We start from the raw sequence: 288358 nt of genomic DNA on the forward strand, positions 1-288358 counted from the left end.
CTTGGTCACAGGTTCGATTCTCCTACTGACAGCTGCACATTCCTGCATTGCAGGGGTTGGACTAGATGATCCTCGGGGTCCCTTCCAACTCTACAGTTCTGATTACAGGTTCACATCCTGGCATCTCAAAAAAATGGGGGCGGGGGGGCACTCTGCATGTCCTTTGGGATACCCTTTGCAAATTCAGAAGGGGGCGCTATGCATGTGCTTTGGGGCACTCTTTGCAAATTCAGAAGAGGACCCCTACATGTGTTTTAGGCACACTTTCTCGCAAATCCTCCTCCTATGACCGAGCCCTGGAAAAACAGGCGGCATCACAGACCATTCTGAAAATCGTACCGATGAACGCAGCTCCTTTCTGGATCCAGAAGCTGCAGCTGTGGGGAGCCTTGGGACCGAGGCAGGGGAAGGTGATCGTGCAGGTGTGTGTCTCTGTGTCATCACGCAGCACCCCTCCCCGGTCTCCTCCCCCTCGCAGCCTCCCTTTTCTCCCGACAGCCTCCCCGCACCTCCTCCCAGCCCGAAAGCCGCGGGGAGTCCCGGCAACCCCTAGCCCGGGCCTCCTCCTCCTCCCATCTCTTACCAGAGCCAAGCCTGGAACGGAAAGAGAGAGCCACGAAAACAGCCAGCTTGGCGGCACGATTGCCGCTGCTGCCTCTACCGGAGAGGGGCAATCCCTCGCGCCTGGTTCTGGGGGATTTACACACACACACACACACGCCTTTATTTTATATTTTTGCACCCATCGGCAATCGCAATCATAAAACGGGCGGGTGAAGAGCGCGCAGCAGGTTCCTTTCTCGCCGCCGCTCTGTGCGCAATTACGCGCCCGGCGCTCGCCAAGCCTCGCCAAACTGGGCAGGAGGAAGAGGAGGAGGAGAAGGAGGAGCCGGTCGAGGCGCTGCTGCGATTTGCTGGCTCCCCATCTCTACAATGGACCACGCCCTACGGTGAGGCTGGGCAGGGCTGGGCGGAGAGAGAGGGAGAGAAGGAGAGAAAACTCGTTCCCTGGCTTGCATCGGAAGCTGGAGCGCGCGAGGAGGGTCGGGGGGCTGCGCCGGGGCTCTCCTGCGTCGGGCTGGGAAATAAACCCTGCGATGAGCTGCTCGCCCCTTCCCGGCTGGACCAGGTGTTGTTGCCGCTGCCAGCTCCCTCTCTCCTCCTCCTCTTCCTCCTCCTCCTATTCCTCCGGAGCATCCTCGCCGCTGATGCCTCCTCGGTGCCCGCGGAGCTGATGCCCATCTCCCCTGGGGCGGCGATGACCTGACGGAGGATGTGATTCCCTTGCCCTGCCTTTCCTTCCTTCTCTAGCTCTCCCCACCCTCTCTCCTCCCTTGCCCTGCGCTGCTGGGGAGGGGGGAACCCTCCCCTCCCCCCCAAAAAATCGGAGGGTGGGCGCAGACCATGGCCTTTGGCTCCCCGCGGCTGCTGTTCCTGCGCACCCCTTGCTCACCTCTGAGGACCAGGGCAGAAGAAGAAGGAGGAGGAGAGGAAGATGGGACTAAAATCCAGGAAGGCAGCGGCGGCAGCAGGAGCATCGCCGCCGCTACCACCTCCAGGGGCTGATGGTGGTGGTGGCGGCGGCGGACACGTCGGGGAGGAGAAGAAAGTGGGGCTGGCCGCTGGGGACTTGGAGCAGGGCGCGCTGGCTCTGGGCGCCGGGGCAGACAAAGATGGGACCCTCCTGTTGGAAGGGGCGGGCAAGGAAGACGGTGGCAAGAGGTCCGCGCAAGGGATTGGGCTGCTGGCCAAGACTCCGCTGAGCCGACCCGTCAAGAGAAACAACGTGAAATACAGGCGGATGCAAACTTTGATCTACGACGCCCTGGAGAGGCCGAGGGGCTGGGCGCTGCTCTATCACGCCTTCGTGTGAGTCGCTGCTGGCACCCCATGACACCTGGGCGCGCGGTTGATGGATTGCTTGCTCGATGGGCAAAATGTTCGGGGGGTGGGTGGGTTGGATGGGACCAGGGGTGCGGAATCATGTCCATATGGGTTGGCATTCCTCAATGGGATGGATATTAGGAGGGGGTGTCATTTGGTGGGCCGATGCCACGATGCCAACCACAACATGTTTCTGGTTGGGTTCTAGCAAGCTGCAGACCCAGATCCTGGAACGGAGAGCGTAGCTTTAGGGCCGTTTCTCACGTTATGGAGCTGCACACACGGGTTTGCTGCAGCAAAGGGATGTGCAGCCAACCCGGCCGGGAGTTGCACTTGATCCCGGGCTCCCTGTAAGATGCACGTGTCTGCAAATCCACCTCGGTGGTGTTTTGCTTTTTGTGCTGAATGTAATGTGTGAATCAGCCTTTGGGAAGGCAGCATGTAACGCTCAGAGATGTTTCTCATTCACGTGCCTCTTTTACCCAAAGGGCTCTTTGCAAGAAACCGTGGTGGTTTGTAAGGGCAGAAAAACACCCTGGTAAATAAATCTGGATTGGTGATGGCGGGTTGTGGGTTATAGGCACAGGAAAGCATATGAATTATTGGTTGTTGGGGAAAACGCGTGATAAGAATTTGCTTTCTGGGGTGGACTGATCGCTATCAATAGCTAGGGTGCGTTTCGATAACGGAGTTAAATTGTGGCACTAGGTGATCGGCTGGGTTCTTTTCCTGCAAGGTAAAGCGATGTTGGATGGAAGCTCGTTGCAAAGATAGAAAGCATGGCTTTATTTTCTTCCTGTAAAAAAGAAAAAAGAAAAGGGGGGGGGGCTGAGCCCTTGAGAGATGCAACGCCTGAAGATGTGAGGGCTGTGATAACGTAATGTTATCTTGGTCACATGGAAGAGAACATGTTTTCCTGAAAGTCTAAAGCGCTCAAGGTGTTGTGGGGAATTTGCCATAGAAACAGGAATGTTTGATGATCTGGCTGTGGTGCTTTATCATTCTAGTCTAGGCAACAGCCTCATGGAAACTTGTTGTCAACAAAAAGAATTGCAGACGGTTGTTTGGGTCTCTGTGTGTGTTTCTCCGGGAGCAACACTTGTGCTCTTTATTTTTTTTTGGGGGGGGAGGTGATGTTCTCTGGGGAGTTTGTAAAAAGGCACGTAGATTGAAAACACTGCTTTCAAAGATGCTTCTCCAGAAGAGTTCCGAAAAAGGCTTATTCGTTTTTAAAAAATGAGATGCCACTGAAACGCAGCTCTGCAATTAAATATGGAGATGAATAAGCCTCCCCCCCCGTTTTTAAGGAAAAGCAAGATCAGTGAGAAATTAAAACAACAAGGACACAACAGTGCTTTAGTGGATCGGACAAAGAGTCCACTTAATACTGGATTTTCTTTTCAGCGCTGGTCAGCTGCACCACATCCACAAATTGGGTGTGAAGGTGGCACTGTCTGTACCTGCTGTTTGCAGGTATACTTCCCCTGGACATTGAGGTTCTCTATTATGAATCGTGGCAAATTGATAACCCACCATAGTTATATTTAAATATCGAATTAATTGACAGTGATCAAGAATTTAAGGTTTCTGTGCATTACTAACAACTCACATTTTGCAGTGTGGAGAACTTTGCAAGAAACAGACTTATACCAAGGGCATGGGTGAAATGGAAGGGTCACACACCAACTGTATTCCACAATATAAAAGCTGGAATATACCCTAGCAGCAGAATGGCATCTTTAGTGACTGGGGCCACACCCACACCATGGATTTCCCAAAGAACCCTGGGAACTGTAGTTTGGTATGGGTGCTGGAAATCATAGCTCTGGGAGGAGGCAAACTACAGCTCCCAGGATTCTTGGGGAAGGATGTTCTTTAAATGTATGGCGTGGCTTATTGTGCCATGGGCTATCATGAAATAAACAAACCAAAAATGCAAAAAGGGCAAATGGAAGGCTGATGACTATGTCTCATTTTTAGTATGGGTACATTTAGTATGGCTTTCCAGTGTAAAACCAGTAAAATGAATGGTAGCTATGGAACAGTGCAGGGCCTGTGCAGAGAAGCCACACATATTTTTACAGATGTCAGGCCAGTGCAGTGGTTGCAGTGTTGGACTTAAAGCTGAGAAGGTGTGGGTTCGAATCCCAGGTGGGTAACCAAGAACCCTTGTCGATCTTAGACCAGTTGATATCTCTCAGCCAAGTCTGCCTCACAGGGTTGTTGTGAGGATACAAAGGGAAGGAGACCCACCCTTGGGTCCTTGGAGGCATGGTGGAATGATGATGATGATATTAACAGCCACACCATAAAAGCGGTTTATAGCTGTCATGTGGAACATCTCTGGGAGAAGAAACGGCTAAAGAGTAAAACCCTACACAAATCCAAAGTGAAGTCCTTAAGACAGTTGGATGGCATCTTGTATACATACCTCCTTCCGGCAACTCCTGCAGCCAAGCTGGTGTTGCAATGTCTTGTTCTGCTTTCCTTTGGACCCCATCAGCGGGGGAGGTCTTGTCGTCTAGGCAGACCAGGACCTCCATACACCCTGCCCAGGCTTGTGCCCCAGAGAGGTCACTTCCATGCAAAAATAATGTGGGAGGCAGCAGTTATGAGGTCTCAGCAGCCACAGCAGGCGCTGCGATTCTCCAGCTTTCGGCTTCACCCCCAGAGGTGCACTCCGTTGTATCTTAAGACCGTCAACAACAAGAAATAGCAGTGTTTGTAGTGTGGGCTTTCCAATTGGTCTAGAGCAGTGGTGGGGAATGTGTGGCCCTGCAGATGCTACTCCCATCATCCCTGACCATTGACTGTGAAGGTTGGAGCTGATGGGAATCCACCAGTGTCTGCAGGGCTGCAGGTTCTCTTGCCTGACCTAGAAAATGTTGCAGAGGGGCATAGAACAATCCCATGAATTAAACTTAAGAGGGCTCCAGGGTGCTGTGAGGTGATGTGAGATTGCCTGGGGATCGTGCATACAGCACTCTGAGGGGCAGCTTGGTCGGTAGAGCACGAGACTCTTAATCTCAGCGCCGTGGGTTTGAGCTCCACCTTGGGCTAAAGATTCCTGCATTGCAGGGGGGAAGGACTTTCCCAAACCTAGGTCTCCAGCTGTTTTTGGACTACAACTCCCATCATCCCTAGCTAGCAGGACCAGTGCTCAGGGAGAATGGGAATTGTAGTGCAAAAACAACTGGAGACCCAAGTTTGGGAAGACCTGGACTCCATGATCTTCATGGTCTCTTCCAACTCTACAGTTCTCTGATTCTGCTCCAAGCTCTTGTGGCAGAGACTGCATAAAACTGACCCCCCAAGGAAGATCAGGATATATAAATTAGGGCTGGCACGCAATTAAAATCAATCAGTCAATTATTTAAATATTGGTTGGCTGGCTGGCTGAATTTGCTTGCCTGTGTATGTGAGCAAAACAAATAGTTTTGAAACAAAAGGCCTATTTTGTTTTTCGATGGTGCTGCAAATGTCGTAGCCAGCATGTCTAAGAAGAGGTCCTGTCTTGAGCAGGAGGTTGGACTTGACCTTCCAACTCTAGAATTCTGGGATCCTATGGGATCCTCCTTGCTGCTTGAGGGAGAAGGGAGATTGACTCTTTTAAGAGGATCAAGAGTCTGGAAACCAAACCTTAGGAGGAGCAGTTGAGGGAGTTGGGTGTGTTTATTCTGGAGAAGAGAAGACTTGAAAGCAAGGGCTGTCCCATGGAAGATGGAGCGAGCTTGTTTTCTGCTGCTGCTCTGGAGTGTAGGACCTGAATCAATGGATTCAAATTACAAGAAAGGAGATTCCCACTGAAACTTTCTGATGGTAAGAGCTGTTCAACAGTGGAAGATGGTGGACTCTCCATTGTTGGAGGTCTTTAGCCAGAGATTGGGTGGTCATCTGTCAGGAATTCCTTAGCTGTGATTCCTTGATTTCCAGGGGGTTGTAACAGATGACCCTTGGGGTCCCTCCCAGCTCTTCAATTCTGTGATTCAAAGGTGGTCTACAATTCAAGGTGGTCGTACTAGTGTGCCAAGACTCCAGTACCCACAAAGGTGACTCCACCAGTATCAACCATCTTGGGTCATATGATCGGAAGGGCAGTCCTGTTTCTGGGGCTGCTTGGTTGGGCATTGACCCATAGCAGGGCCTCCTCAGTGGTGTTTACCTGTTTGTGAAACACCGTCCCTGTTGAGGTGTGTCAGTCTCCCTCATTATTAACATTCGGGAGGGATCTAAAAACAACAACCCATTTCTCTTCCCCCAGGCTTTTGGTGGCTGAAAGAGGCTGTTCCTGGTAATCTTGAAATTATTAGCCGTGAGGATATGTGACTGTTGTTAAATGGTCTCGTTTTTTGTTTTTGTTTTGCAGTAGTTTTGTTCTTTGCCACCATTCATTTGGGATAAAAAAAGTTATAAAAACTAATAAAAAAGGTAAAGGACCCCTGACATTTAAGTCCAGCCGCGAACAACTCTGGGATTGCATGCTCATCTCGCTCTATAGGCCGAGGGAGCCGGTGTTTGTCTGCAGTGAGTTCTGGCGAAACCAGAGCAGCGCACGGAAACAGCGTTTACCTTCCCGCCAGAGCGGTACCTATTTATCTACTTGCACTTTGACGTGCTTTTGAAAAACTCATAGGGTGGTGCTTATCACCTGCAGTTTTTTACTTCTTACAGTCTACAGAAAGTTTGGCTGCCTGATTAATCAGCATCTTTAGTTAGTTGATGGAAAGTTTAAAAAAATATTCATGCAACCGATTAGTAGCCTTGGAAGAAAGAAATCCCTTGCAGTTCTGTCTTGCATGTAGGACCCACTGTGCTCCCCCCCGGGAATACTTAGTGTGTTATATTTCGCTAACACTTAAAGTGTCATGCTTCATACTCACCACGGCTAAAATTCTCTTGCCATTTGTCTATGTCTCAGCTGGAATATTTATTACTGGGGGACAATGATGCACTTTCTTATTTTGGCAACACTTCATGGCTGGGGATACGCAAATTTTATGTTTAATGGAATCTTTTAAAACCCATTTTATGTAAATGCTTTTTAATCTTTAACACGTTCTGTGGGCTGTAGCCAACACTAGACCTGCTCAGAGTAGACCCATTGGAATTAATGGGCATGACTTAGTTTTGTTGATTTTAGCAGATCTGCTCTCAGTAGGACTTACTTTTAGATAGATAGATAGATAGATAGATAGATAGATAGATAGTTTTCCTTTTATGTTTTATATTGCACGCTTGTGGACAGTAGTGCCGGGTGGTGGAAAAGAGTAATTTTAAATATTAAAACGAGTAGAAGAAAATGTTAAGAACTGCATTGCCCAGAGTGGCTGGGGAGGCCCAGCCGGATGGGTGGGGTACAAATAAATTATTATTATTGTTGTTGTTGTTGTTGTTGTTGTTGCTGGATCAGTCCATCTAGCCATCGGACTGTATAATGTATGGAGTTCTAAGAGACCCCAAGAAGTCATCTAGACCAACCCCATGCTTAATGCAGAATCTGCAATGCAAGATGCTCTGCTTAAATACCTCCAGCAGTAGAGCCCTGCCACTTTCTGAGGCTGTTTCTGTGCCTCTGTCCAGCCGTTCTCAGGAGGGTTCTGCTAATGTTTAGCCAAGACCTCATTACTTGCAGTTTCCATCCATTGCTTCTCTAGCCTTGCCCTCTGGTGCAACAGAGTCTTGGTGTTTCTAAGAGCCAGATGCAGGGCATGAAATCAACAGCCCCCCCATACCTGTTAGACATCAGACACTGCGTGGTTCAGTGGTAGAACACCCGATTTGCATTCGAAAGATCCGAGGTTCAATTTCTGGCATCTACAATGACCTGACTCTGAATAAAGCAGCATCCTCCTATTCAGAGTTACGTTGCCTCTGAACATGGGTTGTCCTGTTTAACTAGCAGCTCTCAGTGGAGAGCAGGTATAGCTTGTTGACTAAGAGACTGAACTGCGAGTCAGGGAGCTCCCAGTTCAAATCCTGCCTCTGCCACGAACTCACTATGTAGCTTTAGGCAAGGTGCTCGCCTTCTGCCCCAGTCTCCCCATCTGCACTATGTGAAGGAACAGTAAGACTGACTTGCCTTATAGGTTTGTTCTAATATCATAGATTCATTGAGTTGGAAGGGACACCGAGGATCATCTAGTCCAACCCCCTACAATGCAGGAATATGCAGCTGTCCCATACGGGGATTGAACCTGCAACCTTGGCATTACCAGCACCACGCTCTAACCAGCTGAGCTATCCAGGCTGTAGGGATCACGAGTAGATAATGTATGTGAAACCCTTTGAATGCTTAAAAGCACTGTGCAAACATTGCAGATCATTAATTGCCATCAGCAGGTGCATCTTCCTTGAATTTGGTCTAATCCCCTTTAAAAGCCTGGGTGGCCCCTGGGTGACCATCACCAAATCTTGCGACCATGAATTCCAAACATTGCAGTGCATGCAGGAAGACGTTTCTGTCTTGCACTCCAAAGGGGGGGGGGAGCATCTGATTTGCATGCAGAAGGTCTCGGGTTCAAGTAGGGCTGGGAACATCCCTTATCTGAAACCCTGGCAAGCTAGTTGGACTAGTGGATCTGACTCGCTATAAGGCAGCTTCCTATGTTTCTAGGAAAGTCAGCAGATTTGGGACCTGCTCTTCATTACCTTAATATCTCTTGCTTTCCTGGAAACCTCAGAGCAGCTTATATGGAACGCCAGTGGTCTCCGCACAGGAAAATTTGCTGTGCCCCAAGCATGTGACCGAGCTCTTTCCATTCTGCTGAGATTCCCCGACTTGCTCAGAAAACCTTTTAATGACACGCCAGGGTCAATGTATTATTAATGGTAGCAGCTCTGTAGAATTAAGGGTTCTGATGTTGCTCTCCTGGAAAATTCTTCTTCTTCTTCTTCTTCTTCTTCTTCTTCTTCTTCTTCTTCTTCTTCTTCTTCTTCCTCTTCCTCTTCCTCTTCCTCTTCCTCTTCCTCTTCCTCTTCCTCTTCCTCTTCTGGAAGGCGGTGGGGAAACATAAAAAGCATCTTGCTCAAAATAGTTAGAGATTTCAATTTTCCCCCAATTATATTTTCTTAAGTTTCAACATTTTAAATATGTACAGTCAAAACACATCTTCATCCCCCTCCCCTCTTATTTTTGTTGACTTCACACCCTCTTTCCCATGGAATTGTTGTTTCTTCCCCTTCTGCTGCAGCCTATCTTCTATCTATCAAATCTCAACCACAATATTATAACCCAATTGCTTCTTTTGCTCATAGCTGAAATCCTGCTCGCAAGTTCATCATACTGTAATATTCCTTTAAATAGTCTGAAAAGGGCATCTATTCTTCCACAAAACACTCATCATTAGATTCTCTCAATTTTGCTGTTAATTTTCGACAGTTTCGCACCGTCCATTACCTTATTTATCCCTTCTTCTTTGGTGGGAACTTCTTCTTCCTTCCATTTCTGCAAACGTTAGAGATTTCAAATGGCCCGTCTGCAACCAGACAATAACTGAGTACTCTGTTTTTTATTTAAGCATCTTTTCCTTTCTCTGTTATCTGCTTGCTCCCTTGACCGCTTCACACTTCTGTTGCTGCCGTTCGGGTGATCGTTGAGTTAAGCGTTTTCCTTGCACCCTGCTGAAACATGAGAGAAGATGGAAGATTATGGCTGATCAAGAAATGCTTTGCTCGGAGGGCGAGGAAGGAAGCAGGCCAGGACTCTCCCACACAGCAGCATCACTAATAGGGACATCGTCTTAATAATGTTCCTGGCTAGAGGCAAGTTTAATTATGGCACAGCGTATGTATGGGGACAACCAGCCTTGGCTTAAGCCTGACTTATCTGTTACTCAGGTAGCAAAGGTGTACAGATGCCTGCATCTTGCCCTGCTCTGGTGACGCACAAAAAGAGGAAGCCACATGGAGAGGAACAGATCCTGGAAGCGTGAGGAAGAGCTTCCTAAAAAGATGGAGAGATGGGGACATTCCTGGCTACAGAAATATGGAGGTGTGATTGGCAGTCTGAATTGCTGAATCAGGCAGTCTGGTGCAGCATCCTGTTCTCACCAGGGCCAACCAGATGCCTGTGGTAAACCCCCCGAAGCAGGATTCGAATACTTTCCCCCTCCTGTGGTTTCCAGCAACTGGTATTCAGAAGTGTTGTCGCCTCCAATTGTGGGGGCAGAGCATGGTTAGCAGCTGCCGACAGCCCTCTCCTCCATGAGTTTGTCTAATCCTCTTCTGAAGCCATCTAGGTCACCACTGCTCTTGTGGCAGTGAGTTCCGCAGGTCGTACAGCAGAAGGCACCCACACACAAACGCAGCACAAAACGCAGAGGTGAAAGCGGGCGGAGCAATTAGCTTTGCACAGGGCGGCCCAGTTCTGCACGCCCATCTCCCTGCTCTCCACCCCAGAGGTAAGAGTTCAAGGATACATACCAGCGAAACAGGAACACCCAAGGAGACTATGCTGAAGGGCAGGGGAGCCAACTTGAAGAAAATATTGGGAGGGGAGGGGCTAGGTAAGCCCCACCCTGCATAATTGATCACATGATGTGGCTCGTACACACCATGTGAATGGCAGTGCCCATCAACTTTGCCTCCCCCCCCAAATATTTCATTCAAGGGACAAAGGGACCTCGGCCCCTAGGAGTTGGCTTCTACGATGCAGGACTAGTGAGGGGTGTGTGGCTTGGAAATGGTGTAGTGCAGGGAGAGCCCTGAGCAGTGTTAGAAACTCAGGTAGGTAATCTAATCGCCAAATTTATTTATTTATTGAATTTATATACCGCCCTATACCCGGGGGTCTCAGGGTGGTTCACAGAATAAAATCAAGATATAAAACCAGAAAATACCTAATTAAAATAAAAACAACCTAATAGCCCCCCCCCCAAAAAAACCCTCCACATTTTAAAAGGCCATAGGATGTAAATCAGCTCAACCAAGACCTGGTTAAAAAGGAACGTTTTTGCCTGGCACCTAAAGGTGTATAATGAAGGCGCCAGGCGAACTTCCCTGGAGAGAGCATCCCACAGATGGGGAGTCACTGCAGAGAAGGCCCCGTTTTCATGTTACCACCCCTCTGGAGCTCTCAAGGAGGAAGCACATGAATGAGGGCCTCGGAAGATGATCTCAGGGTCCGGGCAGGTTCGTATGGAAAGAGGCGGTCCTTGAGGCATTGCAGTTTTTTGTTGTTCATTTCATTTCTGTGCCGCTTTATAGAACAAATCTCAAAGCGGTTTGCATAAAACTCCAAATATAACAATCCAGTATAAAACAAATCCAAACATCAAGGGAAATATTTCTAAGTGATGTTTCACATTCCTCAGTTGGCAACCTGGCATCCAGAGATCTCCACGTGGACCCAAGCCAGCTGCAAATTGCGCCTGGCGCCTGGCTAATTTCTAACACTGGTCCTGATGGGGGCTGCATCTGCCCACAAGCCATTCCTGTGCACAGGAGGGCGCAATATTTATTGGTACAGGGTTATTGCCAGCTCTCCCCATCTGAAATGATGTTCCTATTCCACAGTGACTTCTGGAGGCTTGCCTCCTTTTCGCTCTTCTCTTTTACACTCGGAGATAACACATCACTTTGGCATCTTGTCATAACAAGCCAGCGGTGGGTTAACCAGGGGTGTGTTGCAACTGGCTGTTCCGCTTGATCTGGCCTCTAAAAGGAGGAAAGCAGGATCTCTGCTGCGTGAGGTCAAAAAGATCAGGCACTCGGATGGGAGAAGGAAAAGGAACCGGCGTGTAGAAGCCAGAGCGGAATGAATAAAAATGAGAGCCGGTTTTGAACGGCAAAGGTGACTCATCCGTGCAACAGACAATTAAGAGACGTGGTTTTTTCTCCATTTCTCATCTTCCCAGCCTGCCCTGACGCCGTTGGAAAAAGCAAATGTAAGGGAAGGCTCTTCTCTATCTTTTCTGCAGTCCCGTCACAAGTGCAGAACATGACACAAGATTTGCCACCCTGAAAAAAATCTGTTTCCAGGTTGTCGTTGTTTTCAAAAAGGCAAGTTCCTAGTCATCAAGGTCTCTGAAGATGAGTTTGAAAGCATATGGAGACTGCCTGGTGAAATCTAAGAGAGATTCTGCTGAGGTCGATTCCCTGTGGGCTTCTGTGCTAACCTGCTTCCCCGGTGGGGTTTGAAGGAGTGCCTTGCTGCAACCCTGGTGGAACTTTGCCCATGCTTCCAGCCTGGTCGTCGCTTTGCCCGGCGCATTGTTGCTGCATTAGCAAAGGCCCTTTCTCCTTGGTTGATTTAGTTTGGTTTTAATTATTGATGCTAATACTTCATGTTGCACTAATAAATATTCGGCAGCGTGCTGTGTAAAAGTAATGAAGCCTCAGCAATTTGGGATCTCAACCACACACTTTCTGCTATTAAATCTTTGCTGCAAGTTGGAGGAATTGCCAGAGTGCCCCCCTCTCTCTGTGTGTAGTTGTTTATGTGTGTGTGTGAGAGAGAAAGAAACCATGCACTCAGAGAGCTTAATGTGACATCTGCAGGGATAACACAATCTAGGACCCCAATGTGTGCTTGTGTATAAACCATAGCTGCCAAGTTATCCCTTTTTTAAAGGGATTTTCCCTTATGCTGAATAGGCTTCCTCGCGAGAAAAGGGAAAACTTGGCAGCTATGGAAACTGTGTGGGTTGCCAAGGCCTTACTGTTTTCTGCTGGAAATACAGTCGCTCCATAGGACGCACCTGACCATAGGATGCACCTAGTTTTTAGAGGAGGAAAACAAGAAAAAAAATGCTTTCTTGAATTGTCCTAGGCATAGCAGCCAACTCCTAGAGGCCTAGGTGCCTTTGCCCCATTAAATATTTGAAGAAGCTTCTTTTGCAAAGGGGGAAAGCTCAATTTTTTAAAGGATCAGCTCAAAGTTGTGCAGCTTTTTTTGCAAATGGGAAAAGCCCCGGTTTTTTTTTTGGGGGGGGGGTCCAGCTCAGAGTTGTGCATCTTTTTTGCAAAGGGGGAAAGCTCCATTTTTAAGGATCAGCTCAATTGCTGAGTTTCCTTGCAAAGGGGAAAAAATCCTGTTTTTATCAACTCACAGTTCTGCAGCTTCTCTAGGAAAGGGACCCATTTCTACAGTTTCCAGACAGATCATCTAATCAGCCAGTCACATGTCTCCCTCTGCAGACAACAATTGAGGCCTAGGCAAGGGGCTGGGAAGTGAGCTAGCTCTCTTATCTCCCTCCCCGATCTCTTGCAATCAGTTGCTCAGCGGGTTCCTTTCAACAGGCTCATTCCCTCTTGTTAGCCTTTAGCTCTTTCTTTTTTTTTAAAAAAAAGCACATCTGCCTTTAGCCCCTGGGCAATTCGGCTCCAGGGACCACACATTCGCTCCATAAGACGCACAGAATACCCTCTTACTTTTTAGGAGGAAAAAAGTATGTCTTATGGAACGAAAAATACGGTATATTTACATGCTGCCCAACATTTTGCAAATGAAAATAGGGGGAAACCTTGCAGTACTCCTGTTCTCATATCAAAGGCTGCCCTACCTTATTATTTTAAAGTAATTTGGGCGAGGGCTGTAGGTCAGTGGTGGAGCTTTGGAAGGAGAAAGTCCCAGGTTCAATACTTGGCATCTTCAAGAAGGACTGGGAATGTCCGCTGTGTGAAACTTTAGAGAGTTGCTGCTGGTCAGTGTTGACAATATGGAGTTAAATGGGTCCATGGCCTGACTCTGAGCTCATCCACATTTCTGCTTGTCCTGGGCCTAGATACTTGGATCCAAGTGATTTTCTGTTTGTCCCACGTTTCTAGGCATGGGTCTGAGCAGTTCTGCCTTTGTCCTGCCATTTGCCACCGGAAAGCCCCCTCTTAGGCACTCAGTTGGAACTAACAGCGATCCGTGGAAAAGTCAATGGCTGTTTCTCCTGATTCAGTGCTAAACCAAATGGAGGTGTGGCTACGTCCAGAGCGCATGGAAGGTTTTTGTTTTCCTGCTACTGTGTCTCTTGTCTGCCACATTAATTTACCCTGCAACCGCCTGTCTTCTGGTCGATTTAAAAGCCAAGAGGGGCATTGTTTCCTCTTTCTTAAAGATACGTTTGGAAAACATAAAGTTTTTACTAGTGCACTATCGCAGTTTGGAACGAGCTTCTGCATCTGCAGTGTGCAACATGTCAAGCTGCGCACTGCACATCGCCTTAATTTGAACGTAAAATGCACACACCCAGGGCCGGTGCTAGGGTTTTTTGCGCCCTAGGCGAGATCACCTTCTGGCACCCCCCAGGGGGTGAGAGGAGGAGAGAGAGAGAAAGAGAGAGAGAGAGAGTAAGGGCGGGAGGGAGGGAGGGAGGAGGGGGTGAGAGGGAAATAGCGAGAGGGAGGGAGGGAGGGAAGACAGAGAGAAGGAAGGGAGGGAGGGAGGGAGGGGTAAGAGAGAGAGAAAGAGAAAGAGAAAGAAGGGGGAGAGAAAAAGAGGGGGGAGGAAGCCGCGAGGGAGGGCTCCGTCTGGGCTGCTTTCCCTCCCCCCACCCTACAGTGAGCCAGGGAGAAGGGAGACGCGGCCGCCCGCCCCTGCAAGAGGTGGCGACAGGATCAGCGCCCCGAAAGCGCTCCTTTCGGGGCACTCATCCTGCCGCCGCCTCTCGCAAGAGCAGGTTTCCTCCCCCCGGCAGGCTGGCCAGCGCCCCCTCCATTTTGGCGCCCTAGACAACTGCCTAGTTCACCTAAATGGATACACCGGCCCTGCACACACCCATCCCTTCCTCGGAGTCTGATCTTCTGGACAACCTGGGAAGGAACTGCACCCTGAAGAATGACTCAGCCAGGGTTAACTCTCCAAACCTGGCTCAGTTGAAAATAAGACAGCAGAACTTGCCTATCCTGGCTCAGCCAGGGTCCAACTGCCTGAGCTGAGGCTGGCATAAGACCCCCAAAAGAGACATTCTAAGGGTGGGACTGTGTGATTTATTTATTTATTTGAAAGCTGCCCTGACCTGACCCTTTTCTTTTTTTAAATGGAAAAGCTGGGCTCTAAATATTTTAAATTTATAAATTAATAACTAGAAATATAGGCATGTGGCGGTAGGGCGTCAAATTATGTCCTAGCAACTTCTGATGACATTGTTAGAAAGTTGGATTAGGAAAATTCATGGGCAATAAGTCTCTCATTGTGGTGTTGCTTTGATATTGATGAAATGAAGTATTCAGTGCTGAGTAAAAGGAAGGTGATGCCTAGCAGGCATCTGACTTCACCCCCTTTGGAACAGAGGGCTGGGTTTATAGGGACCTTTAGATGTGACCCCAGAAAGGCAATTCGTACATTTTTATTATTATTGCCATTGTACTTTGATACTGCACATTTTTAACAGAGCCACGGGCATTGCTTGCCTCAAAATTGCTTCTGGCGTGGAAGAAAATTAAAAGGGAGAACCTAAACTATTAATAACTTTGAAAAGAAAATGGTCGGAGAACCATTAAATATGTGTCACCTCCAATTTCATTTTGGAGCTATCTGTGCGAGACTGATCTGCTCGTGCCTGGAAAAAAGATAAAGACGCCCAAGAACTTTGGAATAAGACTGCACAGCACTGACTTCAGGGATCAGCTGCACTTAAAAGAAGAAGAGTTTTGCCTATAAAGCAACATATTAAATTTAATTCAGCCTCTTCTGTTCCCCAAACCATTGATGGCTACAACCCTATTCCTACTTATACCTGGGGCTAAGCTTCATTTAAGTCAGGGGGACTTAACTTTTGAGTGTAAATGAATATTATAAGATTGCACAGTTAGCTACCTACAGCAGACTCCTGTGCATGCATGCTCAAAAGTAAGATCCATTTAGCCCCAAGGACTTACTCCCAGGCAAGGCTGCAATCCTTATATTATGATCCTCTTCAGTTCAGAAGCGTTAGCAAAGTCACTTAACTAATGCAGCTGCATCCCAGAGAGAGAAATCTTGATAACACTTAACTGAGGAAACTAAATAAAGCAGTGTGTACTTTGAAGAGAAATAAACAGGGAGATTTTGTTTTTTCTTTGTGGGCCTTGTACATTACACAGAGACATTCAACCAAATATACAGAAGAAAACTCCCTCAGAACTGAACAGCCAATCAGAGATGTGCTACCTCAGTGGAGTGCACGCTGCTCTGCCTGGACACACACACACACACACACACACACGGTTATATTTTAAAACCATTAACCCTTACATTACAAAGGCCCATTGAAAAACACTCTGAGTGTGGGCTCCAAACAGCTGTGAATTAGTAATACAGGAATCTGCTGTATAACTTCAGTCCATTTTTGTCTGTACTGATGAAAAGCATCATTCCCGGCCCTACCAGGAGATGCTGAGGATTGAATCTGGGGACTTTTTTGCATGCAGAGCAGGTGCTCTCTTGAACCTACAACACTTCCCCCTAGCTGCAATCCACCTTACAGTTTTATCACCTAGCCTGCCTTTAGCAACTTCGCTAAAATATCACAGGGGATTTTGTTAAAAGCTTTGCTGAAATCAAAATAAATTCCACCCTGCAGCATTCTTACAATCCACAAAGTGAGTAACTTGATCAAAGAAAGAGATAAGAGTAGTCTGGCAGGATTTATTCTTGCCGAATCTGTGCTGACTTCTACTTTATCCCAGTTTTGCTATCAATATGTTTGCAGACTGACTGCTTTAAAATCTTCATTCAGTGTATCTGATGAAGTGTGCATGCACACGAAAGCTCATACCAAAATAAAAACTTAGTTGGTCTTTAAGGTGCTACTGAAGGAATTTTTTTATTTTGTTTCGACTCAGACCAACACGGCTACCTACCTGCTTTAAAATCTATTTGAGTACCTTGGTCTGGAAGTCAGACTGACTGGGCTGGCGTGTTTTAAAATTTCTCTCCTCCCCTTCCCCTTTTGACTTATTGTTTACTAGTGGATAGGAGTTAGCAATCCTATCTTTGTCCTCACCCCACCAGGGACACAGATGTATGACACTGGCAAGAAGGAGAATAAATAAAACCTAGGACAATAGCTCAAGTCAGTAGAGCACAAGACTCTTAATTAATAGTAATAGTAATTTATTTTATTTCTTTTGCTACCCACTCTTCCACCTAGTGGGATACATGGCAATTATAAAACACAACACCAAAAACAGATTGCAAACATACATTTCCCACACTCGTCAACCAGTAAAGCAGGAACTCACAATAGAATGAGCGCTTTTTTCAGGTGGTGCTGAAAGCTTGTCGAAGTCAGATTTTGCTCAGCGGGGATGGAGTTCCATAGGTGCGGGAGCCACCACCGAGAAGGCTCCCCCTGCAGTTCACTGCACCACCACTGGGAGGGCTTTTCCTCATAACACACAGGCAAATCTGTAATGTTTGAGTCACTCCTTCTTCAAGCAATCTTCTGATAGAGGCATCCGGAACAAACACAGTGCTGTATGCTTCCAGAACTCCAGCATGTAATAGAACACCTTTGCTTATTAAATCCCCAGTTCCCTGTTTTGCTGTCATATTGCATTATGAACTGCTGCAGTTTTTGCTGAATAATGATATTTGCTCTTTTTTTTTTGTGGCGCTGTCTCCCCCTGCTTAGTGTTGCTGTTTTCAAGGTTATCCTTTCTCAAACGGTACAGCATGGGGACATTTTGCATCCCCCAGTGGAAACTCTGTGAGGGCTAGATCTAGCAATCAGTGTGTGAGGTTGACAGTCCAAAGTCTTCTGGTTTTCAGGCTCTGTGTTGCAATGAGAGTGACAGGGGATTGGCGATCTTTCGACTGATCACTCTGATCCACTCAGAGTCTTCAGGTGTGTTCCGATGCACAGAGGCGTATTGCCGCAGAATAGGATGCTGATGGAACTTGCATATCAATCAACACGCCATTAAAAGTTGCTATTTTTATTACCATCAAAACAAAATAAGAGATACAGGTGAAACTCAGAAAATTAGAATATCTTTGAAAAGTGCATTTATTTCAAGTAATGCAACTTAAAAGGTGAAACCAATATATGCGATAGAAGCATGATATGTGAAGCCTTTATTTGTTGTAATTGTAATTATTTGTCGTTAGGCGGGTCAATTATAAATGGAATGTCATTAATGAAATGTAATAGCGATGTTTATTTTTGTTTTGTTGTAACTATTTGTTTTATTTCTGTGGAATTTCCAAAAGAAAGCATTTGTAAAAATTAAAATAAAAAAATAACAAGTTGCATTACTGAAATAAATGCACTTTGCAAAGATATTCTAATTTTCCGAGTTTCACCTGTAGATCCACTGGCGATAGGTTAGGGATTGCACCATCATTTCTCAGAGACATTAATTAGACTTGTGGAATTAAGCACTGCTAAACTTGATCAGTATCAACTTTGGGCTTTATTCCCAATTCCCATGGAAACAGATATTGGTTGTTACATCACCACTTTCTCTGAAGCAGAGCTAGTAAACAGGAACCCAAAATGTAGCAGTCCCTGCTCGCTGACTCCTCATTTGGGTTGCTCTCATCCAGTCATTGCCCAGCTGAAAAGGCCCACAGTTTCAGTGGGGTTGAAAATTTGCAGAGGGAGGGAGAATGGGGCTTTGATGAAGTGTGACCTCCGAGTTTGGTCCCCACCTCCCCTTAGAATCCTTTCAGAGGCAAAGAGGAAGGAAGCCAATTGTGTTTGACCGTCCCATTAACTTTTCATTTCTCCCCCTCATTAGGCAATGCCTATTCATTATTATTTATTAGATTTAAATAATGCCCTTCCTGTGACAGGGCAATTTCCAGCATAAAAATACAAAACGAAAAACAAAATAGTAGCATAACAACAACAAAACCCACCCAGAAACACCCCTCCAAAAACACATTTAAAAGGCTGTAGATTTTTTTAATCAGCCAAAGGAATTATTTTTGGCATGGCATCATATAATGAAGGTGCCAGACGAGCCTCACATTCAGGGAGCCACCAGAGAAAAGGCCTGCTGTTGTGTTGCCACCCTCTCACGGAGGAGGCACACGAAGAAGGGCCTCAGATTATTTATTAGAAGAAGAAGAGGAGTTTGGATTTGATACCCCGCTTTATCACTACCCTAAGGAGTCTCAAAGAGGCTAACAATCTCCTTTCCCTTCCTCCTCCACAACAAACACTCTGTGAGGTGAGTGAGGCTGAGAGACTTCAGAGAAGTGTGACTAGCCCAAGGTCACCCAGCAGCTGCATGTGGAGGAGAGGAGACGCGAAGCCGGTTCCCCAGATTACTAGTCTACCGCTCTTAACCACTACACCACACTGGCTCTATATAATATATATATTACAATATATATTTTACTGTAAGAGCTTTCTGACAGTAAGAATTGTTGGACAGTGGAAAGGACTCCCTTGGGAGGTTGTGGACTCTTGTACCTTGGAGGTTTTTAAGAGAGGTTGGATGGCCATCTCTCATGGATGCTTTAGCTGAGATTCCTGCATTGCAGGGGGTTGGACTAGATGACCCTCAGGGTCCCTTCCAGCTCTATGATTCTGTGAGTCTATAATAATAATATTTATTTATTTATACCCCACCCACCTGACTGCGTTTCCCCAGCCACTCTGGGCGGCTCCCAACAGAACGCCAAAAGCACAATAAAACATCAAATATGAAAAACTTCCCTAAACAGGGCTGCCTTCAGATGTCTTCTAAAAGTTAGATAGTTGTTTATTTCCTTGACATCTGATGGGAGGGCATTCCACAGGGCGGGCGCCACTACCAAGAAGGCCCTCTGCCTGGTTCCCTGTAACCTCGCTTCTCACAACGAGGGAACCGCCAGAAGGCCCTCGGTGCTGGACCTCAGTGTCCAGGCAGAACAACGGGGGTGGAGATGCTCCTTCAGGTATACTGGGCCAAGGCCGTTTAGGGCTTTAAAGGTCAGCACCAACACTTTGAATTGTGCTCGGAAATTTACTGGGAGCCAATGTAGGTCTTTCAGGACCAGTGTTATGTGGTCTCGGCGGACACTTCCAGTCTATGATGATTGCAGGGTCTGAATTGGTTCATATGGGATAGGAGAAGATCCTAAGAAATTGGCCCCGTGCGATCGAAATTCTTTTGGAGTGGCTCCTGTGCTTGTGAAGTAATGTCAGAAGGCAGATAGATGTCTTGGAGCAAAACTCCCCTAGTCCTCTTGATCCTTTTAGTCAGGCATCCCCAAACTTCGGCCCTCCAGATGTTTTGGCCTACAACTCCCATGATCCCTAGCTAACAGGACCAGTGGTCAGGGATGATGGGAATTGTAGTCCCAAACATCTGGAGGGCTGAAGTTTGGGGATGCCTGCTTTTAGTGCTGAAACTGTGGCCCAAAGATGCATTTTTCCTCTCCTCAAAATTGTGATGTTGAACTTGTTTGCACAGATTATTTTTTTATCTTTCCTGGTTCACTCCTTGATCTCCTCGCTGCTAACATAATAACACGTTAATACGCCTAATCTAACGAAATAAGAGCACCTAGACTCTAAAGAAAGCATAGCAGTTTGATATGAGATAGAGAAAATGGGGGGGGGGAATGCAGAGTTTACCTATCGTGGCTCAGGAGTGAGTTCTCTGGCAACTGCAGCGATCTTCTCTGAACATGTCGGTGTTGAGATCAATACCAGAGGTTTGGGTAAGATTTCCAGACCAAGACTCCTTCCTCTTGGGAGTCACAAGCTCTGCCCAGCGCGGTTGCTTTGAGTTTAGACTCTCAACCAAGGAAACTAGGCAGAAGAACTCTTATTTTTTTACATCCGGCCTCTCGCTCTGACACATTGTGCTGTGATGTTCATCGCCAAAAGATGCTGCATGAGTGGGTGTGAAAATGAGATGACGTCTGAAGCGCAAAGCAAGGCTGAAAGCTACGCTTTAAGTCTGCTTTTGATTCTCATATGTGTGTATGTATTTAAAAGTGCGGGGGGGGGCAGATATGCTGTTGTGAGGGCAAATGAACAAGGGTAGGAGGATCTCCCGTCACCTTTGGAAAATTCAAATTCCTTTGCAAGACGGGCACCTGAGATGCTATCCTGTTTACAGACAGGCACGTTGGCATGGTTCCAGTTTGTTTAAAACGTGAGGAAAGCCATTTTTTTTGTCCTTCCGCTTGAGATTCCAAGCTTAATTTGCACCTCAGTGGTATCTGTATTTGGCAGGAGCAACTTTTCCTTCGGAGATAAGGAGGACCTTTCGTTAAATGGCTACCAGAATGGTTCTGATCAATTGCTACCTCTTTGCATCTGTTGGCAAGACGGCTTGAATTCTCGGTGAGCTGCAGAGGGAGAGGATCGGGGAGGGAGTAACAGTGCCCTCATGAGCCACTGGTCCAGTTCATGAACCGAAGTGCTGGTTTATCACTCCTGACAAGGGCAGGTTATGGGGACATGGATGGCAGAAGGGGTGGGGCCAGTGAGTGGGGCCATGCTCTTTGGCACAAGGGCAGAGCAGGGGGCAAGAGTGGGCAACCTCAAGCCTGAAGATCAAGTACGTCTTTTCAAGCATCTCTGTTTGGCCCATGGGACTCTCCAAGGCCAGATCTGCCACCAGCCTCATTTCACACCGTCTTTGAGTGTTTGGCTGGAAAGTGGCCTTGGACTCCTATGAGGCCAATTGCTCGCCTGGATGGAGGCCCGAGAGGCTTGTGAGTAGAAAGGGTAACTCTCTGGTTCCCAAATTCCACCCCAACCCCCATGGATCACTTACAAATTATGGAGGGTCTTGGAAAACCACTGGATGGTTTTTCTGCATGTTGTATCCATTGCAACGCACCATTTAATATGCTGCATGCTTGCTAATTGTATTTTATGGATTCTTTTATTTCTGACTGATTGAATTTTATTCATAGAATTGTAGAGTTGGAAGGGACCCCGAGGGTCATCTAGTCCAACCCCCTGCAATGCAGGAATCTCAGCCGAGGGATCCATGACAGATGGCCATCCAGCCTATGCTTCAAAACCTCCAGGGAGAGCCCACAACCTCCAAGGGAGACTATTTCACTGTCGAACAGCTCTTACTGTCAGAAAATTCTTCCTAATGTTTAGTCAAAATCTCCTTTCTTGTAACTTGAAGCCCTTGGTTCGAGTCCTACCCTCCAGAGCAGGAGAAAACAAGCTTGCTTCCTCTTCCATGTGACAGCCCTTGAGATCTTTGAAGACAGCTATCATAGCTCCTCTCAGTCCCTCTTTTCCAGGCTAACCATACCCAGCTCCTTCAACCGTTCATCTTAAAGCTTGTTTTCCAGACCCTTGATCAACTTGGTTGCCCACTTCTGAACATGTTCTAATTATATTACAGTTATAATTCCATAGAATTCAAATGGCAATGTAGCGAACTGCAATGTAAGAAATGAAAGGAGTTGTAAAAATACAATTAGAAATCAATATGGACGTCAACAAACATACAGACACACTGTTGTCCACCTTGCTAAAAATTTGCATCCATTGCTCCACCCACTTTTGCCTCTGTCCCCATCCACCACTTGCATGTGGCCCTGGGAAGATTGCTTAGAAGGAAATGCGGCCCTTGGCCTGGAAAAGTTTCCGAGTTAGAGGTGAAGAGCCTTTCTCACTCCTGGCTTTGAGACTCTTGCAGACTCTCTGGCTAAGTTTCTATCCGCCTCCCTCTGCCAGCATCTAACCTATAATTCTGGGTTACTTTAAAAGTGATTACAGTGTAGTTGCCGGAGTAAAAGCTGTCAGCTCTGTCTAGGGAGATGATTCCCACCCACCCTCCCCAAATAATTGATATGCTTGGCATTTTCCCACAAGTCCTTTTTGGCTCTCTTGGTCTCTGGCTCTCCCAGAAAGCAACTAGCTGACTACCTAAAACAAGAGCTGGGAAAATCAGGCCAAGATTCCGTTAACCATGAGATGGCGATGAACAGCTCCAGCCCATGTGGAAAAAAGGGGAGCCCCTAATTTGGCTGGTGTTGACTCTCCAGGGTCTCAGGCAAGAGTTTTCCTCATCCCTGCTCTAATGAAATGCAGAGTTTTAGAAATATCTAAATATCACATATGGCAGACCCTCCAAGTGTCCCCCTACTCTTGTGCTCAGGTCCTGCTAGTGCGCTTCCCACAGGCATTCCCCTTTCCCCGATAGCTTAGCTGGTATAGCAGGAGATTCTTAATCTCAGGATCATGAGTTCAAGCCCCACACTGGGCAAAAGATTCCTGCATCGCAGGGAGTTGGATTAGATGATTCTTGTGGTCTGTTCCAACTCTTCTATTCTATGACCCGGGTAGCCACTGTGAGAACAGGGTGCTGGACTAGATAGGCCTTTAGTTGGGTCCAGTAGGGCATTTCTTATGTGCCTCCTGAGGCCATCAGCTTATTCTGCATAATGATAGGGCCGGCCCTGAGTTTACACCTCTGTTTATACTGGCTATAATATATACAGTCATACCTTGGGAGCTGAATGCCTTGGCACTCGTAGGTTTGGGCTCCCGAATGCCACAAACCCAGAAGTGAGTGTTCCAGTTTGCGAAGGTTCTTTGGAAACCGAATGTCCGGAGTGGCTTCCTCGGCTTCTGATTGGCTGCAGGAGCTTCCTGCAGCCAACCAGAACCCGCACCTTGGTTACCAAACATTTTGGAAGTCAAACGGACTTATGGAACGAATTCCATTTGGCTTCCAAGGTACGACTGTATGTATGTATGTATGTATGTATGTATGTATGTATGTATGTATGTATGAACTGCCTTCAGATGTCTTTTAAAATTAGGATAGCTGCTTATTTCCTTGACATCTGATGGAAGGGCATTCCACAGGGTGGGTGCTGCTACCGAGAAGGCCCTCAGCCTGGTTCCCTGTAACCTCACTTCTCGCAATGACAAATATACTGTATACGTAATTCATTAATAGTTCATTTTCCTTCTGACGCGCCCTCCCTCTCAGCCTCTGGGTTCTCACCCAGGGTCCAAAGAAACTCTCAGCTCTCTCTTGCCCGACCTATGCATAGGCATGGCGCAGGAAATAATTAAATACTTGATTTCAAACCTAGAAATGGCGGGAGAGAGCTGGCGAGTCCTTGTGGCTCGTGGGAGGGCCCTTCCCGGAGCCCCAATAGGACATCAGTGAGGGCAGGGGAAGCTTCAAAGAGAGTGGAGGCACAGTGTGGCTTTGTTTAGGCTGCTCAGCCTCCCTGCCTAACAGCTGGCGTGCGAGGTAGCGCAGCAGTGGCAGCCGCTCTCCCGCAAAGCCTCCAGCCAGCCCCAGAGCTTCCATTCTAGTTGTGGATATTTTTAGATACAGTATTTTGGGTATGGGTTGAAGAGGGAGCAGAAGAGAGGGCTTTGAAAGCGTACTCCCCACTTTATACGATTTCACTTGTGCGCATGGGGGGGGGTGGTGGAACGTAAGCCCCACAGAAGGGAGGAGTTGCCTGCAGCGAGCTACTGGGCTCTGCCATTATGCCGTACAAACATGGATGCATGGCAGGACCACTCCCAACATGTCGCATAAGAAGAGCCTGTCTGGATCAGGCCAAAGACCCACCCAGTCCAGCATTCTCTTCTCACCGTGGCCAACCAATGCCTTTGGGAAGCTCTTAAGCAAAAACTGAGCCCAGCAACCTACTCCTCACTTGTGATTCCCCAGCATACTGCCTCCAACAGGGGAGGTGCAGCTTAGCCATCTTGGGTAGAAGCCACTCGTGCTCTTCTCTTCCATGAAAGGGGACTGTCCTCCTTATCTACATTCCGAGGGCAGGGAATGTCGAAAGACCAAGCTCTCTTTTACAGAAACTCACTCCCTATTATCCGTCTCTCCAATATTGCCTGATAAGAATTCCTTGGAAAGCACTTTGAAATCCGCGGCTGCAGTTCTTTCCCCACCCCACCCCAGCATGCTCATGGAGTTCTCACGAGTCTCAGTTTCAGGGCCATTGTGTCCGAAGAATAAATATTTTCCTCGCTAAAACCAAGTAATTCATAGTCGGGCAGCCCTGGGAAAGAGCTGGTCAGAATTGGCCTGTGGGGGATTTTCAAGGGAATGTTTGCAGCAATTAAAGAGCTCTTAACTGAGAACAGATTTAGGCATTTTTCTTTCTTTTTAAAAAAGTAAGGCAGAGTTTATTAATTATTTTTCTCCCTTCGCTGTTGCTTTTAAACGGTAAATATGGATTTGGCTTTCAGGGTGCTGAAACCCAGAGGCAGGACCCTTGTTAACCACTGAATTGGACGACTGATGGTGCTTCTATTGGCCCATTCATTTTCAGATGCAACTTTATTTTTAATTTTTTGGCACTAGGTCAAAATAAATTACATTTCAATTGAGCCTGGAAACGTACTTTTGTACAGGCGGACTTGTGTTGCTCTTCATGAAAGAGCCTTGAAACTCACTGCAATGTACAAAGACATTTTATGTTGACTTTCCCAATATGGTCCCTTCCTGGTGTTTTGGACTACAACTCTCACCAACCCCTGTTTATTTGTACGTTGCACAAGAAAATATTTAATAAAAACTTTTTTAAAAAAAAAATCCCTCCCACTAGCCCCATGGAATTTCTGGAGTTTCCCAGACAGGATAAATCAGTGTGTATTTATGCAGTAAGCATGTGCTTGTGTGTGGCTCCGTGTATTGGTATCCAATATTTTCCATGTTCTTAGAGAGGCAGTGTGGCACAGTGGTTAGAGTGTTGGAGATGGTTGGACAGTGTTCTCGAAGCTACTAACATGAGTTTGACCAAACTGCAGGAGGCAGTGGAAGACAGGAGTGCCTGGCGTGCTCTGGTCCATGGGGTCACGAAGAGTTGGACACGACTAAACGATTAAACAGCACTTTTAAGGGTTCAAAGGGTTTCACGAGCATTATCTACTTGTGATCCCTACAGCCTGGATAGCTCAGTTGGTTTGAGCGTGGGTAGTGATAATGCCAAGGTTGCAGGTTCGATCCCCATATGGGACAGCCACATATTCCTGCATCACAGGGGGTTGAACTATATGATCCTCAGGGTCCCTTCCAACTCTACAATTCTATGACAGAACTAGCATGGTTTCTCCACAGAGACTCCAGGGAATTGTAGTTCTTTGAAGGAACTGATAATTCTTTGCCAAAGTCACTTTTGTGTAGCTCCAAGAACTACAACTCTCAGGGTTCCCTGCGGAGATGCAATTATTTTTAAGCCAGTTTAACTCTGCAGAGTTGATATTCCCTGAAGCCCTGTTCACACATGGGGCTTTAAGCACACTCTCTTTCAAATTGGCTTATAATATGATTGTAAAACCTATAGATATATTTGGATTGCAAATGCCTCTCTTGCGCTTCCTGTTTTGCTTTCACAGCAGTGACTCGCATTTGCATGGGTTGCACCGGAGAGGCTTGGAGGCAATTTAAGCATCGTGTGTGAAAATGCCCCTAAAATTTCCAGAGCACATCCAGTTACATAAAAGGCAATTTGGCTCGATAGCGATACAGCTTTCCTCCTCCTTATCTCCCCATCCCCTTTAAAACCAAGACAGAGATTATTTCAACAGTTTTAAGACAGCCAGGAGTACAGGAATGAGCATGCAGGGATAGTTGTTAGGTAGATACGTATTTACCCAGCAAATAATCTTTCAAAGAAGGAGGGGAAAACCTTGGACCCAGAGTCCAAATGCGGCCCTCTGATTCTCCCTATCTGGCCCTTGGGATCCTCCCCAACCACCACCACCCCACTCCCCTTGCTTTGCATCCCCATTGATTGCATGGCTTGAACTGTGACACTGCCTCTTGCTTACCCGGAAGGAGGGTAGAGCTATTGGTGTGTGAGAGACTGTAGAGCAGGCATCCCCAAACTGCAGCCCTCCAGATGTTTTGGTCTACAACTCCCATGATCCCCAGCTAACAGGACCAGTGGTCAGGGATGATGGGAATTGTAGTCCAAAACATATGGAGGGCCAAAGTTTGGGGATGCCTGCTGTAGAGACTAGCCTGATTTTCAAAGAAATGCAAAAATTACATTAATCGTTCCACTCACTTTTGCCTCTGGCCCTGTGCAGGTTTCCAGCTCAAAAATCAGTTCTCAATTAAAATACGCAGTGACATTAAAATACCCCCAATTAAAAGATACAATGAAGCAAACAGGTCAAATACATAATGCTTAAAACGTTTAAGAACCAGTTAACACAATAAAACCACAAGTCCAATTCAGCCGAACGTTTGGCTAGACAGGTGTATTTTCAAGAACTGGCAGAATGCCAGTACTGATGGGGCTTCTCCTATTATGAGAGCATGCGGCCTTTCTAAGGTTTCCCAGAAGGGAACGTGGCCCTCAGGTTGAAAAGGGTTTCCCCCTCCTGCTCTACAGGAAATAATGTGTGCCGTGGATCATTGCCTGCTAACGGGAGTTCCTAAAGCTTTTACAGACCCTCCAATACCTGGCAAACCTTTCTCCATGAAAAGGATATCTCTGGAAAAGGGAGAGAGCAGAGAAGACAGGGAAGCTTGGGGGAATGTGGGGATGTTTTTGTTTTTTGTTTACCCTCTCAAAGCATAGATCAACCCAACTGAATATTCAGTTGAGCCGGTGACTGCTCAGTCATTCTATCTATCTGGTGATGCTCTTTGCCATTTCAGCACCCCTCTACACAAACTGCTATGTTGTGAGTCTTTGGTGATGTTTTATTTAAGCTCCTTATGGTACGACGGTGTGCATTTTCCTCCTACAGCTTCTTCAAGGTACTACTGACATGGAGCTGCTAAGCGGTACCCTTAGCTGGGACTGCAATGTTGTTGTTCAAGTTGGTAGTGCTTTTCCAAGTGCAAAACACTCTAACAGACAGCATCCTATTCTCTCACCCTGTTATTTCCTCACCACCAGCATGCCTCACTAATCCAATCATGCCAAGATCTCCTGCGATGCTTTTACGAACATCCCATTGCTTCTGAAGTGCATCTTTGCAGGGTTTGTGTGTGTGCGCATCTCACCTTGCCACTCACTGGTAACTTTTTTTCTCGCGCCCTCTTCAGGGAGTCTTACAATATGGCTGCTCGGGGCCAGCCCAAGACAATTTCCTACCTGAAATGAAGGACTGGCAGTTTAATCTTCCTTCAACTTTGGGGGCTGCCGTTCCTGCTCATCAGTATTTGCCACCTGAGGCAGTTGCCTCATTCCGCCGAATGGTAGGGCTGGCCCTGTTTCTGCTAGAACCGTGTATCTCTCTCTCTCTCTCTCTCTCTCTCTCTCTCTCTCTCTCTCTCTCTCTCTCTCTCTCTCTCTCTCTCACACACACACACACACACACACACACACACACAGAGAGAGAGAGAGAGAGAGAGAGAGAGAGAGAGAGAGAGAGATCCAAACCCAGCAAAAGGAAAAGCCAGTTTCTGTTCCAAGGGCAGCTGATTTATGTAATCTGTATAAACGATGCAGCTAATTGTATTTGCCGCAAATTAATCCGATCAGCAGAGGCGTGCTTATTTGGCATAATATGCTGGCCAACCCTATGCATGTTTACTTTGAGCTGTGTCTCATTAAGTGCAATGGCCCATGCCACCAGTAAGTGTGAATAGGATTACTTTGTTGGTCGTGGCTGAAGAACAAAGTGCTGCAGGGCACTGGAGCCCCTCCCCTTGACCTTGATTGAAAATAAGACAGGCTGTTTTTGCAAGGCTTTCTGTAGAAATCTCTGGGACAGAAATGTGACTGCTTGCCATTCTGGGCATCCCATTTTCAAAAGGGCATCATTAGGAACTGAGGCAGATAGTAGTGACAAAAGATGAAGTTCTAGGCCACCTCGGCCCTCCAGATGTTTTGGGACTACAACTCCCATCATCCCTAGCCAACAGCGGTCAGGGATTATGGGAGTTGTAGTCCCAAAATATCTGGAGGGCTGAATTTGCCTATGCCTATTCTAGGCCTAATGTTGTTGTTGTTTAGTCGTTTAGTCGTGTCCGACTCTTCGTGACCCCATGGACCATAGCACGCCAGGCACTCCTGTCTTCCACTGCCTCCCGTAGTTTGGTCAAACTCATGTTCGTAGCTTCGAGAACACTGTCCAACCATCTTGTCCTCTGTCGTCCCCTTCTCCTAGTGCCCTCAATCTTTCCCAACATCAGGGTCTTTTCCAAGGATTCTTCTCTTCTCATGAGGTGGCCAAAGTATTGGAGCCTCAGCTTCACGATCTGTCCTTCCAGGGAGCACTCAGGGCTGATTTCCTTAAGAATGGATAGGTTTGATCTTCTAGCAGTCCATGGGACTCTCAAGAGTCTCCTCCAGCACCATAATTCAAAAGCATCAATTCTTCGGCGATCAGCCTTCTTTATGGTCCAGCTCTCACTTCCATACATCACTACTGGGAAAACCATAGCTTTAACTATACGGACCTTTGTCGGCAAGGTGATATCTCTGCTTTTTAAGATGCTGTCTAGGTTTGTCATTGCTTTTCTCCCAAGAAGCAGGCGTCTTTTAATTTCGTGACTGCTGTCACCATCTGCAGTGATCAAGGAGCCCAAGAAAGTAAAATCTCTCACTGCCTCCATTTCTTCCCCTTCTATTTGCCAGGAGGTGATGGGACCAGTGGCCATGATCTTGGTTTTTTTGATGTTGAGCTTCAGACCATATTTTGCGCTCTCCTCTTTCACCCTCATTAAAAGGTTCTTTAATTCCTCCTCACTTTCTGCCATCAAGGTTGTGTCATCTGCATATCTGAGGTTGTTGATATTTCTTCCGGCAATCTTAATTCCTGCTTGGGATTCATCTAGTCCAGCCTTTCGCATGATGAATTCTGCATATAAGTTAAATAAGCAGGGAGACAATATACAACCTTGTCGTACTCCTTTCCCAATTTTGAACCAATCAGTTGTTCCATATCCAGTTCTAACTGTAGCTTCTTGTCCCACACAGAGATTTCTCAGGAGACAGATGAGGTGATCAGGCACTCCCATTTCTTTAAGAACTTGCCATAGTTTGCTGTGGTCGACACAGTCAAAGGCTTTTGCATAGTCAATGAAGCAGAAGTAGACGTTTTTCTGGAACTCTCTAGCTTTCTCCATAATCCAGCGCATGTTTGCTATTTGGTCTCTGGTTCCTCTGCCCTTTTGAAATCCAGCTTGCACTTCTGGGAGTTCTCGGTCCACATACTGCCTAAGCCTGCCTTGTAGAATTTTAAGCATAACCTTGCTAGCGTGTGAAATGAGGGCAATTGTGCGGTAGTTGGAGCATTCTTTGGCACTGCCCTTCTTTGGAATTGGGATGTAGACTGATCTTCTCCAATCCTCTGGCCATTGCTGAGTTTTCCAAACTTGCTGGCATATTGGGTGTAGCACCTTAACAGCATCATCTTTTAAAATTTTAAATAGTTCAGCTGGAATATCATCACTTCCACTGGCCTTGTTATTAGCAGTGCTTTCTAAGGCCCATTTGACTTCACTCTCCAAGATGTCTGGCTCAAGGTCAGCAACCACACTACCTGGGGTGTACGAGACCTCCATATCTTTCTGGTATAATTCCTCTGTGTATTCTTGCCACCTCTTCTTGATGTCTTCTGCTTCTGTTAGGTCCTTACCACTTTTGTCCTTGATTATGGTAATCTTTGTACGAAATGTTCCTTTCATATCTCCAATTTTCTTGAACAGATCTCTGGTTTTCCCCATTCTATTGTTTTCCTCTATTTCTTTGCATTGCTCATTTAAGAAGACCCTCTTGTCTCTCCTTGCTGTTTTTTGGAAATCTGCATTCAGTTTCCTGTATCTTTCCCTATCTCCCTTGCATTTTGCTTGCCTCCTCTCCTCCGCTATTTGTAAGGCCTCATTGGACAGCCATTTTGCTTTCTTGCATTTCCTTTTCCTTGGGATGGTTTTCGTTGCTGCCTCCTGTATAATGTTACGAGCTTCCATCCATAGTTCTTCAGGCACTCTGTCCACCAAATCTAAATCCTTAAACCTGTTCCTCACTTCCACTGTGTATTCATAAGGGATTTGATTCAGATTGTATCTTACTGGCCCAGTGGTTTTTCCTACTTTCTTCAGTTTAAGCTGGAATTTTGCTATAAGAAGCTGATGATCTGAGTTACAGTCAGCTCCAGGTCTTGTTTTTGCTGACTGTATAGAGCTTCTCCATCTTTGGCTGCAGAGAATATAATCAATCTGATTTCGATGCTGCCCATTTGGTGATATCCATGTGTAGAGTCGTCTCTTGTGTTGTTGGAAGAGAGTGTTTGTGATGACCAGCTTGTTCTCTTGACAGAACTCTATTAGCCTTTGCCCTGCTTCATTTTGAACTCCAAGGCCAAACTTGCCAGTTGTTCCTTTTATCTCTTGATTCCCTACTTTAGCATTCCAATCCCCTGTAATGAGAAGAACATCCTTCTTTGGTGTCATTTCTAGAAGGTGTTGTAGGTCTTCATAGAATTGGTCAATTTCACTTTCTTCAGCACCGGTAGTTGGTGCATAAACTTGGATTACTGTGATGTTAAAAGGTCTGCCTTTTAACATCACAGTAATCCTAATAGGCACAAGAAAAACGGAGAAATTACCAGGTCCTAATGGCCTCCACCTGAGAGTTCTCACATAACTCACATGTGAAAATGCTTATCTTCTAACAAAAACATGTAACTTGCCTCTCAGATCAGCCTCCGTACCTGAGGACCAGAAAGTAGCTGTTGTGATGCCAGTTTTCAAAAGGGGATCCAGGGGAGATGCTGGAAATTACAGTGAGTGTAACATCCATCCTGGGAAAGCTGGTTGAAAGTCTAGTTAAAGATAAAGCAACCACACATATAGAACAAGTGCTGCTGAAGCACAGCCAGCATGGCTTCTGCAAGGACAAGTCCTTTCTCATTAACCTATCATCGTTCTATGAAACTCACTCCCACAAGCGGATTAGACAAATTCATAGAGGTTTAGACAAATCATAGAAGATAAATTCATGAATCGCTTCTAGTCATGTCAGCTGTGCTTTGCTTTCATGGTTGGATTAACATTCTATGGCAGGCATCCCCAAACTTCGGCCCTCCAGATGTTTTGGACTACAATTCCCATCTTCCCCTACCACTGGTCCTGTTAGCTGGGGATCATGGGAGTTGTAGGCCAAAACATCTGGAGGGCCGCAGTTTAGGGATGCCTGTTCTCTGGCCTTTTTAATGCCTTTGTGGGTGGGGTGTTATTGGTTTCCGTATATGCTTTATTATGTATTTTGTGTTCTTGTTTTGTATTTTTATGTTGTGAACTGTCCTGTGATCTTCGGATGAAGGGTTGTATACAAATTTAATCAATATTATTAATAATACTAATTTGGCCAGGTGTGGGGAATATCAGGCCCAGGAGCTAAATCACGCATCCCCAAACTTCGGCCCTCCAGATGTTTTGGACTACAATTCCCATCTTCCCCTACCACTGGTCCTGTTAGCTGGGGATCATGGGAGTTGTAGGCCAAAACATCTGGAGGGCCGCAGTTTGGGGATGCCTGAGCTAAATGCTTTCCCCAAGCCTCTCTGTCTGACCTAAATCCCTCACTTCTCCCTGTTTATATCCCAAGTGTTTTTGCCTGGCTGTGTCCTTAAACTCTGGTCCTGCCTCTTGTTTGTTTGGCAGGAGGATAGGGAGACAGCCCTGTAGCTACTGGCCTACTGTACAAAGATGCAGTTGACATTTGTTGCTTCACCCACTTTGTCTCAGGTTCTGCCCACCCCTTGCATATTGCAGGGGGTTGGACTAGATCAGTGATTCCCAACCTTGGGTCTCCAGTTGTTGTTTTTTGGACTACAGTTCCCATCATTCCTAAACACTAGCTAGCTAGGGATGATGGGAGTTGCAGTCCAAAAACAGCTGGAAACCCAAGGTTGGGAAACACTGGACCAGATGACCCTCATGGTCCCTTCCAACTCTATAGTTCTATGAGCCTCAAAGGGTTGCCCAGAAGGGAATGGGGCAGCCTTCGAGCTGAAAAAGGTTCCTGGCTCCTGAACTAGGACACAATCAAACCAAAACTCTCTTAAGACCTGCAGGATCAACAGCTTCTGAGTGTCAAAGGGCTTCACCAACCCCCTTCTTTCTCACACTCTCTGTTCCCAGAATATTGTGAGGAGGGAGGATGAAATCTGTTAAGTCCTCATGGAAGTCTGGAGTTCAAGAGCATTTATTTCCTCGTGCCTTCTCCACATTTGTGTGTGGGTGATGGGGAGAGGGCATGACAGGTGACAGGGTATTAGCACCCTGAGCTATGACCTCATGCACCGCCCACTCTTTTGCTTGGGCTGTTGCTCTCCTCCTGTTCCCAGCTCCCCTCCCAGCTCCCAGTCGCAGGTCAGGCATCATCAAGCCTTCTTGGACGCCTTGAGTTCTGTTGAATCATCACCATTGCAGTCTGTGGGGCTTTCGCGACACAATGTGCAAGCGAGTGAGTGAGCTGGCTAGAGCATGAATCACATCTCGGGCCGTCATGCCGAATAGGCACAGAATCACATGTTGAGCGATTGCACAGTTCTCTGATGTGGCAGTTGGACGGCTGGCATATACGAAGCTGGCCAAAAGGTAGATGGGCAATTAAAATGAGGCCATCCAATATCCTCTGTAGGGCTATATGCATACAAACAGCCGTGAAAGATTATGCGGAGCTCGGCTCTTCAAGTGAGCCTGCCAGACTCCCGTCTCTGTAGAAGTGGACCCTGAGCTACTCACTTTTTCAGATGCTTCCATTAAACTTTATTTTCGGAGAACATCTTTTAGTCGGTTGGAGCCATGGCACAATTTGAGCCTCTCTCCATTTCCAAAACCATTAAGAAGTTAGCTGATTTTCAGGGGTGGAGAGAGTAAAGAATGCTTAGGACATCTGTACTGGAATGTCTAAGTGGGCACAACTGAAGTGTAACAGTGAGTGTGGCCAATTTTCTTTTCTTTTTTTAATAGTATCACATTTCGGAAGGTTTCCAGCAGGCATCTGGGTGGCTTGCTGTGTGTATGGGCTGACGGACTAGATGGGCCCCTGGCCTGATCCAGTGACCTCTTAGTCTCTTCTTATAATGTGGGACAGCTCACGCAGTGTGGCTGAGCTTTGGCACCCAGCCACAACTTTTATCCATCCCTCACTTTTAGCGTAGTTGCTCCTACTGCCTTAATACTCTCATGATTGACTCGCTGAACTGGAAGGAAGCACAGCGACTCCCTTATTCCACTCTGCAGGAGCCGAATCACCACTGCCCTTCGCTCCATCCCTTGCACAAAGGACGCCATCTATCTTGTCTAGCTGCAGGGTCTTAATTTAGCTGTCAGTTCTGCCACTCACCAAAATCAGGCCCTGCGTGGCTCGTGCTAAGGATTCGAGGCAATTTTTCAAGCAGCTGGCATCCCTGAGTTCTCAGCCTGCCTACGGTGGCATTTCCTGCCTCCCAGGACTTCTCTTCCAATTACCTGAGCAGTTCATTATATGTTTCAGTGTTGGGGGTGCTTTGTTTTCTCCCCCCCCCTCAAGTGGAAACACAGCACTAAATTGCAGCCACCTGCAAGTACTTGAGAAGGAGAACAGGGACAGTTCCTGCTGCCTGCTTCGGGGAGAGTCAATTACACCGTGCATGATTAACAACAGTCCAGGTAAACATTGATTTAGAGAATGATTTGTCAGCTGACACCTTTCTGTGTCTGGTGTGTGGGCCATCAAGGCTGGGGTGGGGAATCGATGACGCTTTCTCCACAGACACCAAGCCAAAATGCTGAGCTTGGAAGTCTTGTAAGAGAAGGAGGTTGACTGGGACACCCAAATGATCTCAGAAAGAGAAACAAACCATCAGGGAATGTCTGTTCGTGTGGGGGGAATTCCCTTTGGGGGCTCAATATTGAGGCTCAGACTTTATTCAGTCCAGGAAGCCTGTGAAAGCACATCCATAAGAACAGACTATATAGGAATAAAAACACCTCATCTTGACTATTTCATCCTCTGGCCAACCATCTTCTGACACCCCATCGCCCCACCATCTCTCATCCAACCATCTCTCAAGTTTGGCTGAAACAATTTGCATCTGCCAAGGGCATGACAAGTGTTTGGAAGAGATTGGCACAGCAGATGCTGGAGGATTTGTGTATGCGGAATGTGAACGCAACTCCTTAATTTCGCCTTGTGATTAATTAGATCTGCAGCTCCGAAGAACATACTGGCTGCATGGAATTGCTTCTGCCTTTGGTAAATAGCAGCCATGCCTAGATCTGAATTCAGCTGAGGAGATCATGTGCTTATAAATATTCTTGATTGCATCCTGTATTTAGCTGATCGTGAGATAACTATTTACATAACACCCAGGAGAGTAAATGATGTGGCTTCCTTAGTTTCCCATTAACAGCAATAATCACTCTAGCCAGCATACTCTTCTCTCTGTTTCAGCCTAACCAAAGGCCTGCCCTTCAAGATCAGATGTGAGCTGACAACAAAACACAGTCCATGGGCATGCTGCTTTCTTTGTGGGCTACTCCTTTGAGTACAGTACAATATAGGGGCACAATCCAGTCACACATCTCTGGTGTCAGGGATTGGCTGGATGCAGAGGCATAGTGGGAGGCAGCAGCTGGGGAACCCCCAAGGGAAGAAGGCTCAAAGGCTGGGAATTGGTGGTGGGAAGACAATGTATGGTCAGAAGGAGAAGAAGGAGCAGATTGGGAGGGGGGAGATGTTAGAAGCTGAAGAGGCAACAGAGTTTAGTGAGCAGGAAGAGGCTGGGTCAGAGAGCAGTCCAGAATCAGAGGCAGAAGCTGAAGCAGGGGAGGAAGGAGGCCAGGAGACACAGATGAGGCAGGCTGGTGAAGAAGCCAGGGTGTTTCCCTCTCCTGCTGGGACCAGCACTCCTCCCTCCTGGTCTCCCAGAACCAGAAGAGGTTTGAAGAGAGAGGAGCAGAGACAGGCATGGTGACATAGTCTCAGATTTATTGGGAAGAACCTGGGGGGGGGGAGGAGACTTAGGGAGCTGTGGGAAGGTGGGCACCTTCAGTCCCCAAGTCTGCCTCATAGGGGCCAGATCTACTGGGATGTGTTGCTGTGCTCACTAGGCCTGGCTTCCTGAGTCAACCTTGTTTCCTTGAATAAAAAGTTAACTTCAATGGGACTGTGTGATTTATTGCTGACCCGACACCCGCTCCTGACATCTGGGAACATTTGCACACATACTCCATTGAGAAGCGCCTATGTGGGAGATCATTACAGAAGTCCTATGAACCTGCCTTATGCTGAGTCAGACCTTTGCTTGAACTTGCTCAGCATTTGTTTGCATTGACTGGCAGTAGCTCCTCAGGGTTTCAGACAGAGAACACTCCCAGCACTACCTGGAGAGTCCAGGGGACTGATCCTGGGACCGTCAACATACAAAACATGTGGTCCACCACTGAGCTATGGCCCTGGTCTTGGTGTCTCTCAGCACAGACAATACAGGTGTGCACCTGTCTGCTGACAATTGTACTTGATGAGAGGCATGTGTACCTCTGGTATACTTCTCTAACCTGGAGTTCAGAGATCCTGTCCTCAGGTGTGATTTTCTTGGCTGGCAGGCAAGGAGAATAGCAGGTAGCATGCAAAACATTGCCCCGACACACTAATCTGCTTGGGAACAGAAGAAAGAGCAGACACACGTCCTTTCCCCATTGGCCAGTGCAACTGCAGGAAGCAGGGGAGCCAACTTGAATAAATTATTGGGGGGAGGGGGCCAGGTAAGTTCCACCCTACATAATCACATGACATGACATGCCACACCCACACCATTTGAATGACAATACCCATGAACTTTGGGGGGCCCTGGCCACCTCAAATATTTTATGGGGGGGGGCTGAAAGGACCTTGGCCCCTAGGAGTTGGCTTCTATAGCAATAAGCCTCTGCCTCTTACCGAGCTCCCCTGCGCAGGTCTGAGGACTTAGGGCAAATAGAAACAGAGATCAGTTAGAAAGTTAAGCCTTCAGTTGTGGAACTCTGCATTGAGTCACCGCACACATGAGTCCAGCTATCACATTGGATAATAAGGCTGGATGTTAGGGGGGCGGGGTGGAGAAATGATGATGATGATAATTTATCATTTAATATATTTACTTCCTGCCTTTCTCCCACACTGGGATTCAAGGCAGCTTACAATTTTTAAAAACAGCATGAGATTTAAAATCATTATAAGATACAAATGGATATAGTTGAAAGCAATAACAAAAATACATCAGACTACATTGAGAGTCAACAATTAAAACCCAGTTTGCCCTGACAGCGGTCCAGTGATCAGTATTGTCTGTGCCTCAGTTTCCAAAGGCCTGTCTGAGTACAAAGATCTCTGCAAGGTTAACCATCAGGGATGCTTGCCAGGGCACCAGGGCAGCCCCAACCTTGCCACTGCCTTCCTGGTAAGATGCAGAAACACTGGGGCTGGGAGGATGGCTCTGCCCCACCAGGCTACTGGTGAAAATTCCGTACAACCCAATAGCTTTGTGTCAGTGGTTCTGAAGTGGGTGGTACTGACCCCTGGGGGGATTACTGGGGTGTGTGTGCTAAGAGGCAAGGAGCCTGTGTAGATGGCTAGCAGACTCTAAAAATCTTGTCTGACTGGATCAAGTTCATCAGTTTTGTTGAATTGATTAAACCAAAGAGTTTTCATTGGATTCTGAACAAATGTGCAATTATTTGCTACTGTTTTGAGTTGTGTTGTGTTGTTATCTTCCACAGTGGGCTGTGCAAACCACTATTCTGAATAGTGCTTTTTATAGGGTAAGGGGTCGCTGGGGAACAAAAAATTGGGACCCACTGCTGTATAGGAAGGAAGAAGTCAGGCAATCATAGGTGTTCAGCACCATGGACAGCTCACTGTGTGGCTGCTATTAATTGTCTGGATACAAGACTACAAGAGTTTGGGAAGAGATTTATCTGGCTGCAAATGTACTTGAGTTCATGGTTGTCTCCAGTAAATGTAAGAGTTGGTGCAACAAAGCTGTTTTCATTTTATTTGTTTGGCTCCCCAGAGGCTCCTCCTCTGACCCACCTGCTTCTGCCAAAATGTGTGTGTGTGTGTGTGTGTGTTACTATATCAGGAATAAAAACTCGGAAAACTTTGGGAAAGTGTTCACATTCTACCTCAACATCACAAACTGCCTAAAGAGAAAAAAAAGGAAACGATTTGGCCTAGAAAGTACTTTGTTGCTGAGCTTGCTGAACTGTGAGAACTTTCTTTGTCTCCCCTTTCGAACCTTTTCCAGCACTAGACAGGATTGTGTGTGTGTGTGTGTGTGTGTGTGTGTGTGTGTGTGACCTGCCAGCGTTCCATCTATCGACCAGGCTCTGCAAAGTTCAGAACAACAAGAGGCTCTTAGGTCCTGGCTGGGCCAAATGAAATCCACAGTCTTCTAGTACAATTATGTAAGCTGCTTAGCTGGCAACATTCTGAGCCGCGGGGCAAAGGAGAGGTTCCTGTTACAACAGCCTTTGCTGGAACGAAATGCAGCTGGCTGAGAAGGGAGCTAAGATGCTTGAAGGCAGCCTTCACCAGCCAGGTGCCTCCCTCCCAGATGTTTTGGACGGCAACCAGAGGGTCATTAATGGCTGCTAGCCACAACGGTTCTGCTCTGCATCCACAGTTGGAGACAGTATTGCTTCGGAATAGCAGGTTCTGACTGACTGTTCTTTCCCAGTAATCTGGCGGGGTATTTTTGACTGCCTGCATTATTTCCATCCATTTGATTTCTCATTGTCTGTAATGGAACAATACACACAGGGCTGTCTTAAGCCTATCTGGCGCTGTGGTTCAAGGATCCCTCCAGCGCCCCCCCCCCCCCGCCAGCTTGGGACTTCCATTTTCACTTTCGGACCCTGCACCGAGCGCCTGCATCTTCATCTGCTGCAATTGCAGGCAGCAGCTCGTCAGGTGCAGCCCCCCTTTTCCTGCTGGTAAACAGCCTTCTCGTAAGGCGCAGCGGACAAAATCCCTTGGCTGGGATCCACCTCAAACCACCTTTTCTGCTTACCCTCAAAATCGTCTTGGTTTCGGGAAGGGGGGGGGAAACTACAGCCACCAGGGAGAACTTCTCAGCGACCCACTCTGATCAGGGGAAAAGACAGAGATGGGTAAGCGCGCAGGCGAAAGGAAGAGATCGCCCAGCGGGGGAGAAGACACACACACACAGAGAGAGAGAGAGAGAGGGGGGGGGAAGCAGACTTGGTCTGCGGGGTTAAGTCTCCTATTACGGTACTGTATGTTGTTGTTGCTGCTACTACTATCGCCTCCGCCACCGGCCCCAATCCAAGCTGCCTGGGGAATGTCTTTCCCCCACCATCACCACAAAAAACAGCGCGCGCGCACACACACACCACACTTTCTTCTTGGGTTGTTGGAAAACAGTCGCGATCTCCCCGTCCCCCGTGATTTCCGTTTCACTCCCACCACCAGTCTCACCGCTCCTCTCCAGTGAAAACAGATAACCCCGGCACGACCTCGTGCCTCTTTTCTTTTCTCACCGCCCCCCCACCACTCCTCCTCCACCTCCTCTATCATCACCTCCATTTCCTTGGGCTCTCTTCTCTTTCTCTCCCCCCCTCCTCCTCCCATGGTTCCCCGCGCCACTAGGGTCTATGGCTAAGACGCCTCTGGGGGCGCTACCAGCTGTGGTCCGCCTCCGCCTCCTCGGCCAAAGCGGCTGCTGCGCGGTGCTGCAGCGCGATGCCCCCTGGCGCCCTGGCGTATTGCGCCACCCAGCCTTGCCTTAGGGCCGGCCCTGAATACACACCAATTTCAAGCTGCTGTGTGCTGCCTATATTTATTTTTCCTGTTGTCATACTGTAGATCAGTGTTTCTCAACCAGTGTGCCTCCAGATGTTTTGGGACTACAACTCCCATCATCCCTAGCTAGCAAGACCAGTGGGCAGGAATGATGGGAGTTGTAGTCCCAAAACATCTGGAGGCACACTGGTTGAGAAACACTGCTGTAGATTCCCCTCCTCCTCCTCCTCCTCCTCCAGGCGTGATTAAGGTTCAAGTTGCTAACAGACCGTATTTTAATCCTCGCCCCGTGAGGCATATTTACAGTATTTATCCAATTGCCTTCTAAAGCAGGTTCACAGCGTGGTGTATCTAATATATATTTAAATATCTGAGTAAAACATTGTCAGCAAGTGTAAACCTTATAGAACAGTAAAATGAACAACAAAGTCAAGTATAAAGTCGTTTAGGGCTGATATCCAGTTGTGGCTGCCTGGTTGTGAAAAAGCCATCCTGCTAGTGGAAGCGTGGTTCTTAGTGCTGTGCAATAGCCAAATCCAGTGGGTACCTTGTGCTTCTGCAACATATTACACAAGCAACCACTGTTATTATATTGTCTGAGAGTTGTCGTGCCCCCACTGTTGGAATCCTCTTCAGAGGATGACCTGGAATCCCCTAGCTAAGGTGAACAACACCCACACCATGCTGTTAAAACCCTATGGCGACAAAGTAACTGTCATGGCTCCCCACAAAGAATTCTGGGAACTGTCATTTGTTATGGGTACTGAGAGCTGTTAGGACAGGCACCCCCAAACTTCGGCCCTCCAGATGTTTTGGACTACAATTCCCATCTTCCCCGACCACTGGTCCTGTTAGCTAGGGATCATGGGATTTGTAGGCCAAAACATCTGGAGGGCCGAAGTTTGGGGGTGCCTGTGTTAGGAGAACCCCATTCCCCGCACAGAGCTTGGCTGTGAAACCAGCCCTGCTGGAAATCCTGCTGCCAGACAGAGTAGACAATACAGAGCAATGGGTTTTCTATGTGGAAAATTATGTTTCTAGCCTTGTGAGGGAGGGAGAGAAACCTCAGTGTGGTGTAGTGCTTAGAGTGATGGACGAGGACCTGGGAGGCTGGAGTTCGAATCCCCACTTAACCATGAAACTCGCTGGGTGCCCTTGGGCCCAGTCACTGACTCTCAGTCAAACCTACCTTGCAGGGTCGTTGTGGGGTGAGTTGGGGTGAAAACCATGTAAGCCACCTTGAGTTCCTTGCAGAAAAGGGTGGGATGCAGTAAACAAATAAACCTCAGTGTAGTGTAGAGGTTAAAGCTAGGGGCAGGAGACTGGGAGGCGAGGGTTTGAATCCCTGCTCAGCCATTGCTTGGTCCGCTTGCTGCCTCTTGGCCTAACCTACCTCACAGGGTTGTTGGTAAAGGTGGAAGAAGAGAACCACATGAACCACTTTGTGCTCCTTGGAGGAAGGGGAGATATAAATGTACCAAATGAATAAATAATAAATACCAGTATGCATTTATAAATAGACAACACCGGATACATATTTGGCCATTTTAAGCTCTCGTTTTAGCTTCTTCAGCAGATGCTGAGGCTTGGGGAAAAAATGTGCCCCAGTTTCTCTGGATTGTGATCGTTGCTCCCTCTCCCTGCCTGCTTATCTCTGCGCTTGCTGTGTGTCAGTCCAGATGCCTGCTAACAAGCGTGCGGTCTCGCGCTGTCTCGCCTGCCCTTTGATTTTGGCTCCAGTTCCACCCCCGCACAGCAGCCTGCCAAGCAGAATATCGATTCCAATGTATCGAACGAGTTGGGATTCCCTTCTCCCTTGCTCTCCCTCTCGGCTACTCTTGCTCTCTCCAAATAACAAGGCGTTTTCGAAATGGCAAGGGATGGGAGGGGGGCCGAGACGCTGGAGGCGTGGAAACACGCGAGATAATCTGACAAAAGCTCATCAAGTTCTAACAGTGTCTTTGCGACATAGTGGATTTTCACAAGGCAAGCCTCGAAGCTGGCGCCAGATAGAGAATTTTTATAGGTGACAAGTGCCCGGCGCAGTTTGGCAAATTTGCCTTGTTTGTGGGCGGCTGCCCGTGGCAAGGAAGGCAGAATAGAGTTAATGCTAAGAACTGCAGCCCGGTTCATTAAAACCATTAATCACACATGCAGAAACATTTCAAAAATCATAGTAAATAAAGCAAGGGACTGATCATTTCTATGCCGTGCATTTTTTCCTTGGCAACGCACAAGTTCAGGAGGTTTGTTTTTTAAAACACCGAGAGAGTCGGCTCCACTGGCAAACAGCTCATACTGTCAGAAAGTTATTCCTGATGTTTTGTCGGATTCTTCTTTCTTGTAACTCGAAGCCATTGTTTTGGGTCCTACCCTGCAGAGCAGGAGAAAGCAAGCTTGTTCTCTCTTCCACATGACAGCCCTTAGGATATCTGAAGATGGCTATCGTATCTCCTCTCAGTCTCCTCTTTTCCAAGCTAAACACACCCAGCTCCTTCAACCTTTCCTCATAAGTCTTGGTTTCCAGACCCTTGATCATCTTGGTCACCCACCTCTGCACACGTTCCAGCTTTTCAATCTACTTCTTAAATTGCGGTGCCCAGAACTGTACACAATATTTCAGGTGTGGTCTGAGCAAGGCAGAATAGAGGGGTACTATTACTTCCCTTGATTTGGACACTATACTTCCATGATGCAGTCTCGAATAGCATTAGCTTTTTTTCCTTTGCTGCTGCATCACACGGTTGACTCATGTTAAGCTTGTGATCCACTAAGACCCCTAGAACCTTTTCACATGTGCTACTGATAAATCAGGTGTCCTCCCCATCTTATAAAAGCCAACCCTGGTCTGACTGCAATGGCTGCCAATTAGTTTCTGGGCCCTTAAATGCCACAGGACTGCAATACCTGCAATGCCAACCAACCTGGTCCTTGCAATCATCATTTGAGGTCCTTCATTGTGTGTCCAGAGGATGGCAACAGGAGAACAAGCCTTTTCCGCGGTGGCTCCCCATGTGTGAAAATCCTCTCTCCAGAGAGACTCACCTGGCGCCTTCATTACACATTTTTAGGCACCAGGCAAAAACGTTCCTCTTCTCCCAGGCCTTTGGCTAATTAAACCATCTATGGCCTTTCAAACTGTGTTGGGAGGGGGTGTTATTGTTTGGACTACTGCAATGCGCTCTACGTGGGGCTACCTTTGAAGGTGACCCGGAAACTGCAATTAATCCAGAATGCGGCAGCTAGACTTGTGACCACTGGGACCACATAACACTGGTCCTGAGAGATCTACACTGGCTCCCAGTACGTTTCCAAGCACAATTCAAAGTGTTGGTACTGACCTTTAAAGCTCTAAATGGCCTCGGTACCTGAAGGAGCATCTCCACCCCCACCGTTCAGCCCGGACACTGAGATCCAGCGCCAAGGGCCTTCTGGCGGTTCCCTCATTGCGAGAAGTGAGGTTGCAGGGAACCAGACAGAGGGCCTTCTCGGTAGTGGCACCCGCCCTGTGGAACGCCCTCCCATCAGATGTCAAGGCAATAAGCAACTATTTTACTTTTAGAAGACAACTGAAGGCAGCCCTGTTTAGGGAAGTTTTTAATGTTTGATGCTGTACTGTTTTTAATATTCAGTTGGAAGCCGCCCAGAGTGGCTGGGGAATAAATAATAAATTATTATTATTACAGTATTATTATTATTTCGTGCATTTCTGTGTTATGTAGTTTTGTGTTCCTATACCGTGAACCACCCTGTGATCATTGGATGAAGTGCACCGTATAAGTTTAATAAATAATAACAATCCTCTTTCCTATTCATTCTGAGAGCTGCCTTCCTTTTTCTTTCGATTATGGAAGTCTGCCAGGTTGGCAGCCCTGGAAGGCATCGTGAAGCATATGCGTCCTTTAACCTTGAAGTGGCCTTACGTATTGAGCAGGACCTCCTGCTGCTAATGGCATGGTGTTGTTCCCGGTCTGCTCAGCCTCCAGAAAGGCTCAGAGGGAGTGTATAAAGATGAATTATTCAGAGGTTGCCTTTCCAGCTCCATAAGCAGAGTTGGAGATGAATTAACTTTTCATGGCTGATCATAAATCTGGGAGTGATGGCGAGGGTATCCCCGCCGTACGGAGCTATATATAGCTCATGCCTGCAGTAATGTGCAAAGAGTAAACAGAAGAAAACCTCAGAATGGAGGAACTTGGGTGGGGGGGAGGGAAATGTCTGGCAAGGATATAAATCAGCCTCGGAAACAGGCAACCCAGCTTCTTGATCTCTCTGTAGCCGTTCTTATGTTACTGCAGGCACAGATTTTGCATCGCAGCCATTCAGTGTTTCATCCAAACCAGCCCTGCTCTTAATTCAATTGTCATTCTGACGTCACTGCTGGAACAAAAACCCAAATTAAGGAAGTGCACTTTCTCACATCTTTAGCCTGGGGTTTTTATTATTATTCTTAATGAAATGATCAACAACTGAAGCACAAAATAAGTGAAGCCAAATTGCAATGTATCCTAATATTTCTCCACCTCAGCTGCTGTTTTTTAAATTAGGAACAGGAAAAGAGGTGTCCAGGTGTTATTGGGAACTCCAGCTCCCATCAGCTGCAGCCATCATGGTCAATGGTCAGGGAAGATGGGAGTTGTAGTCCCACAACTCAGGAGGGCCACAAGCTCCTTATCCTGACTCTACATCAAACAATTCTCCAAAGCCTACAGAAATACCCCCCCCCCCAAAATACCACGATCAATTTCAGCTTGCTTCAGTCTCTGAGCATAGCTGCCAAGTCTCCCGTATTCCCCGGGAAATCCCCGTTTTCCAGCTGTTCCTAGCTGAAAAAACGGATTTTTTTGTTTTTTCCTGGTTTATTCTGGCGCGGTGGCCATTTTGGAACTGGGCGGAGCATGCTCAGAAGCGACTTTTGATGCTGCTCTACCCAGTTCCAAAATGGCTGCAGTGCGACTTCTGGCGCGACGGCCATTTTGGAACTGGGCAAAGCAGCATCAAAAGTCACTTCTGAGCATGCTCCGCCCAGTTCCAAAATGGCAGCAGTGCTACTTCCGGTCTGCTACTTCCGCCCGGTCCCTTATTTCTCCGACAGCAACTTGGCAGGTATGTCTCTGAGTGGTCTACAGAATGTGATGATGATAAATAATAAAGATCCTTGGTGGAATATAAATGTACTTTAGAGGCAGATTTTAGAGCACCATGGCCGGTTTGGCTGCACAGGGCTCAACCTTTTCTACCTCCTTCCCAAAGTCTAGTAAGTGCTGGCCTTTGGGAAGGAGGCATGAGGGCTCTGACAGGGTGCTAGAGTCCCCCTTCCCCCTTCCTGAAGCCTAGTTAGCACTTGCCCATCTTTGGGAAGGAGGTATGAGGGCTCTGGGCCTTCTTCCCTTGGCGGTTCCCCTGCTGGTCCACCCCACTGTTCCTCTGCATTCAACTAGTCCATGACAGTAGGGCCGGAAGAGGCCATTGTATGAAACCCATGAGAAACGCTGCCGGTCAGTGTTGGAAATGCTGAGAGAGATGGACTAGCGATCATACTCAGCAGAAGGCAGCTTCCGATGCTTCAAAGGATGTTCCTATGCTTTAAATCAGGCGTGGGGAACCTCAGGTCTGGGAGCTGAATGTGGCCCATAAGGCCTCTCTATCTGGCCCTTGGGACTCTCCCCAGCCACCCCCCTCTCCCCAGACCACCCCCATCACCGGATCTCATTTGTACCCTCTTGGTGTGTTTCTGCCTGGATGAAATATGCCCTTGGACTCTGACAATGACTCTTGCTTGCCTGGATAAGGTGGAGAAACTAGCTTGTTGTACAAAGCTAATATGTGCATAATAGGGTGATGACTTTTTCATTTTTCCCCTCAAAAATTATTTCCTGTAGCACAAATGGATGAACTTTTGCCTATTAATGACTAAAATGAGGTATATTCCATTGAAATATTTAAAAAGGTTACGCACAAACTGTTTTAAATTTTTTTGTATGCCGTTTTACCATTTCATAAAATTGTATTAACAATTCTATATATATTTCGTATCAAATTTGGGCACAACACCACATTCCACAATGGGGAGTGTTCTTAACAACATAGGGTATACAAATGTCACACCTGTGCAAGGTAAAAGCCCCTTTTTGGGACCTCAAAACTCAGCCAGCAGACCCTGCCGGGCATGCTGGGGAAAGAACCTACAGGAGAGGTAGCAAAACATTGTCCTCTAAGCGGCGTCTATACTGTTACTGCAGCTAAAAAAAGCTTCCTTGTGTGTTTGATGACCCTATATAATGTTGTATATTTGTGACTCTAAAGCTTGGGTTCAATTTTATATCTGCTTACAGTGACTTCAAAAATGGTGAAAAAACTGATAAATAAATTTTTTAAAATCATTTTGTGCGTGAGGTTTTTTTTTTTATCAAATCCCTTTGAAAGTAAGATTTTATCTAATCTTTAATGAAAGATCATCAAATTATGATACAGGGAAATGAGGTTGTAAAAATGTCATCACCCTAGTGTGCACCAATTGTTCCACTCCCTTTTTGCTTCAGGCTGTGTTTGCTGCTGGCATGCAGCCCCCAGGAGAATGCCTAGCAGGGAATGTGGCCCCTGCTTTTCTTACCTCTGCTTAAGTGAAGTAATAATAATACTGGGGAGATCCAGTCGCAGTCTCTTGCGTCATCTTTGTTCCAGCTCATGGAGGGAGAATTTCCTTCAGCTATACTGCTGAACCTATCACGCTTTGTTTACTTTTTCTTTCTTTCTTTCTTTTTTTAAAAAAATCTCCCTGTAATTGGTGCCGCTCTGGGGAATTGCAAATGACTGTCTTGAGCGATGACATGTACAGGAGGGAAACTCTGAAGTTCCCTTTCTTCCATCTGGCCTTTGAAATTGTTTGCAGGTTCCCTGCTCTCCTGCAAAAGGCAATTAATCTTTGACATCTGGCTGTAAATAAGGCTATATTTAGTGCATCGAGAAAGGCGGGGAAACTCAATTAAGGCTCGGGGGAGTAACTGCTGACTTGCAGAACAGATCCTCTTCTCTAGGTGGTTTTCAAGGAGGTAGAAAATATAGCAAGAATGCGGCTACTGAACACCCACAGACCAAGCCCTGGCCTTCCAGAAGTCACCGTGTGGCCGAGAAAAAACTATAAAGACATTAACAACTGCCTGTGTCTCCATCCCCTTATTTCTTAATCTGGGGATGACTGGCTGTGTTCACAGAATCATTTATCTGCCAAATTTTAATCACAGCGTGGGAACAAGGTTGTCTATGGTTTCACTCATAAGGAAAAGGAAAAGAGAGAAGAGGAGGCAGCCACCTGGTTTCAATTAGCTTGTCCTTTACATGCCTACTCAGAAGTAAGCCCCATTGGGTTCATCAGCATTTGCTTTGGAGTATCGCCATATAGGAGTGCGCTGCTCAGTGCCAGCGGATCACCTGGGTGTTAGTCAATGAACTGAGACATTAATTGAATAAATTTCCACAAAGTTGCAAACCAGATGGAAAACAACCCCTCCCACACAGACGTGTGTCATAGCGGGAAGCATTTGAGAAAATCCACATTCCTGTGTGAGAGTTAAATGGGGGGGGGTAGTGCCTCTTTAAGGTGATGTGTACCAGCTGCAGATCTTATAAAGACTGTAGTTAATTATTATTTTTAAGTTGCAAAAGTAGATGCAGAAAAGGAGGAAAACAAGTGAGATGACTTAGAACGGCAGTAGGTCAAGCACGAAGCTTGCTTCTGAATGACAGGTGCCTCCTCTCCCAATAGTTTCTGAAAGGTTGCCATTTTCTACGAAAGGTGTTTTTTTCTGTCTTTCCGTCTGCCGCTTGAATGCAATGAGTTAATTTGGCAGAAATCACACATTCTTGGCATTTATTCCTCCACTGGTGGAGGAATACTCTGATGATGCTGTGCGTACTATACTCTAGCTGTGCTAATCATGTGCGCAGTCATTTGAGTAAATAAGCAGCAGGATTTGTGCCCCTCTGGGCTTGTGTTCCCACCCCAAAACACTCTCACCCCGTTGAGTTTCCTTATGCAAAGGGCCAGGTATCTGTTTATCCTTGAACTATTCTTACTATCGATTTTTGAATTCATATCTCGCCCCTTTCTCCCAAGGATCCCAGGGTGGCAAAGAGATAGACAATTTAAGACCGAAGCAAAAACCTTCTGAAACAGGTTGAAATGTTCCAAAAACCAATTACCATTAAAAGCAGTTAAAAGACTTAAAGACACTCTTCCACCCAATTCCATGCAACATTGCGATATTCCTCCACAAAAATTCACCAGCATTTTAGCACACATTTCTCCTAACGCAAAACCTGGGAGATCTGCTGCCAGTCAGTGTAGAGCAGGGGTCAGCAAGCTTTTTCAGCAAGGGGCCGGCCCACTGTCCCTTAGACCTGGACTATATTTTTGGGGGGTGGAAATGATGCAAGAGTACCACGAGCCCTGGTGGCTGCTTACCTGTGTCTTGTGAGCAGCAGGGACTGGTGGCTGCAGCGGTGGTGGTACGATGAGCGGTGCGCGAAAGGGCTCCGGAGAGGGGCTGCTTAAAATGGCAGCCACTCGAGCACTGCTGCTGCTGGCACCAACAAAGTCCAGCCCCCTTCCTCCTCTAGGCAGGGCAGGGAGAAGCCAGGAGGAGGGAGGGAGGAGGCATTGCCGCCGTGTGAGGGAGAGGGAAAGAACGCACCTGCTGGCGATCCACACGGCGATTCCCGGACCGTCCGCGGGCCAGATCCAGAAGGCTATTGGGCCTGATCCGGCCCGTGGGTCTTAGTTTTCCGACCCATGGTGTAGAGAGTACAGACCTAAATGGATGCATGGGTCTGGCTCAGTAAAAGGCACCTTCCTGTGTCCTTGTGTCCCCCCCCCCATTCCTAGCAATGTTATTCCACTCTCGCTTCACTGCTCCCCGCACCACCTGCATGGTATTTTAGATTCTTGCAAGCCTGTCCTTCTTTGAAAATGAATTTTTGCACTTGGCTAGAGTTCCCTTGAAAAAGTCTCGTCCCTTGCTATTTCATTTTCTGATTGGCTGCTTGTGTAAGGCAGCTTATCTGACAAGTTGCTAGCCAGCTGACTGCACGTAGCAGAGATAACATCTGGCCTATTACTAAAATCCGACAGAGCCTATTTGCTTGTAAACACAAAGGGAAAGGCGAATGGCCGTTTGCCCCGATTCAGCTTGAAAGAGCGAATTTTTGCGGGGGAAGATCCAGAACCAAAAAAAAAAGGGGGGGGGAGGTTGCTCGGACACAGAAGTTTAAAGTGTGGACTGTGCCTGGAAAGAGCAAGGCAAAATGTAAGTGTGAGTAAGCCCTAAGTTAGGTCCATTCATTTCAGTGAGTCTACTCTGAGTAAAACTTAGTTGAATGCCATTGTATCATTCTAGATGCTCCTTCCAGCAACTAGCAGAGACATGGATCTGGGCAGAGGCAGATTTAGGGGAGTGTGAAGTCAAACTGTTGGGAGGTTGTGTGCAGAGAATAATAATAATAATAATAATAATAATAATAATAATAATAATAATAATAAATTATTTATACCCTGCCCATCTGGCTGGGCTTCCCCTGCCATTCTGGGCGTCTCCCAACAAACATTAAAATACATCAAATATCACAGATTAATAATTTCCCTAAACAGGGCTGACATTTTCTAAATGGCAGGTAGTTGTTTATCTCTCTGACCTCTGATGGAAGGGCGTTCAACAGGGCGGGTGCCACTACCGAGAAGGCCCTCTGCCTGGTTCCCTGTAGCTTTGCTTCTTGCAGTGAGGGAACCGCCAGAAGGCCCTCGGCACTGCACCTCAGTGTCCGGGCAGAACGATGGGGGTGGAGATGCTCCTTCAGGTATACTGATGTGGGAGAGACATGTTTTGTTGCAACTGGGGCAGATGAAGGCGTCCGGTTGTGCTGCTGCAGATGCACCATAGGGACTTTCTTCTCTCTGAGCTCCTCCCAGCGCTCATTCCTCTTCTGGTCAGTGCTGTAGATGCACAACCTGACTGTCTCCAGGCATTGCTAGTAATAGTAATTTGCCTACAGCTTTCCTGTACAGCGTGCTTCAGTCCAAAGTTACCGAGTCAGCTAAGTAAATGACTTGCTGCTTATGTCTAACTTGGAACTTCTGAATTAGGGCATGCAGAACCAAGAGGTATTCGTTTCTTGCACTGTAACATTATCACAGCTCTCTGGGGCTAGGCCGAGGCAATTTTTGGTACAGAGGCCCACAGGGATCATTCCCACCTGGCTCTGCGCATAAATGGAGCTGACGATTTGGTTGGGGGAATTCTCGTACCGGAGCGAAATACTCAGCCAGGCCTCTGGGGCATGTGGCCTCATTGCAGCAGTGCTGAGCGGTGAAACTGAACAGACACCCTCGTGTCTCTGTTGGCCAGAGTATGCCAGATTGCAATACTTTTTTTACTCCTTGATCAGTAAAAAAACAAAGCACCCCATGATGCTATTATCATGGGTGTGTTTCACAAGGAGCCATTTTTTACCACCGAGCATAACTCGGGTGGTGTATCACTTCGAGGGAAAAACTATATTTTCGTGATATTTATAGTTTAAATAACAAAAATGTATAATTGTAATATTGAACTGTATTTAATAAACCAAAAACTAATTATTTAACCAAACCAAACCAAAAACCCCTTATTTATCACAAAGCGCCCAGAGTTCTTGAGCTTTTTTGGGGACCAAAGTTTGGGAGGTTTTTTTGGGGAGTGCAAAAGTTGCTTTGCTTTTGGGGGGGGCATGCCCAAAGCTGCTGCGCTTTTTGGGGGGGAAAGAGAACAGAAATAAATGACAAATAATACCTTCGCTGGAACTAACATGCAACACTGACATAGTCTGCCAAAGCGCCAAAAAACCCCAGCACAGAACGGGTTAAAAAATGAACGCTGTTACACCCAATCATCGTCTGCCAAAGAGCCAGGAAAGCAGCACAGAAAGGGTTAAAAACCAATCTCTGGCTACCAGCAACAACAACAAAAACAAAAAAGGATTGGAGACAAGCTGTAGCGTGAGGAGGAGCAGAAGAACAAAGGGGGGGGGACAACAGCGCGAATGGGCCGATGGGGCGCGTGCCAGCAGTGAGGGCTCTGCGTGTCACATCTGACACGTGTGTCATAGGTTCGCCATCACTGAGCTAGAGTCCAGCTGTGCAGAAGACAAAGGCCCAGACCCTCCAAGTGTCCCTATTTTCCAGGGACAGTCCCAGATTTACAGAAGCCGTCTCTGTTTTGATCCCAGAATGTCCCGCTTTTCCTTAGGACATACTTATTTTCACTGGAGAAATGTTGGAGGGTATGGAGTTATGTGGCCTCCGAGGCAAGGAGATGATACAACCTTTAGAAGACATCTGAAGGTAGCCCTGTACAGGGAAGTTGTTTAATGCTTAATGCTTAACTATGTTTTTATATACGTTGGAAGCTTCCAGGGCTTTTCTTGAGCTTACCAGAACACAGTTCCGGCACGTCTTAGGTGGGCGCCATTGCCATTATAAGAGAACAAGTGTTCATGGTGAATTTCCCGAACCCCACCACCAAATTGTGGGAGCTGTAGTTTGTTTAGAGTTCTTGGAGTTGTTAAGACACCTGACAACATTTCTCAGATGAAAATAGGGACATTCGATTCTACAGCAGGAAGATTCTGATCTGTCACCTTGAGCCAATTACAGCCTCTCAACCTACCTCGCAGGATTGTTGTAAAGGAAAAAATGTATGAGGGAAGAGATCATGTACAACATCTTGAAGAGGAGAGAGAGGGAGAGGAAGGGCCTGCTCTCCTGCAGCTGCCCAAGAGAGGAGGTTGGCAGTGGCCATGGAGAGGCAACAAGAAGCTCCCTTGCATTCGCAACTGCCTTCATTGTTGTTACTCAGGACAAACGCCTGCTCACCCTCCTCCCAGAGCTTGGCACTGGCGCCGCTAGCAGGGGAAATCAGGATATTCCTGGATCAAATCAGAAGCTGGGATGACTTCTGTAATTCCAGGACTGTCCTGGGAAAATTGGGACACTTTGAGAGTATGCCCTTCTTTCCCCACTTCATAGAGCTACAACGCTCAAAATGGTTTAATAACCTCTTCACAGGGAACTCTGGTTCCATAGCTGAGTGGGGATTTGAACCTGGACCTCCCTGGTCCTGGTTGGGCACTCTAACCACTATACAGGACAGCCCTCATCACCTCTAGTGGCTCTCAGCTCACATGGTATGTGCTGGTGTGATCCAAGAGTCCTGGATAGTTCCTCATTGTTCATGTGAATGCACTCTCCAGAATTGCCTGCAATACAGAGTTCTACTAAAGTGGAATCATTGTAGAAAAGCTTCCTTGACAGTAGAAAGTTTGTAAACCTCTGATCTGAAGCAATAGATTTAGAAATATCGTCATGGCTATCACATACAAATGTGACTCTCCATGGGTGATATTCTTACACCGTTTAATGCTTTGCAGTGTCCACACAAATTATGTCATTTCTACTCTTTCCCAAGGAAGCTCAGCGAATCGTTCAGTGTTTTTTTTAAAATTATGATTAACATCAAAGTCAATATTAGGTTGTGTCAACAAACATCACGTGGCTCTAATCGTGAAGCCTGAAAAAGCAAGGACCAGATCCCAGAAGCCTGAACATTAGCTTTGATCTAACAGAATGTCAGAGACTATTTCTCGGCTGTGAGTGAATATTCAGAGTTTAAAGGGGGGAAATCCTGTAATTGCTGAGTTAGCGGGACGTAGCTGGAAATGGGTTGACGGTTGTATAAAGTTCACAATGAATATGAGTTCAGATTTCCCCACCAAGTTCTTAGGGTAACTTTCTCCTAAACAATACACATTTGCTTGTAATTTTTCAGTTTTTATTAAAGGTTTTTCATACCAGTAGTTAACAAGGGTTAAGGTTCTTGAATCACTGCCTGGAGAATAGAGTTTTCCTCTGGACTAGAATTGGGAATGCTCTTTGTTTTTTCACTACAATCCTGAGATCCCCCCCAAGCAGAGCCATGTGATCATACCATAGCTGCCAAGTTATCCCTTTTTAAAAGGGATTTTCCCTTATGCTGAATAGCCTTCCTCGCGAGAAAAGGGAAAACTTGGCAGCTATGGATCATACTCCAAGGATTAATAATAATAATAAAATTGTCCAGTAGCACCTTATAGACCAACTAAGTTTGTTCTGGCATAAGCTTTCGTGTGCATGCACACTTCCTCAGATACCCAAAAGCTTATACCAGAACAAACTTACTGTAGTTGGTCTATAAGATGCTACTGGACAATCCAGAATCCAAGGATTAAGGAACAGGATGAAGAGGAGAGGCAAACCATCATCGAAGGAAATGGCTATAGCAATCTCTGCATTCCATAACCAGCCAAACACCCTACTGAATAAGATTGTGATATGTCACCTTTCACATGGGGAGACAGCAGAACTGGGAAAATGGGAGGAGCATTCTTCCCCAAGCTTTTCTTTCTCCCCACTTCTGGCATAGACCTACTTTGATGAGAAATCAGAAGAGTATACTGTTGCATTTGAAATCATTCAGCAATTCAAGTAGCTCAACACAACGGGTGCTCCATGCGGTTCCCCCAAATTCATCTGGAAATGCAACTGGCTTCTCCAGTTTCACTATTATTCAACCCCTTATGACAAGCATCTTTCGTACTTAGTAGAACAGCCTTCTGCTGCTATGACCTGCTGCAAATGAGATGCATAGCCAGACAGCTGCTTCCAGCAGCGTTCCTGAGGAATGGGCACTTTTTTTCAGTTTATTGTTTATGGCCTACCTTTTGCATTTCTTTGGTTCCAGTAAATTGCACAGCAAAGATGTGAGCCAATACATGTTTACTTTTGTGTAAATTCACAAAGAATCACAGTTTTAATCCATTTTTTTAGCATCTAGGGTACCCCATCAGAAGCTAATGGATATAATCTGGGAAAACTCTCCTCCCTGTAATAATAACAAACATTAATAGGACTTCAAAGGTTAAAACACATCCACATCCACACCAGCCCTGAAAGGTATGCTGATATTTATTATGCCCATATTTCAGAAGGGTATGCGATGGAAATCCGAGGACAAGAGATTAGTAGTTTTCCTAAGGCCACTATAAACAAACATCTCCAGAAATTGCTGCAGTTTGTGTGGTCGGAAATGGAAACTGGTCAAATGAACACGATGAGTATTCATTTGCTTCATTGCTGTTCTGCAAATGATATGTAATTAATGACAGGCTGTTTTGCACTGTTTTGACATTTGTTTTACATTGAAATGAGTGCAAGTTATGTAAATGGTGTAAGGTAAAGGGACCCCTGACCATTAGGTCCAGTCGTGACCAACTATGGGGTTGCGCGCTCATCTCGCATTATTGGCTGAGGGAGCCGGTGTATAGCTTCCAGGTCATGTGGCCAGCATGACAAAGCCGCTTCTGGCAAACCAGAGCAGCACACGGAAACGCCGTTTACCTTCCCGCTGTAGCGGTTCCTATTTATCTACTTGCATTTTTCTATGTGCTTTCGAACGGCTAGGTTGGCAGGAGCTGGGACCAAGCAACGGGAGCTCACCCCGTCACAGGGATTCGAACCGCCGACCTTCTGATCAGCAAGCCCTAGGCTCAGTGGTTTAACCACAACAAAGTCAAGTATAAAGCCGTTTAGGGCTGATATGCAGTTATGGCTGGTTGTGAAATAGCCATCCTGCTAGTGGAAGCGTGGTTCTTAGTGCTGTGCAATAGCCAAATCCAGTGGGTAGCTTGTGCTTCTGCAACATATTGCACAAGCAACCACTGTTATTATATTGTCTGAGAGTTGTCGTGCCCCCACTGTTGGAATCCTCTTCAGGGGATGACCTGGAGTCCCCTGGCCAAGGTGAACAACACCCACACCATGCTGTTAAAACCCTATGGTGACAAAGTAACTGTCATGGCTCCCCACAAAGAATTCTGGGGGCTGTCATTTGTTATGGGTACTGAGAGCTTTTAGGAGAACCCCATTGCAGTAGGGGTTGAATAATTTTGATTGCAACTGTACACCCCCCACACAGCCTTGCCGCTGTAACAGGACATGATTAGGTTTGAGAAAACACAGGAGAATCCAAGTTCTGTTGCAAAATGTTTTTAATTCAATTTTTAGTCGTTAAATCTGACAAGATGAATTGCAGCTGTGTAGCTATTGAATAAGCATCTTGGGGAGATGGATTGAGAGACGTTCAAGCCCATGAATCACGGAGGGACAGATCTTCCCTCCAAGTCCTTCCCAAGTTGTCGTCCATGGATGAAGGGGCAAATTGCCTTTAATGTAGTGTGCACACAAGTACAATAATTCACCTTGACATAAACTCTGCTTTATGGCATTGGGGGCCATGCCGTTGCATTGGACAAAGGGGAGAGATGCAGTTGCCCCAACTTTGGCATGGCCTGGTCCTTGATGAAGGACAATGGACCCAAGTGGGTTATTGGGCTACTTACTCTTTGTGAACAGCCACTTATGCATCTGCATGAGACATGTCTCCTTGCAGTGAGAGAGGGGATTTTGCTTGGAAGGCAGGCTGACTTGGTTCAGCATACTCCCAAATGGATTTAGCCTTTGATTGCTTATTCCAGTCTGAATGTGGAGGGCACTGAAGAAGATTGGAAGAAATTTAATTTATATTTTAAAAAATATTGTAATATATAATATAGTATATTACTTAGGGAAGTTGATATAGCCTTTCATAGAATCATAGAGTTGGAAGAGACCACAAGGGCCATCCAGTCCAACCCCCTGCCAAGCAGGAAACACCATCAAAGCATTCCTGACAGATGGCTGTTAATGTAGGATTTAGGCGAAGATGTAGAATGTTTTAGGATATAAATTGGTTGCATTTGTAATCTTGGAAACAGCCAAAGATGATAGAATTGGAATTCAGATTGGGGGGGGGAACCAGGGGAAGTAACTCAACGATGTTTAGAAAAAGTTATGGAATTGTAAGAATTATTTCTGTGTTATTTTTGTTTTGTTCTTCTTTTTTGTTTGTTTGTTCTTATAAAATAAATAAAAATTATTATTAAAAAAATGAATGTGGAACTACAGAAGGAGAGCTTAGTTACCACTGGATAACTCAGCTGGTTAGACTGCTGTGCTGATAACATCGAGGTGGCAGGTTCAGTCTCCATACAGGACAGCTGCCTTCTCCTGCATTCCAGGGGGTTGGACCAGGGGCGTAGGAAGGGGGGGCGGTGTGGTGGACCACCGGGGGGTGTTGATATTCGGCGCGCCAAGCCTACCCTGAGCCATTGGGGTAAGTGGGGAGCTGCACCGCTTTGCCGGCAGCATTCCCCCCTTCCCCCTTCGTTTTGACAGCTTGGGGGAGGCTTGGGAGTCACGAGCAGGTGCCGCGCCGAATGTCCACCATGGGCGGCTCGTTCTGCCCCCATGGGAGGTTGCTCCGCCCCTGTCTGCAGGGCACACGCGCCACTCCGGGTATCTGAGCAGCTATCCCACACCTGGGAGGGCACCCTCCGCACCACGCCTCCCTCAGTTTGGTGCCAAATGAGACATTACAAACAAACATTGGAAGCCTCCCCTATTTTTATTTTTTAAAAAGAGGAAAAGCAGCTTTGGGGATGCAGTGATGTAAAGCTGAAAAGTGCTAAGGGGAGGTGCATAACCTTTCCTGCTTCTGCTTCTGCAATCCAAGCCCATCCAACTGCTTTCCCCCTTTGCAGAGTTCCATACGTGCGTTTGAATTGACCCCGCCCTACACCCAGGAAGTCTATTCAGATGAGAGAAATGGTGGGTGGAGAAGGATCAAGCATCTTCCCTCCCCAATTCTCAGCTTAAAAACCACACATTTCTGGCAGCACTGAGATCACTGATTTTGCATCTAGTTCCACATCTGTCCCAAGTTAATTTGAATTGGTGGGATTTCTTCTATGTAACTTTTCAAGGGTTCTTTTAGCCATGTTTATGAGCTCTCTTGGCAGAGGGGGAAAATCCTGTCCCTTGATGAAGGCTGGGTAAACACCATGTATTTAAAGTACACACCCTGCAAGAATCCTGCGAACTGTAGTATACCTATCACAGAGCTGTAATTTCCAATTAAGAAATTACTGCTACCTGGATTCTTGGTGTGTGTGTGTGTGTGTGTGTGTGTGTGTGTGTGTGTGTGTGTGTGTGTTCTTTAAACATCTGGTGTGTATGCAGCTGAAGGCTCTCATTCCATCATCACCTGTATTCATGTGCCTTTGTTTCCAGGGAACTCGAGATGGGGGAGAAATCCGATTCTGTTTGCATTGTAAGGCAAATTACCTAATTTGCACTTCCTGAAACAACACAGCAAGGACGATGAGCCTTTTCCGCTCAGATCTTTATTTGTCCCACTCCACAGGCCAACTCTGATAGTTAGGTGGGGGAACCCACCCGTTGCCCTCATGATGTCATTATGGCATCACAGGATTGTCAGGTGGTGTTTCCCGCCTACCTGTCAAAATCCTTTCTCATGGGTTTTCCGAAATTGTGAAACACAGTGCAAGGGGCATTGCCAGGCCTATTCTTTGCAAGCTAGTTCATGCTGCTCCTTTCAACCTCCAGTTTCAAAGAAACAGCACAAACCCCTTTGCAAGCCATCCCGATCTTCTCCCTTCAACCTTCCATTCCGGAGGTTACAGGGAGCAGCAGAAAGCAGTTTGCATTGGGACTGCTTCACAGAGCAGTGCTGGGAGAGAGAAGTCGTTTCAACTGAATGAAAACTGCTTCCCCCTCTTTGAGCAAGGCACATTCCTGCAGCCCACCAGCTGATTTGCTGTTGGGAGAACATTTTGCTCCACCAGAAGAGGACTAGGAAGCCCATATTTGCTGCACACCTGATGTCAGGCGTAGGGTGATTCTTCCTCAAAACAGCCTCACAACCCACAGGTTCCCCTCCCCCCCGCAATGCACAAACAAAAATGCAGCCATTCTCCTCAATTTGCACTTCTCTGAATTTTGCAAAGTAGTTGTCCAGACAAGTAATGCGTTCAGAATGCATATCTATATATATAAAAATGTAAACTGGGCATGTGGGTTACTATCCACTTTTCTCCGAAACTGCTTCACCGATTCCATTCAAATTTGAACACAACGTTCAAAGCGAATGTCCGAAGGATCTTATAAAGTTTTCGAAGACAGATGCCACACCTCCGCCAGGTGAAACCCCCCCCCCAAATCCTGTTCCAGAATGCACCACTCAGCCAAAAGTGCATGCTGGGAAAAGAACCAGGTTGTAAACCAGTGCCCTCTAGTGGCGGCTACAATGGTACTGCACCTATAGAACCTTCCCTCTCAACAGCACCTCGGCTGCTGTTTACATACTAGAACTAGACCAAAGCCTTTACAGACTAGGCCGAATGGAGGTACTGACTCACCTGGGTGGGGGTTACAGGAGGAGGGGACGGGATAGGTCAGGACATGATGGGACCAGGCACAGGGATGACCCAGGGGGTGGGGGGAAGAGGGGGCATGATACATCATGGGACGGGACAGGTTGGGGGGAATCACAGGGAAAAGCCAGGTGTGGGGGAGGAGGGAGCGGGATACATCATGGATTGACACAGGGTGGTGGTAGTCACAGGGATTAGCCACAGCAACGCGTGGCATGGCTAGCTAGTACTAGATAAAGTGTGAATGAATTTCCATAGGACCTTTTAGAAGAAAAATGGACGCAACAGGGAGGGACGTGACATGCAAAGTCTTCCAGATGCACCCCCCCCCGCCCCGCCCCGGAAATGACTATCAGTGCCAGCCTATGAGATACCTTCAGCGTGATGTTTCTGTGTTGCTAATCTGCTAAATGAGAAACAGCAAATGTGCGAAGTGTCCCATTGCACCTTCGGGACTAACAGATTTATAAGCCACAGACTGCTTCGTCAGAAACATTTGCATATTTTGATTAGAAATGCGAGAACTATTCAGTGCGAAGACACGCCACGCGGCTCGGTTGTGAATACCTATAGACGCACAGACACACATAGGGTTTTGCATCATGCAAATGAAGGTCTCCTGTGTTTGGGGGTTCTGCCTCTGAAAAGCATCCGAACGCAAACTGACACTAAGAAATGAAGCTGCATAGATGGCGAGCCAATCCTATGAGCAACATCCCTAACATGCTATTAATAAGACCTGCTTTGAATTCTGTTCCGACTCTGCTATTGCTGCAGCCTCCAGTGGGGTTTTGAGCCCCATCAGGGAGAAGGAAAATACCCCTGATGGCATTTCTGGGTAGGGGGAAGTTGCTTTGTGGTACAGAACATGAAGTTCGATTCCTGGCATCTCCAGGTAGAGCTGGGGAAATTCGTCTCTGGAAATAAATTAGTAAATAAATAAAATAATAAAATTTTATTTGTACCCCGCCCTCCCCGGTCGGAGCCGGGCCCAGGGCGGCTAACATCATAAAACTAACACAGTATACAAAGAACATAAAAACATAAAAAACAGGCAATCAATTAATCAAAATACATCTTAAAATTAGTTCCGAGCAAATTAAAATATGGACAGATGGCAGTCCGTGGGTAAAATTGAGAGTGGTTAATATTCTTACCACTGGTCTTATAAAGGACCTGTGAGCGGGCTAGGAGCCTCTGTAACGCTTGTTCTTATACAGAAAGAAAAGAATCAGACTGAACCCCGGCCAAAGGCCTGGTGGAACAGCTCCGTCTTGCAGGCCCTGTGGAAAGATGTCAAATCCTGCAGGGCCCTGGTCTCTTGTGAGAGAGCGTTCCACCAGGCCAGGGTCACGGCCGAAAACTCCACTGTTGTTAGTCAGTGGAGACAGGACAAAGCTCAATTGACCACTCAATAGGACAAGAACTAATGAGTTCTTGTATAAGGACAAGAACTAATGAGTGCTGGAAATGTAAAGAAAAGGAAGGTATCGTTTACCAAATGTGGTGGACAGTGTTCTCGAAGCTACGAACATGAGTTTGACCAAACTGCGGGAGGCAGTGCAAGACAGGAGTGCCTGGCGTGCTATGGTCCATGGGGGTCACAAAGAGTCGGACACGACTAAACGACTAAACAACAACAGCAGCAGCAGCAGCAGCAGGGTTGTTCGAAGACTTGTAATGAGAAACTTTCGACCTTTCTATATTTATTTAAATTTTCAGTTATTTTGCAATGTGTGTAATTAGAATCGGAAAATGTACAAGATGCAATGATATAAAGGTTAATTCTGAAAGCCACGAGGCGGGAGGGAAGGAAGTGGGCAAGCTCTAAAGAGCCAGGGATGTAAAGTGGAGTGTAAGGATGGGAATGTATATTATTAAATGGGAAATAAATAAAAAATTATATTTGTGGGAGTGTGTATGTGTGTGTGTGTGTGAGAGAGAGAGAGAGAGAGAGAGAAAGAAAATGGACCACTCAATAGGGGTGTTCACACGCCACATTTAACAAGTGTAAAATCTGTGTACACAGCAGAAGAACTGTGCAAATCAACAAGAGCACAGTCGTTCCCACGAACACTGGTAGTGGTGCAGAGGTGTTTTTTGCCTGCACTTGGTGTTATGTGTGAGCAAGACCAGCATAAGGCAGCTTCCTGTATAATTCAACCCGTTTCCTTTGGAATTCTCTCCCTTTAAACCATGGGTAGGCAAACTAAGGCCCGGGGGGCGGATCCGGCCCAATCGCCTTCTAAATCCAGCCCACAGACAGTCCAGGAATCAGCTTGTTTTTACATGAGTAGAATATGTCCTTTTATTTAAAATGCATCTCTGGGTTATTTGTGGGGCCTGCCTGGTGTTTTTACATGAGTAGAATGCTCAAAAGTGATTCGGATTTAGGTCGCTCTTTTTCAATGGGGCGCATGATGCGCGGTGAAGCCAATGGTGCCTGTGTGATGTTCAGCAGGGATCCATATCTATACTGCTTCTGGATGAGGACACATTATATGTGATTGCAGATAAACTTGCATGCATTTGCCACTTTGGTCTGGCTCTCTTTGGCAAAAAATTACATATCTGCTTTTTCAGGGAAAGTCTCCTATTCTTGTAATGCCAGTCTGTGCAATGGTGGAAATAGCAGCACAAGAAGGACAGCCAGCCAATTGCCTTCCCTGCTTTCTCTCCCTTGTCATCTGGATGCCTGGAGAATAGTTATTTGACTGGTCTCTATTAAGCAGATTAGACTAACACTTTAAAGTAATTATCTGAAGATTTCAACACTCCGGCTTGCTCCGCGATTGGATGACCATGCGCTGTACCTTTATTGAATGAAGTCCCATTATTCGATTCCTGCTATTACTATTATTATCACTATTGTTATTATTTTTTATTAATCAATCCAGGTTTTGCAAACCCAAGCAAATGATTTTACACATTTCATTTCATTTATGTATGAATGGCTCTCCACGAAACATCCTGAAGCGATTCAACAAAAAACAGCAACACCACAATTCTGTTGAAATCCAAAATGGGGACTATTGTTGACTGAGACAAATGTCTCCACTTAAAAGCCTTGTTGGAAAAGGAAGGTCTTTAAGATAGGTGCTTGTCTGATATATAATGAGAAGGAGGTCCAAAAGGCAGGCACTGGCACATTGAGAGGGCAAAAGTCCAGTGCTGGGGTGACAAGTCAATAATCACACCAGGGTGGGAAAAGAGAGGATTTATTCAGCCTGCAGTAGCAAGGTATGGGTAAAGGTAAAGGTAAAGGGACCCCTGACCATTAGGTCCAGTCGTGACCGACTCTGGGGTTGCACGCTCATCTCGCATTATTGGCCGAGGGAGCCGGCGTATAGCTTCCAGCTCATGTGGCCAGCATGACAAAGCCACTTCTGGCGAACCAGAGTAGCACACGGAAACGCCGTTTACCTTCCCGCTGTAGCGGTTCCTATTTACCTACTTGCATTTTGATGTGCTTTCAAACTGCTAGGTTGGCAGGAGCTGGGACCGAGCAACGGGAGCTCACCCCATCACAGGGATTCAAACCGCCGACCTTCTGATCAGCAATCCCTAGGCTCAGTGGTTTAACCCACAGTGCCACCTGGGTATGGGTAGGGTTGCCATATTTTGAAGAGCAAAAAGGAGGACAGCATTTTTAAAAAGAGGACGTGTCATTTGCCAATTTAGTAGTCGACATTTACAGAATGAGAGATAAATGGTGAAACTTCAGGCATTTCTTTTTTTCCTACCCCCCCCCCGCTACATTATAGTTCAAGATAGATCCATGCAATAAATTAAGCATTGTTTGATGGTAAGCATTGCCCTTCACTTTCGTGAAATGCATCCTTCCACTCTAAAGTGTTCTGTCTCTTTGCTGCAAAATACCAGAGGTAGGCATGCATTTCAAAGTTATATTGGAAGGAAAGGACCTTTGCTGTGCTTGGCTGCGGTTCAAAGCCTGGGGGTGGACAATAGGCTGTGTATTTTCTCAAAATTGAAGGCAGTGTGGGGGGGAAGCATTGCTGGCATACAGTGTGTTGTGAATGCTTATCTCACCATCATTTCTGCTGACAACATTTGTTGAGTTTTCTCCCCATGGAACTTCAGAAACACATGAGAACCTTTTGATTGGAAAGGCAAGAGGGACAAAGAAACGAGTGGGGAATGTTGGCTTTTTCAGATCATGTTACGGGTTGCATTTGGGTGCCATGATAAGCTGTGGTTTATTATAAGGAGATGAACCTAGCCTGTACCCAGACTCACAAACTTCCTCCTCCCCTCCCTGCCTCCAGTGTGGTTGTACGGAGTCTGAAAGCTTCACTTCCAATTTCAGTTTAGCATTGCTTCTATCCCTTAAACTCTGGCAATCTTGACTATGGTTTGTTAAGTCATAGTTAAGGCTAACCACAGTTTGATGTATTTTAAAAGCACGACAAACCATGGTTAATTGTAAAAGGGGAGTGAAAGCATCTACTCTTTACAGGAAGGCCAGAGGACAACAACAAAACAAAACAAAACAAAACAAAACAAAACAAAACAACAACAACAACAACAACAACAACAACAACAACAATTTATTATTATTTATACCCTGCCCATTTGGCTGGGTTTCCCCAGCCACTCTGGGTGGCTACCAACAGAATATTAAAAACACGATAAAACATCAAACATTAAAAACTTCCCTAAACAGGGTCACCTTCAGATGTCTTCTAAAAGTCAGATAGTTGTTTATTTCCTTGACATCTGATGGGAGGGCATTTCACAGGGCGGGTGCCACAACCAAGAAGGCCCTCTGCCTGGTTCCCTTAACCTCACTTCTCGCAGTGAGGGAACCGCCAGAAGGCCAGAAAGAGCCAGGAAGGGACTAGGTGTTAATCAGTGCTATTTTTTTCTAGAAAAAGAGGTTCTGAAACTTACCTCCCTCTTTCTCTTAGAATGGCAGTGGTACCCACCTGAGAGATGCCCGAACCCACCTGATATTTACAAATCTGTCAATCAAGATGCCTGATAATACTTGCTAATTGTCCTTCCTGGCTTGTCGGAAGCATCCTTCTGAAATGGTGAATGCCTTGACTCTAGAATCCATTGTCAATAACTTGTTTCATTCATACACAGATACCTGCTCTTTTCACAGCTCACCATGGGCATTCAACAGATCTGGTTTGCAGAGTGTGAGGGACCTATCAGGATTTTCCTGCTACATGATTTGAGGGTGCCTCGGAGGTTGACTAGGGGCTAAACAATGGCTACTGTACCGCTCTCTGTACTATTTCAGACACGTGGTTTATGCACTTAGGTATAGGTGTTTGCCTCGTGCACTTGTGTAATGTGCTTTTTATTTAGGACACCTTAGAATTCTTGCAGCTTAGCCTTGCTCCATGCCCTCCTCACATGGTTTTCAGGCCTCTTTGGACTGTGATAATGTCTCTTCCTTGCTTGCATGGATAGTGGAGAGGTGTGCATGTGTATAGTGTTCTTGACCGTGCATGTCTAAAAACCTCTGGCCATCCCCGAGTTCAGCCACTGCAGAAGGGAGTGAAATGTTTTGCTGGGAAATGGCCTGGGTTCCAAGCCATCACCAGAGCAGCTGGCCTTGTTTTCTCCCCCCTGTGGAGCTTAACCAAGTTCTTTCCTGGCACCTAAGTTGTATTTCGCTGAGACGCTCATGACCTTTCGGGTGTCCTGGCTGGTGGTAACTACTTTCTTCAGCGGGTTTCGTTTGACTTCTCAGGAAATTTAATAATCCCATAGCACCGAACGGGGAGAGGGGGAAACACAAAATCTGATAAAGAGCCATACATTCATTGCGGTTTCGCTTGTACATTAATGGATTATTGACTGAAATAGGTCAGATCTGTCCGTAATTATGCCTTTTGCTGCGCTTGTGAAAACGGAACCTCTCGTGTGACTGTTAACCTACATACTAACCTGGTAAACGGTTTTTCCGAAAGGCATTCAAAGTCAATTCCTGTCCGGCGTAGGCTGAAAATCTTTCCTCGCTGATTTTTATCAGGCAAAGTTGATTAACAGGCTGTTAACAGGGTATCCTTTTTTCAGTTTATTGTTTATGGCCTACCTTTTGCATTTCTTTGGTTCCAGTAAATTGCACAGCAAAGATGTGAGCCAATACATGCTTACTTTTGTGTAAATTCACAAAGAATCACAGTTTGAATCCAATATTTAGCATCTAGGGTACCCCATCAGAAGCTAATGGATATAATCTGGGAAGACTCTCCTCCCTGTAATAATAACAAACATTAATAGGACTTCAAATGTTAAAACACATCCACATCCACACCAGCCCTGAAAGGTATGCTGGTATTTATTATGCCCATATTTCAGAAGGGTATGTGATGGAAATCCGAGGACAAGAGATTAGTAATTTTCCTAAGGCCACTATAAACAAACATCTCCAGGAATTGCTGCAGTTTGTGTGGTCGGAAATGGAAATTGGTCAAATGAACACGATGAATATTCATTTGCCTCATTGCTGTTCTGCAAATGATATGTAATTAATGACAGGCTGTTTTGTACTGTTTTGACATTTGTTTTATATTGAAATGAGCACAAGTTATGTAAATGGTGTAACTTATTTTAATTAGTGGACTTAGTATAAGGTGGAAACCACACTGCAGCAGAGCAGAAACAATGCTGATTGTGATTAATGGAGGTCAGAATGGAAATTGCTTCCTTTCGACATCGCTCCCTCCAGATGACCTTTTGTTGAGCATTTGTCCTGATTTGCTTGCTCTTTACTAAGCATCTATTCTGATTTGTTATATATGACAATGAGCATTCATCCTGATTTGCTTGAGGGGTGTGTACATGTCTTCCTGTTAATGATTCAGGACCAAGGTGATCAAGGGTCTGGAAACCAAGCCTTACGAGGAATGATGGAGGGAGCTGAGAATGTTTAGCCTAGAAGAGAAGAGACTGAGAGGAGCTATGGAAGCAGTCATCAAATATCTCAAGGGCTGTCACATGGAAGATGGATCAAGGTTGTCCCCCCCCCCTGTTCTTCAGGTTGGGGCAGTAGGACTTGAACCAATGGAGATTCCAGCTAAACTCCAGGAAGAAATTTCTGACAGTATGAGCTGTTTGACAGTGGGCTCCTCCAAAAGGTTGTGGACTCTCCTTTCTTGGAGGCTTTTCAGCAGAGGTTCGATGGGTTTCTGGCAGGGATGCTTTAGTTGAGATTCCTGCATCGCAGGGGGTTGGACTAGATGACCCTCAGGGTCCCTTCCAACCCTATAATTCTATTATCCATTAATCACACACTTTTCTGTGCATTTTCCCATCAGTTTTCTAACTGCAAAAAGTTCATTTTTATTTTTTTTAAAAAAATGGATTTGTTGCTCTAGGGAGGCAGAAAACTGTCATCTGCCGAAATTCCCAGTACATGCTTGGATCTTTCCTGCAAAATAGTGACAGTCGGGGGTGGGGTGGGGTCCTGCCTGTCTCACTCAGCCACTGCCTTATCTGAGTTCTTGGGATAATCCATCTTCATTTTAGTGGAGAGTGTAATTGAATAGAATGTGCTCGCCCCCCTCTCAAAATTGAAATTCTCTGCCAAAAACAACCAAATTCTGAATTTTGCAAACCGAGCTATACTGATTCTTACTTTGGAAACTTTAATCATAGCTTTGTATCCATAAGGACTAGAAACCTGCTCTCTCTCCTACTTTTAAAAAAAGAAGGTTTAGATTGTCAGGGAGGAAGCAAAGTTGAGCACAATGTCCCATATTCTGTGCTCTCGTACAATCACAGTGGGCACAAAAAATGAGAGGGGAGAAGAGGATTCATTTTTCAACTTAAAAAGTTGTGTTTGCCAACTGATAAGTGCCTGCCTTTGTCTAACTTTGAGAAACATCCACCCACTCTATAAAAGAGATAAACCCCAAGTTTGCCACCTACAAATCAGTTTTTAGGGCCAGAACCAGGGCACCAAAGCAATATGCTGACCTGTGGAATGGCGTTGGGGTGGCGGTGGGGAGCCTTGTAAGAAATAAGTCAAGGATTTTATGGGAACGCGGCTAACACTTTTTAGATCTATCGACCACATAAATCTGAGAGGCACAAAGCGCCAAGTCATTATAGAGCAGTGAATCATCTCTCTCTCTCTCTTGGGGAGCAGATGTTCTTGGATGCTTCTGCCCAGACTGGCTCACACAGTGACCTGATGGAGCCTTATGAAGCTTTGGCTGGCTTGAAAGGAAACTCTTTTTTTAAAAAAATGGAAGGATCAGCAAAGGTGTATGTGTGCAAATATACAACCAGAAGCCCAGTTTCTGTTTTTCTCGGGTAAACTGCAAGTTTGATCTGGGAAAACAAACTCGTCTGTAGAAGCCCAGTGCATCGTTCTGGAGGCAAACAGCAAAAGGATCTAGCCGTATTCATCATACATGAGAACAGCTGCCTAAATGGGCAATCCTATGGCAACAGTTGTTGGCAGTTTAGGATGCTGTGGCTCTCCAACCCTGGCATAGTTGAATATATGCCCAGGTAGTTTGTACAGCTGGGGCTCAGCTGGCTGAACTGAGGCTGCTGCAAGACCCAAACAACCCAGCAGTGGGGCTTAGGCAGAGCAGCCACCCCACTACTCAATAGGTTTTGGATCTGGTGTGGCTTTATGCCAGCTTAATTTACAGAGGCATGCTGCCGATAAGGGTTTGGAAGGTGAAGGTGGTATTCAACTACCATGTCCCATCAGTGAAAGGATCTGCATCCAGGATGCAGAAGGGGAAATGCTTGCAGACAGTGATGGAGCAAGAGACTTAATTAGGGTTGATATACGTCCGGAACTTCCCGGGCATAGCCAGTATTTGGCCCTCTTAAGCAGTGACCAGGGGAAAATTGCTGGAATGTCCAGGGGGAATGTAGATTTTGGCAGACTTCATAAAAAAATGGCTCAAAAACTAATATTCTCTTTGAGATTTTGCACACAGAAAAAGCCCAGCAACTTTTGTGTCCAGATTTTCACTTTTTGAAATATGGCAACCCCTTGCTTTGGTTACATTCCACCCTTGTTTTCTGGGTTTTGTTTTTGCTCTAAATTAAAGCTGGAAATGGAGGCAGTGAGAGATTTTACTTTCTTGGGCTCCTTGATCACTGCAGATGGTGACAGCAGTCATGAAATTAAAAGACGCCTGCTTCTTGGGAGAAAAGCAATGACAAACCTAGACAGCATCTTAAAAAGCAAAGACATCACCTTGCTGACAAAGGTCTGTATAGTTAAAGCTATGGTTTTCCCAGTAGTGATGTATGGACCATAAAGAAGGCTGATCGCCGAAGAATTGATGCTTTTGAATTATGGTGCTGGAGGAGACTCTTGAGAGTCCCATGGACTGCAAGAAGATCAAACCTATCCATTCTTAAGGAAATCAGCCCTGAGTGCTCACTGGAAGGATAGGTCGTGAAGCTGAGGCTCCAATACTTTGGCCACCTCATGAGAAGAGAAGACTCCCTGGAAAAGACCCTGATGTTGGGAAAGATGGAGGGCACTAGGAGAAGGGGACGACAGAGGACGAGATGGTTGGACAGTGTTCTCGAAGCTACCAACATGAGTTTGACCAAACTGCGGGAGGCAGTGCAAGACAGGAGTGCCTGGCCTGCTATGGTCCATGGGGTCACGAAGAGTCGGACACGACTAAACGACTAAACAACAAAGCTGATATTTTCCATTATACTTACACAATGTGACCCCAAAAGCTGCATGAGATATAAACAGCCCTGGGGAAAACCCAAAGATGTATAAGTGATGCCAACACAATCCTATTGGTCCAGGTGAAGCTGGAACAAGCAGAACATTTTATTTCTAACCGGTGCCCTGGCAGATGGGAGGTTTTTTGGCAAGCTTCCTTTGTGCTCGCAAGGGTACTTTGCCGTTCAGGTGGCAAATTAATTCAGCAACACAGGCAAGCACTCTCTGGCTGTCCCAGGTGCTAGACACGACGTCACACAGACAGAATGCCTTGGCTCAGGAACAAGCAAAGAAGAAGAGAAGGAGGAGGAATGTTCCTGTCTGGGGAATATATTTCTAGTGGCTTCTGCAACGTACACTTTTGGGGGGCGAAGAAGAGATTGGTAGCTCTGTAGGAACAGATGCTTCTTGCTGACCTTTGGATATCAGACTCTTGGCACAATGTCAAGCACAGGAAAAAAAATGATGGCCTGGATCCAGTTCTAGTCATAGTTGCCAGCTGGCAACTCCAGATAAGGACAGGCACACTCAGCCTTGCCGTGATGCTTGAACTTTGAAGAGTGAGTTTTAGTTCTGCACACATGTGCTGGTAACTTGGAATGCAATCCAAATGTCTGCATTCTGGATGCAGAAATTTTAAGATATGAGAAATTAGGAACCACAAAGAGGTAGAAGGAAGTCATTAAATAAATCAGGGAATAGAACCAGAGATTAGGCATAGATCAGAAATTAAGAGTAGTGAGGAGAAATCAATAAGGTGAAGGTAAAAGGACTTCTTACTGTAAATATATGTTTATAATAATGTTGATAATGGTTCGTATTTCTTAAAAAAACTGTCTTTGATAAGATTTTTTGTTTAATTTTATATTTTTCCTATTTTTCTTTTCTTTTCTACTTTTTTCTTTTCTATTTTCTTTTTGTGTAATTTTTTTTTCTTTCATAATAATAATAATAATAATATATTTATACCCTGCCCATCTGGCTGGGTTTCCCCAGCTACTCTGGGCGGCTTCCAACTGAATATTAAAAACAGTACAGCATCAAACATTAAAAAGGAAGTTGTCTTCTAAAAGTAAAATAATTGCTTATTGCCTCATAACAGAATAATGTTCTCCAATGATTCCTTGTGGCCACTACATTGCTGCATTTTGAACCTGCAGATACATATTAGCATCTGATTAAAACTCTTGTTTTATCTCTTTGTCTCCTAAAGGGGTGCATTTAAAAGATGGCTCCATGTCATAGATTTAAGATCCCTGAGAGTCTTTCCTGTGTGGACATTTCTCTCTCTCTCTCTCTCTCTCTCTCTCTCTCTCTCTCTCTCTCTCTCTCTCTCTCTCTCTCCCTCCCCCCCCCTCCGCCAGCCCATTTTATGGGATTTGTAATAAAATACTCTAAATGGCTTACTTAACGGGTCAACCTTTTTTTCTTCCCTGGTATAATATCGAAACTGCAATTCCCAGCACATTTCAATACACCAAGAGGGAATAGTAGAAATTTACAGCTAATGAAATATTGAGGAGGGCGATTACCTAATCTGCTCCTGGGGACTTGGCAGGCAGGCATACGATAGCCAAGTGCTGTGCTGTCACTGGAGTTTTCGGGGTATAAAAACTTGCAACATTTTGTTGCAGCTGCCTGGAGCCCTGTAGTTCAGTCCCTTATTTCTCCGACAGCAACTTGGCAGGTATGGACAGCTCTGCCTGCACAGTGAGAGATCCAGTAATGCTTCTGAAGACCAGCTTCTAGAAGCCACAGGAGAGGATAGTGCCCTTGTGCTTTCAGGCTTCCCATCTGGTTGACCACTGTGGGAACAAGGTACTGGGCTGGACGGGTCACTGGCTTGATCAGCCAGCTCTTCTTATGCTCTTACGATATGCTCACTGATCACACCTCTCAGTGGTGCATGTTCAACATTGAGAAGAAAGGGACCCTGTGAACCACTGCTCTGCCCAGTCAGGATCCCTGATTGCCCAGGATTCCCACACAGGTCCCAATGTGCATGCCTGTGTCCCTGTCTGCATGTTGGACCCTTCTCAGTTGCAGGCTGTCCATGTTTCCTATTGTGAACATTACTAGAGGGACATAGGGCCAATTATCAGCAGCATCCACAATGTGCAGGCAATACAGGAACTGACTCTTTTATGAGTTTATGAACCTGATGCCTTCCAGATGTTCTGGTGGCTGCACAGCTGTATCGGCTAGCAGTAAATGGGCGTTGTGGTTCAAAACATCTTGAGGGCACCAGGTTGGAGAAGGGTGATTCAAGGAGAGGGATGACGTCACTGCAGGAACTGGGGAGAAAGACAGCAATGCGCTCTTAATTACATCTTGTTATCTAGGCTTGATGGTTCCTTCCTGTTCTTCCCTCTGAAAGTCTTAGTCTAACTTTTTTTTTTTTAAAAAAAAAACTTTCTAATGATAGAGACCATCCATGACCTATCTGGTTCGTGATGCGCAGCCTGTAATTTCCTGGTTTTAATTTTCTTCTCCTTGCTTCTGTGGAGGCCAGTTGCTATAACCAGCGACACAATTATATTTAACGGGTTCTTTCCCCCCTCCTTCTTGACCAGGAAACACATTCTTTGCAACCTGCCCCCCCCCTTCAGCCATCTTTCCAGGACCGTGTGCCATTGTTGTGTGAAAGTCAGACTCCAATATGCTGGTGAAACTCAGTTCCATTTCTCCATAACAGCTGAATCAGGAGGGGCCATGTGGGCTCTGGATGGGGGGGACGACATGATCTGAGCTTGAATCCTGGCAAGTTGGAGGCAATGCGCATGGGTGGTTTCTTGTGTCCAACAAATTCACAGAATAATAGAATTGTAGAGTTGTAATACTCTTAACCCTTTTAATCATGATATTCTATTTATATCATTTATTTATATCATTTATAATTAGCAGTACTATGGAATCATAGAGTTGGAAGGGAGTCCAAGGGTCATCTAGTCCAACCCCCTGCAACGGAGTAATCTCAGCTAGAGCATCCATGGCAGGTGGCCATCCAACCTCTGCTTAAAAAGCTCCAATGAAAGAGAGGCCACAACCTTTTGAGGGAGTCGGATCCACCATTGAACAGCTCCTACCGTCAGAACGTTCCTCCTAATGTTGTCAGAATCTCCTTTTTATGTCATTTGCATCCATTGGTTCAGGTTCTACCCTCTGCAGCAGCAGAAAACAAGCTTGCTCCCTCTTCCATGTGGCAGCTCTTTAGACATTTGAAGATGGCTATCATATCACCTCTCAGCCTCCTCTTCTCCAGGCTAAACATACCCAACTCCCTCAACTTTTCCTCATAAGGCTTGGTTTCCAGACCCTTGATCATCTTGGTCGCCCTCCTCTGAACACATTCCAGCTTGTCAATATCCTTCTTAAAATGTGGTGCTCCAGACCTACCCGGAGGACTCTCTCAGAGTGTCCCTGTTTTCCAGGGACAGTCCCATAGTTACAGAAGCTGTCACAGTTTCTGATTTGATCCTGGAATGGTGGGCACCTGGGGTTATCTATTGCAATAAATAAATGGTGGGCACCTGGGGTTATCTATTGCAATAAATCAGGGCTGTCTTAAGCACCTTTGGCGCCCTGGCGCCGTGGTGCGACGGATCCCTCCGCCCCCCCCATTTTCCAGTGTGACAGGCGGGCGGGCGGCCGGCCGGGTTCAGCGTGCAGTGCGGTCGCCGAGGGCGCTGCTGCGCGACAGGCGGGCGGTCGGGCTTGCTGCGCGATGGAGTGGCCGGCGGGCGGGCAGGTGCGGCTGCATGGCGCCCTATGGTGGGTCGGGCTCAGCGCGGAGCGGTGGGTGGGCGGGCAGGCGTGGCTGTGTGGCGCCCCCCCGGCGGGCCGGTGCCATGGCGCACTGCGCCACCCAGCCTGGCCGTAGAGCCGGCCCTGCAATAATTGCATAGCCATTTCAGGTTTGTTTTGAGTCTCCTCCAGCAAATGCAGCTTCCATGGCTAATCAAAAAGTGGGTTCCTCAGTGACATCTCACCTAGCCACTCTTGGAAACAGTATATACCAGGAGGACCTTTGGGGGTGGCCCAGCTAAGCTCTTCTTATCTTATGTTCTTAGAAGATGATCCATTGGCTGAAATCTAAGAGCATCAAAGTATCTGGAAAGCCAAATTATTATTGGCATTGACACATTGTTTGAGCTCCTGCCTGCTGGCTGTGCTGCTGGCCAATCAGCTGGCTTGCCCCGTCCCTCTGCTACTGTTGGTTTGAGGAAGCCCTTTGTGGCACGGCACGCTGTTGGAGAGATTCCCTGATGTGCCTGATCTGTCGCAGCAGCATTACTGCCACCAAAGCTGAGCTAGCTTGGATTTACTGATCTTTCAGTCAAGGACTCAGCAAGCTCCAGTGCCCCAGCCAGTCAAATAATTTCCCACTTGCTTAGACCTCTGGATTAGAATAATAGAATCATAGAGTTGGAAGAGACCACAAGGGCCATCCAGTCCAACCCCCTGCCAAGCAGGAAACACCATCAAAGCATTCTTGACATATGGCTGTCAAGCCTCTGCTTAAATACCTCCAAAGAAGGAGACTCCACCACACTCCTTGGCAGCAAATTCCACTGCCGAACAGCTCTTACTGTCAGGAAGTTCTTCCTAATGTTTAGGTGGAATCTTCTTTCTTGCAGTTTGAATCCATTGCTCCGTGTCCGCTTCTCTGGAGCAGCAGAAAACAACCTTTCACCCTCCTCTATATAGCATCCTTTTTAATATATTTGAACATGGCTATCATATCACCCCTTAACCTTCTCTTCTCCAGGCTAAACATACCCAGCTCCCTAAGCCGTTCCTCATAAGGCATCGTTTCCAGGCCTTTGACCGTTTTGGTTGCCCTCCTCTGGACACGTTCCAGCTTGTCAGTATCCTTCTTGAACTGTGGTGCCCAGAACTGGACACAGTACTCCAAGTGAGGTCTGACCAGAGCAGGATTATTTTTTATTTTTTTGTTCCAAACTTTTCTGTGCTGCAGCAAGAGTTTTGCAATGTTGCTGGGCATTTCTCGATAAATCCAGCATTATGCGCTTTAACAAAATGGTTAGCTTTACAATAGCTACGCCCGGTTCAGCTGTGGGCATGCATTTACAGTTCCAGGTTTTTCAGCCTGCACATCTGCCTGGGGATCGTAAGCCTGGAGAAGGGTTGTAGCTCAGTGTTAGAACATCTGCTTTGCATGCAGAAGATATCAAGTTCAATCTCTGGCAGCCCCCTAGATAACCACTACCAGTCAGTGTAGACCAGGGTTACCCAAACTTGGGTATCCAGCTGTTTTGGGACTACAAGTCCCAGCATCCCTGACCACTGGTCCTGCTAGCTAGGGATGATGGGAGTTGCAGTCCAACAACACCTAGAGACCCATGTTTGGGAAGCCCTGGTGCGGATGGTGAAGCTAGAATAACCAAATGGTTTGAGTCAGTAGGCAGCTTCCCATGTTCTTCTTCAAATCTCCCATCTGAATGCACAAAGCGGGCAAGTGAAAATCTCAGGGGTGAGCCCCACTGCCTCAGTGGTGCTGTGCCTGCCAAACACATTCCCCAGCTGATGCGTGAACTGTGTATGATTCTCAAGAGACGGACAGGAAACCTGATTAACTAGTATTCCCCGTCCCCATGTTGGAAGCTGTGTACGAGTAAGGCAGACCCTCCAGATCAACACCAATTACACATTGGCTGACACACACCACAGCATTAAGGGGATGGGGCTCAGCCCTTGTATTCCCAATGGCCTCTTCCTCCTATGAGAGCCAGTGTGGTGTAGTGGTTAGAGTGTCGAACTAGGACCTGGAAGACCAAGGTTCAAATCCCCCCCTTGGCCACAAAGCTCATCAGGTAACTTTGGGCCAGTCACTGCCTCTCTGCTTAACCTACCTCACAGGGGTGTTGTGGGGATTAAATGAAGAAGGGGAGAATCATATACAGTGGAACCTCAGGTTGTGGATGTAATCCGTGAGGTGGGATATAAATGCAACAAAATAAACAAACGAGTTTCCTGTTTTATATTGCTTTGCTTTATGATTGACTGCTGGCATTTCCGTTTACTCTGTTGCATGTTTTGTTTTAATAATCCTGTTCCTTGCTCTGGAGGCCTTTGAGTAAAACAAAAAAGTTTATATTTTGTTAATAATAATAATTTGTCCTAAATGGTTGTCTGAAATGGGTTATATTGCCTCACATCAATGGGCGCTGTGGTCTAAGTCAGTGAGCCTCTTGGGCCTGCTGATTGGAAGATTGGAAGATAGATATATCCATATATATATGGACCGTGTTCTCAAAGCTACCAACATGAGTTCGACCAAACTGCGGGAGGCAGTGGAAAACAGGAGTGCCTGGCGTGCTCTGGTCCATGGGGTCACGAAGAGTCGGACACAACTAAATAACTAAACAACACACACAATTATTATTATTTATTGATACACGATGGAGTAAGCTCCTGTGGCTCCATTCCAGCTCCTGCCAACCCAGCACTTCAATAGCACACCAGTGCAAGTAGATAAATAGGTACCACTGCAGCGGGAAGGTAAATGGTGTTTTTGTGCGCTCTGGTACTCATCACGGTGTCCCGTTGTGCCAGAAGCGGTTTAGTCATGCTGGCCACATGACCCGGAAAGCTATCTGTGGACAAACGCCGGCTTCCTCGGCCTGAAAAGCGAGATAAGCACAGCAACCTCATAGTTGCCTTTGACTGGAATTAACCGTCCAGGGGTCCTTAAAAATAAAATAAAAATTGCATCACATATTTCAAAAGCAGTTCTGAGTTACAACAGATCAGCAGCCATCTTGCATTGTTATAAGAGCCACAGCCTTTTCACACTCCAGTATCCTGCCATTGTCAGAAGCCTTGCTCTATAGAATGCTGCATCTAGCATTGAAAATGGATTTCCGGGCATTGGCCTGGCAAAGAGGGCCTTCAATTAGGGAACTTCACACAGCTGGAAAAAAGCAATAAGAGGTTTTCCAGTGCAGTGAGCACTTCAGTTTCCTGGGCTGCTTTCACAAGGAAAGTTATAAGCCAGAGCTGTCAAGTAATATTGCCCAGGGCCCATATCAGTCTCCCCAGAGATCCCTGAACTGCCCTTTCAAATTTAACAAATACTTTATTATTCAACCAACTTCAGTGCTGGAGTCTTAGTAGCCTACGGCATTTGCCAACATAGAACTCTTCACTCTGTCCCCCAATTTCCCCTCTAAATTGGGGTGAAAACGGTGGTAAATAAACAAACAGTAGAACGGGCAGTTCCACTTCAGGCTGCAGGTGGGGGAATCATGTTTTTGAATGCTCCTCTGATTTGAAAACTTCCCCCCCCCAAAAAAACAGATGAACAGTAGCTCCTGGCAAGTAGACGAGGAGGGAGCAAGTTCAGCTCTGTTTCCCCACTGATGTGCTACCTTTATGCCTGTAGGGAGTTTGGGGGGTTTATTTTAAAAAACAACAACCCAGGGAGAATTCAAAAATGGTATCTGACGCCCGTATCAGAAGTGGAGCAATCCACTTTCTCTTCTCAACCTGATTGGGTGTGTTTTCATTTCTTTGAGTTTATATATTGCTTAATGATGTAGTTTCTAAGCTGTGTACAATAGGGATACAACATACATCGTGAAATCAGTTAAGATTAGCCACAGTAAAAAGGTAAAGGGACCCCTGACTGTTAGGTCCAGTCGCGGACAACTCTGGGGTTGTGGTGCTCATCTCGCTTTACTGGCCGAGGGAGCCAGTGTTTGTCTGCAGACAGCTTCTAGTTCATGTGGCCAGCATGACAAAGCCACTTCTGGCAAACCAGAGCAGCACACGGAAACACCGTTTACCTTCCTGCCGGAGTGGTACCTATTTATCTACTTGGACTTTGACATGCTTTTGAACTGCTAGGTTGGCAGGAGCAGGGACCGAGCAACGGAAGCTCACCCAGTTGCGGGGATTCAAACCACCAACCTTCTGATCGGCAAGCCCTAGGCTCTGTGGTTTAGACCACAGCGCCACCCACATCCCATTAACCATAGTATCAAGGAAAAACCTCACTTAAAATACAAAGTTAGTAATAGGGCATCTCTTACAGGGGATGTGTATGGGGAGCCTTCAGGATCAGGCCCATGGCCCATCTACTCCAGCCTCCTTTCCTCACAGTGGCCATATGTCTGTGGAAAACCCACAAGCAGGACTTGAACACAGAAACACTCTCCCCTTCTGCGTGGTTTCCAGCAACTGGTATTCAGAAGCATTGCTGTCTCCGACTGTGCAGAGCCATGCTCACTAGTAGCCATTGTTATCTTTATCCTACATTAATTTTTCCAACCCTCTTTTTAAGTCTTCCAAGTTGGTGTCTTCCTGCAGAAGTGAGTTCCATAGTTGACTCTTTTACAGCATGCACAAGCTTTGAGTTTGGCAGAAGTCTTCAGTGGACGAATGAGCTCCACGATATTCCATACAGATATTGCACGCTCCAAGCCCTTAAAAGCCTATTGTCTCGCCTCTGTTGCATCTTCCGACTTTCATTTCTTATGCTCTGAATTTTTGTTTGTCTTCCGTCTCTTCTGAGGATATCAGCAGGGGGTTAATGTGATTATTCTACAGAGTTGGGCTTCCTTAATTAAAACAACAACAACAGCCCCAAAGACGAACTGGTTGTCTTTTCCTTGCCTGTGTGACTGTACTTATTATTTTCTAGCTCCTGCTGTTATCTCCAGCAATCAGATCCAAGAAAATGATCTGATGCTGTATTTGCATCCAGACAATACTTTAGGGAGACTGTTTTTCTTTTGTCAGAACGAGGGGAGGGGAGGTTCTCTAGGCTGATTCATACTTGCATCTTGAGGGCTGCAACATCACAGTTCTTTTTGCTCATTTAGCGGTTCGGTTGGAGTTCTAGCGCATGCAAGGAAGGTGACATTGTGCCTCCTTGCCCACCCACAATGCATTGGGGAGGGGGATAATAATTAGGTGCTGTTCAGTCCTAGTCCTGCTTACACCCATTTGTGATTTCCAGCAACTGGCATTCAGAGGTACACACTGCTTGAGAATAAGCGTGGGTAGAAGACCGTCATTGTGGCTAGATGCCATAGGTGCCAACTACCTGGGGCCCTGGGGCCCCGAGCAACCAAAAAATTCCCCATGAAGGGGCCGGGCACCCACAAATTTTGCATGGTACCCATGGCCTCGGTCGCTCATGGTCGTGAGGCCAAGATGACACTCCTGCTAAATGCCATATTGCAGACAGCATGGCCAGAGAGGACCACAGATTTCCCAGCCCTGGTCTAGGGATATTGATCCCTCAGTCCTCAATATCTAAGTGAATTATGTACAGTGGTACCTCGGGTTACAAACACCTCGGGTTACAAACACTTTGGGTTAAAGACTCCGCTAACCCAGAAGCAGTACCTCGGGTTAAGAACTTTACCTCAGGATGAGAAGAGAAATCGTGTGGCAGAGGCGTAGCGGCATCAGGAGGCCCCATTAGTTAAAGTGGTACCTCAGGTTAAGAACGGTTTCAGGTTAAGAACGGACCTCCGGAACGAATTAAGTTCGTAACCAGAGGTACCGCTGTATATATATATATAGAGAGAGAGAGAGAAAGAAAGAGAGAGAGAGAGAGAACATTTCAATTGATCAAAATAAAATGGAAATAAAAAGTGAATAAACAATAAAATATAATGAAGTAAAAAAATATATTATATCACTATATATGCAAAATTCCATATGTGCTTGTCTAGAATATAGGTATATAAAATGTTATTGTTATCAAAATAGATATATGATTATTTATAACCTACTATATTTTTTATAAACGCATTCCAAGTATCGCTTTACTTGTCTGTACAAAGTCTACAACTATAAGCAATCCATTCATAAGTTGCAAGTACAGTATGTCATAACCTCAGTCCATTGACTGAAGAGGACCACCAATTTATCTTTCTAGTGCATCAATATCAGTCTTTTGACCATAGTAAAGGCATGAAAGTTCCATTTACGTTAACCCGTTGTCAGATTCCATTTAGTATGTATGTAATTCAAAAGAATATTTTCCTTTGAAATGTTTAACTTTTTCTGCACAGTTGTGTTTGCAGAATCCAATACTTTCTCCCAAAACTTAGTGAGTGAAGGACATTGCAAAAACATGTATTTCAAAGAACTTTCAAAGAAGCATTATCCCTATTATGTTGTTGTTGTTGTTTAGTCGTTTAGTCGTGTCCGACTCTTCGTGACCCCATGGACCAGAGCACGCCAGGCACTCCTGTCTTCCACTGCCTCCCGCAGTTTGGTCAAACTCATGTTCGTAGCTTCGAGAACACTGTCCAACCATCTCATCCTCTGTCATCCCCTTCTCCTTGTGCCCTCCATCTTTCCCAACATCAGGGTCTTTTCCAGGGAGTCTTCTCTTCTCATGAGGTGGCCAAAGTATTGGAGCCTCAGCTTCAGGATCTGTCCTTCCAGTGAGCACTCAGGGCTGATTTCCTTCAGAATGGATAGGTTTGATCTTCTTGCAGTCCATGGGACTCTCAAGAGTCTCCTCCAGCACCATAATTCAAAAGCATCAATTCTTCGGCGATCAGCCTTCTTTATGGTCCAGCTCTCACTTCCATACATCACAACTGGAAAAACCATAGCTTTAACTATACGGACCTTTGTAGGCAAGGTGATGTCTCTGCTTTTTAAGATGCTGTCTAGGTTTGTCATTGCTTTTCTCCCAAGAAGCAGCCGTCTTTAAATTTCGTGACTGCTGTCACCATCTGCAGTGATCAAGGAGCCCAAGAAAGTAAAATCTCTCACTGCCTCCATTTCTTCCCCTTCTATTTGCCAGGAGGTGATGGGACCAGTGGCCATGATCTTAGTTTTTTTTTGATGCTGACCTTCAGACCATATTTTGCGCTCTGTTTATATGTGTGCATTTGCCTGGTATTTTTGGACAAGGACACACACTAAAAGTACACCAGTGTGGGAGAAAAAATGTATTAATGCAATTATCATTGTGCGGACGTTAAAACAATTGAGGGGGTGGCGCCTATGAAGTGCTGGCAACAAAACAAGATAAAATGCAAAATAATAAAGCAGAATAATAAAACCAGAGGCGAACAACGAGATAAAACAACAGCACAAAGCATGAAAACAGTCAGTTGTAGTAAAAGTGGTCATAAAATTTTTTTCCTTAGGAAGAAACGGCACTATTTCAAAGCCAGGGAGAGGGCATTACAGCCCCCTAGGACACTCAGTAAATGACCTCAGAGTTGCCTTTCTGGAGCTGAGGAACCTCAAAGGGAGCCTGCGAATGTGAGACAGCCCAAATGTTACTATACAGCAAGGGTTCCAATGTTATAAATTGTGGGCTGCACTGAGGCAATGGTTTTTTTATCACATTACATATGTCAATCAGTTTACCCCTGCCAGGGCATCAGTGTTACCATCAGCTGTTTTATTAACGTCAACTGTTAATTATGTACCGTTTTTTTTCATGCATAAGACGCCCCCATGTATAAGACGACCCCTATTCTTTTAAACCCTAAATTAAGAAATTAAGTTGTTTAGCTTTGGGGTGGGGGTGGGGGAGGTCACTTCGACCAATTGCTCAGTTGCCTGCCCACCAATGCCGATCACTTGCCACAGCCACTGCCGATCACACACCTCGCCGCAGCTGCCAGTTGTCTGCCTGCTCACCGCCACCAAGAGCCCACCCGCCCACTTGCTGCAGCCACCAATCACCTGCCTGGCTGGCCACAGCCACCAATCACCTGCCCATTCGCCACTGCCAATCTCCTGCCTGCTGCTGCCATTAATTGCACCTCCCCCCCCGCATTCACTATCCGTGTATAAGACAACACCCATTTTTTGCATTTATAAAGCAAAAAGCATCGTCTTAAAGGTAAAGGGACCCCTGGCCATTAGGTCCAGTCGTGACCAACTCTGGGGTTGCGGCGCTCATCTCGCGTTATTGGCCGAGGGAGCCGGCATACAGCTTCCGGGTCATGTGGCCAGCTCACCCCGTCGCAGGGATTCGAACTGCCGACCTTCTGATCAGCAAGCCCTAGGCTCTGTGGTTTAACCCACAGTGCCCATTTTTTTGCCTTAAAAAAGCAAAAAGCTTCGTCTTATACAGGGGAAAATACGGTAATTATCTTTGCCTGCATTTCTCTGCATTCCATTTCCCTCTGACCTCGCAGTTTACAACCCCCCTTTTACCGCCACAAAAAAAGCAAAAAAACATGTGCACCTGTAACTCAGCATAACACTAACACTGATAAACTGGACTGGCACAATAAATGTGGTCATCTTTAAAACACCACAAGGTTCTGCTGTTGTTTTTCTTTGTTGCAAAAGGCTAACAGAACTACCCATCAAGAAATTTCTTTAAAAGGAAGGTTCTGATCAGCCTCCCAAATACCTGGGAGTAAGTCCTTTCAAACTCAATAGTACTTCCTCCAGAGTAGACATGCATGTCCAGAATGTTGCCCCAAAGGACTAGCTTTGAAGCTGAACTATACCGAATTCACTGACAACTGACTTTTCCTGCAATGCTTGGCACACCAGGAAGATGTTTTGCAATGTATCAGGTTCAAGCTAGCTCTGACATTTGTACGAGAATTTGGCTAAGCGATAGTAAGGCTGTATTTATAAACTGCCTTTTCATTCTGGGGGCCTTGGAGACCCAGTGTTTTCGGCAGATATGAATGGATCAGCTGTAGCTTTCTGCATGACTTAAGGGAGATTTGTACTGTCAAGTCCCACAGAAACCATTATTTTATCATTTTTGTCAAAGAACATCTGCTTTTCCTCGTGCAAAAAAAAACACCACATGAGATTAAAGGCTGGCATGCCACCAGCTCAAGTCATGCCACCAGCTTGGCTAATTGGAACTGTTAGTGTACTTACTCTAGAGAAGCCTTATTGGGATTGTAGAGAGCCATCCCGAGAATAACTTGCCTGTAGTAAGCCTGCTTAGCATGGCTGCCTTATTTTAATTTCTGATTCATGAACCACAGTACAATCTTATACATGCCTGCTCAGAAATTAGACCCAGTGACATCAGTGGGAGTTACTAATGTATGGGACATGTATTTGGGCCATACCTGCCAAGTTGCTGTCGGAGAAATAAGGGACCGGGCGGAAGTAGCAGGCCGGAAGTAGCGCTGCCGCCATTTTGGAACTGGGCAGAGCATGCTCAGAAGTGACTTTTGATGCTGCTTTGCCCAGTTCCAAAATGGCCGCCGCGCCAGAATAAACCGGGGGGAAACAAAAAAAATTCCATTTTTTCAGCTAAGAATAGCTGGAAAAATGGGGATTTCCCGGGGAATACGGGAGACTTGGCAGCTATGATTTGGGCCATATGTGTGCAATTTACTGGAGAAATGTACAGGAGAAAAGAAAAGGGCAGTAATGTGCAAAAGAGAAAAATGTTCTGAACGTCTCCAGCCAAGAACAATATGTGAGAAAGGAATTCTCCTCAGGAAAAAATGAAACCCTATGACATGTTAATTGCTACTTTGACTGCCTTCCAACTTGGAAAGCAGCCTCAGGAACAATCCAATGGTGGAAGGAGATGAGAGAAAGGATGGACAAATACAGGACAGTGGGAATGCATCTTCATAAAAGTCAAGTTCACTTAGTTGCTAAATTCACTTTGTGGAGAAACTCAATTTTATTTTATTTTTACAAAAGAAGATGGTACTATGGAAAAACTGGATGGAAGCAGGTATACTGACTTTGAACCAACTGATAGGTGAGGTAGATGAATTTTACATGTACAGTCGTACCTTGGATCCCGAACGCTTTGCATTTTGGCTCCCAAACACCGCAAACCCAGAAGTGAGTGTTCTGGTTTGCGAACGTTCTTTGGAACCCAAACGTCCATCACTGCTTCCGAGGCTTCTGATTGGTTGCAGGAGCTTCCTGCAGCCAAGCCGAAGCCACGCCTTGGTTTCTGAATGTTTTGGAAGTAGAACGGACTTCTGGAATGGATTCTATCCAACTTCCAAGGTACGATTGTACATTGCCTTAAGAGATAAATATCATCTATCGAATGCAGCCCAATTTGCAGTTGCAACATTTACTTTGTTTGGACTCGAAGCTTTTACAGCTTCTGAGATATCAGAGATATTGGAACAATTGGTCAAATCTTTTGAAACTAAAAAAAACCCGTGGTTACTTGCTATAGATATTTGGTATCAACGAATCAATTCAATACACAGATTTTAAGAAATAAGTGGAACAAAGAATTGGAGGTTCCTTTGTTAAGTAGACAGTGGGAAAGTGTTTTAGCTTCTGTAACAAAGGCATCTATGGATCTTAAATTATGACCTCTACAAACAGAAAATAATATTTAGAATTAACTGGATTCCATTATGTTTATATAGAAAAGGACTTTCTAAGACAGCATATTGCTGGAGATATAATAGGCATGTGATATAATGGCATATGATGGGGTGAGATGTAAAGTTATACCAGGGAGATTTAGTAGCTAGGTGATTTAGTAGCCAAGAAAGTTCATAATCAAAGAATTATTACAGAAGAGTAATAATCAAAATTAAAGCGATCTATTCCAAGGTGAGAACAGACAGCTAGAAGTAGATGAGCCTTTGGCTGGGTCCAATAGGGTTCTTCTCATGTTCTTCTCTAAAACATTCCTCACCCCATTCAGATATCACTTAGCAGATCCTAACCTATTCCTCTTGCCCTGGTTTTTACGTCTTACACTCCCCATGTAGCGTTTTCCAACTGCATCCTCCAGGAGTGATTTAACAATAAACTTCAGTGGATCAAGTGCAAATCAGTAGATAATGGCCTTTGGACTGTTGTGTAAGCAATTGTGAGGTTGTTGTTTTTTTAGGTCAAGGTATAAAAAGGTAAAGGAAAAGGTTCGCCAGAAGCAGCTTTGTCATGCTGGCCACATGACCCGGAAGCTGCGGACAAATGCTGGCTCCCTCGGCCTATAGAGCGAGATGAGCGCCACAACCTCAGAGTCGGACACGACTGGACCTGATGGTCAGGGGCCTCTTTACCTTTACCTTTTTATAAAAAGGTAAAGGAAAAGGACCCCTGGATGGTTAAGTCCAGTCATCTTGCTTTCAGGCCAATGGAGCCAGCATTTGTCCACGGACAGCTTTCCAGGTCATCATGTGGCCAGCATGACTAAACCCCTTCTGGCGCAATGGAGCACTATGATGGAAACCAGAGTGCATGGAAACGCTATTTTCCTTCCCGCCATAGTGGTACCTATTTATTTACTTGCACTGGCATGCTTTCGAATTGCTAGGTTGGCAGAAGCTGGGGCAGAGCAATGGGAGCTCATCCTGTCACGGGGATTCAAAGCACCAACCTTCTGCTTGGCAAGCCCAAGAGGCTCAGTGGTTTACACCACAGCGCCACCTGTGTCCCTAGGTCAATGTATAGTTGCATTCATGGCTGCAGTTGAACTTTGGAAGGTCTTACTTTGAAGGAAAGCATGCACAGGATTGGCCTGTCCCTCTTGTGCCCTGGTTGTGGGTTTCCCGGAGGAATCTGGTACACAAAGATTAAAAAGAGAAACTACATAGCTCAAAGCAACAAGGAGCCCATTTTCCTGTAGTTCTGCTCTGCAGCCTTGTGATTCAGATTTAGCACCATCTGTTTCGATTTTGAATTTTTTATAGACGAGCACTATTGATTGCCATTTCATAGGTTTTCCTGGACAATGCCAAAGTGGATTCGAGACCATCATCCTTTCCTACAGAGCGAGAACTGAATTTGTTATTCATTGATAGTTCTTGAATCCATTATTTGTTTCCATGTGTTCATCCTTTTGTAAAAGCATGCAGTTGGGGGGAACAGACCTACCAGAACATGATGTATCCAACATTCATTATAGTCGTGGTTTGTGGGATTTTTTTTATTTTAAAAAGTGTATCTTTTTATGAATCCCTCCTTTCTTACCTAGCTAATTACATGCAGCCCAATAGGGCAATTAGTAAATGTAATTAGGCTGTCCAAATTGTAATGGGAGCCATGTGTCATCTGCAGAGTTGTTTTTCCTCCTTTCTGCAGTCCATTAGACCCCACTCCACCCTCTCTCATGCTTTGCCTCTCATTTGCCACCCCTTGTTATTAAAGGACGGCTGCCTAGATAAGCGCGGGGGGGGGGGGGGAGTGTGAAGATAAATAGCACAGATTTCTGGTACAAAGAAGTGGCTTTGAAATGAAAAGTGGGACAAAGACTTGGCAGTTGCGGCCTCAGGTTAGAACTCGGAAGGGTTCTAATGTTCTAATGTGTTATGTTCAGAAGCATTCATCTGGGTTTTCTTTCAGCCTCACTAGGAAAAAAGAGGAAAACCTTATTGTTGCTGACATCTCCTTCCCCCTTGCCACAGCTTGCAACCATAGCCAGCTGAATGGTCATCTGGTTTCACTGACAAACATTTGGTGGTTTGGAATCTGACTCAGACCTTCCTCACTGTAAAACAAAATGACGCCCCGTGTTCAACACAGGCTCTGTTACACAGAGATTGGGCAGAGTAAATAAAAATGCAATGGACTTTGGAAGTTCTATGTCCATATTCCTGGACTGGTGCCTATTCTCCATTCTCCTTTCCAGTGTCATTCTTCATTCTGGGGTGCGTTTGTAGCTATCTGCTTGGATGGAAGATGGAGACAGATGTGCAGTGTTTTTTCTGCAGCTGCAATGTAGCGAACTGTACTCTGTTAGAGCTCTAACTTGTTGTAACCTTAGATCATGTGATGAAGGTGTTGGGTTGCAAAATCTCCATTTTGAAGGGAGTTGCCTTTGAGTCGTTGTCTCCCAAACTCAATGGAATGAGGATGTGAAATGAAGGGATAATAATAATAATAATAATAATAATAATAATAATAATATATTATTTGTACCCCACCCATCTGGCTGGGTTTCCGCAGCCACTCTGGGCAGCTTCCAACAGAAAAGTAAACAGCCAAAGGACAATGAAGGCTGTGAAGAGAGAGAGATACCTTTGCTTTGAATTTTTTTCATATTTTCTAAGATGCTGAACCTGTGCTTGGACAGCTCCAGATATTGTGTGGGTATTTGCATGGGTCCATTTGATACTTTAATTCTGTTTTGAAGTATATTTCCAGTAAAATCTGAACAGTCTTCCTAGGGGCTTCTGCAATGCTTTATTTCCAAAAGGCGTCAGTTCCTATGCTTCCAGTCACTCCAAACTGAGCAAATTTAATATCTGCAACAGTGACAGACTGCCAGGGATTGTTTATACGGCTGGGTTTGAGTTAACGGGATAATTTGCAGTACCTCTGAAGGATCCAGCAGTCGTGAATTGATGAGCACCGAGGGGAAGATTCTTGACAAGGCCCAATGTCTGTGAGGTGATTGGCGCTGAGAGGTGGGACCGTTTGGCAACAAGGAGGGTTCCTAAAAAGAAGAATGAATGAGCGTCATCATAAACACTCTGCCTGTAATTAACAGAGACAATTAACTCAGGCATGTGGCTGTGTGTGTGCCGCATGGGAGGTGTCTGAGGCCTTTGTCTTGCACAGTAATAATTCACTAACAGCACCTCTTGGCTTAGGTCTCTCTGAGCAGTTGCCACCCGTTAATTAAGAAAGCCCCTCCGTACCCAGGCGAGCTCACTAAATGTTTCGTCTTTAGCAGGGGGGCAGGAAAGAGTGAGGCTTAAATGCAACCTGGGACCCCGAAGCACATAGAGCACCACGCAGGAAATGTAAGCCATATGTCATGGTCCCCCTATTTTGGAGAAGCATCTCGCGAGTGCTTTATCAAGTGTTGGGAACTAATAAGCCAGTTGGCAGTGAAACGCCAAATTGGAAGCAATTAGGAGAGGCAAATCAGAATGTCTGGAGCCAGAACAGACTGATGGTGCTGGGTCAGCTCAGGTCTAGCCATAGTTTTGTCTATCCTAGGGGTGAGATCCTGTGGTCCTACTGATGTTGGTGGACTCCAACTCCCATCAGCCCCAGCCAACATGGCCAACCTTTATGGATCATAGGTTTTGTAGTCTAGCAAAATCTGGAGGGCAACTGGTTCCCTACCCTGGAAGTACTCTTGACTGGCAGTAGCTCTACATGGCCTCACAATCATATGGGCTAGAAGCCTGGGGTTTTAAAACTGATCCATTACACGTGCATTAAAGGATGGAGGAGAGAGATAAGGACACCAGACCCCACTTGCTCACTGGTAGCACTGCCAAAACTACAGAGAAAGTCATTCAGGGAACTACAAAACCAGCATTAATGAAGCAAAAGGGGCACAGACCATTGGTCCATGTTGCTCAGCATCACTATTAATCAACCAACCAACCAACCAACCAACCAATTACATTTCTCTACTGCCCTTCATCCAAGGATGCCAGGGCAGTTTACAATATAAAAGAAATGCAAAAAATAATAATGCATAACATCACACTTCACAGCTCTGCCAGTAAAGCATGAGACTTGTAATCTCATGGTTGTGGGTTTGAGCCCCACGTTGGGCAAAACATTCTTGCATCGCAGGGGGTTGGGCTAGATGACCCTCGGGTTCCCTTCCAACTCTAGGATTATGAGGGGGGTGCCCTCCTTCATTTTTTTTGGGGGGGGGTGGTGCTTCTTGTGTGGGTTGAATGGTCTGAGGACATTCCTTGGTGAGAGGAAGAATCATAGAATCATAGAATCGTAGAGTTGGAAGAGACCACAAGTGCCATCCAGTCCAACCCCCTAGTACCAGGGATGGAGGGTTCAGGTCCTCCCATCCTCGGGTGAGAATCTTGGGTGGGAGATAGCAACCTGGGTGAGAGGCCAGATCGCTATGGGGAAGAGTACATCTCTGTGACGGATTGGTAGCAATTTGTACTGTTGTGTTATCAGTGGATAGTTTCATTGTCTCCTCGGTGCTTTTGTGGTACCTATTTTTCTACTGAGCGGAAGGAGTGGTTGAGTGGGCGATATTGGACTGATTCGGTGGATGGTGTGTTTGTCTGCTGTGTGTTGGATGTGAGGGCTGAATGGGCTGAATGATATTGAATGAGGAGTAGGTACGGAATGAATCGTGTAGATCTAAGACAGATTTGGACATGATGCGTATGTGCTCGTGGGATGAGTGTTGTTTTTTATGAGTCAATGCATGCCTTGGCAAGAGGAGGGCAGAAGAGGGAGGGAAGCTTTGGCACCAAAGATGCTGAAAAATGTTCTGCCCTGTTGCTTGTTTGGGGTGGATTCTATTGCTTTTTTGCATTGTGTTGTAGTTTTGCTCAGTATTCCATTACACTGCATTATCATAGAATCATAGACTCAGTTGGAAGAGACCACAAGGGCCCTGCCAAACAGGAAACACCGCCAAAGCATTCTTGACATATGCCTGTCAAGCCTCTGCTTAAAGACCTCCAAAGAAGGAGACTCCACCACACTCCTTGGTAGCAAATTCCACTGCCAATCAGCTCTTACTGTCAGGAAGTTCTTCCTAATGTTTAGGTGGAATCTTCTTTCTTGTAGTTTGAATCCATTGCTCCGTGTCCGCTTCTCTGGAGCAGCAGAAAACGACCTTTCTCCCTCCTCTATATGACATCCTTTTTAATATATTTGAACATGGCTATCATATCACCCCTTAACCTTCTCTTCTCCAGGCTAAACATACCCAGCTCCCTAAACCGTTCCTCATAAGGCATCATTTCCAGACCTTTGACCATTTTGGTTGCCCTCTTCTGGACACGTTCCAGCTTGTCAGTATCCTTCTTGAACTGTGGTGCCCAGAACTGGACACAGTACTCCAGGTGAGGTCTGACCAGAGCAGAATACAGTGGTACTATTACTTCCCTTGATCTAGATGCTATACTCCTATTGATGCAGCCCAGAATGGCATTGGCCTTTTTAGCTGCTGCATCACACTGCTGACTCATGTCAAGTTTGTGGTCTACCAAGACTCCTAGATCCTTTTCACATGTACTGCTTTCAAGCCAGGTGTCTCCCATCCTGTATTTGTGCCTTTCATTTTTTTTTGCCCAAGTGTAGTACTTTACATTTCTCCTTGTTAAAATTCTTCTTGTTTGCTTTGGCCCAGTTGTCTAATCTGTTAAGGCCATTTTGAAGTGTGATCCTGTCCTCTGAGGTATTAGCCACCCCTCCCAATTTGGTGTCGTCTGCAAACTTGTTCAGGATGTTCATCAGTTTCATCAATACTGTATAAATCTGTCTATCTGCCTCTGTAGCATTTGTTATTTTGTAAGCTGCTTAAAAGACCGTCTTTAAATATTCAACAGTACAGTGGTATCTCGGTTTACAAACTTAATCCATTCTGGAAGTCCGGTCTTAAACCAAAACCATTCTTAAACTGATGGGCACTTTCCCTAATGAGGCCTCCCAGCACCGGTGCCCTTCCACCGTTCGGATTCCATTCTTAGACAGAGGTAAAGTTCGCAAACCGGGACACTACTTCCGGTTTTGCGGAGTTCGTAAACTGAATAGTTCGTAAACAGGGCTGTTCTTAAACCGAGGTACCACTGTATAGAAATATATGGAAAAATCCAATTTAAATAATAACAAATTATTCGAATGAATTGTTTAATGATAAATAAAATCATAGAATCATAGTGCTGGAAGGGAACCTGAGGATCATCTAGTCCAGGCTTCCTCAACCTTGGCCCTCCAGATGTTTTTGGCCTACAATTCCCATCATCCCTAGCTACCAGGACCAGTGGTCAGGGATGATGGGAATTGTAGTCTCAAAACATCTGGAGGGCCGAGGTTGAGGAAGCCTGATCTAGTCCAAACTCTCTGCAATGCAGGAATGTGCAGCTGCCCCATATTGGAATTGAACCTGCAGCCTTGGCGTTATCAGCAGCAATTGAGTTTACCAGCCAATCGGAAGTGTGAGGGAGCTCTGCTAAATTTTTGCCCTTCACCAGATCTTCCCACTCCCAAAGTAGACAAGACCACCCTCCTTTATTTCATAGTCTGTGAAAAGAGCGGCAATCAAGGGAGGCATTTTTGCCTAGCCCTAATATAACACTTCTAGTGAGATTATTTTCATGGTTTCAAGGTGGTTCCACAACACACACCCCTCCCTTGCTTAAGATCCTCCTTGCTTTAGTTTCCGAGGAAACAAGTTTTATTTTTTAACACTGGGAATTATTTTACACTTTCTCTGGCTGCAATTGTCTTTCTGAGAAGATGTAAATAATGTAAGATGAAACTTCGGATAGGGAGAGTGGTAACTTAGAAAGCACTTGCAGAAAAGATCACGATTCCTGTATTGCAGTGGATAGCAATTATTAATTCATGCATTGGGTCTTGATTAATTCTACACTGTTGGCCTTAACTGGAAATTGAATATTCAGACAGAGCAGTGCATTAAAAATAATAATGTCCAGGACAGATCAGAAAAAGAAGTGACAGCAGTTTTCATGGCTTCAATTTCACAATCTCGCCCAACGTTCTGAAATATGCATCACTCTGTTGGGATCAAAATGAAACTGACCCACTTGGAAACTTTTGGTGAGCAAGAACTTTGCCCTACATGTTATTGGTTTTACTTTGTATAGGTGCCGATTTAAAATAGTGCGCGCGTGTTCGTGCGTGCACACCCACACACACACTTTTTGTGTGCTTGGGAAGCTGTTTAGCATTCAGTCTGCTCGTGGAAGAAAGGAATTTAATTTCAAACAGACTTGCAGGTGCTATATAAAAGCCATGAAAGGTCAGATAGATGTTTCATATTGCTTCACAACACAATATTTTTTTCTTTCTTTCTGGCGGTGGATCATATGATATTGGTGCTGAGCCCAAACTAGAGGAAGGAAGGGCAGTTTCAATTCATGAGAACTGAAAGGTGAACACTATCCCATTTGGGAGAGACCCCCTGGCATGGAGCATTTCAAATGTTCCAGGAAACTATTAGAGGGGTCCTTGATTCACTAGATTGCTCACATGAGGAAACAATAACCTTCATTCAAATAGGCTTCATTTTAGAATCATAGGATTGTAGAGTTGGAAGGGACCCAAAAGGTCATCTAGTCCAACCCTCTGTAATGCAGAATTATTTTGTCCAAAGTGAGGCTTGAACCCACGACCCTGAAAATAAGAGCCTAATGCTCTACTGACTGAGCTGTCCTTGGTGACTTTGGTGCATAGCTACATTGGATTGTCTAGGATTTCCCATGTGAGTCCTTGAGCAAACATAATTTCTAAGACCTGTTCTTAACTGTTTTTATCAATAATTTTAATGTTTTGTCTATGTTGCAAACAGCTTAAAGGTGGGTTGTTTTTTTTTTGCAATCAAGTGATTTGAAAATTCTGTTAAATAATTAAATTTCCTCTCATTCTAGTGGGTTTCAGTTACCCTCGGTAACAGCAATGCATAGCTAAATTTGATTTTCTTTATAGTGTTTTGATATAATATCATCTGTCACTCAGATTGGCTGAGATGACTTGAGTAGGATTGATTCGCAGAAAAGGGAAAGAAATTGCTACCAAAGGACCAGGAGAGGGAGAACATTTCTCCGAAAGCCAAATGCTGATGGTGAATTTGGAGATCCTTCCTCAGGAGAGACGCCGGATGAGTGCCCTTTTGCGAATCGGGAACTTTCCTTGCTGGACCTATTTCTTAAAAGAAAACACAAAATGAATCCTGGGCACCAGTTGCATGTTTATTGCAGCGGGGGGCATTTGGAACTGTCAGATAAGTTGTGAGTCCAATGAATACGCGTCTTGTTTTCTGCACGTTCATTCCCTGGCAAAGCCCACAGCTACAAAATCTGAAAAGACTGACCCATAAATGGCGGCTGGAGGCCTGGCGGAAGATGGAAATGCCAAATGACAGTCCAACGTAGGCGTTGCTCCAAGGAACAGAGGCTGCATATGCACTTGTAAAATCTGAGTCAAGGGGCCAAGTGCAACCTTTTACCACTGTTTATCATGGTTTGGGGAAGCAGTCCAAGCTTGTGGGAGGCCAGTGTAATTTATACTGCGTTAAGTTAAGCAGGCATAAAGTTATGCCCGATCCAATCCCTGTTCAGGAGCAAGGCTGCTGTGGGCTAAGCTGGCTCAGCTCAGGCAGGAATGCAGGCGGGGGGTGGGTGGGTGGGCAGACCTCTGTTTCTAGGTCTGTAGGAATTATATCATATTTTGTAAGATGCTGAACCTATGCCTTAGACTTGCATATGTCTTGTGGAACTATCTGGATGTATCTTTGACGTTTGGGTTTTGTTTTGAACAAAGTTCTGCAAGTAAAGTTTTATTTAAACTTATGGGCCTTGAAAAGGTTTTTATTTCAAAAAAGGAGTCAGTTTTCATGCATCCAGTCACTTCACAATATTAATATCTGCAATAGAGGCTGTCACCCCCCCCCCAAGCTTCTGAGCCCCCTCTGCTGATCTGAATAACCTAATAAGCTCTGTAGGAAGCAGTTTTGCAGGTTTGGGGGGCCTGAGTCATTAAAGGCTTGAAATAAAAGCACCATGAGCACCATGAACTGGGCCCAGAAATGAACTGGCAACCAGCACAACTGTTTAAAACAGGGGTTGTAAGGGATGTGAATAAAAAATATCTGTGTTTGCAGAGTCACATCTCCTGTGCTGGGCTGAGAATAATGTGTTCACAGGGCCTTGCTAATCTCTAGTTGCTCTGTCTGCTGATAGAGGCAAGATGTTCACTGAGTGCTCAAACAGGGAATCTCATAATGATGTTTAGACTGGAGGGGAGATTTTAGACAGAGAGACACGGACTCTTAATTCCCCCTCCTCCTTTAGGAAATGCATTTAAAACAAACAAACAAAAAACACATTGCTGCAATGATTAAGTTAAACGGTATCAGCATCCATTTCTTAGCCTGACAATATCTCTTTTCTCAAGTGGTTGAACTGTAGGAAAAGAGCTGGAGAAGCGTTATAGCTTGCTAACTTGCTTAACGGACCTAATTTGCGCAGAACCATAACTCTGCAAACTGGGCAGGAGCCCATGAAGTGCAAATCAGATTGCCGCGTCTCGGTGGGTGCTTACAAGATTACCATCCATCATGTCATGCCAGCCCAAAGAAAAAGCTGATTTCATTTGCCTGCCCTCCAAGGGGGCGACATCACAACATGGCCCACCGCCTAGAGAAACCTGGATGAGTAATTGGCATGAATCACAGGCTTGGATTTCGTTTCTTGCCGGGCCTCTGGGAAAAGAAAGTGTAGCTGTTTTAGGAATGATGGCTGAAGCCGTCGCCAAAAAGATGGATGGCGTTGTTTATTTGTCCTACGAACATTTCTGGATGTGCTTAAAGTGACGCTTTTAGAGGGCTGACTCCTTGCGATCCACCAGGAAAGCTCTTCATTTGCCTTCTCAAATTTTTCCATGCCACCCCCCCTCCTTTGGTTCTATAAAGTCATCCCCAGTGCCTTCTACCCTATCCTATAAAAAGCATTATTCAGAATAGTTGTTTGCATAACCCACTAAGGAGGATAACAATAACAACAGTTTTATTATTTATACCCCACCCATCTGTCAGGGTTGCTCCAATGAATATAAAAGCATAATAAAAACCAAACATTAAATGGATAGTAACACAATCAAATTCAGAACAATAACAATTCATTGCACACTCATGAAAAATCCTATTAGGACTGCTTAGTTTGATTAATTCAACAAAACTGATGATCTTGATGCCGTGATACCAGCTTCTCAAAGTCTGACAGTCATTTGGACCTCCAGTGCCCCCTGCTACCCCCTGCCTCTTAGTGCCCCATGGGAGATACTGCCCCCCTTGTGAACCACTAGTCTAAATGGAAGGGTGGACAAGCAGAAGGGTGAACTCTGAGTTGGCAAGGTCACCCTCTGCCTACAAAGTGCAGAACTCAGGGACACTGCAGTGCCATGCAAAATTGAATCCCCCCCTTGATTTGGGCAAGTAATAGCATTTGCACTAAACACCAAAGCATATGTTGGGAAGACATTGTTTTGTCTCGTCTTAAGTTGAAGAGGTCATGAAATCACAGGAGAGCTGTCAAAGCCTGTAATAAAAGCCAAGGCATGTGCTATGGGCTAGTTGAGTTTTGAAGGGCCTGGATACAATCTTTAACCAGAGTTTCACAGCTTCTTTACGCCCAAAGCAGTGGTGGATGGTGTCCATTGGAACTGGTAGGGCTGGTGGCCTAGAATAGGTGGAGCCACAATGTTGATGGTGAGCCAAGCCAACTCATTCTAGCTTTCTCTTTGTTCTCCTCCTTGCCGAGTTCTCAGTCCCCACTGAGGCTGAGGAGGAGGAACCTGACGGCCAGGTACACTACCTGGACTTGGGTGTAAATGTGGAGGCAGGCTGTTGAGGGCTGGCCAATGGCAGACTGGTTGGACATGGGCTTGGAGGTGGAATAGATTTCCCTTTAGAAATATGCTGTGCTCATGCGCGGGAGTTCCTTTTCTAGTACAAGCGGAGAAGAACTTTCAGGCAATGGTTGGCAGCTGTTTTTTTTTAAAAAAAATTTAAGGGTCACACGAACAGCCTTCTGGGGGCCATATACCAGCATGAGATGAAAGGTGAAAGTGAATGGAGCAATGGATGTATCTGCTTTAACGTATGACATGGGAAGGGCATTCCATAGTAGAGTGGCAATAATGGGAAATGCCCAATTTCTGAGTCACTGCCCTACAATATTCTGCAGGGTGTGGTGCTATGAGTAGAATTTCCCCCACTAATTGAAATGTTCTTACAAGTCTAGAGAGGAGCAGGCAATGTGTATACTTGACCTCCTTTTGGAATGTTCTGTTTGATGGTTTAATAATAATAATAATAATAATAATAATAATAATAATAATAATTTATTATTTGTATGCCGCCCATCCAGCTGGGTTTCCCCAGCCACTCTGGGCGGCTTCCAACAAAGATTAAAATACATTAAAATGTCACACATAAAAAACTTCCCTAAACAGGGCTGCCTTCAGATGTTTTCTAAATGACAGGTAGTTTATCTCTTTGACATCTGATGGGAGGGCATTCCACAGGGCAGGGGCCACTACCGAGAAGGCTCTCTGCCTGGTTCCCTGTAACCTCACTCCTCGCAATGAGGGAACCACCAGAAAGTCCTTGGAGCTGGACCTCAGCGTCTGGGCTGAACGATGGGGGTGGAGACGCTCCTTCAGGTATACAGGACCGAGGTCGTTTAGGGCTTTAAAGATCAGTACCAACACTTTGAATTAAGCTTGGAAATGTACTGGGAGCCAATGTAGATCTTTCAGGATCAGTGTTATATGGTCTTGGCGGCCACTCCCAGTCACCAGTCTAGCTGCCGCATTCTGGATTAGTTGTAGTTTCCGGGTCACCTTCAAAGGTAGACCCAAATGTAGAAAGCATTGCAGTAGTCCAAGCAAGAGATAACTAGAGCATGCACCACTCTGGTGAGACAGGTAGGGTCTCAGCCTGCATTCCAGATGGAGCTGGTTTAAGACTTTTATTATCAGGAAAATATAAAGCAATATAGACATAATTTAAATAAAGTAAATAAATTCATTTTTGCTCTTCTGAAGGGCTGGTCCTGTATACATTCTCTGGAACTTCAGGGTAGTGAATATCCACAACTGTGGGGACCAGATAAGTGTTGGGAGGATCTGTGAGGAGGTTGGGGCCAAATTATCTGGAGTCTCATCCTGACACTGCCCATTCCCTTTTCTCTATATTTGCATGTCCCTTTCAGCTCTCTCTCTCTGTGCGTGCTCGTGTATGTATTCAAATATTCTTCTAGGTGAGTGACTTAAAAAAGGAGAACTTCGTCTTCCCTCCTTTAGAGGCGAGAGTGCTTTGTGGAATGTGTGACATATCCCACTTGAGCAAAAAAAGGGAAAGGGAGGGGAAAATCCTGACAGATTGGGCTTAACTGAGCAGCAGAAAAACACCCACTGTCATGTCTCCGATTCAGCACACTCTGTGCTCCTTTAAGATCTGCTGTCTGCTTCTTCCAAACAGATCACCTCTAGCTGATATTCACAGGGCAGAAGCTACCAACCCATCAACTCCTTCTGGGTGTCGGAGCTGGAATTCTTGGGATGCACTTAAGGGCTACTTCACACATCATGATTTTTCCAAGGCGGTATTTATTTCGAGCTAGGAAAATACATCTAAAGTGTTCAAAAAAAATCACTGGTTCATATTTTACTTAACAACTGGTTTTCACACTCTATAAATCAAGCCCCTGTTTTTGTATCACATCCAGTTTTCAGACTTTTTGCCTCCAGGGAATCCTATGCATGCAAATTTGCCTGCCAAGGAAAGTCAGCACACCACAGAAGGACACAAGAGATGGGCTGGGCCAAATATCCCCTATGAATGCAGACATTTGGGAAGCTGAGGGGATTTTGGCCTTAAACTACGGGAGCAGATGTTGGCTTCCAGTGGCAATCAACCTCATTCAGGAAGGCCAATGTTCAGGAATGGTGAGTGTCTCTCCCCTCTCAGTTCTTTCTCTCAAAACAACTCCCTTCTGAAGTTTCCTAGGGCTGGAGGATGGGGCAAAGCCATTGCCTTCTGGCCAAAACAGAGCCCCTCTCACCCCTGTACACACAACGACAGGTAGGCAGAGTAGAAGCCATTACCTTCTGATGCAGTGATTCAGAATGCATAGCACGACTGTATGTTTCAGCATGGAAGAGCTCTGTGTGCTTTGGTAGCCCTCCGACATGATGTTTTAAAAACCAAGGGCAGAGAACATGGCTGCGGCAAGGGGAGAGTCTTAATATTTATTCCCTAGCTGCAGCGATAACTCATGCTCTGGTGTATGGCATCACTTAATTACTTGTGATCTCTATAACTCAGTCGCAGATCACACACTTTGCATGCATACGTACTCAGATTCAATCCTTGATGTTGCTGGTTGGAATAATGGAATCACGGAATTGTAGAGTTGGAATAGTCATCAAAGTCCAAACCTCTGCAATGTGGGGATCACAGCCAAAGGATCCATGACAGTTAAAAGGCTCATAGGCAACAGGGCTGGTATTTTTGCACCCTGAAGAACTGCTGCCAGCCAGAGTTGTGAGGGTGGACAAAATGGGTTAATGGTCTGAGTTGGTGCAAGGCTAATATCTATACCAGAAAAGAGACAACCTCTGATACTTCTTCTAATACAGTCAAACCTCGGTTTGCGACCGCCTCCATTTGCGATTGCTTCGGTTTCCGACCACCGCGGACCATACCTGCCAAGTCTCCCGCAGAAAAATACGGGATTAGCAGCAGCAGCGGCACCGGAAGTTGCACCGGAAGTTGTCCGGTGGCCATCTTGGGGGTGGCCGCATGGCCATGTGGCCACCCCTAAGATGGCTGCCGGGCATGCATAGAAGCTATTTCCAGCGCCAGCGGCGGCCATTTTCTGGTGCCCATAGATGGGCAAACCGGCACCAGAAAAATGGCTGCCAGCAGGAGCAGATTTAAGGGAGATTTATGAGAGAGGAGCTCAAACGGGAGGCCGCCGAGAAATGCTAAGGAAAAACGGGGGTTTCCCGGGGAATACGGGGTACTTGGCAGCTATGCCGCGGACCCGGAAGTGTTTATATCCTGGTTCCGCGGCGCTCAGATGCACAGATGTGATCTGCGCAGCGTGTGCATGCGCAGAAGCGTTCTATTGGCGCTTCGTGCATGCGCAGAAGCATGCCTTGGGGAGCGATGAACTCGGGGAGCGACCGGCTCCCTGGAACATAGCTGCCAAGTTTTCCCTTTTCTCACGAGGAAGCCTATTCAGCATAAGGGAAAATCCCTTTAAAAAAGGGATAACTTGGCAGCTATGCCCTGGAACCAATAGTGGTCTAAACGGAGGTATGACTATAAAGTGTTTAATTTGCTCAGTTTCGGTGATAATCCTCCTTCTCCAAAAGCTATGAAGAAAAACAAGCAATATCTTACAATAAGAGGAATGAAAACTCCAACAAAAACATCCAGAAAAGAATCAATAAATACTGGTCCGTTAAAAGTCTACACTGCCTGAAGAACACTGATTTTCGAAGACAGCTAAAAGAAGGCAGGGAGGATTCCTGCCAAACCTCTACTGGCAGGGAGATCTACAGGTCAGGGCCTGCCGTGCTAAAGGCTCGGTCCCTAGTAAAGTCCAAACCTCAGGGGGCATAGTATTCTCAATATCTATATATATTACTTGGTTGGAAAACTGCAGAGCAAAATTCAGGGAAGTGCGAAATTCTAAGCTTGGCTGTGTTCTGCTTCACACACTGTTTAGGAAAGTGTAAATTAGGAAGGCTCACCTGTAAATGCAAACTGAATCAAATTTCTCTTCCCCCAACATACGCTTAATTATCTCGTTGCCTGTTCTTGCTTTATTGAAAATTAAAAGGTTTGTAGAAGAGTCACGCTGCTCCTCTCTGTGCATGCTTGGAACTGATTGTGGAACCCAGAAGAGTTTGGCTGGAGAGGAATGGATCCGTTCCTCAATCTGTCCAAACTTTCTGTAGTGAAACCAAGAGGTTCTTTTTCCTATCCTTAGAGAAAACTTCATTTCATTCATAGCTGGATGTGGAGGATGATTCACTTACCAAATGATTACATCCACCTGGTAAGTGGCCATCCACATTCATTCTTTGCCTTAGCTTTTAACATTCCAAATCCCATGTCCCCCGTTGAGGGCGACAGACAAGATTTAGTGGGAATTTAGACTACAAAATTAATAAAGCAGCCTGGCAATAATACTCTCTGTTGGAAGTTTGATAAAAACTGTCCGCATTTGCAAATGTCACATTAAAGAGGAAGAATGCCTTTTGAAATATTAACATGTCAGCAGAGTGAATAGAAGTGTTGTATATTCTGCTGGGAATCATTGTTGCCCACCCCAGCAAAATGTTTCAGGAATATAATCAAAGCAGCTCTGGAGGATGCTGATAGCCTCTTCCAAAGATTTCAGCTTCAGACTTCTTCTGAAATATTGCTTGTTTACAGATGCTTGTTCCAGCTTCTCTGATGCTGATTAATTACTTACGGAAATATAGGATGGGAGACATTTTTACACAGGTGCAATACACGGGTTTATGTTGCCGAATTGTAAATCAGAGTCCCGATGACGTGAAAAGCGGTGCGTGGCTAATCCAATGTTCACCTTCAGGAAGGGCATGAATCATCAGCTGCACATCCATCGCTCGCAATTCACATTCAGAAAAATGAATAATTGCCGAATGTGTGGCGCAGAGCTACAAATCAGATGCAAGTCCTTGGTGCAAATCTCACCTCCATCGTTCCCCAGTTGGCCTTCTGCAAGCTCTGCTCATGCCCACAATGCAGCAGAGGGAGGATAAAACTGATCCACCACTGCTGGAAAGACTGTTATAAGAAAAAACAAACAAACCACTGCTCCATTTCCCTTATGGGGTACCCAAGAGCCCATATAGAGTCCTTAAGTGGGCCCCCTATCGGTAGGAGAAAATAACAGAGGCCAACCAGAGTATTGTTGTTGTTGTTTAGTCGTTTAGTCGTGTCCGACTCTTCGTGACCCCATGGACCAGAGCACGCCAGGCACTCCTGTCTTCCACTGCCTCCCGTAGTTTGGTCAAACTCATGTTCGTAGCTTCGAGAACACTGTCCAACCATCTTGTCCTCTGTCGTCCCCTTCTCCTAGTGCCCTCAATCTTTCCCAACATCAGGGTCTTTTCCAAGGATTCTTCTCTTCTCATGAGGTGGCCAAAGTATTGGAGCCTCAGCTTCACGATCTGTCCTTCCAGGGAGCACTCAGGGCTGATTTCCTTAAGAATGGATAGGTTTGATCTTCTAGCAGTCCATGGGACTCTCAAGAGTCTCCTCCAGCACCATAATTCAAAAGCATCAATTCTTCGGCGATCAGCCTTCTTTATGGTCCAGCTCTCACTTCCATACATCACTACTGGGAAAACCATAGCTTTAACTATACGGACCTTTGTCGGCAAGGTGATGTCTCTGCTTTTTAAGATGCTGTCTAGGTTTGTCATTGCTTTTCTCCCAAGAAGCAGGCGTCTTTTAATTTCGTGACTGCTGTCACCATCTGCAGTGATCAAGGAGCCCAAGAAAGTAAAATCTCTCACTGCCTCCATTTCTTCCCCTTCTATTTGCCAGGAGGTGATGGGACCAGTGGCCATGATCTTGGTTTTTTTGATGTTGAGCTTCAGACCATATTTTGCGCTCTCCTCTTTCACCCTCATTAAAAGGTTCTTTAATTCCTCCTCACTTTCTGCCATCAAGGTTGTGTCATCTGCATATCTGAGGTTGTTGATATTTCTTCCGGCAATCTTAATTCCTGCTTGGGATTCATCTAGTCCAGCCTTTCGCATGATGAATTCTGCATATAAGTTAAATAAGCAGGGAGACAATATACAACCTTGTCGTACTCCTTTCCCAATTTTGAACCAATCCGTTGTTCCATATCCAGTTCTAACTGTAGCTTCTTGTCCCACATAGAGATTTCTCAGGAGACAGATGAGGTGATCAGGCACTCCCATTTCTTTAAGAACTTGCCATAGTTTGCTGTGGTCGACACAGTCAAAGGCTTTTGCATAGTCAATGAAGCAGAAGTAGACGTTTTTCTGGAACTCTCTAGCTTTCTCCATAATCCAGCGCATGTTTGCTATTTGGTCTCTGGTTCCTCTGCCCTTTTGAAATCCAGCTTGCACTTCTGGGAGTTCTCGGTCCACATACTGCCTAAGCCTGCCTTGTAGAATTTTAAGCATAACCTTGCTAGCGTGTGAAATGAGGGCAATTGTGCGGTAGTTGGAGCATTCTTTGGCACTGCCCTTCTTTGGAATTGGGATGTAGACTGATCTTCTCCAATCCTCTGGCCATTGCTGAGTTTTCCAAACTTGCTGGCATATTGGGTGTAGCACCTTAACAGCATCATCTTTTAAAATTTTAAATAGTTCAGCTGGAATATCATCACTTCCACTGGCCTTGTTATTAGCAGTGCTTTCTAAGGCCCATTTGACTTCACTCTCCAAGATGTCTGGCTCAAGGTCAGCAACCACACTACCTGGGGTGTACGAGACCTCCATATCTTTCTGGTATAATTCCTCTGTGTATTCTTGCCACCTCTTCTTGATGTCTTCTGCTTCTGTTAGGTCCTTACCACTTTTGTCCTTGATTATGGTAATCTTTGTACGAAATGTTCCTTTCATATCTCCAATTTTCTTGAACAGATCTCTGGTTTTCCCCATTCTATTGTTTTCCTCTATTTCTTTGCATTGCTCATTTAAGAAGACCCTCTTGTCTCTCCTTGCTGTTTTTTGGAAATCTGCATTCAGTTTCCTGTATCTTTCCCTATCTCCCTTGCATTTTGCTTGCCTCCTCTCCTCCGCTATTTGTAAGGCCTCGTTGGACAGCCATTTTGCTTTCTTGCATTTCCTTTTCCTTGGGATGGTTTTCGTTGCTGCCTCCTGTATAATGTTACGAGCCTCCATCCATAGTTCTTCAGGCACTCTGTCCACCAAATCTAAATCCTTAAACCTGTTCCTCACTTCCACTGTGTATTCATAAGGGATTTGATTCAGATTGTATCTTACTGGCCCAGTGGTTTTTCCTACTTTCTTCAGTTTAAGCTGGAATTTTGCTATAAGAAGCTGATGATCTGAGTTACAGTCAGCTCCAGGTCTTGTTTTTGCTGACTGTATAGAGCTTCTCCATCTTTGGCTGCAGAGAATATAATCAATCTGATTTCGATGCTGCCCATTTGGTGATATCCATGTGTAGAGTCGTCTCTTGTGTTGTTGGAAGAGAGTGTTTGTGATGACCAGCTTGTTCTCTTGACAGAACTCTATTAGCCTTTGCCCTGCTTCATTTTGAACTCCAAGGCCAAACTTGCCAGTTGTTCCTTTTATCTCTTGATTCCCTACTTTAGCATTCCAATCCCCTGTAATGAGAAGAACATCCTTCTTTGGTGTCATTTCTAGAAGGTGTTGTAGGTCTTCATAGAATTGGTCAATTTCACTTTCTTCAGCACCGGTAGTTGGTGCATAAACTTGGATTACTGTGATGTTAAAAGGTCTGCCTTGGATTCGTATCGAGATCATTCTGTCATTTTTGAGATTGCATCCCATCACAGCTTTTGCCACTCTTTTGTTGACTATGAGGGCCACTCCATTTCTTCCACAGGATTCTTGCCCACAGTAGTAGATATGATAGTCACCCGAACTGAATTCACCCATTCCCTTCCATTTTAGTTCACTGATGCCCAGCATGTCGATATTTATTCTTGTCATCTCATTTTTGACCACATCCAGCTTACCTCTATTCATGGTTCTTACATTCCAGGTTCCTATGCAATATTTTTCTTTACAGCATCGGACTTTCCTTTCGCTTCCAGGCATATCCGCAACTGAGCGTCCTTTCGGCTTTGGCCCAGCCACTTCATCAGCTCTGAATCTACTTGTACTTGTCCTCCGCTCTTCCTCAGTAGCATGTTGGACGCCTTCCGACCTGAGGGGCTCATCTTCCAGCGTCATAACTTTTATATGCCTGTTGTCTTTCTCCATGGAGTTTTCTTGGCAGGGATACTGGAGTGGCTTGCCAGTTCCTTCTCCAGGTGGATCACGTTTAGTCAAAACTCTCCACTATGACCTGTCCATCTTGGGTGGCCCTGCATGGCATAGCTCATAGCTTCTCTGAGTTATTCAAGCCCCTTCGCCACGACAAGGCATTGATCCATGAAGGGGGAACCAGAGTATATTGAGAAGCAAAACAGCTAGTAAGCCTGATCTTTATTAAACTGTTGCAACAGGGTCCCCGCTCACCACACACAGGAGGGAGGGGAACAATGGTGCGCAAGCCCTTATGAAATTGCCCACCCTGTAGCCCAAGGCCCCCCGGAAACATCATACATACATCACAGAAGGAGGCAGTCTACAGCAGAAATCCTGTTTGCCAGGAATGGTCACTGATTGCATTACCTGGGCAGCCTGGGCATTCTTTTGTGATGGTTAATACTTTAGTACCTGAATTCAGGTCACAGGCTCACCCTAGTCATACACAAATGCAGCTTTGAGGTATATTTGAGGTCATTGGGAGAGTCAAAATGGCTTCAGGATTGCTCTCCTGTACTATTTCAGACACATGGTTTATGTACTTATGTATGTGTTTGCCTTGTACATTTATGAACATTTACTTCATATTTGAGACCTTAGAAATTCTTATAACAAAACAAACAAAGTGAAACTTTTTCAGTGCTACCTCCTACGTTGGAGGCAGTAAACTTCTGAATGATGGTTGCTGGGGGAATCCTAAGTGTGGAGAATGGGCATTGACAGTCTTTGTTCCTTGATGAATACTTGAAGAGGGCTGGCGGGTCCAGAACTTACACAGAAGGTACAGTATAGAAAACTCATGCTGGCAGGCACTGAAGGTTCAACACCACCTGGAAGGCCACTTATTTAAGGTGGTGGGAAAGAGGGATAGCTCCCTCTTTTTGAGCAACTGGTTTTACACCCCGAGTGACATTGTCAAATGGGTCTAGGTGCACATGCCAAATGCACAAATCCTGTTGCTTTTTTAAGAGAGAGAGAGAGAGAGAGAGAGAGAGAGAGAGAGAGAGATTTGTTTCTGTGCAATAGCCTGTGTTGATTGCATTGCTATCATATTTGCGAGGTATGGATAAAAAGAAGAAAAGGACCATGAAAAATGCATTTGTGCTGCTTTTTTGCCATTTAATATTGAAGATATCAGACAAATGGACCTTGTAATCTTGCTGTGAAATCTGAAACAGTGTGCCTGGGCTCATTTGAAAAGTGTAGCAAATAGAGACAAGGATGTTGGAAGTCATCAGCTGGAAGCCAGATGAGAAATGGTGATTGGGCTGAGCACTGAGTTCCCTGTGTTGAGATTGCAGGAAAGAGATCACAACCCAAGTGCAGCTGCTGTCTTTGACACATAGAATTGTAGGGTTGGAAGGCATCCAGTGCAGGAATCACAGCTAAAGGCAACAGGTGCTGTTTGAGTTCAGACCTTAAAAAGGTAAAGGTAAAGGACCCCTGAGAGTTAAGTCCAGTTGCAAACCACTCTGGGGTTGTGGCGCTCATCTTGCTTTACAGGCCGATGGAGCCAGAGTTTGTTGCAGACAGTTTTTCTGGGTCATGTGGTCAGCATGACTAAGCTGCTTCTGGTGCTACGGAACACCGAAACCAGAGCAGCGCACAGAGACGCTGTTTACCTTCCCGCCGAAGCGGTACCCATTTATCTACTTGCACTTTTGGCGTGCTTTCAAACTGCTGGGTTGGCAGGAGCCGGGACCAAGCAACGGGAGCTTACTCCGTTGTGGGGATTTGAACCGCCGACCTTCTGATTGGCAAGCCCAAGAGGCTCAGTGATTTAGACCACAGCGCCACCTGCATCCGAGTTCAGACCTTACCTTAAACAGAAGCAGTTTGAGGCAGGCTTTTCAGAACCATGGACAGGGCTCAGCAAGTACCGGTAAAGACATTGTTCTAATGAAATCTCAGTCCCAACTGAACCCTTTCATACTTCCTGGACCTGATTCTAGCTCCACCCACTTGTTGAGGACTGCAAACCCTTAAAGGGGCAGCCCAGCATTCAGCGGCTTCTTCATACAGTATTTTCTCATCCACCATATTTTCCTGGTTCGGCAAATGGGATCTGTGAGGTGTGGGTCTGTTGAGTGAAAATGTCAGTCCTCCAGTGTGAGGACTACTGCAACCATGGGTTATTGAAGACTCAGGGAATGTCTCCTCAGCCTTCTCCACTGATCCCTCACCCTCTGTGTATGAGCTGCTGGCAGTTGGGGCCATGACACCCATAAAGTGCAATATGGTGCTACTGACTTTTTGCATCCTCAATGTCTGCCCACATGGTCAAATTCCTGGGTTTTACCCAGACAGAAAAAAATGGGAAATTGGCCCACAGGTGACTACAAGGAAAAGCAGGGCCAGAGTTGGATTCTATTGTTTGGCCTGATCAGTTAGCAGCACTTTTGGAAACTCACCAGGCAATAGTGGCAATCCATATAATGGCCGACTATATATGTTACGACTGATGTACAGAGGTTCTTTCATCCTGAGACAAAAGATTTTGGCTTGAATTTTTGATGGGAGGGCCAGTACCAGGCATAGGCAACCTTGGCTCTCCAGATGTTTTGGAACTACAACTTCCATGATCCCTAGCTAACAGCATAGCTGCCAAGTTATCCCTTTTTTTCAGGGATTTTCCATTATGCTGAATAGGCTTCCTCACGAGAAAAGGGAAAACTTGGCAGCTATGTAACAGGGCCAGTGGTCAGGGATCATGGGAGTTGTAGTTACAAAACATCTGGAGGGCCGAGGTTGCCTATGCCTGGCCAATACCCACAGCAAAATACAGGGATTGGGGTGGGGGAGATTAATTGCCTCTGAAGTTCCTTCTTGAGGTCAGAACTCCCTCTGCTGAAGAAGAAGGGTGCCATACGAGCAAAACAACAACAGCCCTGAGAAGTAATGATGATGTAATGCCATTTTGGAAGTAGTTCCTGATGGGAAAATTGTGCTCATCCAACAGCAACCACAAGGAGCTTCAGAGTGGGCAATGTGCTCATGTGCCGCCCCCCCCAAATTTCCAACAACCCCCCCATGCATCAGCCACATTAAGGTGGGGTGATCTTGGTTCCACAATGAACAGTCATAGCAGGAGGTCAAAGCAATTATGGTTCTTGATTTAAAATGTTGACCAGCAGAAATGGGAGATCAGCAGGCTTAGCTGAAAGTTACTTTTTAAAAACATTATTTGTAATTCCTTGGATTTGATACTCCCCCCCCCCAACTTGTCTTATATTTCTTTTCTTGGCCAAGGCAGACAGAGCTGGAAAATCACTTTGTTCCTTATCTGCACAGACATTTGCTGCCTCCCTGTGGGCAAAGCACAGCACTCCCTCTTTAACTTGTGTGGACCGGAGAAGGAGGAAATCTAAGGATTCACTAATCTCTCTCTCCCTCCCCCCCCCTCTCTCTCTTACCCTACAAGCATCTTTCTTTTCCCCCATAGATATACAAATCTATGAGTGAAAACTCAAACTGCTATTACTGACCACTAGAGCCCATAAATGAAGAAAGTATGGCACAATGAGGGATGTTTTGAAATGCCCTTGGTGTTCTTTATTGGCACAATTTTTTGGTGCCAGATCAAATTTTCAGATCTATAGCCGAAGGAGTGCGAACTTTCACATTGATCTGCCTGGGTGTTAAGATCAACAGGCAAGACTTTTCCTAGTGGCTACTGCCCTCTGTGAAGTGTTCCATTTCCTTGAGGAAAGAATTGAGTGCCTGGCTTGTGGGAATCTCTTGGGCAGCAAATGCCCACTTATTCTGCAGACCAATCCCTTTAATTGCCTCCTCATCCCAAATCAAAGGCACCCTACATAGAGCCTTCTAGAGGACTACACACTGAATTAACATCTCCTAACATTTTCCTTATATATATATATCTCTTGTTCTAGGTTTCTGATAGTCCTGGGTTGCTTGATTTTAGCTGTTCTGACAACATTCAAGGAATACGAAACCGTTTCAGGAAACTGGCTTCTGCTGTTGGTAAGTTCAGGTGCTTACCTGAGGTGGTGGAAAGGAAGAGGATACTGGCTTATTCTACAGCAGCCACTGGAGGGTGGGCCATCGTTGCTCACCTGGCTTCCCAATGTTGGTGTGGCTGTCAGGAACAGAGAGATAGAGCAGGAGGCACAAGGCAGTGGGAAGCACAGTGTCATTCCAGTATTGAAGCCAATCTGATGGTTCCAACACTGCGCCCACATCATGCCAACCTTTCTGCTGTGTGCCTTTCCTCCTCTCAGTTACAGGCAGCAACATCCCTGTTGGAAAGCTAAGAGGACAACGTCTCCTGGCTCTGCAAGCCTCTCTTGGGTGGCACCTTATAGGTTAACAAGTCAGCCACCTTGAGTCCCATCAGCGAAATAGGTGGGGAATGAATGAATGAATGAATAAAATGACATAGCCAAAATAAACAGGTTTCATGGGTTCTCAAAGGTGTAGCTCACCACACAGGTGAGGCAGGAAAATCATAGAATTGTAAAGTTGGAAGGGACCTCAAGGGTCATCTAGTCCAACCCCCTGCAATGCAGGAAACTCAGCTAAAGCTTCCATGACAGATGGCCATCCAACCACTGCTTAAAAACCACCAAGGAAGGAGAGGATGGCAAGAGTGGCAGGAAGATTCAAGGGCAATAATAGAAACATTTAATCATTTCAGTGTAGTGTAGCCTAGTATCTATGTATGCATATCAATCAATCAATCAATCAATCTTCAACCAAAAGCACTGTTCACACCTCTCTTCAAGAGCATTGGCCATTCCTCTGCAGTTCTCCATGACATATTGTTGGGAACAGGGATTTTCAACTCCGACAATCATGAAAGATCAGAAAAGATAAAGGTTTCTTTGTGTTGATGAGGAGCTGAGAGTTTCTCCCAAAATTGACCTAATAAAAATGAGATTACATGGAAAAAGTGAACTCACACCTCTCAAGGAGTCTGTATACATACTTAAGGTACACATGTAAGAGATGTAAGAGGCTCATTTATAATTATATTTTGGGAATGATTAATGTTCTTATGTAGCTGCATTGTTTTATACTTTCTGGATGTCCCACAACCATATTATAAAGTAGCCATGTTCTATGTTATAAATCAAGCACCGCGAACCACACATCAGTGTGGCGCGAACATATTTTTATTCTGAAAGTGTGGGCCAGAGAATAAAAGTTTAAGAACCATCATTCTAGAGGGTGCAAAGCAGGGGTCATGAGTGTTGTGACTTGGGATGTTGTATGGCCTGGAGAAAGTCCTACGGGCCGGATAGAGGGACACCTTTGCCGCCCCCCCCAGCCCAAGGTTCCCCCATACCTACCTGACCTTTCTTGCTCTCAGCAAATTTCTCCTTCCAATGATTTCTTTCAGAAGCTATGACTTTTTGCAACCCTGCGATGTGTGTATTTGGTAATATACATTGTTTTGTTAATTGTTTCCCATTCTGCATAGGAAACCTTTGCCATTTTCATCTTTGGAGCAGAGTTTGCCTTAAGGATCTGGGCTGCCGGCTGCTGCTGTCGGTACAAAGGATGGCGAGGGAGGTTGAAGTTCGCCCGGAAACCTTTGTGTATGTTGGGTAAGTACAAGCCTTTCCAGGGGACGCTGGTGGCAGTGTGATCTAAACCACTGAGCCTCTTGGGCATGCCGATCAGAAGGTCGGCTGTTCGAATCCCCACAAAGGGGTGAGCTCCTGTTGTTCTGTCGCAGCTCCTGCCAACCTAGCACTTCGAAAGCACACTAGTGCAAGTAGATAAATAGGTATTGCTGCGGTGGGAAGGTAAATGGCATTTCTGTGTGCTCTGGTTTCCATCATGTTATTCTGTTGTGCCGGTAGTGGTTTAGTCATGCTGGCCACATGACCTGGAAAGCTGTCTGTGGACAACACAAGCTCCCTCTGCTTGAAAGCAAGATGAGCGCCACAACCCCATAGTCGCCTTTGACTAGACTTCACCATCCAAGGGTCCTTTACCTTCTTTTACCACAAGCCTTTCCATTGCATGTTCCCTTTCCTTTGTGGTTTCCTATTGCTTTGAAGGGTCCATCAGGCTTGGGGACTGGGTCAAGCAAACCACAAAAGACAATTCCTCACTCCCAAGGCTTTCAATATCTACTAATTCTTGTACCTGTCTCTACTTTGTTCTTGAGGTTCTTGTAAAATGCTAAGAAGATCGTGCTGAGCTCAAGCCTTGCCATCTCTGTTTTTTAGGAGACAAGAGTCAGGTTTTCTTCCTTATCTGAGCAAGATCTTAGTTTAATTTTACTTTTTTTTGCTCCACAGATATCTTTGTACTGATCGCCTCTGTGCCGGTAGTGGCTGTTGGCAACCAGGGCAATGTCCTGGCCACGTCTCTGAGAAGCCTCCGCTTTCTTCAGATCCTGCGAATGTTGCGGATGGACAGGAGAGGAGGCACCTGGAAGCTCCTGGGCTCTGCCATTTGTGCACACAGCAAAGTAAGAAAGGACTGTGGGGCTGGAGCAAGAAGGGCCTCAGATTCTGAATGCAAGGTCTGGGCCAGTTTATATGGGCGAAGGTGGTCTTTGAAGTATTGCTGTCCTGAGGCATTGAAGGCTGTTTTGGTGAAAACCAGAGCTTTGAAACTAATTGGCAGCTGGGACAGAATTGATGTTATAAGCTAGGGCTGCCATATTTCCAAAAGTGAAAATCTGGACAGAAAAATTGTTTTTTCCCTGCAAATATTGACATTTTTTGGAGCTATTTCTGAGGAAAATTGGCAAAAAACAACACTCCCTACATGGGCTGCCATTCGTCCATATTTTTCCTGAAATTTTGCCGATTTCCGCCTGGACACTGCTTGTGGCTGCAGTATTCTGGATATGCATAGCTGCCAAGTCTCCCGCTGAAAAATGCAGGATCAGCAGCGGCATAGCACCAGAAGTCGCTTCTACGCATGTCTGGACATGCGTAGAAGTGACTTCCGGTGCCGCGCTACCCATGTCTGGGCACCGGAAATCAGGCGGCGCCAGGACCCAAAATGGAGCCTCCCTGGCAGGTAGGAAATCCAGGGGATTTATGGGATTTTTTCCCAATACGGGCTGCCAGCGGGAAACGGTTTAAAATACGGGGGTTTCCCACGAAAAACAGGAGACTTGGCAGCTATGTGGATATGTCTGGGAAATTCCGGCCGTATGGCAACCCTATTATATGCTCAAAGCATCTTGCCCTGTTGAGCAATAACTATTGGGTCTCCTGAACTAGGAACGTCATGGTCTGAGTCCTGGCCCAGTCAGGAACTTTGCTTTCTGTCTCACAGCAGTGCCTTTCCCTCTTAGGAACTCATCACTGCCTGGTACATCGGGTTCCTGACCCTTATCCTCTCCTCATTCCTGGTTTACCTGGTGGAGAAAGATGTGCCTGAAAAAAACGAGGAAGGGAAGGAAAAAAGGGAGTTTGAAACCTATGCCGATGCTCTTTGGTGGGGCCTGGTCAGTATCCACAGGGGTTGTGCTGACTGAGGTTGCTTTGGGGTGTTCTGGGTTCCTTTAGCATTTTAATGCTAGCTGTTATTCAGCTTGGGTTGCATTATGAAAAGGGAAGGAAAAGGAAGGGAGGAGGATGGAAGCTTGCTGCATCCAATTCCAGTCTCTTCCAACAGGACTGGGAATTCTTTAACCTGCTGAGGGCCAGATCCCCTCGGAGTAACCTGTCGGGGGCCGCATGCTGGCATTGGGAGGAATAAAAACCTGAGATGGGGAGATACATAAAATGAGGCTGGAGGCTAGCTAGGGCAGGCATCCCCAAACTTTGGCCCTCCAGATGTTTTGGACTACAATCCCCATCATCCTTGACCACTGGTCCTGTTAGCTAGGGATCATGGGAGTTGTAGGCCAAAACACCTGGAGGGCCGCAGTTTGGGGATGCCTGAGCTAGGGGCTACTTGTGGCCACAGGTTGCCCACTTGTACCTTAAAAGAACCAAAAAGTGTTTCCTGCAACACCTTCCAAGTTAATTGAAAATGTTATTGCACATGCATGGGGGAAATGGTGGAGGCCGTCCAGTAAAGCGAAGTCCAACTTGAAAAGATGCAGCAATGGGGTCCCCATCCGCACGACATTTAAAGCAGCATCATACTGCTTTAAATACTTGCAGATTCTCCCAAAGGATTCTGGGAACTGTAGTTAAGGGTTCTGAGGTTTGTTAGGAGACCCCTTCCAGAGTTACAATTCCTAGAGTGGTTTAACATTCAATCTTTCTTCGCAGGGAACTCTGAGAGCTGTAGCTCTCTGAGGGGAAACAGGGGTCTCGGAACAACTCTCGGCACCTTAACAAACTACAGTTCCCAGGATTCTTTGCCAGGGGGGCGGGGAAAGAGAGCCATGCCTGTTTAAATGGCATGATACTGCCTTAAACACAGGGTGTGTGCAGGGTTGAGGAGTGGAAGTGGAAAGTGCAAGAAATCATTCTCCTTGCCCATTTGTCTTTCTTACAGACTGTCCCAAACCTTCTCCCCACAGATTACGCTAGCAACCATCGGCTATGGCGACAAGACGCCCAAAACATGGGAGGGGCGCCTCATAGCAGCAACGTTCTCTCTCGTCGGAGTTTCGTTCTTTGCTCTTCCAGCTGTAAGTTCTGCCGATGGCCTCGTGAGAGAAGGCGTGGGGTTGGAGGAGGTTGGAAATGGGGCGGGTGACGTCGCTCCTGGTGACCCTTAAAGGGCGCTAGGTATTTTAAGTGTTCCAATCAAAGCCCCCATCCCACAGAAAAAACCCACCCAGTGCAGATATCCACCTCATCCCTTCCTCAGAATAGGCTCTAGTTCCACCAATGGGGGCTCCTCTGCCTTCCGCCCCACACACCATGGGGAGGAGCACCTCAACAGAGGCTAAAGCTTTGAGACACCGCCCTTAACTCTGGCACCTCTCACTGCCCAGGACAATCTTGGTTCCAACTTTCCTTTTTTATTAATTTTCTTTTCTCTCATTATATACTTATAACATACAGCTTACATAAACATCTCTTCCTCCCCCCCTTTTGCACTTCCCTCGGCTTCCATTTCTGATTTATTAACCTCATTAGATATTCTGCTATTTTCTACAAATATCATATTTTCCCTTTTATTACATTACCTATTCCCTATTCATAAAGTTGTGAATGCTTATTTAACGCAAATCCCACCATCAGATCAATTTCTTTGTTTCTGCAAATATAATATAAAAGGTTCCCACTCTTTTTTTCAAAATCCCTGTTTTCCTTTCCCCGAAGTCTGGGTGTCAGCTTCGCCAACTCCGCATAGCTCATCGGTTTTTCTTGCCATTGTTCCTTGGTTGAAATTTCTCCCAGCTTCCAATTCTGTGCTAGTAGTATTCTTGCCGTCGCTGCCACATACATAAATAGTGTCCTTTTCTCTTTTGGCAGGCCTTGCCCTAAAATACCCAACAGGAAGGCTTCTGGTTGTATGACAAATGTTATTTTAAACATTTTTTTAAAATTCATTATAATTCATTTCCCAGTGTGCCTTGGCACTTTTACAACCCCACCACATATGATGAAAAGTCCCTTCAGACTCTTTACACCTCCAGCAATTGGTTCCAACTTTCCCACCATTTTTGAACCCCAGGGAGAAGCTGCCCCCCATTTTGCCCTCGGTCTGACATTTCCATTTTCAACAGGATGATGACGATGATGATGATGATTTGCCCAACTTTGCTTTCAGGGCATTTTGGGTTCAGGACTCGCTCTGAAAGTGCAGGAGCAACACCGCCAGAAACATTTTGAGAAAAGAAGAAAGCCTGCAGCAGAACTCATACAGGTTTGGATTCACCGTGCCCGCTTTGAAACACACACAGTTTGCAGCTCTTTGAAAGCTGCCCGCTTCTAGGTCCCGTGGCAGAGAAGCCACAGAGGAGGGGTTGGCCTTTCACGTATTTCTTTACGAAACCCTTCCAGCTTTAACAAGAAGAAAAGATCGCTGGCTGGACTGAAAGTTCTCCAATGGGAACTTTTGGGCAAATTTGGGGAAGGGGGTATTTGCAGGGCAAAAGCGGGGTAGGAGTTGCCTTCTTTATTTTGCATTTTTTGGGGTGGTGGGGGAAGGGACAAAACTCACCAGTGCCCCCTTGGAACCTAGTGGTCATGGGTTGGGTTTTTTTGTGTGGGAAGGGCAGCATTGCAGTGGTTGAACATCTTCTTAGCATGCACAAGTTCTCGGGTTTCTTGCCCTGCATCCTAAGGCTTGTCAGAACAGCCCTGACCCCAACCCAGCCAAGCAGTCCAAGGTCTTAAGGCTGTTTGGGGTCTTGCATGTTCCTTGCCTGAAACCCTAGAGAGTCTCTGCCAATCAGCGTGAGCTAAATGGGTCAAGGGAGAGCTCCCTATATCCCCATGTTCTTACCAGAATGTCATGGAAGGATAATACGTTGTGATCTACAGAGTTGGACAGATCCCTGAGCCTCTGTCCTACGTGACCCCAAACAGCCCTAAGACCTTGGACTGCTTGGCTGGGTCGGGGTCAGGGCCGTTCTGACAAGCCTTAGGATGCAGGGCGAGGAACCGTTCACATCTTCCCTATCCTTTTCCTGCACCCAAATCACCTCTTACATCTTGCCTCGTCGCCCAGCTCCTAGGCGCAAAAGCATTCGTTCACCTGTTGCATTTGCTTGTAGGCACAACATGCGTCCCTGTCATTTCCCTTCTCCTCCTGACCGTGTTGCTCCTCTTGTGTCCCTTTAGGCTGCCTGGAGGTACTATGCTACTAATCCCAATAGGATGGACCTCGTTGCCACTTGGAGGTTTTATGAATCAATTGTGTCATTCCCATATTTCAGGCAAGTCTTCTGCTTTGAGACATCCTCCCAGTTCAATCAGCATGGCCTGTTTCATGGTTATGGACAGGAGACGAGAGCGTTATGAAAGGGGCAGTTTTGCTGAGAGCAGGCAGAGAAGATTGTGTACCCTGTAATGTATGCATACCAGGGGCAGGGAACTTCCTGGCCCCTCCAGGCCTATCTGGCCCTTGGGAATCTTCCCAGGCTATGTCCCTTCCCAGGCCACACCCTCACAGACTGCTTTTGCCTGACTGCAATGCCTCCTTGACCTGTGATCTGCGACCATGACTGGAAATGACTGTGTTCGCCAGGAAGGAGGGTGGAGAAATATGTGGTGTGTGGGCACATGTGTGGAAACCTCTGACTTTGGTTGAACTACAACTCCCATAATCGGCCATGTTGGCTCGGGCTGATGGGAGCTGGAGTCCAACATCACCTGGAGAGGAACGAGGTTCCACATCCCCGTGATAAAGAAACGTATCGCTTACCAATATGTCCCCTGAGAAGCAAATGTAGGCTTCTTATGGGTAAGGTGACAGGTCGGAAAACACTTAGAAATGCCTTTGCATGGCTTGAAGCTAATGCTTGGCATTTCCTGCTAAATTTAACACCTACCCCCTTTCTCCTTGCTTTTCTCCCATTGCTTTCAATTCTCCAAAAGGAAAGAGCCAGTGGATGGGACCAGGTATGTAATCAATATCTTCAGCTTCCTATGGCCATGCATTCATTTGTTGTATGTTCAAATGGAGGAACGCAAATCCTGCTATTGTGACTTTTAACTGGTTTGTAATGGGCTAAGTAGTTTTGAGTAGTCTAAGTCTGTTTGTTTGTCCAGATGACAGAAAACGGACTGTCTGGGTAGCATAATCACGGATTAGCATTTGACCTGTTGTTGCAGTAATTATTTTAAGCAAAAGGGACATCAGTACCTTTGATCTGATATCAGAATGGTCTTAATTTGCTACATGCGCAGGCTTTAACGAATTGGCTCGTACTAATAATTCTCAAAAAGAGCAACAGCGTAATTGATTTATCGTTGTTTGTTGTGTTCATAGTGAGAAAAATTAATAAGCAAAAGAGAACAAATCAAAGCCGCCAATTGCAATCTCAGTTCTCCGAGTGCTGGCAAAACGGCACCATTCGTGCATGAGAACGATGCATCAACATGCTTGGAGAACCTTGAGTAAAGTAAATATGAATATTGAGGGGGGTGGTGAGAAGCCTCAGCAGGATAGTGAGGTGAGGACCCTCCGAAAATCTGCCCACTCAGGATGGAGCAAGCTTAGTGGCCAGATGTATTGTTGGGGTGGAGTAATAGCAAACCACCACAGAGCGGGGGACAGAATGGTGAACCCTGAACAGAAGCAATATTCTGTTACAGCTCCCATTTCTTTGTATCAATATCAATAGTATCACATTTGTCTCCCAACCTCCCTGGGCAATACTATTTCAGATTCTAGGTGGAATCGCTCGTTTAAATTCTCCCCAGACATAGAAAACTAGCACCTCAGGGCTAGACCTGCTGAATTTCTTTCCAGATGTATTTAACTCTATGGCCACTTTTGTAAGCAGCATCAAGGACTGATTCTTAGATCATGATACAGCATAGCAGCTGTAATGCATGAAAGCGCTTACCAAATGGACTAGCCCGTATGGGATGTGGAATTTTCATGTCACCTGTGCACATTTCTGGTCAAGGTGAGGGTGACCTATATGGTAAGCAGCCCTAAATTTTATGGCACCATGACTGCATTTCCATCCATTCCCACATTGGGTACAAAAGCAAGCCCCTAGTGTGCTGTTTTCCATTCATGTTTTTTTGGTGTCTGACATGAACCTGTTTTTAAATGGGACCTGAGACAATTTGCAATGATCTGCTTTAGTTCATGTAAGATGTATTGGCAGAATGTTAAATAATAGACTCTTTATACTTGGAAAACAAGCCGAACAAGCCATTTACTGCATCAACAGCATCTGGTTAAATCCAAAGGTGTCCTTGCAGCAATAGAAAGAGTCCATCGGTTGTAGAAAGATTCTTTCCACAGGAGCAAGAAATTCTTTGGGCCCAACCCAAGTCTCCAAGCAGCAACTAGCTATGTCATGGCATGAGAAAGTGTTTTGAATGAGAACATGATGATCTGTGACTGGGATACCTCTTGGCGGAGTCACATAGCCAGTTCTCAGCTGGGAAGGTATCTCAAATCATAGAATTGTAGAGTTCGAAGGGAGTCAGTATGGGGAATCAAACACTGGAATTATCAGCACCATGCTCTAACCAACGAAGCTGCCATCGCCATAATGGGACAGCTGCATATTCCTGCATTGCAGGGAGTTGGACTGGATGAATGTCATGGTTCCTTCCAACTCTACAATTCTATGATTCAATGAGATCATATTCTAGAAAGATCGTATGATCCAGCTCAGGGCTATTCTGCAGGCTCACCTTGTCTTTCTGTGCTGTGTTACGAGGTTTCTGTGCTAATGATGAAAGAGAGAGATCATGGTTCGGAACCATTGCTATGGAACCATTGCTATTTTAAATATCTCAGGAGGTAGCTAGTTGCTCCAAAAGCACACCATGACAAAACCTTTTTAAATGTATGATTAAGGTCTGTGTGCAATGGACTTCTGCTTGGGCAGTGAACCCTCCCTTCAGCCTGCTCTTCTCTTGCTCCCCAAAATTGCTCCAAAGGGTTGTGTTGACCCCCAGGGCAGTGCTGGGGCACATGGGGAAAGGAGAAGTAGGGGAGGTTCCTCATGCAAACAGAAGTCTTTGAGGTAATGGGAGGCCTCTGCTGAACACAACTCAATGTCACAACGCCTCTTATTCTTAACGTTGCATCTCTTCCCAATGTTTTGTGTATGCCATCTGTGTTCCTTTGTTCAATGAGGTGTGGGTTGCAAAAGGAGGGTAGCAACATAGCAAGCAACGGTGTAAGTGTGAAAATGATATTATTTTTAACCTTCCTTGCTGAGAAGAGAAACTGGGTCAGGGCTGAAGGACCAGACACTCCAGTAATCCTGTTTCCATACTCATTTAATTAATTCCACGTAGATTCTCATAAGTGAACATTAATCACTCACAATGACATCTTTTTCACTTTGCAGTAATGTCATGTTTAGTAGGGAGGCTTTCTTTGGATCAAGCGTCACCAGAAAACTTAGGTACATGCATCCGAGTAACAACCAAATCTTTTTTATATACTGCATGCTGTTCTTGCCTGCGATATCTACCTCCTCCTTTATTTTAATTTTTCAATAACCATTTTTACTACAGTAGTTTATCAAACCAAAAAGTGGAGAAGGGATGGAAGTGGGAGGGAGTTGTCTAGCATGGAACATACAAATTCCATTTTCAGCATTAATATATACTATAAAGCAGGGATGAGGAAGCTTTTTTTACCGCTTGGGGGCCACATTTCATTTTGGACAAATGCCTGAGGGCCACATGCTGTGGTGGGCAGAGCCATGGGTAGAAAGTGGGTGGAGCAATGGAGTGTTACCTTTGCCACAGTACCTTTCTTTGCTTCATTTTTTAAAACAATTTGTGCACACCGCTGAACTACAGCCGTCTCTAACCAGTGTGCAAGAAATGGAATACAGAAGAGGAAAAGTTAGAACTGGAAAAACCAGACTTCAATTAAAAATATTTTCTGGAATAATAATAATAATAATAATAATAATAATAATAATAATAATAAATTCAGCAGATGCCGGAAGATCAACAGGGAGGGGAACTGTCCGATCTCAGGTGGAAGGGAGTTCCATAAAATTGGGCCAACAATACCAGACACACAGTTCCTGGTAGCTATGAGCCATGCATTCGAACCATGGGGAGACCAGGGTTCAAATCCCCACTCATCCATGAAGCCAGTCATTCACTCTTAGGCTAACCTACCTTACAGGGTTGTTGTGAGGATAAATGGGGAAAAGGAGAACTATATCTACACCACCTTGAGCTCCTTGGAGGAGAGGTGGGATATCAATTAATTAATTCATAAAATGGGGAGGGGTGATGTGAAGCCCAGAAGGTGTTCCCACCCCCAGATTATTGCACCCACAGGAGAAGCAAGGTGTAGCGCAACACACACAGGGAATCTAGCTCCACTCCCTACTGCTAGGACAGCTCACAAGTAAGAGATTTCCCTTGCTGTGTTGCACGTGAAGGCACAGGATTCTCTGAGAGAGAAGGAATCCCCTGAGTTTCCTTCTCCTCCAGCCTGCAACTCCTCGCACAGAGAAGGAGGTGATGAAGTGGCCGGTTTCATCTCTCTCTCTCTCTCTCTTGCCCAACCCAGATTGTATTATAAACTGCAGGACAATGCTCCCTCTCCTTACGTTCAAAATCATGGTGCGACTTGAGGTGAGCAACCCTGGAAGAAAACTGGATTCTGCTGTAGAACATTAACTGCCATTGAGGAACTGGGAAATTTTGAAGGCCAGCAGTCTAGCCCATGATGGGGTGGGTTTGGAAGGAAGGATAGGATATATTATTTATTAATTATCCTTCCTCTTGCTCACTTGAGGAAGATTAGAGTCTAGTTTAGCAGATATTGAAATGTACAAGTTTCGATGTATCCTCTTCTCCCTGTCTCCTGCTGACTTTGACCCACCTTAGCAGAAAGGGCTGTGGCTCAATGGCAGAGCACTTGCCTTGCATGCAGAAGGCCCCAGGTTCTGTCTTTGACATCCCCAGGTAGGGCTGAGAGCAGCCAATGTCTGGAATTCTGGACCAGCTGCTGGTGGTCGTCATAGAACAGGGATGGGAACCTGCAGCCCTCCAGATGTTGTTGGACTTCACACACATCAGCCCCAACCAGAATGTCCTAATGGTCTTGAGTTGTCTTTCCACGGCATTGTGAGGGCCATAGGTTCTCCATCCTTGCTGCAGATAATACAGATGTAGAGGGACCAATGGTCTGCCTCTGCTTCTCAGGTTCCTTTATTTACCCTTTCCTCTGCTGCCTCCATCTCTTTTCTTAGCCTCTAGCTGGTTTTCCCTTTCATAGCCTCCCTGGATTCCCCTTTCTCCCTTTAGATACAAGTCTTAATACACTGGAGGTAATTTTTGGAGTCCTCTAGAAGCTGATGTAACATAGGCATTTCATTCTACACCATGAGAAAGCTTCGTGGGTGCAAATCCCAATTTGCAAATTTTAAGTGGCCTCGGCTTCTCCTTGATTTCTTTCCTGGGTAGTGTTACAGATCTGCCAAATTCAGTCCATTGTCTTCTGCCTCTCCGTTTTCCATTGTCACCTTTTCCACCCTTTCCAGCAAAGCAGTTCAGAAAGAGCAGGCAAACAGACCTTCAGATGTTGAGTTGTGTTACTTTGAGGCATGGTTTCTTTGGAGTCAGGGATGCAGATGCTGTTGGACTACAACTCCCATCATGCTTCAACCATTGGCCATGCCATCTGAGGTTGGTGGGACCCGGGGTTAAAAAGCATCAGGGGGCCACAAGTTCCCCACACTTGCCTTAGAGGTTGTCCTGGGCTTCCAGAGCATTGTGTAAGTCTGTCTTGCGTGTTTTTGATATCACTACCAAATAATATGCAGCTTGGTGGAGCTGTGTTCAGCCATGTTGATACATACATCTTTCTAATGTAGTAAAAATCAGAGCGAGCATGGTTGTCTTGTGTTTCCAGTGTTAAGGCTGCAAAATCTAAGAATATAACTGCTATATTTTTGTTCAGTTTTTATTGGTCTTTTCCCCCCTCCTCCTGCAAAAAAAGGCTGATAAATGGAGGAAGAGGCATGCTTTGCTCTGCCATTTGTTATTTAATTATTTCGTTATGAACTGCAGAATCAGACAATGAATAGGGGAGTGTCTGGTTTGCATGCTGAGAAGGATTTGCATTCAGCTGTTGCATGAGTGGTTCCAAAGGCTTATTCAAGTTCCGTTCTGCTTACAGATTGGAGGCAAATGTTTGACCTCCACTATCCTTCCCATTAACTTTCAGATATTCAATAATATTCAAATGCTTTATGGAGAAGCTTCCATTGAAGACCTTGCAATGTTTATTCTAAAGAACTGTATTAAGTAAAGGCTGGATCATGGCTTGTCATTATGAGAGGAAGTCTGCACAACCCTTCGGCTAAAATGTTCGCCCTCCTTTGTGCACACAAGATTCTGCTTTCAGTTTGAATCTGCCACAGTTCCTTGTTGTGTCCTGTTATGTACTGAGCTGAATCCTAGAACAATAGGATTCAGAATCAGCAGGAGCTATCCAATCCAACTCCAGGTGGAAGTGAATCCGCAACCTGATTGGCCTGCAGGAGCAGCCAATCAGGCGGCTGGCAGAAGTGAATCTGCAACCTGGTTGGCCTGTAGGAGCAGCCAATCAGGCTGCAGGCAGAAGTCAATCCACAACCTGATTGGCCCACAGGTGTAGCCCTGAAGTAGCCAATCACGCAAGGCCCATTGTGTAATAAATAATGTATATAAGCAGATGGTTTTGGGGAAAGAGCCATTCTTCTCTTCTTCTCCTTGATGACTATGAGCTGAATAAAGAGCATGAAATTCACTCTCAACTCCGAGTATATTTCATGTCCAAACTCGGGAAACTGTGGTATGTTTTAATTGTGATTAGTTTAAACAAACGAGGATATCATGTGGGAAGGTTTACTTTAGCAGAGTTAAACAATCCCCTTTATAGGTTTATGCAGCGATCAGCTTGTTGCTGACTTGTCTGAGTTCTACTAATAAAGACGCCTTCCTGGGTAAAAATCCCTTTGAATCCCTCTTAAAGAATACACACACAAATCTGATTCATGTTAATATAAAACTATTTTACTCTCAGATTCCTTCAGGTTTACAGAACTGTACCTGAAGGCAGGCTTAGGTTACATACGGTAACAAGCAAATAAACTATACCAGAGGGATGTTGGCCCTGAGGTGACTGCAACTGAGCAGTTATCTTTCAAAAACTACCAGCATCCGACAAACTGGTTGTCACAGCAACTGGTTAGAACATGGAGGCTGTTAGTCCTCTGTCAGAATGTTGCACTTGACTGCACCTTTACATCCCACATATCAAATTATAGTTTGATAACTTGTTCTGCCCCATTTGGACCTTGTGCTATTTGTTCTATTTCCCCCTGGTCCCTGTATTTACAACTGTTTTAATTTTCACTGGGTTAATCTGTTCACAATTTATCAAGCCTGAATATCTGTTAGCATGCATTTGTCAGGAAAAGGGCCTACTCACAAGGAGACCTCTGGTGGAGACACATGCCCGACTGGCATGTTCCCTATTTCCTGGATGAATGAATCTCCCAACAGCATTGACTGGTTGTTCCTACCTATATAGGATAACTAATCCTGTTTAGGCCAGTTCTTCTCAGAATAAACCCCCCCAACTCTGGCTCTATTGTCTTCCTCTTTGAGTTGGCCTGGAGGTCCTAGTCTAGTATTGTCTTTTCATCTTATCCATAGAGTCTCTATCTCATTCAGATTTAACCATCAACCAATAATTCTACAGCTAAGTATTTTTATCACCTGCATTCGCATTTGCTGTTCAAGTTGTGTTCAAGTTCAAGGGTGGTTTACACAAAAGTGTGGCATGGATATAAGCTTATCTGGCTGGAGGAACACCCAGCCCAATGTGGGTTGAGGTCAGAACATAGTTAAGTAACCACAGTTAAAACAAACCACAGTTCCATGTGTACATGTGTAACAGGGAACTGTGGTAAGTTCAAAACTGAAAGTGGAAACCCAGTTTCCTCCTGTGCACTAAGGACAAGGGTGTTACATGACATGGCCATTCATGTAATCACAAATGAGTGTTTGTCTTTACATCTGATTCTGGCTGCTGTATAAGAGATGATTGAGTGGAGGGGTAGTCAATGTGTTGCCCTCTCGATGCCGCAGGACTACAACTCCCATCAGCCCTGACCATCGGCCATGTTGGCTAGGGCTGATGGGAGATGGAGTCCAACAACCTCTGCAGGGCACCATGATGGCTACTCCTAATCTCATATAATAGCTAAGAGCAGCACAGACATTGCGGTGAGCACAGGGTCAATGCTAAAAAATTGAGCTCATCTTTAGTACTGCGTGGCAAAACATGCCCATGGCCTGGTGACACTGTGCTCTTCATTTCGCTGTCCCCTGCCCTGCATCATTTTTGTGCACACTAACTGGTGAACCCACTTTTCTCTCACCTTAGCCTCTGCTCTCCAGGGATACTACTAGCATTATTAGGAATAATGATGTTTTCCTGCCTTACAGCATTGCTCTACAGACCACTGGAAATAATAATAATAATAATAATAATAATAATAATAATAATAATAATAATAATAATAATTTATTATTTATACCCCGCCCATCTGGCTGGGTTCCCCCAGCCACTCTGGGCGGCTTCCAACAAAACAGAAATTCTAAAATACAGAAATCCATCAAACATTAAAATACAGAAATCCATGAAAATACAGAAATGACCTTTGTGTTGGGTTTTGATGGCAACTAGGCAGCCATCTAGGGCACAGACCTCAAAGGGGTGCAGTCCTGACCTTTGAGGAGCACACATATACACATATACATATATATACACACATATATATATACACACACATACACACACACAAGACATCTGTTTTTGAAAATTGAATTTAGCATATATATATATTGGGGGGAGGTGCAAGTATTTAACCTTACCTCGGGTGCAAAATAGCTTTGCCTGGGCCACAAAATAACCTGGTCACCAGCACTGGGGATATTCCAAATGCAATATCATTGCCAAGTATTGTTGCCATTATTATTGAAATATCTGAAATTGTTAATGCAGACCATGCTTAATGCGTGCCTACAATTGATTATCTGCCTATTTAGGATTTGGGGCATCTAGGACTGAAACATCTCAGAACTGGCACACCCCCACTGTTTATTTGAATGGAGTTGTGTGAATCGATGTCTCTTCTCTGCATTTGCTCTGCACCATTCATATATTGCTGATTTTCTTCCATTGGCTTTCTGACATGATGGCATATTGTTCAAAACCCTATTTTGTTCGTACATTATGTTTTCTACCTTTTGGGGGCAGACTGTTGCACATATTACTTTTTTTCCAATTACTACCTGGTCTGTGGTGAACTGAGTTGCTTTGAACATGTCTAAGACACATGATTGACTCCAGTGTCATCACACATTTGCCCGGAAAAACTTGTTTGCAGAAAAACATGGTGGAATTAGAGTCCGTAATGTGACGGGCCAATTTGGAATTCTCCATGCCGCAGGACTCCATGTACAGCATCCATTTGCACAGTGATCACAAGAGAGGACCACACAATCCTCAAGAGCCAAAATTATTGGCTTGACGCCCTAATTAACAACCCCAAACCCCAGTGCTTGTATGAGCCTAAAACAGGATGAATGCTCTGAATCATAGCTTGTGTGTTATGGTGGAACCACAGGGTCTGCGGAAGCTGAGCCATCCCACTGAACCAATTTCAGTAGACCTTCCAAGTTGCCTTCTAGAATCCCATGCAGATTATTACCAGACCTTGCAATGGGCAAGTACCGACTGGAAATGTCCCTTAGGCCACTCAAATGCTCCATACACGTTTGCAATGCACCCCACTGCAAACAATTGTGGAGAATGCCACACACTGGAAGCATTGGCTGCATGTGTGCAGAGACCTAATATGGCACATTTGGACTTATTGGACTTATTGAAGCCCCACGGAGCCAAGCACATACACAAATCTAGACCCAGGACCAGCCCAAGACCTTTTGCTGCCCCAAAATGACTGGACTGGGGTCAAATTCTTGCCATGCACCTGAAGCAGCTGTATACCACTTAGTCATGCTTCACCCCAAGGAACCCTGGGAACTAGCTTGCTGGGTGCTGGGAATTGCAGCTCCATTGAGGGGTAAGCTACAGTTCCCAGGATTCTTTGGGGGAAGCCATGACAAAGTGGTATAGGAATAATAATAATAATAATAATAATAATAATAATAATAATAATAATTTATTATTTATACCCCGCTCATCCAGCTGGGTTTCCCCAGCCACTCTGGGCGGCTTCCAACAGAACAGAACATTAAAATGCAATAATCTATTAAACATTAAAAGCTTCCCTAAACAGGGCTGCCTTCAGATGTCTCCTAAAAGTCTGGTAGTTGTTTTTCTCTTTGACATCTGGTGGAAGGGCGTTCCACAGGGCGGGTGCCACTACCGAGAAGGCCCTTTGCCTGGTTCCCTGTAGCTTGGCTTCTCGTAGTGAGGGACCTGCCAGAAGGCCCTCGGCACTGGACCTCAGGAATGCTTTAAATGTGGGTGTGACCTGCTCCATTGAATACTGGTGATGGAGCAATGTCATCTACAGAGGCAGCAGGCCGGTTTAGGGGCCTTGTAAACAGGGGCAGACAAAGGGGTGTGTGGTGGGTGCGGTCCACTCCGTGTGTCACCACTGAGGGGGGTGACAAAATGCCGGGCGGCACTCACCACAGAGCCTGCAGCGTGCCCAAGCCATGCGTCTCTCCTGGGAGAGACGTGGTGGCTTGGGCGCGTACAGGCTCTACGCCGCCCAAACAGTCCACCCACTGCCTCTCCTGCCCCCAAGCTGTAGGGCGGCTGAGTAGGAGGAGGCAGGCAGACTCCGGAGGTCCCACAGTGGGCCCTACCCCATGGGTGGCTCACCCTGCCCCTGGGTGTGCCGCCCCAGGCACCCAAGTGGCTTCCTCCGCCGCTGCTTGTAGGACACAACTCAGTCCTCCCACAGAGGGGAATGGGGCTTAGGAGAGACAGCCAGGGGGCTACTGCAGCTTCTCAACACCTGCCACCTCAGGCTGTCTCCTCACTTGGCCTAATGGCAGGGCTGGCCCTATCTATAACTGAGGCAGCCATTTTCCAGCCTAGGTTGTCTGTTGTCCATTACCGGGGATGTCTCAAGTACCTTCCAGAATGGACAGAATATTCTGCTCTGTTGGCCAGGCTCCTAGTATTTATACCAGGCCTCCTAGCCAATCCAGAAGCTTCAAGCTGCCAACCCATCACAGGGAAACACCCCTCTTCTCTCTCTTCTGCATCCAAAGGAGGCTCCCAGACTTTTGGACTAGTCAGCTAAGTCAGTTTCAGCTCATGCAGTTTTCAGTTCCATCCCAGAATCCCTGAGTTTTGAGAACAATTGCTGCTTTGTCCAGAAGTTACACATTCCACTGCAAATTACAGTTGGCTCAGCATTCGACAGCATCCCCACTGCTCTCGTGTTTCGATTGACAATCTGGGATTTTGTCCTTCCCACAGCATTCTTCTGGAAGTGTCTTCCCACTGCCACACAGGGGTGCTGAGTGACTGAATTTGTTAATGTTGGTGGACTGGAATCACATTATGCATCAAAACCTCCAACCGGTTGATTCATTTAACCCTGGTAGGCTAACCTAGTGGGATTGCTTAGCAAATCAAGTATCATTGTTTGCAGGAATCCTTGCTGAAACACACCATGATTCCTTTGTTCAAAGAAAATACTAGCGGTGCACGTTCGGCCAATAAATATGTGTGATTCATTCTTCAGTAGGGTGAGTGTGATGTTGCGTGGTCCATTGGTGGCATTTTATTTGAAGACCTATAAAAACATTGACCTGTGGGTTTATACAGTCGGCTGCCATGTGGTCCTTAGTAGCATCCTTCATGCATATGTTTGCTTGGGATATAATGCATTAGGAACACCTTGAAATGTAGGCCTGTGTGAGAGTGAGGGGGAAAATGATCCCTTTTCCTTATTTTTTTAGCCAAAAGCTGGGTCTCTTGGATCGGGTTCGTGGTACCAATACTAAAGGAAAGCTATTTACCCCTCTGAATGTAGATGCAATTGAAGAAAGTCCTTCTAAAGAACCTAAGACTGTTGCCTTGAATAATAGGGAGCGTTTTCGCACTGCATTCCGAATGAAAGCTTATGCATTCTGGCAAAGCTCCGAAGGTAAAAGGTTCACATTGATTTCTGTTTTAATTTTCCTGGGCTATTTCACCGATCACCCTCTCCATTTTCTTTGGCTGGGGTTGAAATTGAATGTTGCACAAATGTATAATCTGGCAAAGCTCTGAATTTTCGGTTGAGTCCCCCCCCTCTCCCCTCCCTCTCCCACCCACCTAATTGAATTTTCAATTAGGAGGACATTTTCAAAATAGCAAAATCTTACTTCTTGTTGTCCGAACAAAGTTCAACCATGAGCCCTATTTGTTTGCTTATTATCACTTTGTTGAATATTTAGATCTCAGAATGAAATTTGGTGCACATATTCGGGACACAATTCTGCATTTCAAGTTTTAAAAACTAGTTCGACCCACATAACCATTTAAAAAAGGGGGGTGAACTATGAGAAAAAGCACCTCACAAAACAGTACCTTCCTTGACTCTTAAGATATTGCAGTGAAAGGTGGTGTGTTCATTGATGAACTTATGCATTTTCCAGGCAACCCATAGCTCAATTCACACACACATTTCCAAGAGTGTCAGGAAAGGCATACACGACACTGTTCCAGAGAGCCAGTGTGGTGTAGTGGTTAAGAGCGGTAGACTCCTAATCTGGGGAATTGGGTTCGCGTCTCCGCTCCTCCACATGCAGCTGCTGGGTGACCTTGGGCTAGTCACACTTCTCTGAAGTCTCTCAGCCCCACTCACCTCACAGAGTGTTTGTTGTGGGGGAGGAAGGGAAAGGAGAATGTTAGTCGCTTTGAGACTCCTTCGGGTAGTGATAAAGCAGGATATCAAATCCAAACTCCTCCTCCTCCTCCTCCTCCTCCTCCTCCTCCTCCTCCTCCTCCTCCCCCCTTTCTTCTTCTTCTTCTTCTTCTTCTTCTTCTTCTTCTTCTTCTTCTTCTTCTTCTTCTTCTTCTTCTTCTTCTTCTTCTTCTTCTTCTTCTTCTTCTTCTTCTATATTTTGCCCTGAAGACAGAGAAAAAGAAACGAGAAGTAATGTGCACATTCAGGTCAACCCGCCCCCTGTATTTTGGAGTAGTATGGTATGTTATCTCAAATTTTAAACTTTTAGGTTCTCATAAAAGGTAAAGGGGCCCCTGACCATCAGGTCCAGTCGTGTCCGACTCTGGGGTTGCGGCGCTCATCTCGCTCTATAGGCCAAGGGAGCCAGCGTTTGTCCACAGACAGCTTCCGGGTCATGTGGCCAGCATGACAAAGCTGCTTCTGGTGAACCAGAGCAGCGCACGGAAACGCCGTTTACCTTCCCGCCGGAGTGGTCCCTATTTATCTACTTGCACTTTGATGTGCTTTTGAACTGCTAGGTTGGCAGGAGCTGGGACCGAGCAACGGGAGCTCACCCCATTGCAGGGATTCGAACCGCCGACCTTCTGATCAGCAAGCCCTAGACTCTGTGGTTTAACCCACAGCACCACCTGGGTCTATACAGGGTGGTATAGAAATCCAATAAACAACAACAACAACAACAACAACAACAACAACAACAACAACTTAATAGGGACTAATACTTTAAGCATGATTTTATTCAGGCAACACAGCTAATTAACAAGTGTCGAAAGAGTAGCGTTTTGTTTTGTTTTGTTTTAACTAAAGAAGAATGCATGATGAACTGTTGAATTCAAGAGAACTAGTTCCTGACTTCTACATTGTTGACCTGGATAACATTTGGGAGCCATGGTTTTGATGAGTGGTAGGGACCCAGGTGGTGCTGTGGTTAAACCACTGAGCCTAGGGCTTGCTGATCAGAAGGTCGGCGGTTCGAATCCCTGTGACGGGGTGAGCTCCCGTTGCTTGGTCCCAGCTCCTGCCAACCTAGCAGTTCGAAAGCATGTCAAAGTGCAAGTAGATAGATAGGAACCGCTACAGCGGGAAGGTAAACAGCATTTCCATGTGCTGCTCTGGTTTGCCAGAAGCGGCTTTGTCATGCAGGCCACATGACCTGGAAGCTATACGCCGGCTCCCTCGGCCAATCATGCGAGATGAGCGTGCAACCCCAGAGTCGGTCACGACTGGACCTAATTGGTCAGGGGTCCCTTTACCTTTTACTTAACCATAGGTTTGGGCAAATACTTCCACTTGTGCAAAGGAATGTCATCTTCCTCCCCTCCTGTGGGCACCCCAGATCTGGTCTGGTCTGGGGGTTCCACCAGTCCTCTGAAGCATATTTTTTGGAGGGGGGGAACCACGGGTAGAGAATAATGGAAGTTCCATTGTGCGTGCAGAAGTCTTGTGCTACTGGGACCTTTTCAATGGATACAACCCAATAATACGAGAATTTAGCTGGTACTGTCGGAGCAACTCCACTTTGCTCTGAACTCTTCTGCATCTGCCCTTCCTTCATGTGGATTCTTCACTCACCTTTTAGATGCTGGAACAGGGGATCCTCTGGCAGACGACAGAGGGTACAGCAATGAAATCCTCATTGAAGACATGATCCCCACCCTGAAAGTGGTTATCCGAGCTGTCAGGTAAAGTCTGTGCTTGTTGTCCACTTTTTGCCTCATTTTGTTTCAAGCAGTTAAAAATATCGGCCCCTGTAAACCCAACCTTTGCGATGACTGCAACTAGGGGGGGACTTGGTTTTTCATTTTCCCAGTTCAATTTATTACAGCAAAAGCCAGCAATACAGAATATCATAATTCCAAACGAAAGAAAATCAGCAATAACATCACCAGGAATAGAACAATTGCACAAAAGGAATTTGCAATCTGTCAATCAATAGAAGGGATTTACGTTTCTTAATAGCTAAAGTGCAGAATTTGGCCACGTCATATGACACTTGGCTTGAGGAATCTTCCAGAAGGAATTTTCGTAAGAGTTCGGGGGGAAATTCCAAATACTATTGTAAGGGTGTAAATTTTGATCAGAGGGGTAAAATAAGTCGAGCTCGTTCTTCACTATAAAATTCACAAAATAAAAGAATGTGAGTGACAGATTCTACCTTGTTAGACATGCAAGGGATAAAGGCGCTCATGAATTGGTACCCGCATAAGTTTGCCGTACAGCACCGCTGAGGGCATTGCCTCAAAGCGGGCTCTAGAGAAGGCCCATCTATAAGCTTCGTTAGTGATGTTAGAAAAGTAAGGGGCAGCTGTAAAATTAGGCCACGATTTTAGACATCTATAATTTTCCGGGAGTAAGGCATCTTCTTGTTGTAATTCGACATTGTAAAGTCTCTGAGTAATAATTATTTTTGCCTTGTTCAAAGTTCCATTAAAAGATCTTCAGGATTTAGGCCAATTTGTTTGATCTTGTTAGTTATTTGCATAAGCCAGGGTGGATAGGGAAATGTTTTCCCAGTCTAAAGATGCATTTAGAGCTGGCGAAAAGCATTGCAAAATTCAGAGAGTGGCTGTGTTTTGGTTTGCAAGTTGTTTCAGGAAGTGCTGCTGCACCTTAGGTTTTTTTTTTTAAAGAATGACAGCATTATTTTTAATAATGGCATTATGATATTGGCAGTTTTATTTCCAATTATAGCTAGTTAGAGCAGCCCAGTACCTTCCAGATGTTATTGGCTCTACCTCCTGTTATGTATGCCAATTGGTCCCATTGACTGGGGCTAATGGGCGTTGGAGGTGAGCCAGGGTGGCAAAGGCTGAACTATTTCAGCAAGGCTGATATGTAAACACAGATACATATGCGATCCCTCCCTCTATGAGAATGGAGGGAACTAGCCAAGGGAAACCCGAGCGATAAACATTCTCTCCTTGTACCAGAATACTACAGTTCCGCCTGTATAAGAAGCGATTCAAGGAGACCTTGAGGCCTTATGATGTAAAGGATGTGATAGAGCAATATTCAGCAGGACACCTTGACATGCTTACCAGGATCAAGTACCTTCAAGCGAGGTAAGCGGCTCGGCTGCCAGCAGTGCGCTAAAGGTGTAAAGATGTTCAGCTGGCAGGGACTGACCCAGAATTTCATGGATTAGATGACTCTTTGGGGTTGCCAACCCATGCACCAGTGACGGCTGTAGGAGATATTCAGAAGTTACCACTTTGTACAGAAAACCCTGCCCACATTTTGGAAGGTGCTTAAACTCCCACATCCTCTGGCTGGCAAGGGAGGAAGGCAGAGGTCTACGCACATCAATTCCCACATACATCATGTCACCTTGCATTGCAGGGCGTTTTTCTGCAGCAGGAAACTTACTACTAGTCCCCCAGTGTGCGATTTAACGCCCCGATGGTGCAGCCGCCTAAATAATTTGGCACTGACCTCTAAAGGTGCATTATAGTATTTAGGATTAAAACTAACCGAGGAGCTACGCTGGCTGCCCATTATTCTAGAGGTGTGTCTGTGAGAGCCTGCTGCAGAGATTCACCTCCAACATATGGAAGATTGCAAAGCTGAGCTGTTGGGGACATGACAGAGCAGGGTGGAGCTAATGGGTGGGCAACCCTTTACGTGATGGTAAATGCAAGTGTTTAAAGCAAGAGCAAGGAACAAGGGATCCGAGAGCCACACACATCCCTCTAGACTCCTTGATCCAGGCCGCTCCAGTGAACACCTTTACTGGCCCTGCTCTGCAATCTCCATGAGTGGTTTAGCCTGGCTGGAATATGTCTTTGGTCTGTGGTAATGCCCCTCGCTCCCTTGAATGGAAGGTGGAGAGACTTGTGGGTGGGTGTAGATGCCTCAGACTTTTGTATGGCTGGAATGTAGCTGATTTTTCAAAGCTTGGGGGTTGATTCATACACTCATGCCTCTGGTCCCACACACCCCCGGCATGTGGCCCCCAGAAGATGGCTGAGGAGGGAATGTGGCCCTTGGGCAGAGAATGGTTCCCTGCTCCTGGTTTAAAAGCCTGAAAAAGCTTCTGATTGTGCAACCAAAAGACCCACCTGCCCACAATCAACATTCAGAACTTACCTGAGGCCAGATTATGCTTTCAGGAGACTTAATTGACACATCAGCATGCATGATCTCAAACAGTGTTTATGAGAACCCCATAGGCATTCCACATGTGGAAATGTTTCGCGCACACATGTGCAAATGCCCCAGAATGTGGTGAGCACATGTGTAAGCCTTTTCCATCTCACTTAAAACATCACACCTATCTGCACCCTACAAGGCCACCAAATGAGATCAATGGGGAAATGTGATTGGAATCAGGGTTTATCCCCCCTGCAACATTATGTTACTTTCCTGCTGCAGTACACAAGTTTTCATTATTGTGGAGAAATGAACAGTGATAGATGCTGATGGGGAACAAGAGCGACAAGGGATTTTTATCCGGGTCAAATGGGAGCTACTAGAATTTGTGGAAATGGCTCAATTAACAAATAGGCTAAGAGGTAACACAAAACAATCATTTATTCAAAAATGGGATATGTTCAAGAGATATCTACAAAAAAAACCACCACAGTGATATACTATCTATGGCACTATTTGAATGACCCTTGTGAATATAAAACATTGAGAAATAAGGAAAATAGGTATGATAGGTTGTAAGAAAGTATTAGAAAATATATTGAGAGTAAAGTAATAATCATAAGTACATTCACTATTATAAATGTCAATTACATCGGGAAATTTACTTTACTTTATGTTATGTTATTCCATGTTATCATATTCTATTTTAGTTTAGTTAGAATGTATGTGGAAAGAGAACATGTAAGTCTAAATTAATCTTTAACATTAAATTTATTTAAGATTATTTTTCTTTCTTTGCACTTGTACGTGTGAATTTAACATTGTGTTAAATTCACACGTGTGTGATACCAATGAACTTCAATAAAGGTTAAAAACAAAACAAAACAAACAAACAAAAACAACAACAAATGGGAGCTGAAGCTTTTGATGTATCTGGAAGATTTATAGCACACCTTTTGATCCTAGAATGTAACTGGGGCCACGGGCCAACAATAAACGAATCACATCAGTTTCATTATGTCCTCTTATTGTCTTCTTTCAGAATAGATATGATTTTTGCACCTGGACCTCCGTCCACTCCCAAGCATAAGAAATCCCAGAAGGGAGGAGCCTTCCCTTACCCTTCGCAGCAGTCTCCAAGGTGAAATTCCTCTGTGCACAGCTTGTTGAGAATAGACAACTCTCCAACAACACCTAAAGAGCCAGTGTTGCCCATCCCTGCTCTAGATTTTACAAAAACCACAACCACCAAAACTCTTAAGTGAACCCTTGCAAAACCTGACCATTTCCGAGGCAAGCCAAAGAATGTTTGCACATCCTTAGAAAGACACAACAGACTTACGAACTATTAACAGAGGCTGATTGAAAGGGGGCAGGCAAGGCTAGAACAGTAAGTCGTACAGAGGTGCATGGATTAGCCTCATTTGCGGATGGGCCTTTTGGTTCACAGGAGCACTTCATTATGTAAGATCTTGTAGCACCTTCATAATTCTATCATGGTGCCTCCTGCCACACAATTTGGGAATCACTGAGCTGGCCATCCTGTGCTTCTTCAAAGGAGGACATGGTAAGCATTAGTTGGGCATGAGGGATGCACACAACATCTCAGCAGCCTCAGCACCACTCAGTCCAAAAACCACATGCAACTCATTCAAGTTTCTGTGCTGCTCTTGCTCTGGTGCCAAGGAGGCACCTACAGAATGCACTGTCAAGCAGAACAGTTGTCATAACACCACGGACAGCTCCTGCTGAGCAGCATGCTCTGATGGGGTCTTGGAGCCTCTGACTCCCTTCTCTCCTATGTTCTGCCTCCTTTGTTGGAGAGTTGCAGGTGCTTAAAGGGCCAATCCCCTGGCCTGGAGAAGGCCACTTCTTCATCCAATGGCCTTCCACCATGCCACATAAGACTGGTGAGGTTGTATGGGAGGCACTTAATTCCTTGGGCCCAGAAGAAGTGGAAATATGAGTGAAAACAACAGCAAAGGTTTTGCCTAAACTAGAGCCTTCTTTGCCTTTAGGAATGATCCGTATGTAGTCAAAGCATCGACAGTAGATCCTGAAGACCAAAGCATGATGGGCAAATTCGTCAGAGTTGAAAGACAGGTAAGGAATTCTCAGCTCTTCCCAAGTTTTCCCTATAACATGCATTTATAACATATAACACACGTATAACATTATATATGTATTTCATGCCTATAATGATGAGATTTTGTATATATATTTTGTACTGGTGATCTTTTTTTGCTACAGTTGGCTGCAGAAGATGTGGAAAGGCTTAGGTGGAGACTCTAGACTTCATTGAAGTTTGTGTTGAGTTTGCATCTGGCCTCAGTGATGCGCTGCTTTGCACTGTTGGTCCAGGACTCGAAAGCAAAAATTGCTTCCCTCTGCCATACATGAAATACCATCCTCATGATTGAACATGATTACAGATTCCAAATGGCTAAAGTGGGCTATTGATAAGGGGACATGTACACCAGCTCTTGGTACAAACGTGCTCCAAGAGAAGATGTAGAAACTATAGGTGAAAGCTCCTCCCTCCATCACAGCCTAATATGAAAGCCCTGGGCGAAGGGCTTATCTTCTGTGGTGGACTAAATGTTTTAGCTGATGCTGTGAAATCGTCCTGTTCAAAATCAGAGAGAGCAGCTTCAAGTCAGTGTAGACTATGGCTAGTCTGGCCCTGTAGATCACAGTGGGGAACTTTTGGCACTCCAGATGTTGCTGAATTACAACTCCCATCATCCGTGGCCATGCTTTCTGGTGCTGATGGGAGTTGTAGTTGAGCAGGATTTGGGGGGCCAGTGGTTCCCTACCCCTGGTCTAGAAGTTGCTGTACTAAAACTCCCAACATCCTTGACTGTTGGCCATGCTGACTGAGGCTGATGAGAATTGGAGTTCCAGCAAAATCTCTAGGGTCACAGGTTTCCTTGCCCGCTGTCCTTGGTGGAGACCACGATGAGCTAGAAAGAACCATGGTTCCCCACCGTGTATTGGACGGCCAATTGCTCATTGTCCTCCAGTCTGATGGGCTCTTCTCTTTCAGGTCCATGACATGGGGAAGAAATTGGATTTTTTGGTCGACATGCACATGCAGCATATGGAGCACCTCCAAGTCCAAGTGTGCCCTTCAAAAGAAACTGTGTCCCCAGCAGAGGATAACAGATATTCTGAACTGAAGTCCATCATTTACAAATATTCCGAGCCTTCTATTCATGAAATGCCTCCGAGTTTCCACCATGTACCGGTGAACAAAGTCCCCCCTTTTGGCTTCTCAACTCAGGGCTGCGACGTTGGCCCTCTCTCATTACCGTTGGGTGGTCAGAACTCCGGTAGGTGGCAGGCTATGCCGTTCTCCACTTCGTACGCTGAAAGGCCGACGGTTTTGCCTATACTCACATTCATTGACCCCCACGTTTCCTACCGTTCCCCACCAGGAGACCTCCAGAGCCCCCACTCAGACAGAATCTCTTCCAGGCAGAAACATAGCCTGACGAGAGACAGCGACACTCCCTTATCCCTCCTCTCTGTCAACCACGAGGAACTGGAACGATCGCCAAGTGGATTCAGCATCTCCCAAGACAAGGACGACTTCCTTTTCGGGTCGAACGGGGGCTCAAGCTGGATGAAAGAGAAGCGCTACTTGGCAGAGGGCGAAACGGACACGGATACTGACCCTTTTACCCCAAGTGGTTCCATGCCCCTTTCTTCCACAGGGGAGGGCTTCTCTGATTCAGTATGGACTCCGAGCAAGCCAGTTTAAAAATTATCCAGTGGGGGTGGGGGTGGGGTTGGAGTCACTGGCTGGCTTCTTCTCGTAATGTAAACATCAACTTTGTATATCTCACTATACACACCCAAAGCTTCCTAGCTCATAAACACACACACACACAAATTCACCAATGGCTGCACTGCATGCTGGTATTAGTGGTAGTCATTCTGCACCATTTCATACGGTTGGCTTAATGAGGTTTTCTTCATGCTGCCAAAACTAAGCGGTTTAGTTTTGAGCAATGGTTGTGCATGACTTTACACTATAAATGGTACAGATAATTTCTGTGATTTTGAAAAAACAAAACAAAACAAAAAAACCATAGCAAAAATGGATGTTCTTCGGTATACCGAGGGTCGGGTCAACTCTGGGCACAAAAAGATATCCTAACAGTGGCACATGCTACATTTTTGTAAGCTGAGCAAAACCAAACACTAGGTTACAGAGCAATGCCCTTTTCAATATATATATGTGTGTATATGTCTGTGGAATATTCCACCCTCCCATCCTGTCTTTCTGAATGTCAGTTTTCCAGTTTGCCGGCATCACTGTAATTCATTCTGTTCATCCAAATTTCCTTTGCTATATCCTTTTTTTTATAAAAGGAACCCTGAGGGTCTTTTAGTCCAACCCTGTGCCATACAGGAATCACAGCTAAAGAATACCTGATGGATGTGTTCCCAACCTTTGTTTAAAAACCTCAAATGAAGGAGATCGCACCAACTTCTGAGGAAGTCCATTCTGCTGTGGAACAGCTATTACTGCCCCTTTTGATAAACATTCTTCATGTCCCTTCTGGTAATGGAAGTTATACATATATATATGAAATCATGGAGAGTAGACACACTTTTCAATGAGAATTACATGTGCCCTAGCACTCTGTGGGTTGTGGCAGCCTTCCTGTCACCTTGAGAGCATCCATCTCACTAAACTTGGTGGGTTTCTGACTCCTTAAAGTCCATTAATGTAAACAGGATTTTTAGGTGAGCATTCACATGGCACTTTATTCTTTTTAAAAAAATTTCTTTTCCATTTTCTTTTTTAAAAATTAATATATATATATTAATTAAATTTCCAACTTTTTGCTAATTGACTTCAGATTGTTCATGTATGGACTTCCCACCCACACCTCCAAAATGTATTTATCCAAACCTTTTCCCGCTGCATTATATATCAAACCCTTATCTACTACAGAAATCCCTCTAATACAATTGCTTCATCATTTTTATTCCACTGCTCCAATCTCAAATCCTGCCTAAGATTTCATTTGACTGCAGTGTTTTTTCCAAATGATCCCCCAAAAGACCTCAATTTTTCTACAAAAAAATTCATCGTTTTGAACCCTTAATATTGCCGTCAGCTTTGCCATTACCTCAAATAGTCCATTACTTTTAAAAGCCATTCCTCCTTCACTGGAAATGTCTCTCCTTTCCATTTTTGTGCATATAACATTCTGGCTGCTGTTGTCACATATAAATTACTTTATTCCATTTTCAGAACTTTTCCCTAACTGTTAAGCTCCGCATTGTATTTGAGCTTTCACGCAATGTGAAAGCTACTTCTGGAACTGTAACGAATTGATAGTGCAAGGTTAGTGCTCATTTCCATATTATTTGCTCCCAGATAGTATATAATATGGAAATGAGTGCTAAATTGTGCTATGCTTCACTATAATCCCATTATGTTCCACTACAGTTTCGGAGGTGGCTTTTGCACTGTGCAAAAGCTCAAGTATACAGGCAACTCCCCATTTACGTTTCGAGTGAAATCCCACATATTTGGGACACCATTGAAAAAGCCTGCAGACACCACAATCACTCCCTCCAAACCTCCTTGCTCAAAATCCCAACTCTCCCAGACCCTCCAAGTCTCCCTTTTTTCCAGGGATGTCCCTTATCTTGAGAAGCTGTCCCGGTTACTAATTTGATCCCAGAAAGTCCCACTTTTCCTTAGGATGTTCCTATTTTCATTGGAGAAATGTTGGAGGGTATGGAGTTATCTGACCCTCAAGCCATCTGAAGGCAATCCTGTAGGGAAGGGTTTTTTTAAAAAAATGTTTAATGTTTTATTATGTTTTTATATATGTAGGAAGCCGTCCAGAGTGGCTGGGGCAACCCAGTAAGATGTGTGGGGTATAAATAGTAAAATTATCGTTAGGGAATGGGACGTCCCTAATTTCATCGGAGAAATGTTGGAGGGTATGCTTGTTGCAAGGGCTCCTGGGATTTCACTTGCAAAGGCTCATGGGATTGCTGGATGTTCTTTGAGGGTCGTTTTTGCTCCTTTTTGTGCCACTTCCGGGTTCGTGGTAATGCGCACATGCGCAGTTGGGCATGCCTCGAACGTGTGAAAACGGGGAGATGCCTGTAATGCAGAAATGAACAGTTAGGCAAACATGAAAATGAGATAAGCTGTCATGTGAATGCAGCCACTGTCACATTTCATTACTTTATGGTAGCATACATGCTTGCTGCATTTATGCCAGTACTGGCTCTGTAGGGAACAGGTCACATACCAACAGGAAATGTGAGTCTACACCACAAGGCGGACACACCATGGGCATGCCCTGGGAAGCATGCTCTGTGTTTCAGAGATATGCTTCTCCCCTTTAAACACTCCTTGTAGGGAAAACCACAATACAGCAGCCAGATACGGAGTGCAGGCCAGCTCTGGATCCCATTGAGCTCTATGGTATTGGAGCACTTAAGAGGGATCTTACATTCCATTGGTTTAAAGGTTAATTTAATGCATCCAGAATCTCCATCATTTATGATCAGTGTCCAGGGCAAGCATATATTGTGCAAAAAAGGAGCACAGTACAATATTCTGGAAGCAATTTAGAGTTTTTCTCCTAGAGAAATCATATAGAACACTGTCCAGCTTCATCTAGGAATTGTATGGGGAAGACCGAACAATCCATTACCAATCCTTAGGAGAGATAAGGCTTGGTACCCTTGACAAACTGGAGTAGAGCTCCTCCTACTTTTCTGCTCCTCCCAATATTACAAAACCCGGAAACACAGCCAAGGATGTATCCTAATCCACCAGAGATCAGCAAAAAAAAAAAAAAAGGGCACTCTGTTTCAGTGGCACAGAAATTTCACATCGCCAGTAAAATAGTCACCTTGGTATATCCAGGGCCCCTCTCTTTTTTTTACTCTTTTGGTAGGCCACTGTGCATCAATGAATGACCTGGTTGCCTCATGCTTCTGTTTCCCCATCTGTAAAATGGGGCTAATTATACCTCGCCACGGAGGACTATGTGAGGCTCAGTTTGTCCATATCTGCCAAGCAGATCCCCCCTTTTACTACCTGTGTATGTTAAGGGGCACATTCGCAGGACCATTGGTAGGAAGAGAACGGTACTCATTTACCGTCTTGCAGAGGAGTGAGGCTTGCTTCAGATGCCTGATACATTTGGTGCGATGAGGGCAGATGTTCCTGCATTGCATTCATCATGTAACATGCAAAGTGAGTTTTTTTTTTTTGCAGAACCCCATGCGCATTGTAACTGCATGCACTCCCCCCCCCCACACACCTTTTAAGGGGATAAGTCATGTGAATCAAGTCATTCTATATAACAGACCTTTACATGGAACACCTTTAGGAACATAGAATGCTTCCTTATACTAGGGCTATCTAACTCAGTATTGACAACTCTGACCGGCAGCTGCTCTCCAGGATCTCACCTGCTACCTAACTCCTTTAACTGGAAATGGCCAGGATTTTCAACCTCCGCAGGAAGAGCATGTGCTCTGCCACTGAGCTCTGTGGCCCCATCCCTTATTTCTGTAAATGGGCGAAGGACATAGAACCATAGAATTGTAGAGTTGGAAGGGACCCTGAGGATCATCTAGTTCAAACCCCTGCAATGCAGGAATATGGCAGGCCCATGCCAGCTCCTCTGATGATGTCATCGTCAATGCTGTAAAAGTCTGAAGCAGGCCTAGATCATGAGGTCACCTGAGCATCACTGTCTGCAGGCAACCTCTTTCGCAGGACTCATGGCAGGCAAACCATTCGTGAATGTGATGGCTTTTGCACCAGTACTCATTAGAAAACTTCTCCCACGGACCACAATAATGGCAAGGGAAAAAATACTTATACCATCTGGTGAGGAATGGTCATGCCAGGGTTTCTGGAAATTAAGGTTGGCAATATGCTACCGTTATCATCATGACAACAACTCAGACTCGGACGATTCTATATACTGGTGCTGCCTTTCACAAGTGATACGAAGGTGGAAGTGGAGTGTTTGCTGAATTTACGCTCTCATGGGAAACCACCATTTTAAATGATCATGCTTAGAAATGTCATCCATTTCCTTTCCGTTACCAGAATTCCTTTCCCCCCATGGTGGGTTTTAATAGGGCATTTCTTTGTCCCATCTTGGCCATAGAGAAGCTTAGCATGCCATCTCTCTCTATTTTTTTTTTTGCGGGGGGGGGGGGAAGCACATGACATCTCTCACACTACAAAAGAGTGGTAGTTGAATTTCCTAAGAGTGCAAAGCAATTAATGATTGGTCATGTGGAACAGGAACAGCCCATCGTGAAGAAAACGGGCCATCAAAATCTGACAAGTGTTTCTTATTAATGCGCCCAGCAGGTTTTCAAAACAGGGTGCCTGTTGTGGGTTGCAATATTTCAAAAAGTGAAAACCCGGACACAAAAGTTGTTGGGCTATTTGGGGGTGGGGGCAAAGCTATGGCAGCGCTATGTGCCAATTCCCATCCAATCACTTTATTGTGTGTGAAAAATGTAGTGGAGTCTCCTTCTTTGGATGTCTTTAAGCAGAGGCTTGACAGGCATATGTCAAGAATGCTTTGATGGTGTTTCCTGCTTGGCAGGGGGTTGGACTGGGCATAGCTGCCAAGTTTTCCCTTTTCTCGCGAGGAAGCCTATTCAGCATAAGGGAATTTCCCTTAAAAAAAGGGAGAACTTGGCAGCTATGGGACTGGGTGGCCCTTGTGGTCTCTTCCAACTCTATGATTCTATGATTCTATGAAATATGGCATCTCTACATGGCCTTAGATTAACCTTGCAAGCAGCACTGAGACCAAGTGGGAGAGAATGCAAAAAAGAAAAACTTTATCAAAAGTATATTACTGTATACCCATTGTAGGTTGGCAGAAGGGCTGATTCTATCCATGGTCGTCCTTGTTGGGTTGCAGTAATATTTTCCTTACCTATCCCACTAGGTTTGGCAAGATTATTATCCTCTTTTCATCCAGGAGTTGTGGCTGATTCAATCTGTTTCCTGTCCACGGTGACTTAAAAAATCAACAACAGAGCAAATAGATTTTAACGGGTCAACTGAGAGCAGGTTTCGCATTGTTGCTGCTAGGAAGCTGCTTTGAATTGCTTCAGGTGACTGGCTGAGAAAATAGCTCAAGGGATTCAGCAACTGAACAAGTGCAACCAGGCTTTAAAAAAAAAGGAAAACAAAAAATGAGCTTTTTTTGTAAAACAAAATGGTGGCACATCAGCTAAATAGCACTGCCACTTTGGAAACCAGGTGTATCTGCAAGAGCAGTGTTAACTCATAGAATTGTAGAGCTGGAAAGAATCTCAAAGGTCCTCTAGTGCAACCCCTGCAATGCAGGAATCTCAGCTAAAGCATCCTGGACAGATGGCCATTCGACTTCTGTTTAAAAACCTCCATGGAAGGAGAGTCCAAAACCTGCAAGGGTGACTGTTCCGCTGTCAAACAGCTCTTTCTGTCAAAAAGTTCTTCCTGGTGTTTAGTCGGAATCTCCTTTCTTGTAACTTGAAGCCATTGGTTCGAGTCCTTTCCTCCAGAGCGGGAGAAAACAAGCTTGTTCCATCTTCCATGTGACAGCCCTTGAGATATTTGAAGATGGCTATCCTATCTCCTCCCAGTCGCCTCTTTTCCAGGCTCAACATGCCCAGCTCCTTCAACCGTTCCTCATCAGGCTTGGTTTCCAGACCCTTGATCATCTTGGTTGCCCTCCTCTGCACATGTTCCAGCTTGACAATATCCTTAAAATTGTGGCACCCAGAACTGGACACAGTATTCCACTCATGCCCTGCTTGCAGGGTTCTCACAGGCATCTGGTTGGCAACTGGGAGAACATATTGCTGGACTAGATAGGTCATTGGCCAGATCCAGGAGGCTCAACTTTTTTTATGTTCTTTGCATCAAAATGAATGGTATGGATTTCATTATGTAATTATGTGAACCTCCATCAGAGTGGACAGTAACATAGAATATTCAATAAGATAAAGAGGTTGAACTGCAGTGGAATGAAAACATTGCTGTAGTTGACATACATGGGTCAAACAAATATTGATGTTTTCTTACATTTCCTAAACATTTTTTATAATAAATTTTATTGTTTTCAAAATAATAATAATATATACTTCAATACATAATAGATCTATCTTCTTTTGACTTCCCACACCATTTCCCATGATGTTTTTATCCCACCCCCCTGCTGCTCACTACTTTCTTTCTCTTATACCATAACATCAACATTGTATTCTCTAATTCCTTCTGTTGCTCATAATTCAAATCCTGCTCGTGAGTTCATCATAGTGCAATATTTCCGTAAGTAGTCCAAAAAGGGCTTCCATTCTTCCACAAACTTGTCCCATTGATTTCAAAGCTTAGTCTAGATTTCGTCCATTGTATTTTATAATTTGTTTGTGTGTTCATTGTTAGATCTACAGAGTTGGATTGGGCAAATTTCAAAGGCAACGTGGCAAAATTGTTCCAACATCCCTCCCAACAGTCTCTAGTTTGCTTACCTGACCACCGTGCCCCCTGCTCCCCGCAAGTTAGCCTCTTAGTTCTTATTTAGGTAAAATTCAGGGAAGTCTCTAGCACTGATCTCAATGGAGCTTTTTAAAACGTTTGTTATGGCAGGACCATTTGTGTAGCAGGTCCAAGTTATCTAGCAATCTAGCCAGTGCCGGCTCTGCCATTAGGCAGACTCAGGCCGCTGGCAGATAAAACAGCAGCACTATCAGCTGAAGCAGTGTCCTGAATTATGTGAGATTGTGGTGTGCAAGATCTCATGCGATTTCAGTGAGATCTCATCCAAACTGGGTGAGATCTCACTTGAAATTTGTGCTGATTCCAGCATTGCTTCTTTGCCAGTAGCTGAGGCAGCAGGATGGATGAATAAGTGGTGCCAACAGGAACAGGTATGGCAGCAGTGGCAGGAGCTGTGAGGCGGTTGCACGGCATCACTTCCTGCTTCACCTTGATGGGCAAAATAGGACACACCTCCCTGGATCTGGCCCATGCTCACTTCTAAGGGATGGGAGTCATTATCATCAAATTTGACAGGGCATACTTCTGAGTAAACATGCTTAGGATTTGGCTGGGCTCCTAAGCAACTGCTACGTTATAAACTCCACATTCTTGCAAGTAGGGCTGTAAAGTTCATTAAACTCATTGGGACCTGCCTTTAAGGAAATCCTCCAGCATTTTTTGCTGAAGGCAGAAAGTGGTGGTGTTGAGCAATGTGTTTCTTTCAGTCCCAGCGACTCTTGTTGTCGTTTAATTTTAAATATCCTCTCCCCATTGAAAACAATGAGTGAAAATTACCTGCACCAGCTGGTAGCTAATGGCCTTGAAGTTCTCAGAGCTTTTTTTTGGGGGGGGGGAAGGTCCAGTAGATCCAAGGCCACATCTGTCCCAGAAGGTCCCATGTACTGCTGGCTGAAACACTGTTGCCCTTGGATCTATGCCTGCAGAATCCTCTAAACCAGGCATCCCCAAACTTCGGCCCTCCAGATGTTTTGGACTACAATTCCCATCTTCCCTGACCACTGGTCCTGTTAGCTAGGGATCATGGGAGTTGTAGGCCAAAACATCTGGAGGGCCGCAGTTTGGGGATGCCTGCTCTAAACATACCTGGGGCCTCTGTCCACCAACCTGCTAGTGACGCATCTCTTTCTCATCCTGGCCAGATTAGGATCGCGTTGTAAGGTTACTGTCCAAGGCAGTATTCTTCAGCCTTGGGTCCCCAGACTACAACTCCCATGTTCCATTGCTGTTTGGCTAAGTTGGCTGAGGATGATGGGAGCTGGAGGAGCATGCCATCTGATGGGTACCATATTTGGGAAGGCTGGTCTAGAGATAGGCAACAGATGGTCTGGAAGTTTGATACAAGGACTCTCCATCTCTGAGCACTCCAGATTCTTTCTCTCCATAGACAGGCAAAGGACTCTGTCACAGGGCACTTCTTGATGCTGCTGTTACAGTTATTTTATTGATAAAACACACAAAGCCAGTAGGCACTGTACAAACAAGGGTGGCTAACTCTTTTGGGTACATGGGCTGCATTCAACCTTCTTCTGCATGCCATTGATGGAAGGAGCATCTCTTAGGACTGCAGAGATCAGCTAAGGAGTGGCATATCACTGCCCCCTCTTGCCAATCTAATGACTGGGGAGAGGGCATTTTGTATCCCCATCAAAGTGCCCACCTCAGCACTAAGTCTTGGCTGTTTTTATCTTCCTTTCCCTGGTGCTGTTGTCAAAATCAATGAGATTTTGGGGAGCAAAAAAAACAAAACAAAAAAACACCTTCATGCAGGATGGGGGGCGGGGGGCAGATCAGGTTGCCAAACTGGGGGGTTAACTAGCCTCTCCAGCTGTACCATAAATATAAATATAGAAAGAAATAAGGACAGTCCTCCTCTTAACAACAAAGTTTACAATAAAAATGTGTTGGCATATATAGTCGTACCTTGGTTTCCGAACAGCTTAGTTCACAAACAACTTGGAACTCAAACGCCGCAAACCCGGAAGTAGGTGTTCCAGTTTGCGAACTTTGCCGAACTTCCGGTGTGGCTTCCACAGCTTCAGATTGGCTGCAGGATGCTCCTGCAGCCAATCAGAAGCCGCGCCTTGGTTTCTGAACATTTCGGTAGTCGAATGGACTCTGTTTGAAAACCAAGGTACGACTGTACATTGGTGATGTGCAATGTGTGTGTTAAAGAGGGCTTTGCTTCTATCTAGACTGCCATGGGAATAAGCCACAGCGCCAGCTTGTGATAGGACTAGAATCAATATTTGCTGTCCCTTCAGACATTGCTTGATTCAGAATACAAACAAAATGAATTGCTGATTGGGTACTCCAAATGAGGCTCCGGCCACCTCTGTACTATGCATTTGAAGCACTATTGTACCACTCCAAAGGATCTTGGGAACTGTAGTTTGCAAAGACCGACAATTCCCAGGGCAGTTGGACAATCAATCCCTCTTGCCAGGGAACTCTGTGAGCTGTAGCTCTGTGAAGGGAATAGGGAGTCTCCTAACATCTCTCAGCACCCCTAACAAGCTACAGTTCCCAGGGGATGCCGTGACAGTTTAAAGTGGCATGATGATGCTTTAAATGTACTGTTGGAGATGGAGTCTCTCTCTCTCTTTTTTTTTAAAGCACTTTGTAAACCCACCTTCCCCTTGCACCAATGTGCCGCCCAGTTATATGATCAATCACATTTTGTTTTCTAGTTTAGAGCCTCTTGTTCTTCTAACTTGTAATTGTGCCTTGCTCATTCAAATAATTTCTCCATGCTACAACAGATGCTCTTCAGATCCGGGCTGACAAGGGAAACACAACTTTTATACAAGTGGCCTTCAGAGCTCTTTCTAATATCATTTAATGTAATTTTTAAACGGTTATGTGTAATTTATATTCCAGCACTGTCCAACATTTGAACAACTTTAATATGTTGATTTCAATGTGTTATATATATATATGAATATATATATATTATGCAAATAATACTTCTTACCTGTTTTTTTTAATTTATGTTCTGTCTTTAAAAAGAAAATATACAACCTGCACCACTTATTAATAAATGAATAGAAATTTCAATTACTGGTCGTGTGCAAAGAATTCATTTCAAAATGCATTCTGTCCAGAGAGGAGTGAGCTACCTTGATCAGAAAATGAACGAGGCCATTTACAGTGTTGCATTTGCATCTTCCAAAAGCCTTGAAAAGTTTTCTAAGTATTTGAGAGAACATGCAAAGCCTTGAAAAGCAAGGGATGCAATCCTTCAAAAAAACTTTGAGGACAGTCTTGTGGTTGCTGGACAGAAAGTGGACATTTTTAGGGAAATTCCGTTTAGACTCAGAATGAGAAGACAGAAATATAGATTTTTGACAGCAGCTCTGAGAAGAGAAGACATAAGATACAAATGGGAATACCCAGAGGGGATCTCATTTACATTCATGAAAAAGCGACACAGGCTGACAACAGAAATGCAGGCCAAAGAATTTTTTGAAAAACACAGAAGAGACCTAGACACTGGAAATGACAGGAAAACAGACCTACTAGCAGAACAAAGAGCTGCCTTGGAGAGGCTGTCATTGGAAGGAGCAGTGGCAGGGGGTGGATATTGTAAGTGACTCTGACAATGGCCAATCTTAAAATATTAAGCTGGAAAGTTAATGGTTTGAACGACAAAGCTAAATGCAATAGAATTGGACATGTAACTTTAAAACAGAACTTAGATATAATTTGCCTTCAGGAAACACACATTGCAAAGAAGCATAAAGCAGTTTTAATTAATAAAAAATTAGGAATGGATTTCATCTCAGCAGAAAATGCAAAAAAGAGAGGAGTTGTATTTTATATTAATCCTGCACTAGAACCCAAATTGATTTACAAAGATGAGAAAGGAAGAATTTGAATAGTACAAATAAAAGTTCAAGGAGAGAAGATAATTTTAGTTGGACTATACACCCCAAATGAGAAAAAAGCAGTTTTTTAAAAAAAAAACTGGAAACAATAATACTTCTTGAATATGCAGATCAAAAGATCATGTTAATGGGAGACTTAAACGGAGTTCCGTCATTAGAAAAGTACAGATCAGCTAGGAAAAAGGATACAAAAGAAGGCAGATTTCCAAAAACTTTTTTTTTTTACTTTGTCCAAACTTTAAATCTGATTGATATTTGGAGAGTAAAACACTTGTTTGAGAAATAGTTCACTTTTTATTCCCATGTTCATGACAGCAGTTCAAGGATAGATGCCTTATGGATTTCCAAGGAATTGGAACCTAAAGTAAAAAAGAAAGAAAGAAAGAAATTAATCCCAGAAAATTGTCAGATCATAATTCCATGACAATGGAAATTCAGAAAGAAAGCCAAACTACATTTAGATGGAGATTGAATGAAAATTTATTGGAAGATCAAAATTTTATGGAAAAAGTAAAGAGGGACCTGGGGGATTATTTTGAAACAAACCTCCAGGGTCAGACTAAATTACAAATGGTCTGGGATGCAAGTAAGGCAGTGATGAGGAGACTGTTTATACAACAAAATTCGATTAAAAGGAAATTGAAAGGAAAAAGGAAAAAAAGAAATTTTAGATGAAATAACAGAAAAGAAGGAACTGTCAAAAAAAGTTAACAAAGAATCAGTAAAGCAGGCAATTTAAATATTACAAACCCAATACACTATGATAGTGAATGAAGAAATAAGTTGGAAAATAAAAAGAGTGAAGCAGAAATATTTTGAGCATGCCAATAAATCAGGAAAATTGTTAGCATGGCAATTGAAAAAAAGTGAACAAAGAAACTTCATTAATAAAATTAATGTAAACGGGAAAATTACAAATAAGATGAAGGAAATAAGAGATGCATTTGTGAAATATTTCTCAGGTCTGTATAAAAAAGGAAATGAAAACATTTTGAAAATAGAGGAAAATATAAAAAATACAAATCTGCCAAAAATAAAAAATAGTCACTTTAAATACCCAAATAACAGCTCAAGAAGTTTCAGAGGCAATAAATTGGACAAAAAGTGCCAAGTCTCCAGGGCCAGATGGACTAACGGCAAAATATTATAAAAAAATTAAGTGAACAATTAGTGAACCCATTGAAAGATGTGATGAATGAGATTTTAAAGACTGGTGAAATCCCAGGAACATGGGAGGAAGCATACATAACAGTAATTCCAAAACAAGATTCGGATCTAATGCAAATAAAAAATTACAGACCCATTTCATTATTTAAAAATCATTATAAACATTTTGGCTAATAGGATGGGGGGGGGGAAATTAGGTGAATATATACATCAAGACCAAGCAGGGTTTCTTCCAGGTAGACAAATGAAGGAGAATATAAGAAATATTCTAAATGTGATAGAGGTAAAAAAAATGGATGTAAAAACTGGGGGGGGGGAACGGCAATGATGTTTATAGATGACGAAAAAGCTTTTGACAATGTGTCCTGGGATTTTATGAAAAAACTGCTTGAAGAAATTAATTGTGGTGATAAATTCCTAAAAGGAATACAGGCAATATATTTAGAACAGAATGTGAAATTAATTGTAAATCAGGTGATAATGAAGGAATGTAAAATACAAAAAGGAACAAGGTAAGCATGTCCGTTATCACCGCGGTTGTTCATCTTGGTTCTGGAAGTACTTGCAAGAAACATAAGAGCAGAAAAAAGAGATTACAGTGATAAAAACTGGGAAGAATGAATTTAAATTGAAAGCCTTTGCTGATGATTTAGTAATCATGGTAGAAGATCAAAAAAACTCTCTCTCTAAGGTGATTGAGAAAATTCCAGAATTTGGGGAAGTGGCATGATTTAAATTAAATAGAAATAAAGCTAAATTATTAGTCAAAAATCTAAAAGAAGAAGAGAAAAAAGATTTGGTGCAAAGCATTGAGATAGAAATTCATAAAAAAGTAAAATATCTAGGGATATGGTTAACAAGAAGAGACATAAATGTGTATAAAGATAATTATGAAAAAAGTTTGGTGTGAGATAAAAAGGAATCTAGAAATTTGGAGTAGAATGAACCTTTCCCTAGCAGGAAAAATTGCTGCAATAAAAATGAATGTGCTGCTGAAAAGGCTCTTTCTTTTTCAGACAGTCCCAGTAATGGTCCCAGTAATGGTTAAGGATGATTGGTCAAAAAATGGCAAAATGATATTTCCAAATTTGTCTGGGGGGGAGGGGAAGGCCAAGGATTAAACATAAGATACTTGCAGATACAAAAGAAAGAGGAGGCTTCGCCCTCCCAGACCTTAAATTATATTATGAGGCTGCATGTTTGGTTTGGATCAGGGACTGGATAAAACTGGAAAAGGGAGAAGCATTAGATTTGGGAGGACATGATAATAGATGGAATGCATACTTATGGTATGGGAAAGGGAAAGTACATAAAAGATTCTATAATCATATAATTAGGAAATCATTAATGATAGTGTGGGAAAGATACAAGGATTTATTAGAACAAAATCACCCTGGTGGCTACCACCAATAAAAGCTTCGTTACTCAAACCGCTTGGCAAAAAGGGAAAGTGACCTAAATATAGAGATTTATTGAAAGACCAAGAAGGAAAATGGAAATTAAAAGACTATGAAGAAATCAAAGATCATTTTCAGAGCTGGTTGCATTACAGACAATTAAATGAGATGTTTAAGGAGGATTTTAAAAAAGGGTTTAGTTATACAATTTCTAGATTCCAAAAGGAGGTGATAGAAGAAGACGTGAAACTACTGAAGAAAGAATACAGCATTCTGCTAGAATGGGAGACGAAAGATGAGGAGGTCAAATCGGTTATGATTAAATGGGCGCAAGATACACATAATATACATAATATACAATTTGAGGATTGGGGGAAATTGTGGAAGGTAGATTTGAAATTTACAGATTGTTCTCTTTTGAAGGAAAATTACATGAAAATGATGTACAGATGGTATCACCAGTAAAAATGGCTTAAATGTACAAAACTGGGTCAAAGATGTTGGAAATGCAAAGAAAAAGAAGATACTTTATATCATATGTGGTGGGAATGTAGAGAAGTAAAAAAAAAAAAGGGAGATGATATATAATGAATTTTAAAAGATGTTCAAAATGACATTCGTAAAAAAATCAGAAGCATTTTTGTTAGGGATTCTAGGACAAGACCTGCCAAGGAAAATAAAGAACTTATTTCTGTATGCTACAACAGTGGCAAGAGTCTTGTTAGCACAAAGATGGAAGAATGAGGAAATCCCAACGAAAGAACAATGGCAAGAAAAATCGATGAGTTATGTGGAGTTGACAAAGTTGACATACAAATGACGTGAGAAGGACAACTGTGACTTCAAAGAAGAATTGGAACTTTTTACAAACTATTTAAACAAAAGGACAACAAAAGGATCTGGACTCCTTGGCAGTTTTTGAATAAACATCCACAATTTATTAGTAGAACATATGATAGATAAGGCAATGATATGTACAATTTTATAATATGCAGAAAACAATATGTACAAACAAATCAGAAAGGGGAGCTGAGGGAAGTCCTTACAGGGTGGGAGAGGGAGGGATGGGAGGGGGGAAAGGGAGAAAAATTGTAATTGGCTGTGTTATTGGCAAAAATATTTTTTTAAAAATAGAAAAAAGAAATAGATTTCTTTAAGTTCTTGAAGGGATGGCTCAAGACATTTTGGCACACCAGGGTTAGGGTTAGGGTTAGGGTTCCACCAAAGAAGAAGAGGTGAGTGAAGATCTAGGAATGAGGGTGTGAGGCAGGCATCCCCAAACTGTGGCCCTCCAGATGTTTTGGCCTACAACTCCCATGATGCCTAGCTAACAGGACCAGTGGTCAGGGATGATGGGAACTGTAGTCCAAAACATCTGGAGGGCCAAAGTTTGGGGATGCCTGGTGTGAGGAGACCAGCATTGCCCCCTATTTGCCAATAAGCCATCATAGAGCTGTAGAGTTGAAAGGGACCCCAAGGGTCATCCAGTCCCACCCCCTACAATGCAGGGATTCTTTTGCCCAACGTGGGACTCAAACCCACAACCCTGAGATTATGAGTCTCATGCTCTACCGACTGAGCTATCCCTTACTTGGAGGGGTGGCAACTTTCTGATGGTAAGAGCTGTTCGGCAACGGAACGGTCTTCCTTGGGAAGTGGTGGAATTTCCTTCATTGGAAGTTTTGAGGCAGAGGTTGGATGGCCATCTGGCATGAATAGTTTAGTTGAGATTCCTGCATTTCAGGGAGGTGAACTAGATGACTCACAGAGCACCTTTCAACTCTACAATTCTATGGTTCTATGAAAGGTGAGCTTACTATTTGCAAGGAGCGGGAAAGGGAACTTATAGGGGTTAATGTGGGAGACAGAACGGCAGGGAGGTTGATGAGCAGACCAAGTGAGGTGAAGCATCTAGTACTGTATACTCATTCTCTCCCCTCCCCCTCCCTTAGATGCACATACACCCTCCTCCTTATTAAGCTCAGGGGCAAAGAGGGTTTAGCTTTTATCAAGCCTAATTTCTGCAGTGATGGTTACAGGTAGGTAGCCGTGTTGGTCTGACATAGTCAAAACAAAATAATACCACAATAATACCACCACCAGACTTAACATGGACACTGGTACCAGAGCCTGCAATAAACCCAGATGCCAACTTTGCTGCCACATACACCCGGACAACACCATTACTGGCCCCAACAACATCCAACATACCATCTCAGGACTATTTAATTGCTCATCTTCTAACATTGTGTATGCCATCAAATGCCAACGGTGCCCTTTAGCTCTCTATATGCCAAAGGATAAATGGACATAAATCTGACATCAGGAATCACAAGACAGAGAAACCAGTAGAACACTTCAATCTCCCAGGACATTCAATACAAGTAGCTGAAGTAGCTGTTTTATTACAGAAAAATTTCAGAAACAGAATGGAAAGAGAAGTTGCTGAACTGCAACTCATTACCAAGCTTAAAACCACGGAGAGACCTGGTCTGAATAAGGACACTGGATTATTATCTCATTATACATGATCAAGCTTTCTTTAGCACCTCACCCATTGCTTTTTCCTACAAGACCGATTGCAGTCGTTAATAGTCGTTAACAGTCATCAATAGGTTTCCACTCCTATCAGCCAATCACACATTCCCACCACCCTTCTGAGTACCCCTCCCCACCCTCTGACTGTACATAAGGGTCTGGTGACTTCTGTTTCAGTGTATCTGAAGAAGTGTGCATGCACACGAAAGCTCATACCTATGACAAACTTAGTTGGTCTCTAAGGTGCTACTGAAAGGAATTTTTTAAATTCCTATTATTTTGTTTTTTTCTGCAGTGATGGTCTCCTTGAATATTGTAGCAGAAGATGGAGGGTTTATCCTTCTCCAAATGCCTGCATTCACTACTGTGAATCTCTCTCTCTCTCTCTCTCTCTCTCTCTCTCTCTCTCTCTCTCTCTCTCTCTCTCTCTCTCTCTCTCACACACACACACACACACACACACACACACACGATAATATAACAACCTTGCTAGATAAGACCTATGGTCTGCCTGCAGCAGACTTATACCTCTCCGAAGCTCCTAAGCAGGGCATGATGCAGATAACATATTTCTGTTGTTTGTCTGCAAGAGGTATACTGCCCCTAGAGATGGAGGATCTATGGCTTCTTTTTTTCGCTTCTTTCCTTAGCACTTGGTCAAAACATTCCTGCTGGGAAGTTAAACTATAGCCCTGAGAAAGTCCCTTGCATAATTCATCTGAGCTGTGCTTTCACAGAAAATGTATTATTGCCCCAAATAAAGCTTTTTGTATGCTGGTCGGAGCAGAACAATGCAATGATTTAGCTGAGCATCGCCTTGCAGAGAGGCACATCTGAAATTGCACTGCCCCAAAATGAAATGGCCGTGTGATGTATGTCCTGCTGAAAGTCAAATTATCTCCGCAACCAAACATCAAACGGTTTGGATAGGGGCCCAGGGAACACCTTTATCTCTCAGTTAGAGAGTCTTGTGATAGATCATTCTCCCAGGCCCTTTCATTCCAGCATGATTGATGAAATATTAAGCAGCGGTCAATGACAACAAAACCTCCAGCAGGGGAGAAAGCAGAAATCTGAGGAATTAATTTCTTCAAGTACCTTCACTGAACCTACAGTCTAGAACTGGGGCAGTCAATGTGATGCCCTCCAGATTTTGTTGGACTACAACTCTCATAATCCTTGACCTCTGACCATGCTGTCTGGGACTAATGGGATTTGGCAAGCCAGGTGGCGTTGTGGGTTAAACCACAGAGTCTAGGGCTTGCTGATCAGAAGGTCGGTGGTTCGAATCCCTGCGACGGGGTGAGCTCCCGTTGCTCGGTCCCAGTTCCTGCCCACCTAGCCATAGCTGCCAAGTTATCCCTTTTTTAAAGGGATTTTCCCTTATGCTGAATAGGCTTCCTCGTGAGAAAAGGGAAAACTTGGCAGCTATGCACCTAGCAGTTTGAAAGCACATCAAAGTGCAAGTAGATAAATAGGGACCGCTCCGGCGGGAAGGTAAACGGCGTTTCCGTGTGCTGCTCTGGTTTGCCAGAAGCAGCTTTGTCATGCTGGCCACATGACCCGGAAGCTGTCTGCGGACAAACGCCGGCGCCCTCGGCCTATAGAGCGAGGTGAGCGCCGCAACCCCAGAGTCGGACACGACTGGACCTGATGGTCAGGGCCCCCTTTACCTTTACCTTTAACATCTGAAGGCACCGTGTGGCCGACCCCTGGAATGGATCCAAAGCGATAAGCAGCAGAAATGCACTTCATGTCTGACGGATCTTCTGATCTGGCAAAACCAAGCCCTTCACACAGTGGTGGAGCTTCATGATCTGGCACCAGGGATGGAGAGCAGGCGGGGCCGGGGCTGGTGCACATTTTGGGGCGTGGTGCACTGCCTGCAGGGGCATGGCACGTGTTCTGGGGGCGGGGACAGCCGCGATGGCACCCTACCGGGATTGTGCTGCCGGGGGTGCCGCGTTCCCATTGCCCCCCTTTTCCTATGCCCCTGCCTTCACATTGGGCAGAATTAAGCACATAACTGGCTGGATTCAAGACCTGATCAAGCCTGTGCAGCTGAATAGGCATCAAACCCAAAGCAATCCTCTGTTTGCATAGGATGCTGGACGCCAGAGGTGAACCCACCATTAAAAACACCTGTCTTCCTGGGACCAGCCCACTGTAGGCAGATCTCCCTCATCATGTGTAGTCTGACAGTTAAAAGAGCCAGTGTAGCTTAATGGTTAGAGTGTTGGGCTAGGACAGGCATCCCCAAACTGTGGCCCTCCAGATGTTTTGGCCTACAACTCCCATGATCCCTAGCTAACAGGACCAGTGGTCGGGGAAGATGGGAATTGTAGTCCAAAACAGCTGGAGGGCCCAAGTTTGGGGATGCCTGGGCTAGGACCTAGGAGACCAGGGTTCAAATCCCTGCTCAGCCATGAAGCTAACTGGGTGACCAGTCACCATCTCTTAGCCGAGCCTACCTCACAGGGTTGTGGGGAGGATTAAATGGGGAGGAGGAGAACCAGGCACACCACTTTGAGATCCTTGGAATATAAAATTTAGTATATAAATTTAATTAACAACAACATACAGAGAGGCATGTGGGCTAATAATAGTAGTAGTAGTAGTATTAACAACAACAACAACAACAACAACAACAACAACAACAACAACAACAACAACAACAGTTTATTACATATACCCCGCCCATCTGGCTGGGTTTTCCCAGCCACTTGGGGTGGCTCCCAACAGAATATTAAAATGCCATAAAACATCAAACATTAAAAACTTCCCTAAACATGGTTGCCTTCATATGTCTTCTAAAAATCAGACAGCTGTTTATTTCCTTGACATTGGATGGGCGGGCGTTCCCCAAGGCAGGCGCCACTACCGAGAAGGCCCTCTGTCTGGTTCCCTGTAACCTCACTTCTCGCAGTGACAGAACCGCCAGAAGGCCCTCAGCGCTGGACCTTAGTGTCTGGGCAGAACAATGTGGGTGGAGACGCTCCTTCAGGTATACTGGACCGAGGCCATTTAGGGCTTTAAAGGTCGACACAAAGACTTTGAATTGTGCTCGGAAATGTACTGGGAGCCAATGTAGGTCTTTTAGGACTGGTGTTATATGGTCTTGGCAGCCACTCCCAGTCTAGCTGCCGCATTCTGGATTAGTTGTAGTTTCCGGGTCACCTTCAAAGGTAGCCCCACATAGAGTGTGTTGCAGTAGTCCAAGCGAGAGATAACCAGAGCATGCACCACTCTGGCGAGACAGTTTGCAGGCAGGTAGGGTCTCAGCCTGCGTACCAGATGGAGCTGATAGACAGCTGCCCTGGACACAGAATTGACCTGCGCCTCCATGGACAGCTGTGAGTCCAGAATGACTCCCAGGCTGCGCACCTGGTCCTTCAGGGGCACAGTTACCCCATTCAGGACCAGGGAGTCCTCCACACCTGCCTGCCCCCTGTCCCCCAGAAACAGTACTTCAGTCTTGTCAGGATTCAGAACTAATGCAAAGCACTAACACAGAGAGAGCCATTTTCTGAAGTCAACCTCTCTTTGTTCCAGAAGGGATGTTCCTTTGTGACACTAAGAGGGCCTGTCTCTTTAAATGTTGGAGAAACGATCCTCTCAATTCTACTTTTCAGGGAATGTAATTACTGCCAAATGTGGCTTCACATCGCACCTTGCTATGTCATCCCACTAAGGGATTCACTCCAGTTCGTGCCACAAGCACTTTTTGCTTGCCTTTCACTTACTCCATCCCATGGAGACTGACATTTCTATTTTTCCACCGGCTTATCTTTTAAAAACAAGGTTATCGAGCCTGTCCATTCTCAGCTCAGTCACCTTTCATCAAAAGGAGTGAGATAACCGTTTTGGCTGAATACTCTTGCAGGGCTTTATCAACACCATCCACAGAAGCCAGGTGAGTTGAAACGAAAAGATACATAGATATGGAGAGAGAGAGAGAGAGAGAGACAGAGAGACAGACCCTGGATAGTTTCAACATAAATATAGCCCTTTTTGAAAAGTTTTAAAACAGCCACAACACAAACCCCTCCTCTAATAATGGACCAGACAGAATGATAAATGTAACAAGCTAACTTTAAGTATAGGGATTAGTGATCAAGAAAATGATTTCTAATTTGCAATATATATATATATAAATATTTGAAGTTAGCTTCAGATCTGAGACAGAGGCCTTTTGCCTGTTGGAAATGAGCTTAAACAGGAAGAGTTGTAAAACAAGAGATCTCTCTGTGTTCTTTGCATTCGCAGTAATTCCTTGTGTATTGCTACTGATAAAAGCAGGGGGGACACCTGATACGTAATTTGACATTACTGGCAATGCACAAAAAGGAGAACACTGTAAGTTACTTGTTGTGCTAAATGGTACACGTGAACCATGGCTAATGTTTTTGTTACTCGGGTCGGAGCAATGAAAAGGCACTTAATCCTGATTAAATGGTCTGATTATGGATGATCAAACAGGTTATAAATTGATATATTTGGAATGAAGCTGTCTTTTCCCTACTGAAGTTAATGGCCCAGTCCCCATCGTGAACCTTAAATGTGTTAGAAAATAAATGTTTTGTTGAATTCAGCTTTGGCGTCAAAATAATAGCATGTCATAGAAATGCTACACATAGTAGCAAAACAAAATGGAAAACCTTCCTTGAATGTTCTATTTGCATATTATTTAATATTGATTTTTTAAAGCTGAATGAAATTGTGGGTGTGGGGCTGGACTTCAAAAGTCATCATTAACAGTGACTCTCCTTAGATGCTCAGCAGTAAAAACTGCTACAGAAGAGGTTTTAAAATATTAGTGATGAGCCTACTGAATGGTTTCAAAATGCAAGGGATTGTCTTTTGCCAATCATTGCCGAGTTATTTTATGTATTTATTCGTTTGCTCATTAGAGAGTCTTGCATCCTGCCCCTCCTGCGATCTGGAGCTCAGGGCGGATAAAAATTAATAGATGGATAATTATACAAAATGCCGCTTTCAGTTAAACTGCGAAGTCGTAACAGTAACAATTCATCAGCAAATAGTATCAGTAAAACTATATCTAAAATAGCTTGTCCTATTGTGCAAACAGCTGGCCAGAATGAAAATATCTTCAGTAGGGTTAGGCAGGGACAAAAGTAGTCTTTAAACTGGATGGGAGACCACTGGGACTTCTATGTATGTAGAATAATAATAATAATAATAATAATAATAATAATAATAATAAATTTGAAATGTTTTCTAATAAATAACAAAAATGGGTTTTATCCAAGGTTAGTAAAAACAGAGTAGACCTTAGTCCAGAGCTTTCCAAACTGTTCAGGTTGGCGACACGCTTTTTAGACATGCATCATTTTGCGAAGCAGTCATTCAGTTTTATTAGCAAACCGGGGGTTAAACTAACCCCTTTTCAAGTCCCGGGAGCAGTGCAGGGAGCATTCGCACGACACACCTACACACTGCAGCCGACACACTAACGTATTGTGACACACAGTTTGGAAAGCTCTGCCTTAGGCATTTTCATTCATTTCGGTGGGACCCTGAGGATCATCTAGTCCAACCCCCCTGCAATGCAGAAATATGTAACTGTCCCATGTAGGGATCGAACCTGTAACCTTGGCATTATCAGCACCATGCTCTAAGCAAATGGGCTATCCAGGCTTTGCACAGCTACCAAGTTCTGAGAACTAGAACTGAGATGAGCTCGCAGCCCTCCTACAGAATAGTCCATTCTTAATTACCCCCCATGATTTCTGTACTAGAGTGGGGGTGGGGTGGGGTTCAGCCACCCTTGCCGATCTACTGCAAATCTTTCCCTTCTGCCCACTCCTGCTCTAGGGATCTTGGGTGGGGGAGGAGAAAAGCCCAAAGAAAAGACAATTCATACTCCAACAAAACATTCAAAAGCCGTACCCCCAAAGCAAAAATTGTGACAATGAAACTGGGAATTGTCCCTGGTAAATAAGGACAGATGCAACACATGGGAATAACTTGAGAAGCTGTAATGAATCTCATGGGAACTGGTATCTTGTCACGGAATACCCACAAGCTCCATTTGAATAATCTTAATATATTCAAAGAGCTCCTTTCTCTTTTCTTTCTGTGTTGCTCAGTACTGCTCCCCACCAGTTTGGGTTGGAAAATTGCTTGGACATATGAGAAACGCTTCCTTTTATCCGTGACCATGTGTTGAACCAAACTGGTAACGACGGCCGGCCAGCTGACAGACCGGTTCATTCTTCCGTGCAATATTAATAGACATCAAAGGCATTTGTCTTGCTTTCATCCTTCCTCCATTCCAAAATGTTGCAATAATGCAGAGGCTCGGGTAATTGTCCGCCCAAACAGGGAGGCTATTTTGCAGATATGACACAAAGCCATCCCAATGTGGGGTTTTTTAATTTGGCCCAGCCATGTGATCTTCTGACACCATTTTGGCCTCCTGGAAAAGTCAAGAGCAGCTCAGCCATTGGGTGTGGCTGTTTAGTTTAGGAAGGGGGGGGGAGCCTTCATGAAGAGAACTTCTAATTTACCATAAGAAATGTGGGCCAGCGGCATTGCGGGAGTTCATGGTGCCCGGGGTGGGAGCCGATCATTCCTCTCTGCGAACGTTGTTTCCCCTGATGCCAGGAGGTGAGCATTGGGCTGGGCTGGGGGCTCTTGCTTTGTGCCCCCTCAAAAAGGCATTTCCAAAAAAAGATACATTTGGCACAATTTTGATGCCATCAACTGAAAATATTTAAGGAGCCAATGTTAGATATTGATGGGAAATGCCACATTTTTCGCTCCGTAAGACGCACCCAACCATAAGACACACCTAGTTTTTAGAGCAGGAAAACAAGAAAAAAATATATTCTCAGAGCGAGGCAATGGCGAACAGCCAGCCCACCGCTCCCAAACCTTCCCCGGGGCTTCAGGAGAAAGGGGAGGCTGCCAGCGAGAGCCGCACAGAGAGTGTAAGCGGCTCTCGCTTTTCAGCAAGCCAGGAGGAGGGACGGACAGGGCTCCCATCCGTCCCTCCTCCTGGCTTGCTGACAAGCAAGCAGAGTGGGAGCTGCTTACAGGCTGTGCGCGGCTCCTGCTTTGCTTGAGTGGTAGCCGCACACAGCCTGTAAGCAGCAGAGGCGGCAGGGGGACAAGCGGCCTGAAAGGAGCCGCCGCCTCTCACTGGGACAGGAGGCGCGGTTGGGAGAGGCACTGCACTGCGCCTTTCCCAACCGTGCCTCCAATGCCGGCTCTTGCGAGCGGCAGAGGCAGCAGAGGGACCAGCAGCCCAAAAGGAGCCTTATTGGGCTGCTGGTCCCGCCACCGCCCCTTTGCCGTTGTCGGCGGCTGCGGCAAAGGGGCAGGGGAGGAACGAACAGCCCCAAAGCGGGCTGCTCCTTCCTCCCCTGCTGCTCTGGTGGCGGCAGTGAAGGAGGGGGGAGCAGTGATATTTTGGGCTGCTCGTCCCTCCGCCACCGCTGGGAGCCATGGCTCGGGCGGCAAAGGCATCCCTCCGCCCGCCCACAGACATTTCCCCTTCGTTTTTAGGAGGGGGGGGAGTGCGTCTTATGGAGCGAAAAATTACGGTACTTTGTGAGCCAACATGGCAGCAGAGTATAATTAATGCATTAATCATTTTATGGCGTTCTAGCAATGAGGAAAGTTCATCATCACCATCATGTTATTGGTATGCCGCCTTTCCATAGTTAAAACAATGCCCATGGCAGCTTACAACATGACACAATTAACGTAATTGCCAACATAACAAAAGCCATAAACAATAAATAAAGCACATCAAAAGGTACACAACCAAATGGGTAACAATTTCCACATGAATCATAAAATCTAAAACTAAAAAATACATTAATATCAATAACAATTTAAAATGACATAGATAAAAAAATGAAACAACTTTAAAAAGGAGCCATCTCTGTTGAGCAGCAGAAGCAGCAGTCCTTTATGGAGCTCTCCAGGCCCCACCCCAAGCCAGGTGGAGAGAGGCAGGGCAGGGCATTATAACCTTTGGTTTTGTTTGAAGTTTACACTTGTGACTTAAAAAAAAAATCCAATAATAATATATTTTTAAAAAAAGTTACAGGTAGGTAGCTGTGTTGGTCTGAGTCGAAACAAAATAAAAAAACTCCTTCAGTAGCACCTTAAAGACCAACTAGGTTTTTATTTTGCATGCACACGAAAGCTCATACCAAAATAAAAACTTATTGGTCTTTAAGGTGCTACTGAAGGAATTTTTTAAAAAAATTTAAGTTAATCACAACCAAGTAGACTACCTTACCTTTCCACCAGAGGTACCGAGTCACCCATCTCTCTCTCTTTTCTCACACTCCAGGCAATTTACATAACTGGAAGTCAGATTCCAAAATGTCATGGTTCCCTCTGCATGGTGCTGTTAATATATCCCTCGGGTTCCTTTGCCTCCTGTTTGCTTCCAGCTTGGGTAAGTAACATACAGTATGTGCATATGCAAATCTTCACAGGGCCAGCTCTGTCAGGCAGAAGGAGGCAGCTGCCTCTGGCAGCACGGTGCTGGGAGGTTGGGAGCATCAACGAGATGCTGGTGCTTTGGGTGACCCACAGGCTGCCCGCTATCTCGTAAACTAGCCCGGTGCTCTTAGGTGAAGGAAGGGGGGATCCTATCCTATCATCAGGGTACGACCAGTATAGTTAGGGAAGGGGCTCTGTTTTGTGCTTCACCTCAAGCAGCAAAACATCTCGGACCATCTCTGGGTCTTGCTATCAGCAAAGGAGCAGGCTTTTAGCAGGTAACAAAATACCCATTTCATATTAGCTTGCAGACTTTCAGAGTCAAACCAATTTATGAAATGAGAAGCTGGAACTCGAAGCTGCCGTTCAGGCTGCAAACCTGTGTTCAATTACCTGGGAGCAAGCCCCACTGGACAAATGGGACTTTTCTTCCGAATAGATATGTGCAAGATTTGACTGCCAGGGTCCTAGAAAAAAACAACCCTGATTTTTCAGTGTAACTACCTTTGACTGCTTGAAAAATTATTGAAGTTGTTTCTAGGCTTCAATGAAAGCATCTGCTTTTTATTTTTTTAAAAGTTCCATTTACTAAATATAAACCAGACTTTCTGAATCAGATCCCAATTCATCAAGGGCACCCAAAAGGTTTCCGACTCAAAGCTTTTCCATTCCCTGTATCCCACCATTACTGATGCAGAAGATCTCCAAGAAGCACTTCACCATTTTCAAACAAAACACTCTTCAAGTAAGTTTTGTTTTGATAGATTGTGGCATGAAGCATAGAAGCCTCTTAAATATCTTTTGCAGCCGAAAGCGTGAAAGGAGAGAGCAACAAAGTGGCGGTGCTGGCAACTGCGGGTAAGTCTTTCTGTGGAAACTCAAGGGTTATAAATAAGGGAGTGTGTTGATATAGAATCATAGAATCATAGAGTTGGAAGAGACCACAAGGGCCATCCAGTCCAACCCCCTGCCAAGCAGGAAACACCATCAAAGCATTCCTGACAGATGGCTGTCAAGCCTCTGCTTAAAGACCTCCAAAGAAGGAGACTCCACCACACTCCTTGGCAGCAAATTCCACTGCCGAACAGCTCTTACTGTCAGGAAGTTCTTCCTAATGTTTAGGTGGAATTTTCTTTCTTGTAGTTTGAATCCATTGCTCCGTGTCCGCTTCTCTGGAGCAGCAGAAAACAACCTTTCTCCCTCCTCTATATGACATCCTTTTATATATTTGAACATGGTTATCATATCACCCCTTAACCTTCTCTTCTCCAGGCTAAACATACCCAGCTCCCTAAGCCGTTCCTCATAAGATATATAGTCTTGCACACTACCCAAAATCAGAACTGCAGGAAGGGTGAAGGATGAATGTTTCAAATGATGTTATCTGAAGAAGTGTGCATGCACACGAAAGCTCATACCTATGACAAACTTAGTTGGTCTCTTAAGGTGCTGCTGGAAGGAATTTTTTTATTTTGTTTCGAATGAATAAATTGATACTTTCCCCTTTGCACTCCACTCCACTTTCCCCTTTGCGCTCCACCCACCAAAAAAGGGGCTGGCTAATGCCGGCTAATGCAATATTTTGCTTGAGACAATGGTGTGATTGCGCTAACCACTATGGGTCTCTAAATCAGCTTCTTCCCATCATCATTGTGACTGTCGACCCAATTAGAACCAATGTATGAAACCCATCTGATTTGCGCTTCTCAAACCAATACACAAACCAATACAGTGGTACCTTGGTTCTCAAACTTAATCCGTTCCGGAAGTCCGTTCGTCTCCTGAAACCATTCAAAAACCAAGGTGCAGCTTCCGCTTGGCTGCAGGAGCTTCCTGCACTCAAGCAGAAGCTGTGTTGGATGTTTGGCTTCCGAAAAGCATTCAAAAACCGGAACACTTATTTCTGCGTTTTCGGCATTCAGGAGCAGATTCGTTTGACAACTGAGCCATTCGAGAACCAAGCTACCACTGTACACAGCTAGTCTTCACAATTCGCTGATATCCGAATTTCGCAATGCAGTTCCTCAACCAAACCAGAGCACTTCAGAACTTACTGCCTCAAAGCTTTCCAGAAATGTAAGAACAGCAGGATGTGCAGTTAACTCACACATGAGAACAGATTCCACATGCATGAAGTTGACTGACCAGAAGTCACTTTATGCTGGAAACAGCCGTATGAATTTGCTCCTTGGCTGTTTACGTTATCGTTGTTTTCTGTGTGCTATTGCCTGCTTCCAAACCAAGTCAAAACCAGAGAACTTTTCAGGTGTTACTGATTCTCACAAAGCACCTCTGCCAATTATGCAAAGAGGAAGAAGTCTAGTGAGGTGAGACCCAGAGAAGTAGTACAGGCATTGTACCAACCATATTGCGCATCACTGTCTTGGATGTGGCATGGCTTATGTGACCTCATTATAGCCGTTGCATATGCAATCACAAGCGCAAAACTGTTGCTGAACTATGCACTTTGAAGTGTTTGGTTTGGGCATAATTGCAACACGGAATGTCGGCACTAATAAGAAATGGTTTCTTCTTTTCCAGAGTTGCCTGCTAAATCGGTTGATCTGGCAGCGATTAACCTGACTGAATTGGTAAATGGGATGCTAAACACAGCCCTCAAAGGTATCTGTTCCTCCCCCTTCTATTATTTCCTGCATATTGATTAACTACATTCAATGCATGCCCACTTGAGAATGGAGACAGGAGGTATGTGATGTTAGGGGCAGGGGCAGGAGAAAAGCAAATGCTCTACCTGTGAGCTTGGTCCCTTCCCCGAATATGCATTTGCATGTGTGTATAATTGATGGGCAAGTTTTGTCTATATCTCCACAGGCAGCAAAAAGTTCTTCTCATTGCTGAGCATCACATCTTACAGCTCGTATGCCTTCCATAAAGTTTCCATAGTCATCTACAACAGTAAGCTAATTTTCCTTCAGGGAGGAAGGGTGGGTTATAAATCAAATAAATATATATTAATGGGTTTTTTTTAAAAAAATTGTGGTTTCTCAATGACAATTATGCCATGCTTTTTTTTTTTTGCTTTCTTTGATGAGATTTTCCTAAAAAGGAGGATGAAAGCTCTTGATTTAGAAACAAACAATTAAATAAATATTAATAGAATTTATCTACCACTTCCTCCTCCAAGGAGCTCAAGGTTCGCCCCTTTATCCTCACAACAACCCTGCGAGGTAGGTTAGGTTGAGACACAGCAACTGGTCCAGGTAATTTATTGGACATTGCCCATGTCTTAAATGCCTCTGCAGTGTATGTCTTGTTGCTTTGTCCCCCTCCTTTCTTCACAGTATCCAACCTGAAGAATATCGACCCCACCAAATTCCCCATGAGGTACTGCTATTGCTTGAACAACAGGACAAATGACTTAACAGGTGAGTGGTGCGTGAAAGATATTTGCTATTGCCACCAGGGGGGCATTGCCAAAGTATCTGAGGGATACACCCAACATGTCAGTCTTTACTCGCATGTAAACAATATGCCGTTGCACAGGAGTTGGGTGCCAATACTTCAGAATAAAAATGGGCAATTTAAACACACTTTTTTGGGTGGAGGATGTGATGATTGTAAACCAGGGATGGAGAACATGGCAGCCCTACAGATTATTGTAAACCAGGATGGCCAGTTCTCAGGCATGTTGGGATTTGTAGTCCAACAGGTAGACTGCAGATTCCACCATCCCTGTCAAAATGTGTAGTTTGGCTCTTACTGTTCCATCATTCCACTTTTGGTAGTAAAGAGATGGACTTGGGGGAGGTCCTGGACTAGAAAAGTGCTTTATTTATTTGGCTGGGTTCTCTCTCTCCAGATTTTACTGCTTTGCTAGTTGATATCGTTGGCAACTCCACCGATTCCCTTAAAGAAATTTTCAAGTCTACCTCTATTGTGTCAGGTAAGAGTCATTGCTGGCAAATTTGATGCCAAGTCCATTAAGCTTGACAATCGCAGGGCAGGTACAGTCATACCTCGGTTTAAGTACTCCGCGGACCATCTGGAATGGCTTAATCCACTTTCCATTACTTTCAGTGGGATAGTTCGCTTCAGGTTAAGTACATTTCAGGTTAAGTACAGACTTCCGGAAACAATTGTGTACTTAAACCGAGGTACCACTGTACAGGGAATGTGGGTGCCGGGCCATGGGCCCCATCTGCCGCCCTGACCAGAGGTTCAATAACCACATGAGACGTAACCGGCTGCACTCTTGCAAAATAAAGCATACTATTCACTGTATCATATAATATATTTCAATATATGTCCATATAATCCCATATTGTAAAAGTCGATGTTTATCGCAGCTTCTACTATGGCACAGATCTACTGTCTTGTTACATCACTTTCGGTGTGTACGGTTTTTTAATGGTATTTATATTATTCTTTCTGTAAAAATGTGTGACATCACAACATTGCATTTATTTGCATCAGCCAGAACCTGTACTACCGATGAAGCCCAGGATGGCGAAACAAGGTTAATATTCCGGAAATCCTTCTCTTTTGGAATAGGATTCTGTGGAACTGAAACTTCTTGTCATGTGGATTGCTGGGACTTTATGAACTGACGTACGTGGAACAGAACGTACAAATGTCTAGACCTGATCCATGAACTGATTAGAGTATGAACTGATCCACTGGATCTTCTGCTTTTTCCATTGAATTTTATGACCCATTTCTGTTGAAATATATTACTGGTATACGATACAGTGAATAGTATACTTTATTTTACAAGAGTGCAGCCGGTGACGTCTCATCATGTGGTTATTGAATATATTTTCATGTAACCCAAAGCAATGTTGTTTTGCCCTGACCAGAGGGGCTCCCCACCCAGGGCCGTCTTACCCATAGAGGCTAATGGCGTGGGGCGCCAGGGTGCCAAGTTCTGGAGGGTGCCAGGGAAGAGGTAGAGGCTGGACGTGGCGCCTCCCGGCATCAGCTCGCCACCCTCGCCCGCCTCCACCATGCCGTGCCGACGCAGCGCCATGCCCAGAGCCTCTGTCTGACGTGGCCACTGTGGCACGAAGCAGCCAGCTGAGCTGGGAGGCGCTGCATCCAGCCTCCACCTCTTTGCTGAGAGAGGATGGATGCTTGCAGTCCTCAGTTATGGAGCGTCTCCCACTGGTGGGGGAGGCGGGCAGATGGCCAGACTCGTGGCAGTGCCCCAGCCCAAGGAGCCATGCACACATGTCCTGCTGATGCTCCACAGCTCCGTCTGGCAGCAGCATTGGAGGTGTGGGTTAGGAGGCACAATACCTGCCTTAGGGGGTGCAATACTTGCCATGCCCTGGGAACTGGCAACCCGCGCTACAGCACTGCTGCCCATGCCATGCACTGGGAGTACCCCTTTTTCAGGACTTACAGTAGCTTAAGACCCACAGTGTTTGGCTCAGTCAGCTGGATCCCAATTCAGTTGATGCTCATAGAAATGTAGATTTGGAAGGGACTATGAGGGTCATCTAGTCCAGTGTTTCTCAACCTTTTTTGGGCCACGGCACACTTGTTCCGTGAAAAAAATCACGAGGCACACCACCATTAAAAAAGTTAAAAAATTTAACTCTGTGCCGGCCTATATTATAATTATGACTGTAAGAAACACTTGCCAAATATTGCTTTCCGGCAGGTCAGTGTTGTGTATTGTCGGCTGCCAGGCTCGTTTGCACTGAGCTTTGGGAAAGAGGAGGAGAAATATTGCTTTCTGGCGGGTTAGTGTTGAATATTGGCGGCCGCCAGGCACGTGACAATGCAAATCGCCCTTCTCGTCGCCGCACATCGCAGCACACCAGCCAGCGTCTCGCGGCACACTAGTGTGCCGCGGAACAGCGGTTGAGAAACGCTGATCTAGTCTAACCCCTTACAATGTGGAGCTGGAACCCATAACCTTGAGATTAGGAGACTCGTGCTCTACCGACTGAGCTATGGAGGAAGTTAAGCTGGCGTAGCCTGGCTGAGCTGAGATCCTCCTGTTTCAGCCAAGGATCTGGTGGATCCCATCCTGGTCTTCCTGGTGGATCTTTCTATAGGATTGCTCCCTTATCCACTACACAAATTCAGGAGGGAATCAGATTTAGGCTCGATTTCCTCAGATGCTGTCGTGTGTGTGTGTGTGTGTGTGTGTGTGTGTGTTTAATGCATGCTACAAAGAAGGTCCAGTGAGGAAATTATAAGGAGGGCATTGTTCCCTGCTGTTGCCCCTTGAAATTCCAACTTGAAAGATCTTGGCACTACAACTTTCGGGATAATTTTTGGATATTTCTGTCACAGACTTTGTGATGTGAATGGGAAAACTGAAATTTTTTTTTTGGTTGTTGTTCCTCTTCAATGGGTTTTAATTAAGGCAGCATCTGTCTTTCAGTGAGCCAAGGAAATGACACGGACTGCATCTATATTTGTGTCATGTCAGGCCGCACAGGTAACCATGTAATTGCTCTTCTCTTCTCCAAATATGTTGCTTAGAAGTCTGAACTCTGTATTCAGAAGAATCCTGTGCACAAAAGCCCACCTTGGACCGTACCACTTCAGCAGGGGGTGTTCAGAGCTTCATTGCTTTGGTTGGGGGTGTTTCAGGGCAGAATCTCTGCCCAAGCTAACCTAACATGCCAAGAGGAAGGGTTGTAGTGATGGAGGCCAATCCTTAAGGGGGAATGGGGCACTGCCTCCCCAACCTCATGCTGGCTGAAGGTATTTATAACCTGTCCAGGGTGTGGCACTAACTGAAAACATCTACCTTCATGGTCCCTGTGTTGCCTTTGATGAACTCAACAGGAAGGACAATGGAGATGAAGCTAGAATTTAGTTGGCTGTGCCAGTTATTGACTCTAGTGCCACCTACTGTTGGCCTCCGTGCTTTCCACCAGCCAACACTTGGACCTGAGCTGCAGCCCTTCCCATGATTCTGGGACAAGCACTAGACTGCTTGCCTACTGCTATCCCAGGTCATTCTCTCGCCCCTTGTCACACCAGTCAATTGACTGAAAGGAACCAGGTTTTTATTGAAGCATCCTGAATCCATGTTTTCCCAACAGGCAGAAATCTGTCCGATTTGTGGGAAGCCATTGAAAAGTCACCGTTTATTAACTACACTTTTTCAGGAAATGTGTCTGACCTTCTGGGTAAGTGTATCTTGAATGTAACATGGAGGGAAGCTGAGCTGTGAAGGAACAAGAAGCATGTTTGAGTTGCATGAAATGGCCAGGCTTTGGAAGCTAAGCTTGCTTCTGTCCTAAGACCCTTTAGTGCTGCTGAGGCATTACTTATCAGCTGGGCACACAAGCAAAATGGTGGTACTTAATGTAGCTCAATCCTATCCACCAATGTCCTTCCCCGGGGCCCAATTCCTCCTTTAGCTTTTGTTACCCTTGCAAATCCCATTCAATATGAGCAGGGAATCTCAGGCCCAGAGGCCAATAATCAAAGAAATTGTAGACTTGGGAGGAACCACAAGAGTCATCACGTTCAATCTCTCTGCATTGCAGGCATGTGGCCCTTCGAAGGCTGCCTGCAAGTGAGCGTGGCCCTCAAGTTGGGGGGGGAAAGATCCCCATTCCAGCTATTTGTGAAAGCTCATCTGCAGTGTTCGTCATAAGATTCTGCGTTGCAGATACTGCCTCTGTTATTGGTTCCTGTTCAGCATGACCATGGGGCAGGCGGATTAGCGATGAGGTGCTTCTCAATCAGTTATTGCCTGTTTCCTGTGGTGGTGTTTTCCAATGTTTGGTGGTGATGGCCATTGCATTTTCTCTGCTGCAATAGCTTTCCTTTTTCTTCTTCTCTCCCTCCCTCAAAGATTTAGATTTGATTCTCCCAGGCCTGGTTCCTTTATGGGAAGATGCTGACAAGGTCATGGGTGATGCTGCAAAACACACATGGACATTTAAAAGTGCGCAAGTATCCCTCTGTGTTTGAAAAGGCAATCTTTGGTTTAAAGGGGTTGTCAGTCAATCCTCTGACTAATCCTTTGTCTTTCAATGGGCATGGTTGTTTTTAGATGTTCTTAATGCTTTTAGAAGTACAAAATGCCCTCACTTACCTTATTGTACAGGCAATGATATCATTTTGATGGGGGAAGGAAATGTGCTCTGTCTCTGATCTTCTCCATTCCACATCTCCAAAAAATGTTGCATTCTCTGTTTTCTGTATCACAGTTCCCAGGCTACTTTGGAGGAAACCATGACTGTACCTGACTGTGATGGCTTTTAGCCAAGTAGTGTTGGAAGCACAAAATCAATGTGTGTACTGGTGGAGACAGTGGTGTGTTTATGCACATATATATTTATCCTCAGACGGGGCACCACTGAGGGTACCATATGCCCCAGAGGGGCACTTAATTTGTACTGCAAAACCAGGCTTTTAGAGTTGTAGCTCCAGCCCTCTGGAATCAATTGCCAGCTGAAATGAGATGGGGCTTGAGATTTAGGTGGTTACTGAAGACCTTTTCCTTCAGAAGACCTTCCCTAAAGTGTGACCCAGTCATTTTTTTTGCAGTACTATTTGTACAACCGTAGAAATGCTTTTGTTGTTTTTCAGAACTTTTTTGGGTTCTTTTTTTGTATTCAAACTCATTTTTTATTGCTGTAGGCTATGCCAGTTTGGTAATTTGGGGCAGTGAAGCAGTTTATAAATCTGCAAAGGATAATTACATAATATCTATATCTAATCTATATATTATCTTTCTATTTCCTAAACATATTTCAGCTACAAAGATACCTATGTGGCCACAGACTGGTGACTGGAAAGGAAAAGAGATGCGTTTCACGCAAGATCCCACAATACTAACGAGTGTTAGTCCAACAGGCTTCGAAGCATCACCATCACCATCACCATCACCAACATCACCATCAACATCAACATCAACATCATCATCATCAGAGGTTTCCTTATGGCTGCAGACTGAGGCTTCAAAAGCGTATGAGGTTTCATCGACTACAACACCTTCAGCAGAGCCTCCTCCAACTCCTCTGGGAAGCTATGGCAGTCCATCAGAAACTCCAGCGACCCTCAGTGAGTTCTGAAGATTCAGAACAGGGTGCACAGTCCATATCTGGGTGGAGTGTGAACATAAAGCAGGCAACTTCAATGTGTCACTCAAACAGCCGCTTTCTAGGTGTCACATTTATTTTAATAGATTTCATTGCTTCCCTTGCGAACGCTTTTAAAACCAGCTCCGTTTCATTTCAAACAATCGTACTCTGCACAGATAACATTAAAAACGCCTTGAATATTGGCAGTTGCAACAGAAACGCCTAAAACTGCATTAAGCATGAAAAGAAATCCCAACATCTACAGTGAATCCATCTTCATATCAAAGACCAATAGCTAAGAAAAGGAGACTACCATAGCCTTTCCTTCCCTCATTCTACACAATCCGTTTTCAAATCTTTTTTTTTCATTCCCTAAAGTATGGAAAGCTAGGGTAATTTAAATTAAGTGAGCGTAACGTATGCCAGATTCAAACTACGTTCAGCAGTGAGCCAACCTAAGCCTGGCAAAGGAAGACAAGCCTTTAAAATAGCATTTGAGTTCCACCATAAGTCCCCCCAGGTTGCCATTTCATGTGACTGAGCTGGACAGAGTTAAGATTCAGAGTAAGTACCCCTTGCTTGCTCAGTCCCTCGCCTCTCCCCTGGAATGCCCATTTTTCAGGGCTTGGGCAGTTCACACTCCTGGCTCATGGGAATAGGACATATTCCCAAATAACTGTGCACAGGATTGTTGCCCTTGCATTTCCACCACAGGCAATGAAAAGACCAATGTTTGTCCACAGGCCTCTTGGACAGGCTTCTCAGCGAGCCCTCAGGATATCAACAACAACAACAACAACAACAACAACAACAACAACAATTTATTTTTACCCCGCCCAACTGGCTGAGTCTCCCCAGCCACTCAGGGTGGCTTCCAATCGAATATTAAAACAATACAGCATTAAGTATTAAAAAACTTCCCTAAACAGGGCTGCCTTCAGATGTCTTTTAAAAATAGGATAGCTGCTTATTTCCTTGACATCTGTTGGAAGGGAGTTCCACAGGGCGGGTGCCACTACCGAGAAGGCCCTCTGTCTGGTTTCCTGTTAACCTCACTTTCGCAATGAGGAAACCGCCAGAAGGCCCTCGGCGCTGGATCTCAGTGTCTGGGCTGAATGATGGGGATGGAGACGCTCCTTCAGGTATACAGGACCAAGGCTGTTTAGGGCTTTAAAGGTCAACACCAACACTTTGAATTGTGCTCGGAAACGTACTGGGAGCCAATGTAGATCTCTCAGGACCGGTGTTATGTGGTCCCAGTGACCACTCCCAGTCACCAGTCTAGCTGCCACATTCTAGATTAATTGCAGTTTCCGGGTAGAGTGCATTGCAGTATCTGTTATTAGGGTTGCCATACGTCCAGGAAAACCTGGACATGTCCTCTTTTGGGGGGCCAACATGCCCATCAGGGTAGATTTTTAAATTTTAAAGGAAATGTCTGGGCGTTTTTTTGTTTAAATTTGGGTTGTAGGGGCTTGGGGGCACACACCTGCTCAGGAGGGTGCTGTGACCTGGAAGCAGAAGCGGCACAGCAGATTGAGGCCTTTGCAGCCAAGATCAGCTAGGAGCTGGGGTCTTGCCTCCACTTGGACTAGCAATGCCTTGGGCTGCTCTTTATGCCATGGCTGCTGCCAGCCTGAGCCATGGGAAAAGGTGCACGAGGGCAACGGCGGCCCCTCATGCCTCTTTCCCCAGCTAGGGCTGGCAGTGGCTCGGGCTGCCCTCTTCTTTGCTCTTCAAGATATGACAACCCTATCTGTTATGCGTCTTAATTTTTCAGCTCCAGGGATCCCTGCACAACCGTGGACCGTTGCTGCAAAAGGTGTTGAGGCATCCTCACTGCCTTTCACCATGTGGCAACAGACTCCTGGCTTGAAAGGTGCTGAGGTTTCGTCTTTCCAAGAGTCCTCGAGGCTGCAGACGGATGCTGCGAAAGAATGGGCAGTCTTGCCCACTGCGATGGCTTCTTCCTTGCCTCCGTTGAGCTATGGCATTCTGCCTGGGACGCAGCCAGTGCCAAGTGAGCATTCAGAGTGTGGGAAGCAGGGCGATGATAGATGCCGACTGTGAATATAAGCAAACCTTGCTTTGTATACAGGGTACTGTACTTAGCTTTAGAAACACTTTGGGAGGAATCCTATAGCCAGATCCACCAGGATGAGCAGGTTAGGATCCAGCAGATCTCTGGCTGAACTTGGGAGTTTCCCGGAACAGCTTAGCTCCCTCATCCTTGGCTCCGCCAGAGATATGTCAGGATATGTTCCCCATCCCAGTTCAACAGGGACTCAGCTGGTGGTGTTATATGAAACTGCTTTGAATAATAGAATTACAGAGTTGGAAGGTACCCTGAGGGTCATCTAGTCCAAACCCCGGCAATGCAGGAATCCTCCCAAAGACTGTCCCTGGGTGTGCTTGAACCACCAACCTTCATGGTCTGACATAGTCGAAACAAAATTAAAAAATTCCTTCCAGTAGCACCTTAGAGACCAACTAATTTGTCATAGGTATGTGGGTAGCGCTGTGGGTGAAACCACAGAGCCTAGGTCGGTGGTTCGAATCCCCACGACGGGGTGAGCTCCTGTTGCTTGGTCCCAGCTCCTGCCAACCTAGCAGTTCGAAAGCACGTCAAAGTGCAAGTAGATAAATAGGTACCACTGCAGTAGGAAGGTAAACGGCATTTCCATGTGCTGCTCTGGTTCGCCTGAAGCGGTTTTGTCATGCTGGTCACATGACCTGGAAGCTGTACGCCGGCTTCCTCGGCCAATAACGCGAGATGAGCGCCGCAACCCCAGAGTCGGGTTCCTTTACCTTTAAGTTTGTCATTGGTATGAGCTTTAGTGTACATGCACACTTCTTCAGATATACTGAAACAGAAGTCACATGAATAGAGACATTGGATTCTTATCTCATTATACATGATAAAGCTATCTCTAGCCATCTCACCCCTTGCTTTTTTCTGTAAGACCAATTGCAGTCGTTAACAGTCATCAACAGGTTTACCACACCTATCAGCCAATCACCCATTCCCACCACCCTTCTGAGTAATACCCCTCCCCACCCTCTCACTATATATAAGGGTCTGGTGACTTCTGTTTCAGTGTATCTGAAGAAGTGTGCATGCACACGAAAGCTCATACCAATGACAAACTTAGTTGGTCTCTAAGGTGATACTGGAAGGAATTTTTTGTTTGTTTGTTTCAACCAACCTTCGTGTTAATCATTTGGTGACAGCAGCAGGAAGGAATGAGTCATGTCTATGAAGGAGGCAGGATGAGTCTAGCATCACAGATGCAACCTTCATATTGCCTCAGATGCAAAATATTTTGTTGGAGTTAATTCACCCATTAATTGGTGGATCATCTTCTGCAATCATGTGATATGCATGCATAGCTAAATGGGTGTATGAACTGGGAAGCTCTGTGGGTATAAATTCAGTGTAGAGATCCTTATGGGAAAAAAAATCAGTTTGTTGAAGGATTCTTATACCTTGTACACAAGATTGCACCCTTTTATTCCTGGGTGTCCTTGCAGTTTGAATCTCTATTTGTATGAGATTAAAATCCAACAGTTTGGGAACCTTTATGACTTTGTTTTAAAGCATGATCGTATTTCCAGCTCCAGCTATCTTGATATTATTTGGGGGTCCTCCCCCCCCAAAAAGCCCAACATAATCTAAAACAGGACCAGTCAATGTACTGTATTGCCTTCTAAATGTTATGGACCTCCATCTTCCATAAGACCCTACTAGCATAGGCAACAGTCAGGGAAGATGTGAGATGTAACCCAATAATGCCAAATGGAGGGTACCACATTGACTATCCCAATCTAAACAGAAGGTGGGAGAAAATCCCATTTCAGCCAAATGATCTGATGATGATGATGATTATGATTTTTAAAGCAAAGTTTCCAGTACTTAAGAAAATGTATGTACACAGTAAACTTCCTAAGAATTGAGATCAGCTCTCTATTTTTAAGCAGATCTGAAAATTTACCAAGATGCTTCAGTTTAAGAACCCCACATCAGATTTAGTCCATATTTATCTCTCATAGATATAAACCATGCAATGTTTAAATTCAGTTCAAATCAGAGGCAACTAATTTTAACATTTTTTATAACAATTTATTCATTTTCCAAAAAGATAACATTAAAAATAAACATAAAAACAACAATATATAAAAACAAAAACAAAAAACAAAACCCCCCATCATAATCAATATTTTTAAACCATAATTTTTGCTTGAGTTCCCTCCCCTCCCCTTTTGGTTTCATTGTTAAATGCTTGTTCACCCACATCCTTATAACCTTATAATCCATTTTTAGACCTTGTTCATCTTTATACAAGTGAGTTTTTAAAAGTTATACTAACATAAAAATCTATACACAAAGCTTAAGAGATGAGCATTAATCCTGTACCCCCTTTTTTATTATTCAAAGTCCTCTTTCAGTCTTGGGTCCTACATAACTAGTTTATCCTGTATAGTTCAATAGCTGAGTTTGCCAATCTTCTTCGCCTTCTTTAACGGAGTCTTCTTCCTTGTGTAGGGGCACTAATTTTAACATTCAACCCTTTCAGCAACAGGAATTCCTTTACCGCTGGCTTCTCCTTCCATAGAGAAAGTACAGGATGCATTGAAGACCCACCCTCCTCCCTGTGAGTAGAGATTGTCTATGAAAATGTCTGAATAATCTACTGGAAAGATCCTGCATGGGTTACTCTCTTGCAGCAAAACCAACCCAAAGTTTGTGTGTCATTAAAAAAATTAAAAGAGCCTGATTTTTCTGATGAAGTCCTGTGGTATCTCAGCATGAGTAACAAGGGATGCTGGGAAATTCAGTTCAGTTTGCATTTAAAGCTGATCTCACTGAATTTATGCTTGCCGAAGCAGTATGCAAACTGAAACACACCTCATTCTCCTCTATTTTCCCCTCAATGCAGTTCTTTTTTAAAAATAAAAAATAGGCATAGCTGCCAAGTTATCCCTTTTTTAAAGGGATTTTCCCTTATGCTGAATAGGCTTCCTCGCGAGAAAAGGGAAAAATTGGCAGCTATGAATAGGTTTTCATTGGTTTCTTTCTTAAAAACATTAACACACAACATATTTACAAATACGAATATTCTTCATACACAGAAATGATTTACAGAAAAAAAGAATAAAGAAAAAACAAAAGAAAAAAACAAAACAAAAAACAAAAAAATCATTAATTGAACATCATTTACATCTCTTCTATTTTGACTTCCAATTTACCTCTCTGTAATTTGCAGACTTTAATCTTGCCATATCGCACAATTCTTACCTAATTACATTGTTATCTATTCCTTAGCTTAATTTGGGTTCAATTATGTTCTGCCGGTTGGATTATGGATACCTTATTATTTAATATATATTCGTCAAAAATCCTCCATTCCTTTTTTATTTTTTGTTTTGTCTGCCCTCTGATTCTTCCAGTGAATTTTGCTAGCTGTGAGTATTCTTTCATTAAAATTTGCCACTCTAGTATGCTGGGTGTGTTACTGCTTTTCCAATTTCTCGTGACTAGTACTCTTGCTGCTACTATTCCATACATTAACAGCGTTCTATTGGCACTTTTAATTTCCTCTGGAATTATGTTTAAAAGAAACATTTCCGGTTTCTTTTTAAATGTAGTATTTGTCATTTTCTTTAATTCTTCATAGATCTCACTCCAGTATTTACACATCTTTGGACATTTCCACCACATATGTATTTGTGATCCTATTTCCGCCTCACACCTCCAGCACCTAGATGATTGATTTTTGTACATTTTGGCTAGTTTATCTGGTGCTTGGTACCACATGTACATCATTTTAAAGATGTTTTCCATCAAATTATAACAGGCGGTCAATTTTAAATCCACTCTCCAGAGCCTTTCCCACTGCTCCATGAGGACATTATATCCAAAATCTTGGGCCCACTTCACCATTACTGATTTGGTTTGCTCTTCAATGAGTTCCCACTCCAGCAACAGGTCATATATACGTGAAATGTGTTTTCCATCCTTATTTATCAATGCTTTTTCAAATTTGGATGTTTCTTTGGCAATTCCCAATTTTTTATCTTCATGAAATCTCTGATTAATTTGGAAAAATTGAAGTCAATCTGAAAGGTATTTTTTTATTTCATCATATTCTTTTAGTTTTCCCCTCAATGCAGTTCTGTGGCCAGACAATGTCCACAGAAATACTAGGGTAAATAAATACACATAAAAATGCTGACAAGTTTCACTAGGCTCATCATCAGGGAATGGGGTCATGTGCACATCCTTTGGATTCATGGGAGAATCTCCTGCACCTCTCCTAACTTGTTTGAGGAACTGCTGTAACATAATTGCTGTGAAACCCCCAATGCTACAAGAGCAATCCTTCTTGCCATTGCAATTAAGTTAAGAGCATACATGTTTCTGCTTTTGCTTCTTCAGCTGAAGCCCTTACGTTCTGGACGCGACCAGCTTCTTTGAAACGGACCAAAGCGCCTCCCCCAATGCAGACAGGTGAGCTTATTTTGCAGGGGAAGGAATCCACAACACCTCAGTGTATCTTGCGAATTTTTTTTTCTTCAAATAATTTTTATTATTTTCCATTAACCACATCACTGTAAATACATCCTAATTCCAATTTCCTTCATAGAACCAAAAAACAAAAACAAAAAAGACAAAAGAAGGCCTACGAAAAAGAAGGCCAAAAAAAATAAGAAAAATAAGAAAAAAGGTGAAAAAAAGAGGAAGAAAAAAACAAAACAAAACACAAAAATAGAAATTAAACTTCTTAATTCAAATCATTTCATAACCATCTAGACATCCCCGACTTCCCCCACTCTGAATTCCTTGTTAATTATCAATTGGACAGTTTTCACAATAATAATTCACCCCTTCATAATAATCCAAATTAACTTTCCTGCTTTACACATAATACTCATATTTATAAATCTATACTTTCAATTTTATATTTCCAATTTCCAAACTTATTTCAACTCTATTTCAATTCTTCAAACTTTTAATTCTTCCCTTAACTTATTGTTTTTTACCAAGAATATTTTTTTTTCAAATTATCAAAATCTAACCTCTTTCCTTCTCACTAATCAATTTATCACATCCCCCCTACTACTGTAACCGAATCCCTTAGACATTTCAATGAATTCCATTTATCATACCCAGATCATGCCATACATATCAGTCCATTAAAAATATTTATCACTTATTCATCCTATTCCCACCCTTTCCCAGACCCACCCCCAATGTTCTCTCCCCATCTTCTGCCCCCCCTTCCCATCAAAACCTGTTGCCCAATCCCTCTCCTCTTCCTTTGCGTTCTTTTCCCCCTCTACATCTTGGAGCCAAATCTTTACATTGTCGATCTCCACATCTATCTCTTTTTTCCTCCTTTTTCCTTCCAGTTCCCAGCTTTTACCCTGAACTCCTTCTCTCACTAGGAGTTCAGCGGTGTCCACTGTTTCATTTTTGAGGACTCCTTGTGAAGAATCTATATCTTGCCCCACATCTCCCACTTGTGGAGCACTGTGTTGTTCATGTTCCTCTTCTTCTAAAATTTGTGGTTGTAAGTCTTTTACGCTGTCTCTGTCTCTCCATGATTTGTTGAGCTCCTGCAGTTGTTCATTGTCTTGCTTTAACACCTGTTTAATGTCCGATACCACAGAGAAAATCTTTTGCCAAGCAAAGTCTTGTGATGTTGTTATGACTGGGTCGTTCTCAGGCATCTCGAATTTCATGTGGCTCTTTCATGTGCATCCGGGTAAAGGCAGGGATCAAGTTCCAACTTTCTCCTCGCCATTTTTTATTGGATTGAGTATATTCCATCTTCTTTATAAAACTCCATTGTCATCAAATATCTCTTATAATCATTATCCACGTTTCAACGACACTTTTTAAATATCATCAGTTACTCAATTCCAAATCAAATATTTATAATCCAATTTTCTTAATTGATTTATTATTCTCAAGGTCCGTTCACTGACCTGTCCGGGGACCCGGGTCCAGTTTTCAGAGGGACTTTCTTTGAAATTAATCCCAATTTGCAGGCAATCCTGTTAGCGTCAATTCTCTCCCCTGCGCCTGCAGCTGGGGAGTTACTAAGTCCGCTTCCTGGTAAATTAAAGCTGAACTTTTATGACAGCCAAGGGCTGATTTACTGTCTCACTGTCTCTCAAAGGAGGGGTAATCGACTTCCTTTTTAAATTACCCCGTATTGCCAATTCAGATCCAATTAAATGCCAAAGGTTTATATAAATCCGATGATTGGGTTCTTACTTTAAAAGAATCTGCCGCTCTCCTCCGTCGGAATCAGGGCTTCCCCCCGCAAGGGTAAGATGACACTCAAAATGGCTCCCGCGGCGCCTGTCTCCACTTTCTACGGGGCTCTTTCCGAGCTTACCGGGCAGTGAAGGGGCCTGCGATCGGAGCGCTGCTGAGCTTTTGCCCCCCAAAAGCCCAATTTGGGGTTCTATGGGAGCCGCGTCGCCCCCGCGGCTTCCCCCCCCCCTCGCGGAGTCGGGCTGTCTCGGGAGCCGAGACAAATCCTGCTGATCGGAGCTGGCGGCAGACCGGAAGTCTTCGTATCTTGCGAATTTATTGATGATGGAGGCCATGCCCAAGCTCCAGCCTTTCTGCATATATTAGTGGAAATGGTTGCAAAAATATGTATATTTGTCCAAACGGTGACAAATTCTCAGTAGAATAGTTAGAAATTTGCAAGCCCACACGCTAAACTCTGTCCTTGCCCCCCCCCACAAGAAACAGACCAGACAACAAGGTATGTGTTCAAATTGGCCACAACTTTATTGAATTCAGATGTAGGCAACTTGGCCTTGGCCTTGAAAAGAAGACGAGTGAGAGTTGGCTGGGCGAATGGCGTAGCAAGGGGGGCAAGGGGGCGGGCCATCTCGGGTGCCACCCTGGTGGGGGGTGACACTCGGCGCGCACTCCGCGACTCCCAAGCTGAGCGGCGCCGCTTCAGTGCCGTGCGGGGATGGTGGCAAGGTCCTGTGCTCGTGGTTGCCACCATGACCGGAGGGTCCTGGCGTTGTCCCCGCGCGGCGCTGGAGTGGTTTGCCATCTGCAAGCCGCTCCAGCACCATGCGGGGATGGTGCCGAGGTCCTGTGCGCAGGCGCTGCACGCAAGGCATCATAGGGGCTGCAGTTTGAAAATGGTCTCCTCCACCACCACCACCCTCACGTGCCGCCAACCGCTCAAGCACCATGCAGGGATGGTCCCGAGGTCCTGCTCGCGGCTGTAGCCGTGACCAGAAGTCCCTGCATCGTCCCCGTGCAGTGCTGGAGCGGTTTGCCGGTGGCGCCGCTGCACAGCGTGCATGTGTGTAGCATGCATGTGTCGTGCGTGGTGACGTCACACATGCACACTGCATGGCAACGCCCCGCCCTGCCCCCGTGTGCACCACCTGGGTGCCGCTCCGGATGCCGGAGGGGCTTCCTCCATCCCTGGGCTGGGGATTGGTCCCTGTGCCTATACCAGGCCACACCCTGCCAGCAGCCCATTGGCCTGCCAGGCAGGGGCCAAGCACTCAGTTACCTGGTGGGTGGCACCCGGCCAGGTGGCCCCGTGTGGGGTCGCAAACTCTGCCCACCTGTTGGGAGGGGGTGAGCGGGAATTCCAATTGGATTTTAAATTTTACGTATTGTTTTAAACAATTCAAATGTGGGAAATTGAATTTAAGATTGGGGAAAAAGCAGCCAAGTTTGACAGGTCCATCCAGGGGCGTAGGAAGATAGGGGCGGTGGGGCCAGTGCGCCCCAAGCGACATGATCCCAGGGGCGCCATCGTCGCTGCCCGCCCCGCCACCAAAACGCATGCCCTGCCCTGCATGCGGCACGCCCTACCCCAAAACGTGCCCCGTCACTGCACAGGGCGTGCCCCGCCCCAAAACGTGTGAAACATCATTGTGCACGGCGTGCCCCGCCCCCAAACGCATGCCCCGCCCCCAGAACACGTGCCACATCACTGGGGGCAGCGCACCTGCTCTCTGCCCCCGGTGGCGGAGCATGAAACTCCGCCGCTGGGTCCATCTGTCCCTATTTGCATGTATGAGGAGGCTGGGATCCAGAGGTTTTTGCTCAACAACAATACACTTCTAATTGCCTTGGACCACTTTCCTTTCCTGGATCTTAGGAATGCACATGCAAATCCATGGGGAATCAAATTCCTTCAACAAGCCCTAAGGCACCCAGAGGCTGTATCTGAAGACTCTGGATGGGCCCATGAGTCTTTGCAGAAGGTGCTGATTGCCTGGAAAAGTTACACATGGTTCAGCACCTTCTGCAAAGATCCACGCAATCTCCCCAACCCACATGGTTGGATGAGTGGTTATCTGCATTCTGCAGGATCAGGTCACAGAAAAGACCGGTCCCACAAGGATGCATAGGCCCCTCTTGGACAGGGCAGGTGATTTGTAATTACACAATTACTGCAGCACGATAAGTTTAGAGAAACGTTGGAAAAGAAAGTTCAAAGTTGGCTATCTCATAGAGGTTGTGTGCGTCAAAAATGAATTTGAAGTGATTGTGTGAATGGTCCTCTAGGGGGACCTGTGGCCCTCCAGATATTGGTTGTTGGACTCCAGCTCCCATCAGCCCCTTCTGGCATGGCAAATGAGAAGGGGTGGTGGGAGTAGTAGTCCAACAACATAAGGAGGACCATAGACTCCCCACTGTTTTCGGTGTCTGTATGCTGACTTCATAGCTTGAGGCCTGTATTCCTTTAAAATATTGTATATGCCACATTCTATCTGTCTCTGTCTCTGCACACAAAGAAGTCACCATATTGGTGTGTACCTCCCGCCTTGCTAATCCTACATGTAGACAGGTGTTGCTTTTTTTAAAAGCAGGAATTCAGGGGAACTGAGTTCCCTTACCTTTTTTAAATTAAACAATTCTTTTTTGGGTCAGGAAGCGCTGGAACAGATATACCTGAAGGAGCATCTCCACCCCCATCGTTCAGCCCAGACACTGAGGTCCAGCTCTGAGGGCCTTCTGGTGGTTCCCTCACTGTGAGAAGTGAGGTTACAGGGAACCAGGCAGAGGGCCTTCTCAGTAGTGGCACCCGCCCTGTGGAATGCCCTCCCATCAGATGTCAAGGAGATAAACAACTATCTGACTTTTAGAAGACATCTGAAGGCAGCCCTGTTTAGGGAGGTTTTTAATGTTTGATTTTTTTAAAAAAAAATCATGTTTTTAATATTCTGTTGGGAGCCGCCCAGAGTGGCTGGCAAAACCCAGTCAGATGGGCGGGGTATAAATAATAAAATTATTATTATTATATTCTTATTCTTATTTACACCCAATGCCTGAGCCAAAAATCCACCTACATCTGTAATTGATAAAATTGTGGCCATTTCTAATCCAGATCATTCTCCGATTGAGTTTATTAATCACATCTTACATTTAGCCACACTGTGTGTGTGTGTGTGTGGCACTGCAACTTAGCCCACAATAAACAAATTAACCAACCAACTTCGCGGTGAGTTCCCTCACCTTCCCCCCCCCCCCAGAAAAAAGCACTGCTTGTAGAGATTGCTATGCCATAGGTCTACCAGGATTTGAAACCTGTCCTCCCAAACTGGGAGGGAGTGTGGCTTTTGCTGTTTTATCATATGAAATAAGACTATTGAGTGGTGCCTAAATTTAAAGGACAGCAGTACAGGGAAGACGACTGACCTGCTTAGACACGTAAGACTACAGCAGCAATTCTGTTTGACTCTTACACTTAAGCATATACAGGAGCACATACAATCCAGCCTAGCTGATCTTTTATGTCCTGTTCCTCATTTCAGTGGCAGAAAACATGCCTCTTCCTGCAACATCTATGCCACAACAGAGGCCTGGCATTTTACTAAAGGTGCCCTCCAGTAAGTACCTATGTCTTGCGCAAATTTGCTATAAAACGTAGACCTGAAAAATACCTATATCGCTAACTGCTACCAGGCTAAGCTTATTTACTGCCATGCACGCAAATCTTTTTCTTTCTTTTTAATGATTTCCTATAGCTTTACTGTAGATCCTACACGTATTATCCCAACATCAAAGATACCCAACTTCGCAAATGCCCCATATTCATTTGTGTTTGGAATTTTTTACAAATGCACCAAGTGTCTCATCCTGCAGCTAATTCATCTGTGCCAGTGAATTTGCCTCAGGCTGGAAAAAGTTGGCTTGTTTCAGGGTTTTTCAGCTGCAGAAGGAAAACCAAAGCACCATTGCTCAAGACTTTCCATCTGCCATGGATTTGACAGGGAAATGGGGTTGGGGCCAATTTGGGGTCCAGGAACTGCCCTTTAGCTGCAAAAAAATAACCTCCAAGTTTTGCTTCATAAGCTGAGCTTTTAGGGTTTGAGGGGGGGGGGGGAGGAGGTTAAAAGCATGTTTAACACCACCCTACTAAAATGCAATATGTAATAGAGATGCCAGAGTTCCAGGGCTGACATGAATTCTCCTGGTTTGCCTGTCCTGACTCCAGGTGGCAGGGAAAGAGCTTGAATCTCAAGGTGGATGAGAGGGTCTTTAATTTTAATAATAATAATAATAATAATAATAATAATAATAATAATAATAATAATAAAGACCAACTAAGTTTTTATTTTGGTATGAGCTTTCGGGTGTATGCACACTTCTTCAGATACACTTGAAACAGAAGAGTCAGACCCTTATGTATATACAGAGGGTGGGGGTGGGTGGGTGGGAATGGGTGATGGGCGGATGGGAGTGGTAAACCTGTAGATGGCTGTTAACGACTGCTGATGACACACGAAAAGCATGCACACGAAAGCTCATACCAAAATAAAAACTTACGGTAGTTGGTCTTTAAGGTGCTACTGAAGGAATTTTTTTATTTTGCTTCAACTCAGACCAACACGGCTACCTACCTGTAACTAATAATAATAAAGCTATGCATTCAGCTTGCAAGCTTCAAAATAAGGACCCCGAAGCTCACAAATTTTGGAGGGGGGCACCCGAGGGCATTTTGGCTGCAACCCTGGCATCCATGGCAGACAAGCTATACTTGTGTGGGCATCTTCCACACAACCCATTAGCAGCACTTAGGCTCTCAGTGTGGATTAAGATGAATGTGCAGGGCAGGGGTGGGGAATCTTTGGCCTGAAGCTGAAGGGGCCGTCCAAGTCCCTCTGCCTGGCCCTTGACACTCTCTGCTGGCCACACACCTAGAGTTGCCATATTTCAAGAGGTAAAAACCTGGACACAAAAAGTTGTTGAGCTTTTTTTGGGGACAATCACTTGATAGCCAGAGCCAGAGCTGCCTGCACACACAAAATAACCCCAAATCCAGGAGATTTGCTTTGAGATGTAAAATCCCCTCTGGGTGGGCATGCAGGACTCCCAAAAGAGGACATGTCCAGGAATTCTAGGACATATGGCAACCCTACACACACCTTGCTGGTGATTGCTTGCATGGTTGGAAGGTAGAGGTGGGGGTGTGGAGAACCTAGCCCACCACACAGGTAAAATTTACATTTGTTCCACCCCCTTTTGCCTCTGCCGCCACACACCACCAGCATGTGTAGTGGCTGTGTTGGCAGCAAGCCACTATTGCTCTATATCTGGCAAGATCTGTTCAGGAAAGACAGGGGAAGCTGACTGGCAAAAGCATCTGGGGAACTTTGCTTCAATTAAATCTGTGGGCTGAGTTCCCTTGCTTGAAAAAGGAGAGGAGCTTCTCCAACTGCATTCTTGCATCAGCTGAACTCTGAAGCTCAAATTCCCCAGTGAAGGTATCCCGGAGGTGTCCCCTTTGGCCGCATCTTCCCTCTGGGCCATCTTTTTGTCACAATGGGATGCAGTGTTGTGCACAAGCTGAAATCATTAAGGAAGGAGATTCTATTTCAAGCCATTGCATGAACTTTAACTTGATCCATCTCTGAAGAGCTGTCTCTACACACATCCTCCACGCTGGGCACCCTCCTTTGACATTAATGCCTGCAGAGCAAGCAGAAATTCAACCGGCGAGGCTGATGTATCCCATGTAGAGGCTACCCAACTGAAATTGCTAAAACTGGAGTTACTGGCTTTAAAACATTGGCAATATCCTAAACTTTGGCTAGAACTATTAATGGAGCAATCTTGAAATGTCCACTCAAATGGGCCCAAACATCATCATCATCATCATTTAAAATTCTTAGTCTTAGTCTTAATCTTTCCTTGAGTTATAGCCCAGCAGAGTCCTTCAGGGTGGTCCATAGGCTGTTGACACCTATATCAGTGAATGAAGACTGGGGTACCTCCGAGACCATCTGTGAGTTGCATGCTGTGGAAACAGTAAACCCAGATTAAATAAGGCAATTGTGTGGGGCACCATTTTTGGTGAGGACGACATCTTCTGGATGCTGCACAAAAAAAATCTGCAGGATCGACTAGCATCGCGTCCGCAATAAACTGCTGTGTGGAAGCCCCTCTAAGTGTCAGGAAGGTTGGGTATAGGATTGCAAGAGCAACCTCATGGAGTTGAATGGGAAGAAAGGAAGCATGTGTTTTAAACTTCCCACTGGAATATGTGGTTCTTCAGAATGCTGGATTTGGCTTGGTTGTGCCTGCATATTTTTTTTAAAGGATGATTGAATGTTAGAAATGCAATTTGTTGATGTTTAGTCGTTTAGTCATGTCCAACTCTTTGTGACCCCATGGACCATAGCACGCCAGGCACTCCTGTCTTCCACTGCCCCCCGCAGCTTGGTCAAACTCATGTTCGTAGCTTCGAGAACACTGTCCAACCATCTCGTCCTCTGTCGTCCCCTTCTCCTTGTGCCCTCCATCTTTCCCAACATCAGGGTCTTTTCCAGGGAGTCTTCTCTTCTCATGAGGTGGCCAAAGTATTGGAGCCTCAGCTTCAGGATCTGTCCTTCCAGTGAGGGCTGATTTCCTTCAGAATGGATAGGTTTGATCTTCTTGCAGTCCATGGGACTCTCAAGAGTCTCCTCCAGCACCATAATTCAAAAGCATCATTTCTTCAGCGATCAGCCTTCTTTATGGTCCAGCTCTCACTTCCATACATCACTACTGGGAAAACCATAGCTTTTACAATACGGACCTTTGTCGGCAAGGTGATGTCTCTGCTTTTTAAGATGCTGTCAAGGTTTGTCATTGCTTTTCTCCCAAGAAGCAGGCGTCTTTTAATTTTGTGACTGCTGTCACCATCTGCAGTGATCATGGAACCCAAGAAAGTAAAATCTCTCACTGCCTCCATTTCTTCCCCTTCTATTTGCAAGGAGGTGATGGGACCAGTGGCCATGATCTTAGTTTTTTTGAAATGCAATTACTGTACATTATTATTTGAGTACTGAGCCCGTGGGTTGTTAAACTGTGGCATGGGACTCGTGTCTTGGACTGCAGGGGTTTGGGGGCATGAGCAGAAAGAAGCAGGGGCAGAGGGGTCAAGCGTATCGCCAGGTTTGCTTCTCTCGTGTTTCTCTGCAGTCTGCTTTTCAGCTGAATAGACGGCTGGTAAAAAAAAAAACCCAGCAACACCAAAGGTACAGGTCACTTCATCAAATTGTAGCTTGGTGGCAGGGTGCATGCTTGGCATGCAGAAGGTTCCAGGTTCAATCCCAAGCATCTCCATTCATAAGGACTTCCATATAGCAGGATTGGGCAAACACCTTCCTGCTTGACACCCTGGAGCAGGGGTAGCCAATGTGGTACCCTCTGGATATTGTTGGACTCCAACTCCTGTCAGGCGCCGCCAGCATGGCCAATGGTCAGGTATGATGGGAATTGCAGTCAACTTGGCTACCCCTGCTCTGCAGCGTCATTATCAGTCAGAGAAGAAACTCCTGGGCTAGATGGATGAAGCTGTGCTTTCTTTCCCTTGATATAAAGTAAGGGCATGCCCTCCAACATTCCTCAGATGAAAATAAAGAGACATTTGACATCACTGTTGCCGTCCCCCTGCATACCTCTTCCTTAGAGGCTGTGGCAGGAACACAGACACAGCGGCTGAATGAAAAAAAGCCAGAGCCAAATGAATGTAATGGCCTTGGAGCCATGGCACCAGCCTCATGGACAGGCCCTGCCCCTTTGCTCCCCTACGCACCGCTTTCTTTATGGGAAACTGACCAACTGAGGAAAACAGTGAAAAACTTTCTTAGGGGTGTTCGTCTGCCGCAGATCTTGTTTTCATAAGAAGAGGAAGTGGCGCCATATTGAGTGAGCGGTGGGAAGGGAGAAGTGTGTGTCCTTCTGACACACAGATCTAGACTTCTAGTAACACATTGAAACTCTGTACTGAAGGGAAGGCCCCTGGGGCATTCGGGACTCTGTGTGGAAAGGTGAAAAGCCGTGACGGCATAATGGTTTTTGTGATGATCCCAGTATTTTGGGGGCAGTTGGAAGGCATGCGAGGGTGGGCCAAATGTAGGCCTCTGGGCCTCTAAAAAATTCTCCTCAGGGCACAGCTTTCGCCGGCCTTGTTCTGTGCCCCACTCAAGTACATTTGCCTTGTTCTGTGCCCAACCGCAAGTACTTTTGCCTGGCACTCTTAATTGAATAATTGAATAAAAGTAATAAAATAAAACAATTGAATAAAAGTAAGAGTGGCACCCATTGCACCACACACTTTTGCCTTTGGCCCTGCCCACCACAGGTGTGTGGTTTCTGGAAGGTTTCCCACAAAGGAAGGTGGTCCTTGGACTGAAGCATGGTCCCTGCCCTGGTTAAAGCTGCTTTTTATGCCCCGTGGCACACTTGCTGATGTGGAGCCACTCCTTATCATTTTGAAACGAGGACAGCAAACGTTAGTTGTGAAAAGCAGTTCGCCGTAGGCTGCCGAAAACAAAATGGCTGCCGACAGGAACATGTAAATTTGTTTTACTCATTAAATTTCTATACTGTCCTTCATCCAAGGATTGCAGGGTGGTTTACAATATAGAAATGCAAAAAAACAACAACAACAAAAACAAAAACATACCACCAACACAAAACAATGGGATAACAGGAATCCAGAGTGAGTTACCTTTGCAGGCTGTCAACGTGCCATCTTTGCAACTTCTGTTCTAAGCAGAACGTCGGTCTTAAGTCTTGTGGGGAATGAAAGCATGGATTGAAAAGACTTTCCCCTTCATGTCTGGAAATGATAGCAAGGTAATCCATTGTCTTCTCTACTTTTTCCTTGCTCCTTTTGGCTTTCGTCCACTTAAAGCATATATTTTGTTCACTGGGACACGGCTATTTCTTCCAGACAGGTGACGAGGGGGCGGATAGCTTTGAGAAGAATGGGGCTGTTGTCCCTGGAAGAAGGTAAATGTGTATGTTAACATTCTCAGCTTTGAAGAACATCCTTTTCACCTTAAAGTTGTTGTTTTTTTCCTCCTGAAAAAATGATCCATTATCTCTGGTTTCTCTACAGGTACATAATGAGATGGTGGGACAGAGTTGGTACCTGCCATGTGATGAAGCTGCAAGTCTCCTCCCTTTGCCAATGGAGATGCTTCTAAAGTTTTTAAAGAAAGCTAACACTCTTGAGTAAATAAATGAAAATGAAAAGGCTCTCTGGGCTTCAGATTACTGATGAAGACTGAATAAAGCCTCACCTCCCAAGCCATCATCCCAAAGGAATCATTTTACAGAAGGAGATAATGAGATTGCATACATCATATTCCTTCTATTCATTCATATTATAATAAAATTGAACCAGTCATTTTTGTCCTATGTGGATAGAGACTGGGACTATTGAGAATGGCCTCTAGGGTCCCAAGGTATGGTTGGAAGACACAATGGACCACCCGTTTGCTGAAGATCTCGGTCTGGTCAGTGCCCAGGTGGCAGACCACCTGGGAACCACATGTATGCTGCTTGGGCTCCATGGTGGATGGAAAGTGGGATATATATGTAAGAAAATGAACCAATATGTTATATTCTGAATTCTGTCACTTGCCCATGAATGCCACCCAATTACCAAGATGGCCCCTAGGCAGTTTGCAAGTTATGGGCAAATCACTTTCAGTCTAAGAAACTCAATAAAACTGTTCTTGTATGTTGCTCTTGAATGTTTTATTTATTTAAGCCATTTATATCCGGCTTTAACTATGATCATCTCTAAACAGTGTACAGTGGTACCACAGGTTAAGTACTTAATTGGTTCCAGAAGTCCGTACTTAACCTGAAGCGTACTTAACGTGAAGCGAACTTTCCCATTGAAAGTACAGTGGTACCTCGACTTACGAATGACTTGACAACCAATTTTTTTCGGCTTACGAGTGGGGCAAATGGCCGCACGCTTACTAATTTCTCGACATCCGAACGGAAACCGTGGCGGTTTTAGGTAGGGTTTTTTCGACTTACTAATTTTTAGATGGGGTTGCTTCGACTTACGAATTTTTCCGTTTCCAATGCATTCCTAGGGGAAATTGCGTTTCCAACGGCGCTTTTCGACTTACGGATTTTTCGACCTACGAAGGTGCCTTTGGAACGGATTAAATTCGTAAGTCGAGGCACCACTGTAATGAAAAGTGGATTAATCCATTCCAGACGATGAAAACACCCCCTAAAACAGCAATTTAACACGAATTTTACTGTCTAACGAGACCATTGATCCATAAAATGGATAATCAATGTACTGTACTATAAAATAAAAAAGACAGTATTGTAGATGAAAAAATTAACACTTACTGTACAGTGGTCTCTTGGGTTAAGTACTTAATTAGTTCCGGGGTGCCATTCGCACCTCAAAAAGTACTAAACCCGAGCGGCGATAGCGCACGTGCGCGAAGTGCCGATAGAGCGCTTCTGTGCATGCGCGAAGCACGCAAATCACTTCTGTGCATGCGCGCGCGGAGGAACCTGGATGTGAACACTTCCAGGTCCATGGAGTACTTAACCTGAAAGTACTCAACCTGAAGCATACTTAACCCGAGGTATGACTGTATAAGAAACGCAATACAGAAGAGGTAACAACCCCCCCCTCCCAATAAACAGTCCCAACTATAAAACCGGACTTCAGTTAAAACGTCAGTCTTCAGTAGGTGCTGGAAGTTCAACAGTGAGGGGGTCTGTCTGTCCTCAGCTGGAAGGACTTCCTGCTGGGAGCTTGGAGGGCCCTGCCCTGCCCCTCTCCACCTGGCTTGGAGCGGGGCCTGACAGGCTCCATTAAGGACTGCTGCTGCTGCTGCTCGACAGAGAAGGCTCCTTTAATATTGTTTTTATTTTTTATCTATGTCATTTTAAATTGTTACTGATATTAACGTTGTATTTTTAGTTTTAGATTTTATGTTTTATGTGGAAATTGTTTTCCATTTGGTGGTGTACCTTTTGATGTGCTTTATTTATTGTTTATGACTTTTGTTATGTTGGTAATTATGTAAATCTTGTCAAGTTGTAAGCCGCCTTGAGCATTATTTTAACTATGGAAAGGCGGCATACAAATAAAAGGATGATGATGATTGTGGAAGGGAGTTCCATACAATTGGACAAACGGTTCTGAAGGCATGGTTCCTGCCACAGCTGCAGGCCGTGCTGACATCACATGGCCTCGGGCCCCCTCGATCGTGGGGTCAAGGCAGCAGCACTAATCTCTGCTACTGGGTTATCAAGCCTTTTGGATCACCATTCCTCCCCTATCCCATTTCTGCTCCAAGGAGCTCAGTTCGCCCTGTCTCTCATTAGATCTTTGTGACAAACCTATGAGGTAGGTTTGGAGAAGCGGAGCAATGGATTCAAACTACAAGAAAGAAGATTCCACCTAAACATTAGGAAGAACTTCCTGACAGTAAGAGCTGTTCGACAGTGGAATTTGCTGCCAAGGAGTGTGGTGGAGTCTCCTTCTTTGGAGGTCTTTAAGCAGAGGCTTGACAGCCATATGTCAGGAATGCTTTGATGGTGTTTCCTGCTTGGCAGGGGGTTGGACTGGATGGCCCTTGTGGTCTCTTCCAACTCTATGATTCTATGGAAACGAGATGATGACTGTTGCAAGACCACACGCTGTACTTTTTGGCTGAGTTTGGGGCGGGTGAGCAGGAAAATGAGTTGAGTTCGAGGCCAGGGTGATTTTAAAAAGATGGGAATCCATTTTGCTCGCTAGCTCATCCAGCTCTTAAGGTAGTTTCGTGCCTGTCTCTTTGAAGACGACAGCAGCTTTATTTCTCTGCCATCAGCGAATGCCACTTTTTATTAAATTCACGGCGGGCTCCGACAACTCAGGTGTATGTCAACAGAGCTTCATTACTCTAAGGGTAACCTCCATAACCTCTCCTATCGTGTAACACAACCAAAGCCATAAGGAATGCAAGGCATTGGGTGGGTGGGGAGAGATTCAATTACCTTGTCCAAAGAGATTACAGCTAAGAGAGCTTGCAAAAATGATGTACAGCTGAGCCTTGATTTCAAATGCCTGGCCAAGGCAGCTCCAATAAGCACAGGACTCCCTATAGGATTGGCTGCACCAGGCTTTGGACAAACACAAGTATATAAAGCATGGCTATTTTTCTGCATTGGGTTAGCAGGACTTGCTTGTGCCCCCTGAAAATCATGAAGCACTGGTAAGTGATCCCCTTTGGACTGATAAACAGGCAGCGTCAGCTAAAAAAGAGAAAAGGCAGCGATTTCTGTTCTACTTGTATTCAACGCAGTCAGCACTGTTTCCATTTTGCCGCAGTTTGGTTTCTGCAAAATACTATGCCATTTGCCTCACCTTCCATTATTTAATGTAAGTTGCGTAGCTTACACACATTTCACTGTAAAGGAAATGCCAAAACACTGTTGAAAAAGAAAATAAAGTTTCACCTGTAGGCTTAAAAACAGCAACGTCGTGAATGAATACAGTGGAACCTCGGTTCTCGAATGTCTCTGTTGGCGAACGATTTGGAACCCGAATGCCGAAAACCCGGAAGTAATTGCTTCCATTTTTGAACGCGCCTTGGAAGCTGAAAGGCTTCCGCTGTGTGTGTTTCCATTTTTTCAATGGATTTTGTCGACCGCCCATTGATCCTCGGCTTTTGAACGTTCCAGAAGTCTAATTGTCTTCCAGAATGGATTATGTTCAAAAACTGAGGTTCCACTGTATTGATAATGCTTGGCTGGTTTCTGTTCTAAATCTCCGATGAACGTGTGAACTTCAGCAATTCTGGCTTCCTTTTCCATTTTCATCAGAATCCTCTGACCTCACCACTGCCTGGAAGATGTAGTAGCAGGAGGATGGGGAGAAGCAGCTGACCCCTGAAGCCATGCTACACTTGGCTCTGCACCTGGCCTCCTCCACCCCCTGCTTTTTAAAACATGGATGGGGGGAGCAAAGAAAATTATTGGAGGGCCTAAAGAGCTTTGTTGATGCCTCTACGCCTAGTTCGACATTCTGTCCCCACTGTGGCCAATCAGATCCCTACAGAAAGCCCAGAAGCAGACATGAATGCAATAGTTTCTTGCTAGGTTTCTTGCTATTCAGAACCATACCATCTCTGACAGTGGAGGCTGCAGGTAGCCATCACAGCTGGTAGCCACTGATAGTCTTCTCCTGCATCCTTGTGGGAAGCCCTCCAAGTTAGTGACCATCATCACCTCTAGTGGGAACAAATTTTCACTATGAGCTGTGCGAAGCGTTTCCCAACCTTTTGGCTTCATTGGATGATCCCAGGTTCTCACAGGGTGAGAGCAGGAGGGAAACTTTCCTTATCCAGTTTCTCCAAACCCTTCCTAATTTTATACACCTCTCTCATGCCCCACAGTCTTGCTCATCTTTTTCCTTCTAACCTAAAAAGCCCCAAACATTGCAACTTTCCCACTGTAGAGAATTATTCCAGTGCCTTGATCCTTTTGGCTGCCCTGTTCAGGACTTTAGCAAGTGTCTTATTCCTGTGCCTCTGAAATGTCAGACATATGGAGCTACGGTCAAGGTCTACTTGGAGATTATCTTCTCCCTTTTAGGATGTCCACAGACAATGAAGAAAGGCACCTCCATGACTACACCGTACATCACGGCTCAGAAGATAAACCCTTGTGTGATGGAGCTGTGCAAATTTTTCCACCAGTGCCTCTGTGCAAGGGACAGAAGCTACTCAAGAGATGAAGCTATGAGGTAAAAAGTAGAACTGGTCTCACCTTGGTTTTTATCCTAAATATGGGGGACAGGGAAGGATAACTGAGAACATTGAGTTTGCATGGGGAAGTTCAGACCTATACAATTATATCAAAGAGAATGCTGGATTCTGTTGGATATAGAGGTCTCTCTGCCCCCTTCTTCAAGAGCTCTAACCTTGGGCTGTAATGTCCCATAGCCAAGGTTAGCTATAAAAGATGATACAGTCCAGGTTTTTCCAAGTACTGGATTGCCCCAAGATTCACGTCTTGCCACTCACTGACTGGAAATACCAAACTCACATTTTATGACTGAAAAGTCATGGAGTGAATTTCCAATGTTGTGGTTGCTGCTGCCTTTGTTCTTATGATCCTGCCATGAGTTTGTATGGTGGTTCTTGTGTGATTGTGGAATGACTAGATGATCACATCTTATTCTAATCAATTCTGCTTAAATTTTTTAGGTACTGTATTGAAAACTATTCCTGGTTCTTGAAAAATGCAACATACATCTGTGAAAAAGTCAAGAGGACTGCCCATTCAAGGAGTGAGTAGATGTTCCCCAATGGTTTCATAATGTTTTCTTTCTCAAATATAATGGGACAAATTCTCATCTGGTTCTCAGAATTTTGGGGGTGTGGCCTTCAGCTGTGCTGGAGCCTAACCTTGAAATGGACAATGGAAAATATTAATACTAAATTAATTTCATTTAGTACCCACTGAAGTCAACAGGATGTGGTTAGCCATGGCTACTTTTTCCACAATGACCTTCAGTGGGACATCAGTGAGACCAACTTGCCGGTAATCCAGGTCCATCCCAATGGGTCTACCGGCTAGTAGCCATGGGTAGACCTTGGACTAGGCAGCAGACATTAGATTTCAACAGACAAGTAGGCCTGGTGTTCAGCTCTTTTCCCAGCTGCAAATTGAACCCAGATTTCCTCCTTTAACACAAGATTGAAGGAGAGCTTACAGGCACTCAAAACTTGAATTGCCTAGGCTTGCCTCCCTTTCCCTAAGACAAAATCTATCTCCTTTCCTACTACACTTCTGCATAGCTGCCAAGTTTTCCCTTTTCTCACGAGGAAGCCTATTCAACATAAGGGAATTTCCCTTAAAAAAAGGGAGAACTTGGCAGCTATGCCCTTCTGTGATTACAGGACAGGATAGCTTGACCACAGCTGTCAATGCACTGGTAACCTCAAGTCTGGATTACTACAATGCACACTAAGTGGGACTTCCCTTGAAGTTGGTCCAGAGACTGCAGCTAGAGTAGAACATGCTGGCTAGCCTACCTGTCCCACCAACTACTACCAGCAAATAATAACGCCTTGTCTGTGGGATCTGCACTGGCTGCTAATCTGCTACCAGGCCAAGTTCAATGTTTTGGTATTAACATACAAGGCCCTTTACAGCTCCAGGTTCCTTAAGAAACCATCATAGACCCAGTAGGTTTTATACTTCACTCCTTGAAGTCCCTAAAACACCAGAAGCCTGGTCCACAGCAACTCAAAACAGGACTTTCACTGTGACTTGCCTTGTTTTGTGGAACAGCATCTCTGTTGAGATCATACAGGTGTTCACTACCTGTACTTTCTGGAAACTACTGAAGACATTTTTTATTTCAACAGGTTTTTCCATCTTGGTGTAATAATAATAATAATAGTAATTAATAATAATAATAATAATTTTATTATTTATAGCCTGCCCATCTGGCTAGGTTTCCCCAGCTACTGCATTAGGCATTCATTTTGTATTGTTGAAAAAAACCTATATTTGTCCCTTTTGGGGGATTGTTTTAAAATTGCTTTTAATTGTTGTTATGGTCTGTTTGTAAATAGCCTTGAGACTGATTCGAAAGGCTATTCAGAAACGGATGACAACAATAATACAATACAATACTTTGCGCTTTTGCACAGAATGTTTTCAGAGTGGCTTGCTCCCAGTTGACTTTACCTAGGTAACTTTATCTGCAGCCTTGACCGTCCATCGCTCCACCCTTGAAGCAGGGGACTATTGCTCACAGGGACATATGAAGCTGCCTTGCACAGAGTCAGACCATCTAGCTCAGCATTGTATACTGGTAGTGGTTCTTCGGGGTTTGAGGGAGGGCTTTCTTGCAGACCTTCCTGGGGATTCTGGGAAATGAACCTGGGGCATTCTGCCTACAAAGCAGATGCTGTATCACAGAGCTATGGCCTTTCCCATCTTCCAGTTCCCAAGCTTCTCTTCCTCCTGCCCAGCTTGCTGTCCCTAACCTCTGGGTGGAAGGATGGAAGGAAGGAGGGGTGCAAGAGGAAGCACAGACAAGCTCTTTTAGCTCCTCACCTTACTAAGTGATTGCTTATGAGTGGTAGAGCCCTGCCATATGGAATATTGCACTTTGTACGTGCTCAAGGCACTCAGGAGGTAGGACCAAAGGAGGGTAGTGGGTGGAAGCAGAGGATTATTTTTAAGGCTGCCATCGAAGCCACAATTTTGGGAGTGTGAACCATTGCTATATATTACATATGTGCAAACAAGAGATGACTGAGAGGTGATATGAGAGCCATCTTCCACTATCTGAAGGGCTGTCACAAGGAAGATGGAGCAAGCTGGCTTTCTGCTGCTCCAGAGGGTAGGACTCAAACCAATGGATTCAAGTTGCAAGAAAGGAGATTCCGACTAAACATTAGGAAGAACTTTCTAACAGTAGGAGCCATTCAACTGTGGAACAGACTCCCACAAAAGGTGATGGAGTCTTCTTCTTTGGAGGTTTTGAAGCAGAGGTTGGATTTCTCAAAGAATTCTTCAGCTGTGATTCCAGCATCGCAGGGGGGCTGGACCAGATGAACTGTACAATTTTATGACTCTAAGATAGTTAAGAGTTTCCTCTTTCCCCTTTTGCTTTTTCAGCTTTAAAGCAAAAATGCCTTGCAAGCATTTGCAAAGCTATTTAAAGCCTGAAGAGGAGTCATTGCTAAGAAGAAGACTCACACAAAGACTTAGACTTCATCCTATTAACCAGTGCAAGAAACCACTGCCAGGTATGAAGAAGAAGAAGAAGAAGAAGAAGAAGAAGAAGAAGAAGAAGAAGAAGAAGAAGAAGAAGGGAGGAGAATGAGTTTCCCCCTGTAGTAGGGTAGAATATTTTCCATTCCAAGCACTGATTAAACGAACTGTAATAGTAGGAGGTGGAACTCAAGCAAGAAACTCAACTTAAATGATTTTTTTTGTACCTTGTACTTCATAAAGTGTAATCATTAGTATTGTTACGGGTGCATGTTGAGGATTGTTAACTATGGTAAACCAGCTCTGAATAAAAATACGTGCAAGATTTTATTGTGATAAAATCTTGGAGAACTTTTTTTATTATGAAATGGCATATATTTAACTGAATTGATATGAAGCCTATTGCTGTTTCACAGCTCGTGCATGTTCAGTATACGAAGAACCTGCTTTAACAATGAGCAGACCATTGGTCCAGTGAGCTCTCAAGGGTTTCAGACAGGGGATTTCCTCAGACCTGCCTGGAGATGCCAGGGATTGAATCTGGGACCATTTCATGTTCTGCCACTGAGTTATGACCCTCCCTGGGACTGTGAGATTTAAATGTGACTTGTGGTGTGAATGGACAATTGCAGATAAAACTTAAGGTAAAGGGTAAAGGGACCCCTGACCATTAGGTCCAGTCGCGGATGACTCTGGGGTTGCGGTGTTCATCTCGCTTTATTGGCCAAGGGAGTCGGCATACAGCTTCCGGGTCATGTGACCAGCATGACAAAGCCGCTTCTGGCGAACCAGAGCAGCGCGTGGAAACACCGTTTACCTTCCCGCTGGAGCGGTTCCTATTTATCTACTTGCACTTTGACATGCTTTCGAACTGCTAGGTTGGCAGGAGCTGGGACTGAGCAACGGGAGCTCACCCCGTCACAGGGATTCGAACCGCCGACCTTCTGATCGGCAAGCCCTAGGCTCAGTGGTTTAACCACAGCACCACCTGGGTCCCATATTTCACCAAGGAGTCTTTATTACAGAATAATAATACAGTGGTACCTCTACTTACGAATTAAACGCATTCCGTACGCACATTCGTAAGTCGAAAAAAATTGTAAGTCGAATCCCATAGGAATGCATTGGGAGAAAAAATTTGTAAGTCATAGCAACCCTATCTAAAAATTCGTAAGTAGAAAAAAAATCCTATCTAAACCGCACCCAAAATGGCGGACGGAGCTCCGTTTGTAAGTAGAAACATTCATAAGTAGAGTTATTCGTAAGTAGAGGTACCACTGTATTTATCTACTTGTACCGCATGCTTTCAAACTGCTAGGTTGACAGGAGCAGGGACCGAGCAACGGGAGCTCACTCCATAGCGCGGATTTGAACCGCCAACCTTCCGATTGGCAAGCCCTAGGCTCTGTGGTTTAACCCACAGATGGCATTACAGTGGTACCTCGGTTTATGAACACAATTGGTTCTGGAAGTCTCTTCATAAACTGAAGTGTTCATAAACTGAAGCGAACTTTCCCATTGAAAGTAATGGAAAGTGGATTAATCCGTTCCAGACGGGTCCGCGGAGTACTCAACCTGAAGCGTACTTAACCCAAAGCATGGGTGTAATTGGTTCCAGAAGTCTGTTCATAAACTGAAGCGTTCATAAACTGAAGTGAACTTTCCCATTGAAAGTAATGGAAAGTGAATTAATCCGTTCCAGATGGGTCCGCGGCGTTCGTAAACCGAAAATTCGTAAACCGAGGTGTTCATAAACCGAGGTTCCACTGTAGCAGACACACCACTGTGCCTCTAGGTGGTGCTAGACAAGCAGGCCCAATTGTTTTGAGCTAGGGGCCGGAGTTAAGGCTCTGTGCCAACTCTACAATGGAGAAAGGAGGAATGTAGATCTTCACAGGCCACAGAGCGTGGGATTGGGGGTGGGCATCGGTGGCTTCTCATTTAATACTGGGCAAGATATCCGCTTGGTTGGAAACCTGTTTCCTAAGCAAGTTTATGTTATGGTTGCCATGCCTCTCCCACCCATGTACCCAAAGAACCTAAGTTGTTGAGCTCATTCCTAGGGCATCACTTCATGCGCTGCTGCATAGGAAAAAGGAGGCCGACCACCTGAGCAGACTTTCCCCATGGCTATGTAGAGCTGACAGGAGGAGATGAATCTGAGAGTTGCTTGGCTGCTGTGGCCTCTCATTTCACCCACAGCTCCTTCGCTTCATCCTAAGAGGAACTAAAACAGACATTTCTGCAAGCAATTTTCTGCTGCTTCACAAGTCCCATCTTTCCATGCTGTTTTTATGGATCTGTGCATTTCAAGGCGCACTTCCTCCCCTGATATATATACATACTTGCACACTGCATTGCAACATTCTGAGAAGTCTAAATTCTGATGGGGGGAGGCATCCCCTGATTCCTGGGTTTGTGGGGCCACACTCTTGGCCCTGCCTCCAGATATCCATGTGTTAGTGTGGCCATCTGCAAAGTCGAGAAGGCCATGCACAAGCAGCTGCTACCACACCCTGAGTGTTTTTGCCTGGCTGGAATATGTCCTTGGAATCAACTCTGCTTCCTTGCCGGAACAGAGAACAGAGATGTGCATATGCATGTGTTTGTGTGCAGAAGCACCCCTATTGTGCAAAGGTGACATTTGCATTTGTTGCTCTACCTACTCTTGCCTCTGGTTCTGCCCACCACTGGTCCCTGGAAGGTTGCCCGGAAGGAAATACGGCCCTCAAGATGATAAAAGTGCACCACCCTTGTCCGATGGACTTGCAGTCGACCTTGTTAACGTGTAGATGTCTCGAGCAGCTTTCTTCAACATAATGATCTCAAGAAGTTTGGGACTATAATTTCCATCAGACCCAGCCAGCATGACTGGTGGTCAGGGATGGTGGGAGATGCAGTCCGGAACAAGAAGAGGGTCACAGGTTTTCAAGGATGGTCTAGATCATAGATCATAGAATCATAGAGTTGGAGGAGGATCATTTAGTCCAGCCCCTTTTGCCCAACGTGGGGCATGAGCCAATGACCCCAAGATTAAAAGTCTCATGCTCTACTGGCTGAGCCAGTAGGGCACTTGGCAGAAGTTTGGATTCTTTTTTTAATAATATTTTTTATTAGTTTTCAATTACACAAATACCGAATTATATAATTTAGATAAAGTGCCACCCCGGCATGCTAGATTGGATGAATTGATTATTTGCTTAATTTCTGCGTTCCAAAATCTTATTGATTTCCATTACATTCCAGTCATAGTAATAATAATCCCTTATACAACAACTGCAGTATTAATAACGTCTATCCATGTTGACACATTAAATGATTTATAAAGTTACAAGTGAGGCACTCAAACTATATCCTTGTTCTTCCTGGGTGTGGCGATTATTCTGTCCGTGGTGTTTCTTCCAGTCCTTGTAAGATGTTATGTGTTTCTTTCCCCCGGTTGTTGCTGTTATCCGTCATGCCTTGGGTGGAGCTGATATCCCATCGTATCCCATTGGATTCAAACCCACGACTCTGGAGAGACTGGAGCCTAAATCCAGTGCCTTAGACTGCGTCTTTCCTGCTTGGCAGGGGGTTGGACTGGATGGCCCTTGTGGTCTCTTCCAACTCTATGATTCCATGATTCTATGATTCATTGTTGCATTACAAGTGTTATTCCAATCCCATAAATTATAATTCCCCCCCATCCCTTATTGAAGTCTTGATCTTCCTGATTTCTGATTTACATATACTTTAGAAGTCCTTCAAAGGTATGGTGTGGATATGACCTATCTGCTCAGTTTCCAGCTTGCGAGAGAGTCAAGATTAGTCTGCTAAGGAGATCAATTGAACATTATTTCCCCCTGCTCCTGTGCAATTACATCTTCCCACCCAGGAGCTCCGAGTGCTCCTGGAATATTTCTGCCTGTTTATTTAAAACACATATCCCGCTTTTCCATTCTGAGAATGCACAAAGTAGTTAATAACGGTTAATTACAATACAACAAACCACAATCAAATGCAATGAAGAACACATAGAAAGAGATGGGATATATTAGCCACAAAGGTGAATGCAGCAAAATGTTTCAAAGCAGTTTAAAAAGTGATCTATGAGCAGGAAAGTAGGATTTAAATTAGCAAATAACAATATGCCAATCCTGGTGAAATAGCATTTCCAGGCCTTCCCGATGATGCTGGCCTCCAACTCCCATCAGTCCCAAGCAGCGTAGCCAATGGTCGGAGGTGATGGAACTTGTCGTTCAGCAAACATGTGCAGGGCTTCTGGTCCCCCTCCTGTGCTCTAGTAGTCAAACGGCAGAAGCACAGCAGGAAAGTGAGCCTCCCAGGAGAGGGAGCTCCACAGTTTCGGTGCCGCAACCAAAAAGACCCTGCTCTGCATAACTAGCAATGCTCAGGAAGGCCTCCAACAAGGGGCTTCCAACCAAGGTCTCTCTTTTGCTGGTACAGCGAATCTCACAGCGCAGGGGTGGAATGGGAGTGGAAACAGTGGCAGACCGTGGCGTCTCAAATTTAAGTGGTGCCCTGTGCGACACAAAAATCTTCCCCCAACCCCTCTTGCCTCCCCTTGGACTTCATAGTTGTGGCACCTGCTGCAGCAGCCCAGAAGCTCTATACTCCCTGCCGTTGTTGGAAAGATGAGGTTTTTTTAAAAAAAGAGAGGTGTGCTGCAGGTCGGTGGAGATGAATTGCTAGGCCTTTTTGGTTGTGGCTCTTTGGCACACTTTCTCCAGAGATGCCTGCTCTCTCTCCCCACCCCCTTCCCTTGCCTCCTAGCATTTGACAAAGACCTGGCTCTTCAAGAAAGCTTTTTGACTTTTATTTATTGCATTCCGTTTATGCCCTTTGGATTATCATTTATTTTTTCTTTTAAAAAAAATGCTGCAATCCACTTTGATTTCCTGTTCTAAACAAATTGGGACGATTTTTTCAATTTTGTGTATGTGTGTGCATGTATCTCAATCTATCTATCATCTATCTATCTATCTATCTATCTATCTATCTATCTATCTATCTATCATCTATCTATCTATCTATGCCTGTCCCTGACCCGCACTGCCTAAAGACCCTTTAATGTCTTTTCCCCAACATTCCCTGTTCTTTTCAACACCTGGGGAAACCAGGGGCTCCAAATCAGTCTAGATTTTCACCTGTCTCTCAACATGGAACGTTGTCTCTTATTAAGTTCTTACCGCCACCGTCACGTGACTTGGCAGGAGAGGGATAACAGAGGGGCAATTGTTGTTTAATTACAACAGGGCCTGTATTATTCCGGCAACTCGCAGTCCCCTGGAGAGAAGGCCTATTTAATATAGCCCCAGGTATATAAATGATCTATAATGTTAAACCTTGCCACGGCGAGCGTTGTGACCTGCACAAACCTCATGAAAGGGCCGATTGAGAAAGCTTAAAGTGGGGTTGACGAAGAAAGTGGTCACATGGGCGAGGGGGGATAGCCAAGCAAGTATAAATCACTAAGCCCTAACCTTCTTTAAAGGCCATTTCCTCCTTCCCATCTCCTTTAGAGCAATATCCCTCAAGGTAAGTCGTGCGCTTTTGGTTGGAAGGGGAACGTACGTGATGATGAGTGGATCTGAACTGGCACCCTGATCTTAAAGCGGTTGACTTGGAAGGGTGAAAACTCCAGTGGCCGTAAGGGGACGAGGCAGCCATCCTCAGCATGCGGACTTGAATTAGTCCAGTTGAACCTAGTGAGATAACTTCTTCCCGAGAATCATGTGCAGGATTGCCCTTAAGGGATTGTCAGATCTCTTGATTTCAGTTTCTCATGTTTCCAGTTGCTAGTTCTCCACATTTTCATGGAAATCACCAGCATTTTAGTACAAAACTCTTCTACCGTAATTTGCACATTTTTGTAAGGCAATTTCCCCTCATATCATGCATTTGGCATAGTATTTTCTCTAATGTATGCACTTTGCTTTTGCATTTATTTGGCTGGAGAACAGCATTTGGAGAAGTGAGAATTTCAAAGGGGTGGTTGTGTTTCAGTTCGTGTATTAATTCGTAAGGTGCCAGTTAGCTTGGCTTGCCTTTCAATGCGAATTTCTCCTCCATCCCTGATTTGCCTTTACCTTTGAGGCAGAAGGTGTGATTTAGATTCTAAGCATGTGTGCAGCATGATCCTCCTATGTGTGATGAGAACTCAGGAGCAGGGTCAGGGATCCAAGCAAGGATTGATGTGGAAGAAGCTGGTTGATGTAGTCACAAAACTGTTTGGGGTTTTTTGAATCAGGTGGGCCCTTGGAGTAGGGTTGCCATATTTCAGAAAGTGAAAAATCCTTTCTGGCAAAGTTGTTGAGCTTTTGAGCTACGTATTTCTTCCTGGACATTTCTTCTTACTGCTGTATCCCGTCTATTTCTGGGAAATTCCGGACATATAGCAACCCTACCTTGGAGGTTCTTGCGGTAGCAATTGCAGATAAGAGATTGGTTGATCTCAAGAGGTCTGCTGAAATTTGAAAGTCTGCCCCTGTGTGTCCCAGTCCCACCCACTATCTTTTTCCACACTATTCCACACTAAAATCTTTATAGTCTTTTTTTCCCCTTTTCATGAACAGAAAAGCTCTAAGTGCTTTTATTCTCTCCCTGTGTGAGCAATTCCTTCCACAGACAAGCTGACTGTTGCATCACCATTGCCAGCTCTTAGGCTCCTACGCTGATACGCTTTCAGGGAGTAATATTCTCTTTTGTCGTTGAATAGTGGAATGAACTGAGGAGACATAAATAATCTGATGGCTTTCTAATGGGGCAGCTATGTTGCATTACCTTCGAAGGAAATTACGCACGCCCGGTCTAACATTTTACTTAATTCACCAGGCAAGATTCCTGAAAAACAATGATGGTTATTCTCCTGGTGAATATGTTGATGGTATTGCATAGTGGTGGTAAGTGGAAAACGATGTTACTGTTTCTCAAGCTCCGCTCATCATTTTGTATGGGTGTTTTGCGTCAAGCATGCTTACCCTATAGGCTCTTACAGCAGAACATCCCAGCCTTGTATCCGCAGATTTTTGTCAGGTTACACATTCCTTTATCCATGGACATTGGCCATGCTTAATGGGGATTATGGGAGCTGGAACATTTGGAATACCATTACAACATGTGGGGACCCAAGGTGAGGGAAGGCTGCTCTATAGTAAGAACTGATGATGATGATGATGATGATGATGATGATGATGATGATAAAACACATATAGGTACATACAACTCTGATCCTAAATCTCCACTAACTTGTGGGACATCTTTGGGAGAAGAAAAAGCTAAGGACTAAACTCTAAACAAATCCAGAGCAGAGTCCCTAAGATGGTTAGATGGTGCCTTATATGTCTCCTTCCGGCAACTCCTGCAGCCAAGCTGGTGCCAAACATCTTGCTCTGCTTTCCTTTGGACCACATCAATGTCATCTGGGCAGCCCAGGACCTCCAGACACACTGCCCAGGCTTGCACCCCGGGGAGGTCCCTTCAGTACTGCTTTGACTTCACCCCTGGAGGCTTGCTCCGTTGTCTCTTGAGACAGGTGGATGCAAACAGGCGATAAATCATAGAATCATAGAGTTGGAAGAGACCACAAGGGCCATGCAGTCCAACCCCCTGCCAAGCAGGAAACACCATCAAAGCATTCCTGACATATGTCTGTCAAGCCTCTGCTTAAAGACCTCCAAAGAAGGAGACTCCACCACACTCCTTGGTAGCAAATTCCACTGCCGAACAGCTTTTACTGTCAGGAAGTTATTCCCAATGTTTAGGTGGAATCTTCTTTCTTGTAGTTTGAATCCATTGTTCCGTGTCCGCTTCTCTGGAGCAGCAGAAAACAACCTTTCACCCTCCTCTATATGACATCCTTTTATATATTTCAACATGGCTATCATATCACCCCTTAACCCCCCTTGAGTCCCAATCAGTTTTAGTGATGAATCACATGACAACGTTGCAATCCTCTGCAGACTTATCCAGAAGTAGGCCTAGATGAATTCAATAAAACCCACCTCTATCTGTGTTGAACGCAAAGATCAAGCTGTCAGCCAAACAGTAAAACAAAATAATTGTGTATTAAACATAATTAGATTTTTTTTTAATTATCCGATCAATGCATTGGCTGCTGAGAGATGAATCAGTTCCTTTTAACTTTTGGGAATAGCCCTATGTATTCCAATGACCCTATGTATTTTCTGCTATACAGAAGTTGTGTAAGAGAAGGAGTCTCTATTCACTTCAGTGGAGGGTTCAGTGGAGCATCCCATCATTACAGTGAATGGGAAATTTCTCACAGCTATACGGAGCTGCTAAACCAAGTTGAAAGTCTACACAAAATGTTCTAAAATCCTACAAAAACACAAGTGTAATCCCCCCCTTAAAGTCCAATCAAATATTTTTGTGAATGTTTATCACATTGTAAATAATTCTTCCTCTGACAAGATCCTTCCTCCCTGTACTTTCTCACACCGACCCAAATTTCTGGGTGAGGTGATGTTTTGCAGACTTATTCCCCCCCCCCTCACATTTCAGTGAAGGTGGTTGGAGTAAGGAGAAAATTGAACCTGGAAATTTGATCTTAGTGTCACTGATGTGCAGATAATTCCCACCGATTTCAGAAAGAACCAACTTTGAAGTCTCCGCAACAGATGGCTGGGGTCATTATTATCTGTCGGATACATATGACTTCAGATCCTCATATGCAACCTGGTGCTGGGTGCAACACAGTTACACATTTTAAGTTCATCTTGAATTTCATTTCGGTGAACGTTTAATATATAAATAGCAAAGGTAAATGCATGAAGTCAACCCAGAGATATAGAGGAGAGGAGAGCAAGCAAGAGATGCACTTTGGATATTGCAATGGAGACCAACAAATGAGTCGACGGCTTCAGGCACTCTGTTGATTAATCTTTCTGTTTCAATTTGTGATCCTTCTGAACGGAACTGGTGAGACAGGAGGTCAAGGATCAGAGACACCAGCAATTCCAATGGATCTTCCGCACGCAGCAGAAAGAGACCTAAGTAAGAAGCTCTTGTTCTGTATCTGCAACATAACCTCTGAATATGGGGCATTGCATGTCCATCTTGGCCAAGTATTGCTGCCTCCACTGGCAATAGCTCCTCCAGGTCTCAGGCAGGCTGTAATGGCTGGTGTCCATTGGGTAGGGCAGATGCCCGGGAGACCAACAGCAGGTGGCGCCGATGACAGGCAGAGACACCCTTTGTATTGGCTGTATGCAAGTAAGCAGGTAGGCATGGACCAGCTGGGGGCAGACTGAGGTTGCTGGGGCAGTGCCCCATTTCCCCCTAATGGACCAAGTTCCACTGCAGGCAGGGGTTTCTCCCAACCAAAGGTGGCCCAGTCCATTTCACCACCTGGGGCAAAATGGGAATTGGTGCCTCCACTTCTGCTGCTGCTGCTGTTCCCTAGCTCTCACTGAACTTAACAGGAGCCAGGGAGCTCCTCAAAGTGTTGCTGCTTGCTTGGCTTCTCCTCCAGGGGCAGGGAAGGCGAGCGGCAATGTTGCATGCTGGAACGCCTCCCTCTCAGCGATGGACGCAAGGGGTCAGGCGGGTAGAGTGCTGCCTCTTGCATTTCTGCCGCCTGAGTGTCATGGGCCATGGGCCTGCTGTGTTTCCAGCTCTGCTGCCTGCTGGGATCTTATTAACCGGAGATCCCGGAGATGTAAGACTGGGGATACCGCAGGCATAAGACTGAACTTCCTGGACCATCAGCATGCAAAGTATGCGCTGTCACTAAACTATTGCTCCTTACCTGAAAGGGCTGAATTCATAGAATCATAGAGTTGGAAGAGACCACAAGGGCCATCCAGTCCAACCCCCTGCCAAGCAGGAAACACCATCAAAGCATTCCTGACAGATGGCTGTCAAGCCTCCGCTTAAAGACCTCCAATGAAGGAGACTCCACCACACCCCTTTGCAGCAAATTCCACTGTCGAACAGCTCTTACTGTCGAACTTTGCCTACAAGAGGCAGAGTTTAAGAATGGATTCAGACAACCAGTTTGTCCCAGTGAGAATTGCCTTTAGCAGTTTCCAAGGGATGGGGATTTAGTAGAACTTATGCAGACTTTGCTCTTGCTGAAGTGCACTGTTTCATATTGCAGTGGAGGGCATTGCATGCCTACATTATCCAGGGTAGCCTTCTCCCTGACACTCTTGGTTTCTGCATGCAAGGAGCTTATGTTTCATGACAAGAGTAATTAAACATGTGATCCTCACACTGGCAGAGTGGGCAGTCTAGAAAAAGACATCTGCTGTGATTATTCTGTGCCAATTGATTCTAGATCAGCTAGGTGGGTCCAATGAACAATGTTATGGGCTCTGATGCTTTTCAGATCTGCTGCAAAAATGCATCATTCCCAAATGGTGGCTGTTAAACTCATCGATGTTGCATATCCACACTACAGATGTAGTGAGAGATAAAGAACAATAATCATAGCCTGAGCAAGGGTTGGGTGGCAGAGGTTTCCCAGAAGTCCATCAGATGTTAGCTGCCTTTGTCATAATAAATATTTTCTGAATTTCCTTCCTGTGCCAGTCCCACCCATTAAGAGCCAAACCAGCTTCTAACTGTACAGCGCCACTGCCTTGGGTTGGGTCTGCTGGTCACTCTAAAGAGTGACAGAATACTGGGAGAGTGGGACAGAATGTTGGGAAGCGGTTCATTTTTGTGTGTGATTATCCCACAATTTAGTTTGTGGATGAAATGAAATAGATGAGAGATGGGCATGTATAACCTTCAACATCTTAAAACTATTCACATTCAGATAACATTACATTCTTCAACGGGGTCTTTGCAAACGTGGAAGGTGTTGCACTGTTTTTTGGTAAGTGAACATTGTTCTTTTTTAAAAAATAATAATAATCAGGCTCGTTTTATGGGGAGACCACTTCCTGACACTTGCATGTCTGCATTTTTGGTTTGTGTGCATTGCTTTGAACTGTGGACATATCTGAATGTGCCTATGTGCAGAATCCAGAACAAAAAAAGTGGTGCTGTGTATCAGGAATGTACAAGAGAGAACTGCGATGGAATGCTGCAGCGCGAGAGGCTGCGTTTCAGAATTCCAGTCTTCCATTCCCTCACCCCTCCGCATTTTCCTACTTCCCCACACAACAGTCGGCATTCCATGCCCACTGACCCCTTTCCATCATCACTGGGCTGTTTTTATCCCTCACCCTTAAGAGATTTTTCTAAAGTTTTTTTTTCTACCCCCCCCCCCCAGCATGCTGATATCTCCCTCTTCTGTATGGGTGGTAGAGCTTTGTCTACTGAAGCAATGCCACTCACAGCCCGGAGACGGGAGGGATTTTTCAGAAACACTTTGATTCCATCACATGAAGAGATGGAGAACAATGTCCTATGCTCAGGCCAATTAGAAAGAAACAAGCCAGGAACAGTGAATCATACAGAAACACACGAGGAAACCTCCAGTGAGGAGAAGTAGTTTGGATCATGTACCAGAAGTTCCTAGCTGCAAAATTATATGCAGTTTCCTGTGAGTAAGCTCCATTGAATGCAATGGGACTTACTTCTGAGTAAGACGTGTGTAGCATTACACTGTTAATTAAGCACTTTAGTCCTTCCTGTATGAGTCAGGAAGTCCTCTCTGGGAAGAACACAATCAGGCCATTGATTCTTCTATCTCAGCTTGACTAGAGCAAACCTCCCCACTTGCCAGTCTCCCACTTTCCCAAACAAACTTGGAGAGAATTCATGCTGGAGAGGGCCTGCTGGGAATGAATGAGTCTGTAAAGGTCTGATCATTAGGGTTGTGTGCTCCTGTGCAATGCTGAGGAGTATCATCTCCTGCTGGGAGGCACGGGATTTAGAGTTTCCTCTGCCTCCCTGTCCAATTCACTGAATCGGCGTGATCCAAGTTACTCATTTGGGAGGCACTGGGAAACTGCAAACCCGCATGGATCCCAGCAGAAAATGTGTCCCTCAATATGCTTGGGAAGATGCAGGCCATTAGACCGGGGTATGCATGACCTCTCACATCTCTCTCCCTACTTTACAATGGTTAACCTTCACTTGGGGAACTGGCATGGGGGTCAGGAGAACATAGGAATCTGCATGATACAGAATCAGACCACTGGTTCGTCTAGCTTTGTGCTGTCTACACCAATTGGTGGTAGCTCTCCAGGGTTTCAAGCAGGGCTGTCTCCCAGCAGATGCTCTACGGCCTTTTCTCTGAAGGGCTGGTCTCCTTGAGAGCTGTGTGTGTGTATGTGTGTGTGTGTGTGTGTGTGTGTGTGTGTGTTTTCTGAGCATTCTCTGAAAAACCTCCAAAATAACAATTTATGAGATGAGCCCAGTTGACTCACTACAAACAATGGTTTACCTTCAGACTCTGCATTCACCTTATGGTTGTCCCTGCAGACTGTTTGGGTTCTCAGTTCACCTGGCTCCAGTCCATCTTTACCAGCTTCCCTGCACTGCTCAACTTTGTGAGCAAAATGAGGTGTGTGACCGGCATTTGCCCGAGAGATTTCGAAGACTACGGCTGCACCTGCCGATTTGAAATGGAGGGTCTCCCCGCAGATGAATTTGATGGGTGAGTCTGGAATATTCATGGTGGCATTCCCATTTTGCAGAGGTTTTGTGAGTGACGCCTGTCCGTGTCTGTAACATGGCCTGTAAGACTACGGAGTCATAGAATTATAGAGTTGGAAGGGATCTCGAGGGTCATCCAGTCCAACCCACTGCAATGCAGGAATCTCAACTAAAGCATCCATGACAGGTGGCCATCCAACCTCTGCTTAAAAACCTCCAAGGAAGGAGAGTCCACCACCTCTTGAGGGAGACTGTCTAGTAAGAACACACTAATTCTGACTTTGTTGACTGCCTGGGACTGTAAAAACAAGAGGCTGCCATGCTTTATAGCCTGGTTCACACGTCACCTTAAATCTAGGGTGAATAACCTTCAGCCCAAAGGCTTAGGTCCAACAGAGGTCCGAATTTGGGCTGAAATGGTTCCTGGACTATAGATCTATAGGCACACTTTCCCCTAGCAGCCCATGAAGTGGAGTTGGGCACCTTGTAGGACTAGGTCCCTCAAGACCAAGGTTCAAATTCCCTCCCACCAATGAAGCTCATTGAGTTACATCGGGCTAGTCACAATCCCTTGGGCTGGACTACCTCACAGGGTTATTTTATTAGGATAAACTGGGGGAGAGGCGAACCGTATGTGCCACCTTGAGATCATTTGAGGAAAGGTGGGACATGAATGTAATAAGAATGTTCAAAACAAATGAATAAAACTAGTATTTTAGTACACTTGGGGGGGGGGTGACCAGAGAGTCACACCATGAAATTCAGATAAGTGTGAATGTTGAAGTGTTACAGTTCACGTCTTTTTTGGGGGAAGTGAAAATTAGGTATTAAAATGCAAACTAAACAGATTAAGGGGCTAAGCCAAGAATTACATTCTAAATAGCCTTATATTAATTATTTGATTGTTACTCCCCCCCCACCTGCATGCCAATCAAGCTGCTGTTTTGAGCACCGCAAGTGTTACGAAGAAGCAACAGAAGAGGAATGTGTGTGGGATCCTGCGAAGATTTCGACGGATGTCAGTTGCCTCACCAAAAACATCACCTGCGGTAAGATTGAGGGCTTTGTAATAAATGCTATGAATGCTTCATACTCGTTCCCCCTCCTCCTCAAAGGTTCATTTGCCTTCAAATGAATAGGCTTCTAAGACAGACCTATTCTGGCTTGTTTTTTATTTGGTGGGCTAGATGCAGTGCTGGGCAAATTCTAAGAACTGTTCAGCACGACAGTAAGCCTGCAACTTACACAGTGGCTACATTTTGGGGATTGCGCCTAAAGCCAAAATCACATCTACGGTAGTCCAAACCCATTGGTTCAATGGTGAGTGAGATTGCCAAAGTATTTGTCCTGGAATATTATTTCTAATTATTATTATTATTAGCCACATGCATAAAGCTAAATGCGCACACAAGTTAAATGTGTGTAAGTTGCCGGCTTACTCTCTCTCTCTCTCTCTCCATCATGTTTTATACTGTTTTTTTAGTATTTTATTCTGTTTCAAAGCTTGCTGTATGGACTTGCCACTTTGAACGTAGGGGGAAATGGATGGTCCGCTTTTGAATTAGTAAAAATACCTGGCAGGTGACTAGTTCAGAATCTGATAAACAGCCAAAGGCCTGTCTGGTTCAGCATCCAGCTATCACCGTGGCCAACCAGTTTCCTGTAAGCTGGACATGAGAAGTGCTCTCCCCACTTGTGATTTCACAGCAGCTGGTATTCAGAAGCACAATGCCTTTGACAATTTATTCTGCAGAAGTTTCTGCACAGCCTCATCTCTTCTCGTTGCGGTTCTGTTATTGGCTCCTTCCTATTGCTTCACATGTCCCGTCCCCCCCGTCCCCAGCACCAGATCCATGTTAAAAGCACCCATGAGGGATTTGCAGGATTCCTGCTCCGTGTTTGCAGTCATGAGATTGTTGTCTATCACATGACGGTGAAAAGTGACGGAGACAGGATGTTTTGTACTACTGTGTTCTGGAATGTAGGACTATTGTCCTTTGTTTCTTTCTCTGTCTGATGAGAAAGAGGAAGGAGCTAAGTCAGAATGCTCCGAGTGTATTATATGTAAATAAAGTAGATTAGCCAAAATGCTGTGCTACTGAGTTATGCTACGCAAACTGCAAATACTCTGCAGGATCGTAAGTGTGCTGGTGCTTTTTGGTATCAGTCGCTGTGATGTTCAGGCTGGAGAAAGCTTTTGAATCAACCAGGAGGGAGAGAACATGCCAGTCAGGCATGTGTCTCTACCACGGTCCTTCACATGAGTAGGACGATCCTAACAGCTGTCATGGAGGCGACTTTTGCATATAGCCCACAAATTCTCCATGGGATTTACGTCTGGGGAATTCCCTGGCCAATCAAATACCTGCATTTGCTGCTCTGTCATGAATTTCTTCACCACTTTCGATGTGTGACAGTGGGCTAGGTCCTGCTGCAATATCCCAGTACTGTCAGGATACCTCTTTTCCAGCTCTCTTTCGTAGAACCTCAGTATATTGTGGCGAGAGCATCATTCCTTCTATTGGCTGCAGGCTTCTGACACCGTAAAAACTGAAGCCTCTTCTTTTGTGGGTGCTTGACAGACTGATTGATGTGGCACAGAAAACATGCTTTGTTTCAATCAATTTGCACAAGGGTGTACTTAGGTCTCCTCCACACAATCATTGGCCCATCATTCCCTTATGCGTGGAAGAGTCATGTGCTTTGCATGATTGTTCATAGAGGCTCCTTTCCAACATGCACTGAATGTGGTAGGCTAATAATAATAATAATAATAATAATAATAATAATAATAATATATTATTTATACCCCGCCCATCTGGCCGGGTTCCCCCAGCCACTCTGAGCAGCTTCCAACAAAATACTAAAATACAGAAATCCATCAAACATTGAAAAGCTTCCCTAAACAGGGCTGCCTTGAGATGCCTTCTAAAGGTCTGGTAATTGATAAGCTGCTGTGGTCAAATTGCACAACATTGGGGGATTTTGTTGAAACACGCCCCTCCCCCCCCCCAAGAAATCCTTGTGAGCTTTCAGCGTGTGACTGCGTTTCTGAGAACTCGTCTGTAATCTTTTTGCATGCCCTTCCTATGAGATCACATCAAATCCCTGTGGTCTTGTGTGAATGTTTTGTATTCCTTTTGGGGCTTTCATAATAATAATAATAATAATAATAATAATAATAATAATAATAATAATTTATTTATTTATTTATACCCTAAACAGGGCTGCCTTCAGATGTCTCCTAAAAGTCTGGTAGTTGTTTTTCTCTACATGAGAAAATACTACATGAGAAATATATATAAATTTATTTTTTTTACAAAAATTGTCCAGTAGCAGCTTAGAGACCAACTAAGTTTGTTCCTGGTATGAGCTTTCGTGTTTTAGTTTAGATTCAGATTCTTCTTATTTTTTTAAATGTTGCTTATTCCATTTCCAGGTGGCATTTTGGTTTTATCCAGTGATGGCGAACCTATGACACGCATGTCAGACGTGACACGCAGAGCCCTCACTGCTGGCATGTGCCCTATTGGCCCATTCACGCTGTTGTTGTTGTCCCCCCCATTTGTTCCCCCGCTCCTCCTACAGCTTGTCTCTGCTACAGCTTGTCTCCGCTGTTAAAACCTGGATCCTTTTGTTGTTGTTGTTGTTGCTGGTAGCCAGAGATTGGTTTTTTAACCCTTTCTGTGCTGTTTTTTCTGGCGGTTTGGCAGACTATGATTGGGTGTAACAGCATTCGTTTTTTTAACCTGTTCTGTGCTGGTTTTTTGGCACTTTGGCAGACTATGTCGGTGCTGCTTGTTAGTTCCAGCGAAGGTATTATTTGTCATTTATTTCTGTTCTCTCCCCCCCCCAAAAGCAAAGCAACTTTTGCACCCCCCAAAAAAACCTCCAAAACTTTGGTCAGCAGCTCCCCCCCAAAAGCTCAACAACTCTGGTCAGTTTGTGATAAATAAGCGGTTTTTAGTTTGGTTTGGTTAAATAATTAGTTTTTGGTTTATTAAATACAGTTATATATCACAATTATACATTTTTGTTATTTAAACTATAAATATCGCAAAATTGTGGTTTTTCTCTCTCAAAGTGACACACCACCCGAGTTATGCTTGGTTTTTTGGCGAATTTTGACACACCAAGCTCAAAAGGTTGCCCATCACTGGTTTTATCTTTTGGCAGATTAAAATATTTTCAGAGGTGCAAGTGATTATTGCATGTATCGTTTCCTGAAGGGAAGCTTGTCCAAATCAGTAATTGGAAAGAAGAGAATTTCATATCAGCATGAGTTTTCCAGTGCATTAGAACCATCTCTCATTGTGAACTGTTCTCGGTCTTGAACTCGTTCCATGCTGGTTGAATAGTGTGGGAGGCACAATATACACTCTCAGCCACAAAACGAAATGCACTTCTCCAGGTCAAAACCTTATAGAGAGAAGGCAGATTGTGGAAACAGATATCTCAATAGTACTTTGTAAGTTGATCTCTCCAACCCCCCTCAATTTCGGTTTTCTTTCGTCTCCAGAGTCTGACGATGCCTGTGAACGCCTTCTCTGCAACTGTGACAAGGCAGCTATTGAATGCTTTCTGCATTCCCACATTAACTCTTCCTTGAACAGCATGGATGTTTCACTTTGTCCCTCTCTGGTTACAGGTGAGAATAAAAAAGAGAAACTCTGAGTTCTTGTTTCCTTGGCTGTAGACGCCCCTGTTCCCTGATTTGAATTTTGATGAACTGTATTCTTGCAAAGTTAATTTGTTGCTACTGCTATTATGTCGCATGTCAGCGAAATTTTTGTGTGTGTGTCTGGGTCTCAGTGAGTGAAAAATACAAGCCAATGGTTTTAAGACTGCTTTCCAGGGACTTAGGCTCATCAAAGGTTCCTCAGTGAGAAGATCGCTAGAGGTGGACAAGCACGCCAAAGAAGACCAGTTTGCCTCTCATGCCCAATCTTCTGTGTTACTGTCCACAACACTGGTGGATGCTTGCAATACTGTCAGGAGGATAGAAAACAATAAAGTTGTTTTTGCAAGCCACCAAATTGGGCAGAGATCCTACAAGTTTAATGAAATGCACACTGCAATAGACTGGGTTTGAGCTACAATAATACAATCAAAAGACAAACAGATGCAGAACAGCAAACTCCATCTCTAGCATGTGTGCTTTGTGTGTCAGGATATATGTGGGGCTCTGGACTGGATTGTCAATCATTTCCATTTACCAAGTTTAAAAAGCAGAACAAATTTATCGATGTACTTCATGCATTGAGAAGAGCTGCTCGCCCTTCCTTTCCACCCCTCCTTTCCCCTTTAGCACGTGCACTGTCCATTTTTCATATGCCTGGACATTTTTATTTATTTCTATTATTTTTTTTACAAAAATGAATCATGGAACACCTGCTCCCTCTTCTTTACAGAAACAGTCAGCGAGAGAAGTCAGACAACGCTTCATGCTGCAGGTATGTCTCTCCCACACTGTCTCTCCCACAGCCCAAAGTGGGGCAGGAGTCTACAAGCGACAGGTAACAGAAAACAGACTTTCCCAGGTGAATAGGCCCAGATGGTGACTATGCAATTACCGGTATGTTCATCCCTTCTAGTAAAATGCTATTTTTCTTTCTTTCCATAGAGTTTCAGAACCAGAGGGCTGAAGATACTCAACTGACAGATACATCTGTTGCAGAGGGTAGGTTTGCCAGTGTTCTTGTTTAGTGTAGCTGAGATCAAAACTGAACCTTTGCACCAAGGTAGGGTGAATTTTGCAAAAGGAACATATGGTGGGTGGGGTTTTTTTGGTGATTCTGACACATTTTAACTAATTTCTCCTGCTCCCACAGAAGAGTATGAATGCAGCATAAAATGCTAGTGGTTGACATTGATCCACACATTATATCTTCCCATTCTGCTAGGCTGCATGCCTCTTCTCTTTGCTTAGATATAGTGATGACCATTGGGATTGGTAAGGTGGAAGGCAAGGAGGACCAACAGTAGGTGGAGCTAGAGCCAATGGCAGGGAAAGCCAATGCACTCTATTGTCTCCAGTGCCGGATTTACATATAAGCTAAACAAGCTATAGCTTAGGACCCCACTCTCTTGGGGGCCCCAAAAATGTAAAGGGGAAAAAAACACACCTGGATGTACATTTCCAAAATATAAGATAAAAAAACAAATAAAATAAGACCTACATACAGCAAGAGTGTTTTTTAAATTGTGTTTCTAAAGGAACTTCAGTTCTTGCCAAATGCCAATTTGCATTATTAAGTTTGTTATGAATAAAAATCATTTTAAGTTAGAGCTTAATAATTATTTCACTATTAATATACTTCTTAATTGTAAAGGTAAAGGTAAAGGGACCCCTGACCATTAGGTCCAGTCGTGACCGACTCTGGGGTTGCGCGCTCATCTCACATTATTGGCCGAGGGAGCCGGCGTATAGCTTCCAGGTCATGTGGCCAGCATGACTAAGCTGCTGCTGGCAAACCAGAGCAGCACATGGAAACGCCGTTTACCTTCCCGCTGTAGCGGTTCCTATTTATCTACTTGCATTTTGACGTGCTTTCGAACTGCTAGGTTGGCAGGAGCTGGGACGGAGTAACGGGAGCTCACCCCGTCACAGGGATTCGAACTGCCGACCTTCTGATCAGCAAGCCCTAGGCTCAGTGGTTTAACCACAGCGCCACCTGGGTCCCAGTTCTTAATTGTACTTTATTATTAATATACCGGTACTTCTTAATTGGATTTCATTTCAACAATTATGCACAAATGGCTTTAGATACAAATAAGTCCATAAATTACCATATAGCAGGGGTCAGCAAACTTTTTCAGCAGGGGGCCGGTCCACTGTCCCTCAGACCTTGTGGGGGGGCTGCACTATATTTTGAAGAAGAAGAAAATGAATGAATTCTTATGTCCCACAAATAACCCAGAGAGGCATTTAAAATAAAAGGACACATTCTACTCATGTAAAAACGTGCTGATTCCTGGACCGTCCGCGGGCCGGATTTAGAAGGCGATTGAGCCAGATCCAGCCCCCGGGCCTTAGTTTGCCTACCCATGCCATATAGCATATATTCAACAAAAAAAACAGTGTCAATTTGTTGCTGACAAAGAACAGCTGGACATATAAAGGGCCCCATTACCTTCAGTAGCTTAGGGCCCCATCAAACCTAAATCTGGCCCTGATTGTCTCCATCCTCCTTCTTGCTGAGTTCTACAAGAGAGAACACTAGGGAGAAGGAAGCTGGCAGGCCGTCCCACCCCTTGGACTGTTTGTAAGAAGGCAAGCAGGTGGGGGCCAACTAAGGGCCAGCAGAGGTTTGTGGGGCAGCGATTCATCCGTTCGAAAGGACAGATGCCTCTGCTTGCTCAGGTTAGCCTCTTCGGGGAAACTGCCGGGACAAACTGGAACTGGATCACAAGACGGCAAGAACAATAGCCAGAGGAAAGCTTTGAGGAAATAGGTCTATTTTTCCTGTAGAAAAGATGAGCAAGGCGTGGGGGGCATGATAGAACTTTTCATATACCTGAAGGTCTGCCAGGTAGCAGACAACAAAGGCATATTCTCTGCTGCCCCAGAGAGCAGGAACGGATCAAATGGGATTAAGTTGCAAGAGGGTAGATTGCTGCTGAACTTTCACAATAAAGTCTTGACATCAAGGGAACCCAGCCAGATGGCGGGATATAAATACAAAAATTATTATTATTATGACTAAGGGCAGATTGACAATGGAACTAGTTAGTGCGTTGAGTGGGCTGATATTTGCTGAAGGTCTTCAAGCAGGGGTTGGGCAGCCATTTGATGCTCTAGATCAGGCATCCCAAAACTGCGGCCCTCCAGATGTTTTGGCCTACAACTCCCATGATCCCTAGCTAACAGGACCAGTGGTCAGGGAAGACGGGAATCATAGTCCAAAACATCTGAAGGGCTGAAGTTTGGGGATGCCTGGTCTAGATCTCTGGATGTCCTGTAACTTGAAGCGGGTTCCACTGAATGGCTCACAAGACACCACCCCCCTCGAATCTTATTATATCATGACTTACCTTGGGAGAGAATTTGGGCCTAGTTTTTCAGATGTGTCCCCTCTTGCAGAAGTTCAGTCTCTTCTTACTGTCCTCTGAATCGAAAACAAAATATAGCACAGCAGATGTTACGCTGATTATGGTATGCGATGATGAAGCTTGCAGACTCTCATAGGCTTATATCAATATTGTGTATCTTTCAGTTATCCTACAGACCACAGATGGGATGGTTGTACAGGGTTCTGGAGCAGACCGTAAGTCGTTATTCGCAGGCATGATGTTATTCTTTGTCTCCTTGATATGATTAATTTCTTCTGTTGCTTTTCCAAAGCATGCTTGATTTTCCTGACCACAGCATCACTCCCATGCTGGTTTATTTTCTTTTAAACAGTTGCTTCAGATGCGACGAGTGATGGAGGCCTCGAAGCCCACAGAGAAGGAGGTGTGTGATGACTTTAGGGCTTTTAGAAGACTTGATTAGAAAACTTATAAACTGCGGTATGCAGATGAACTTACAGATAAAACATGGCTGGATCCATAAGCCAGTTAAATCAAATATGCTTAAAGTCGTCGTCATTAAAAAAAAGATAGAATCAATTGATCATTAAAACTAATATGTTTTAATCTCCTTCATTTGAGGTTTTTAAGCAGAGGTTGGTTGGCCATCTGCCATCAATTGTCCTTTGGATCCCAACTCTACAATTCTATGATATAACTAACTTTGGGAACAATGCCATAGCAAGATCTTCCAGAGTGAGCAGGTTAGGATCCAGTGGATCTCTTGACCAGTGTTTCTCAACCGCTGTTCCGCGGCACACTAGTGTGCCGCGAGATGCTGGCTGGTGTGCCGCAACGTGCGGCGACGAGAAGGGCAATTTGCATTGTCACGTGCCTGGCGGCCGCCAATAATGAACACTGCCCCACCGGAAAGCAATATTTCTCCTCCTCTTTCCCAAAGCTCAGTGCAAACGAGCCTGGCGGCCGCCAAAATACAACTCTGACCCACCGGAAAGCAATATTTCTCCTCCTCTTTCCCAAAGCTCAGTGCAAACGAGCCTGGCGGCCGCCAATATGTACCACTGACCCGCCGGAAAGCAATATTTGGCAAGTGTTTCTTACAGTCATAATTATAATATAGGGCGGCACAGAGTTAAATTTTTTAACTTTTTTAATGGTGGTGTGCCTCGTGATTTTTTTCACAGAACAAGTGTGCCGTGGCCCAAAAAAGGTTGAGAAACACTGCTCTTGACTGTACCGGATTAACTCCTTCATCAGCTCAGCCAGAGATACATCATAGAAGTTGCCAAATCTTTGATTTATAATGGTTTGAATAAACTAAAGAATGTTGAGCTTTCTTGTTTTTCCTTTGACAGACATTTCTCCTGAGTCCAGTGGCCTCTTGCTGAGAAACCCAGAAGAAGGTGGTAAGTACATCTCACGGGTTAACATCACTGTCTTCTCACTCTTCCTCCCCAGCCTCTTCTCACAGCACAGCACAATAAACAAAGTCACCATTGATTCATAATCTTTTTTTAAACAGAAATTCCAGTTTGTTGTGTTTACTCAGTGAATGCCATGTGGTTGAGTGGTGGATTTGAACTTAGGTCTCTTCAAGCCCAGTCCAACACTCTGACCCAGGGGTAGCCCATGTGATGTCCTCAGACTCCAACTCCCACCAGCCCATCCATCATGATCAATGGTTGGACATGATGGGAGTTGTATTCCATCAACATTTGGAAGGCACCACGCTGGCTTGTCCTGCTCGAACCACTAACATCAGGGATGGGGTAACCACTAGACCACCACATGTTGCTGGGACTCCAACTCCCACCAGCCCCAGTCAGCATGCCCAATGGTCAGGGGTCTTGGTAGCTGTGGCAACATTTGGAGGGCTACAGGTTTTCTACTTCTGCATTACACCACAGTGATGCTGCTAGATGTTTTGCAAAGTATATAACTTACACCCCCATTTATCAGAAGAAAAGAAACCGAGGAACAACTATCCAACCATAATCCAACAACATCTCCCTATATTTGTAGCTCATGGGTCATGTGCGGAGAGCAGAAAAGTGGTAGGACTGATGAGAAGAAGTCCATGATAGAGGCTCTTGAAAGACCATGGTAGACCAAAGCCCACGACACAGTGAATGCTCCACCAAATATTTGGGTCCATAATAGCAGTTGATGACATGTGAAGGCCCACTCTGAGATTTCCTTCAGTGGTGAGGGGACTTGCCACACAAACACTCTTCGTAGTGAATCTTTTGCAAGTTATTCTCTGCTTGAATTTATATGGATAGGAGAATGAATGGCTTTTCTGAGCAAAGTATTATTTCTGCACCGGATGCTTTTCTTTCAAAACAGTTAATCCAGACATGGAGAGCGGCGGAGGCCTCGAAACCCTCAGAGATGGAGGTATGTGGTTTCCGGTTCCTGCACTCTGCTGAAAATGCCCTCATAAAAATCACTGGCGTTCAGTGCAAAAAGTTTAAACCTTTTAATCAGTCCTCATTCTTTTTGGCCTTTGCTTTAGCGCATGAGTAGGCAAACTAAGGCCCAGCGGCCAGATTCGGCCCAATAGCCTTCTAAATCCAGTTTGCGGACGGTCCGGTAATCAGCGTGTTTTTACATGAGTAGAATGTACAGTGGTGCCTCGCTTAACGAATGCCCTGCTTAACGAAATTTAAGGATTTTTCGAGCGGAGGTTGCCTTGCTAGACGAATTCATTTTATGAAAAATTCGTCTAGCGAATCGCGGTTTCCCATAGGAATGCATTGAAATTCAATTAATGCGTTCCTATGGCAAAAAAAAATTCAAAAAAAAATTCAATGCATTCCTATGGGATTCGCTAGACGAATTTTTCGTTATAAGAAAAGACCCGTGGAACGAATTAAATTCGTCTAGCGAGGCACCACTGTATCCTTTTATTTAAAATGCATCTCTGGGTTATTTGTGGGGCATAGGAATTGATTCATTCCCCCCCCCCCTTCAAAATATAGTCCGGCCCCCCACAAGGTTTGAGCGACAGTGGACCGGCTCCCTGCTGAAAAAGTTTGCTGACCTGACCCTTGCTTTAGGGTGGGGAGTTGGGATAGGAAAACCTCAAGAAATACAGTGCAAAGTGTACAACGCATTGTCTGGTTTGCTAACATATACTTTCTGCTTTATTCATGACTATAGCACAGGAAAGCCTTGCTGGTCCTTTTGGAAACTCCATGCCAAGAGGTAAGTCAACATTTCCTTGTGGTTTATATCCCATGTGATCTGGAACCTTCTTCCTTATTCCAGATGTTGACAAGATGGATCAAGAGGACAGAAAAACTACTTCACAGGGGTCAAGAGACATCCCTGTCTTCAATATCTTAACTTAAAGCAGGAATGAGGCCTCTACACCCTGCCACTTTTCAGGCCAGGGACTTTTTAGTGGTGCCTCCACATCTGTGGAATGGCCAAGGTTGTTTCAGGGTATTTAGCCAAGATTTTTAAAGCTAAAGCTAAAGTTGCCTGATTTACTCAATGGTGGCTTCCTAGTTTTTTTATATATTATATGTGATTGGATTATTAATTGGATTTGGCTGACTTTGTATGGTTTTACTGTTTAAACCTATGCCAATAAAGACCAATGATATAAATCATATTTACTGTTTAGTAGGCAAGTGATTTAATAATGAATGTGCTTTCAGGGTTGTCAGTGAAAGCTTTCAACACAGAAGAAACCAGTGCTGCTCCACCTGCTATTATTAGTTCAACAGAGCCTGAGTCGGTTTCAACTTCTGATTCTCTTGGGAGATCAACAGACAATGGTAAGTAAGGTGGAATCTATATACATATAAATAACGCTGTGAAAATGCTTTTTAAAAAAACAACAGCAACCGCATTTTGAAAAATACATTGAATTTGCCATAGCTCTCCATCTAGCGTCACTTTGCACTTTGCACATATTGCACTTTACAACACACTTAAAACATGTTAATAATAATAATAATAATAATAATAATAATAATAATAATATAATTTATTATTTCTACCCCGCCCATCTGGCTGGGTTTCCCCAGTCACTCTGGGCAGCTTTCAACCGAATATTAAAAACAGTACAGCATCAAACATTAAAAAACTTCCCTAAACAGTTGTCTTCTAAAAGTAAAATAGTTGCTTATTGCCTTGACATCTGCTGGGAGGGCGTTCCCAGGGCGGGTGCCACTACCGAGAAGGCCCTCTGTCTGGTTCCCTGTAACCTCACTTCTCGCAATGAGGGAACTGCCAGAAGGCCCTCGGTGCTGGATCTCAGTGTCCGGGCTGAATGGTGGGGGTGGAGACGCTCCTTCAGGTATACAGGACTGAGGCCGTTTAGGGCTTTAAAGGTCAGTACCAACACTTTGAATTGTGCTCGGAAACGTACTGGGAGCCAATGTAGATCTCTCAGGACTGGTGTTATGTGGTCCCGGCGGCCACTCCCAGTCCCTAGTCTAGCTGCCACATTCTGGATTAATTGCAGTTTCCGGGTCACCTTCAAAGGTAGCCCTACATAGAGCGCATTGCAGTAGTCCAAGCGGCTGGATTTTTGCAGCTGAATTGCTGAGTCTCAAGACTCAGGTATCCATCTGATGAAAAAAAGTAAAGTAAAGTGTCTATAGAGGTCCATAGACATGTGATTGTTTCTGTTTAGGTGATTATTTATACTATTTGCTATACAATTCATCACCAATGGTCTCTACTAGGGAGTGTAACATTCCTATTCAAGATTGTACAATGCTGATCTTCCCTGCTTGACTGTCTGGTCTCATCAGGGCCGGATTTAGGGTTGATGAGGCCCTAAGCTACTGAAGGTAATGGGGCCCTTTATATGTCCAGCTGTTCCTTGTCAACAACAAATTGTCACTGTTTTTTGTGTTGAATATATGCTACTGTATATGGTAATTTATGGACCTAATAGGTATCTAAAGCCATTTGCACGTAACAAAATATGTATTTTATCAAAGTAATTGTTGAACTGAAATACAATTAAGAAGAAGTACATTAATAGTGAAATATTTTTAAAGCTCTAACTTAAAATGATTTTTTATTCATAACACACTTACTAATGCAAACACATTGGCATTTGGCAATAACAAAACTTCATTTAGAAACACAATTTACAAAGACTCATTATCTAGTCTCTAGAAACTCGCTATAACATGAAATAATAATGGCAAACCAGTGATATTTTAGGGAGCAGGCTAGCAGGCAGTGCCCCTTACTTACATCATACGAGCCTACACAACACGAAACACTGTTGCTGTATGTAGGTTTTATTTTATTTGTTCTTTATCTTATATTTTGGAAATGTACATCCAGTTTTTTTCCCTTTAATTTTTCTTGGGGGGACCCCAAAAATCTGGGGCCCTAAGCTATAGCACTGTAAATCTGGCAATGGGTCTCATTTTGAACTCCCTCTCCCGACAGGACTCAGGGTGTCTATCTCTCTATCTATCTATCTATCTATCTATATCTATCTATCTATCTATCTATCTATCATCTATCTATCTATCTATCTATCTATCTATCTATCTATCTATCTATCTATCCTTACCATTTTAGCTGACCACTTGATGCAATTGATTTGATGGACATCTAACCCATGCAAGTTTATACCACAATAAACTGTTCGTTTTAAGAGTGTCTGGAGTTCTTTGTGTCATTTTGTGGGTTTTTTTTAAACCCCAGTTAGGTTTATTTAAAGCTTGTGATCCTAAAAAAACCACACACAATTCATTTTATCTGATCTACAGGGAATCATTTCAAGATAGCTGAAGAAGAAGGTAGAACTTTTTCTACAATATCTCCAGAAGAGACGGCAGATCCCGATGAAACTTTTGGAGAAGGTGAGAAGGGGATGTTCCCACTTTTACTATAGCCAGAAATCCACAGGAAGGAGACAGTTGGAAAACCCTGAAGATAGGGAAATATGTATCATAGCACAGTGTGAATAATTTGTCCATTTCATCTAATGAAATAACTATTAGAGGTTACCGTCCACACACTTTTGCTGCGCAGATACTGGTATTTAGGTAAAACCCTTTTCTAAACTGTTTAGCAGAGTTTAACTTCTTTTTCTCGCGGAAGTGGTGAACAATGACCAAGTCGAAACAAAATTTAAAAAATCCTTCCAGTAGCACCTTAGAGACCAACTAAGTTTGTCATAGGTATGAGCTTTCGTGTGCATGCACACTTCTTCAGATACACTGAAACAAAAGTCACCAGACCCTTATGTATAGTCAGAGGGTGGGGATATATAAGGGTCTGGCGACTTTTGTTTCAGTGTATCTGAAGAAGTGTGCATGCACACGAAAGCTCATACCAATGACAAACTTAGTTGGTCTTTAAGGTCCTACTGGAAGGAATTTTTTTATTTTGTTTCGACTATGTCAGACCAACACGGCTACCTACAGTACCTGTAATGGCCAAGTTATTGTTTTGTTTTGTTTTTAAATATATTTTTTACTCACCAAACTGTGAAGTCTTGGTCAAGAGATTTCATTCCCAGACCAGGTACAAGCATTACATAAGCAAAGAACATTCTATACAAGATCTCAAAGTAGCTGTTTTATTACAGAAAAAAATCAGAAACAGACTGGAAAGAGAAGTTGCTGAATTGCAACTCATTACCAAGCTTAAAACCACGGAGAGACCTGGTCTAAATAAGGACACTGGATTCTTATCTCATTATACATGATCAAGCTTTCTTTAGCACCTTAGCCCTTGCTTTTTCCTGCAAGACCAATTGCAGCAGTCATTAACAGTCATCAACAGGTTTACCACTCCTATCACCCAATCACCCATTCCCACCAACCTTCTGAGTAATACCCCTCCCCACCCTCTGACTATACATAAGGGTCTGGTGACTTCTGTTTCAGTGTATCTGAAGAAGTGTGCATGCACACGAAAGCTCATACCTATGACAAACGTAGTTGGTCTCTAAGGTGCTACTGGAAGGATTTTTTTATTTTGTTTTGATTAGCAAAGAATATTTTTGACTGTTAACATAAACAGCAATTAACAGTGCACTTTCAAACAAAAGTCCTATCTGCAGCACATTGTAAATTACTGGAACCGTCCTTCAGCAGATTTTACAGGCAACTCTCTTCGGACAGACGTCTGCCATAAGGCATCTGCAAAACGAAGCTGAGTGGTCTTCTTCTTATTGACACTTCCAATAAGCTCAGAGTTAGTTAAGCTCAGAGTTTCACTCCTATACATACATAAAAGAAAACTCTGGAACCTTCTAGAGTGATGGCGAACCTATGACACTGCTGGCATGCGCCCCATTGACCCATTCACACTGTTGTTGTTGCCCCCCCATTTGTTCTCCCGCTCCTCCTACAGCTTGTCTCCGCTGTTTGTCTCTGCTGTTAAAACCCAGATCCTCTTTTTTTGTTGTTGTTGCTGGTAGCCAGAGATTGGTTTTTTAACCCTTTCTGTGCTGTTTTTTCTGGCGGTTTGGCAGACTATGATTGGGTGTAACAGCATTCGTTTTTTAACCTGTTCTGTGCTGGTTTTTTGGCACTTTGGCAGACTATGTCGGTGCTGCGTGTTAGTTCCAGCGAAGGTATTATTTGTCATTTATTTCTGTTCTCCCCCCCCCAAAAAAAGCAAAGCAACTTTTGCACCCCCCAAAAAAAACCTCCAAAACTTTGGTCAGCAACTCCCCCCAAAAAGCTCAATAACTCTGGTCACTTTGGGATAAATAAGGGGTTTTTAGTTTGGTTTGGTTAAATAATTAGTTTTTGGTTTATTAAATACAGTTATATATCACAATTATACATTTTTATTATTTAAACTATAAATATAGAAAATTGTGGTTTTTTTCTCTCGAAGTGACACACCACCCGAGTTATGCTTAGTTTTTTGGCGAATTTTGACACACCAAGCTCAAAAGGTTGCCCATCACTGTTCTAGACAATCTCTAAAATGAAAGGCACAAATACAGGATGGGAGACACCTGGCTTGAGAGCAGTACATGTGAAAAGGATCTAGGAGTCTTGGTAGACCACAAACTTGACATGAGTCAGCAGTGTGATGCAGCAGCTAAAAAAGCCAATGCAATTCTGGGCTGCATCAATAGGAGTATAGCATCTAGATCAAGGGAAGTAATAGTACCACTGTATTCTGCTCTGGTCAGACCTCACCTGGAGTACTGTGTCCAGTTCTGGGCACCACAGTTCAAGAAGGATACTGATAAGCTGGAACGTGTCCAGAAGAGGGCAACCAAAATGGTCAAAGGCCTGGAAACGATGCCTTATGAGGAACGGCTTAGGGAGCTGGGTATGTTTAGCCTGGAGAAGAGAAGGTTAAGGGGTGATATGATAACCATGTTCAAATATATAAAAGGATGTCATATAGAGGAGGGAGAAAGGTTGTTTTCTGCTGCTCCAGAGAAGCGGACACGGAGCAATGGATTCAAACTTCAAGAAAGAAGATTCCACCTAAACATTAGGAAGAACTTCCTGACAGTAAGAGCTGTTCGGCAGTGGAATTTGCTGCCAAGGAGTGTGGTGGAGTCTCCTTCTTTGGAGGTCTTTAAGCAGAGGCTTGACAGGCATATGTCACGAATGCTTTGATGGTGTTTCCTGCTTGGCAGGGGGTTGGACTGGATGGCCCTTGTGGTCTCTTCCAACTCTATGATTCTATGATTCTACTTGTTTCTGGCAGAATGATTCCCTAACAATAACATGAAATTCAAACCATATCAGGCTCCGGCCTTTAAAACGCCAGAAGTCAGTCTAGGAATACTTCAGAGAGAATGTGTCCCCACTGCCACATGCACAAATTTCTGAGAGGCTTTGGAATATTTGTGTGCCTATGTGTCTTTCATGTGTCTTATATTTGTATATATTTTTTGTACAACATCTTGATATTTTATATGGGTGGCTGGTAAATGAAACATTTTAAAACAAATAACCCATTATAATTTGGTTAATAAATAATAATTATCAATTTAATTTAATTAATTTAATTTAATTATCGATTTAATTAATTTAATTTAATTATCAATTTAATTAATTTAATTTAATTATCAATTTAATTAATTTAATTTAATTATCAATTTAATTAATTTAATTTAATTATCAATTTAATTAATTTAATTTAATTATCAATTTAATTAATTTAATTTAATTATCAATTTAATTAATTTAATTTAATTATCAATTTAATTAATTTAATTTAATTATCAATTTAATTAATTTAATTTAATTATCAATTTAATTAATAAGCAGACTTCAGGCTTGTAAAATCTACTTTTTAAAAAACTAGAAGCAAAATAGTGGATCAGATTGACACACACACAGGGAGGCATTAAGTGAAGTAGTTCCGTTATGCTCAAGGATTTCAGTTTGTGCAGCAGAATTTCCCCTCCCTCTCCAAACCCTGATTATACCCCAATCTGTTCCAGAGGGTTAGGGGGAAACCCGGAAGTGAGAGGGGTGTGGAGATTGAGGGGAAGTTCCATTTCACAGCCAGAAGTCCTTGCACTAAGGGAGCGCCTTCACAGGATACCACCCACCCACTAAAAATTAAACAGGGTGTGTCTGCTCAGCTCAGGAATTTGCGACTACTATCAGAACTGACCTCACAAATCCTTTCGCACATGAAATCCACTCCTGGTTTCCTCCCAACATCCTTTTTCAGCATCCTAATTTAAAGCAGGTGGGGATAGGTGGGAATCTTTTTAGTTGTTGCAGTTATGAAGCTGCAACATAGCTCAACCAGTAGAACATGGGACTCCTAAACTCTGGATCATGGGTTTGAGCCCCATGTGGGGCAAAAAAAAATTCTGCATTGCAGGGGGTTGGATTAGATGACCCTCGTGGCACCTTCCAACTCTGCAGTTCTGATTCTATGATCAGACAGTTGGGGGGGGGGGGACTGTGCTGAGGAGGGCTGCAATGAGGAGCACTGCTCCTGAATCTTCCCAGGAGCAGGAGGACAGTATAGATTCGGAACAGTGGTTTGCAGAGGGACATAGTTCAGTAGGCAGAGGCTGGGAAATACTGGATGGGGAACAGCTAGGAGAAGAAACACTAGGAGATAGAGGGTTAACAGATTCAGTCATTCTCCAAAGTCACGGAGAGCTCATGAAGTGGCAGCACAGAAGGTGCAAGCTCAGATCACAAGATGTAGAAGTAATGTAGATTAATAGGGATGGAAGGGGGTGTGATCCTTAATTGAGAGCTGTGTTCTTTGTTCTTTCGCTGTGATTATTAAAGTTTCTAACCGGTAAGACGTTCTCCAAAGCCTGACAGGGGATAGGTTTCCTACAAATCACAAGGAGATCCCAACCTATTTTCTGCCTACCCTGGCATAAAGAACGCTTTGTTGTTACAGTATTGTTTAATCGTTTAGTCGTGTCCAACTCTTCATGACCCCATGGACCAGAGCACGCCAGGCACTCCTGTCTTCCACTGTCTCCCGCAGTTTGGTCAAAGTCATGTTCGTAGCTTCCAGAACACTGTCCAACCATCTTGTCTTCTGTCGCCCCCTTCTCCTTTTGCCCTCCATTTCCCCCAACATCAGGGTCTTTTCCAGGGAGTCTTCTCTTCTCATAAAGAATGCTAGGGAGGACCATAACAACAAGAAGGTGCCCAAAGATAGAATCAAATTGTATGACTCGGATTTCTACTTCTTTTTATAGTTTGTGACCGGTTTACGTTCCTGCAATTGAGAGACAACGGAAGAGTCAAGCAAGTGCTCCCACAGTTGGGGGAGATGCTGTATTGCTTAACCGACCGATGCCCAGAAGACTTTGAGTTATACGGATGTTACTGTGGGCAGGAAGGAAGAGGACACCCAACAGACGAACTGGACAGGTTGCTTCTGCCAAACACTTTTGACACAAAATAGCAGCAAGCAAACAATAACCCCAGCAGTACCAGCACATATTTCTGCAGTAAAATACATGTAATGTTTTAAAAATTGGTATCTCGCCGTTTATGCCCCAAAAGTGGCCTAGGATGGCTTGCAATATAATAAAAAATATATATAGTCAACCCATGGCAGCCATTTTGCATTGGCACTTTTCAAGATATTTGTTCAGACAGTTCATATTTTTTTAACACCCTCCCAAATGCACTGGTTATTGATAAAATGAATGAAATCCAATGAAATGCAGCAAATAGAATTTCAGAGAGACAGAAGTGGAATCCAGACACAAAAAAGGTTTTAAAAATATATTGAATTTGCTGTAAGCTCACCCTCGCCATCTAGTGTTGCATTTGTATAATGCACTTAAAACACGCTTAAAACATTATATTTGCAGCTGTATAGCTGAGTCCAGAGTCTGTGTGCACACCAAACATTCAAAGCACACAACTTTAGAGAAGGAGAGAAGAAGAGTTTGGATTTGATATCCCGCTTTATCACTACCCTAAGGAGTCTCAAAGCGGCTAACATTCTCCTTTCCCTTCCTCTCCCACAACAAACACTCTGTGAGGTGAGTGAGGCTGAGAGACTTCAAAGAAGTGTGGCTAGCCCAAGGTCACCCAGCAGCTGCATGTGGAGGAACGGAGACACGAACCCGGTTCCCCAGATTATGAGTCTACCACTCTTAACCACTACACCACACTGGGAGTTATAGTTTGTTAAGGGTGCTGGGAAATGTAGTGCTTTGAGTAATAAACCACTGTTTCTGTTTCTAATGGTTCCACAAGCATGCCTTGTCATGACCAAGAACCAGCGTTTGGATAATTCCAAGGCATTTGACGAAAGTGACCTAGAAAAACTGACAAATTTTTATGGGATCTAGACATTCAAAGCAATACAAAGAATGCAGTTCTGCAGAAGACTTAACACTTTGGCGCTTTTTGCCTAACTACAGGTGCTGCTTCTCTCATCACTGCTGCCTGGAGCAAGTCAAGAAACTTGGATGCCGTCCAGAAAGAAATTCGCGATCTGAGGTTGTGTGCTTTGATCGCACGCCAAAGTGTAAGTTTGGGATGAAAGATGATTCCCTTCTTCCCTGTTACAATAAAAGACAACATAAACATCAGTACCAGTTGCTGGAGACTTCAAGAGGAGAGAGTGATGCTGTGCCCAGGTCCTGCTTTCAGGCTCCCCATGGGCATTGTGTTGGCCATTTGCTGGACTAGATGGGCCACTGGCTATTCTTATGTTCTTATGATGGTGGGCGGAGAGCAGGCACGCGTTTTGGGGGTGGGGTGTGCCATGCGCAGGGGCGGGACATACACCGCCCCTATCTTCCTACGCCCCTGGGCCAGAGTTTCTACCTGCCCGCAGACTGTCTCACCAGAGCGATGCATGCTCTGGTTATCTCCCATTTGGACTACTGAGGGCCTTCTTGGTAGTGGCGCCTGCCCTGTGGAATGCCCTCCCATCAGATGTCAAGGAAATAAACAACTATCTGACTTTTAGAAGACATCTGAAGGCAACCCTGTTTAAGGAAGTTTTTAATGTCTGATGTTTTATGGTGTCTTTAATATTATTTTGGGAGCTGCCCAGAGTGTCTGGGGGAACCCAGCCAGATCTTTCAAAAGTCTTCAAGCAATCCTAGTTTTACTGTCAGAACTGGCTCATGACATTTAGCCGCCTGAGGCAGAGGGCAATATGGCATCCATGTACCAAACTCAGCCAGCTAAGCTGAATGTTGTTTCAGTGCTAGTGATGAGAGATCTTCCTGGGATGCAGGGCACACTATCTTCCACATATAGTTCTGTCCTCTAACAGCAACAGGGTTGAACTCCAAATGTTATGGGCACTCCAGCTCCCATCAGTCCCAGACAACATGACCAGTGGTCAGGGATGGTGTGAATTACAGTCCAACAACATCTGGAGGCTTGCATATTCCCCATCACACCTCTAGTCAAAGGGGGAAAAATGTATTTCCAACATTTATATACTCTTTTTTTGCAGTCAGTAATTGCAGTTTTTAAGGCAGTCAGTAAAACCACTTAAATTGGCATACATGAATAAGGAAATAAAATGGCATAAAATCAACGTAGCAATACCACATTTCCAATGTAACATTGTTTGATCTAGAGCAGAGATCTCCAAACTTTTCGACAAGCAGCACTCCCCGCCCCCACCTGGAAAAATATGTTCTGGTACTCGCCGTGAAGTTGTTACAGTAAATGCCACTTTTTGATTTTTTTTTAAAAAATTGCTGGTTTATTATTATTATTATTATTATTATTATTATTATTATTATTATTTATACCCCGCCCATTTGGCTGGGTTTCCCCAGCCACTCTGGGCAGCTTCCAACAGAAAAATACAATACAATAATGGATTAAACATTAAAAGCCTCCCTAAACCGTGTACCCCCTGAAAAAAGACAACCCACTACTGGTGACACACTTTTTAGACATACATCATTCTGAGATACAGTAATTCAGCTTTCCTAGTTTGGAAAGCTCTCATCTAGAGTTTGGCTTTTGCCAATTCACCACAAACCAGGGTACACAGAGCCATTCTGAGTAGGCAACAGGAGACTGTTATGGATGCAGCCATTCATTCCTCCAGGGAGAATGAATTCCACAGTTGATTTGATTTGAGACACAGTTGGGATGGCGGCGGCGGCGGCGGGGGGCATTGACTGCTTTGAAAACCCCACAAATTCCCACACAATGTACAATCATTGCTGGTGGAAAGCCCCCTTTAGTTGTCCTACAGGCCCAGGACAGGGTATTAAGGGTAGAGGCATGTCAACAAGAAACCTAGGATGGGGGGCTCAAAAGGGACAGCCAGAGGAGCTACCTCTGCTGTCTCCCGATTCATTTGAGGCAGCTGCCTCACTTTGCCTCATGGTAGGGCTGGCCCTGATTGTTATCTAGTCCGATTTTGACAAACTAACATGAACCATCTTTTTCTTAGGTATCGGATGGACGATGTGTGAAAAGCTTCAGTGTTCCTGCGACAAGGCGGCAGCCGAGTGCATGGCGGCCGCCTCTTTCAACGAAAGCATGGGGTCTCCAAACAGACAAGCCTGTCCGGAGCCAGACGTTAAATTGTTCTGCCGCAGGGGAGGGCCTGAAAGGCCCTTGAGCGGCGCTGGGACCAGCTCCAGAGCTTCCAGTGAGGAAGAGAGGAGCAGCGAGGAGGCCGATCCGGCAAAGAGCCCTTTGGGAAGAAGGAAGAGGTCAGCACGCCTTGCCCGGGGAATCTCCAGAGCTGTACGGCTGCAAAGAAGATAATCGACGTTTCTCTTGCACCAGTTAGGAAGCTACAAGGAGTAGGGAATGTATGAAATTAGTACTGTCTGTTCTGCCCTTTATGTGACATTAAAGCGAGCTGGTTTCATTCCTCTGCTGCTCGGCTCCTGCCGGATACATTGCTATCCCTCCTGCTGTTTGCTATGGCTCCATTATATTGAGTCACAGTATATTTACAAATCCGTAGCCTTCCCTGCATGATCCCTTTCAAAGTTAAAGAATTTCTTGAGGGGTAGCCCTCATAGTCTTTTGCAGCAACGATGACGAAAACCCCCCCGCTTGTGACACCTTAAAGACAAATTTAATAAAGTGGCCAGCTATGGCTGAAAATCTAACCATGTATATTCAGAAGTAAGTCCCATTGGCTTCCGGGAGCTTACTCTCAGGTAAGCAATGTTAGCCAGTTCATTTGACATAACTCACTACTTTGATTTCACAATTCAGTATGTTGTTGTTTGCCCTGTCCAACTCTTTGTGACCCATGGACCAGAGCACGCCAGGCACTCCTGTCTTCCACTGCCTCCCGCAGTTTGGTCAAACTCATGTTCGTAGCTTTGAGAACACTGTCCAACCATCTCGTCCTCTGTCGTCCCCTTCTCCTAGTGCCCTCAATCTTTCACAACATCAGGGTCTTTTCCAGGGAGTCTTCTCTTCTCGTGAGGTGGCCAAAGTATTGGAGCCTCAGCTTCAGGATTTGTCCTTCCAGTGAGCACCATAGCTGCCAAGTTATCCCTTATTTTAAGGGATTTTCCCTTATGCTGAATAGGCTTCCTCGTGAGAAAAGGGAAAACTTGGCAGCTATGGTGAGCACTCAGGGCTGATTTCCTTCAGAATGGATAGGTTTGATCTTCTTGCAGTCCATGGGACTCTTAAGAGTCTCCTCCAGTTGTCATTCTATCTTGTTTAACCTCACTCAGGCACCAAGAAGGGATAATTTAGTTAAAAATCAAGAAAACCGGAGTGGGATGGGGGGCGGGGAGAGAACTGGGATTTTAAATTTAATTTTAGCTTTAAAATTCAAATATAGAGTGGCCAAAATTGGGCAGTCAAATCCAGATGGTTCTTTCGACTTTGACAAAGAGGCTGCGACTTTAACAGAGGAGCCTAGATAAAATCCATAGGAGAGATCACTTCTGCCCATGAGATAAAAATAATGGGTGATGCATTTCTTTGATATTTAAAATTCACAATACAAAGATTAACCCCAATTACTTGGGAGTAAGCCTCACTGAATTCACTGAGATTTACTTCTGATGAGACAGGAAACCAAAGTGATACAGTGGTACCTCACAAGACGAATGCCCTGCAAGACGAATTTTTTCACAAGACGAATGCGTCTTGCGATCTGATGGTGACTCGCAAGACGAATTCGTTTTGCGAAAAATTCATCTTGCGAATCGCAGTTTCCCATAGGAATGCATTGGAACTTAATTAATGTGTCCCTATGGGCAAAAAAAAAAAGACATTTCAATGCATTCCTATGGGAAACCGTGATTCGCAAGACGAATTTTTCACAAGACGAATTGACTCTTCGTCTTGCGAGGCACCACTGTATCCTGTATCAAAGTATATCAGTATACAGTGCAGAAGATATGTAGTTATGTTCTCTGGATTTCCTGTGGATTTTAACACATTATAAACAGTTGTTAAGGGGAAAGCAATTTAAGGCCCTCCCTAAGCTCTTTGCACCACAGCAAAAACCTACAGATATGGTTACCTGTAATTTTTCCTCCCTGAAGCAAAAATTAAGTTTGGAAGGGAAGTTATTTTAATCATGAGAAAGACAAGTGGGAGTCCAAATTTTCCCTGTTATTATTTTTAATGAGAAAAAACCCTGTAAAATAATCCATTGGTGTGGGGCATCTGGGTGTAGTTTCATTAAAACAGACTGGGGGGCCAAATTTGGCCCACAGACCAGAGATTTCCCTATCCTTGGCTCAGCACATCATGAGGCCATTAAAAGCCTAAGGCAAGCATAATATACCATGTGATTTCAGGAAGACATGCGCAAACAATGTGGCTTATTTTCACTTTTCCCTTTATTTGCTTAAATGCTGTATAGAAGATTACAGAAAGTGTGTCCTACATTTCACAAAAGCTTTTCATTAGGTAAAAGTCAGGGAAACATGAGCGGTGAAAGGAATAAACTAGCCATATTTTCACTCTGGACAATTTGCAAATCTGAAGCGTGTGAATCTGCGCTTTTTAGGTTTAGCAGTGTTTTTCCCCCCAGAGAGTTAGGAAGCTAGAGAAAGAAATGAAAACAAAGTTCTGGGCTGTGTGGATCCCAGGAAAGGAGTTTGAGTGTTCACACTTGAATCCCAACTGGTCTGTAGAGATCTGTACCAGGCGACATTTCCCACACAGGGGTTTGTGTTGGTTGGATAAAGTGACATACTTCAAATGGATACTGTCAGGGATGTAGTGACTACTCTTGAGTAACAACCTTCCACATGCTTGTCTTTCAGACATTTTTATTGGTGCACATTATTTACAGTGTAACGAACTACTGATTCCATGTCTACCCGCTCGAGTCAGATTCCTGCACTGCCCCCCTCCGCGTTCTGGACCAACATAAAAGCCTCGGAACTGAGAAGCGCCCTTTCCTCCTCCTCAATTCCAGCGTCAGGGGGACGGGTCTTCTGTCTGACCGATTCCTGTCCTCTCTATCCGCCTCCCTTTCTTCCTGCCTATGGAGCAGGGGCTCTTGGATGCTGCCAGAGCCCTGGCTCTCCCTCTCCGTTCCCTGACTCCCTCCATCAGACCCTTCGCTCTCATGACTGCTGGGAGACGGGCTGCTTCGGATGAAGGGGGGGGTTCTCTATAAGCCCTCCCCCTTACAGATACCGAGAAGAATAATAAAGTCAGCTTTAACATACTATGAATGCTAGGTCCCGGTGCACAACCCCCCCTCCAAAACTATTGGCTGCTACAAGTCTTTAAAATATATATTTATTACATACAATGCAATACTGGAAGTGTGCAAGCAAAGGGGAGTTTTTTAGACACTTTGGTGGTGCTTCGTTCACACACACCACTGAAGCAAAAGGGAAATCACATCTGTAGGGCTCAAGGTGTGGTTCTGGGGGGGGATTGCTGTTTCACTCCGAATTTAGGTTTTGTGGGGGGAAAGCTACGGTAAGTGCAACAAGTGTTCCTGGCTCACGAGAATTTCGCACAAATTCCCCCCCTTCTGTTTTCTGAATGCTGTTTTCCCCCCCTCATAAATTGATGGAGAATAGTTGGGGAGGTGGGGGGGGGGGAAGCAGGATAAATCTTTGGCACAACACTCAATACTCCATGTTATCTACAGAACAACAGGGAAGGGCAACAGCCCTGCTGATTATTATCACATTCTTTACACAACATGTTGCAGTTCAGCTTCAACAGAATATTACACTCTAACCTTGCACAGGCAATGTGTTGGTACCAAACACATGGGCCTACAAAATTTAATGCAACCATTATATCCAGTAAAGCACATACAAAAGTAAAGCACATAGAAGTAAAGCACAGTCATACCTCATGTTGCGTTAGGTTCATGTTGCGTCCTTTCGGCTTGCGAACGCGACAAACCTGGAAGTGTTTACTTCCAGGTTTCGCCGCGCAGGTGCAGAAGCGTTCTGTGAGCTTCGCATATGCGCAGAATTTTGGACTTTTCAGGGTGCAAACGGCACCCCAGAACGGATCGTGTCCGCAACGAGAGGTACCACTGTGTGCTATCGCTGGACAACAACATTCTAAACTTATACAAGTTTCGTCAACTACAAAGATTTGCTAAACACACATACACAGGGAGAGGGGGAGAGAGAGAGAGAGAGAGAGAGGAGAGAGAGAAAGAGAGGAAGAGGGAGAGAGAGAAATACTTCACGCCCATTTCACAGTTCGGCACATTATGAAATACTTATCTTCTTCAAAATTCCTTTACCATATCCCTTGCCATATCAAATATATAACTTGCTTTCCCTTTAATTGCTCCGAAGTTCTCATTAACAAAATACTCTGCATTTCAAAACCACAATTTGTAAAAAAATTATATTCCTTTAGAAGGGGAGGGGGGGATAGTGCAATTCCAGAGACCCCAACACAAAGCTTCTTGCCTTTGAAGCAAGACGCCCTGACCGTGGGTCGGTGATGCAGCCCCACAAACATGGGGCAAATCCTCCAACTGCCAGCAGTGGGTGGAAGGGGGTGCCCCATATGGGACAGTCAGCACTAGGAGCCTCATGCATGCACGGGTCTCCACATTATAGCCTTTGGCAGGATGCACAGCACATTCCTATCACAACAAGTGTTTAAGGCTCCAAAACATTATATAGAGCTTTCCGGGTCATGCGGCCAGCGTGACTATACCGCTTCTGGCGCAATGGAACACCGTGCCGGAAACCAGAGCGCACAGAAATGCAATTTACCTTCCCGTCGCAGTGGTACCTATTTATCTACTTGCACTGGCGTGCTTTCGAACTGCTAGGTTGGCAGGAGCTGGGTCACAGCAACGGGAGCTCACCCCGTTGCGGGGATTCGAACTGCCAACCTTCTGATCAGCAAGCCCAAGAGGCTCAGTGGTTTAGACCATGGTGCCACCTGCGTCCGATATGGAGCACTGCCACTGAAAGGAACACACACTATTATGGCCTGCACCAGGGTGCCGATCCAACAGGACGAAGCACACATGTGACACAGGGAACCATGCGTGAGTTTTCCCAGGCTGAAAGTCCAATCTAAGAAGAAATGTGCAAGTCAAGTTGCTGCCAATCACTCGGGGTGGGGTGAATACCAGACTCCACAAACAGATAATTGGTAGCAACAAATGCTACTCGTATGCAGCTTTAGTTCCTGGGCTGGGATTTTAGTGGCTAGGCTCCCAGAAAGGATACTGCAATTGCTTCACACTGACTGGCTGTTTTGCTGCTGCATCATGAAGAGCTAAGGCAGGCATCCCCAAACTTCGGCCCTCCAGATGTGTTGGAATACAATTCTCATCATCCCTGACCACTGCTCCTGTTAGCTAGGGATCATGGGAGTTGTAGGCCAAAACATCTGGAGGGCCGCAGGTTGGGGATGCCTGAGCTAAGGCATGGTTTGGCTACGCATTTTGTCTGAACCCAGGCTTAGCTTTCTCCAGGCAAACTGCAGGTTGTAAGCCCAAACTTTTTTCAAAGAGGGCCAGATTTGATGAAGTGAACATGCGTGAGGGCCGACCAAAGTTGTTGACCTTTTTTTTTTAAGGATTGAAGTTGTGCAGCTTTTTTACGATTTTACCCCAAAGTTATTGAGCTTTTTAAAGAATTCAAGCAGTTTAGCTTTTTATTGGATTGAGGTTGTTGAGGTTTCTTTAGGATTTTACACCAGGAAATTAACTGCCATAGGGGTCGGATTAAACTGACCGGTGGCCCAGAATTGGCCCCAGAAACGGACTTTGGACATCCCTGCCCTAGGACAAACCTTCATTACTGCTTGTGGTTTGTCTGCAGCCTGGGTTTTGACCATGTGAATTAAGCCAAACCATAGCTTAGCTCCATGCAGTGCAGAAGTAAAATGACTTGGGAGGTGTGATGCAGCTGCAATATTGTCTCTAGGATCTAACACAGGGGTCCCCAGACTTACTGGCGTTTGGGCCGGTTCCCACCGCGCCGATCGCACGGCGGGCCGGCGGGCGGGGGAGTGCGCGCCCGTGCGCATGTGCACGGGCGCTTACTGGCGCGGTGGCACACTTCCAGGGTGGAAAAAGCGCCAAAGATCCGTTGTGCGCATGCGTATGGGCCTCCCCCGACCCGGAAGTGCACCAGAAATGACCTCTTCCGGGTCAAAGGATTTTCGGTGCTTTTTTCCCGACCCGGAAGAGCGCTGCCGCGCTGCGCGCCGTAAGAGCAGGTGGCGTCGTCGTGCGTCGTCGCGGGCCGGATTGGCAGCCCAATTGGGCCGCATCCGGCCCCCGGGCCATAGTTTGGGGACCCCTGATCTAACATGACCACTGATCTAACATGACCACTGTGTGTACACAACTTCCTCTCCATGCATGGATTATCTTCCTCATTTCAACAACTTGCAAAAATTCAAACGTCTTTCAAGCCTGTTTATAACTCTCATAGTTCCTTCCTGGGAACTGTAAATTCTATGCCATTAAAGAGCTACCCAGCGCTGTAAATATATCAGTCTTGCCAAAAACACGTATGTCAAAACAGGTTACAAAAACTCATGGTTAAAAAAAAGAGAAAGGAGCCCATCCAATACTACACTTGAAACTGTAGTCTAAAAATTACAAAATGCTAAGATATAATAAACAAATCAGAGGGGGTGGGATGAAAGAAAGGTTTTCCTTCCAATTTGTAATAGTTTTTTTTAAAAAAATGTCTTGAATTCAGTTGAGATGAATAAGGACCCCTCCTTATTTCATTATAAAGATTTGTGCTCACGAGCAATCCTGCTTTCAATACTGCTTGTGCCTGCAAAGGTTCTGGGTGGAAATACTTCTTTGTTTCCAATCGGTGCATGTCCCACGGCTTCCCTGCTGAAATCCTGAAACATTTCATGCCACAAATGTTCTCTTCCTTTCTCTTGTCCTGTTCATGTTGCACAATAGCGCAGGAGTGCCCCTCCAGCTGGCAATAGTGCAGTTAACACTGGGGAAAACATGACAGAACTACTAATAAAGTAACTAATTGTGTGGAAAGTCCGGTATAGATCTATCGCTAATGCACTATTACTGGGACGCAGCAGAAGTGTTGGAGAATTCACCTATAAAAACAAAACAAAAACATATTCAAAATATAACGTGATCTGCTCTGGGCAGACACCCCATTAAACTCGATGAAACAATTTTCTGAGAAGCCAAAAACCTGTCTTTTTGACGAATTCAGAGGACACTCAATACACACAAAGATCAGGAAACTTCATCTCGTAGACTGGGATGGACCGGTAATGGTTGTGTCCAGTGTTAATCGCCACCGTTCCAGAAGGGCTCGGAGGAGGCCTGGAGAAGATGGAGAACAAATCAAGGCATCGTTTTTAGGCTTTGCTGCATGCTCACAATTTTATTTCTCTTGCTTTTAAGTGCTTGTGATAAGGCACTCCTTTCAGGTTGTCTCCTGCCTGGGGTACTGTTAGGAAAAATACTGGGGTGATAAAGGGTTTGCCTGGACAACCCTATCCATACCAGACGTCGGTCAGATCAATGAACAGGAATTTATTCAGCATTGAAATGGACACCACTTTAGGGTGGGGTCACTTGGGAAGGGAAGAAAGTGCCGAGCAGATTGAAAGATACAGCCATATTTATGCTTTAAGCATCTAAACAACAGCTATTCTGTCCAGCTAAGTCATAGCTGGACAGAATAGCTGTTGTTTAGGAATGCTTAAAGCATAAATATGGCTGTATCTTTCAATCCTTCCTGCTGGTGGAAGGATAACAGAGAGGGAGCTGGTCTAACCTCTTTGGGGAGGGGATTCCACAATATGGGAACAGCCACAGAAAACGCTCCCCTTCTGTCACCACTAACTGTGCCTTTGAGATCAATGGGGCCAAGAGAAGGTGACCTTTCTTAGCAACCAGACAGGTTTGTATACAGAGATGCAAAATGTCAGGTAGACTAGGATTCACCTAGTTGCCCTACCAGGTAGACTAGGATTCACCTAGTTGCCCTACCAAGTCCAGGGTCCACTAGACAGATTCCTCACTGGCCTTGCAGACAACTTCATTGTCCAGAAAGTGGGAGAAGCAACAAGAGGATCAGCCATTTTAGATCTGGTCCTAACCAATAGTGATGACTTGGTTAGTGGGGTAGAAGTGGCAGGATCATTAGGTGGGAGTGACCATGCTCTTTTGGAGTTTATTATCCAGCGGAAAGGAGCAACCAAGCATACTAAGGTCCAAATTCTAGACTTTAAGAAAGCCAACTTCAGAAAACTTAGGGAAACGCTGGGTGAAATCCCATGGACAGTAATACTAAAAGGGAAGGGAGTTTATGATGGTTGGGAGTTTGTTAAAAGGGAGATATTAAAAGCACAACTTCAGGCAATACCAATGAGACGGAAACATGGAAGGTGCCTAAAGAAGCCAGGCTGGCTATCTAAAGAACTTTTGACTGAGTTAAGATTTAAAAGGGATATGTACAAAAAATGGAAAAGGGGGGAAATCTCCAGAGAGGAATTCAAACATATAGCCAGCACGTGTAGAGACAAAGTCAGAAAAGCTAAAGCACAGAATGAACTCAGGCTCGCTAGAGAGGTTAAAAGCAACAAAAAGGGCTTTTATGGGTATGTCCGTAGCAAAAGGAAAAACAAGGAAACAGTGGGGTCACTCAGAGGAGAAGATGGTGAAATGCAAACAGGGGACAGAGAAAGGGCAGAACTCCTCAATGCCTTCTTTGCCTCAGTCTTCTCCAAGAAAGAAAACAACGCCCGACCTGAAGAATATGGAGCAGATGATTCAGCAGGGGAAACACAGCCCAGAATAAGTAAGGAGGTAGTACAAGAATACTTGGCTAGTTTAGATGTATTCCAGGGCCAGATGAACTACATCCAAGAGTATTAAAAGAACTGGCAGAGGTGATTTCAGAACCACTGGCAATAATCTTTGAAAATTCCTGGAGAACAGGCGAAGTTCCAGCAGACTGGAGGAGGGCAAATGTTGTCCCTATTTTCAAAAAGGGGAAAAGAGAGGACCCAAACAATTACCGCCCAGTCAGCCTGACATCAATACCAGGAAAGATTCTAGAGCAGATCATTAAGCAAACAGTCTGTGAGCACCTAGAAAGAAACTCTGTGATCACTAAAAGTCAGCATGGGTTCCTGAAAAATAAGTCATGTCAGCAAGGCCTTTGACAAGGTGCCCCATGATATTCTTGTAAAGAAGCTGGTAAAATGTGGGCTAGACAATGCTACCATTCAGTGGATTTGTAACTGGCTTACTGACCGAACCCAAAGGGTGCTCATCAATGGCTCCTCCTCATCCTGGAGAGTAGTGACTAGTGGGGTGCCACAGGGTTCTGTCTTGGGCCCAGTCTTGTTCAACATCTTTATCAATGACTTGGATGATGGGCTTGAGGGCATCCTGAGCAAGTTTGCAGATGACACCAAATTGGGAGGGGTGGCTAACACCCCAGAGGACAGGATCACACTTCAGAATGACCTTAACAGATTAGACAACTGGGCCAAAGCAAACAAGATGAATTTTAACAAGGAGAAATGTAAAGTACTACACTTGGGCAAAAAAAATGAAAGGCACAAATACAGGATGGGAGACACCTGGCTTGAGAGCAGTACATGTGAAAAGGATCTAGGAGTCTTGGTAGACCACAAACTTGACATGAGTCAGCAGTGTGATGCAGCAGCTAAAAAAGCCAATGCAATTCTGGGCTGCATCAATAGGAGTATAGCATCTAGATCAAGGGAAGTAATAGTACCACTGTATTCTGCTCTGGTCAGACCTCACCTGGAGTACTGTGTCCAGTTCTGGGCACCACAGTTCAAGAAGGATACTGATAAGCTGGAACGTGTCCAGAAGAGGGCAACCAAAATGGTCAAAGGCCTGGAAACGATGCCTTATGAGGAACGGCTTAGGGAGCTGGGTATGTTTAGCCTGGAGAAGAGAAGGTTAAGGGGTGATATGATAACCATGTTCAAATATATAAAAGGATGTCATATAGAGGAGGGAGAAAGGTTGTTTTCTGCTGCTCCAGAGAAGCGGACACGGAGCAACAGATTCAAACTACAAGAAAGAAAATTCCACCTAAACATTAGGAAGAACTTCCTGACAGTAAGAGCTGTTCGGCAGTGGAATTTGCTGCCAAGGAGTGTGGTGGAGTCTCCTTCTTTGGAGGTCTTTAAGCAGAGGCTTGACAGCCATCTGTCAGGAATGCTTTGATGGTGTTTCCTGCTTGGCAGGGGGTTGGACTGGATGGCCCTTGTGGTCTCTTCCAACTCTATGATTCTATGATTCTAGTCGCCACTGACCCTAGAAAACCTTGCCCAGGTTGTTTTATGCTAGTTAAACTTGTCAGTTTGCATTTCTTAGTACAGAAAGTATTGATCTGATGTGTAGAGATCTTTCCTACTCTAATTTAATTCAAGAGGGTTCTGGAACCTTCTCTGTGTGAAAGAAGCTTCATGATGTTTGGGTTATTCCTTCAGAGAAGCCGAGTACAGCTGGTTTAAACTGGTTCTGTTATCTCCTCTGTCAAAGTCATGCTGACTATAAAAGTAAGGCCAGAAGGAGCCTGAGTTTCACTTACTTTTTCTATCTATTATCCATTTGGTGTGGTGTTCTGTATGCTTAGTGTTAAGGTTTAGTCTTATTATAAGTTACTGTAAGTTTCAGTTAAGACTGCTGCAAGTGGATTTTTCATGGACAGTGTCAATCCTGAATGTATTAGATTTTTGACCGTTCTGCTCATTTGCCTTCAAGTAGCAGTAAAGCTCCGCTGGATGAAATACAATTGCCTCTGGTCTATTTTGGGGGAATTCTGCAACGTGTTTAAGTTGTTACTCTGCTAACTATATGCTGGAATCTACTCTGGATCAATCTTGAGTAGAATTCCAATGACAAAACTATTCCGAAGAATCATAGGAAATATACTGTGGGAAAGATGCGATGAAGCCTGTTACAGAGATTGTTACCACCACCCCTCACAGAACTTCAGTGACCAGGGTTTCCTGATGAGAGGGAATACCTGCTAAACCATTCTAACTCTGTAGCGCAGAGATGCTCTTTGAGAAAATCAGTTTAAATCTATTAGACTAACAGTCTAATCCCTCAAAACAGAGGTCGACAACCTAAAGCCCATGGGCTGCTTCCGGCCCATGAGCTTCCTGGAACCAGCCCATGGCCGTTCCGTGGATTGGCATGGGGATTCAATGCTTTTTTTCCCACGGCGCCATTTTTTTTCTTGCCGTGGGGACGGACTTCCGGGTCGGAAGTGTGCTGGAAATAGCGTGTGCGCACGTTCGCGTACATGCTCCTCACCCGGAGGTGTGCCTGTACGCATGCATATACGCTATTTCCAGCGCACTTCCGGGAGAGAGGAGTGCCTGTAGCGCACGCGCGCACGCTATTTCCTGCATTCTTCCACCCCGGAAGAGCGTCAGAAATAGCTTGAGCGCGGGTGCGCATGCTCTGGCCCACCAAGAGGTCTGCCGGGGAGTGGACCGGACCGGCCTCAAAAAATGTTGCCGACCCCTGTCTTAGAAGGAAGTGCTATAGATGTTAATGGGACCCTAGTAAGCATGGATGGGAGTGCAGCCAACACCTATTCTTCACAAACGCAAAACAACTTCCACGAACTCTTACCGAATGGTGCGTTCCAATATCTGTGTCAGCCTGTCGTGGAGCAAGTTTGCCTGCAAGGGAGAATAGATTGGATATTTTAGGGAGTGGGGTGCTGGGTAACCACTGCAACCTTCTGACAAATTGGTCTGGAAAAACAGAGCCAGCAATACCAGCACTGATCTTGTATCAGAATCCACTGGTAACCTAGGGTACCATGAAGTTACTGGGATTGGACATGGTGGTTGTGGGTACCCGCACAGCTGGGATTATCCAATCACATGGAAGCTTGTGCATGAGCAGCTCCTTATGCATTTGGCCTGCGGGAACACATGAATGTATTTTTTTGGGGGGGGGCAGCATGTCTGACACTGGGGACACACCCAGATATGCAGTCCCTTTCCCGGGGACTGCCAGTGATTCACACAACTGATGTGCTGGGGGAGGAGTACACAGCCAGGATTATACCCTTGCAAAAGGGTATAACCATTTCAATGAAGCTTGCCCACACCAAAACGTGTGTCTGTAAGGCACAAATGGTAAATGTAAACTCTTAGGGCAGGGGTGGCTAATCATTTTGGGGGTCAAGGGCCACCTTGAACCTTTGTCAACCCTTCAAGGGCCACAGGTCAAAGCTGCTGACACACAAAAGCAGGAATGGTCAACTTGCCAAAATGGGGAAAGGATTTTTTTATTTAAAAAAAGATGCAAATTTTAGGGTCTCTCATAGGGGAGGGGTTCCACACAAAGCTTTTAGCATCACAGAGAGACCCATAGGAGTGGTTGGGCGAGGAGAGGAATTTTGAGGGGCCAGAATGGCATCATATCACAGCATGGGACCCATCAGAGCAGACAATAACTAAAAATAACAATCTAAAGCTTGCTTTTTATAACAGAAGTAAAAAATAACCAAAAATGGTTTTTTGGTGGGGAGGGTGGACGTAGGTTGCAGTGGGACAATGTGGGTTAACCAGCCCTGTCCCAGGGATTACTATAATGATAATGATTATGATGATTAGTAGTAGTAGTAGTAATAATAATAATATTTGTTTGCCACCCCTATCTGACTGGATTACACACTGGATGGCTCCCAAAAGAATATTAAAAACACGATAAAACATCAAATATTAAAAACTTCCCTTAACAAGGTTGCCTTCACATGTCTTCTAAAAGTCAGATAGCTGTTTATCTCCTTGACATCTGTTGGGAGGGCATTCCACAGGGTGGGTGCAACCACCGAGAAGGTGCTCTGCCTGGCTCCCTGCAACCTCACTTCTCATAGTGAGGGAACTGTCAAAAGGCCCTCAGTGCTCGATCTCAGTGTCCAGGATGAATGATGGTGGTGGAGACGTACCTTCAGGTATACAGGGCCAAAGCCGTTTAGGGCTTTAAAGGTCAGCACCAACACTTTGAATTGTGCTCGGAAATGTACTGGGAGCCAATGCAGATCCTTTAAGACCTATGGTCCCGGCGGCTGCTCCCTGTCACCAGTCTAGCTGCTGCATTCTGGATTAGTTGTCGTTTCCGAGTCACCTTCAAAGGTAGCCCCACGTACAGCACATTGCAGTAGTCCAATATTATGAAAGTTCTGTATGGATATCAGCTGCACAGATACCAGCATCCCAGCATCTATGCACAGAGAACACTCACTGGAGTCGAAAACAAGGCTTCCCATACAAGAATGTCTTAGCTGTCCACATTCATTCTCAGGTGGCTTTGCCCACCTCGAGTCCCACATCTCTACCTGTTACCTCTTCTGCAGCCTCACCTATTCCCTAGAACAGGCTTCCTCAACCTCGGCGCTCCAGATGTCTTTGGCTTACAACTCCCATGATGCCTTGCTAGCAGGACCAGTGGTCAGGGATGATGGGAACTGTAGTCTCAAAACATCTGGAGGGCCGAGGTTGAGGAAGCCTGCCCTAGAAGATTCCTTTGTAATATGCTTGCCAAAGGGTATCTGTATGCGTGGGGGAGGAGGAGGCATCTAAGTATAGAGGGATGTTTGGGACTCCAACTCCCATCAGCCCTAGCCAGAACGGTGAATGGTCGAGGATTATGGGAGCTGCAGTCCCTAGCATCTGGTGGGTGTCATGTTGGCTGTCCCTAGTCCAGAGACAGGAGAGCCTTGGCACTTTCTCTCTGACATTCGTCGCTAATGAGGTCCAACGTACCTGGTGCATCTGTTTAGGCCCTTAGCAGTATCGAGTAGGTAGATCAAGGTAGGGACTTACCTTGGTCTCACACTGTGCAGCAATTTCTTCAAAAGGAGCCTTCTGGAATCTTTCGATCACAAGGCGCCTCCTTTCTTTCTCTTGCTCCTCAAGCCCATTGTTGTCTTTTGGAGAGATGGGGAGAGGGGAAACCAACCAACTTTAAGCCAAGGACTATAAGCTGCTAACAGCATCAACAGAGTAACCAGAAAGGTGGGAGCAAAGGGAAGGGAAACACCAGGGATATTATTCATCCTCATCCCAATTTAGGGGCAACGTATTAAACAAAGGCTGAAGTGAAATAATTCACCCTTGAAGTGAATTATTATGGGAGCATATTATTTTTACTAGTGAATATAGAAATGCAAAACCTTCTTACCTATTGCCTGCTTCAGCGTCTCAAAGGTGATTTCTTCAGTGCTATTTGCCTAAAGAAACAATAGTGTTTAGGGTAATATGTCAATAGTAGTAAAAGGTCAGCCACAATTCATCTTAAGTGTCTCAAATATTTTTTTCCACCCCATAAACAGCCCTTTGAATCACGTGTATGCTTTTTTTCCCTGGTGACATTTTTACTTTAAAAATTTCATGCAGTACCGTGGATCTGCATATGCAAATCACAACCCTGACTACCATAGCTTGTGGTATATAGATAGAGTGAAAGCACTGAAGAATGTTTGGTGGGGGGAGATGCATTATCCATAGCTGTCAAGTTTTCCCTTTTCTTGCGAGGAAACCTATTCAGCATAAGGGAATTTCCATTTTTAAAAAAGGGAGAACTGTTACATACCTTTTCATCCAGGCTGCTGCAGCCAGGCAGAATGTCTACCTGAATTGACAATGTGTCCACGATACTCTTCCTCCTGGACATCCTGTCCTCATCTGAACAAAAAGAGAAATGCCTATCTCGTCAATACATCATTGTATATTCCTGTTTTCTTTGTCCCAAACTGAAGCGAGTCAATCCAAATTTCAGTGGCCCCTCCCAGGCCCCTATGGACTCTGTCTAGCCACACCCCTTGTCTCCAGGCCACACCCCTCACCTGCCTGCTTCACACCCTCTTTGAGTGCTTTTGCCTGGCAGGAATTCATCCTGAAACTCCTATAAGCCCTCTTGCTTGCATGGGTGGAGGCAAAACTGACCCCAAACTGTCAGCGTCAACTAAGTATCTCTGGGAGAAATGTCCTGTGACTTGGTCACCATCAATGAAAAGGCCCTCTCTCCAGTTGTCTTCTAAAATTAAGATAGGCCACTTGCAGGAAAGCATAAAGGTGCCAGAAAGCAGACAAGTTCATAGCTGGTGCCTCCAATTCCTTGGCCATGAACCATCAAGGGCTTTGCAAGAGAATACCAGCAACTTGAATTGTCCGCAGAAGCAGACTGGAAGTCTGTGAAGAGCCAGAGTGGGGCTGCGGTTAGAGTGCTAGGCTGCAATCTGGGAGACGGGGGTTCAAATCCCCGTGTGGCCATGAAGATTACTGGGTGACTTTGGGCAATTACTACCTCTACTTTGCAGGGGTGCTGTGAGGATCACATGGAGGAGAGGAGAGCCCTTGGAGGAAAGGTGGGATATAAATGCAAAGATAGATTAAAAAAAACATTTGGAAAAAATACCTATGAGATGCATACGAATATGCTACATCTACTAGGGTTGCCATCAGTGCCGGATTTACATATAAGCTAAAAAAGCTATAGCTTAGAGCCCCACTCTCTTGGGGCCCCCAAAAAACATTAAAGGAAAAAAGTCTGGTGTACATTTCCAAAATATAAGAAAAAACAAATAAAATAAAACCTACATACAGCAACAGTGTTTTGTGTTGTGTAGGCTCCTATGATGTAAGTAATGGGCCCCGCCTGCTAGCCTGCTCCCTCAAATATCACTGGTTTGCTCATTTCTATATATAGGGGGCCTACATTCTGCATGGACTGGTTGTATGGCAACATGGGCAAATGGCTTTAGATACCTATTAGGTCCATCAATTACCATCTAGCATATATTCAACACAAAAAAGTGACAATTTGTTGTTGACAAAGGACAGCGGGACATATAAAGGTCCCAATTACTTCAGTAGCTTAGGGCCTCATCAAACCTAAATCCGACCCTGGTTGCCGTATTTCAAAAAGTAAAAACCAGGACACCCTGTATGGCAGCCCAAATGTCTACAGTTTTGTGGGTCACAGCTACTAGGAGCAGGGAAAATAAAGGAAAATCGCACAACACTGGGATTTTCTACCTATGAGCATAAGGAGCTTATTTGGCTGTCTCTGGATCCTAACACCATGAAGCTATAACAGGAACAAGCAGTGGCAGCTCCAATTTACCTTTCGACTTGCGCCTGCTTTTATGAGGCTTTTTGCCAGATGGGAATAGAGCTACATTTCCAAAGATGCATAAGAATGGAAATAGAAGCTTTAGGATGACATACCATACAGAAAATTAGAAAAAAAAATGGGGCAGCAGAAAAGTCATCAACGTTTGGGTCAGAATCTAAAGAACTGGGCTACCCGAGAAAGGCTCTGGGTCTCAACTCCTTTGCAATGCTCTGAACTGCATTTAATATGTTAGTGATAGAGAAGGAGCCTGTCCCACCCCCCCAGAGCCAAACATGTATGTGTGCATGTCTTGCTCTGTATAAAGAGACACAGAATCAATAAGACCACTGAGCATGCCTGATCCAAGAAGACTCTGTTGTTCACTAGCAGTGAAATGTATCACAGAGTTTATTCATCCTCAAAGGGCCTCCACGATAGGTATAATAAATAGCTGCAATCAAGAAAGTCAGTATGATATGCTTCTAAAAATGTATGCATATGCATTTCACTCAGATAATATTAGGAGTCTTTGGGATTGTCCTACACCAAGGATGGGGAGCCTGGTTACACTTCCAGTGTTGTTGGACTGCTGGAAAGCACCAAAGGTGCTCCTCCTCCCTTAAAAAAGCAGCTATGATAAATGTTGGTCAATGACTACAGGTGAAGAGGATGCGTGAGCCATCAACGGCTTACCTGTCACAAGTGGTACATATGGCACAGACAGTCTCTCCACGCAGTAGCCGCTGCCACCCAGCGATTCTGCCATTTGGTTGGTCAGGAAGAACAAGCTTGTTTCGTCCTTCTCCAGGGACTTGGGCAGGCTTTAAACCATAATTTGCAATTGTGGATTTCAAACCATTACATAAAAGAAGCAAAGAATGAAAAAAAGAGAGAGGCATGGTTCATTCAGAATGTAGGTTAGAGCGAATTAACCAAAGGTGAATACTGCCATCCTAGATCTTATTCTTAAATAGTATTCAGTACCAACTAGACCGTGGGACGCGGGTGGCGCTGTGGTCTAAACTACAGAGCCTAGGGCTTGCCGATCAGAAGGTCGGCGGTTCAAATCCCCACGACGGGGTGAGCTCCCGTTGCTCGGTCCCAGCTCCTCCCAACCTAGCATTTCGAAAGCATGCCAGTGCAAGTAGATAAATAGGTACCGCTCTGGCAGGAAGGTAAACAGTGTTTCCGTGCACTTCTCTGGTTCACCAGAAGCGGCTTAATCATGCTGGCCACATGACCCGGAAGCTGTTTTGGCTCCCTCGGCCAATGAAGCGAGATGAGCGCCGCAACCCCAGAGTCGTTCACGACTGGACCTAGCGGTCAGGGGTCCCTTTACCTTTACCTACTAGACCAGGGGTGTGCCTTCAAGGTCTTTCTACCAAGCCACACCCCTTCTCCACAGGCCACACCCCTCACTGGCCCTGCTTCACACCTGGAGTGTTTGTACCTGGCTGGAATGTATCCTTGAACTCTGACAATGCCTCTTGCTTGTCTGAATGGAGGATACAGAGCAGTGCAGGGTGCGTGTCAGAACTAAACTACTGCACAAAGGTAAAATTTGCATTCATTGTTCTGTGCACTTTTGCCTCTTGTTCTGCCCGGCGCTGGAATCTGGCTCCAAGAGATTGCTCAGAAGAGAGCATAGCCCTTGAACTGAGAAAGCTCCCCCACTCTTGCATTAAAACCTGGGGAACACAGGAACCTGAAGAACAAGGCAGATCATGTACTCATGATAGCTCAGTTGGTAGAGCATGAGGCTCTTAATCTCAGGGTCATGGGTTCGAGCCCCACATTGGGCAAAAGATTCATGCATTGCTGGAGGTTGGACTAGATGGCCCTCACAGTCCTTTCCAACTCTACAGTTCTATGATTCTGAAGGGACGCGGGTGGCGCTGTGGGTTAAACCACTAAGCCTCTTGGGCTTGTCGATCAGAAGGTCGGCGGTTCGAATCCCTGCGATGGGGTGAGCTCCCGTTGCTCAGTCCCAGCTCCTGCCAACCTAGCAGTTTGAAAGCACGTCAAAGTGCAAGTAGATAAATAGGTACCGCTCTGGCGGGAAGGTAAACAGCGTTTCTGTGTGCTGCTCTGGTTCACCAGCAGCAGCTTAGTCATGCTGGCCACATGACCTGGAAGCTGTACGCTGGCTCCCTCGGCCAATAATGCGAGATGAGCGCTGCAACCCCAGAGTCCGTCACGACTGGACCTAATGGTCAGGGGTCCCTTTACCTTTACTCACAGTCCTTTCCAACTCTACAGTTCTATTATTCTATTTGTCCACCCAGCCCAGTACTGTCTATTCTGAGTTTCAGAGGCTCTCCAGGGTCTTGGGCAGAAGATTGCCTTTTAACTAGACATTGCCTTTTAACTAGACATGCCAGCAACCTGGCATGGTCTTTCACAGTCCTTAAGTCAAAAACATTACTGGTTCTCACGCTTTACGAGTTGTTAAAATTTCACATACTTGCACTTCTCTCGGAAAATTGTTTCAGGTAAAAAATAGGGTGCTTCTACATGTCTGGTTTCAATGACCTGCAACACAAGCAGAAAAACAAGACAGTGTTTGACAATTTTCTCAGTTTGCATTCTATGTTAAAATGTATATGTTTGCAAATAAGTAAGTAAGTAAGTAAATAAATAAATAAATAAATATGCATTGCTAGTGTGGACATGTTTGAGGGATGAGCCTGTTTCCTTTAAGCCCCAGCCCATGCCTGCTGTCATTCACAGTGGTCTGTCTTTGCAGTCCATACATATAATTGCCACAAGTAACCCCCAACCCAAATTTGCTTTGGGCTCTTTATTTAGCCAAGCTGGAAGGGCAGTTCTCCTATTGTATCAATGCAAGGCACACTCTCAAAAATCAGAAGCGATACAGCACCTTAGTAACATGTTGGCAAAAAGCAGGAACAGCGATCATCTGGCTCAGGAAGTTGAGGTATGCGGCTACCACTGCCATCACGCTACAGCGATGGAACATGGGCAAGTTGTCTTCGTTAAGGATTGCAATGTCCTACAATGAAAGGAAGGGAAGGCGGAACCTCATTCAAGACTGGCATTGGTCATATTCTTTTTCATATGGGTGAAAAGACTAAGAGCCAGGAAGGTAAAACAGTCCGTCCCCCCGTCCCCCATCCCAGGTCACTGTTAAGTCTTTTGAGTGGAGAAGTCAGTTCAAGTTTTATTTATTTATTTTGAAAGACAAACTAGTCTAAATAGCTTGCGCAGTGCACAACGCATCTTAAAACAGTTTTTCAGGGCATGGGTAGTTATGATCTGACAGTGTGTTGGAGGCAAGGGTTCTCAAACTGCGGTCTATGGACCCTCAGTTATCCAGGAGCTTTGTTCAGGTGGCCGGGGGTAGGGTGGGGTAGTCAGTGAAAAACACCAGCAACAGAATACAACATTAGAAAGAAAAGAAGCAATAAAAACAAAAACCACGCAGCACATAGCACACTGCAATTGCTACAACAAACAAGGGGGAAATACGTATGAAGGAGTCTGCCAATATCCTCAACAATTTTCAAGTGGCCTGTGGGATTTATTCATTTATTTTTTTGAAAAAACAAAACAAAAACCCCAGGTTAGAGAATTCACAGTTTAAGCACATTCAGGATCACCTTAAATTAACAGCTTTCAGTGTTGTTGTTTTTAACTGTATGCAAAACAGTCAAGTAATTCATTCCACACTCACCTAGGATGACATTTTTTTATAAAAAAAGCAAGATCTACCATAAGAATAAAATTACCAAATACACCACTTGTTACCACTGAGAAGAGAGCCCCCAGGAAGTAGGGGCCAGGAGGGTGGAGAGGTGTTGTTCTCCTGGCTTCCCAACATGGAAATTGCTGCCAGTAACTGAGAGGAAGAGGGGCTAAGTGACAGGGAAGTTGGTAACGCTGTGACAGTGGTGAAGTCAGCCAGTGGCCACAGGTAGTGCTAGCAATGGCTGAACAGGGATGGGCAGGTGTCAGAAAAGCCCACCCCCACCCATCCCAGGAACACTGGGAACACTGTACTTCTCATTTCTGAGCCTGCTCTACACATCAACTAAGCTTTATTTTGAAACTGCAACGTGTACAAAAAGAAGGTGAGATTCTCAAGGTGCAAAATGATGCAGCAGGTAAATCCAAAGCGTACAAAATAAGTGCACCGCGGATTGTATACAGTGGTGCCTCGCTTAACAAATGCCCTGCTTAACAAAATTTCCGCTTAACGAAAGGATTTTTCGAGCGGAGGTTGCCTCGCTAGACGAATTTGTTTTATGAAAAATTCGTCTAGCGAATCGCGGTTTCCCATAGGAATGCATTGAAATTCAATTAATGCGTTCCTATGGGCAAAAACAAACAAACAAACCCCCCCCAATTCAATTCATTCCTATGGGATTCGCTAGACAAATTTTTCATTATAAGAAAAGATCCGAGGAACGAATTAAATTCGTCTAGCGATGCACCACTGTATTGCTAAAAGAAAACTATATGAAGATGATGTATAGATGGTATATTTCACCGGTTAAATCGGCAAAAATATATAAAAATGAACAGAGGGAGTGTTGGAGGTGCAAAGAGGTTGAAGGAACTTTTTACCATATGTGGTGGGATTGTAAAAGTGTCTAAACATATTGGGAAATGATATACAATGAATTGAAAAAAATGTTTAAAATAACATTTGTTAAGCAGCCCAAAGCCTTCCTGTTGGGCTCTGCCAAAAGAGAAAAGGACGAGAATACTGATAGCACAGAACTGTAGAAATTCCAACAAAAGAGCAATGGCAAGAAAAATGGATGAACTATGCGGAGTTGGCAAAGCTGACGGATAGATTTCGGGAAAAGGACAATAGTGGCTTTGAAAAAAGAGTAGGAACCTTTTATATTATATTTGCAGAAACATAGAAAGAGCATCGACTCAATGGCAGGATTTAAATAAACATTCACAATTTCATGGATAGGGAATAAATAATGTAATACGGGGACGATATGACATATTGTAAAAAACAACAACAAAACAGCAGAATACAATAACAAGGATAATAAACCAGAAATGGAAGCTGATGGAAGTCCAAAGGGAGGGAGGGGGAGAGGTTATGCAAATTGTATATCATGGATATAAGTATATTTGTGATGAGAAAAAGAGAAAAACAATATATATAGATAGATAGATAGATAGATAGATAGATAGATAGATAGATAAGTGCACCGTTCTTGATCAGAAATACGGATTCCAATCTGTTGACATGATATCAACAAAGCCATCCAGATGCACTTCGAAAGCCCTACCTGCAACGCAATAGCCACTCTGATGAGGTCAATAACCACTTCTTCATTGGCTAGTTCAATTGTCATGAGAGCCAGCGTTGTGTAGAGAAGCTCAAAGTTCTTCTGGACATTGTCCTCTTCCTTACATCCTAAGTAGACATGCCTATACAGTTGCTGCCCGTGCTAGAGAGAGCAGAGAGGAGTCTTTTTTATGCCTTGAATTTGTGAGGGAACTGGATTAAGGTTATCGTTGGAAGATTTAGGATAAAAGAAACAACTTCTTCACGCATAGTCAACCTATGGAACTTGCTCCTCCAGGAGGCTGTGATGGCCACCAAGTTGGATGGCTTTGAAAGAGAATTGACTAATTCATGGAGGAGGCGGCTATCAATGGCTGCTAGCCATGATGGCTATGCTCTGCCTTCTAAATACCAGTTGCTGGAAACCATGAGAGGGGAGAGGGCACTTGTGCTCGGGTTCTGCTTGTTGATTTCCCGCAGGCATCTGTCTGGCCCCTGTAAGAACAGCATGCTGGACCAGATGGGCCATTGACCTGACCCAGAAGGCTCTCCTTATGTTCGTATGTTTATGTCAGGTTTTTTGGAGCCACTGAGATAATGCTTGGCGCACATTCACAATACAAGTATTGACTTTTACCAAAGCCAGAGCAACCTCTTCAATCAAGTGGCCCTCCAGATATTTTGGAACGCAACTCCCATCGGACCCAGCCAGCAAAGCCAAATGTCAAGGTTAAATAATAATAATAATAATAATAATAATAATAATAATAATAATAATTTATTATTTATACCCCACCCATCTGGCTGGGTTTCCCCAGCCACTCTGGGCGGCTTCCAACAGAAATATTAGAATACACTAATTTCTTAAAGATTAAAAGCTTCCCTAAAGCTTCAGATGTCCTCTAAAAGTCTGGTACCGGTAGTTATTTTTCTTTTTGACAGGGTGGGTGCCACTACCGAGAAGGCCCTCTGCCTGGTTCCCTGTAACTTGGCTTCTCACAGCAAGGGAACCGCCAGAAGGCCCTCGGTGCTGAATCTCAGTGTCCGGGCAGAGCGATGGAGGTGGGAGTGTAGCGTGGAACCTGGGAACATCAGTTCAGGGGTTTCTCAAGGATCACAGACGCAATCGTGGAGAAATAGAAAGTAAGTTTTATTGCTGACAGCAATAGGCACAGTGGGATAATTCCTCAAAGACTGATCCCAGAGCAACAGTGCCCCTGGGTTTATATACCTTTTCTAGGTAGCATACAGCATTACATATTCATATATTGCAGCAAATTATTAACCAATAAGCGTGATCGCAGCCCTTCCTCTTTCCTTATAAGATTACTTCTCCTCTTTCTTAGCATTTCTAATGCATGCCCATATAAGGCACTTCCTAAGAGCTGTGGTTTGTATTTAATACAAGACAAAAATCCCCTTTCTTATCAGGCATCCTGCCGGCCGTCAAACAGAACATCCTGACCCACTGTTGTATGAACATCTTAACTGGTCTTGTGACCTTGATGCTCAGAACATTCCGTCTAACAGATGGCAAACTGAAAACAGCCAAAATACATTGCAAGCAAAAAGCAAGAGACACAGGAAGCATGATTTTCTATCAAGGCACAATGCTATGAATAAGGCACATTATAAAAAAGGCTAAAAATCCTTTCCCTGGATACGCTTGCCACAGGAGTTGTAAGGTAAAGGGACCCCTAACCATTAGGTCCAGTCGTGACCGACTCTGGGGTTGCGCGCTCATCTCGCATTATTGGCCGAGGGAGCCGGCGTATAGCTTCCAGGTCATGTGGCCAGGATGACAAAGCCGCTTCTGGCTAACCAGGGCAGCGCACGGAAATGCCGTTTCCCTTCCCGCTGTAGCGGTACCTATTTATCTACTTGCACTTTGACGTGCTTTCGAACTGCTAGGTTGGCAGGAGCTGGGACCAAGCAACGGGAGCTCACCCCGCCACAGGGATTCGGACCGCCGACCTTCTGATCAGCAAGCCCTAGGCTCAGTGGTTTAAAAATAATGTTACATTTATTTCTATTCTGCCTTTCCCCCAGACTGGGACTCAAGGCAGCTTCTCATGGTAGACCACCAAGAGAACAGGATGCTAACCAGTTGAGCCTTTGGTCTGACCCAGCAGGGCTCATGTTATCTTCATCTAGCCCATACAGTAATTGTTAACTTTGCCTGGCAGCAGCACAGCTCTGTTACTAGACTTCGCATTTAGAGGAGATGCCAAAAATAAATACTGGGCCCTTCTACATTCAAATCACAGGTTCTACCCACAGAGTCCCTATACCCCTTACCTAACAGTATGCAACATTTCTTTCTTCTAATAATTGGTTTGATCTTTAATGATATTATTACCTTTTTGATGAAATTCGCATCTTGCCTTGAAATTTTGTCCCGTTTTATCTTTAGATCTGAAACATCAGGTATTATTCTGCGCAGAAACAAAACAGTTTGTTACTTTCTCCAAACAGCATTCATAATTATAATTTGCAAGCAAATTACTTCTCAGCGATGGGGACACTCGGCATCATGCTGTGAAAAGTATTTAATTTATCCAGGCATTCTCGAAGTCATCTCTATTTTAATTACACCCACATTTTGCAATGACAATAGATTTCCTATTAAAAAAAGGGGGGGATCATAAGTAATTATGACTGAGTACAGGAATAGTCCATTTTATGTTTTGTATAAAACAAAAAATATAATTACAAGCTTAATTAAACCAGGAGCAATTTGGAAGAGCTACTTAACATTCAGGGCAGGGCACCTAGAAAACAAAATCATCAATTGCTACATCAAAAACATCTAGCTGTTACATTCCTGCACTTTTCCTCTCTCCACTGACAAAATGAAACATGGAAAACAGAAGAAAATGTGTGCAATGAATGGCATCTATTGCACAGTTAGAAAACAATTTGTTACCATAGTTTTCTCTTATCTGCTATATATTTTGAAAACTTGATCACTTACAAAGCTGGACACCTCTTAAGATATTGTGACCAAATTTTGCATGATGGTTCCTGAGATCAAGGAGCAGGTTTTCATCGAAGACAGGATACAACCAGACACCATTTTCAATCAAGATGGCGGACCGAACCCTTCAAAACTGAACTGATTTCCTTGGTTTCTTAAAGTACCCAAACAATTCTAAGTTCAAGGCTGGTAGTGCATTAGTAATTGCCTGCCTTCAGGAGGTTAGATGTGGAAACCAGAGCTCTACTAAATAGCCACATCCATTGCTAGAAGAATGAATCCAAAGAACCATCATGAACAGAAACAAAACTGCAACACGAACTGTAACACGAATTTGCACTAGAATACCTGCAGGGTTCTAGAGCAGTTCTTGGGCTTCTGCTTGCATAAGAGGTGACACAAGTGGGAGAATATCTATGGACTTGGTCTCATTTAATCTGTACAGTCTTTAATGCATGGACAGGCCAAACTGGGGCCCTGGGCTCGATTACATGTGGATGACCACAAGGAAAAAACAAGGGCAAAGGAGAGAGCAGAAAGGGGGCTGGATTCAAATAAGTCATATACAGAGAGGTCCCATCAACATCAATGGGCATGACATATTTATGTCCATTCGTCTGAATGGGTCTGTCTCCAAGGAGAAAGAGAAGAGGGTGAGGGCTGCAATCACTTTTAGCTTTGGCGCTCCACATACGGAAGTGCACCCTTAGATACAGCTGAGCATCTCCCCACGAGATGATGGTGATGATAATAATAATAATAATTTATACCCTGCCCATCTGGCTGGGTTACCCCAGCCACTCTGGGCGGCTCCCAACAGAATAATAATAATAATAATAATAATAATAATAATAATATTGGTAATAATAAAGCAATACAATATCAAACATTAAAAAACTTCCTAAACAGGGCTGCCTTCAGATGTCTTCTAAAAGTCAGAAAGTTGTTTATTTCCTTGACACCTGATGACCTGATGGGAGGGCATTCCACGGGGCGGGTGCCACTACCGAGAAGGCCCTCTGCCTGGTTCCCTCTAACTTGGCTTCTCGCAGTGAAGGAACTGCCAGAAGACCCTCAGAGCTGGACCTCAGTGTCTGGGCTGAATGATGGTGGTGAAGACGCTCCTTCAGGTATACTGGGCCGAAGCCGTTTAGGGCTTCAAAGGTGAGCACCAACACTTCGAATTGTGCTCGGAAAAGTACTGGGAGCCAATGTAGGTCTTTCAGGACAAGGCAAATGGTGGCAAGTGTGATGGGTTGTATTCCTGGGGCTCAGCTAGGTGCAGCTCTGCTGGCATTCCTGGAAATCAGCCACCACTCTCTCAACATACTTTGGAAACAATCCATAGTAATTGTCTTCTGGACACCCAGATAATTAATCTGGACTGGACTGGGTCCCAAGACCACAGAAATGTCATAAATGCCATGCACCAGGCCTAGAGGCCTCCAAGGACCTGATAAACATTAATGTTTATCTGTTTTGGGCCAGACCACCCACCTCACAATCTGACAAGGAAAATGTTTGGTCCCTCTCCAACTTTTACTCCTTTCTTTGGAAGAAGACGACAAGAGGAGCAAAAGTGAGGCAGGATGGGCAGCAGATTTATAGCAGGATGGGTGGACTTTGACCCACAGTACCATGCTCTAAAGCCCTACCTATGTTAGGGTAGGGATGGATGCACCTGCCAATCTCTGTTTCTTATTTTCCCCAATCTTAAGTCACTTTGCCCCATTTCTGCATTCATTTGTGATTCCCCTTCCTTTAAATATCCCACACAAAAATTCAGGTACAGATACCCAGGAATTTTGCCCAAAATAATATAGGAGTTTTGTATGTAATTTACACTAGCGCGTGCACACATCTTGGTTGGAGGAGTTGCACCATAACTGTTTGGAGAAGTGGAAATTTCGAGTGACAGTTGTGTTTTGGTTCACTTCCTGATATGAGAACTGCAAATTAGGTTTGCATCAAAAGGTAGACCAAACAAACGTCTTCCCCACTGCTTTATAAGAGTGGGGCTTTATGTGCACAAACTGCAGAAGGAACATAGTTAATGGGAGTATTGGCAGAGACGGATTAATCCCGTTGTGCATGCCATCAATTTAAGCATCTACATCCGAGATTCCCATGGTACACTGGCATGAGCTTCTGTTGCATAGGGACTCAACTGAGACCCTGTCAGAGCATTAACCTTATCCCTCTGAGCTTCACTCGGTTGTCGTGCCGATCAATAACGTTGTGCAGTATTTCCAGGACCAGCTGTCTGAGTTCAGAGTCATCCATGAGTGAAGGAGAGAGCAAAGGATCCAGAAAGGGAGCAGGCAGGGCAGCAGAAATGGTCTTGGCACTGTATCCTGTTGTGACCTGGTTGGCATCAAAGAGAAGGTAAGCACAAGTCACCAAAGGAATGAGCCAAAAGCTGGGTACAAAAGCTGTGCCCATTTAACTGAACAAACTGTGCAGGAAAGAGCTGTGTTCATTCAGCTGCACAGACTGCACAAGGGAAAGCAGAGCCCATTCAACTGCACAAAAAGAAACCCACCAAAAATCGATGTAGTTCCTTTGTTTTAAGTAGATTTTTTTCATGCTTTTCCTCCAAGGGGCTCAGGGTTGTATACATAGAATCATAGAATCATAGAGTTGGAAGAGACCACAAGGGCCATCCAGTCCAACCCCCTGCCAAGCAGGAAACACCATCAAAGCATTCTTGACATATGCCTGTCAAGCCTCTGCTTAAAGACTTCCAAAGAAGGAGACTCCACCACACTCCTTGGCGGCAAATTCCACTGCTAAACAGCTCTTACTGTCAGGAAGTTCTTCCTAATGTTTAGGTGGAATCTTCTTTCTTGAAGTTTGAATCCATTGCTCCATGTCCGCTTCTCTGGAGCAGCAGCAAACAATCTTTCTCCCTCCTCCATATGACATCCTTTCATATATTTGAACATGGCTATCATATCACCCCTTAACCTTCTCTTCTCCAGGCTAAACATACCCAGCTCCCTAAGTCGTTCCTCATAAGGCATCGTTTCCAGGCCTTTGACCATTTTGGTTGCCCTCTTCTGGACACGTTCAAGCTTGTCAGTATCCTTCTTGAACTGTGGTGCCCAGAACTGGACACAGTACTCCAGGGTACATGGTTCTCTCTCGGTTCATTTTTATTCTCACAGGGTTTTTTTGTGAGGTAGATTAGGCTGAGCGATGGCGACTGACCCAAAGTCACCCAAAGTGAGCTTCCTGTCGAAGCGGCCATTTTGGGTGCCCTTGCAATGACTCCTTGTAAGAGCATAAACCAATGGTTGGCAGAAAGGTTTACAAGGAGTAAACATTGATGTAATCTCTAGTACAGGCATCCCCAAACTTCGGCCCTCCAGATGTTTTGGACTACAATTCCCATCTTCCCCGACCACTGGTCCTGTTAGCTAGGGATCATGGGAGTTATAGGCCAAAACATCTGGAGGGCCGAAGTTTGGGGGTGCCTGCTCTAGTAGAACATCAGTGGAAACGAAAAGAGAAAGAAAGAACCAATTCACAACAACCGCCCTGCCTACTCAACTTTCAGCATTTCTCAGTCTCACAGACAACCAGACAAGTAATTATTTGCAAATATAGACTAGTCCTATGGAAAACACCACTCTCCTTTACTTTTGCTTCGAGTTTAAAGAAGTGGCCATACTGCCTGCTTAGCCACACTGTAAAATGGATCTTTTAAAACAAGGATATAAAAGCCATCATGTCAATTTCCTCCATTACTTACCATCAATAACGATCTCAGCAGCATAATTTGAATTCGCCTGGTTCCCAAATCCCTAAAGGAAATGGAGGGAAAAAACCCAAGTTAATTTGAATCAACACTTCTCTCTCTCTCTCTCTCTCTCTCTCTCTCTCTCTCTCTCTCTCTCTCTCTCTCTCTCTCTCTCTCTCTTAAAAAGATAAACAATAACAACTTCCATAGTTGATGGCGCTGGGATGCAGAAAACGATAAAATGTCAAGATAAAATGGCAAACTGGAATAGTAAGCCTCAGAACAGAAGCAAAAGCTGGAAGGATCCATGTGGCCCAAGCAACAAAATGCTGTAAATTGTTGGATTTTAGTTAAAATCCCCACTAATAATAATATAATAATAATTTATTATTTATACCCCGCCGATCTGGCTGAGTCTCCCCATCCACTCTGGGCAGCTCCCAATCAAATATTAAAACAATACAGCATTAAATATTAAAAGCTTCCCTAAACAGGGCTGCCTTCAGATGTCTTTTAAAATTAGGATAGCTGCTTATTTCCTTGACATCTGATGGGAGGGCATTCCACAGGGCGGGTGCCACTACCAAGAAGGCCCTCTGTCTGGTTCCCTGTAACCTCACTTCTCGCAATGAGGGAATGAGTGTTCAGCCTGGACACTGAGATCCAGCACCGAGGGCCTTCTGGCAGTTCCCTCATTGTGAGAAGTGAGGTTACAGGGAACCAGACAGAGGGCCTTCTTGGTAGTGGCACCCGCCCTGTGGAACGCCTTCCCATCAGATGTCAAGGCAATAAACAACTATTTTATATTTAAAAGACAATTGAAGGTGGCCCTGTTTAGGGAAGTTTTTAATGTTTGATACTCTACTGTTTTTAATATTCAGTTGGAAGCCGCCCAGAGTGTAATACCCCAGATCGGCGGGGTATAAATAATAATGCTCCATTATTATTATTATTATTATTATTATTATTACCACCAGAGGGCCGGGCTGAAAGGTGGGGGGTGGAGATGCTCCTTCAGGTATACAGGACCGAGGCCGTTTAGGGCTTTAAAGGTCAAGACCGACTCTTTGAATTGTGGTCGGAAACGTACTGGGAGCCAGTTGTAGATCTCTCAGGACCAGTGTTATGTGATCTCGCCGGCCGCTCCCAGTCACCAGTCTAGCTGCCGCATTCTGGATTATTTGCAGTTTCCGGGTCACCTTCAAAGGTAGCCCCACGTAGAGTGCATTGCAGTAATCCAAGCGGGAGATAACCAGAGCATGCACCACTCTGGCGAGACAGTCCGCAGGCAGGTAGGGTCTCAGCCTGCGTACCAGATGGAGCTGGTAGACAGCTGCCCTGGATACAGAATTAACCCGCACCTCCATGGACAGTTGTGAGTCCAAAATGACTCCCAGGCTATGCACCTGGTCTTTCAGGGGGACATTTACCCCATTCAGGACCAGGGAGTCCTCCACACCTGCTCGCCTCCTGTCCCCCACAAACAGTACTTCTGTCTTGTCAGGATTCAACCTCCATCCATTAACCGCCATCCATCCTCCAACCGCCTCCAGGCACTCACACAGGACCTTCACCGCCTTCACTGGCTAGCAGAAGTGATACCTAGCTTGTTCATATTCAAACGAGAACTCTGGAGGCCGAAGTGCTGAGCATAACTGCCTTCCAAGCAGTTGACCTGGGTTCGTTTCCCAGCCAACGCACCAACCAGTGGAACAGAGATGGAAAGACAGTGTTCTGTGTTTCCACGTATGCCTCGCCAGAAAGTGGCGGTATGGCAGGGAATCTAGCAATTCTAAAGTAACAGTCTGGAATAGCTGTGGAAATGTTGAGGTGAGAGAAGCAGAGAGTCTTGGACTCTTGCTGGACTCTTAAGCATGCCTCGACCATGGCAGTGGTGAATGTCTGTACCTCTGGTTGCAAACTTAATTCATTCCGGAGGTCTGTTCTTAACCTGAAGCACCGCTTTAGCTAATGGGGCCTCCCACTGCTGCTGCGCCGCTGGCGCGTGATTTCTGTTCTCATCCTGAGGTAAAGTTCTTAAGCCGAGGTACTACTTCCAGGTTAGCAGAGTCTGTAACCCGAGGTGTTTGTAACCCGAGGTGTTTGGAACCCGAGGTACCACTGAATACATTTGCTACCAATATGCTTTCATGCCTGTCAAGTAAACCTCTACACTTGACTGAATCTTTACGGTGTCCATGAGCGTTTATTTCCTACTGTGTGTACCTTCAACAAGATGCTTCCAAGGAAGGAGCTGCGTTGAGGTGTAACTCTGCAGAGTATGGATGCTAACCCAATCCTTCGTAATCATCCATCGGATGTTGATGGATTGATCCAACAATTCATTCATTTGATGTCTTTATATCCCACCTATCTCCCAAGTTGGGATTCATCTTAGATATGCCTCATGTTTCCAAGTGGAAAAAGAGACCAGTGGTGTCAGTATGTTGACAATTAATTTTGGCCACCAGTAAGGAAGAGAAACCCGTCAGACTTTTCTGGCTTTGAAGAGACCTTCTGCTGCTGAGACCTCCTTCCTTAAAAGTTGAAGTAGAAGACAACAGAGGGACTTGGACCCTTTGAATGCTCAAAATACCCACATGTCCTTTGAAATGTTTGATGGTCTATTTAGGGCACATCCAAAAGAACGGTATTATTTTGGGGGGTGGGGGGGGTGGGGGGCATCACGTTAGTTCAAAGTGGGTGACACCCTGAAGCAAAAGGAGAACACTAATGATTCCGATGATGAACTCTCAGACCTGAGATGGATTAGCAAAATTAGAATGGGACTGCAGAATCAGAAGTAGTGGACAGCGGAGCACAATTTGCTTCGGAACACTTAATTGCTTCTCTCTGCAGCATGAAACTATGTGGTAGAGGGTTGGGGAGAGCAACTGCTGTCTGGACAGTCCTCAGTTGCACACTAGTATATTATGCATAAAATATTATGCACACTAGTATATTATGCATAAAATATTATGCATCATTTGCTAGCCTCATTCCAAGAAAAATATTACCAAGAGGGCTGAGAGGTCTGCTCCTTTGTATGCAGCACAGAAAATAACCAGACCGATAAAGAGTTCTAGAGGTTGATATGCCTAATTTAAACTGAAAAATAAAAAGCCATGGGAGTCTTGTGGTTTCCTTAGAAAAGCAATGAATAAAATATAACTATGTATTGATGATTTGAATTTACGGAGGAATAAAATCCCCATCACAACAGGAATCATCCCGAGTGGCTTAAGTTCGCTGCTTCGTGACTCCCCGTCTAAAAATCGATGAGCAGAGAATGAAGTCGAATGATTCTGAATTATTCATTTCCAACAGAAGCCCATTTATCAGCACAATTCTCCTCTGGAAAGCATTTCTCAGAAGCCTAAAGAATCAATCGAGACCAAAATAGGCAGCCTTCTGCCACATTGGTCAGAACTTTTAGCTTTATAGAAAGCCGAAGGTGTTTCCAGTTAACCACATTCTATAAGGCTGGACGGGTCCCTCATGAATTATTGGAGAGGGAAATTAATTTGTTAGGTGATCAGAAGGCTCAATATAGCAACACAGGACTGGAAAGGGCCCAGTGAGCAAATAAATTCAAGTGTAAAACAAGGAAAAAAAATGTCGTCGTCCCCCCAATCATGCTGTAAAACAAAACAAAGTATTATTGTTCAATAATAAAAACATCTCTCAAAATACACTTGCAAACTTATTGTGAGGGACAAGGGATATCGCGAAGTCCCTCCCCTCCTGAGTTCAAGCCCATCCCCGAGCACAGGGGAAAGCAGAGGGAGCTCCGATTCCAGTGGGGAAGCAGGAAGTCGTGTCCGAGGCTCAGGCAAGGTAGCGGAGCCAGGGTCCCAGGTGGGACAGGAAGGGGCGAATAAGGGGGGGAGACCCATCCCCCCAACTCCGGAATTACGCAGAAAGAGGAGGGGAAAGAGGATGGGTCTGCCAAAGCTTTTGTGTTGGAGAAAGACGCGCCAAAAGCCATTCGGAGGTTCTGAAACCGAATGACCACATCGATCCGTGTAAATAGCAATGATTTCAGCACTGTAAATACGCAGCACCAATAAAAGAATAAAATGCAGAGCTGCGTAGCGTCGTTACTCTGAAGTAGCCTGCTCTGGCCACTGTGACAGCAACCTCCGAATCTTTTTTTGGGCTACTTTGGAGTTGCCGGGATGAGTGTGTCAGAGGCGGAGAAATGGCGGCAGATCGCGGAGAAAGCCCAGCAAGACCTGCAGCAGCTGGCGCAGCAGGCGCAGGGGGAATTAAAGGCAGCTAAAGAAGAAACCAAGAAGGTCCAGGACGACCGGCTACAACTTGCGGAACAGGTGAGAGCGCTCCAGGAAAGAGAGCAGCAATTAAGGGCGGTGGCGGTAGACCTCCAAAACAAGCTGGATGCAGAGAAAGACAAGGCGGGAGGGGCACCCCAAGTCCAAGTGCTGCCAGGAAGGAGAGCCGGGACCCTAGTAAGCAAGTTCAATGGAGACCCGAGGGAATATCATGGCTTTGAGACTGAGATTGTGTATGCTCTTGAGCTGCACCATGATGAGTTCCCTGATGATGAGCACAGGGTAGCGTTTATTGTGGAGCACCTTACCGGGGCAGCCAGGGAGTGGCTAAGACCGTTAATCGCAACAAAGAATCCTTGCATGAAGAATGTCAAACTATTTCTAGAAGGTCTGAAAACGATGTATTCGTCCGATAGTCATATGGACCAGACTAAGGAGGAACTTCATAATTTACGCCAAGGAAATATGACAGTTCGCGCATATTGGGCGAAATTCACCATGCTGGTGCACAGACTGGGGTGGGAACTAGAGTCAGCCCCAATGCAAGCGGCGTTCTACTTGGGTTTGCATGAGGAGGTGAAGGATGAGCTCTCGAGAGGTCCAAAGCCCAGTACTATGGATCAGCTGAGCAAAGCGGCTCTGGCGGTGGGGGTGAGACAGGAATCCCGGTGGAGCGACAAGCAAGCAACGCGCGCAAAGCGGGCTTGGTTCCCACGGTCGCAGGAGAAGCCACTCCCCCAACAACCCTTTCAAGCCACGCCTGGGGCCAGCCAGGACCAGGAACCCATGCAAATTGATAGCGCGCGCGCGCGGGCTTTTCAAACCCCAGCGGCGACAAGACGCAGGGAGGGAAGAGGCGGGAATTGCTTTCTCTGCAACTCCCCCCAGCATCTCGTCAGAGACTGCCCACATCGCAGGGAGTGGCAAGGAAAGGCGGGAACGGTTATGCCCTCCCCCACTGATGCAGCACCACAGCAGGGAAACGGGAAAGCCTGGCTGCAGGAGACAAGGGGCAGCAGCCAGGCACAGTCAGCAGACAACAGCCCCAGCCCGCCCACCCGCACAGAGAGGAGCAGAGCCAGCCCACCCCTCCCAGAGCAGGAGTGGTTCTAGAAGTGACGCTAACGCTCCCAAATGGCTATCCCCTGACGGTCCTCGCCCTAATTGACAGTGGGGCGTCAGCGAACTTCTTCTCGAGGAACTTTGCAGAACAGCACCAGATCCAGCTTCTGCAGCTGGATTTTCCTCTGCACGTGGCAACCATTGACGGCAGAGAGTTGCTGGGAGGGGCCATCACTCATCAAACCCCCCCCCCCATGAGAATGACGGTGGGAAGGCACTCAGAGACACTGGCATTCAACGTCACCACCATCTCAGACCCCCCCCCATCGTCTTGGGCATGAGCTGGCTGGCGCGCCACGACCCCTCCATCAGTTGGCACCAGAGATGCATCACGTTTGGGTCGGACTTTTGTCTGGAACATTGCATGCAGCACCAACCAGGGGAGGGGCCTCCAATAGCCACGGTGGCCACCATGCACGTCAAAGGGGGTGAGGCGATACCCAAGCCGTACTGGGACCTGCAGGAGGTCTTCAGCGAAGCGGAGTCCGACCACCTACCCCCACACAGGCCTTTTGACTGCCAGATCAACCTGGTGCCAGGGGCAACTATACCCCCAGCCAAGCTGTACGCCATGTCAGACCAAGAACTGGAGGATCTGCGCGCTTTCATCGACAAGAACCTCAAGCGGGGGTTCATCAGAGAAAGCAAGGCAGCAGGGGGCAGCCCGGTCTTCTGGGTGGACAAGAAAGACACGCAACAGCGCCGTCTTGTGGTGGATTTTAGACGGCTGAATTCTGTGACAGAGCCAGTGGCTTTCCCCATGCCCAGAGTGGATGATCTCCTGACAGCGGCACGCAGGGGCAAGATTTTCACCAAGCTAGACCTGAGGGGGGCGTACAACTTGATCAGGATCCGGGAAGGCGATGAATGGAAAACCACGATGTTCACGCCTCTGGGCTCTTTTGAATATCTGGTGATGCCCTTCGGGTTGCAAGGGGGCTCAGCATGCTTCCAGGCCTTCATGCACCACGTCCTGGGGTCCCTCCTGTTCAAGACCTGCTTGGTCTTCCTAGATGACATCCTTATCTATTCCAATGACCCAGTGCAGCATGTGAATGACGTCAGGGAGGTGTTGCAGCGCCTGAAGGAGAACCACCTGTATGTGAAGCTGGAGAAGTGCAAGTTTCACACCAAAGAGGTGGACTTCCTGGGCTACAAGCTGTCAGACAAGGGGTTAGCGATGGACAAGGACAAGGTGCAGGCCATCCTGGACTGGCACAGCCCCAGGACGCGCAAGGATGCCCAACGACTACTAGGCTTCGCCAACTTCTACAGGAAGTTCATCAAGAACTTTTCTCGCGTTACGGCTCCCATCACTGACTGCCTGAGAGGCAAGCAGAAGTTCAGATGGACACCAGAGGCGCAAGCAGCGTTCGAAAGTCTCAAGAGGGTGTTCGCCTCAGACCAGAACCTGTTCCACGTGGTTCAGGACGCGCCCCTTCGCGTGGAGACCGATGCTTCTGATAGAGCTCTGGGCGCCATTTTGTTGCAACTGGACGCCAACAGAGAGTGGAGACCTTGTGCCTTCTTCTCCAGGAAGCTGACCCAGCCAGAGCGCAACTACACGGTGTTTGATAGGGAACTTCTTGCGATCCACGCTGCGTTCCAGCATTGGAGACACTTCCTGGTGGGCGCCAAGCACCCCATCCAGGTGTGCACAGACCACAAGAACCTGGAGTTCTGGAGAACTGCCAGGGTGCTCAACCAGCGGCAGATACGGTGGGCAGAGTTCTTCTCGAACTTCAACTTCTCCATCCACTACATCCCGGGGGAGCAGAATGTCAGGGCGGATGCCCTCTCCCGCAAACCGGAGTACATGGAGGAGGAGGCGCCACCGGCACCCAGGCACATTTTCCCCCCGTCAGCATGGTCCTGCGGAGCAGCAGTGGTGAGTGAGACAGAACTCACAGCACTGACAGCAGCGGATGAATTTGCCAACCGCATCTTCAGAGAACTGAGAGGGGGGAGGGAGCAGGCGATAGACTTTGCAGAACGCAGTGGGCTGCTTTTCTACAAGGGTGCACTGTACCTGCCCACCACCCAGCTTAGACGTAAGGTCCTCAAGCAGATGCACGACAACCCAATGGCGGGTCATTTTGGAAGGGACAAAACCGCTCACCTGGTCATGAGACACTTCTGGTGGCCAGGGGTGCGGGAAGATGTTCGAGACTATGTACGGGGCTGTGACACCTGCCAGCGGGCAAAGGTGGTCAGAGCACCGCCAGCAGGATTGCTGGAGCCCTTAGCCACACCACACAGGCCGTGGGAAGTGGTGTCCATGGACTTCATCACAGATCTGCCTTCTTCCAGAGGCAAGACAGCAGTGTTGGTGATGGTGGACCTTATGTCCAAGATGTGCCATTTTATACCGTGTGCCAGGGCGGTCTCCGCAGAAGAAACAGCCAAACTGTTTGTTGACCACGTCTTCAGACTGCATGGATTGCCTTTAAGAGTTATTTCGGATCGTGGCCGCCAATTTGTTTCCAGGTTCTGGCGGCGACTCATGAACCTCCTGCAGGTGGAAGTCAGCTTGTCGACGGCTAGACACCTGCAGACTAATGGACAGGCGGAGAGGGTCAACGCCATCCTGCAGCAGTACCTCAGATGCTACGTCAGCCAGAGGCAAACAGACTGGGTGGATCGCCTGCCCCTGGCAGAATTTGCCTACAATAATGCAGTGCACGTCTCCACAGGGGTGTCGCCCTTTAAGGCCAATTATGGGCGCGACCTCAGATCTTTCCCAGAGAGGGAGGGGGAGGAGGAGGAGGAGGGCCCGCAGGCTGAGGATTGGGCAGAGGAACTGGAGACGGTGCACCAGCAGCTCAGAGAACACTTGGAGAGAGCCAAGGAAGCGTACAAGAAGGGGGCAGATCGCCACAGGCGACAAGGGGAGGTCATCAGGGTGGGGGACAAGGTTTGGTTGTCCTCGGAGGGCCTTCCCATCAGAGGGAGGTGCAAAAAGCTGGCGCCCAGAAGGTTGGGCCCCTTCACGGTCACGCAACAGGTCAACCCGGTGGCCTTCAGACTGGCACTGCCAGAGGACATGAGGGTGCACCCAGTGTTTCATAGATCGCTGCTGTCGCCGTACAGGGAAAGCAGCAGGCTCAGAGGCAGCGAACAAACCCCCGAGGGAGGGGGGGAGAGGGAAGGCAGGGAGCAACTCAATGAGGCCACGGCCATCCTGGATTCAAGGAGGGGGGTGGGGGGCCTAGAGTACCTCATGGCATGGGAGGATGCTCCACCGTCCCATAATGAATGGGTCCCAGCCACTCAGATACAGGAGGAATTCTTGGTGGAAGAATTTCACGCCCTCTTTCCCCATAGACCCAAGCCCTGGCACATGGAAAGGGAGGGGGAGGGGGAGGAAGCACGGGAGAGCAGTTCACCATGGCGCTGGGAAGCGGAGTTTGAGGAACCAGAGGACGAGGTATGGGTGTCACCGAGATCCACCCAGTCAGAGGAAGGAGCAGATTGGCAGAACATTTTTACCCCCACCAGCTCTGACGCCACGGACTTTTTGGGATTCCCGTCCTCACAGGCGGAAGGGGGGGCTCGCAGGACTGGGGGGAGGTGTTCACACCAACGGGCTCGGAAAGTACTGAGTTCTTAGGCTTCCAGTCGTCACCGACACCTGGGGGGGACCTGGGGAGGGGTGAAGGAGAGCTTGGGAGGGGGGTGGATGTGAGGGACAAGGGATATCGCGAAGTCCCTCCCCTCCTGAGTTCAAGCCCATCCCCGAGCACAGGGGAAAGCAGAGGGAGCTCCGATTCCAGTGGGGAAGCAGGAAGTCGTGTCCGAGGCTCAGGCAAGGTAGCGGAGCCAGGGTCCCAGGTGGGACAGGAAGGGGCGAATAAGGGGGGGAGACCCATCCCCCCAACTCCGGAATTACGCAGAAAGAGGAGGGGAAAGAGGATGGGTCTGCCAAAGCTTTTGTGTTGGAGAAAGACGCGCCAAAAGCCATTCGGAGGTTCTGAAACCGAATGACCACATCGATCCGTGTAAATAGCAATGATTTCAGCACTGTAAATACGCAGCACCAATAAAAGAATAAAATGCAGAGCTGCGTAGCGTCGTTACTCTGAAGTAGCCTGCTCTGGCCACTGTGACACTTATTTTAAACAGCTGATGGCAAACACCAATGAGACTGGCGAGATGCAAAAGGTGGATGCTGGAAATAATGGTTGTTTTATTAGAATCTTGCAAAGAAATCTACAGACGCTATTAGGTCTTGAATAGTCTTAGAAGCCTGCAAATCCGTATGTACCTATCTATGTCAGCTAGTTGTGGCATAAAAGGGAAAAAAATAAAACAACCAAGAAAGAGATTCTCATCAGCCGTAAGTGACTAGATAAGGTTTACAACCTGTAAGAGCCTGCAAGAGGAGAAACTAGATAGAGAAATGTTTTGTTCCTTCTTTCATTATACCAGAACTCAGAAACATCCAATGAAGTTGAATGTTGGAAGATTCAGGACAGATAAAAGGAAGTACTTCTTTACATGGCACACAGTTGAACTGTGGAATTCACTCTCACAGGAGGTAGTGATGACCACCGACTTGGATGGCTTCAAAAGAGGATTAGACAAATTCTTGGAAGATAAGGCTACACTAACCATGTTGGCTAGGTTCTACCTGTACAGATGGAGGCAGTATGCCTCACAATACCAGTTCCTGGGAACTGCAGGTGGGGAAGGGGCTCTTGCGCTCTGGTTCTGTTTGCGGGCTTCCCACGGGGATCTGGTTGGGCACTGTGAGAACAGGATGCTGGGCTACATGGGCCCTTGTTCTGATTCATAGAATCATAAAGTTGGAAGAGACCACAAGGGCCATCCAGTCCAACCCCCTGCCAAGCAGGAAACACCATCAAAGCATTCTTGACATATGCCTGTCAAGCCTCTGCTTAAAGACCTCCAAAGAAGGAGACTCCACCACAATCCTTGGTAGCAAATTCCACTGCCGAACAGCTCTTACAGTCAGGAAGTTCTTCCTAATGTTTAGGTGGAATCTTCTTTCTTGTAGTTTGAATCCATTGCTCCGTGTACGCTTCTCTGGAGCAGCAGAAAACAACCTTTCTCCCTCCTCTATATGACATCCTTTTATATATTTGAACATGGCTTTTATCCTTAACCTTCTCTTCTCCAGGCTAAACATACCCAGCTCCCTAAGCCGTTCCGCATAAGGCATCGTTTCCAGGCCTTTGGCCATTTTGGTTGCCCTCCTCTGGATATGTTCCAGCTTGTCAGTATCCTTCTCGAACTGTGGTGCCCAGAACTGGACACAGTACTCCAGGTGAGGTCTGACCAGAGCAGAATACAGTGGTACTATTACTTCCCTTGATCTAGATGCTATACTCCTATTGATGCAGCCCAGAATTGCATTGGCTTTTTTAGCTGCTGCATCAATTCAGCAGAGCTTATGTTCTTACATACTTATGCTTTGGTGCAGCATATTCCAGCATATGCAATGCAATTCTATTTCTCTCCAGTTGTTATTCGCTTTACAGACAAAATTGGAAACCGCCTATGGCTACTTTTCTCTACGGAAATTAGATTAAAAAGAATAGGGCAAGTTTAAGAGTTGGGTTGTCCTCACGCAAAGTCCCTCCACACCATTTTGAGTGATTCCTCCTTGACCCATCCCAACCTGGTGTGTGTGTGTGTGTGTGTGTGTGTGTGTGTGTGTGTGTGTTCCTGATTCTCCAGAGAATTTTTTTTGGCAGGGAGAAGCAAGAAGTCGCAAGGAGGAAGGACAAAGAGGAAAAACCCCTTCTCTATATGCTTCCATCTGCACATAGTATTCAGGATCCAAGCCTGTATGCAAAGCCTGTCATCCTTTATTTCTGCCTCTTTTAGGATAAACAAATTTACCACTGGAAGCCCCAAAAATGTAGCAATCTGAACAAACCCAAACTGGCTTGTGTCCAGTGTGTGCGAAGTTGCTCCCAGAACAGGAACTTTTCCCATAATGAACAACATAATCTCAGACCGGTGGTAGTCTGGCAGGTTGCTTCCAAAGAAACCTAGGTGCAAAAAGATTTTTTTAAAAAAAAATCCAGAAAGAAATATTAACAGACAACAATGGATTTTCTTCTGCCCCGAATGAAAACCAGCAATTGGTAATTGTTTTGTCTCCCCATGCTGGATTTTATCATGCATATGATTTTAGTTCTTCTTTTTTTGCTGTTTTCCTTGGTTTACATGTAAAAAATTCCCTCTCCTGTTATGACTTTTTTAGATTTTAAGAAGAAAAAGAAACCCAAAATATTCCAGTTAACATGCATTTGGTGGCCAATGTGGTGCTCTCCAAATGGACTACAATTCCCATCATTCCCAACCATCAGCCTTACTGACTGAGGCTGATGGGAGTTTTAGTCAAACAGCATCCGAAGGGGTTACTGTATGTGGATTACTCCTAAATCAGGACTAGAGACTGTGCAATTTTGAAAAGTCCTTATTTTATTATTTGCCATTGTTATGTCACTGGATGAGCACTTTTGGCGTTTTCTGGTTTTCCTAGTTTTTAGTACGTTGTCTTTCAGCTTAAGTTGCTTTGAGACCTTTTATTTTTTGCATAAAGTTGCTAGCAAATGCAATAAATAAAAACATCCAGCTAAGTTTTTCTCAGGAGTAGACTCATATAAATTAATGGACCTAAGTTAGCCAAATGTGTCTCCCAGTAGGACTAGCATTGGAGACAACAAAATAATGGTAAAACTACTACTAATAATAATATTACATGCTCTTCACTCCCATGTCCTACCTTAATAATGATGATGATATTTTTTTATCATTATCACAGCTCCTTTTATTTATTTTACAGCTGTATACCGCCCTGTACCCGCAGATCTCAGGGTGGTTCGGAGGACTGCTTTTGTCTCCACCCCACGGGTAAAACCTTAAAACTATTTAAAATTACTCACCAATTGTTTGAATGATAGCATTCTGGACAATTCTCTCGTCATTTTCCTTGGCACTTGCATTGAAGCTGGCACTGCTCACTGAGCTACGCCTGTCACTTAATTCGAAATCGACGCTGAAACGCAGATGCTTCAGTAAGGTGTTAAACACTTCTAAGACAGTTGGGCCTGTGGAGAGACGAAAACCAACGGCTTCAACCTTTGGGAAGGAAAGGGTGGATCACTGGGACCCAAATTTTGGAGAAGTATGTCTTTGAATACCAGTGGCTTTGAATCACCGGCAGCGAGTGTGATGTTGCACTCAGGTGCTACATGGGGGCTCCCCTTGGGCATCTGGTTGGCCACTGTGAGCAACAGATGCTAGACGAGGTGGGCCTTTGGCTCTTCTCATGTTGGATTCTCTATTTCAAGTGGACAGTGTCAAGAATGGAATGGAAGCATCTTACTCAGGCGCGGTGCTAGGGCTTTTTGCGCCCTAAGCAAAACAGCTTCTGGCGCCCCCCGGGTGCATGCGTCATGACGCACGCACGCACGCCACTGATGCCCCTGCATCCCCTCCATTGGCGCCCTCCTGCCTGTGGAGGGGACGCTTTGAGCTCTTCAGCGGCGGCGGCTGCAGCGTGCGAGCGGCAGCAGCAGCGCCCATTGCTGAAAGCCACTACCGCCGCCGCTGGGGAGCTCTCGGCGTCCCCTCCATAGGCGGAAGGAGCGCGAGTGTGCGCCTTGGGAGGGCGGCGGTGGCGCGGGGTTTTTGCGGGGCAGGCTCGGCAGCGCCCCCTCCATTTTCGCGCCCTAGGCAATGGACTAGGCCTAAATGGATGCACCGGGCCTGATCTTACTTCAGCTTTCTTAAACACAAAAAAGTGAAAAAATTCTCCACAGGTGTAGTCTTCAGCTAAATGTGCTGAGAGTCATGGACCATTAATGGAGAACCCATTCTCCACTTTTTATTTGCTTTCTACCTCCAAAGGTATAACTGGGGAATTAGCTCATTGGCTGTGACCTTTGAAGGTCCTAAAATTGCTACCCAGAGGACCACTAGAACTGTCCCTCCCCAAACCCCACAGTCTACAGCAACTGGGGAGTCAAAGGGCTCAGAAGCAAGTGACCCCTTAGCCTGAATCCACCAAGCACACTGGGACCAGGCTGAGCTATGGGCATCTATTGCTGCCTCAAGAGGGGGTCCCAATAAAGTCCCAGGACAGGCAGAAGGCCTTGTTGTTATTGTGACTCTGTGTGTGGATCTGTATTGCCTGGACAAAGGGCATGGGGGTCTGCAACAATGGCTAAAGTCTCAACAAAGCCAAAGTTACCATCTTCTTGTTGATCATGGTGGTAACTGGGGCTCAGGTTTGGGCCCATTCCCTATGGGGCATCTGCAACTTGGAGTTGGCTCAGAGTCCTGGAGTCTCCTTGCTTGTTCTGCCAGCAGCAAGTCGCTCAGTGCAGACCCAGAACATCAAGTCCAAGCTGTCATGCCCACTGCGATGAAAGACCCTTGTTGCCACCTTATTTATTCTACCTCTCACTTATTAAAAGAACTAACAGGGATGGTCTGGGGTAAATCGAGCCTCCCCCCCCCATTGCTCCCCTTAGCCTTTCTGTATTCCCTCATGCACTCGAGGGTTTTATTCTATTTCCTCTTCTTTTATACAAAAGAGAGTCCTCTTCCAGCACAACCGTGGCCAGGTACCTATTAAAGTTCAGGGCTGTATCTGAGACTATCCCTTGTGTCCACAGTATAGGGAGTTCTGCCTCTAAGAATCCCTTTCTGTAAAAGCTTGCCCCTTCCCTGAGGTCACTTTATGACACCCTGGGTCTGTCTGCCTGGCTCGCCCTCTTGGTGCACCCCCAAAGATACAAACTAACAGTTCCACTCTTGAAGGAAATGTTGTCCTTTTAATGGGTGTCCTCATGAATGAGTTTCATGTACCTTGGCTGGGAAATAACACAGACGATTTTCTGATTGGCACTTTAACACTGGAAATTTTATTTCTCAAGAACGTAATGGTTGCTTTAAGATATTCCTGTTGTACAAGCTTAGTTTTAATGGTAATATCCTTGTTACTCATGTACTAGATAACCTAACAACTACCTAACCTAAACCTACTCTCCTAGATCTTCTTTACAGTGGTTTACGAACACCTCGGTTTACGAATTTTCGGTTTACAAACACTCCTAACCCGGAAGTTCGTAAACCAAGGTGCCCGAGGCCTACTGAGCGTCCGATGCCTTTGGGGAGGCCGGGCCTTCGCTCTGATGGCTCCTGGAGGCCCGGAGCGAAGGCCCGGCCTCCCCGAAGACATTGGAGCGAAGGCCAAACCTCCCTGAAGACACCGGAGCGTCCGATACCTTCGGGGAGGCTGGGCCTTCGTTCCGATGCCTCCCAGAGGCTGGCGAGCGCTTCCGTGACTGGGCTGCAGCCACGGAAGCGCTCCGTTAAATTGCTGCTTTAGGGTTTTTTTTCATCCTCTAGAACAGATTAATCCACTTTCCATTACTTTCAATGGGAAAGTTTGCTTCGGTTTATGAACGCTTCGGTTTATGAACAGACTTCCAGAACCAATTGTGTTCATAAACCGAGGTACCACTGTACAACCACCCTCACACTCCCGCTCCCCCAGCACCCTCTCAACTGACCAAATGGCTGTTCCTTCTCTTTCAACATTCAACCATTCCCCTCCCCTCATGGAATGTCCAGTCAGTCGACACGGAGTCTGAGTTAACCCTTGGTGGGGAAAGGCCAGCTGGACCCGCCCTCTGGAAACATAGCCCCTTCAAACTCATAGACTCTTATATCCACCCCGAGTGACAACTCCCATAGCTTTGTAAAGCATTTTTAGTTTTAATAGCTGGCATATGACCGTAATAAAGCTTTGATTTTGATTTGAACCCTTGATGGGTCAGGTTGATAAAGCTATAACAAACAGCGTAAAACCGTCACTCACACACACACACACACACACACACACACACACAATATGAAGCAGCATTGGCTATAGCAGCAGAGGCCCAAAGGGAAGCAGCTGAATAAACCCAAGGACATTGAGATGGTTGCATTTTTTTGTAATTGACGGTTCACAGGTTTAACTTAATAACTTATAAGTTTAAAAATAGCTCTGTTATAGGTATGTCTATCAGAACAGGGTCCTCCTGTGATGGAGAAAATGACAATTTCATAAAACTGTATCATTTTGATGATTCCGTTTTCTTTTGAGCCTATGGCCTAGCTAAACTGAAGAGGGTTGTGCGTGCCTTTTACAGTACAGAACTAGCTGCTTTTAGGTTGTGTGTGTAGTAAATCCCCCATTCCAGAACACTGGAAAGAATAACCTGATAGAATCTTTGGTGGCCATTGTATGCATGAACAGAGAATCAGCTAGGCATGGCAATTGTGATTAATCTTGAATTGTTTTGTAGACAGATGAAAGAGGATATTGGGAGACATTTAATGAATAGGAAAATTAGTCTTAATAAAGAAAGACATTGAAAAATGATTATATGTAATCACAGGATATTATGATCAGGGCTGATTTGAAGAGCCAAATGGTTTCGATTGGTTCAGGCTGATGGCATTGGGCTGCAATTGTTAAGACTGCTGTGACCCTTTGATTAGAGAACTGAAATCACGTGTGCAGTCTGGAAGTGTTTCAGAAACATTGTTTTGGATGTGGTTCTTTGCAGCCTCCTCCTTACTTTTTAAAAATATATTTTTATTTGAAATGTATTAGTTTATAAAAATACATGCATTGTCTCTTTTTTCAGGTTGCGTTTTCTACAGATCAGTTTCATTTGTTGTGAGACATTAGTGCTACATACAGTGTTAAGTTAGGAAGAAAATAGGGGCAGGGGGGGGAATGGCGAGTGGGGTGGGGTGGGGTGGCAATGCTTCTATTCTTCTACTTAGTGTATGTGTGGGGTTTTGTGCCAGTGTCACTTGTGTGGGTTCTCTTACTATTTGCTTGTTGTATTTCCTTGGTGGTGCGAGAGGATGGGGTGGCCTAAGGCGTGGTTGGTTGCCCTTGATTGGCAGGGCCGGCTCTAAGGGAAGGCTGGGTGGTGCAGGGCACCAGGGCGCAGGGGTGCCAGGGGGGCGCCGCGCCGCGCCCACCCACCAGACATGGCGAGAAACGGGGCGGGGGGCGCCAGAGTGATCTCCGCACCACGGCGGTAGGGCGCCCAACATGCTTAAGAGGGCCCTGTTGGGTGGCTGTAGTGATACTTGTTTTTGTGTGTGAGTGGGGTATGTGTGTGTGCCTCCTCCTTACTTTTGACACTGTCCCTGTGTGCATTTGTGTTTCAATAAAGGCCCAACTTTTCATTTGGAGCCTGCATCCTCTCCTTTTGGGTTTCTGGAAGGGAGAGCTCCATTCTAGGAACCCCTTTTAAATTTCTCCAACACCTGCATAATTGGGTGTGTGTGTGTGTGTGTGTGTGTGTGTGTGTGTGTGTATTTTAATGAATTGAACAGACTGCAGGATTCTGAGTCATTGGTGAGGGGAAAGTGTGTGTGTGCGAACAGCGTTTAGCTTATTTTTTAATTGCTATTTTGTTAATCTTGCTTTATAGATTATTCATGCCTTATTGAGAACATAAGACGAAGCTGCTGGATCATGACAATGGCCCATCTAGTCCAGCATCCTGGTCTCACAGTGGCCAGGAAGATGCCTATGGGAAAGCAGCAAGCAGGATTCCAGCACAACAGCCCCCTCCTTATCTGTTGTTTCCAGCAACTGGTATTTGGAACAGCATTGCTGCCTCCAACTGTGGGGGTGGAAGGTAGCCATCATGGCTAGTGGCTGTCGATAGCCCTCCCCTCCAAGAATTTGCCTAATCCTCTTCTAATCCTACCATATAATATGACTTATGCTGCAGTTGTGACGCTTATTTGTTAGTTACCGGTTTGTCAATGGCGTTTTATAGATTGCAATTGTTTTTACTGGCGATCTGTTAATTATATTACATGATTTATGCTGTACTTGTGGTGCTCAATAATGTTACTGTTATTTACTGTTTGTAAAACACTTTGGGATTTGTTTAAATGGAAAGATGCATTGAAATACAATAAATCAAATTAAGTCCGAAACCAAAGTTCAGTGTGCCACTCCCACCCCAAGGATTGGCTTTTCACTGCCAACTCTCTCCTGGCTTTATAACCAGACACATTTATCACCCGCCCCTCCCACTGCCACCTCCAGAATTCCTGGAGTTAAACCAAATCAGTCTTAAGCGCTCTGGAAATGTTGCCCAAATCATCATTCTGCTGCAACTTTAAATTAGGGGGTGTTCCCCTAATTTACATACTCCTCCCCTCCAGCCGCGGCTATTTACGCCTTTCTGAAAGCTGCCAACACGCGCTCACCATCATTTTTGGGATTTGCAATTTATACTATTGTTTGCTGTTCCCCAAAGTGCTGATGAGCTAGTACACACACATTGTGCCAGACTACTGTTCATTGTTAGCCGGTCAGGGCTTCCAACTGGGAGCAATTTGTGCATGTTCCCAAATGAAAATACACAGATGAGGCAATTGGCTCGATTGCACCATAATTAGTGTGACTTTGAAATGAGTCACTGGTTCAGTCTTTTATTTTTTTTCCCCTTCCACACATCTGACAATGCTTCCACAACCTGTTGTTTGATCTGCAACAGCAAATATAAAAATGTTTTCTTTGGGACTAAAAAAAAAGATGGCATCCTTTTAAATATTAAAAAATAATAAAACAAACACTTCATAACGTAAATCAAGAATTTAAGGGGATTTTGTCATTAGTGCACAGGCAGAGAAAAAATATGAATAGTATCAAAACAATTATAATAAAATAAAGTAATTCAAGTCTAGACTAAAAGTCATGGGACTGTTTTTACTTATTAGATTATTAAATCATTTGCAACCATTTGCATCTGTTTCAAGGAGCCCTGGACTTCTTTGGGAGCAAAGCCAGGACAGAAATCTAACAAACATATAAAACCAGACATTTCAGTGAGGAAGGAAGACAATATTTCTTTCCTGATCCGGCTCATGACATGGCAGGGAAGAAATATGTAATTGCTCTTTTCATTAGTGTCAGGGTTGTTGCGACTACTCTTGAGTAACGACCCTCCTCATGCTTGTCTTTCAGAAGTTTTTATTAGTGCACATTATTTACAGTGAAGTGAGCTGCTGGTTGCATGTCTTGTCAGAATCCGGCACTGCCCCCTTCCGTGATTTGGACCAACATAAGAGCCTCGGGACAGTGAATCTCCTCCCCTTTCTCCTCCTTCTCAATTCTGGTGTCAGGGGGAAGGGTCTGCGTTCTGCCTGTGTCCTCTCCTCTCTTTCCCTCTCCCTCTCTTCCTGCCTGTGGAGCAGGGGCTCCTGGATGTTGCCAGAGGTCTGGCACTCCCTTTCCGTCTCCTGACTTTCCTCATCCGCCCCTTCGCTTTCATGACTGCTTAGAGATGGGCTGCTTCTGATGGGGGGGGCTGTTCTCTATAAGCCCTCCCCCTTACAATTAGCCTGGTATCCTAACCCACCTCCAATGTCCTTACATGTCCATTTGGCGAAGGAACGTACAAGTAAAACCTACGTACATAAAAGTCAGTAGACACAGACCAAAATCGGGTAGCTGATTTCTCCAGTGTAGGGGAGAGAATCTCTACTTCACCACAATCACAGCACACATCATATTTCCACATGGATAGGAGAGGTGCCATTGAGCAGGTGCAGACTTGCCCCTCTCAACATGATGGAGAATTAGTGTCCAATCCCGGCCAGATATGCTTATAGCATGGCACTTACCTATGGAACCTTTTGCAGCAATGGCCACAGCTTGCAAAAGGGCCTGGATGATACCCGCTCGGACTCGGGGGAAATCTCTCCTGCGAGAATCCAGGTGTGCCAGAATTTCTTGTATCACGTGATGAGAGTACTGCGCCTAGAAATAATAATAAAAAAATACTTGTCGGTTTCAATTGCAAATTAAAAGCTGCTTCCTGCGATCTTTAATTCCAATTGCTCTTTCTCATGCAAACTGCCTGAGGAAACACTAAACTGGTGTTGACAACGTTTTTACCTGCTGTGCACAAAGATCTCTACTCCCTTGCCCCACTCCCAAAATTTCTTTTTTTTAAAAAAAATGCTCTCGTTAGGGCTTATGTAGCATTCTCTAAGATGAGTATCATTCCCCCCCCTATTAATTAAATATAAAGGGTGCAGCAAGCAGATGAAAATGTGCAACCAGTGCCAGATTTAGGATGGTGCAGGCTGTTCCCCCACAAAAGGCATGGATCTCCAGAGGTGCAAAATTCAGAAGATCCATAATTGAGGAGAGCCACTTGAGAGCGCCAAATTTTATCCTCACACAAGGAACCATATTACCCGGATCACCGAAGTCAGTCATTTGTGCAACATAATTATATGATGGGCTTCAGCAAAACTGGGTTGAAGAGGAGTTGATACCAGAGCAAGATCTTGGGGGAGGACCATAGCTCAGCGGTGGAGCATCTGCTTTGCATGCAGAAGGTCCCAGGTTCAATTCTTAGCATCTCCAGGTAGGGCTGAGGAAAAACCCTGCAGAGCCAGTGTAGACAATATTGAGCTAATGGTCCAGTGGTCTCACTCTGTAAAAGGCAGTCCCTGATATTCCTCAAAATGTGATGTTAACCCACCAAAGGGGATGGGATCATGTGGAAAGATGCAGCCAATAAAGAATTATGGACTCTGGTCTAATAATAATACTGTAGTAGTAGTAGTAGGAGACTCTTGAGAGTCCCATGGACTGCAAGAAGATCAAACCTATCCATTCTGAAGGAAATCAGCCCTGAGTGCTCACTGGAAGGACAGATCCTGAAGCTGAGGCTCCAATACTCTGGCCACCTCATGAGAAGAGAAGAATCCTTGGAAAAGACCCTGATGTTGGGAAAGATTGAGGGCACTAGGAGAAGAGGACGACAGAGGACGAGATGGTTGGACAGTGTTCTCAAAGCTACGAACATGAGTTTGACCAAACTGCGGGAGGCAGTGCAAGACAGGAGTGCCTGGCGTGCTATGGTCCATGGGGTCACGAAGAGTCGGACACGACTAAATGACTAAACAACAACAGTAGTAGTAACAACAACAACAACAACAACAACAACAACAACTCCACTCATCTGGCTGGGTTTCCTCTGGCTCCCAACAGAATATTAAAAACACGATAAAACATTAAACATTAAAAACTTCCCTAAACAGGGCTTCCTTCAGATGTCTTCTAAAATTCAGATAGATGGGAGGACATTCCAGAGGGTGGGCGCCACTACCGAGAAGGCCCTCTGCCTGGTTCCCTGCAACCTCACTTCTCGCAGTGAGGGAACCGCCAGAAGGCCTTCAGAGCTGGACGGTTAGGGCTTTAAATATTGAAACAAAAACCATTTATTTGTGCCACGAAACTGAATGGTATCCATCGTGCACAGGGTCCCTTGTGCCCTTGTCAAATAACTGTATCAGCATCCCACCTCCCGGGGGGGGGGGGACAGGAAAAAAAACTTTACCACACACCTTTGTGTTGCGGTGCATGAAGGAGCAGAAGCTTCACCCACATTAGATCTCACTGTGACAGGAGTGGTGCACCACCGTGGGTTGGGTGTGTGGGTGTGGGTGTCCCCGGGGCCTACAGCAGCTGGTTTCGCCAACCCATAGGTAGGCCTTTGAGTACAAATCCTTCAGGAGCAGTTCTATCTGCTTGCAGCATTCCATCCCAGTTAGGAGATAATCTCTTTACATTTTGAAGATCCATACACTTAGAATCATGGGATTATAGAGCTGGAAAGGACCCTTGGGGGGCGGGGAATCTAGTCCAATCCAATGCCGCAATCTGCCCACAGCCATCCCTGGGTGGGCTCAAAGCTCCAACCTTCTGGTTAACAGCCAGATGCACTGACTCACTGCGACACAGAGTTCTTAAGCACTGGTTGTATGTTGAGATTCTTGCATTGCAGGGGCCTGGACTAGACGACCCTTGGGGATCCTATTATTCTATTATTCCAGTTGCTCGTGCATTGTACAGCTGTGCAAATTTTTTTTACTTAACCTACTTGGGATTCGGGTTGGAGAAGAAAGTCAAGTGTCTGAAAGAGATTTCGACACAGATGTCAAGTATCTGCTTAAATTTCCCACTTAGGATGACGAACATAGCTGCCTTTCTTGGGAGACAAATGTTTCAGTTGGGGGCGGCGGCGGGGGGAACGTAGCAACTATCTCTGGAGTACCAAGTTAATGTGTAAGTGCCTGATATTTTCTCAGAAGGAGAAGGGATTTGGTATCCTTTTGGGGCCTTCTGTTATTTAAACAATGAGTGATTGTTATCAAAGAACATCTGCCTCCTTGGATTTTGCTTTAAGTCACAGAGTTAGAGAACTAAACCTTACCTGTATTGAGTACATGATGATTTTGAAAATGGCGACAGCAAATTCGTTGGGATCCCACAGTCTGTGGTGGTCTAAATGTCTAATGAGATAATAATAATAAATTTTTATTTATACCCCGCCCTCCCCAGTCAAAACCGGGCTCAGGGTGGCTAACACCAATAAAATTACAATAAGACATAAAAAAAGAAAACAATTAATTAAAATACAGATTAAAATACAATACAGTCGTACCTCGGGTTACGACCACCTCGGTTTGCGAACAGTTCGGGTTACGAACTGCGCAAACCCGGAAGAGTTTTCGCCGCGCGCGCGATCGCGCAATTTGCGCATGCGCAAAATGGCGGCGCCCATCGCGTTCGGTTTGCGAACTATTCGGGTTACGAACTGCGATCCGGAACGGATCGCGTTCGTAACCCGAGGTATTACTGTATTAAAATTTAAAATGCAGCCTCATTTTAAGTAGTCCATAGATCCAGGGAGGAAAACACAGGGGTCAGACTGAATCCAACCCAAAGGCCAGGCGGAACAGCTCTGTCTTGCAGGCCCTGCAGAAAGATGACAAATCCCCGCAGGGCCCTGGTCTCCTGTGAAAGAGCGTTCCACCAAGTTGGGGCCAATACTGAAAAGGCCCTGACCCTAGTTGAGGCCAATCTAGCCACCTTATGGCTCGGGATCTCCAGAATATTGTTGTTTGTGGACCTTAAGGTCCTCCGCGGGGCATATCAGGAGAGGCGGTCCCGTAGGTACGAGGGTCCCAGCCGCATAGATGAAGTATAATACGGTATAATAAAATTAATAAAACCAAACCACCCCCTAACCCAAACGTTGTTTTGCATTGTGCTCAGAGCAAACAGGACCTAATCATTGTCAAGTTTTTCCTAAATGTGAGCAGTGAACACAGCTTATGACCCAGTCCTACAAACCACTGTGCTGTGACTGTGGGTGGAATGCGTATGCCAATTTCAGTCTATCCCTTTCTTGTTTTTCTAATCTTAAATTCACTCCTCTACATTTTTGCATCAGTTTGCAATTTTACTTCTTCTTTTTAAGGCCTCATAAAAAAAAAATCAAGAGCACATTTCTCCTAAAACGCAGGTTTTGTTTGCAATTCTGCCTAACGTACCCATTTTTGAAATCATTAAGTTAATATATTGCACTTTTTGGCAAGTCATTCTCTGTCATTATGTATTTTTACAGTCACATAATTTGGTTGGAACAGCATTGCAGAAATTGGAGAAGAGCACGTTTAGAAAGGTAGATGTGGTTCGGTTCACACAGGTATTACAGTAGTGCCTCGCTAGACGAATGTAATTCGTTCCACGGGTCTTTTCTTATAACGAAAAATTCGTCTAGCGAATCCCATAGGAATGCATTGAAATTTTTTTGAATTTTTTTTTGCCCATAGGAACGCATTAATTGAATTTCAATGCATTCCTATGGGAAACCGCGATTCGCTAGAAGAATTTTTCATAAAACGAATTCGTCTAGCGAGGCAACCTCCGCTAGAGAAAACCTTTCGTTAAGCAGAAATTTCGTTAAGCAGGGCATTCGTTAAGCGAGGCATCACTGTATTTCAAGAAGCGCAATTTGAATAGATACACATTGAAATGCAAACTGGTTGGAATTTCTCCCCCATTCCAAACTGGGGCAGCTACTCACATAACTGGGTGTAAGCTTCTGGCTCTGATTCAAGAGGACAACTGAACTTCTATATTGTGGTTTCTTTTGGGGGAGGAGTGGTCTACCCTCAGTGTCCCCCAAGAGAACAGCTGTGACCCTTCGGATTCTGCACATCAGCTTCTTTTTGTGCAGTTCCAAATGTGAGACTGCAGGTGCCATTTTTTTTTCTTTTTTGCACACCCACACCCACCCACCCACCCCCCCCCACACACACCAGATCTCCTACTCACGAAAAAACTGGCCTGACAGCATGGTTCATGTTGCCGTATGTTGCTCGGCCGAGCAGTTCTCTGAAACAATTCTCAGACAGCGCAGAGGGGTTTTCCTCTTTCTCCCCTCCCGAGGCTGACGAAGAGGGGCAGATCCGACTGAAACAAAACCATATGTCCTGTAAGTTAGTTTAAATTCACACGTATGCATGCATGGTTGTGGACACACATACACACACCTGAGTGGTGCGTGTCACACACAGCTTCCAACACTGCTGTGCAGGCCAGACCAGCATGGCCTAGCAGAAGGAGTCCCTTCCAACCCTGCAATTCTATGATCATACCTGCCAAGTTGCTGTCAGAGAAATAAGGGACCGGGCCGGAAATAGCAGACCGGAAGTAGCGCTGCCGCCATTTTGGAACTGGGCGGAGCATGCTCAGAAGTGACTTTTGATGCTGCTTTGCCCAGTTCCAAAATGGCCGCTGCTCCAGAAGTCGCACTGCAGCCATTTTGGAACTGGGAAGAGCAGCATCAAAAGCCGCTTCTGAGCATGCTCCGCCCAGTTCCAAAATGGCCGCCACGCCAGAATAAACCGGGAAAAAACAAAAAAAATCCATTTTTTCAGCTAGGAACAGCTGGAAAAACGGGAATTTCCCGGGGAAAACGGGAGACTTGGCAGCTATGTCTATGATTCTGTGATTCCACGATATGCTTATGATTAATGCAATTCATCAAACCAGGGTATCCACTGTTGTGAGTGGCTGTTTTTTAAGAAGACACACAGCATCGCATTGCTGCCAAAAGAAAGAAAGAAAACAGCAACCCTAAAGTTTTCTTCTTCCTTAAGTGGAGAAAGTGTTTCCATCCCTCCGCTACGGGGCTGCAGATACTATTTTCTCCTACACATGGCCATCTGCCTCCACCATCTGCTTATTCCTCCCACTCTTCAAGATGCTTCTCTCTGCAATGCCTCCGTAGGCAAAGAGTCATAATATCCAAAAGGAAAATGAGACAAGAAACTTATTGCTTGCACTGTATGAGGCCAACAGTTCAACAATCCATAAACACTGTTTTCAAGCTCTTTAATATATGTGCATCCAGAGGGTCGATTGTGTGAAATTAGCCTTTTTGGGTGGAGTATTCTCAATGTCCAAACAAAGATTTCAAAGCGGTTGTGTTAAAATTTAACTCACGTATTTTTCTTTTTATTACCAATTTTGAAAGCTTTAGTTGATCCACTGCCTGGATTTCAATCAATTAGCTAATTAAATATCCACACATTTGCATAGGAATATTTGTAGTTTTTAGAGGATGCATGCATGTGAATGGGCTTCCCAATTACAGGAAGGGTTGTAACTATATTTGTCTGAATGCACTTACCCAGGTCAACACAGCCACAACCCTTCCATACATGCAATTAACCATCACCTGAAATGGGCTTTTAAACAGGCTGAATTTATCTTTCGCCACCCTGTGGGTAAAAGCAACCCAACATCCAATTCAACATTAACCAACACTCTGCCACAACTCATCCCCACCATTAAATCTTCTGTACTAAATAGAGTTCCTCTCTTGATTTTCAGTACCGAGCAATGACAACCACACTTTGGGCAGCGAGGTGCAAAAAAATCCCCTGGCTCCAACTCTAGCTAGACCCACGATTGTCCTTGGAACTGAAAAGCTGAGACCGAGAACCATTTAACTTTAATTATTTTATTTTAGAAGTGTATGAGCAGCAGTTCGTCCATGCTTCTAGGGCAGATTACCTTAGAGGCACTCACCAATAAAAATGCAAACCCAGAAAAATTTAGACAACGCTTGCAGAGCTAAAAGCAATTAATAACTTAAGAGTACAGGAGAATAATAATAATAAGAAGAAGAAAAATCAACTTTACATGGCCAGGTAAAGATAAAAATGTGGGTCCCATTTACATGCCTGGCACCATCACCAAAGAAGCCATTTCACTGTTTGCCACCTGCTATATCTTAGATCAGGCTTTCCCAAACTTGAGTCTCCAGCTGTTTTTCGACTACAGTTCCCATCATCCCTGACTACCAGTCCAAGGGATGATGGACATTGTAGTCCAACAACAGCTGCAGTTTCACGTTTGGGACAACCCACCATCAGCAATAGAGGGAAAAACCTCTGGCACAGGTGCAATTTTTGCCTGCAAGGCCCTTTCCCCCAAACCACGCCTACCTGCTCTCACACATGATATCAGCGCTTACAGAAGAATGGCTGGAATGAACTGCATTATGGTGCTTCCCTGCTGGGGGGGGGGGGCTCGCAAAGCATTTTACAAAAGGTCCTTACCATAAAAAGCCTAGCACAGAGCAGAATTTCACACTTGTATTATTAATGAATTTTTTTATTGTTTCTCCTATGTTGTTCACCACCACGCAGTGTCGGATTTACGTATAAGCTAAACAAGCTATAGCTTAGGGCCCCACTCTCCTGGGGGCCCCCAAAAAATTTTAAAGGGAAAAAACCTGGATGTACATTTCCAAAATATATGATAAAAAATAAATAAAACAAAACCTACATACAGCAACGGTGTTTTGTGTTCTGTAGGCTCCTATGATGTAAGTAATGGGCCTCGCCTGCTAGTCTGCTCTCTCAAATATCACTGGTTTTCTGCTCTGGTTCACCAGAAGCGGCTTAGTCATGTTGGCCACATGACCCGGGAGCTGTCTGCGGACAAACGCCGGCTCCCTTGGCCTATAGAGCGAGATGAGCACGCAACCCCAGAGTCGTTCGCGACTGGACCTAACGGTCAGGGGTACCTTTACCTTTTATATATAGGGTGCCTACATTCTGCATGGACTGGCTGCATGGCAACATGTGCAAATGGCTTTAGATACCTATTAGGTCCATATAGTATATATTCAACACAGAGAAATTTGTTGTTGACGAAGGACAGCTGGACATATAAAGGGCCCCATTAATTCAGTAGCTTAGGTCCTAAATGTGGCCCTGCCACCATTATATTTGGTGGTATATACAATTTTATTTTATTTTTGCAAATAAATTAAGTAGGATTTAACGAGCATGCATGTACACACCTGTCGACATCTTCAATCTTGTGCATATTAAACAGCAGGGAGGGCACTATCTTGTCCATGTTCTGAGGCTCCCATATGGTTGCCTGAAGCTCGTCAGTAACAGTCTTGCGAACCACACCCTGGATGCCCCTGATTCCAGCAATTCGGATCCTAGAGGAAGACAGCAATGCAAGGCTGAAGATAAGATCCGCTCATTCATTCACTTATGCATTGAATTTATTACTAGGGTTGCCGTACTTCCAAAAAGTAAAATTCCTGGCACCCATAAAGGTGTTCAGCTTTCCCCCCTCTCTTTTTTTTAGAAAGACCCCAGGGCAGCAAATAAGTAATAAAACAATAGAAACGCCTTTTCTAAAATTACAATACAAATGCACACTGGGAAAGATAATAACTTAAAAGGTTTCTTGGAAGAGGAAGGTCACAAGTAAGCACAAAAAGTCAGCAGAGATACTGCCTGTCTTGCATCCAGGTACTGGGAAATCAAAAGAGTAGGCGCCACCACATGGAAGGCCCCGTCCCTACAGTTTGCAGAATGGACCTCCTGATAATATACACAAAGCTTAATGTAAGTAAACAGTGTGATGGTGAAAGGGGGGGGGGAACTAATGCAACTGTGGGCTGCATCTTCTTCATCATCTTCATCATCATCATCATTTTTAATTTGTATACAGACTTTCTATCTTACAATGCTCAAGGAGGTTTACAAGCTGAAGAAACAAATAATGCACACCTTATAACAATCTAATGCAATACAAAAATGTGATAATAAAACTTAACTTTAAAATAGGCAACCTACATCAAAAAAGTAACATTCAACAATCATTAGAATAGTATTAAATAATAATAACATATAAAAGTTAAAAAGAAATCCACTCAACAGTTACAATAATTAATTTCTAAACTATAATCAATAAAACAATGGCAAGCCACAGTACATGAAATAATACAATACAAATTGAGAAGCAGAGACAAGAGGGTGGGGCAAGGTAGGTAGAAAGAGGCCTTGCCTGATGAAGTCTCTCCCCTCACATCAACAGAAGTATAGTGTCTAATCCAGGCATCCCCAAACTTCAGCCCTCCAGATGTTTTGGACTATAATTCCCATCTTCCCCGACCACTGGTCCTGTTAGCTAGGGATCATGGGAGTTGTAGGCCAAAACATCTGCAGGGCCGCAGTTTGGGGATGCCTGGTCTAAACCAAAGGAACAGTCCCACTCTATTCTGCCTTCATCAGAATACTGTGTCCATTTCCAGGTGCTACAGTTTAAGAAAGAATTTATGGTTTTGAATAAGAATTGATGCTTTTGAATTATGGTGCTGGAGGAGACTCTTGAGAGTCCCATGGACTGCAAGAAGATCAAACCTATCAAGTCTGAAGGAAATCAGCCCTGAGTGCTCAATGGAAGGACATATCCTGAAGCTGAGGCTCCAATATTTTGGCCACATCATGAGAAGAGAAGACTCCCTGGGAAAGACCCTGATGTTGGGAAAGATGGAGGGCACAAGGAGAAGGGGACGACAGAGGACGAGATGGTTGGACAGTGTTCTCAAAGCTACATGAGTCTGACCAAACTGCGGGAGGCAGTGGAAGACTGGCGTGCTCTGGTCCATGGGCTCACGAAGAGTCAGACACGACTAAACAACAACAACAGTTTAAGAAGGATATTGACAAGCTGGAACGTGTGCAGAGGAGGGCAAGCAAGATGATCCAAGGGTCTGGAAACCAAGCCTGATGATGAATGGTTGAGACAGTTGGGTATGTTTAGCCTGGAAAACACCAAGAGGTGATATGATAGCCATCTTCAAATATCTGAAGGACTGTTTCGTACAAGGGAGCAAGCTTGTTTTCTGCTGCTCCGGAAGGCAGGACCTGAACCAGTGGATTCAAAGTACAGGAAAAGAGATTCCAACTAAAGATTAGGAAGACCTTCTTGATAGTTAAGAGCTGTTTCACAGTGGAATGGACTCCCGCAGAAGGCGGTGAACTCTCCTTCACTGGAGGTTTTTAAACAGAGGTTGGATGGCCATCTGTGAGGGGTTTTAAAGCTGTGATTCTTGCATTGTTAGGGGGCTGGACTAGATGACCCTTGAGGTTCCTTCCGAATCGACAATTCTGTGATTCTATGTAATCCTCTGAATGCATCCAGCTTGCAGCACAATGTGGCCAAGAGAGTACAGTAACACATTGTGCACATTTATTGCATAACATGTTAGCTGATGCCAAGATGATGCTGTTTTAGGAACCAGAAGAAGACATGTCTTTTAGTACAGCCTCATTCCCTGACAGTTACATTGTTATTGGAATTGGGTTTTTTAAATATTTGTATTCTATCCCCTGCTACCTGCCCTGGAGTGGGGACAATATTGAGATGATGGGCAGGATAGGAGGCCAAAAATAAACTATAGAAACAAACAAACAAACAAACAAACAAACAAACAAGTGCATTGATAAAGCAGGGGGAGAGGAGTAACACTGATGGGATCATACGAACAGTTCTATGAAACCTATTTTAGTGTGTAACTTCAGCAATGACTAAGACTGCAGGTATACTAGTTAAACAATGCACATCCAGACTGCTTTGTTGCTTTGGTTTAGATCAGGCATCCCCAAACTGTGGCCCTCCAGATGTTTTGGCCTACAACTCCCATGATCCCCAGCTAACAGGACCAGTGGTCAGGGAAGATGGGAATTGTAGTCCAAAACATCTGGAGGGCCGAAGTTTGGGGATGCCTGGTTTAGATGCACATTAGCAATTTACAGGGAAGGCAAAGATGTAACTGACCAGAAGGAGCAAGAAGGCCATGGCGAATGACGCAGAATTAATTTTAGGAATTCCATTTGTTAAACTGGAATTCAGAAAAGAAACCACAAAAGGATAAAGGAACAGGGAGCTAAATACCTGCTCATATCTACAAGGAAGGCTTGGGTATCAGAAGTAGCACTAAAGTAAGGTGCTATTAGGGACAGGGATGGAGAACCCTCTGGGTGCTGATGGACTCAAACTACCATCTGCCCCAGGCAGCGTGGCCCAATGGTCACAGGTGATGGGAGTCCCAACAACCTCTGCAGGGGTAACAGTCCCATGCCCCTTGCTGAGAACAAACTTCGCAAAATACCACCTGATCTGGAAGGGTCATGTGTGCAAAAAATCATATTTTCACCTGAAGAAATATGAGAACTCATGTTGCAAATGACAAGCCCGTTCTTTGGTAATTCAGAGTCAAGTGATTCTAGAAAAGGAGATAAATCTACCACATACTGACAGGTGAGAAAGTTCGGTGTAATTGGACTCTGCAGGTGGGGTGGGGTGGGGTGGAGAGCAGGGTGGAATTATCAGCCAGTGAAGACCTTTAATGTCAGTTTAAATTGTAATTTAAAAGGCAAGAGAACATACGGTGCTTGTTGGACTCAGCTGCCTACTTGAAATTCTCCAGGAGAAACTTTCTTGTCAGTTGCAATTCCGCTCGGTGAAGAAAAGGAGGATTTATAAAGACTTTGTTCAAGCCTTGTTTTATAGATGCTGTGTGATCCAAACAAGAGCTATCATTCTGAGTTAGCAACGAAAGCTACACATTGACAATTTTATGGTCGGCTGCAAATAATTATAAGGATTTGCTCTTCCACAGCTACTTCCACTTCAGCTAAGTCCACGAGCACACTCCCCACACTTTTTAAAAAAAGTGTTTTATTAGTGGCTTTTCAGTCTACTGGATTCATTACCTTAGGATTCATTTTCACTTTATCTGCAACCTGAATATAAACTTCTGCAAGTTCCCTCACGCTAGTACAGTAGGAACGCAGGGAGTGACCTTATACCAGGTCCTGTTCTTTATTTCTTTTTTAAATTAATTTTTTATTAAGTATACAAATAAACGAGGGAAAGTACATACAGCGTCTCCCCTTTCAATTCATAAGAGTCTTTTAGATTTCTAGGCATTGAGTTACAGGAGGATCTGTCCTGGAGTGTTAATACAAGGGGGCTTGTGAAGAAGGCGCAGCAGAGACTGTATTTTTTGAGAATTTTAAGGAAAAACCATCTTCCACAAAAGCTGCTGCTTGCCTTCTATCACTGTGCCATACAGAGCGTGCTCACGTATGGTTTATGTGTGTGGTACGGAAGCTGTACTTCTCAGGACAGAGCAGGGCTGTGTAGAATTATTAAAACAGCAGAGAGAATTATTGGCTGCCCACTCTCCACCTTAGAACAAATCTATACCACCAGATGCCATAGAAAAGCATTAAACATATCAAGAGATCCAACGCACCCTGGTCACCATTTGTTTCAGCTCCTGCCATCGGGACGGAGATATAGAACTATGCAGGCAAGAACAAGCCGTCTCAGGAATAGTTCCTTCTCTAGAGCGATTTTGGCCTTAAATGGAAAGCCTGGACTTTGAAGTCATCTTACTTTACTTGTTATTTGTATTATATTTACTGTTTTTAATTAGGTTTTGTAATTTTGGATTATGCGGAATGCTTTATCTGAGTGGATGTAGCAACCAAGTAATTTTGTTGTTCCCGCAAGGGGACAATGACAATAAAGATATCTTATCTTATATCTTATCTTATCTTATCTTAAGAGTCTTTTTTCACAGTTTGTTCACATTCCGTATGAGACAATGTTGTCATAGTCATTGGGGGAAGTTCTGTGGGAATATAAACCTTGCTGAGGAAGCAAAAAGAAATCAAAAGTCTATGTCAAGCAGAAAGCATTCAGGACTATGGACAACTCCACTTGGCCCTGCTGAGGAAGCTACCTGAGATGTTTCTTCAGGAAGGATTTTTGAGCCCAATGAAACCTTATATAGGCTGAGAAGTGTGTTAGGTTCTGTCTCTCTGGAAGATCTGCCAGGCTAGTTATAGAGCCCTCACCTCTCCTCTTTTTATGGTAGCATTTGGCTTATGTGGTATGAACATTATGTGGTACGAACATATCCCACTGCCTCTTTGGAGCCTTCACTGACTCCTGATACATTTCTGGGCCCAATCCAAATTACAGTGGTACCTTGCTTTAAGAACAGCTTAGTTTATGAACAACTTGCATTAAGAACGCTGCAAACCCGGAAGTAGGTGTTTTGGTTTGTGAACTTTGCCTTGGAAGCAGAACATTGTTTCGCTTCCTGTTGAGTGTGTTCCATTTGTAAATGGAGTCCCCTACTGCTATGGGAAAGCACGCCTTGGTTTAGGAACGCTTTGGTTTAAGAACAGACTTCTGGAACGGATTAAGTTCGGAAACCAAGGTATACCACTGTATTGGTTTTGAACTAAGAAGTGCTGTACAGATTGGCAGCCCAACAGCTAAAGGACTGTCTCTTCCCATAAATACATACCTGAGCCCTACAATCACTTACGGAGGCCCTGCTCTATGATAAAATTTGGAAAGTGGCAACAGGAAAATGGCCTCCAGCATCCAGCTGTGGAATCCTTGCCTCAATAAGGTGCCCACATTTGTGTGAGGCCTTTATTCTCCCAGGCTTTAAAATGCCATTTTAACACCGTTTTAACGTAATTTACACATTCTACAGTGGTACTTCGGTTTACAAACACAATTGGTTCCGGAAGTCTGTACTTAACCTGAAGCGTACTTAACCTGAAGCGAACTTTCCCATTGAAAGTAATGGAAAGTGGATTAATCCGTTCCAGACAGGTCCGCGGAGTACTTAAACTGAAAATACTCAAACCAAGGCGTACTTAAACCCAGGTATGACTGTACTGGTGTTCACTATTTGAGTCTCTGCTGGCATGTTCTGACCGATGGAGGGTTTTGATTCTCTGCGTTGTGGTTCTGATGGGTACGGGCGGTTATTAGGGGCAGTGTGGCAATGGTTAAGATTTAGAGATGAGGTTAAAAGAGCACAATTTATTTAAAAAGCTTAAAAAGGTCCCCCCAGAAAGGTGAGAAGAAAACTGCTTGATGAGATTAGCCCCACAGCCAGGGAGCTACCACTGAAAAGGTTCTCTGTCCTGACTGAGTTCAGTTCATTAGTCAGGGACATTTGAATTATGGCCTCTGAAGAGAATCGTAAGGTTTGGGTATGCGTATGAAGGGAAAGCGATTGTTTGAGTCATGTTATTCCAAGCCATTTTTCGGTGTGACAGAATTTGCGCTAAGGGTGGTGAGACATAAATTTAATAAGAAGCAAAAATTGGCAAGTAGGCCTGCCTCAGTGCAATTCATGTGAGCTACTGAACTTAGATAAACAAGGCCTCAGCAAGATCTTTTTTACCTTTCTTTTGTGGAACCAAACAAAAAAAACCACCCATATTTTCACTAGAGGGAGCTAACGATCAGAGTAACAACTTCATTGTACAGGCACACAAACAATATTTCAGTTTTGTCTTCTAACAATTGTCCATAGCTACATAATTTTGCATTAGTTCATTTGCACAGGATCCATTTCACAGATACACATTTAAGGTATAAAATAAATAGGACGGTAAATAATCCATTCAAATAAATCCAAAATAGTCCTTCTAGCTGAGCTCATTTCCCACTGCAGCAGAAGCATTGTGGCATTTTAAAGACCAGGTCCCATTCGTTTGTTAACACGGTAGCCTCAGGGTAGATAGACTGAAATTAACAAACAGGAAGAATTCCTTTAATATCAATTGTTCTACTCTGTGTAGGACTTAGTTGGCTGCAAGCCTTGATCTTTAAAGGTGCCATAAGACTCTTTGCTGTTTGAGGTTTTCACATGATACATTATCTTAAAATCGAGGTGCAATAATTATTTTTATGCAAGACGTTAAAAGCATGCGAGCAAACTGCGGGGTGAAACATATCAATCTTATTTTATTCATTTGTGAATTTCCTCAGCGGTAAGTCAGTACACTGCTGTTTGAAGTATTTTGTAACTGCATGTACCCTTAAAGCTACATTCAGAATTCTAGCTCCGGAGATTAAAAACGCCGACACATGACCTACAGCAGTTTATTTTAGGAAAAGAGATTGCCATAAGATGAATGTTTATGAATAGAAACAGTGTTTCAGATGGAAGGCTGACACTGGAGACAATTCGAATCAGAAATGAATTGAGTGAGGACGCCTAGGCCCCTGCAGCTGGCAGGAGGGTGGGGAGCACCTGAAAATCTGCCAGAACTTTCTGGAATAATCTGTGCTGCAGCTCTAGCCATCTCGGACGTGAGATCGGAAAAACAGGACTGAGGCAGAATGCAATATGCTTACATGGATTGCTTCCTTCAAGAAACAAATTATTTGTGATAAAAACATATCCTCCAACATTTCTCCGGTGAAAAGAGGTACATCCTATTCCATAATAATAATGATAATAAAAATAATAATATTTACACCCTGCCCATCTGATTGGGTTGCCCCAGCCACTCAGGGCAAATTCCATCATACAAAAACATAACAAAACATTAAACATTAAAAGCAGGGGTCAGCAGTAAAAAATTCAGCAGGGGGCCGGTCCACTGTCCCTCAGACCTTGTGGGGGGGAGACTATTGGGGGGGGGGGGAGATGAATGAATTCCTATGCCCCACAAATAACCCAGAGATGCATTTTAAATAGAAGCACACATTCTACTCTTGTAAAAACACCAGGCATGCCCCACAAATAACCCAGAGATGCATTTTAAATAAAAGGACACATTCTACTCATATAAAAACATGCTGATTCCCAGACTGTCCGTGGGCCGGATTTAGAAGGCGATTGGGTTGGATCCGGCCCCTGGGCCTTAGTTTGCCTACCCTTGATTTAAAAGCCTTGATTAAAAAGCCTTCACATGTCTTCTAAAGGTTATCTTCTTGGCTTGGGGGTCGCATAACTCCACACCCTCCAACATTTCTCTGATGAAAACAGGGATGTCCCAAGGAAAAGTGGGATATTCTGGGATCAAATCAGAAACCGGGACAGCTTTTGTAAATCCAGGACTGTCCCTGGAAAATAGGGACACTTGTGAGGGTCTGTAAAAAGGTTTATCGGCTTGGTGATAGACCCATTTAAGGCTGGTGCAATGGTAGCGAAACATAGGTTTGAAATTTCCCCCTCCTCCTATTATAATCTTGCCAGCCTGACACTGCAGAATTAAATGGTGAGAATGCTGAGGTGACTACGGAGAGTGGATAGTATCGTTTCAAACTATGGGGTAACCATTTTGAACAGGGACAGACAACTACAACTTCACTATATATATATACACATATATACATTTTCTGGTGTCACAAAAAAGTAATAATCATAACATACTAGAGAGGCAAAAGTGGGGTTTATCGGCTTGGTGATAGACCCATTTAAGGCTGGTGCAATGGTAGCGAAACATAGGTTTGAAATTTCCCCCTCCTCCTATTATAATCTTGCCAGCCTGACACTGCAGAATTAAATGGTGAGAATGCTGAGGTGACTACAGAGAGTGGATAGTATCGTTTCAAACTATGGGGTAACCATTTTGAACAGGGACAGACAACTA

The 288358-nt window shown here is 45.0% G+C and overlaps 4 protein-coding genes across 6 annotated transcripts in view; 3 read left to right on the forward strand and 1 right to left on the reverse strand.

Moving 5' to 3' along the window:
* Positions 1-341: 341 nt before the first annotated feature.
* On the forward strand, positions 342-132346 carry KCNQ3 (potassium voltage-gated channel subfamily Q member 3). Its single transcript, XM_035124426.2, has 17 exons — positions 342-422; positions 863-950; positions 1467-1869; positions 104882-104972; positions 106432-106558; positions 107261-107433; positions 108274-108426; positions 109456-109566; positions 110658-110753; positions 111674-111768; positions 112430-112453; positions 123503-123690; positions 126074-126176; positions 127425-127556; positions 129626-129724; positions 130602-130686; positions 131630-132346. Exons 1-17 carry the CDS (start codon positions 342-344, stop codon positions 132344-132346), a joined length of 2766 nt encoding a protein of 921 aa, XP_034980317.2.
* Positions 132347-155008: 22662 nt separating this feature from the next.
* HHLA1 (HHLA1 neighbor of OC90) lies at positions 155009-190639 on the forward strand. The gene is made up of 12 exons (XM_060278188.1): positions 155009-155186; positions 157434-157484; positions 159168-159248; positions 159459-159542; positions 159929-160012; positions 160447-160530; positions 162982-163038; positions 163652-163738; positions 167427-167666; positions 187551-187701; positions 188165-188247; positions 190596-190639. Exons 1-12 carry the CDS (start codon positions 155009-155011, stop codon positions 190637-190639), a joined length of 1224 nt encoding a protein of 407 aa, XP_060134171.1.
* Positions 190640-200237: 9598 nt separating this feature from the next.
* On the forward strand, positions 200238-225460 carry OC90 (otoconin 90). The gene is made up of 13 exons (XM_035124424.2): positions 200238-200259; positions 201475-201534; positions 203091-203265; positions 204201-204313; positions 207784-207912; positions 208676-208717; positions 208888-208944; positions 211481-211531; positions 212651-212701; positions 213642-213692; positions 221947-222121; positions 223129-223235; positions 225141-225460. The coding sequence occupies exons 1-13, from the start codon at positions 200238-200240 to the stop codon at positions 225458-225460; spliced, it is 1353 nt and encodes a 450-aa protein (XP_034980315.2).
* Positions 225461-227399: 1939 nt separating this feature from the next.
* Positions 227400-288358, reverse strand: part of EFR3A (EFR3 homolog A) — an 88058-nt gene continuing 27099 nt past the window's right edge. For 2 of the 3 annotated variants that reach the window (XM_060277608.1, XM_060277609.1), the window contains exons 7-25: positions 279928-280077; positions 276885-277022; positions 274975-275053; positions 272369-272504; positions 265591-265755; positions 264576-264690; positions 253272-253323; positions 251709-251881; positions 248900-248975; positions 246542-246703; positions 244147-244278; positions 243730-243797; positions 241959-242086; positions 239742-239833; positions 239331-239379; positions 238973-239076; positions 236766-236815; positions 232357-232451; positions 227400-232216 (exon numbers count right to left, since the gene is read on the reverse strand). In XM_060277608.1, coding sequence (XP_060133591.1) covers positions 232182-232216; positions 232357-232451; positions 236766-236815; positions 238973-239076; positions 239331-239379; positions 239742-239833; positions 241959-242086; positions 243730-243797; positions 244147-244278; positions 246542-246703; positions 248900-248975; positions 251709-251881; positions 253272-253323; positions 264576-264690; positions 265591-265755; positions 272369-272504; positions 274975-275053; positions 276885-277022; positions 279928-280077 — 1999 coding nt within the window. In that variant the 3' untranslated portion in view covers positions 227400-232181. Of the gene's footprint in view, positions 232217-232317; positions 232452-236765; positions 236816-238972; positions 239077-239330; positions 239380-239741; positions 239834-241958; positions 242087-243729; positions 243798-244146; positions 244279-246541; positions 246704-248899; positions 248976-251708; positions 251882-253271; positions 253324-264575; positions 264691-265590; positions 265756-272368; positions 272505-274974; positions 275054-276884; positions 277023-279927; positions 280078-288358 lie in introns of all 3 variants that reach the window. The other variant, XM_060277610.1, reaches the window with a different exon arrangement.

The sequence above is a fragment of the Zootoca vivipara genome, chromosome 8, assembly GCF_963506605.1.
Source record: "Zootoca vivipara chromosome 8, rZooViv1.1, whole genome shotgun sequence".
Classification (NCBI taxonomy): Eukaryota; Metazoa; Chordata; class Lepidosauria; order Squamata; family Lacertidae; genus Zootoca; species Zootoca vivipara.

Coding starts and splice junctions, on each gene's coding strand:
- KCNQ3 (XM_035124426.2), top strand. CDS start 342: ATGAACGCAGCTCCTTTCTGGATCCAGAAGCTGCAGCTGTGGGGAGCC. Junction 112,454..123,502: donor GAGCCAGTGGATGGGACCAG/GTATGTAATCAA, acceptor TTATTTTTTTAG/CCAAAAGCTGGGTCTCTTGG. Junction 130,687..131,629: donor TCGTCAGAGTTGAAAGACAG/GTAAGGAATTCT, acceptor CTTCTCTTTCAG/GTCCATGACATGGGGAAGAA.
- HHLA1 (XM_060278188.1), top strand. CDS start 155,009: ATGGCGAACAGCCAGCCCACCGCTCCCAAACCTTCCCCGGGGCTTCAG. Junction 155,187..157,433: donor CTTGCTGACAAGCAAGCAGA/GTGGGAGCTGCT, acceptor TATCTTTTGCAG/CCGAAAGCGTGAAAGGAGAG. Junction 163,739..167,426: donor AAATGTGTCTGACCTTCTGG/GTAAGTGTATCT, acceptor TTAATTTTTCAG/CTCCAGGGATCCCTGCACAA.
- OC90 (XM_035124424.2), top strand. CDS start 200,238: ATGGACGCAAGGGGTCAGGCGG. Junction 203,266..204,200: donor CCCGCAGATGAATTTGATGG/GTGAGTCTGGAA, acceptor ATGCCAATCAAG/CTGCTGTTTTGAGCACCGCA. Junction 207,913..208,675: donor TTGTCCCTCTCTGGTTACAG/GTGAGAATAAAA, acceptor TCTTCTTTACAG/AAACAGTCAGCGAGAGAAGT.